General features: G+C 41.9%; 3 protein-coding genes across 4 annotated transcripts; all 3 read right to left on the bottom strand.

Annotated features, from left to right (window-relative positions):
• Positions 1-24469: 24469 nt before the first annotated feature.
• C6H11orf96 (chromosome 6 C11orf96 homolog) lies at positions 24470-25590 on the bottom strand. Its single transcript, XM_053980579.1, has one exon. It carries the CDS (start codon positions 25198-25200, stop codon positions 24838-24840), a length of 363 nt encoding a protein of 120 aa, XP_053836554.1. The 5' UTR covers positions 25201-25590; the 3' UTR covers positions 24470-24837.
• Positions 25591-37161: 11571 nt separating this feature from the next.
• Positions 37162-56550, bottom strand: ALKBH3 (alkB homolog 3, alpha-ketoglutarate dependent dioxygenase). 2 transcript variants are annotated; one of them, XM_053981314.1, is made up of 10 exons: positions 56187-56550; positions 55859-55935; positions 53910-54022; positions 52714-52748; positions 51796-51843; positions 50146-50249; positions 48873-48961; positions 45802-46011; positions 39186-39284; positions 37162-38668 (listed from the first exon to the last, which is right to left on the bottom strand). In XM_053981314.1, the coding sequence occupies exons 2-10, from the start codon at positions 55893-55895 to the stop codon at positions 38576-38578; spliced, it is 828 nt and encodes a 275-aa protein (XP_053837289.1). In that variant the 5' UTR covers positions 55896-55935; positions 56187-56550; the 3' UTR covers positions 37162-38575. The 2 variants fall into 2 exon arrangements, with proteins under 2 accessions (XP_053837289.1, XP_053837288.1); XM_053981313.1 differs by lacking the exons at positions 55859-55935; positions 56187-56550 and adding an exon at positions 55267-55816.
• Positions 56551-56778: 228 nt separating this feature from the next.
• HSD17B12 (hydroxysteroid 17-beta dehydrogenase 12) lies at positions 56779-141400 on the bottom strand. Its single transcript, XM_053980462.1, is given in 13 exon segments — positions 56779-58475; positions 58627-58776; positions 65275-65340; positions 68653-68734; positions 74063-74097; positions 84215-84259; positions 85225-85289; positions 90268-90378; positions 103884-103959; positions 108426-108472; positions 139500-139667; positions 139670-139823; positions 139825-141400. Coding segments are annotated over 13 exon segments (1206 nt in total). The 5' UTR covers positions 139927-141400; the 3' UTR covers positions 56779-58370.
• Positions 141401-236630: the final 95230 nt, after the last annotated feature.

Below are 236630 nucleotides of genomic sequence, written 5' to 3' on the forward strand. Positions count from 1 at the left end.
AACACATATATCAGAGCTGACTTCCATGAAAAATCTGCATCAGGGTAAATCCATCTTTGTCATGAGTAGGAATAGCTGTGACAAGGCAGTTGGCACTTCAGGCTCTGAATTCAAGAGTGCATGAGTGGAAGGACATCTGTGACTCAAACCTGTTGGTGAGATCATAAAATGTCCTTTCCAGCTTTCCATGCAACTATTTGGACCGCTGTCTGACACTCCTGGCACCAGCCCTCCCTGAGAGGGGGATGCTTTCATCTGTATTTGCACAGGGGAATTTATTGAGTGATTAAATCAGCAGCAGCTCCCCCAGGGCTCCAGCTGGCACAACAAGTAAGGCACCAAGGCAGGAAGCAGCCAAGAATGTGGGGCAGTGAGCCAGGAGCAGCTGCCTTCTCCACGGGACTTCAGGTGCTATCCCCACTCTCAGCAGAGTGGTCTCTGACATGTCCTGGGCACGCTGTCGTGGGGCAGGGCCTGGAGTCATGCAAGCCAAAGTGCTGCTGGGGTTTCCCTTTTAGGCCTGCAGCATCATCAGAGAGACGGGTGCACTTACAGATGGCAGACCAAATTTTTCCATTAAAGATCCACCTCGAAATAATGGGGGAAGCCCAGGCAGGGAAAACAAGCATGGTGACATTCAGCAAAACTCCTCCAGTTTCATGATAAATTAATTAGTCTGGAGGCAGTGAGCAGAAGCATCCTCAGCTTGCTGCAGCAGTGAGTCATCCCCTACTCTTTCACTGTTTAAAGACTGCTCTGCTCAACAGCCAAACACATCTGTGGAAACAGAGTGAAACAGAATTGACACGAGCTAAGTAGGTAAGGGCTGCCATTTGGTTCTTGCTGCAACCCTTATACAATCAAGTTAAAGGAGTAGTATTTAATAGGAAAATTTTAACTGCCCTACTGGTGTTGAGAGGATGACACATAACTGATAAGTCAGGTTTATTGGCATTTTCCAGGCAACAAATGACAGGTCATAAGACCCTGACAGTGCATGGAGGGAGGTCAACAGCAGCCACAAGGATTCTCTAGTCAGCCTTCAAACTTGACATAATTAGAAATATGATCTGCCTGCTCACCTCCGGCCAAGTCTTCTTTCCTCTCACAAACAGTGAAATAAAATAGGGAGAAAAAGATTGGCTAATATTCCTTGAAGGCTTGTTTGCATCTACACATTAACATGTCTGATGCGTTCTGTTGCTACCAGGCTTTACCCTCTTAAATAATAAAGAATCAAGAACCTAGCAACATTGTGAAAATTCCCATATTGTCCTGAAATGTTTGTGACTGTCAAAACATACGAACACATATTTTGCACATCGTAAAACATATAACTGGGTCTCAAGTCAGGAGAGAGAGAAAAATGGATTGGTACCACTGTATTCTTGATTAAATGCAATAGTTCCCCCATCACAGCAAAGAATTTATGATTATTATGCTGACGCAGGGCCCAGGTATCACACGCTCAATGGGCTTTCTGCATAGTACTGTTCATGAACCCCTTCTGATCTGCATTTCAGATGCCTGGTTTTGAATATAAGAGCTATAAATAGATTAAGGCCAGATCAAGTGGTCTTCAAAGTCACTATGACAAATGCTGGAGGACAGCAATGAACCATGAATGTAGCAATATTTTCCTAATTTTCTCCTATGGCAACCTCTATCAGACCCCAAGATCTCTCATGTTACCCCCAGCCCTCTGTCGGGGCTCTCTCCTTTCCCAGGGAAGTCAGGCAGTAGGTCGCCATACATATTATTCCTAAGACATGTTAAAATTGATTTAGAATTGATGAAAGATGACAGCCACAGAGTCCAGGACAGAGCACTAAGGCAAGCTGCACAGGTATCAAAATTTCTCCAGGGAAAGGGGACATTTAATCTTTTAAATAATTAATCATTCAAGCTTCAGCCTGCTCCAGGTTTCCTTCCCTGGGAATGCCAATTAATGTTCAGTATGGCATTTTCTAAAATATAACTTTGAACAGTTTATAAACTTGGCAAAGATGGTGAACTCACTGGAGGCCACAGAGTGGCCATGAGATGACTGTCAGCAAGGATTTTTGAACACTATTAGCTAGGGTCATGTTCTAAGCAGTGACTCAGAAATGAGTGACTCTCTAATCTTTTTGCCAACCTTGTTTCTTTGCCTCCTAATGATTACTAAATTGCATCTGAAGCAACTCCACTGATGACAGGAACAAGAGCTCTGATTCCTGGGAACAAGTGTTGATGACAGAGGAATTGCTGGTTTAGTAAAGCACTGGTTCCTGGGCTCTGCTCCATCAGAGGAAAGCTTCCTTATTATGTTCCCAAAATCCCCTGGGCAAGGGAACATGCAGTAGAAGCACACTCAGTCTATTTTTCAGAGACTTGCCTCTCCAGGCTGTCAAAGATCTGAAGGAGCTGGCAACCAGCCCACACTTATTCTGATAAATGCTATTTGCAACTAAAAACAGATTAAAATAGCCTCTGAAAGCTTGTCTGAAGGGGAACAAGCAGTCATCTTCAGAGATGCCATTAGCAGGAAGATGTGCAGAAGGCTGTTCTGAGGGCTGTTTATTTTTGGCTTTCACCCCACTTTGTCATTTGCCCTGGACCAATATAAGGAATAAGGAAATTATAATTAGCACTGTCGATGAGAGCAGCAAACAGGCCATGGCCAAAATTCGAACTCTAGTCTCCTCTGCTTTTTCATCTATTCCTCTCCCCATGCTATGGACCCAGGGAATCTGAGCTTTGGCCACTGTGTCCACCAGATAACATGGATTCTCCATTTACGACAAAATGATGATATAACAGGAATTAGGCACTGGCCATCTTCTTACCTGCCTCATCCTGCTCTTAGTCTTGTGGATATCCAAATAGCTATCTGGAAGTGAGAGAAGTGCAGAAGTTTGAAGGGAGAAGTTTTAAGGATTAACAGAAGGAAAGTGCCGATATCCCATTACATTTTTAATCACTAAATAGCCGTATAAAATTAAATGGTTGAACTGGGAGGAAGAGATGAGCTGATGCTGTGAGAATACTGGTGCACGGTGAACAATTAAATTGAGCCTTTGGTCTTAGAAGACAAGCTGGTAGGTCAGGATTTCCAAGAGCTCATCCCACTGCTGTAAGACAGTAGCTGACAACAGTGATGGGAGCTTTGCCATGCACTACACTGGGAGCAGTGTGAGTCTCTTGGCCTAATATCCACCACAAATTCAGGAGCTTTCGCTGTTTCCAGAGTTAGCTGTTGCAGCTCAGCTCTCCAAATTAATCCTTCTCAGAAGGGACAACCCCATCAAATCCCAGACATGACCAAATAGAGGAAGACGGGGATCCTGTCTCCATCTGATTAGCTGATTGGTCTGCATGCCCACCTCCTCAGCACCATGAAGCCCTCCTGGCCAGCAGACCAGATGCCCATTTCAGTCTTAGCAAACTGCTTGTTTCTTCTTCCCAGCCTCCTGGGGGTCAATGTACCTCATCAGACATCACAGGTCACAGGCAGAGCAATATATTTTGGCTCCAGACTCTTCCTAGGCTACAGGAGTCTGTAGTAAGCCTGCATTGCCAGCCTTTTTTTCTCCTATATTTCGATATAGGATATTCTGATATAGTTGATATTCTGGTAATCATCAAGCCATGAATGAAAAATTGTTATAGCTGATACTGATATTCAACCCAAGGTGGCAAGCTTACTACTGCTTAATAGCAATAGCCTTCTGCCTCCATGTGAAAATATTTTTGCATTGAAATACTTGTGCTTTACCTATTTATTAGTTAATTGCAAATAAGAAATTAGAAAATCAATCCTGTGTGTATAATCAACCATAAATTAATGTATTTTACCTTAAAAGCATCATGGGTAACTGTAAGGAACTTGTAAGAACTTGGCTGTCTGTTTCACACATCTTCGTAATCCTTACCTTCTTCCTCCAGATATTACTGACATGATTCTGTGCACAGTCTTCCTTTTGGTATAGATTTGCAGCTTGTGGGTCTTTGCACTGGAGTTCACAATACTCTGCTCCACTGACTGATCTGCTAGGATTCTTCCAGTCTTCCTGCTTAGAATCCCACATTATCCCCTCTATAAAGACTAAGACAGATAAAATGCCATTAGTTTTCTGTTGCCTTTTAGTTAATAGGAATAAATTTACAAAGAGCCATGGTTCATAAAAGGAATAAACAGAACAGGTTATCTCAAAACCTCTTTGTCTCCCTCTGATATGAAACTGCTGGAAAGTCATGATCATTTTTTAATAGTTGATGCATTTCCCCTCTCTCTTCCCAGCCTACCAAGAATACTGGAATCCCATTTTAATGCTCTTGCTTTCCATAACAGGAAGTGTGAAAAGTGTTACAGAAGCAAAAGGAGAGATATTTGCCAGACCAGAGGCTTCCAGGAGCCAAATCAGTGAGGAAAAAATCCTGAACTAGCATAAGATTTACAGTCAAATTGCCAGAGCTGGGACTCAGAGCTGGGTTACGGTGACATGAGTTACCATGAGTAACCAGCCACGCACACAGGACAAGCCAGGACTATTGCAAGGCAAATGAAATTCAGCTTAGCCTGTGATGAAAGGCAGTAAACTGATCTGCTCATCCTGGGCTGCAGCACGTACACTCAGGCAGCTGCCCCAGCTCAGCAGCTGCACTGGGACTTGCAATGGCATGGCAAAGCCAGGGAGCGTGGGAGCCCTTCAGAACCCAGAGCCCTTCAAAACAAACTGTCCCTTAGGGATGTCTTTGTCACAGGGGACCCGAGCACACAACAGAAGCAGGAGAGATGACCACAGGACACTCTGCTGCACCTTCCCAGAGCAGGCTCAGTGTGCACTCCTCAAACAGGTGCCCCGGGAGCCAGAGGAAAGGGTTTATAGCAGCAGGCAGAGTGTGCAGCCAGGACCAAGGGCTGTCACTGCAAGAAGAATCACTGCCCCCAGTCTTTGGTCCTTTTGCCCTCTCACACGTCACCTCCTACCCTTTCCCATACTTGCAGCCAAGCAAGGTTTCCCTTTATGAAAATACTGCCTGTCCAGCCTTAGGTTAGCCACCTCCTGTCCCCGTGTAGCCAGGTTAAATAGCAGCAGCGACATCAGCTGTACTGCAAACACCTCCAAAGATGTCTGCTTTAGGAAGATGGAAAGCCAATGCAGAATCTTCAAAAATCACCCTGGTCTTCAGGCCAGAAGCAGCACTTCATTCATTGCTGCCATGATGGCTCCAGGAAATGTTTGAAGCATGACAGGAACCATCACATTACAGCACCAATGGCATCACGTACTGGCACAATATAAATTAGATGCTCTTGCCCTGTACTCCTTGATCCTATCAGCTACAAGAGAAAGCAAAGCTCAGCCCTGGAGAGGACAGAACTGTGTGTACCTGGTACAGCAGAAGAGACTTACAGTGGTGGGACAAGTGTCCCGCAGTATCCAATTCTTCTCAATACTCCCCCTGTGCCCACAGTTGAACTGCTGGGCTTTCATTTCACAGAGTGGTTGACTCTGAATGCTAAAAATTGCGGTGAAGACTTTCTCACCTGAAATGTTAAAGGGATATTTTAATACAAGTACCCAGCTCACTTTTTGCTCACAGCAGGGCACAGTACTGGGGAATGTCCCATAGCAAAGTTTTCTGCCCTGTTCCCCCACTTTGATCCCAGGGCTGACAGACCTCATTGACCTCAGAGGGCTTTTTGTGGCAAGAAGACAGGACTAGAAATTGGTGGCAAGAAATGCACTGTAAGGGATATATTTTGAGCTGGGCTAAAAATAGAGCTCTGACCCTGCTTGTTTATATATAGCAAGATCTAGATGTGCTCTTGCTGGCGGTAAGTCAGTGTAGGGGCAAAGACATCCCTGCAATGCACCCCCCAGTTCTGCTGAAGGAGCAAAACTGTTGGGTGCAGATCTTAGGTGGCTCCAAAACAGTGTCTCCCAAGGGCAGAGAGGCAGCAAGTGTGGCTGCCCCATGGGCAGAGGTGGTAGCTCCTGGTGTGAAACACCCCTGAAAATACCTTCTTCTCCAGGACATCAGATGGGACAAATCCACAATATGGGGGAACACCACCAGCTCAGGACTGCAGCTGGAGGGTTCTGCAGCACCCTCCTGCACAGGACTTGTGTAGCCTCCTCACAGGCACCTTGAGAGAAGCTGCGGAGTTGAGAAAGAAGGCACAGTGCTGTAATGTGGAAGGTGTAGAGCTTGCAATAGGGGTGCAAACTTCAAGTGCAAGACTTCTGGCTTGTGGCTAACATCTGGGCTGCAGAAGAACAAACCCTTTCCTTTCACCCCACTGCACCCAAACACTCACACTTCAGTCTGGCACTTCATCCAGACCCATGTGCCTTGGGCTTTCATCATGATAGCTCAAGACAGGTTCATTACTATCTTTAAATCCCAGTCTTTGCACAAGATTCTCAGTTTCTTCTTAGAAAAAAAAACATCACATTTCTGGTCCTCCTTTAGAAAAGCGTTTGAGTCTCTTGAACTGTAGTTGAAAACAAGGAAAAGAAACCAAAATTAATACTTTGTTTAGTCTCAAAACTTTTTCTGCACATAATTCCTATTTTTCACAGCCTGAAGCCATGGCTGAGCAGGCAGGGGCAAATGGGGCTGATTGCCTGAGTCCTCTATGCAGAAACAAACCAGGTGTCTGATCCTGTTACATCAGGACATCGCTCTGCTGAGCCTGCATGTAAAGAGTAATCCTCTCTCTTGCCTTAGGCCTCTTGAGTCCTCCTTGTGCCCATGGTATTAAACACACCAGAAGAATTGCTTTTAAAATCCAACAGGACTATAAATATCAAAGAGCAATTCAAAGCCCTGTACCCTTCCTCAATACCACATTGCCCATAAGATGTGGACCTTGTAGACCTCCAATGCCTGAGACCAGCCTTGGTTTTGTAAGCACTTCCTGAGATGTCTGTGAGCTCCAGAATCAGGAGCTGGTTTTGAAATCATCTTCCTCCTCTGTGATTCTTTGAGCAGCCATGAAAGGCTTAACTAGCTGTGCACTGTGCTGCCTCACCACCAGCAGCTTCCCACATGGTTGTAGCAATCAGGGCTGCCAAGTAGCCCACAAATAACTCACAAGTTTCCTGGCTCCTTGGTGTCTTCTCACCCATGGACAAGTTCAGTCAAGAATCAGGTTCCCAGAGTTCACTGTACAAGACAGGGAGATTGTTAAGAGAGTGGCAGCAGAGGAAGCTGGAAGTCAGCTAGAGAGCAGGAGGGGCCAAGCAGAAGGGTTTTGGTGGCAGCTTCTAGGTTAAGAGCAGCATGTCTCTCTCCTCAGGGCCTTGGAGCTTGAGACCCTGCCTAGGGTGACAAAACCAGACACAGAGATGTGGACAGGGTTCCACTGTCACCTCTGCCTACACTTCCCTCCAGGATGTGGTGGAATCAGGTTTAATCCCAGAGCCAAACCAGGCAGAGTAAGGACAGGACACAAGTCTTCATTTCTGTCCCACCAAAGGTTAGTGCTCTATCTGCTGGCTGCAGGACAAAGTAACACAAAAATGCCAATGTTTGTTGACATTTTTCTGAGGCCTATTCTAGGAGACCTGGTCTGAGTACAGTTATGGGGTCAGGCCAGTCTGAGACTTAAGAGAGTGTGTTGGGCAGAAAACCAGAAACTTCATTATTGTGATTAGCTACAGAGCACCTACAGGTTTAAGGTGGAAAGATTGTGACACTTAAATGTTAGGTACAGAATCCCAAAGACACAGTGGGTCCCATTTGGATTTAGTCCCTCAGGACTAGGCAGGTGCTGACTTCAGGGTGGATGTTCAGCCTTAGCTTTGCCCTCTAGATCTGTCAGGACAACAGATTCAATATCTGCCGTTGACATGATGAACTCCAATGCCTGCGCTAAATATAACTGAATGGAAAATGCATTAATGAAACAAAAAGGGAAATGTATTAAAGAAGAAATATATAAACAATATTAATAGAGATTGATAAAAAATAATGAATTAATTTAATAAATAACTGCTCCTGGAGTCATCTGGTTCTGGGATCCTGTTTTCTGAGGCTATGCCCTAAATAACAAACCTGCCCAGAGCTGAGCACACTGGAGGCTCTCACACTTACTGCGTTACTCCAGCACAGCCCTGCCACCTAGTCCAGGGAAGAGGCACTCTTCCTTTGACAGCCGTAGCCCCATGAAGTCTGTGGCAGCCCCAAGGCCAGAGCAAAAGCTTCTGCCACTGCACAGCTGCACACACAACTGCTGCAGCCTCAGGTACCACATAGTCATGTGTAGGGGAGCTCGCCTGGATAATACAGAGTACATCCCTAACATACAATACAATTACCCTTAGTGGGTTATACAGCCAAAGCCCGCCAATACAGACAGACGGCTTTCTAACCTGAAGGTTGTACTGGTTCATGGATAGATCCATCCTGTCTGGGCTCAGATGTCCTGTCCAGCCCAGGGAAAAACTCTTCTGCTGAAAGCCAGTCCCCCCTGCAGAGTGCAACGTGCTTCAATCCACACTGCTTCCTTTCGAAGTATCAGCACCTCCTGGGAGTTGTTTCCTATCCAGGAGATAAATGCTGGGTCAGACTTGTGGCAGAATTACATCCAGCACCAACCTGCTTCCCCTGGTTCATGCCCTGCAGACAGAATGCTGATGTGCCTACAGTGCCTCCATGGCTATGGCCAGGCTCTTGGGAAAAGAAGAAGGCAGCTAAGGAGAGGGAGCTGTGATTCCCACTCATGCAGAGACTTTGGAAGAATCACAAATAAAATGCTAACCACATTCCTCACCTCATCACAAAATCCTCTCTGCTGACCCCTTGTCAGAAGTCACAAGCAAGGCCCCAGTGAGAAGCAGCAGCCTTAGGTCTGCCATGCAATGCCCTGGCTGTATTGCAAAAGCCAGTATTTGATTTTATTGCTAAAGATAGAAGGATATGTGGTTCCCACAGCATGAGGAGCATTTTGTTCTTTCCACTGATCAATAACCCACAACTGAGCAGAAACCCCTCTTCTGAAAGCATTTTTGGATCCCTCTTTGCTGGAACTTGATATATAAGTAGCTGAGCATTTTGTCTCCAGAGAACATTGCACAGAGGGAGAGCTGCTGGTTGTTAAACAACAAATCCAGTTCACTGGAACACACAGAAAAGATTAACAGGCACTGTTTATCTCTTGGATTTTATTTGTTTTTTTCTTGTCCCAGCTAACAGCAAAAGAAACCTGACCTCAGCTCAGATATAGCCCCACAGAAAGCGTGGAGAGCACAACGTGGGGCTCAAAGTAGGCTCAGTGGTGTAACCAAGGGCAAAACAGATCACACAGGACACTTTTGGATGTGCATTACCATGCTGCCCATCTGCACAGCAAGCCTCCCAGAGCCCAGCCTGCCCTTCCTAGTTCTTCCACAGCCTGGTGCTATCAGACATCATCTTTCACAGTGTCACCTGTGGTTTTCCTAGGATACAGAGCAGTATCTGTTTCCACAGCTTCTCACGGATTCAGCATTGCTGTGCATCAAGTGTCAACAAAGATGTCCCCACTGTCCAAGAATTCACCTCTGTTTTCTTCCAATCTTACACTATTTTCCTGCCACATTTAGCCTTCCTGAAGACAGAATGGAACAGACAGTTCTGACACCTTCATATTGCCTCCAGCAAGAATCCTTCCCAAAAGGCTGAAGTTTTTTGGAAAAAGTAGCACTTACCTCACCTGACCATTCCAACCTTAAATATTTGAGCATCAATGGTCAGAACCCCAAATTACCATAAGGTAATGCTGTTCTGATTTTGTTTTAAGGAGAGAAGTGGAGTGGCACATGAGTGATTACGATAAGGGCAATATATTTACCATTTCTGTTCTTTATTTTCCATCTCAAAAGCCTTAAATGCAACTACCCATGCCTTCTGTTTTCCTCCAAGAAAATTTGCTCCTATTAACAGCCCCCTGCACATTCAGTCTGGTCTTTGTCTTGCTAGTTGTGCCTCTGCTCCAGCAGGTACATGAAGTATGAGAATCCTGGGGTGAAACCTTGGCTCAGAGGCATGTTGTGACAGTGGCTATGCAAGACAAGAGGAGCTCTAACCTCCTGCCTCAGCCTCGATGGGCTGACAGGTATATACCATGATGGAGCTGAGCCAGCAGGAGCCCAGCCCACTCTGTGCCTTAGCAAAACCCACCTGAACCCCTCAGTTTACTCATGGTCACTTCAAACTCCCGGGCCAAGAGAAGACCCCCCAGCCCAAAGAGGTATGAAATCAAAGCCTTAGATTAAGTCCTTGTGAGATTGCTGCTAAAACACAATGAGCATGATCCAAGAGCAAACAGTCATATTTGGAGGGCTATTTGTGCTCTTTTTATGGTTTTCAGTTTCAAGAATCAGGGATAAATCCCTTCTCAGCAAGCCAAGGGCTGATTTTGACTTGTCAGAAGTGCCTCCTTGTGCCACCACCATTAACAGCAACCCCTTTCCCCTCTGGTTATCCCTTCACCACTAGCCAGCTAATATCCAGTGCTAATTATAGAATCAGCTAGGTTGGAAAAGACCTTTGAGATCATCAAATGCAATCTATGACCTAACACCACCTTGTCAACCAAATCATGGCACTAAGTGCCACATCCAGTCTTTCCTTAAACACCTCAGATACAATGACTCCACCACATCCCTGGGCATCCCATCCCAATGCCCAATCACCCCTTCTGTGAAAAACTTCTTCCTAATGTCCTTGTCCCTAACAAGAGGATACATACACAGTATTCAGATGCCAGGAAACCAGAGGCTATCCCACCTCTAAAATCCCAGTGGCATTTCAGTTTGAGGTCTATACACTGGCCATCCCTAAGAGCCATGGCCACTCATGCACCATGGACAGTGCCAGAGGCTGCAGGTTCCTCCACAAGGATATGTTTTCACTGCCATGCATAGTGCTGGCACTCAGGTTTCAATGTGCATTGGAGTTTGCACATGGCTTTCTATGTGCTGCCAATCAGGGCATCTCTGATCTTATGGATTTCCATGTGGAAGCACATGGAAATGTGTGCACAAGGGCATGCACTAAGTGCACACGTTTCTGGATGGCACACAGAGCTGAGTGTGTGGGTTGGGTAGGTACTGATGCAACAGTTTTCTCTGCAGCTCAGTCTGGCCACAGCAGCCCCAAACTGCAAAGAGTCTGTCTTCAGCTGGCAGCTCTGGCTTTGGCAGGGGCCAGATAAATCCTCTCCAGCAGCACAGCCACCCCACAGCAAAACTGGGCTGGAGGCTGCTTCTCTCATGGAGCTGCTTCTGCAGCTCATCTTCTGCTGCACACAAAAGCCACCTTAGGGTACCCTTTGTACTCTTTGGAAGACAAACCCTATGCCAGGGGGACACATTTTGCATTCAGCATACAGATGTAGCACCAGGGTAAACAAAGCTGTGGGTTTGTGTTTGTGCACTCAGGCAGGAGTGCATAGGATGTGCTGGGTTTGTGTTCCAGTATCTGTAAATGGTGGATAAAACAAGAAGGCCTTGTGATAGGTTGTAACCCATGTTTTACAAGGTTTTACAAGGTGGGCTTGTGTGGGTGTTTAGGTGTGTTTGCAGGTGGCTGAAGGATCTCCAAGGAGCAGTGAGAACAGCTGGGACTAGCACTGTATTAATGATGCTGGAAAAGCAACACAAAGGGGTCAGAGCTCTTCCTGAGTTTTCATCAGGTTAAAGCATCCACAAAGGCAGGCAGGACTGAGGCATGCTGAGTGTAGGTGTCTGCATGGGAAGGCTTTAACCAGACCTGTGGCCCCCTGGCTCAAGAGCAAGCAGCATGCAAAAGGACGGAAGACTGTCTGTGAGTGTCTGTGCATGGGCTTCTCCCATGTTCACACACAGCCTCCCGCAACACATCGGGTCCTCCTGCCTTTTGCTACAGCAAGGGAGCCTTAAAGCTTTCCTAGTATAGCAGCATTAAATAAAAAATCTCAACAATATTTTTTAAAGTCTGAAGGTTCTGACAGAAACACTCAAACAGTTTTACAGGAGTAATTGCAAAGGTCACCTCAGTCCGCTGTCTCTGCTGATGTGCGGCAGCAGCGTTTCCTTCCAGCCCTCTGCCTTCACACCAGGCTCTCTTTGCCAGACCTGAAATCAGCAGCGGCTTGAAGAGTTAGAGGCAAGAGCAATTCCCCCCTGAAAATTGCTGTCTCTCAGGTGAAACAAACAAAAGCAGAACATTTTGAAAATTTGACTTTTTCTGTCATTTGGGCATCTCCAGCTGCCCTTTTCCCCCGGTGACTCCCCCCAGATGGTCCACCCACTTTCCCCTGTGCCAGCAACCTTCTTGGCAGCACTGCCTCAGGAGCTTGCACTGCCCCAGAGTGGGGAATGGGATGCCCTCATCCAATGCAGCCAAGAGAAGGACAGTGTCAGGCCACAGAGCCTCCCAGGAGACACTGCTGCAGTACAGGCATAATTAGATTTTTCCAGTTTTAATCAAAAGCAGGCATTTAAGCAGGGTTAAAAAAAAAATCAAGACAGCAGAAAAAATATACAAGCAATTTCCTGGCCAAAGATAAAGAAAGAAACTCCACAACATTTTGACAGGAAATATTTACTTATTAATATTTTGATTTAATTCTGTGTGTTGTGGCAGCCAGAGATAGGATGAGACATCTCTGTAATGCATTAAGTATGACACAGAGGATTTTCAGGCACACACAAGGTGAAGCACGTGGAAGGCCTGATTCTGGCTGAGGCTGCATCATGGGAACTGTGAAATGAGGCTGGGGATGAGGGGAGAAGCCTCATCCCTCTCCAGGGCACAGTCATCCCTGAGCAGCCTATGTGATGCTCCCATCTCATATAGATGGAAGCCGCTGGCCAAAGCATCTGTTGGCCAGGACACTGCTATGAGAGCTGCTTTCAGATCAGTGCCACCAACAAGCAGAGAGAGGTGGTAAAAATAACCTCTACTTGGAGAACTGTGATGTACTTACAAGCTGCTAAGAAGGAGGCTGAGCCTGATGTGATGTCCCATTTGAGCAAGCATCAGGCTGAGAGAGAGACAGCAAAATGGAAAAAGTGAATCTGCTGGGGTACAGAGACAAGCAGTCTCTGGGCTTTAAATCAGAGCTGAGAGCACAGGAAAGATGGGGGGAGAAGCAGGCACGCAGTACAAACACTAAGCAGAGTTACAGCTTTCTGTGAAGTTTGTTCCTTTTGGGATGATGGCAAAAAAGAGCAGAACATTGTGCAATGGGTGGGGCACACGGCTGTGGGAAGAGGTGCTCAGCTCTCCAGTCTCAGCACTACATCCTCAGGGCAGGTTATATTCAGCTAGGAACATCAACAAATCAGAGCTTTACAAAACAAAATGTACTTGGGAAAAGCTGTGCTAAGAATTGTGTCAATCGTATTTGTATTTTGAGGAACACACAGCTGAAAGAGATAGCTTTCTGTGGGCTGGACAGCATATACTCCTTTAACAGCCTCAAACTGGTGTTTCAGAGGGACACAATGGCAGAAGGTGTGAGAAAATAGTCCCCAAAGATCCTGAGTCTTGTCCTCCTTTCCACACAGCCCTGCCAATGTGCAGGGAATGAACTGGGACAGCCCAGGAGGAGCTGGGCTCGCAGATCCCAGCCTACAGCGAGCCCAATGAAGCCCAGAGGAGCCAGCTTGCTGCAGTCTGGCCTGGTGGGCTTTCCTCACAGAGCTCGGTTCAGCATTGTCTTAAGAGGTTCACAGAGGACAAGGCAGCATGTTGAAGGCTTCAGATCACAGAAGCCTGAGTTGGATTTGATGATCCTGGTATGTCCCTTCCAAATCAGCATATTCTACTATTCTATAATTCTATAAGCCTTAAGGATGGGCAGGATCCAGAGGACTCCCAAGAGCCTGTGGGTGGGCAAGGGAGATCTGGACACTCCCTTTCTTTAACAGCATCTGGTTTGTTTAAAACCTGAACAGTATTTAAAAAAAAAAAAAAAAAAAAGAAAAAAAAAAGAAAGCCTGAAGGCCCTGTCACAGAAGTGCAAACAGTTCCTGCAGGGAGCCAACAAGACCTCCCAGCTCCAGGGGCTTCCATAGGGAATTCTGCTATTCTGCTCCTGCCCGTGGTTCACCAGAGAAAACTGCAAACAGCAGCAGCCTTCCTCTTCAGCCTGCCTCCCACTCAGATGGCCCTGACCTTCTGAGACTGTAAATCAATTCTAAAATGCAAGGAAACCACAGGCACAGGTCTCCTGGGGAAGCTGAGCAAAGAAGGGACTTGGAAAGCTCTGAGCAAAAGGGTCCAATAGGTTCAGCAATGCAAGGACCTTCTCCAGATTTTCACTAGCCTGGTCAAGCCTAGCAGATAAGAAGCAGGAAATACGTCAAATCAAGCTACAGAGATCAGCCAAGACCTTCACACGTGTATGAGTTTGTTTGTGTAGGAAGCAGGGGCATCACACAGTGATAAGGGCTTTCAGCCCATAGTACATGAGCTAAGAAAGTACTTGATAAAAATAGGCACTGCACATTTGGCAACAGCAGGGAAAAGCAGAGTCCTGTCTTTTCTTGTACAATCCCAGTCTACCTGTTATTATTGTCTGGGCTCCAGCAGCGAACCCTGAGCCAGAATCTGGGATGATTTATTCCTCACTCAGTATCATTCCATTTATTGAGTGGAGTTACTTAGTCATTGCAAAATTTGGCCCAATTATTTGGACATTTATTTTATTTTTTTAATCTTGCCTCTGAAATGTTAACCCTGCAGCTTATGAAAATAACCATTTCTCTAGTAGGACCAACATGGCATTTGGAAAAGAACCATATGCTAGCACTCAAATTCTGCTTTATTTAGATATGTTCTGGAGGTGGTGCTGATGCGCATTTGAAGATCAGTCTCCAATGCCTACACAGGAATTAAACACTGGCTAGGAGATAAAGCTCGTGTCCACAGGGACACAGACATGGCAGAACAAGAACAGAAATCTTGGCTTTTCTCTCATAAATCAGAATTTCCAATCACTTGAAAACAGACAAACCTGTCAACACAAACACACAGAAATGCACACACTGGGCACGGCATTGCCACGGGGGCAGAGAGGAGCAGCACAGGGACGGGCAGCCTCTCGCTTCAGTCCACCCGTGGTGGTGCCCTGCCAGCTGGGGGGTCAGTGCAACCAGCCTTGGGGGGGGTCTTAGCTCCTAACAAAACTGTCCCTCAGTTTTGGGTGTAACACAGCATCGGTGCAGCAAACACTGCAGCCTTGAACACTTCCTTCCAGGGCAGGTACCTATAATGCTCTTGGAGGGACCATGCCAGCACTAGCTCCCTGCTGGATTCCTGGAGCTGTGTGGGCAAGGAGCTGTTGCTTCACCACAGCCATGAAAAATTCCTCAGCCAAGAGTCTTCCACCGCCACTGGGGGAGCATTGGCAGGCGATCAGCACCCCTGGCCTGCCCTTGCTCTGCCCAGACAGACGGCTGTGGGTACCACACAGGATGGGCCAGGCAGATGGACTTCCCCGGGAGAAGTGCAGGCAGCCAGCACAGCTGGGCAGCCACTCAGGGGTGTCCAGAGGCTGCTGCCATTTGAATAAAAGCCCCTCATCCCAGCTGTAATTGTGGCCATGTGCAGAGGCTGCAGGGAAGCACTAGTGCACCACTCAGGAATACCCACCTGGCTTTTGGACACCAGGGGTCTGGAGAGCCTCTGTTCCTCATCCCCATGTGATCACTACTAGCTCTGCATAAACCTGTCTCCTAGGAATCTGCCTATTTGCATTTTGAGTGAGCTGGTCCTTCTGCCATCTTTGACAGTGAATTTTGGGATTCTGTTACTCATTGTGCAAAATAAGTATTTTTTTTTTGTTTGTCCCATTATTCATTGCACAAAATAAATATTTCCTTTTGATTGTCCTAAACCTGCTGTCCAATAACTTACACACTGCTCCAGCTTTTGTATTTTCAGAAATAATTAAGAAGATCCTCATTGATCTTCAAAACCTATTCCTGCATCTCCATCCTTTCTTCATGTTTGGGTTAGGTTTGTTTTTTTTTTTTCATGAACAAAAAGGTTCTACTGTTAAATTTCTGTTCAACAGCAGGAAATATAGATTTTTTTTTTTTTTTTAATTACTAGGCCTAAACAGGATATTCACAATACCACATCAATGTCATTTTAGACGGTTGCCAGATTAGGATTTTTGCTTTGCTCTTGATTTCTTTCTGTCATGGTTTAACCCCAAAAAGCTACCAAGTGGTATACAGCCACTCGCTCACTCCCCACCAGCAGGTTTGAGGGGGGAATTGAAAGAGTAAAAGCTGAAAAACTCATGAGTTGAGATAAAGACAGTTTAATAGGGAGAGCAAAAGCCACACACACAAGCAAAGCAAGGACTTCATTCACCGTTTCCTGTGGACAATTCACTAATTCACTGTGGACAAGCAGGCATTCAGCCATCTCCAGGAGAGTGGGGCCTGATCATGTGTAATTGTTACTTGGGAAAACAAACACCATCACTCCAAACATCCCACTCTTCCTCCTTCTGCCCCCCTTTGTATACTTAGCCATATGGTCTGGAATATCCCTTTGGTCACTTGGGGTCGCCTGTCCTGGCTGTGTCACCTCCCATGCACCCCCAGCTTCCTCACCACCATGGCAGCATGGAAAGCAGAAAAGGCCTTGGCTCTGTGTGAGCTCTGCTCAACAATAACAAAAACATCTCTGTGTTATCAACCCTGTGCTCAGCACAAATCCAAAACACAGCCCTGTACCAGACACTATGAAGAAAATTACCTCTACCCTAGCAAAAACCAGCACACTTTCCTAGTAATTGTCAACATTCTTATCACTTAATAGTTGCTGAGCAGCAAGTTGACTTCAGACTACCTGCAATGACTCCAGAATTTCTTTTGTCATCAATAATTGCTCTTTTAGACTAGGTTGTCTTGAATATATAGTCAAACATGGCTGATTTACAATGTTCCAGGGAACAGAGTTAGTTTTTATGATACTGTCTTATTCTCCTTGAGTGTTCACTTTAGTCTCCATTCAGGTAGGGGTCCAAAGACTTTCTAGTGAGCATAGAACATCTCTTTCAATGTGTTTCCAAAAGTTTACAGCAGAAAATTCTAGACTTTTTACAAGCAATTCTTCAAAATCTTTTTTTAAGCACTTCTCTTTATGATTTCACATTTAACATCCAAGTATCTATCTATGATCCTTTCTGTTTTCTCCCTTTGGACATGACTTATGCTTTTTGCAGGTTATCTTTTTACTTCTAATAATATTCTTTCATCTACTATTTAACTATGCTAGCTATTTTTATACTTTTTGAAAAGGCTTTCTGGTAGTTTATCCATTTATCATGGACTCCGAATATCCAGAGCCTAGATATCCTCAAGCTTTTTTTACCCTTTGGGGTTCTTTTAATTTTCATCCTTGAAGCTAAGAGTTTAATGTAGAGGATGGGGGAAGGAAGTTTCACCCTGCAGAGCTAAGAAATTTGAATGCTTGATTATCTCTATTGCAAAGTGCCTCTTCATTGTATCTGTACATCCACCGAGCAAAATCAGGAGCTCACTGCAGCTTGTGGGTGCTCAGACTTCTTGCTCTAGGAAGCACTGCTTAAAAGAACAGTACAAAACCAGCATCACTATCACGCCCTTTTGTAATATTTACTCAGTCTGTGTCAAGCTAAGTGAAACCTCTTGTTACTGCTTTATTGCCTACCTTTGCACACTGTCTTTCTGTCAGAATAGCTCATTCATTGCAATATGCCCTCTGGGTGCTCAGTTTTGGAACCTGGCCACATACAGATACTATGGAGACAGGACATCACTGCCCATAAGGACTCTTGTGTTACTTGCTGGCACTGTTTAGCTCAGGTTTTCCTTCACTGGCTGACCCGGTCAGCCACCATGCATCTGGATGTGCAGCTGGTCAGCTCCTTTCCATTAAGCCCCTGAAGCAACCACATTTCAGCTCAGGCACAATGATGCTCTCTTCCCTCAGATATTTACAGGAAGCCCTCCATCCTCTCTGATTCAGACTAACATTCATACCAACAAAACAGGCCCTTTCCTAATGTAGAGACACCATGGGATCCCTGCATAGCAGAGGGAGGAAAGGCACCAGTCTTGGGTTCCTGAGCAAGGGACACCTGAGAAGGCCACATGCAATCCCAGTAATGTGTAAATACCATTCATCCACTTCCTCAGCCTGAAATCCAGTTCACCAGCAGTGGCAGAACACTGTTTTCTCCCCAGTTCCTATAAATATCTTCTGAGCAGCCAAAAGAATGTTTGTGTCCCCAGTGAGCAAGTGCCTCTGGCCTGCCAGGAGCTGCACACAGCCTCTGACAGGTGACATGGGACATGGTTTTAAAACAAAAAAGCTCAGGTTAAGGTTGGATATTAGAAAGGAATTGGTTACTTGTGAGGGTGGTGGGAGCCTGGAACTGGCTGCCCAGAGGACTTGTGAATGCCCCATCCCTGAGAGTGTTGAAAGCCAGGTTGAATGGAGCAATCTAGTCTAGAGGAAGATGTCCCTGCCCAAGGCAGGGCAGCTGGAACTGAGTGATCTTTAAGGTCTCTTCCAAACCAAGCCATTCCATGACTCTATGACTCTGGCCCAGAGGGCCTTGGACCCTGTGCCAGGCTCTCCAGCAAAGCAAAGCCTGCTTCCTTGGCACAGGTGATCTCACCAAACAGCTGGGGTTTTATAGACCCTGACATCACATTGCTAGGCACTTGTCCTCTGAATAAATCCATGTCCTTCCCATGGCTCTTCTTTGCTGTCTTAGCAGGCAGGCCACATCCAATTTTGCTCTGAGTTTGGGTATTTTTGTTTTCACTCCTCAAATGACAGAGGTCTGTCCTTCCAGGTTTCTGTGCTTCTGCATCTTTCTGCCCCCTTAAAAACCAACCATCCAATCTGCCTCTAAAGCACAGGGAACCTCAGAACATCCCAGCCAACAAATGCCAGCCACTTGAGCCAGTTGAAATACATCCAACTTCTCTTAACAGCAAATGTTTAACAGTAAGCACATGTGATAACCTATGTGTCCAATGCTGCTTTCCTTCTGTTTGCTTTTACATATAGAACAATGAAAAAACCATGTTACCTTGCTGAATTTCCCCAAAGCATTCAAGTCATCAGATTGAAACTCCCCCAGACATTAGAGGTTGTTGTGAAAAGAGCCTGAAATGTATCTTTAACCATCACAGTCAGGATCTCCAAATATTTCTCCAAGGGAAAACTCTCACTTGCAAGAATCCAAGATTAAAAGTAACAAGCACATAAACATCCTTCACATGGTTTTGTATTAGCCAAGAGCTGTTTCACAAGCAAGCTGTGCTGCCTCTCTCCCTCTCTCCTTTCTCACCAATCCCCTTCTCTCTTGCCCAAGAAAGGTAATTTTCTTCACAAGGAAGGAAAAAAAACCCACTTCTATAACAACAGTGTTTTAAATCACACTAAAGAAGAAAACTTCCCTTTCACCAGCTCCTAATAAATAACTTCAACCTCTTTAATGCAAGCATTTCCAAACAAAGAATCTCTATTTAGGACAGAGTAATAAATTACTGGGGTAGATCTTGTTTTATTTGATCAGATCCAGGTGAACCTCACCTTGGTTTCAAAATAAGTCTTCTGCAGTCTCATATTAGTATGGACAGACAGAGGAGACGAAGGAAAGCCCCCTTCCCTCTTGCTCCAGTTTCCCCAGCTTTTCACCATTGCTGCTGTTGGCTCCTGCTCCATATGGGTGAAGGGGACAGATGTCCCAGCCAAGGGCACATACATCATTCACACTGCTTCCAAAACACAAGGATGGTTACGGCTGTGGAAGGTTGTGTGAAACCTCAGAGTATCCTGAGCATGATGGAGCAGGGAAGAAGTGTCTTGGACATTTCAAGCCAGTCCAGAAACATGCTCAGCAACATCAGCAAATAGTATGAATGCAACAAGGAGCAAATCCAGATTGACTCCTGAGTACAGCTGAGCCAAAGCCAATCTGACACCAGTGCAGCCAAAATCAGGATCTGTCCCTAAGCTATTTGTAACATACCATGGCATTTTCTAACACAGGAGTCACAAGTGCATAATTACCAACTTTACACATTTAATAGCCTTAAAGCTAATACTCTGGCACAAGAAACGGTTACATGACTGATTTCACAGCTCTCAGTTTTGCAGGAAGAATTTCCTTCTTACCTGTGACCAGTTAAGTAATTGCACTGCCAATTAAATAGCTGGCAGTGCTTTGTTGTACAGTCAAAGGTTGGCCTGCTCTGCTACTAGCAGCACTCACTCCAGACTACACAGATCAGGCACAGGGATACACACACATACATGTGGCAAGATGCTGCTTAAGAATTAATTCATTCCCACAATTAATGAATTCTTCCAAATTCAGTCACCTGACTTCAGGCTACTCAAGGAGAAGTCCACATACTACTTGGCAAAGCCCTCAAGGTTGACCTGGTGACCTCCCTGTCCTGTCACTAGCCCCCTAGTTCAAGAGAATGGAGATCTTCTTGCTGTGTTGTTACTGAACACCTGATTATTTTCTGCTCAGCATGTAATCTTGCATCTTTACAGCTTAAAAAATACCCTAAAGCTAGGAGCCAGCCTTGCTGAAACACTGCTTGCAGCTTGCACACTCTATTTAGGATGGCTGTGAAAAGTCAAACTGTAAATCCATCACTGCACCATCACTGCACAAACAGTCTGAGCTCTGTTGAGGGATTGTGGGTTATCTGCACCTCCCCAAGGTTTTTCTCCCCACAGAAATGCATGCCCAATGTACAAAAGACAGCCCAGGCTGAGCCATGCCATGGGAGCTGAGGTTCAAACAAGGCTCGACGCAGCCTGGAGAAGCATGCTGGTCTCTCTGGTGGTGGCTCAAAAGCCTAAGACCAAGGGCCTTGAAGGCTGAGGTCCACACAAGCTGCCAGGGAGCCAAACCTCATGGAAGGCAGCCAGCAAACTGCTGGCACTGCTGACATTTGAGAAACCACAGCAACCAGATTTGCTAGAGCTCACTCATTGGCCTCTCTTACACTGCAATTTGTTTGCTGTCAACCTGACAATTAAATAGATGCCTCGGTTTGTGTTTTGTCCCATGGCTCTGCTGGCACTTTGGAGGTTAGATAACAGCAGTGTGGTGCTTCTTACCAACAGCAGTACCCCAGTCTGTCCACTGTGCTCCTGCAGGGTCAGATCCCCAGCACTGATAAGGGTCATCATTAACCAGCTCCTAAAGCAAATGCATTTTCAGGATCCCAGCACAAAACCCTGCAGGAATTGCAAGCACCTTCTCATATTTGTTCCTGATAACAGCTCCACTCTGAAGTGTTGCCAGTGAATTATTGGAAATCCAGGGGTAAGAGAAGTTATGCAAGAGCAGAACTGGTGCACACACAGCTAGGAGAGGAGATTGTCCTCAACCTCTTGAGGTGGACACTAAATTGCACCCAGAAATCCTCCATTAATTACTGAACAAACCTAGCTAAAATGATTGCAAAAAGAACAGAAAAAGCTTTCTCATAAGATGAACAGAGAGGATTTCTTTTTCCTGATTCTGGTAGAGCAAAGATACTTCACTGTTCACAGATCCCCTCTACACTGATCAGGCCAAAATAAGGCATGGAGGTACGGACCCCCCACACCAGCATGATGAGCTTTACAATAACACAGCATTTAAAAACAAGCACATGGGAGAAATGCTGACAGGCATGGAGGGGACTGGACACAAAACAGAAAGAGAATAAAAGATTTGCTTTTAAGTTCAAGTTTTTACTGACTGGATGAACCCCTTGACACAAGGAGAGAATGATTTATACATAAAGTGATATGAGAATAACAAGCAGTCCCATTAAAGATAAATTCTCCTGTGCAATTTCCTGTAATTTGGAAAAAAATAGTGTTGAAGACACTCCTGGGGTGCTCAGTCTCACCTCTGCCCTGAGAAACATCCTGCTGCACCATAAGCATTTGACTTCCAGCTCCTACCTGTGCAGACATGGAACGCTCATGCCTACTCACTGCCATGCATCACTGTAAGTGGCATCTGTTGGATGCTTTTAAGCTGTGAATTGTTGAAAGGAAATGTACAACCCACATCTCAAGCCTAGGGAGCAGATGACAGACTCAAACCCCTTTGATATAGTCATTACCCTCACTAAAGTGAATGTAATAAGTCTTCCTGCAATCCTTACAGGACAAATAGACACGATAGTCATGACGCTAAAAAGTACTGCACAAGAAACCTTCAAAATTAGCAGCACAGGAAGACTGGGAGGGACGTTTATTTTTCCAGCTGCATTCAGGAAGGCCTCTGCAGGACATAGCTAAATCACCCTGGCTTTTCACCCTTTCACCTTGATTGCAACTGTTTGGAAGATAAACACTAGCCTATCTTTAGCATTGGCATCTCCCATGTTATTTGCTCTGAAATGGAACAGAAAAATGTCAATGAAGAGAAACTCATTTATTCAGCCTAACCACTGGAATATGACATTTTCCTCAAACATGCTACATCAGATTTTCAAATACTCTTTGTAGATGTGTTAACATCTACATTTGTCTCTTGAAACAGAAAAGAGAACACAGCTATTCTCACCCTTCCAGGAAGTGGGTATCCAATGCCCTGCTGCTGGCTGGTGCAGCACAGCCTCCTGTGCCTCCTGCATGGTGGCAGCACAGCTGCACGCTGAAGGAGGGATGGCAACAGCAATGGTAGAGGGCCTGCTAGCAACCCCAGCTGCTGAACAAAAATTAGGAGTGAGGACAAGGATCATGTACTCACAGCCTCTTGAAGCTACCCCACACTTTGTGTATCACAGGGCTTTCTACCTGTGATACCTGAAAGCAAAGGAAAACTGAAAAGTAGCTTAAAACCTGCAGTATTGAAAGGACACTATACAGTCTCTGGAAATCTTATGGAGCTTATTAGCTGTGTACATTATGCAACATAAGACACATGGCTACAGAGTTCCCACATGATATTTGGGAAAGGGTTTGCAGATGTTGAAAACCCTTTCCCAAACCCAGAACTCCCAGAATTGAAGCACTGTTAGGAATTTGATGAGGAAAATAACCCAGCTGTTGGTAACTGATTAGGTCTTACTGATTACAGTTTGCCTGCCTGACTGAAAGTTGTTCTGGAGGTCAAGTTGCTTTGCTTTGTGCGTAGATGTTATGTACCATGCAGAGACAGTAGGCACAAGGGTCTAACTGCAAAGGGAGAAAAGATGTTTCACAGGCTGCATGCAGGGATTCACATGGGGTCATTTAAATGCTTTTTTATGAGGAGGTTGGGTCAGAGTCCAGACCTGTTTCCTTACCTGATGAATTGCTTGCACAACCCTCCCCTGGTGCTGGAGGTCAGCTGGAGGTGCTGGTACTGCAAGGGAGTTGTGAAGGACCTGTCCAAAAACAAGCCGCACCCCACGCCCCCCAGATTTTCCTCAGCTTTAAGCTAGAAAGAGACTAGCTTCAGTTTTGCTGTAACCGGGAGCCAGTCACATGGGTCATCTGCTGTACCTCAGTGCCCAGAGGGTAGAGGTCTGTGATTCTCAGACCTGTCAAGACAACCAGTGTCACCAGCACCATGTCCGTCTTCTTCCTCTGCCCCAGCCCTTATCTCTCCAACTGATCAGTATGAGTGCACCTCAAACCATGACATTAGAAACGCTGTAAATCCCCTGAAAATCATACCAGAGAAATATTAGCTACAGCTCAGTATCAGTTAACACCTTGTGATTGGGAAGTTTTCATTTCCAGAGGCTTGCCTTTAAGGAAGGTGCTGCTACAGGATTACACTATTAGCACAGGAATGTTTCAAGAAAATTGAGAAAATACAGGCAGAATATTCCCAGTCCAGGAATTTGGTTTCCATTCTGCAGAGGGCTTCAGATGCTCTTCAGCATCTATCCCACAGACAGAGAAAATCTTACATGCACCTGCACACATACACATGCAGCAACCCAACAGAAGCCTCATTGCTACAAATTTACCATCATCAGAATCCCCTTACCTTTAAACTGCAAGAAAAGCATGTCCACATAGTATCAATTGCTCTAGTGAATAAAACTGCATTCTAACCAATTACCAAAACCGTCTGCAGCACTAAGTAATTTATGGGTCAGAAGGGGAAGGGGAAAAGAGACAAAACCACTTGGATGAAAATACAATATTTCAGCAATACATATTTTTGTGAATGCAAGAGGCTTGCCCAGTTGCATTAAGGCTCTTTGGCACCAGTTATAAATGCTCTTTAATCCTCAAGTCAGGTTAACACAAAGATCTCAAAGAAGTAAATAAAGTAGTTTAAAATCAGTCTAACTCGACTTTTGTCTCATTAGTTTATACTTGACAGTACAGCCTGCAAAACCTCTCTGAGCAGCATCCCCAAGAAAAGCATTGCTGGCTCTGCACTGGCTACCAACAGCTTTTAAATCCTTTTACTCCTCAACGCTGAACAAGGACAGCTGGATCCCTGAAATAAGGACAGCCCAGTAAGTACTGTGCAAATATATCAGATTTATTACTCTTATATGGAAATAATAACAGACATTCAGGTAGAAAGATATTAAATTAATGCAGTCAACAGTTTAAATGCAAAAATAAATATAAAGTCCAGCAGCTCAATGCATCTAAAACAGCTCATTTCTTCTAACGAATAGAAAAAAATTTTTTTTTTTTTTTTTTTTTGTCTTTTAAATGGTGAGTTTCATACAATCAAATAGAAACGAAGGTACAAGCGCTTTCTTAGAAAACATCCCGACCCGGCTGCCCGTCCAGGCGCTCCTGTGCCGGCGGCGGCGCGGCTCCCTGCAGCTCAGTCCGTGCCGCCGCTGCCGGACCGGGTTCCGCCGAGCCCCGCCACACTCAGAGGGCCGAGTCCGAGTCGCTGGAGTCGAGGCTGTTGCGGAGGCGGCAGCTGCCCAGGCGGTCCCGCTGCAGGCAGAGGTTCTGGGTGCTCCGCCGCAGGCACTCCAGCGACTGCAGGAAGGACTTCTTGGCCTTCTCTTCCTCCATGGGGGACACCCCCTCCTCCTCCACCTCCTGGATCTCGTCGAAAGTCACCGGCTGCGTCTTGAAGCGCGACTGCCGCGGCCGCCGCAGCTTGCCCTTGGGGGTCTTGGCGGGGCGGGCGGGCGGCGGGAACTCCTCGGACACGCAGACGAAGTGCGGCATCACTGCCTGGTAGCTGGAGCAGATGCCCATCAGCTCGGCCGGCTTCGCGGCCATCCTGCCGCCCGCGGGAGAGCCCGCCGCGGGGGCCGGGGCCGGCGGAGCGGGGCGCGCTGCCTCGGCCGTGCCGGGCGCCGAGGCTCCGGCGGGCAGCGGCGGCGGGGCAGGGACGGGCCCCGCGGGGTGCTGCGGTACCGTGCGGAGCAGTGCGGACCGCTGCTGTCCGGAGAGACCTCGGTGCGAGCGGAGTGCTGTGCGGAGCGGAGCGCGGTACCGAGCGGCGCGGAGCGGTGCAGAGAGGCGCAGCACGGTGAGGGGCGCAGCACGGTGAGGAGCGGAGCGCGGTGTAGAGCGGAGCTCCCCCGCTGCCTCAGCAGAGCCGCTGCCGGCGGCACCCCGGCCCCGTTATATAGCCGGCGGAGTCCCGCGGGAGCATGCTCAGACGGCAGCACACTCGGGCCGCAGCGGAGCCCACTCGCGGCCGGCCGGGCTCTCCTTGCCGCATGACGTGTCCCCGCACCGCCGCCCCCGCCCGCCGCGTCCCCTCGGAGCGGGGGTGTCGGGTAGAGCTCGGGGCGGCGGAGCCATCGCGCTCGATCCCGTCGCCCCCCCCTCCCGCCTCCTCTCTCCCCTAAACCTCCAGGGCATCCCTCTCCTGCCCCGCGGCACCCAGTGGAGCTTCAGGGGGGTCCCGGACTGCCACAGCGGCACTTCGGCTTTCTGCGTTTCACCAGGCTGCTTTTTTAATCAATACCCTGATTTCTATGGCTATGAAAGAGAACCGACAGACCCGTCACATCAGCTTTCAGCTGATCACTACCCGTCAGAGTAATAAACCCATGGTTAAAGGAAGCGCCAAGGCAAGCCCAAATCTGAAAACCCTAATGTCACAGTGGCCCAGATGTAAGATGCAGAGATCACATGGAATGGACCTAGACAAGAACTATCAGCATCAGAGGTTTAAGCAGCACTCTGGGATCTTGTTCCCAAGTTTGCCACCTCTAACGAAGCTTAAATACCTCCTTCAATGTGACTCCATTGTTTTCCATTTAGTAGGGATTCTAAAATTTTCCATTCCCCTGTGGGCTCTGTGGTGCTTCTTTGTTATGATGCAGAATGAGATCCTCAGACAGAAAATGGTGTACAAGCATTACTAAGCTGAAACAAAAGCTTGCAAATTAGTGACAGCTGGAACCATGCTTTAAAGCTGTGTGTGCCAAGCACTCTCAGTGATAGAAAAACCCAACAGCGTAAGAAAAACTTATGATAGGAATAGAAAAGGAGCTAGAGGGAGGGGGAGTAGAAACACATGAGGGAGGAAGAGCCTGAAATGGTTCGTCTGTCCCCTCTTCAGGGCTCATGTTAGATGATTCCCATAAAGACACTCTCCAGTATAGCTTCACCCACTCGAGGATATTTTTGAAGCTTGGTTAGGAACCAGGAAGGAAGCGGAGGCTTAGCAACAGTGTCAGGAATTCTGCTCCGAGATGCTGAAGGGACAAGGACAATGCACTCAGGGCCCTGAGGTTTGCCGAGCAGTCAGTCACGCAGTACCCCATGCTCAGCGTGCACACGCAGCGCAGCACCGCACTGCGGAGGCACCCAGGGCGCTGCCAGCATAGACTGTCAATTAGCCCACAGTGGAATCTACACTTACCCCAGCAGCTCTGGGTCTGTGCCCAAGCTGGGGCACCTGCAGCCAGTGCAAGTTTACTGTGTTTTGCCATAAAACACATTCTTTGTGCAGAGGACAAATGCTCTGAAAAAAAACCCAGAACACAATACACATCCTGTGCCATAGTCCAGCACACAGAAATGGCCTTGTTTTTGTGAGCTCACCATCAGAAACTCTCAACCTTGTCTTTGGGTAACTTAGGAGTGGTCCCTCCTCCTTTCAAATTGCCTTATCAGTGGCAATGTTTCAGGACCTGCACCGGGAAAAAAAAAAAAACATTTTAATTACAGCCCTGTCTCAAAGGGGATAAAATGGAACAAGATCACAGTTTTAGGAGAGTGGGGACCAGAGGCACTTGCTAGCGTCTTTCCAGAAGGCTGGCTGTTTTGCTCCTTGCCAGTGTAAAAGCAACATTAAGGGCCTTGGCTTTATGAAACACCTGGCTGCAATCTCTTGGCTTCTTGGCTCCCCAAGGCAGCTTTAGAGGCCAGGGTCAGTTTGAAGCCTTTTTGTTGGGAGATACTATTAGCTTAATGAGGGAACAATTTCATGTTTGGTCAAATTGAGTCATTCCAGCTTGCAGAAGGCTGTGTTTTTTACAGTTTATTTTAGAGCCTAAATTTAGCCCATACATACCTGCTGCAGTGCAACAACTTTCTCTCCAAAAGCTCCATTTACATACAACCACTTAAATTCCTGACAACTCGATTCTGCAGCACAGCAAAGGCCGAACTCTGTTTCCTCAGTACAGCCCTCTAAGACAAGCCTGATGACCAACTTGGAGGATTTCTGGGGCTGAGCTTGCCTCTCATGCAAAAACAAGATGACACAGGAGCCTTGTTCTGGCAGTGCAGAAACACATCACACATTTATTCAAAGCAAGGCAAATTTCATCTGCTCTAGCCCAAAAGTATCCAAGGTTCTGTCAAAAAACAGGTTGGTTGACTTGATATCTGAACTTCAACACACATCCCAGTATAAACTGCCTGTCTGGTTTCCTACAGAAAATTCAGTATGAAGGCAAACTCAAATATATTTAATACCCTCACAAATATCATTATAAAATGCTTTGGGACATTTCAATGCTGAGCTGGAGCAAGATCACCATGGTAATAACTGAGAGGCCTTGAAGATATTATTTGAGAAAATTTAGAAAATATATCCTGTGACATAATCCCCAGAGTCAGATCTCCAAGGCACTAACAAAAAAAAAATATTTACTCAAGTAGTTTAAATAATGGCCTTAATTTCACTTTCTCCCAGCATTATTTAATGAAAGGAAATGAAATCTTGTGGTTTCAATGAGTAACATTTCAGCAAGTTTCAGTCCATTTCACTGCACTTCATGTCAACCCATTCAATTTATTTGTTTTCATTTCATTTCAGATATTCCTTTTTTTTTATTGCATTTTATTTCATCATAATTCCTCTCCTCCGTGTTCAGCTCACTTTGCTCCCTGATATGGAGAATTCAATGGGTATTATTTAGAAAAGTTTTGGAACTTTACACTGCAATTTATGTAATCCCATTCCTCTTAAAAGTTCTCAATTTCATAATTTTCAGGTTTTCTTTCAATTGTTTTTAATTTCTTGTACTTCCTCTCCTGTGTGCTTGGTTACCTTACTTCTCTGGTTTGGAGATTTGATTTCCTTTCATGAAATGAAGAATTTTCATTCTTCAAATGGAATTGCATGAGTTCAATGAGCATCATTTTGGCACGTTCCAATCCACTGCAAAAAACCCCAATGCACTGCACCACCATTGCTTCCTCCACGCTTTTCTCCTTGGCAGCACCCATGGGCTGAGCACTTCAGTCACAGAAAATGCTGATTTTACTGCTCCACTCAGGGTTAGGGTTAAGAAAACCCTAGCCCTAACAAAGCCCAGAGCTCCAGGGACACTGCAGCTACAAAAGGCTTGCCAAGTGGACCACAGCTATACCCCAACACTGCTCCTCCACACCTTGCTCCTTGCTACCACCCACATGCTGTGCACCTGAGCAAATTTCATCATAATTCTTTTTCTGTCTCTGTGGTTCACTTCGTTCCTTGATTTTGAGATTTCAGTATGTGTCATTTCGGCAAGCTTCAAAACTTTTCACTGTACCTTATGTCATCCCATTCCATTTAAATATTTTCACTTTCAGAATTTTCTAGTGTTTTTTCATTTCATCATATTTAATCTTCTTTGTGTTCTGCTCATTTTGTTCCCTGATTTCAAGATTTCATTTCCTTTCATGAAGTCACATTGTATGCCAGCACACTGCACAGACACAGTATGGAACCTTTACCAGAACTAGGAACATTTTGTATTCATATTTGGGGCCTTGTGTAGTTAAATCCTCAGTTTTATAGGAGGAGACACAATTATTGCTGCTGAAACAGCATAGAAGTTACCAGCATGGAAATTGTCATCTGGTTATTCATTTTAAAATGTGATTATTGGGAAACACACACACAGCATTTGCTGGCTATCAGATCTCATACCATAGAAGGGAAAGGAGCAATTAAAAGGAGGATGTAGGGATGGATAAAAAGGGATGGATACCCACCTCTTCCTGTAGGATAAGCAATTTTTGAAGGCCCGGGGCTTTTACAGAAACTACCTGTAGCTGGGCACTCATAGTGAACACCACAGTTCATGTCCCAAAACAGAGCAGTTACTTTGCTGTCTGTCAGAGCTGATGGGGTCCCTTGAGAGCCTGCAGGATAAGCTGCTTCCCAGACAGATGCCTTAATCCACGTAAGTTTCAAATATCCTCCCAAAACATACTCAAGAGTAAAAGCCACTTCTTTCTGCCCTGGCAGGTGGTGTTTCCAGCCACCACACAGTGCCTCACTCAACTTAAGGAGTTGCTGTTCTCTCGCCACTAGAATTTGTATCTTGGAACAACCATTTTTAAAATAGCAATAAAAACATTCAGCCAACTGTGACCTAACAGATACTGCTTACAAACTGGAGATGACACACTAATAAACAGGCAGCAAATACAAACTACCTCTGAAAGCAGAAGTCTTCGTGTCTCTTTCTCTGCATGCACATCTGATTTAAATTCCAAAGTGTACCTTTCTGATGGGGGAACCCAAGTTATCCAACAAGACCCAGGTGAAACCCACTGTTACGCTTCTGCCTGGAGAAAAACAAACTGTTGTTTCTTTCTAGCTATCATAACAAAACTGTAGCACACAGAAGGCAGCTTACCTGGGCAGCCTGGCCTCTCTCCAGCACATCTGAATGCATTTACACCAGGGAATTAACTTGCAAGAGCTATGCACTCAGGGCTCTCATTTCCCTTTCCTTATGTATTTGGTTGGATATCCTTTACCTTCTTTTCTACTGTTTTGACTTCAGTAGCCTTTTAACATTTTCTCCCCTTGAAATAATTAAATCAAAGCCAAGCCAGCCCAGCAGCCGACTGCCTCAGGATAATCCCTCACACTCCCCTGGGCCATGCCAAGGGGCATCCTGTCGGGCATCATTTGGGGGCAGCCATGGAGAGCCCTGCAGCCAACAGCACAGGTGAGGAATAAGCACATCTCCCCTTTGCAGCAGGCAGGTGTTGGTAAAGCCCTAGCTGCAGGATTGGAAATCTCCAGAGGCTAGAGAAGATTTGGCTTCTGCGGACTTGTTCTGCAGCACACTCTGCTCCCAGCCCCCCACGGGCTGGAGTCTCCCTTCACACCCCAAGCTCCATGATTTTTGTTCCCCACAGTGTGAGATGAGGGAGAAGCCTCAGGTAATCAAGCATGAGGAAAATCCCCTACCAGCACTTGCCATATAGTGGAGGGCAGCCATGCAGCAAGGCACCTGTGAGTGGTAGCAGGAGGCTCAGGCTGCCGCTGGGATCTTTGCAGGCAGCTCATGGAAACTTCCAGCAGAAAGCTCTTCCCAATGCATCTGCTAGGATGGGCAAGTTCTCTGAGGGATGTTTCAAACTGGCTATGTCCAGTGTAAGATTATAGGAGCACGGAAGGATTTTTACATCTCACCAGGAAATCTGCCACAGAAATGGTGCCCCCTTGACACTGAGGTTTTAAGTTAAGTTTTACATAAAATAGCATTTTAAGAGAAAAGGTTTGTCACATTTGTACATGTCTCATTTTTATATATAATTTGGCTGTTTTAACCGAAAAAATTTCTTTCCAAGTCTCCCTAAAGTAAGGAGTGGAAAATTCAGCCATGTTATTGATTCCCAACTTTTTCTTTTTTACAGAGAACTTCATGGTATGATCCTGGCAGACATTACAAACACTTGTCAGGACTTCTGGGAAGTTCATGATCCCATACAGTTAATACAAAATATGTGTGTTCAAAGCTCCTTTTTCCTCAAATATCTCAGTTTCAGTCCTGCCTGCCTTTTTACGAGCTGCAATAAATCCCATAAACTTTCTGCCCCATGCCATTAGGAGAAAGTACAGACTAAAATGTTTGAATGTATGAATGCTTCTCACAGAAATTTATTATTTTATTCTCTACATAGAATTGTTAAAATTGTAAAGTGACAGCTGAAATGAAAAGTCAGTCTTTCAGTTGCACTTCACAAGTTAACAGCATTTGGCTGTCATCACACACTAATAACAAATGTAGTAATAAAACTCTTTGTTTTGAAAGAGAGCTGCGAAGTGTTTCCTGACAAAAAACTGCTACATTAAATTTCTCTTGTTTGGCCTCAAAGGCATCAGAAGGGATGGCAGGTTTTCCCAGCACTGTTGTTGATGCATCAGGGCACAGTGATATGAGGACACAAGAAAAATGTGGGGTTCCAATGACCGAAGACCAGTGATTGCAGAAAACTCAGCTCTTTAAAGAGTGAAACTATACTTTAAACTAATTAAGATACTGACTCTGCTTTGAATATCCCTCCTGGTACAAGTTGCTGCCACATGAAGTAAAACCTCTACCCTCCCATGGCTTTAACTGTCAAGGTATTACCATGTCCAGCTGTTACTGTGACCCTATCAAATAAGCAGCACAGAAATTAAGATTTCTAGTTCAGGACATTCTGTCTCAGGTTCAAAATCTGGAAGAAGTGTTTTGCCCCACAAAGTTATTAAAAAGGTCTAGGAAGAAAAAAGACTTTCTGTGTGCAGGGAAGAACTTTGCTGATGAATCCTGGGAATTTCCAACCCTCGACATGCTCCACACTGAGCTGGTGGCTGGGACAGTGCTGATGGCCATGCATTCTGTGCTGCCTCCTGGGACACGAGTCAGCTGGAGAGCAGAAATACTACTGGCAAGGCAGCAAGGAGAGGAGGATTCTCCTGCTCCTTGCCAGGGAGACCCAGAATCACACAGAGCTGTCAGAGCACAGAGCACTTGTCTTGGTTTCTCTTCTGTACCCGACTGCTGAGCTTTGCAAGAGTGGAATTGAATTATTTCTGAGACCTCCCATCCTCTCCGAGATTTGGACAGAAGTGACCACACATCTCAAATATAACAAGGAAGGCCTGACCTTGTTAGGTGAGAGAGAGACCAAACAGAGAACATAGCCACAAAGGTTCTGTCTGCTTTGAATGTCAGACAAAAGGAAAATCTTTTCTGTATGAGTCAAGATTAAAAATCTTAAGTTGGTGCCACAAATCAGATCTTAACACTTCTGATGGATTTCATCTTCCATTTTCTTCTGCAGCTAAAAGCACTGTAGAACATCCACTTATTTCAGCAGAATGAATTTCATTTTTTCTTTTCTTTATAAGTCTATTTGTAAGCAATCAAGAAAGAAATCAACTGCAGTCTAGAGATTAACAGCAGAAGTTTCTTGACAATTGAATTATCAGGCTTCAAGTAACCTAATTCTTGAGACATTTTTGTTCAATCTCTAAACGTTTCTGGAGACTAGACAAAAATTGTAACAAGCAAAGTAGTAAATTGCTGAGTGATGGTTCAGTAACTGAAGCTCTGCCTTGCAAAGAGGAGCCAGAGTGGTGCTAATGCAGACAAGCAGAAAGAAAAAAAGCATAACCCCATTCCTGTCAGATGAAAGCCCATAGCGCCCAAAGCTGAGGAATTATCTTTTCTAAGGTAAAATAGAGCTACTTTAGTCTCTGCAAGGGAAGCCAGGAAATAACTGGCAAGGTCACCACGAAGAGACGATCAGTGCAAAATACAGGGGTGTTACAGAGAAGCAGCCAATGCTCAGGGCATCTTTTTCTACCTGTAGCTGCTGCAGTACCAAGATGCTGAGTCCTGTGTCTACCCTGCCCTGGCTCACACAATCGATCTCCTTGTCCTGAGGCCTGGGAGGATTTCTTCAGGCTGGCTTGTCAGCTTATTCCAGGGTAACAATCTCTTCTCTGGCACGAACTGTCATGGCCCCGTCAGTGCTCTGAAAGTGCACGTATTGGCAAATTTTGCATTATGTACAGTTTGTCAGACACTGTCTCACTGGTGTGACCACCACTTCCCCTCCCTTTCTCTCCCACTGCTTCCCAACAGATAACACCACCAGGCAATTCTTAATCCCTCTTCCACCACTTGCCCTTGCTTCTCCCAAAAAAATCGAGAAGCCTGCACCTTCCTGCACTCTCCTCTCCAAGCTCCCTCAGTTATCTCAAGCTAAAGGCATGCCATGTCAGTTGGACAGTCTCCTCCTTCACACAGATCTGCCTCCAAAAAGCAGGAGGTGGGGAACAGAAACTGGGAACCATGTAGATTCTGCACCCTGACAAACCAGCCAGGAAGTGTGGGGTGTACATCTAGGGCAGTACATCCTCTGGCAACTCATGTCTCTGCTCACTCCTGCTTTATCTTTTGCCTTTTTTTTTTTTTTTTTTTTTTTTTTTTTTGCATATGAAGTTTTCAGGACAAGAAGCCTTCCCACAGCCCTCCCTAATGATGACAAGGACCCAATGATAAGTCTGTGATAAGTCACAGCTACAAATCCCATCCAACACTGAGGCTCTTTCCAGTCCATGTGCTCTTCCATGTGCATGTGCATGGCAGCCTGCCTTGGCACAAGGGTGTTGCTGGAAACACATGCCCAGGGGCAGAGGGCAGGCACTGGCATTTCAGAGATCAGCTGTAATGTCAACCCACTCTTCAGCATGGATCTATGCGATGCCTCCACAATGGGAGCAGAGCAACAGAACAAGTAACACCTTCTGTGACCAGCAAAGCAGCTGCACACACAAGTTTAGATGGGAACAACTTTCAGCTGAGCACCATTCTGGATCCAGTGAGCACTGTCTGTCAGGATGATCCCATCATGTGAAGATTTTGCTCTAAGTTTTGCTCAGACAGCAAAATCTGTGTGAACAGATAAAAAATTTTTTTCTGCTGGGAAACCTGAATCAAACAAACAATGGGGGCCATAGAACAGACCTCCTTGCTCCTTATTCTGATTAAAATTCTTCAATACTGTCCCCACGTTCTTTACTTAAAACAAGGCCTCCCAGCTCCCTCGAGAAGTGCTTTCCCAGTGTGAGCCACCAAGCACCTGCCAGCTTCAATGGAGCTGGCAATAATTCCACAAAGCTGTTCTGAACACTGCATAGGAGGAGGAGGCAAATCAAACAGGAAAAAAGAGGAGAAAGCACACATCTGTCACTTTGATGAGTGGGTTACTCTTTGGGAAGGGCCAGCACTCTCATGGCCAACTGTCACCAGTCACTCCCAAGTGTGCTGAGAGGACATGATACCTGCAAGATGTCAGCAGAACTTAGGAGCAGACAGGACAGGCCAGGATGCTCCAACTCAAACTAATTATCCAGGTTGCTATGGAAACCTCAAGGATGGGAAAGAAGCACTTTGAAAACAAACCATAGTGAGGCAGATTTCCTATCCACTCTGAAAAGGTTTATGACCAGAATAGGCAAAGTGGGTGTTAAATGCTTTTGAGCTAAGGCAATAGTAGCAGCACTTGAGGAGGCATTATGGATTCACAGCACCCATCATACATGCATCTTTTATCCCCAACTCCAGGCCTTGTATTTTGCCAACACTACAGTATGAAAATTCTGACTTCTTAACCCCTTCCTGGCACCCTCTTTCTCCATTACTCTTGTAGCTATAAATTACCATTTGTAGCTATAAATTACTATGTGTAGCTATACTAACCCTGTAAGTCATGACAAACAGAAAAGACACAAGTAGAATTCATCTGATACAGATGAAGTAAAATTATCCATGCCTTTAAAGCTAATCAAAACTGAATAACCTAAAGAGTTCTTTTTCACAAAAAAAAAAAAAAACACCAAACCCCACAAAACACAAACAAAAAAAAAACCAAAAACCCAGAGCAGAGAAGTGATAGAACTTTGCTATTGAATTCAAATGGTGTGTGCTCAGATAAACCCACTGTGGCCCAAAAGTGCAGTACTGAATCAGATACACTCCAACCTTACCAAGAGTTTGTGATTGAATATTCAAGTATTCAGTGACAAAATGATTACTAGTAGCATTGGGACAGAGTGATGTCTGACACCAGTGTAGTTAATTCATAATGTTATTGCTTATATAGCTGTTAAATAAATGAAAGGTTACATATGGACCCAGTTGTGGGTTTTTTATTTCAGAACAGCTCCATCCTGAATGCTCCCTAAGGAAGGCAGGCTACTGTCCATCCTTACCCAAGACAGCTTCCATTCATCTGCTCCTTATCATCAAATCTTTACATTTTGGAAAACATGATGGCTATTTTGGAAAAGGGAATCTTACCAGGGGTTACTACTAGATTCCACCTGTTTGAAAGTCAGAGACTAACAGTTTTGAAGAATGCAATTTTTGAGCATTTTTTGGAAGAGACATATACTCTGCCAAAATCTTCAAGGACCCTTCCAACCCAAACCATTCTGTATTTCAAAGAAAAGGAAAACAGTAAACCCACAGTTTTTATCATCCACATAAAAATACTGACACAGAGGTGTTCTGTAAGCAAAGCAGCTCTCAACAGCTGCTGCAGCCCCTCAGATGGACAGAATCTGGTGCCAACTGCAAAAACAAAACTCTCAGGCCAGCCCCCCATCCTCGAATCCTCTGTGAACATATAAATAGTATATTTTACTTTACTTTAGTGTACTCTGAGTTTAAATTATTTTTCAAAAAGTTTTTGGCTGAGAATATCCTGACAACAGTCCTAAGAAGGAAGAAAGTAAGCTTTTTATCTGGAAAGTAATTTTTTATCTGGAAAGTAATTCTTTTGGATGACATTTTTAGAAACGCTGTTTTCAAATCCATGTAACTAGGGGAAAGGTTCCTCCACCTATCTTTTAAGTTAAAGAATGAGACTTAACTGCGTATTTACCATTCTAAACATGCTGCCCTTTGCACCTGACTGCAATAGCAGACACAGCTGAACAGCGGCACAAGAAATGTGCAAGTTGCCCTGGTCTCTAGTGAAAAGTCTTTAGGTGCCATGGGAACACCATCAGCTCAAGAACTCTCAAATCTCACTTTTGTGCACACCCATTTTGAGAACTCAGCAGAAGTGCCTGTAGCATTCAGGAACAAATTTCTACCAACAGGAAAGTCCTTGCAGAAAGGTCTCCTGAGGAACTCTGGGCTGGAATCTCCTCTGCCCAAAGCCATTTCCTGCTCTCTTGGCAGGCAGGGGTTGCAATTTGCTGCTACCTAGCTACCTGACTTTTCTGGTGAAGAGGTGGGGGAAGGAAGGAAGGAGCTACAAGCTCCCAGCTGACAAAGAAACTTGACCCCTAGGCCAACTGCTCCCCTTGCAGCCAGTATGCACAGCACAGGCTGGGGAATCATGCCATACACCTTCTCTTCACTGTCAAACAGATTTAGATACAGTGAAGCTGACACGTGAGAGAAAGCAGAATGCAGTAGTCTCCAGCAACAAAAGGAGCACTGGAGGATAGAACATTTCTCCTATAAATCATTTCATTACTGGGGAGGAAAACTTGGTCTTTTCCCAAATCAAAGGAAGTAACTAAACCAAAATTTGCTAACATTACTAAATTGAAACCAAGAAAAGGAAGTGAAAAACTGCTCTTCCACAACAGTATCAGCCTCTAGGGTCCTACCATTAGTTATGTGCCATAGATTCAGTGAATTCAAATGAGTTGCAATTTCCACAGGCTTGAAGTTTCCAACTCATCCCCATCTCCTACTCTTTCTTGCAGCCTGGCTGCTCTTAACACAGTGAAAACAAATGGAGCTTGTATGAACTGATATGGGCAAAAGTGTTGCCCTCTCAGAATGCCTTGACAAATTAGCACTGTCCCTCAGTTAAGGACTCCCACTCTCTGTCAGGACTGCCAAACCTGGACACATACAGCAATGTGCACAAAGCTCCAAGGACTCAAAGAAAGTAAATATGAAAGTAAGTGTCTGCCTCCTTCAACTCTGATTCCCATGAAATACATCATAGAGCCTAGACAAAAGATTCAAATGCAAGGAAATAACACTAAAAATAGTCCAAAAACATTTCTGTACAAATTGGGATGAAAGAGAAGACATCATTAGATAATGGAGTTAAGTTTTCTAGAAACATTCATTCATTTTAGAAGAATAACATATGGTGGTTTAGGTTGAGAAGCTGTTTCTAGGAAATGATTCTGCCCAATTTCAGACCACAGGGAGTGAAATGGCTCAACATTTATGTCCTTTATATCATCAGTAACATTAAAATATAGGCATAACTGAGTATTAATAACTTGACTGTTCTCACCAAATAAGAACTTAAACCACAACAGATGCTGGCTAAGAAAATACAGATATTTTCTCAACACCATTTTATTCTTACAGTGAAGATGGACATTAGCTTGCTTAACAAAGCTAACGTGTTACAAGGCATAGAGTATTTACCTGTGCTTAGATCTTACTGCAGGCAGGCAGTGAAGATGGACCAAACCTATGATTTGAACCTGTACAGTGATGATATTTAGCTGCAGTAAGAACTTAATCACATAGGCAGCACTCCTGACTTAACATCCAGACTGCAGTCACGAGCCCACTGCTTCCCAGCAGCAGGTGAGTCGCAGCAGGCAAATTTGAAGGATTCCAGCCAAGTCAGCCTGGAATCTGGTCTGAGGTGCTGACTGCTGATCTGTGTCAGCAGAGGCTCAAGAGATAACACTCTGAGTGATATTCTTTAATGCAATATGCACTGACCCAGAAGCAGGGTCATCAGATGTCTCTGTTGCTTGCCTTTGCCTTGTCCTGTCTACGTGGATAAACAGTTAAGATAAAGTCTGACCACTGAGTGCATGGCAGAAGAGAGCCTGGACCCTTGTTCCACTAGACACTAGTATAATTCAAGTAGTTATTTAAGTTATGAAACTGATTGCTTAACTGGAAAAGATTCTGCAACCTACAGATAAAAAGCAGTGCACCACCCTTTGGTGAAATGAGTAATACCCAGTGATCATCCTCAAGTGCAGCTTTCTCCTTTATGTACAGACACACAGAGGTGGATTTAGATCACAGAATCCCACCTTGTCATTTCTTCCAAAAGAGATGACCACTTGGGAGTAAAGGAGAGACAAGGTGCAAACTATGTGCTCACTAAATCTGTCTGCTCCAATTGGGACCTTTCAAATCTTTCACATGCTTTGCATTCTTTTAAGAATAATCACTGCTCACAAACTTAAAGCCTGTGATTTAGTATCATCTAATAACATATAATTTCTGTCCACATGACACAGACAGCTTCTGATTGCCAAAGATCTTCATAATATCAACTCTTTTCCCCATGACTTCAAGGAACTCTGTTTCTGCAAGGCTTCCTTTAAATCTGTAGCAATCTAAGGCTCTAGATCCACTATGGGTGTATCTCCAGCAATGTCCAAAGTGGCTCTTCACTTCCATACTCCATCAGGTTCTGGATAAATAATCCTAAATGTCAAGTTTATCCGTTCATCTCTAGAATGATACTCCTTAGGCACTCGATGCTGTAAGTGACATTAGGAAAAAAGAAAAAAGCATGAGCTTGTGCATTTAAAATACAGGTAATCAAACAATGACTAAAACCTTAATTTCCTGTGATGCCTTTTTATTCATATTTCTAAACACTTAAGTAAGGTAAAAAAAATCAGGTTCTGAATGCTCAGGGCCACTGAAAACAAAAAATCTTTGTACATTACTATAGAATTCTTAAATTAAGTTACAACTTTTTGATATTCTAAATTTCTAAATTGATTTTGTTCTTTTCACTGCAGGCTGCAACCTTTGTTGCTGAACTTTAATGCTGGAACATCTGAATTGATTCCTCCTGCATCACTTGCTACATGAAAACGAAACTATTGTTTCTGTGGGTGCTTTCAAACTCTGAGCGAGAAAGTAATACTAATATCTTGGAAAACAACTGTGCCACTGGAAGCAGAATGTCCCATACCTTCATGGGAGTGCCTCAGCTTATCTGGACAACTGCATTGCAAGTAAAGCACATAAACAGTGTCAAGTTCTTACCTGCCAATCCTCCTGGGTGGCTCCTTCCATCACCAACAGACTCCCGTGATCAAGTGGGATTCTAAGTCTTTCTACGTAAGTATAGTCTCCATCCTCTTCCTAAAAAGAAACATCAGACACTGAAGAGGCAGGCATGTGCATTTGGTAGAAAAACAGTCCTTTACAGTAGAGCTTAAAAAGCCTGTGAGGGAGGATGCTCTTCCAAGATCAGGAGGTCTACGTAAACCTCTCTGTATCTGCATTTCATATAAAGTCCAGGAGCCGAGCACTTTAACGATGACAAGAAGCCACTGTATCTCACTGCCTGGATGCCACAGGTAAAGTTCAACAACCAGTTCCTGTATTTAGTGCAAAATTCTGGAGTGAGGCTACAAACCTTGTGCAAACATCTTAAACAGTTCAGTGTGGAGACATTCTGCAATACCTAACCTAGATACCAACAGTTAACTACTTCATCAAAAGTAACATCTTCCCGCTATTCTGAATTTCTCCTGTTACAACATTACATGCTGCTATGGCACTAGCTGCTGGAAGAAGAGTTTTTCTTATTAAAAAAAAAAAAAATCTCCTTTTCCTATAATATCTGCTAAATCAAGTTGTCTTAATCACCACTAAGCAAAACAGAATGCTAGACTAGAAGACAAATAATTTGCAAACTTTTGTTAAGCCTTTAGATTATGTGCAACCAATTTAAAACTCAAATGTAACAACTAGACATAGTGACACACCCCAGCAGTGGTCTCACACATGCCACATTGAGTGGGAACAGGAACTCTTGCTTTGCACTATCCTTTCCAACTTTAAATCAGATTTATACACTGCTTAGTGTGTAGTAGTTCAACTTGAAGGAGGTTTGTCCTTAAAAAAGTTCATGGCTTGCTGAAAAGCTCAAAATAATGGAGTAACAAATACTGGGAAAATTATGTCCTAAACTAAAACAGAGTCTGATTTTCAGAAAACCAACTAGTAGTGTGTGTGTTTATAAGTAAGATGTAGAGAGAAAGAGGACTGCACTTTCTGAAATGCAAAGAGCTTGGTTGATATGAAGTCAGTATCAAGAAACATTTTCTTATCGTCAGTGGAAACAAGGAAAAGATTTCAAAAATAGTTATTATAAACATGACTTCTGAGGAAAAGCAGAGAAATATCACTGTACACATACTTTCTGTTTCAGAGGATTACATCATTTCACTTTGTGATGGACAACAGTGGGCTTATTTTTATCTCTTGCTCATTTTAATTAAAAAGTAATTTTGCTAAGATAAATGATTTAGGAGAAAACATCCTTTTGGCTTAGAAAAGTCAGTATGTAAAAACAGCAATTACTTTCTGGTTTAAATGGGACATCTCTGAACTCTATTATACTTAGAAAAAGATATTTTTATGTCAATTTGCTTTGCAAAGCCAGTGGAGTTAAACAACAAGTTTTTACTTTCTTATGTGTCATTACTGTTGACCAAAGTTCATTTCAGAACTTTTATTCCTAGACCTGATGTCAGACGTACAGAAAACTCACTTGACTTTCAGAGGTCAAGAAGTTTATGAAGGAAATTTATTTTTGACATCAAAGGTGGAAAAGACTTTCTGGTAATAAACATGGAAAGTGCATCAGGTGACTTCTTTATGCTCACTCTGTAACTCTATATATGTACCACAAAACCATCGGTTTACAAAAACAGGTAAAGCAACTGTTCTGCTTTTTAATATATTAGAATTTTCATAATCTTGAGTTACACATTCAATACAATCCAAGCTTTACACTATCCCAGTACACTGGCTAAACTTTTTTTAAAAAACCTTAATTACAGTAACTACAGCCAATAAGTAAGGAAAGCTCAGCGTGAGTTGATGGGAAGCTGTGAATCTAAAATCTGTAAAAATTCCTGGACTCCATCAAGGTTTTTCTCTTGAAATGCTATCAAAACCAAAAAGAGAAAAGATCTAGTATAAATCTGTATAAATCACCCAAGTTTGTTTCTTAAGTCTCAGGAAAGTTTATTGCTACAGTGGTAGGAAATGGTTTCTGGACAGTGTAGAGGAATCTTCTATTATATAGAAAAGTAAATGGAAACATCCTGTAGAAGAATGTATAAATAATAATGCAGTTCTACAGGCAAATGAGCAAAATCATTTTCAATTGCAAAAGTCAGCATTTTTCATGGAGAATACTGATTTCTAGTCTTCTGCTTCACCTATTTACCTATTACCAAGAGAATTATCCTTGCAAGAGTTCAAATCTTGTATTTTTCAGATTTCATCTTGATTGTAGCCCTGTTTTCCAGTTTACATCTCTAGCACCAGCTGTGTTAATATCCTCCTCCACAACAAAGTAGTCTCACCTACCAATACTTCTGCATTTAACATGTTTATTTTCACTGTCTCTGACAAAATCCTCATTGCAGTTCTTTACAGATCAGTAATGATGAATATCAGTTATACTGCCCTTTCTTCCCATAATGCACTGGCCTGCCTACACAGGCCTACCTTTAGACTCCCTCAGCCCCTTCTTCCTCTCTGCTTGTCTACAGCTTCTCAAGCTGTGCCAATACTGGTGGACAACACCTCGTCCTCCTCTGCAGCCACCGCTGTCTGTGAGTCTCTTTGATGCCAAACTAAAAGTTCAACTTGCTTCATCTTGATCTCAATCTCTGCTTCTACCATGCTCCAGATATTCCCACATTCATCTTCAATTAGGTCTGTTATGATACAAAGGGTTGTTTTTCTGCTGTTTCCAGAAGTACTAGATCTTTATCTTCTGCTTAGGAAAAACGGACTGCGCTTCAGGGATTCATTTGAAGGACAGGCCCATCTCAAGGCTGATTCTCTGAACACCAGGAACACCCTGCCATTATCTAACAGGTGTGAAGCTCCCTCCCTTCCCAGCAGCCATGGGTTTCCTTGGTTATAGATGGAAGAAGAGCAAGACAGCTGGCTAACTCCTTCCACAGTTCACATGTCCATTTGCTGGACAACCACCCAGCTGGTCCCTATGGCACCCGCCCCTGCTCTGCCACTGGGCACCTCCCAGTGGAATGTGGGGCATCAGGTATCACCCTTCCCCCCATAGTTACATACCCCACTCAGCTTCCAGGAGGACACAATCAGATAACCTGGCACTGTCTCAGAGTTGAGCAGTGAACAAGCAATAGTAAAAAATGGTAGTGAGGCTGTATCAGAAACACCCATCCCACAGAGTGAAACCAACTCCTCTTGACTGGGAGGATGAAGTCATGTCCAAGTGGGCCTGGGGGCTTGAGGTTGTGTGGGGAATGGGAGGAGGTCATGGTGTCACAGTGGTGACACTCAGGCTGTAGGTAAACACAAGAGGACTCACTGACTCAACCAATAGCTGTGTGAACTGTGTATGAATCACAGCTCTAAAGCAAAGCATTTGTCTCCTGATTTCAGTGTAGGCAGGAGCTACAATGATGGGGGCTGGGGGAACAGGAAAGCAGGAGCAAGCTTAAAGTAATTTACTGGAACTGGAAGAAGAAAATTGAAGAAACCACATCACTGTAGACTTTTAACTATGATGTAGGCACCTAAAAAACCCTAGAAACCATTTAAAGCAAAGGAAAAATACCAGCTGCTATCATGCAATTGATCCAAATAAACAGAAGAGGCTGTATTTAGAAAAAAGAATGCTTAAAAATTTCAGCAGGCAAGATAAAACTGTTTCTGGAGTCATGTTAATTCCCATGAAGTCTCCTTATTCCAGTGAGGAATTTACACCTGAAATGTATTTGCAACTTTTTTAACGTGCACTGGGCTGAAATCCCGGTAAGAATTATTTCTACTTCTCCACAAAGGATGCTTGTTTAAGAAGATACTAATAGTCTATGCATGTCTCTACACTCCTTTACCCTCTATTATTAGATGAACACTTATCCAGTACAGTGGTCACCAAAAATAAAAACAGAGGACTGAACTTTTCCTTACCCTCACCCTAGAACAATTTTCAGGATAATAAAAAAACCACTTAAACATAAGTAACTTTTTTTTTCATTTTTACCAAGTGAAAAAAGATTTTGGATTGTGTGATTGTTTCAGAGTGACTTAAGTAAACACTACCAAACTACTAACAAACAATTGTCAAAATTCACATAAACATGCACAAAAAATGCAACCCATCAGCACTACTGGTCATCTTTTCAGTTAGAGAAACAGGATTTTATTCACTACCAGGTTCATCCACATTTCAAGATACAATCTAGAAAATATTTGTAGAGATACCAACACGAACTAAAGTCTCTGAAGGCTCTGATCTAGCACTCTTCAACTGCCCTTCAAGCTGGGACCTCACTTGCAGTACATATGGTTTTGTACTCAATACATGGTCCCAACACAGGAAACCACATTTTTTTCCTAGGACCATTTATCCATAGTGATGTTCCACCATAGTATTTCTCATCTTGTATGTTCATTATATCTTTAATCTCAAAATACTTAAAAGTACTTACAAGAACTGAGGGAAATGAAAGCCTTTGAAACCCTAGAATCTGAAATAGCATAGTGTTGGCCCTCAGAGAAATTTAATTTTGGGAGGAAAAGGATTTACTTTCTATTTCCCTCCTCAATGAAGACTAACTCTGGAAAACCCAGTGTACTGATACTGCCTGATAATAAAGCCAGGGAGAGCCTGAATGCCCGTGATGACTATTAATCTGAATTCCTTTCCCCTAGATTACATTCCTCTTCCTGTAACTTGCTTTTTAACAAAGGAATGATCAAACTTCAAAGATGTACAATCAGTTTTAACTTTCTCTTAATGAAAGAGAGAATGCTACAGTAGAATAGGGTATGAAAATTACTTCTTTGGTACAGCCTGAAAGGTTGTAATTTCCATCAGAGCCTCTTGTAACTCCCACTTGGCAAAGCATCTATTGTCATAGGATGCTCTGAGGAAACTTAAGTCTTTGGGAATGTGCAAAGGATACGTAATATGTGCCATGTAATTATTAAGTATGAATTCCCTTAGGCACAGGACACTTAATAGCAACTATTCCAAAGATCTGCACATGGGGATTCTACTTCAGAAAAAAGGTATGTCACTTGCAAAAGGAATACACTTCACAGCTAGCAAGACTCAGCCAGTCAGAAATATCAGGTCAAAGGTGCTAAAAAAAAATGAGGAAAGCTTGAGGGATACATCTATAGAAAACCATCCATCTCTGGAAGAAAAGGGAAGAAATCGTACAGTACAGCTCAAACAAGGCAGTCAAGTACAAATGGCATAGAGAATTTCCCCTTTGCTAATAGTGGGTGTCTTTCCAGAAGATCTATAAAAAAGGCATCTCACTCAAGAACTAGGATTGATTTTTAAGACAGAACCTGTGAAGTTTATACTGAAGTTTAAGCATATTTTATTCTGATTCATTGATGGGGAACACAGACACTTCTAAAATGAATCCAAACACCATTTCCAGTTTTCTAGAGGAATAAACTTTCCAGTTGACATTTTATTATCAACACAGCATCAGGGATACTTACTCATGCTATGCTCACTGACATAATAGACTGGTTACATGATCTCATGTTCAGGGACCAAGATTAAATTCCCTTCAGGCAACAAAGAATTAACAAATTGGAGAACTGGTGAAAACTACAAACTATTTGTTTTCTGGTTGAATTTCTGACCATTGCTGTTCAGACTAGGTGACCCAAGGTGACTCTTGATGGGTAGGCTTCAGTATGTCAGCGTAGATTTTTCATATAGTCTGGTAATTATCACCTCTGCTTTCTGTACTACCTACTCAGAATAAATAGCAACACAAGCAGCTACCAAACTTCTTTCTGAAGAAGTTTGAATCTTTGACTGTGTCAAAGATTGCACAAGCAGAAAATTCATCTGAAACAGGACACCCTAAAATAAAGTCTGTATTCTCAACACATGTGAATCCTTTACTTGGATAAATAGGAACTGCAAAGTTTAAGCTGGCTTATAAACAAAGCACTCTCAAGCCCAGCACTTTATCTAGAAAGAGTATTCACTACTGAATCACCAATTAACTCCTGAAAGGATATTCCACAGGTCTCCTTATCGATGTAGAGGATCTCTGTTTAGCCTGCACTGAATAGGATGTGACAGCTTCCATGGCATTTCATGGAAAAGAAATGAGCTTCTTCCCTTTGTTCACTGCCCCTCAATCTGAATACACACATGTCAAAATGCAAACACTCTTAAGAGGATTTTTACTTACAAGAGTAGTCAGAACTACTCTTCACCCCATGTACACTCTGCATTACATAACACTGTCCTGAGTTTAAGAAAATGCAACTCTTTGATTCATTTGCACAGTGTTAAGTCCACTTCCAGCATCACTGACCTCATTTTAAGTACCAGAAAGAGCCCTTATTTGGGCAGAAGACTGCCCAGGTTCCAATTCACTGCAGCACTACACTACACTGCTGCACATTATGAGAGTGCTCCCATCCCCATCCTCAGAATGTCATGGTCCATGTGAGAGATTTCTTGATCCCTACACTTATTCCACAGAACTTTCCAAGTTGTGCTTTCATTAACTTTGAAATGCTTTAGTAATTATGTTTTCTTAAACAGGGAAAACAATAAACATATTAGTAGCTATGAGTCTCTCAGTGTGATATGAACACTCACAGGGGAAGGCTTTTTTCTCATCTCAAAGGTCCGAGTAGCACCAAAACTGAGTGAGGCAATGACAGGATTTTTCCCCAGCGATGGCTCGTCATCACTGTGCCAGTCCACACTGTCCTTCTCATTTCGGTAGAGGTTGCAGAGAAGAGAGTTGAAGGTGTAGCCAGTGAACTCTTCAATGCGCTCCTTCAGCATGGTCAGCAGAGGATGCCACTGCAATCAGCACACAGGGAAATGTAAATGCCATGAACACAGGCCAGGGGCAGGTAATGCAAGACAGAAGGCAAAAAACACTAAAACAAAATATGCTGCACTTTAATCACAATAAACTTAAAATCAAACAAATTACAGTAATTCTGATGATATTTTTAGTAGAGCAGAGGAATGGGCTGGGCTTTCTGCAAAATATGCACACATTACCCACCACTCAATACTAAATCATCACTTAAAACTCTGAAGCCAGGCTGCCTTTCATACTAATGGAGGCAATCAGCGACTAAATGACACTACTCTCAATTGCCTGCAGCTGTTGACAGAGAACAAGAGGAAATGGTTGGCATAACACAGCCCTCTGCCCCCACTCTGTTAGCACAGCTTGTTGAGATCAACTCATCACCTCTTGGGGTTTTGACTTCAACATTGTAACTCTTCAGTGGGTCACAAACCCAACATCAGTGGGTCCTGGATTTCATCCTTCCCTTTGCTAACATCTTGCTGAGCCCACAGCCCAAGGAAGCTCTGTACTTTCCATTACAAGTCAGTTCAGTTATTTAATGTTATGAAGTTACATCATGACTTTCATCTGTCAGAGTGATTTTAAGAACTTCACAAATATATAAAGAAAAAAAAAAAAGCCAAAGCAATGTAGGCCAGAATTTTTGCCCATTATATAAGCAGAGAGCAAGAGAGGATAAGAAACTGATTCCAAATCTCCCAGTGCACCACTGGCAAAAGAAGCAACTGAGAGAGAGCTGGAAATATTTTCTAGTATCCACCTCTAATAAATAAGGCTGCACTACCTTCTTTCCAAGCTTCCCCAAGTTTAACAGGTATTTAACTTATTGGTTACACTGCAGGGGCCTCAACATACCATTTTTCTCTCATGGGGTATTTCTAGCTAAGTCATGCCTTCAACCATTAAGCATCATGTGAGTGATTAATTCTAGGTAAACATAGCTTGCAGTTACGGAACATGTCGGGAAAGCGGTAATATCATCCAAAAAAAGTTTGCTTTGCAACTGGTCTGCCTGAATGTGCAGAAGAGTCCAACAAGAATTATTGAGAGCACTTTTCAGTGACCAACCAGGACTAATTTCTTCAACTCCCATCACAGAAGTATGTATTACTGAAATGGTACCATACAGTGAATTTTACAATGTAGTGGCAAGTCCACTACAAACTGCAGCAGAGTAGCTTTGTTGAAACAACTCTATCACTACTTACAGAGAAACATTTTCTAATAGCAAAAATCATTGAGACACAAACACTGGATTATATCTAGAAGAGCTGCAATCACACCAATTCTTACCAAGCAAAAAAGGAGGGGCACAAAGTTAATTACCCCTACAGATCAAGTGTTGAAGGGAGTAATCAGTTTTGGCTAAGCTGTGCACTAAATTACATGTTAATCAGGATATTTTTGTGCTAGAAACCCTATTCTACAGGTAGGGACTGTGCTGTTTACACCATCCCCTATTTTCTAAGCTGCAGGTACTCCCACCTGCAAAGCTGCGTGAAATACCATTGTCTGTGTGCAGTGTACCCATAGATATGCCTACGGGCAACTTCCAGCCGGGGAAGGGCTGGCTTCCAGCTATGCAACTTCTCCAGTGCATCTCACTTTTTGCTTGAGTTTCTTTCTCTCAGTAAAAAGCAGAAATATTCAGGAATAAAAGACAGAACCAGCCTGAGTTCATTTAGGTGTTGTACCTTTTGGATGAGAGAAACAAGCCAGTGGCCCAATGAGCACTCAGAACTTGATGCAAATTGAAATGAAACCTTGAATTCAGGGTATATGGGCTCCATCCAGTCTCTGAACAGCAATGGATTTAACACCAGGCAGTTCTGAACTGGATTTAAATCATTAGTGCACAACAGAATGATTTTGTGAAGGCACTTCCAATCCCTAAAGCCATTCAGCTTTCAGAAAAGCCCATTTAAAAGAGTATTTCAAAAACGAGCACCAAAGAAATGCTTGTTTTTCCACCACAAGTTCCCTTAACTACAGTATTTTTGAGACTACAAAATCTTCACAACTCATAATGTTAAATAATGCCTTTCCAACTCTTCCCAAATATCCCACTTTGGCAGCAGTTCTGGAACTTGGGACACTTTTCTCTCATGCTATCCAGCTTTCAACAGTGACACCTAATTACTGCCGTGGAAATTTTAAACAAAGCAATACCAAGAGACAGGCCGATGGGTCAACAGGCTGGGGGGGGGGGGGGGGGGCGGGGGGAGGAGGGAGAGATTAACAAAACATTAACAAAACATCACTGAGTCACTCAGAAGGTTTTTAACTCTTCCAAAACAGTGTGGGAAATGACATGCTGCAATCTGGAGTTGCTGAGCATATGAGCTGCCTGTATGAATTTCACAGCATCCACACAGGAATTATAATATGCCTAAACTTTCATTTAAACAGTACTGAACCTAAGTGTTTCTGAAAGTAACTATTTCAGTAACTGGTATTACTGTATCTTTACAACAAAAAAAATCAGTATGATTGAGTGCAGTACAATCTCCCATACAAAGAATCTTGAAGTAAGTAACACAGAGCAATTCAGAGTTTTGTATGAAGCTACAGCGACCCAAAGCAAAACTTTAAACTCTTAGAGTAGTAACCTCCTTTTGGCAACATTTGGCAACTAAATCACGCTGCTCTCAGTCAACTTACTCAAAGTGTACTGTATAAAACTGACCACATTCCAGTAGAATCTGCTGCTGATCACAAATGAAATGCTAACAGATTCTCTAGATAACTAGAATAGAGGAGAGAGGGAATTTTTGTCTCTTGATCTCTGCAAAGGTTTTCTTTGTAGACAATAATAAGACACATACAAACATATACATACATTTGGATTTGGCTGCATTTTTATCCTGGAGTATGTGTAAGGAAGTTCCCCATACCAGGATGTAAGCCGTGGTTCCTCAAAAGATATTCCTGAAAAAAAAACAGGAAAACTTTCTCAGTTGACTTATCAAAGGATTTGAAAATGGAAAGATGATGCAATTCTTCCAAGAAACTTCATCAAGAAGAGATTGTCCATTCACCTAAAGTTAAAAAGTAGCCCCTTAAAATCCTCAGCTTTACATAATGAACTCAAATGAAGAAATTAAATTATTCAAATTCAGGTGTGCATCCGCAGGAGGAATTACCTTGCCAAAATCTTGGAAACCTATCAATTTTCCTACCCCTAAAAGCCAGACAGAGCAGGGACTGGATGAGTTAAAGACAGCAAACAAAACTGAAGTTTTATCTTGTTTTATGTTCACTTGGTTCTGGTGCCCAGTATGTTGGTGTAAGTTGCAAGGTGCAGATGGAACCACTGGAAAGGGTGAAGTAGAAAGGATTGTAGCATCCTTGGGACATTACAGAAACAAAATGTAGCAAGGCTGGACACAATATTTTGTCAAATACGTGTGTGCTCTGTGGTATAACACAAACATCAGTAAAAATACTTTCAGCTTCTGAAAATACTATCTTGGCAACTGACAGGTAGCCTTCTCCATTACACTGTTCCTTTATGGCCAGCCAAGAAACACACATGTAGAAGACATGTTCCAGCCCCATCCAGTAACTACTCTGATACATTATCTTACATCAGTTCCTGACTGAAAATGAAATTTAGCTAGAACAGGTGCCCCTTAGTGAACAAATCCAGAATAGCAGCCTCTTCTCCTATTGCATATTGGAACTAATAACTAAAGCCAAAGGAAAAGGAACATGCTCTGCTGGGATTTTCAGTAAAAGAGGCAAAAAATGAAAGAAACCTCCAAGAACACAGTTTTTGCAGCATTGCTGGGAGACTGTATGATGGTGGCCAGACTTAATCTTAAAAAATGATTGAGAAAAAGAAGTGGAGATGACAGAAGAGACAGTAAAACTCCAAAATTTTTAAGACAGGCAATTTTAATTTGGAAAGATCTCATTCAGTTGGCAATAGTAACATAGTATTAAAGATTGAAAAGTAAGCTGCAGTAGTCTTCAGATATGCATAGAAAACCTGCATGGAAACTTGAAGAAGTGGTAACACTGAAAATGAAAACCAATTCTGAACAGCACACAGATTCTGTTATGGAATTGACCTGTGAATGACCTGAAAAGGTGGTCTACACACTCCTTACCCTGTCTGATGTGAGTTCGCTGACCCCAGGGTATGTCTTGGAGGAGTTGCTCAAACATCCAGTCTGCTTGTTCTGAGTCAATAAAGCCAGGAATCAAATGAATCCTAGGGATGAAAAAGAAAAATGGAAGGAATATACATTTCTATATCTGCTTTGGGAAAATATTTTCATTTCCAGGATTCCCAAAGGAGTTAAAAAATGGCTATAATGCAAGATATCAAAAGTCAAAGTCCAGTATCCTGTTTCTGACAGCCAAAAGCAAGCATGAAGGAAAGAAGGGCTCCAGTTGAGTCTTACCCTCGCCAAATGTATGGAATTTCTTTTCAAAACTTATAAAAACTCATGAAAACCAACAATATACCATGAATTCCATGATCAGCCATATGCTGTGAAAAATGGCATCCTTCTCCTTGTTATTAACTTCACATCTGATAAATCAGATAGACCTGATTATGGCAATACAATCAACATTAAGTAAATAATTGCCCTTTATTCACCATCTCCACATCACTTAGAATTTGACAGCCCTTTATCCTTACTGCCATTCCTGTTCTCTTTTTCAAAGCATAAAGAAAATTATTTAGCATAAGGACACTATTTAACATCTCCTATTTTTCATTTCCATACGTACATCTAATACGTTGATTGAACCAACAGTCACCCAAGAATTACAGCCACTGTGGTGGGCTGCACAGTAGGAATGCTGCTAACAGCAGTTTACTCTCACAAGTATTCCATGCCCCTCACAGTAGGCGTACATAGTAACGGTGTTAAAAAAAGATGCAAATCTGATCATTAACTTTCCAGAAATATATATATTCCATCAGTGTATTATAGAAACAAACTCCAGAAAATGCAGGCTAACCCAGCTGACTGTGTATCTTGTCTCTTTCCAGCTGGTCAAAGCTTTTACTCTTCAAAATGCTTTAAAGATTTATTTGCATCTTTAGAAGAAACTAAGATGAAGACACAAAAATAGAATAATACAATAATCAGAAGAAATTAAATAAATGCACAAAAAAAATAGTATGTCCTTGGCATTTTTTCCACTATTAATAAAAACCTATCAAATTCAAAAGAAGAGGATTAATATTGATATTACAGCTAAATCAGCAAGGTAAAATGTATTTTAGTTAGTAGGAATCACAGAACAAGTAGGTTTTGTTTTGAAGTGTCCTGAAGCTGAAATAATTAAGTCGTGGCATATAAGCACATGAGCTTACCACAATTGCCTAAAGTTAAATGCTTTCATTAGATTTATTTGAAACAATTACAATTTACAGCTACAAGTTTTGGGCTGCTCTTAACTGTACAAAAGACATCACACACTTGCTAACACAGGAATACTGATCCAAATTTGCATCAGCAACTTACTGTGAATCATGACACCAATAGACAATTGTCCTTATTCTGGAAAGAGCACCGGATGTCAAAAGGTTTCTTTATTCTTCTCTTCAGTGCTGCTCAGAACCATCTCAGTCCCTGCTAAGTGTCACTCAAAAGTATTTCCAGAAGTACTCTAAACAGATGATGCACAGTAAGTGCCACGTGCAGCTGCTGAAGTCAAAACCCTCTGCAGAGACTGGACTTCAGAAAGCTGAGTATTACCACATTACTCTGCAAAAGCAAATTAACATTTCATCCACTTACCTAGAAATGCCAGTTTGTCCCTTGCTGAGCTCATACACACCAGGCTTGCTGAGTATGTAAAAAGGAAAGAGCCATGAGAAAGACAAACAAGAAATTAGCTTAGACTGAGCAGCACAGACTAGAATTGCTGTATGCCTGGACTAGGGAAAAGCTTTCTTTAAAAGAGAAAAGTAAGTTAGAAAAGGGAAGAAATAATGTCCTGGATATAAAGGTCAGAGTACAGCAGCAAGGCATGCAAGCAAATGAGTTTGCATGCACTTCCTGTCCCTCCCCTCACCAAAGGCTCAGTAGTTTTAGGGCTCTTAGAAAAAAATGAAAGAGATATCACAGGGAACCTAAGGGAGACAACCATACGTGACTGCACTCAGATCACTACGTCTGCATTTACTGGTACACTGAGAAAGAAAATTCTACCAAGACAGCCAAACTGAACCAAGCCAGATTTTCAGTATCTCTCACTCCACCATACACCACCACATCTTCTCACACTTCATGCCAAAATTGTCCTGACAAGTTTGCCATTTCAACACCAAGGGTAAATGACATACAAAGACTCAGCTTCACTATGAAACTTACTATCAGCTACTTCTCTGAGTCCTGAAAGAAGATGCCATACCAGCTATATTTCTGGTATATTCCCGAGTAAGTAATTTCTAGCATAGTTTACACTGGGACTGCCCCAGGAAAATGTGCACTGCTAACCAAAGGAGACATACTGGCAATTGTGCTGAACCAGAATGTTTAACTCATCATGGTTACTGGCTTCCCACCTATACAAAAGGCATAAAAACCAGTTAACAGACTTGGGCTCTCCTAATAACACATTCAGCTCATGATAAAAGGGTTAAAAGTCCACAATTTCTACTCTTACCGACCACGAGGACAGAAAAAGCACAGAGAAATCAGCAGGGTACTCACTCTATCACACCTGCCTCAGGAACTCTGTGCTCCATCTGAAAGGGAACAAGACAGTAAACAGTGAATATTAAAGTATTCTCCAATCAATTGGCACTCTCCAATCAAGCATCATCTTTAGTGACTCTGTGTTGCCACACACTGATAAGCCAGTGAGAAAAACACTCAGGGCAAGAGGGAAGCAGTAACAGCTCAACCACTCCCTCCTCGTCCCAGAAACTCTCAAATGCAGCTACCATTGCAGGCTGGTTTTTAGCCACCAACTGCCCCCTAAAGGACACTGATTTCTAAATTATTTAGACGATCACAGTACTTGCTATTTATCAACTTCAATTAAGAAAATTCTTATTTTCATATTTAAAAAAATATCCTTATATAAGGAGAAATTCAGAGCCACCCTAAGAAGCGTGAACAAACTGCAAGCCTCAGTCAAATGAGCAAAACACAAAAGATCAGACATAGCAGGAGTTTACACTGTAAAGCTGTCTGCACAGCTGAGACAGCTGTATTTTGTTAAGAGACAGAGTAGTTTAATCCAGCATTGACTATCATTCTGGTTGTCTAAGGGATTTATGCTTCCCTTCTCTGAGCTCAGTGGAGTTCTGATTTGCAAGGAGTTACTGCATTGAGCCAAGAGGATCAAAATATAGTACTACATAGATAGCAGGTCTCTGCCACAGGGGAAAGAGAATCTTCCCAGGCCATCTTCAATGCTTCCAAGCCTAGATGACAGCCTTTCAAACAGGTCTAGCATAGAAAGAAGTGCTCATGATTATTTTTTTCCCCAAGCAAGGAAGTTCCCATATGCTGCATAGAGCACAATATCCTTCATCAACTGATAGGACATAAAGTCTATAAAACAAATACCACGCTCTTCCCCTGTAACAAGTTAAGACAGATAGGTACCCCACCTGAAAAAAACCAAGAAGAGCTCAAACATGCTTAGGACATTGCAGACTTAATATTTAGTAGAACATATTCTTTTAGCTCTCTAAAACAGAGTAGTTATGAACAGGCTAAACAGAGGGACTATAACTTTCTGTTTGCCATATACGCAAAACAATTACCAACTCCGCCTAGCAAAAGCTCAAAGCTTAGCTCAGATTTTAAACAATAAACTATATTCTCAAATAATTTTTTACCTATCATTTGAAGTTTTATAACAGATGAGATTTTGCTAGTTACCCTGTAAGTTTTACCTCTGATGGCTTTTCAAAGACAAATTGCTTTTGAGCGTGAGGCTGCTCTTTCTGTCTCCATGCTGGTCTCACACCTGCAAGGGCAGTGCTGCTGGCCACAGGTGCCTTAGGTGCTAAAACAAAGAAGAAAAGATCACATGAATTGAGTATCACCATACTAAAAAAAAACAGTTAGGAAAAACTTATGGAATCATTCCTTGGAGTAGTCTCCTATGCTTGGCAGAGACTTCAGGAAATTGACAAACCTAAGAGTTAAAACTGCACAGGAACTGAAAAAAAAAAAAAAAAAAAAATATATATATATATATATATTTGTTATTCATGGACAAACACAACTGAAAACATACTTTTATCTGAAAGGATGACATCCATAACTTTTCAATTCTACAACAAACACCTATCACACACCAGCAGAAATTCTCCATGCAGCTAAGCTGTTTCCCTCTGTATTCCTTTTCTTAGAAAAAAACTTCTATTAAACCAGAATTTTTAAACCAGCGAGAAATTGGAAGAGTAACTTTGGCACACCAGTTCAGGTGTTTTATCTACACAGGCTTTAAAGTGGGCCTGAAACACAGACAAAGTCTTCACTCTGCATAATTCAAGCCATGGGGAATTTTTTTTTAATCCCCTTGGGAATAGAAGCAATGAAATGCACCTGTAACAGAAAATTTTGAGGCCACATGCACAAGTCAAAACAGTTGGCAATTCTCTTTCATAATTATAAAAAATTCAGCTTGCCTAGGCTGCTTAGTCTGCAGAGATATGGGAGCTTTAGGGAAACTACAATCACCTGAGTGGAACGTGTTTTGAGCATGTTCACAAAAACAAACCAGTTCCTCCTGCAAGACTGGAAACCTCCAAAGTGCTCCTCTGCCTCTGCATCCCTCCATCCCTTTCCACTACTTCTCTTTATTTTACAATGTTTTCACCGTGAAAAGCTAAACGAAGGCACATAATGCGTTTGATGGATAAGAAGTGGCTGACTGTTCTTAGGGAAGTCAGCTCCGCCAAACACTATTGGTCTCACTCGAGCTGCCCAGAGATGCGAGCGGCGCGCTCCCCTCGACGTGTGCGTCAGCAACACATCCGTACCCCGCGTTCTGCAGCCAAATTCGCCGCACCTCTGGCACAGGCGCCAATTTTACTTAAAAGCTGAACACCTGCAGTTCAGCTACCGACGGGAACGGGGGAAAGGGGGCCGGCCCTCGGGGCCGCGCAGGGCGGTCGGAAAGTGCGGCCGCAGACCGGCCCCCCTGCCTGCTGCTCGCCCCGTCGCCACTGCAGGACGGCAGTGGAGGAAGGCAAGCGGCCGTCGGGAAGGAAGGGAAGGGCGGCTGCTGTGGGCGCTCCTTACCTGCGGGCCGCCCCGCCGGGGCGCTGGCCCAGCCGCCCTGCACCCGGGACCGCCGCCGCCTCTCCGCCATGGCCGGCGCGGCCCTGCCCAGGACCCCGAGCCCCGCCCGCGCCTGGGCCCGGCCGTGCGGCCGCAGCTCCGCCCGCCCGCCGCGCACGCAGCGGCAGAGCTGCCATTAAAGGGGCCCGGGGCCTGGGCACCAGCGGCGTCCTGCTCGTCCCACTCCAACAAGGGATGCAAATGCACTCCAGGTCTTGCGTGCGCCGCTAAGAAAAACATTCTTGGAACCAGCAAGGGACGAGACTGATGCCACCAGAAACCCCCTCCTATTTCTGACAGGTGTCCAGGGTAATCCCAAGGACGTGGACAGCTATTAAATAGACATTACCTCCATCACTGAGGTGAACAGACATCCAAAATCATAGTCGAGGTAATTCAGGTTAAAGTGTAAGTAAAATTTAGGTAAAAAATTAGTTTAGTGATTCCCTGCTGCAACTTGGAAAACAGAACACCTTAGGGCATGAGAGGGGGAACCCAACCTGCAGCCTGACACCACATGAAGGGGGACCAGGGGCTCTGAGAACCTCCTTACCTGGGCACGGCTCTCTCTGTGCCAGTAGGATGTGCATACTATTCCCTCTGCCATACCTTACTGAAAACCTTCAGTTTCTAGAAAATAGTTATTTAGAAATAATTATGTGTTAATAGCTTAACAGTTCTAATAAAATTTGTGTTCTGCTTATTTAAAGTATCAACACTGTAAAATCATAGAATATCCTGAGTTGGAAAGGATGCACAAAGATCAACTTAAGTTCAACTCCTGGCCTTGCACAGGACAGCCCCAAAAATCACACCATGTGCTTTTTGAGAGTGTTGGCCAAACACTTCCTGAACTCTGTCAGGCTTGGTGCCATGATTACTTCCATGGGGAGCTTGTTCCAGTGCCCAAACATCCTCAGGGTGAAGAACTTTTTCCTAGTATCCAACCCAAACCTCCCCTGACTCAGCTTCATGCTGTTCCCTTGGTTCCAAGTCACTGGTCACCACAGAGATCAGTGTCTGCCACTCCACCTCCCCTTGTGAGGAAGACCACTATGAGGTCTCCTGTCAATCTCCTCCAGGCTGAACAAACCATGTCACCTCAAACTGCTCTTCATAAGGCTTCTCCTCCAGGCCCTTCACCATCTTCATAGTCATTCATTGGACACTCTTCAATAGCTTTCTATCTTTCTTATATTGTGGCACTCAAAACTGCACACAAAGTATTCAAGGTGAGGCCACACCACTGCAGAGCAGAGCAGGAGAGTCACCTACCTCAAGTGGCCAGAGATGTTGCCTGAAGCACCCCAGATAGGGGGTAGATGACAGCCAGGAAAACAGATTAATATAAGCATTGTTTTTGGCGTGTAAAAGTACAGTAATTTTCACTGCTATTACTTACAATAAAGGACAATCAGACACTTGAATGTACCCGCAAACATTTTTACAAGAAAAACCTAACACATTAAAGACTCAAGAGTAATTTCCATTTTATTTGTTTTAAAGTCAAAAACATACAGATTTTTTAGTCCAATGCTTTCACATCAGATCCAGAGCAAACCAAACCACGTGCTCTTAGAGAACTAATACCACCACCGTCACCATCCCTGTTCCAAAAAATTAAGAAAACTATGGGATAGGATCTGCATCTCAGATTTGATCAGCACCATTGCATCGGTATTCAGGTTTTTTCAATGTACAGAAATGTTAGCCCCAAATCATGTCTCAGTGCAACACATCTTACTTCAAAATCAGAGCTTGAAATTATTCTTTGAAGAACAGAAAAAACCTCCCCTCTTCAACCATAGGAAGTTACCAGAGAAAATAGTGGTAGATACTTGCAATTTCATTTGCCTTGCAAGTTTTATATATTTTATGTTTATAAAAAGGAATGCTAGAGACCAAAATCTTCAATAAAGAGTAGGTAAATACAGACAACAGCAGTGCAGACTTCTCATGTACTCTGATCCCTGTGTCCAGGAGTTAGGTAACTTGAGCCTCATAGGAGCATTCCACTTTGGAACAGGACCATGAAAAAAAACAGTTAATTTTAATGCAAGTAAATTAAAACTGTTCTACTCTTAAAGACATTTCCTGGTTCTCATTTTTAAAGCCATCTAAATATTCAGGACTCACATTTCAAAGGACCTCACTAGAAAGACAGACTGATAAATATTTCAAAAATAATTTAACCACCATTACTAACAAGGAGAGTAACTAATTTCAAGCTCTGCATTTAAAGTACCCATAATCTTTTACATAGCAACCAGCATGTAACATGTAACTTGTGACATTTATCTACATTGTGTTATCACCACCTATTACAAAGAGCAGACACTGAACTTTTAAAAATGTTATTACAAATCATGAAGATTACATATTACTGAAAAGTTAGAATCCATATTCAAGACCCCAGATTTTAAATGCTTTTTGCAATGTTACTTTATGTATATATTTATAGATGAGCTATTACACTTATTTTGGTTTTTGGCCCATTTCCCTCAAGTTCATAACCAAAAAAATCACACTGGACCACATAAGCAGGGGAGCACTCATAAAAGGATTCTGATAGTGCAGAATCCTTACAAGTATCCAAAACCTGAGCTTCAAGAGGTCAATACTCTGAAAATAGTACAAGGTTACCTTTTTAAATAATTATGCTCCCTTTCCTCTCCTGCCCACCTGTCTGGGAATATATGAGAACTACTTTTTTTTCTGCCCTTCACCCATGAGCACAATAATAGATATGATGAACACTATATAACCAAGATGTTCTTCAACAGCGTGATGTCTGATCCAAGCCCATGAAAGTATCATAAAGCACAATGCAATTTTAGTTCAAAGCACTTCCCCCTCATAATATCTATAAACAAATAAAGCATATTTTTCAATCAATTTTAGAAGTCAACTGTCTTGTTTCATCTGTAGCCTCAAAACAAGACTGTTCTCTTGTTAGAAAGCACACCTACGATTGGAGATGTTTAAAACATTAGGTCTACTTGATGTTGCAACATGGTGTGGAACTTGCAGGAGTCCCAGGTTCCCAAGAACAAGTTGCTTCCCACTTACTTCTCCTTCATTTTTTTTAAATAGCGAGCCCGTATTTGTTTGTTTGTTTTCATTATTAAGTTTATAGCAGTAGATGTAGGTAGAAGAGAGATGACCCATCCCTAAAAAAAAACCAAAAAACAGGAAAACAAACTCAATTAAAATAAAAGGAGGGGGTGAGGTCTCAGCATTTTATAACCTGTACTAATTACTCTTTTTTCCATACTAAACACAAAGGAATTTCAGATCCTTACATTTTCCAAGGTGACTTACCATCAGTGCATGAGGTAGGTACCCATTGGTCTGGGACTGCAGGCCCACCGTGCCCAAGGCAGCTCTGACATACGTTTCAGGACTGGGCTTATCGAGGGTTGCCTTGCGGATTTTGGACATTTTTGTTGCGACATAATATGGTAGAACACTCTGCACACAGGAAAACTCATGTTAAGCAGGGAATGCTTTCAAGATAACTTACAGATCCATCAAGGATCTAAAGTAACTGGAAATCAGATAATCTGTACACTGAATTCTAGCTTAAGCCAGCCTTATTTTCAGTTCTAAGATCACAATGGGATCCTAATATAAGATCAAGAACTTTTTAATCAGATAACCCATGGGTCATATTTGGACATAGTTCAGTTGTCTCCTGACAGTCAACATCACCAGCTGGAGCCCTAGAAAAAATACTCTTGCAAGCGTAGGGTTGAAAAGCCATTCTTACAATTTGCCATGTAAGTACAAAACTTCACTCCAGTTGTTTGATAGAAAATGCTGTACTGTTGCTTCTCTGTAGTAAACCCCCAATGTTTGCTTGGGAAGGAGGTGCAGAACCCGAGACAGGAATTTCATAGCAAAAACTCCTCAGTTTGGCACCTGTACAAAGGCAGGAGGAGGAAGGAGAAAAAATGTCCAGAGACTTGAAGCATGAAGCTTGTAACTCTACAGCAGGGCTCAAAGGACAGAGGAGATCATCAGTATTGGAGTGGAAGGACAGAAGGAAAGATCAAGAAACAGAGCACAGTTAATGAACTTTTTATAGCCATGTTTGCAAGCAAAACAGAAAAGTGTTGCTGGGTCTCAGAACTGTCTGTAGTGGAGAAAAAAGAGGAAGCAGCATAGATATGTTGATGGAGGGATGCTGATAGCACAAAGGCATATCCATGGTAGGGAAAGATAGACCTGGAGGATCCAAAACTTCATTCCACCTATCCCAACCTCATGCTGCTGGAGAAGGAAAGGGAAATGCACATGTACTCGTACAGCAGGAAGCAATATTCTTTCCTCATGGTCATGGTTTTGGCAATGCTTTTAACTTGTCCTCAAGTTTTGCCTCTAAAAAAGTAATCACAAAAGCCCTGGTCTACAGCCCTGAAACAAATATTAAACATGCCATAACTCAACACACCTTGAGAGGTTGGAACTTCATCACCACTCTCAAGGACCTCCTAAGACACTGTCAGTGGCTCTAGCAGTGATTCAATACATCCATCCACTACTGCCCATCTAGCGAGTGCTCCCACTGCCATACCTTAACAGCAAGTGCCTGAGAAGTGTGTGTCCACTTCTGCTACACTAATTCATCTCCAAATGAGAATATCATCTCAAAAAACAGTCTATTTGGGCAAATTGCAGTTTGTAAACCTGCTTCCCCATGTTAATTTATTAAAGAATGACCACACATGCCTGACCACAGAAACATCTGCTGCTGCTCTCAGCAGCACAGCACGGAAAGGACCTCTTCAGTTCCCACTGAATGTGTATCCATGCCATAGCTACGCACATTTCAACAGAAATTTTGCCACCACAAACAGGAAACATTGGTATGTCTGCTCATTCCTTCACCTGAGAACATGAAAACTGTGCCCTTCTGTCTAAATAAATAGGACTTTCAATAACATACTGCATGAGTCCACTTTCAAATGGGAAGGAAAAACATGGAGACCCAAACTTCAGAAGTAAAAGCAGCTACCATTGCCTTTGAAGTCTGCAAAAGCTCTAAATGCTTGGATAAGAAAACTATTCATTCTGCTGCCATAGCAGCATAGGTACCTCATTTCAGCTCTAGAATGTGCACTGCATCTATTTTTCAGATTACATTTCTAAGCTGAATCTCTAGTTTGATGTTTTAAAAAGTAAAAATTTTAAGCTTCTTATTCAACACCAAATTATATCTGCAACATCCCCATCAAGAAAGGTATAATAGATATGATCTATTCTCTTTCTCTACTCAAAACAGACTTCAGAAGTGAACTGCATTACCCAGTTACACCACTGGATAGCATGAAGGGGCAAACAATTGTGCATAAGGATACTTGAAAAAGCAAGCATATGGTAGCACTACTGGATTGATCCACAGACTTCAAGGCACATAGAAAGATGGGATTACACTCCAACTTTTCTTCTCCCATATGCACTCCAGAAAACAAAAAGACAGGTACTTAATTTCAGATATGTTAGATTTACCACCTTTGTATTAACTGGACCTTATTTTAACAGATATCAAGAGACCTGCTGAATCTATTTAGTTTTTTCTCCTCTTCCTTCCCACAAGGAATTCAGAGATTCATGAACTGTATCTAAAACAGGCATAACAGATTTAAAAAAAAAAATCACACCTTAAAGCCTTTCAGCATTTTACATTCAGACAGATATAACCCACACTACTGGGGCAAATAACTCTCCTTATTCAGGGAAAGTTTAGCCTGCACTATAGTTTCAAAACATGCCTTAAAAGTAGCTTATGTCAGTACAATGGGTCTTGCTCACTTAAAACATTTGCTACTGCTTATAGCTCTGATGCATATTAAAATTGGCTCACACTCAAAACTGGGTTCTTGAATATTATTTAGATGTAAGAAGTCAGATCTCAAGACCTGAATAGTCAAGTCATAAGTCCTCCAAAATCAGAACAGCTTGTTTACACAATTTTATCACCTTTTTTACCTTACTTTTTAAAAAGTAAAAAGACCTGAACTCTCCGATGTTGCCAAATAAGTTTCCTTCCCTTTCCAATGTGGGAAAAAAGGAGAGTGGGGAACATAAAAGGGAAACGGAAGAGTTACATCAACCAAAGCTGATCTGTAAAGAAAGCTAAACAGCAAAGCTAAAAAGCTTCTGGACGAAGGAAGGTAATGCCATTAGACATCACTTTGGTGACAGCACACTTTTGTGAATACCTGGAGATAGAGCTGGGCCTGTTCAGTATTGTGAAAAGGAAGCTGGTGGTGACGTCTTACCTAAAATCATTTAAATGGCAGTTATGAAGATAAGAGCCAAACTCCTCTTGGTAATGCCTGATCAAATGACAAGAGGGACAACTGTCCATTTTGTCTGTAGACTGCCAGACTGGACATTAGGGAGAAAGTCTTTTTATCAGAAGAGCAATATAAAATTCAAACACACTGTCTAGAGAGTTCACAGCACCCCTGCCCTTGAAGGTTTCCAAGATTTGGCTGGATAAAGCCACAATTAGCCCATGACCTAGTGCCAGCAGCAATCCCACTGCTAATTCCTAGGCAATCCAGCTGCTGGGAAGGCAGGAGGTTAGGGTAGAAAACTTTCTGGTAATCCTTTTAAATGAACATTTTCATGAATTTGTGGTCTAGTATTTATTGTAATAAAAGAAAACAGACGGTGCAAGTTTCTACCACTATACTTTTGCTATGCATAGTAATGAAGTACAGAGGGACCATGCCAATAACTAAACTGAAGTTTAAAATGAGAATAAAAGAAAGGGTCAAATAACCAAGCAATATTTCTAGACATATTAAAAAAGCAAAAATTTCATAAGTCTGCAGAAATCTTTCAAGGAGAGATCTTTCCAAAAGTCTTGAGAAAAGTCATTGTCACCTTCTTCCTTGTTTCTTTTCTTTTGCCTCTTTTCCACACGTAAACACACACAAAGTTTTAACCTATGCTGTTACTGTGCTGCTTCTGAAAAATTAAGCAGACCTATCAGCCAGAAGAGTATATTTTTAATCCAAAGATGGCTACACTGCCACAAAAGCACTATCAAAACTAAGCTTCCACAGGTGGTAATCCACTTGAGCAAGACACAAACTTGAAGCTGATATGAAGAAACTGATAAAATCCCATCAGCACTTTGTTTCTGCTTTTCACACAGTGGCACTCCGCAGGTATTGCATAGCAGAAGTTAACTGTTTTCAATTATGATCATCTAGCTGGAAGGACAAGTCTGGAATTAAAAGTGTAATGCTTCTGAAGGTTATAGAGATGTACTTCAAAAAAATCTAAGAGGGATGCAGTCTTCCTTAGGGACTGAAGGAGACAGGTCAGCGAGTCTTCACAGGAATGTAGCTGTAATATTCATTAGTGGCTTATAGTGACTTAGGCTGAAACAAGAGGACGAGGACATGGATCTGCAACAAAATTAGCGTAACAAATTGAAGCTGTGACAGCTATTGATAATCAGACACACATAACTCAATGGCAATTCACTGTCTAGTTAAGGGATAAAAAGCAGTGCTATCAAGAATTCAGCATCCTAAGCCAACACCAGAGTCACAAAACGACAGTTTACCACAACCTGTGAAGCTTTGTACAGGAAAATATAACTGTAGATACAGGAAGTTAGAATTAATTCTTCATTTGTTTATAATCCTAAAAATGTAATGCACCAAAAACCCTTTTCCTAGCTTTTCTATACCCAAAAGCTAGAAAACCTTTCCTATACTATGTACATTCATACTGTGCTTAATGCCTTTAGCCAAGCATGAGTTACTGGGGTATTTATCTTTACAGTCTTAGCAGGTACTCCATAGTCATCAATGAACAGGTCTTGCTCCTCCTTCATTCTCCTCTCAAACTGCTAAGAGTACTATTTAGCCAAAATCTGGGGAGGAGGAGAAAGCTGCACATAGAAACAACACATCCCAAAGACGTAACACTTTTCTCCTACAAGCATCTGTCCCTAAGCACCCTCACACTGAAGTAACTTATGAGCAGCTATGCCTAAGAAAACACCAGAAAACAGAGGTTAGATGTGGTACCACAACACAGGCCCCAAAAAATTCATACCATCTTTATTGTCAGTGAAGCTGTGTGTTGAAGGGGCCTATGGCTCAGTTTGTAGACAGACTTCAGCAGGAAGGAAGTCCACCCAGAAGACTTGATATTAATGATGTAGGAAAGGGCAATACTTTACCAGTTCCTTGTGTCTCATTTTGAGACAGTGATGTGACAGACAGAGAGGGCTACATTGCATGTAGCTGAAAATTATTGAAGAACAGCTGTCTGATAGTGGAGCTAAATCTGCTAATAATACAATTTGAAAGACACTGAGAGGTAGAAGTAATCAAGTAGGGCAGAAGTGGTGAGAAAGCTGTAAGGAACTTGCCATGTGGTAAACATTGACCCATTGCAGGACAGTTTGGAGCTGTGAGAAGAGAAAGGAACAAGAAGACATGAAACACTGAAAGTTATTCCAGCTAAATCCACTTCAAGAACTGAGAGTACACAAAATGACCCTCTATGCTGAACCTGTACCTTTTCAGAATGCTACCTTTTTATGCATCCTCCATTGCTGCACATCCCAGAGTGCTAGGGCACAGAATCAAGCATCCAGGGGAGAAGTCAAGCTTTCGGAGCTGTATTCCAAGTTATAAAGTTACCAGTATAAAACTAAAGTCAAGCAGTTGGAAGGCTTTCAGGGTCCACCTTCCTCTCCACTGCCAACAAATCCCAAAATATACAGCATCCCTTCAGATTCTTAATATCAAGTTTAAATCTAGGTTTACAGGAGGTTCCCACTAAAGGGCCAGTGACTACATGGGAATAGCTCCCCCAACAACTGTCTTTTTTCTTAATGCAATCCATTCTTAGGAAATGTGACAGGACATTTTCTGGTGAGAAGTTATTGTTTTGCTAAATATGCTTAAAAGGAAAAATAATCTAGCACATCAAAAAGGTAACATAGCCTTAATCTGGTAACAACTTCCCTATAGTATTAGCCAGTAGTAAGAGTTGTGCTCTTTTGTATGATGATTACACATTTAAAGCAGGCAACTTTGTGCCTTACCTTTCATAAAGCGTTTGAAGTTCAAATGGCTTTGAGAACCACCACACAGAACAGAGGAATGAGAGGCATGAACATAGGTAACCCTGTTTGTAAGATCCTTAAATGAACTTCAGAAAGAGATACCATTGTCTTCACAGTACAGGTAAGACCTCATACCACCTTTATTAAACTGATTCTTCCTCTGGAGAGGTTTAATCAGCAATAGGTTCACTGTGATCAAAGCTAGAAATTCCAGCTTTGGAAGCAAACACTAAAAGTATGTGAGAAGTGATATTAAGGCAAAATCCTATAAAGCTGTGAGAGACTGGCTTGGTTTGCTTTTTGCCATGGCAAAAAAAAATAAAATCAAGGAAGGTAAACAAATGGGGAGGGGGCAAGGAGAGGTATGAAGCAAGACTCCTTAGCAATACAGAAAATTAAATCAGTCAGTTACACATGAAGGCTCTTTGAGGCTTTTGTTCATTCTTCAACTATGCTTAGATTAGCAGTTGATTCACTGACACTGCAGGGATTCTGCTATTCCAGTTGTTCGAGCTGTTACCCATGGAATGTCTGTACAGATGCATTCCACAAGTGTATTCCAGTAGATGAAGCTTCATAAAGATGTATTTTACAGCACTGTGCACAGCTTTATGGAATACTTTATCCATAAAGGTTCAATTAGCACCATCAGCTAAAACCACACAAAATTAAACCATGTCTTTTGTTGCTTCAAGACCCATGGTTTCAGAGTAATTTAAGAAAGCTGCTAATGGGATCAAAGAAAATCCTTATCCTTAATCTGTGTCACACACTCATGAATAAGAGAATATGCTGATTCCTTTTCGTTGCCAAGACACCAATGTTGCCGTGGTAACCACACTTACATGAAACAAACTACTCACCTGCACAATGATGCCCTTGCTCTTGTATTCTGCATTGAGGCCTCGGGAGAAGTAATCCACAAAAGCCTGGAGAGAGAAGAAGGGAAACATGCAGCATGCTACACATTACAATGGAAATTCTAGTTTAACAGTTTTGTGTAAGAGTATTTGAATTACTATTTGGAGTTCCTGTTTTCAAAGTGAAAACCCTAGGTTTTCAATGAAACTTTGCATACAAGAGCAATGCCATTCATATAGAAACTCTATGCTTATGAAGTATTTTTACAGAAGCAAGGCTCAATCTAAACAAACCCCTTTTTAACTTAGAAGAAAAAAAGGAACTAAATTTGTTAAATAAAGCCTAGTTAAAAGAGGAAAAGACAACTTCATGTTCATTTTGTTCATTATTTATGTCATTGTCTTAGATATTTTTAAGAGTAATTTAATTGGGTTCCTCTTGTGCATGGTTTTTAGAAAATAGTGTTTAAACACAGTCTTCTGCCTTTACACTTCTAAAAAAATGCCACCCTTTGGTGACACTTCTTCCTAATCCTCAAGTCCACCTCCACAGATTCTCTTCCAAACTTCTGGAAGTTTTAGAAATTGCAAGACTGAAAGTTCGAAGAAAGAAGTTAAAGAGCTTAAAAGGTGGATTTACCACCTGCCTTCAAGATGCTCTCAAAGCTGATACAGCCGCCTCCTTAACCCTGCCAGGAAATACTATCCTAAGAATCAAAGGCTACTCAGCAGTTCAAACCAGCACAGATTCCCACTTCCAAAATTCTTCTAAACCACATTTCCACCTTACCCTGTTGTCCAATGAGAGAAAATACCAGGTTCTGCTACGGTTTCTCGTTTTAGAGAAGTGACACAGCCAAGAACAGAGTACCTTCAACTGAATGAATTAAATCATCCCATGCATGCTTGAAGATAAAAAAAATACTAAGTAAATTAGTTCAAGTATTTAAGAAGCAGTTGCTTCACGCCAGATTCAAACCAAGCAGCAAAGCTCTAGTACTGGACCTCCTTTACAGTCTTCCTTTGGTCATCATGTCCCCAGTGGTTTAACACAAGTCCTAACCAAAGCCAGCACTTAAAGCTGGCAGTGCCTGTGTTTTTCCTATACAGGCCATCCCACTGAATTCAGCCTATACAAGAGGCAACAGAAACACTCCCACACTACTGGACTATTTCTACAGACACTCTTCCCAGCATACTTGGAAGATCTGAAATAAAACTGGATTTTACTGTATAGCAGGTAGGTCCTTTTATTCTTCTTCAAGTTGCATGTATAAGCTAGCAGGAGGCTCCTTAAACCGTGAAAAGCTTATCTGCTGTTCTTTCTTTCTCCCTCTCCCCTGAGTATAAGCTCGTAACAAAATTCAGTACTCAACATGAACAAGACTGAAAGTCTGGCCTAGCAGCAGCTATTGAAATGAACCCTCTGACCATCCTCTTGCAACAGTAAGGTGCCTGCATGGACATGCCAAGTAGTTTGGTGCAGTTTCTGAACACAGCAGTCAGGTGCATGTGTAGTAACTGCACAGAGTATACTGATAATCTATTAAAAAGAACTATATTATATTAATGAAAGTGCTTTGATCATTCAAATTTCTAACTATTCCTCCATGACAAAAGTCCTGATGTTAGCAACTGTTCCAGATACAGAGAAGAAGTACAAAAGACTGTTTTCTCTACTGGTTGCAATGAGCTTGCTATAAGGAAAATGTTCATTTTACATGAGAAGAGAAAGCAATTTCCAGTATACAAATAAGCTTTGGAGTTTTTCTTCTTGAAGAATTTATTTCAAGACAAGTTGGGTTTTCTACCTCCACAAGCTCAAGTCCCCCAACAACCTTGAAGTCTTCAGAATACTCTCTAAGTATACATTCCCTGAATAAGCAGGTAAGTGTTACATGTTAGAAAACTTCTCCTTGGATATTTAAATATCTAATAACAAATCCAAGCAGTAAAGGTATGGGGCTGAGGTGGGAAAAGATATAATCATATTTCACTTCTCATTAGCATTAACACAGGTAAATAAACCTGTCAAAATATAGCACTATGATTCCTTTAAAAGAGTCTCATTCCAGTGTAAGCTAGGGAATTCTCCACAGGAAGGTTAAAGACTGCATTTGTTCCTGATAATTAGTCAAAGCCATTGACTTACACCTGAAGGGTATTATACTTTAAATCCCGTTTAAATAGATGAGGGGAAAAAAAAAACCTAGAAACTGCAGATACAGTCTTTCTATAGCTACATTAGGGGAGTCACTTTCATGCTTACTAATCTTGCTGTAGGAGAAGATGGGCAGTGCTGAGAATAGGCAGATTATTCGACTTGTAACTTAGTTTTTTAAGGGGAGGGTAAGAAATATTTCAGATTCCCATTGGAAAAAAAGACTAACCAAAGCAATGTAAGATATATTATCACTAAAATCAGAAGCTCAATTGATTCCATAAAGCTGAAAGCACTGCCACAACAAAGTGACCATTAAAACAAAAAACTGTCTTCTCAGGAAACAGCTACTTCAAGGGGAATTTTTATCACCTAAAGCTACTTCAGGCTTCTAAACTTAAATATGCCCTCCTTTAGTATGAATAAAATAGTGTGCATCAACTCCCTTCTGGGAATATGAAGATGTTACTGAGAGTCTAGAGGAAATGTGAGTCTGTTCTGACATGAATGACACTACTGAAGGTTTCTTCATCCTGTCAAGGTTCTGCTTAGACTCTGAGATGCTTGAAATATTCAAGGTAATTACTAGGTACGCCTGAAAAAGCTGTAGTGCCATACTGCTTTAATACCAGTGTAAATGCCTCTTACATTCTGTTTTATCACATATGCCTCAGTTCCATGCTGAGTACCCATATTCTGTCTTTATGGCATTCACTGGAGATATTTTAGGACAACATTTTAGAATCCCCTGAAAGTGTCTTTGGGGAAAAAAAAAAAAATGTAAGACCAGCTGCAAAAACATGAAACTGTCCCAGTGACACAAAGAGAAATCAGAGCAGATGAATTTAAGATGAAATGTAGATCATAGAATCACCACAGAATTTAGGGGAAAGAAGTTTCAAAATGAAAATAAGAAAATGTGTTAAACTTAGTCAATGTCCTTTCTCAGCTTTACACTAAGCTTGCTTGGTACACTACTATCCTCTTCCATTTAAAAATGGAATACATGAGGAAATACATACAACAGTCATTTCCATGCCAGTAAACCCTTGTAGTCAGTTTTCTCTCAATCTTCCAGCTTCCACTATTGGAAAAACTCAAGACAGAAGCTCTGTACTTTTAGTTCATGAAAACACCACTAGATGGACACCAAAACATTTATTCCTGTAAGTGTTGCCTTATGTTTGACACTTGATTTCAGTGTGGAAAGGAACACTTACCTTGGTTGCAGAATAAAGAGTCAGCAGTGGAGTTGGACACATCCCTGAAGCTGATGAGATATTCAAGATTATTCCTTTTGATCTGAAAGGAAGCAAAGATATATTATCATGAAATAAAGGAAACATCTTTCATGTTTCCAAAAATTACAGCAAGCCTAAAAAGATCCTTTAGAATGCAACTGAGATTAAGATCTGTTTAAAAACCCCAACCAAATCCTGAATTGAAATTCACTTTATGCACAGTTAGAAGTATCCAAGCAGCTGGTATAAATCAGGAACAACTCCAAGGTCAATACAGCAAGAGAATCAAAGTTGTATTTATATACACATATACATACACACACAATGAGCTAAACTATGCAAAACTATTGAGTCAAGCTGGCACAAGTTCAAGAGGAGCTTCTACATCTTGGGATAAGATGGCAGAAATGGCAAGACCGTTTCATTATGATTTACACTTGGGTAATTCCTTTCATCTTCTAAATATTACTTCATAATGGATCTTCAAGATAGCAAGCATCTGAATCTACTGCTCAAATACAGAATTTAATAAATATGGAAGATATTCAGTGGATGAACACAGAAAATGAAAGTTACGTTACAGCTGTATTACAGTAACACTGAAGGTATTCATCAACAGTATTTTGGTAAAGATACCTGAAATTAGCGACCACCTGCTCTGTCAAGCTGTTCTAAAGCACATGTAGGACAGGAAGGCTCCTGACCTCCCAATATAGACTGATTTGAGCTGTATCTATTTCTGAGACTAGTTTTACCTACAAAACCAGACATATTTAGTGTTAGGTAGAAAAAAGAATTAATTTTAAAAGCTTTATGCAAATTAGGGCAATTACTCTGTTAGAAGGTCCTGCAAGACAGTCCAATATTGTGAAAGATAAATCTCTACTTCTTCCTATGCTGTTGGAAATTCAAGCCAGTTTACCTGAACATAGCATAAGTATGCCATGCTCAGTGCAGTGAGAAGACTCATGCAGGTAGACATCACACAACTCAACTCCTGGAGATTCACACGAGTTTCCATCATATTTGTTCAACCAGGTACACCCTGCACCACTGCTGCCACAATCATTTAAGTAGCCATTTTAAAAACAAACAGTAATTTAATTCACCATTAAAAATTAAAACAATACAAATGCTTTGGAAATCATGACAATAGATTCAAACCAGAATGGCTTGTGCCATGATACAAGAGTAAATTACATCTGTGACTGGTTTGTCACAAGGAATGAGATGGCAAATGTGACAGGAAAGAGTAATTTCAGTCTTTTGGGATTTCAAGCACCTTTGCCAAAGTTTATTGTGTTTTTCAGGACTTCCCTGCAAGGTTTGGTTGGTGAGTAAGGTAGTAACATTAATCCAAATATGTTGCATGGAAAGCATAAGACCACAAATTAATCAGGAATTTTCAAGACAGCAAAAGGTTAACAGTGGATGGTAGAAGTTTTTTGTATCAAGACAGGTGGTGACTGTGATATTTATTCATGAGCTCAAATGGAGATTAGCAATGAAATGAGTATTTATGCATTTTTAAGAGATTATCAGATTGGAGAATACTAAAAGGAACTTCTTAAAAAGGCTGCTATGTGAACAGACTACAGAATGGCAGATGAAAAATCAATATTAAGAGTGCATCAATAATCTATTATCAATAACCAAAATAATGCATACTAAAGAAAAAAATTGTGAATTAATCACAAACCTTGCAGGACTCTAAAACTCCTGTCACCTCCATGAAAAATCTGAACAAGGAGTTCTATTTTGTGCAGCAGTCACCAAAACCAGCCAATGGGATGCTGGGAATGGCAGGGACAGATCCTCCACCACCACCACCAAAATCTTGTATTACAGTCTACATACCATCTTTATCCCTCCAAATACTGAACAGAAATATTAAGAAACTAATGATTTAAGGGGAAGAGAAGAAAAAAATCCACCGCGATACGTCAGTTTAGTTATTTAAGAGACTATTAAGAGCAGCCACGATAAGAGTACACATACTAACAAATGAAAAAGATCAAGATCTTGATTCAGCCTCTCAGAATACAAAAGCAAGATGATATTTAAATGAAAGACTCAAATTTAGATCCAAAAAAAGAAAGTGCTGTTCTCATATTCAGACTAGGGAGTATTTGCCACAAAACTGAAGACAAAAGCTTAACAGGATTCAAAGAAGGATAAGCACTGATATGGATAAACACGAGCCTCAGCTTTTAAAACAAACTGAAGCTTCAGAAGAGAAGCTGACGTGCAGGCTGCCAGCACAGGTCTCGCAGCGCCTGGCTACCCTGCAACTTAAGCAGGAGTCGTGACCACCACCCAGATGGAGTGAATTAATGGTCTGACCCAGTGAACAACACCCTCTTGGCAACACAAAACATTAATAGCAGCCCCTTGCAGAAGCTCTGTATATTGGACTCTTTGAAGCAGTCAGTGCCACTGGGGGTTTTGTGGTTTGTATTTTTACATTTTAAAGAAAACGGTCCTAGCCTTAAAAGCTCATAACTTAAAACTTCCAGATAAAATGAAATTGAGAAGCATGTGAGTAGGGGGAACACCTTCAATTACTCCAATTACAATTCTGCTTCTTAGAGGAATTGCAGAATAAATGTTTTTAGGGAGGGATCTGAAGAATTACTCAAGCATCAGTGTGGTAAAAAGAAATTTTAGCTCCATCTAATTCAACTGTGCCATTAATGGGAAAAAAAAAACAAAACAAACAAAAAAAGTTGGTTAGGATGAAGAGAGCCAGGCCCACACCCTCACACCTCCCAGTCATTCTACCTTAAGTGGTCCAGCACCAGGGAGGCTATATTTAGATATCTCCCTGTTGCTGTGGCAACCAGCTCCTGCTCCAGCTGCATGCCAAGTGGAAAGAGCAAGCTTCTTCTGTAATGTAATTATGCACTTGCTACTTTCCTGGCAATAAATACCATAGTTTGGTATTTGTCTAGCAACGGCCAACTGATTTTTGGTGGTGGTGGCTTTTTTTTGTTCCCAAAGACATCAAGCCTTGGTTTTCAGTTCTATGAGTTTCCCATCTCAGACAGTAGACTGAGTATTTATTCAGGAACTGCTCATTTAAGTATAATAGGAAGCTTCAGATAATAAATTGTCACTTTAAGTGTTCAGAGCACAGGGGAGAAGTCAAAGCAGAGAATCTAAATGCCATTACCAGAAGTGGCATTCATCTAATGCTGCTCTGTTTATTATAAATAGAAAAGTAAAAGGCACACCAAGAGGTAGCTTTGTTTATTCTTATCAGACCTGGATGCAATGCATGCAAAGTATGCTCTATTTTTTATTTATCTTCCAATATATTGTCATAAAACCAACATTCAAATACGCACTAGAGCAAGCTGCAAGATGCTCTAACACACTACGTCACATCTATCTACTCAACATGCTCTCCTCCTTGAACAAGTGAGGAATGACAATGAGATTCTTAGTCTAGCCTTATTCTTGGAGCCCAGAGCCCTTTTTCTAGCCTATGGTCCCATGTAAGAAATATACAGCTGACCTGAAGAGCAGCTGAGTCCAGCTCCAATTCATTCATGTCCTTGGATTTGCTGGACATCCATGTCCTCCTGTGGTGACAGACTCCTAGCGGGGTTAATGGCCTGCGAGCTATGACTATGCAGGAGTTGGCAGCTGCAGGCACTGCTTCTGTGCACTGCAAACCCAACCAGCTTCACAAAAATCAAACAGAAAATGGAAGCTTTTTCAAATCTTTTTTCCCTGAGATGGAAACCAAGGCTGCCATCCAAATGGAGAAGTCTTTTAAAGTGGTTCCTTATATTCAGGAAAGTTCAAGATGCGTACTTAATTAGTTTTAACCACTATTAACCTTTTCTTTACAGGCTTCTTGAACATTTATCCTCAGAATCCATGAGATAGTCATGCAGTTAGAGAAGTAAGAGGAAAGATTATATGTGCTCAAGGGCAGTCAGAACCAGAAGTCAGCAGGATCCTGGTTTGCTGCCCTTCATTCAAATCATCATACCCACATGGATGTGTAAGAGAAAGATCTATACAGGATATTCTCTAAGTAGGATATACATCATTCTGTCCTGAGAAGCTGAAAAGATAACTCTGCCAAATGGATAGCTACAATATTTCTTTAAACAAAGAAGAAACTGAGGCAAGAAACTGAAGAATTTTTAAGTTCCAAAACCTAATAATGAAACATTAAATCCCCTCAAAAGTATAAAGGTTTTGGTCATGTTACACCGTCAGAGGACAGTGGTTTCACAGGTCCCTTTATATATTAATAATAGTACAAGGACAAGGAGTAGCTTCTGACCTAGAAGCCCCCTGTTCTATAATAACCCTCACCCTCTACTCTGGCTTCATTGAGAATTATTACACTCCTGCCCCAGAGCTCAGTCTTGGGTCTTTATTTCTAATTCAAATCTCTTGACATGAAATAAACTTATTAATATCTCCTAATTGTCTAAGTAAAAATCTTAGCTCACCATCATCCTGATGTGCACTGACTCCCATAGCTCTGACAGTTTGCACCCAGGAAGAAGCTTTGTTTTAAAAGTGAAACATCTGTGCAACACTTGAATAGCTGAATTCTGGTCTGCAATGAAGACTCTCAGACAGTGAGATGACAAAAAATAAACCTTATTTTTCCCATCATCTTTACTAGATTTGGAGGCTTGCCCCATATACAGACTCCTCCTGCCATATTTGTTTGTGTGGTTCTACAGAGTTTTCCCCAGTACTGCGAACAGGGCTTAAGCCTGATCCAGGGCAATCCCCAGCAAGGCAGGGATAGCAACCCAAGAGAGGTGGCAAAGAGCCAGTGTAGCCAATATCAGCTGCAAAACAGCCTGGGGGAGACTAAATGGAAATTGTGAACCTTTTCGTTTCACCTGGGAGCTAGCTGGGAAGTCAGTACGTGTCTTCCCTGTTGACAGTGGTGTGTTATTCTAAAGAGCTGGTCTCCAATTTTATTTTTCCAAATTATCACAGCCTTTTCTCAATATACCTCCTACTGTATAATGAGAACATATTCTTTGCATCCATTTTACTTACAATGACTTAGAGAAATAGCCTTAAGAAGGTTATTCCCAGGAACTGTAACCACCCCCTCAGAATAGCAGGTTGTTGAGTTAGTGCTGATGAGTCAGACGGGCTTTTTAATTCTGTTCTAAAAGGAATCACCACAACAGTGGAGAAGGGAGAGGAAAAATAAAAAGGGAATCGAGTGGAAAAGGCTTCCACCGTCTGATGATTCATGCACCATCAGCATGACTCACCCAGCACTACTCTGCCATTAAAACATGGAGACTAGGCTGATTAGTCACAGTAATGAATTTTTCAAGAAAGGATTCTCCCCTATAAATAATGATGATTTTGTCTGGATAGTGTTAGTGTGACTCACCTTTCCAGCATGCCGGGCAGCACCAATCGTGTCATCTGCAAAAGGAAAACATTCGTGATGGCTGAGAATGCAGACAGCAGACAGGCAGAGACTGAGGGAAGCCTCCCTTCCTCCCAGAAGCAGCTGCCACCCCCTCCACCCCAAGCACGGCTCGGGGAAGCAGGGACCATACTTTGCGTAGGCACTTTATTTTTATTCTACCTGGATAACTTGGCTCTGTCAAGTAGTATGTGCACTGAATCTGGTGAACCCATCTAGCTAGTAGCACCGGAGAAAATAAAACAAATGTCTTCACCACTCTGCAGCATTCATGGCCTCTAAAGAACATTAGAACACCAGAGTACTACAGTACATGTACCATCTTTCTCTCCCTGTAAAAAACACCTGTCTTCCTCAAGACTGACTACATTTACCACATATGCAAGATTCAAAACATTATCCAATACATTTTAGCTAGGCTTACTGAACTGCTGAGTTTAAGACAAAAATAAATTATGGAGCAGCAAGAGCACTGATAGAACTAGTCAATATAAGTTTCCTACATTATTACCTACAGAAAATACTTAAGACTCCAAAATATTTTTTGCTGATTACACAGATGTTTTCACACTGGAAAAACTACACCCCCAAGAGTAAAGTCGCCTTGCAAACCTCCTCGCTGCTCTGGAAACTCCTGCCTTTATTATGACTCTGAGCAATCCATATATAAGCTGGCTGAAGGATTCTCCCAACCAGTAATCCTAAAACAAGATTCCCAGTTGCAGACAGAGCATCTCTGACAAGGGAAACAAATTAAGCATTGATCCAAACTTGAACAAAATTTTAATTAGTGCAAAATAGTTAACTTTCCTACTACTAATTATTACTACCACCCTAAAACACAATTTAAATCCAAAACTTCTGCCTTCCTGAAATAGTATCAAAATTCTCCTTGTGCCAAATTCAGCCCTGCCCTAAGTAACCCTATGAATAACTGTCACTGACACCAAAGACAGATCACACAAGAAAAATAAATTGCTACCACCTTGGACATCTAAAAGGTGTTCCAACAAAGTTTTTGAGAACATGGGGGGTGGGTAATAAAATGCTAAAACCAGCACACACCAAAACATAATGATATTCCCACTGATCCCAAATTACCGTGATAGCTTAAAATAAAATGTTGAATATTTGAATAGTAGGGGAAGAAAAACATGTACAAAAAAATCAACATAAACAAGCATGCAAAACACCTGTAAGCACTTTGATTATAAAGAAACAAATTTTATTGTAGGAAGCCACTCATTTTATTATCACCAGTGCATTAGCACTCCCATATGACTCAATCTGGGTATGAGGTTTTATTGTTTGGTTGGTTTTATTTTTTAATTATAAAACATACCCCTTCAGGAATAAAGGAGGAAAAAAACCACAAAAGAAAACAATGTCAGTTGATTGCAGCTGACACACAAAGAAAATGCTAGAGAAGGGCTGTGTTTTCCATTTTATTGGCATTTCTCCCTTAGAATAGATTCTTCCATCAGCCACACTGCATGACAGTTTTGATAAGGGACTGTATAGGCAGGAGTTGAACAGGCCTTCCTTTCATGAAGTCAGTTGTTGAAACACAGTGCTGTCAGCGCTGCTCCAGAAGTCAAACTAACTACTCAGAGCTGATAAACATCAACAAGCTAAACAGATCTGATGTAGCTTCAAAAAACCCTCTAGTATTAAGTTTAAGCATACATGAGCTTTTTCATACACTAATGCTTCAAAAGAGATGTAGAAACAACTATTTATTTTAATCTTCAAGGATAAAGAATGATTTGGGCTGATTTTAAGACTAGTTCAAGATTGAAAGAGCTTTTATCTGATCCAAGTTTTATGATCTCTTCCACAGATCCCTCGGCAAAAAGCAGCATATTGTTTCTTGCCTCTCAGGGCAGTGTAATGCTGCATATCATCTCCACAGATTGGCACATGGATGTGGACTGGAACTGCCTTACCTTAGGCAACCCATAAATGATCTGGAAAAACAGTACACAATTTCCCACTGTAGTGCAGAGGAGACCCCACATTTGAAACTTTGTCATAAATCCACACAAATGCATTCATGGTCTAAATCCAAATTGCAACCCACCAAGCAGCTCTAACAGTTTATCACGAAACTGCTGGCTACTAAAATATGCTACAATAATTGGTGGACTTGTATAAAATAAAAAACTATGAAGCCATTGACAGCTGAAATACAGCAATAGGCACACAGTTTGGGGAGAAATCAAGAACTCTCTCACTACCAACTGCGTTAAACGGTTTGTTTCTGAAGTTCAGCTGAACAGGCAATCAATTTTTTCCCCTCCACAGAAAAACAGATGGCAAAACTGGATTTCATACTCAACATCACTTCCATTTGTTTTACTGAAGTTCTTATTTTGAGGGAATTTCAAAATTCCATGAAATAGGGCAAACATTTCTATCAGTATCTTTACACCTTGTGATGTGTGAAAAAAATATATTTATGAATATTCAGTATCTTGATGTAAAAATACTGTTATTTTTAAAGAGGAAGATAACAGAAGACAGCACTCTGAGTCAGACTCATCTGACCCAGCCAACTGCACACTCAAAGTACATGACTGGAAAAATGCTGGCAGGGTATTCTGCAGCCATACCCAGGTCTGGCAATTTTATACACTGTACACACATGTAAAATAATTTCAGCATTAATTCAAATAAAGCAATTAATAGCAGAAATGTAGTTTCATCACTAATAGTAATGTCAATGGTGTCGACCCCCTCTTGCATTGTATGATCCTTATCCAAAACAGCCAAACTGGTTAACATTCATCTTTAACAGCTGTAATATCAGACATGCCATTATGAAATATGGCAGTTCAAAACCAAAACATCTAGAACTGAATAAATATCTCCCAGATAAAGAATCTAAATTTCAGCTAGATCTTGTTTAGAGATAGTCAGTTCAGTAAGGGTGTGTAGTTCATAAATGGCAAAGCCTTGCAAGTTAATCTATAGGAATTTGCATGTAGGATGTCAGAGAACTTCATAGGGGTGTTTCTTTGAAGACAATTTAATACAGGCAGAAGGAAGTGTCAGGAAGCCTAAAGAAGAGGTTGGGAGCTACCCTAAAAAGAGTGCCTTCAGTTGGTGATTACTGAACATGGTTAGGCTCCCTTCACATAATTTTTTTTCTGAAGGAATACTACTTTCCACAGAAATATGAGTGCTACAGTTGAAAAGACAAATGAAGACTCAGGTAATTCCAGACAAGTAGTTAGGCTACATGAAAACTGCTCATCCAAAACAAAAGTGTTTTTTCTCTCTGAAAATTTGCATTAGAACAGAGTGAGCATGTGCATCTGCCAAATTTGTTCGGGACAGACTACTTAGCATCGGAAGTTGTTAATCTTTGATATTTTACAGAGTCTGGCTAAAAGTTATGTTTAGCACACACCATGAAGAATGGTTGGTGCACTCTATTTTTTGGCGTGTTTTCCAATTATTTCACATACACACATAATGCTACCATAGAGTTTGGGGTATAGTTCCTTTGGTTTGGAGGGTTGCTTTGTTTTTAAGTCAACTTCTTTCATACCTAACCATCCAGATCTCAAGTTCCAGAATGCTCATGGCAAATGACTAACTTAAGGTAGATTGATTACAGAGCAGTTCAATAATCTTTTATAGGCAGCTATAATTTCTTTATGTCCTTTTATCTGCAACTGCATTTATTATATTCTTGGCAAGCACTGGTTGCATTGTCCACTCTTCCTCACCAAACCTGTCCTCTACCTCCTAGTTCTGGAAAAAGTAAAACCACAAAGCAAAGTTTCCTACTTGCAAATACAAGAATGCACAGACTTACGGCTAGATTTATGTTCTAAAGCAGGCACTACAATTAAAAGCTGCATTAGAGGACTAACAAATATAGTTGGAAGTTATAACCATGGGTTTCCAGTGATTTTTCTTCAGAAGAAAACCTCCCATTCTTAATTATCACTGCATTGTAGTCTTTTCTCAATTTGGTCCAAGCAATAGATCAGAAGTAGAGCCTTTGAAAAGAATAATAATAATATGCAAAATTTTGAATATCTTTCAAGTGATATTACTCAGACTACTAAAATACAGCCAGAAAAGGTGAGGTAAATATTCAAAGTCATCCTTCAGACCTTACGGGCCCCACAACTGTTATACAATGCCAGAAATCTAATACCACACTTGTATATTTAGAGCCAAACCATTCTATGATGTTACAACTCCAAGTCATTCTTTCCACTTTGAAAGAGTATAATGATACCCTTTCTGTAACTAGAGCTATACAAATACAACAAAGGGTGAGGCTTGAAAATTTGGACAAGTTTGCTACAGTGTTATGCAGCTAAGAAGCTTCCCTCATTCACAAACCTGGGGTGAAATTTTAACAACACAGAGCAACATAACTTTTTAAAGATCAGGAATTCTCTGTGGTGCACCCACTCATGTACAAAAACATCACTTACCATGAGACAACTCCAGAGTGTCTGGGCAGGGGATTCACACAAGCTCACAAATGCAGTAGCTGTTTAACAAAGTTAACTGGCACCCTTGCCCGCAGACGGTACACTGAAAATCTAAGGAACTGTTCTCATTCACTGGCAGTTAAATTGATTGTGAGGCCTATTCTCAGCATCTACAAAGTTTTCTAATGTGTCTCTCTTGAAACAGTAACTTCTTAATGCAGCTCATACCCCAAGCCAAACAAGAGTTATTTATATTTGTAAAAACTAGCAAGTAAACCTGAGGTCAGCTCAACTCGCACAGAAACCCACGTGGCCATGTTAGGGGCACCAGACATAAAAAAGGAACCATGTTCATTTCCAGTGACTTTCCTCGGGGCAACAGTTTTAGAAGAGAAAGTTGTCCCTATTTAGAGCCACAAACTTTTGGAATCAAGTTAAAAACTGAAAGCTGTCAAAAGAAGCATATTTCTCCTTCTGCCCTTTACACAGGACTGCTCAAATAATAAGGTTGAACTTTCTTCTCTTTTCAAGAGGCAAAATACGTGTTTGTCAACCCCAAATCTACAGAAAGCTACAGAACTCTAGGATTGCCTTAATTTCCCCAAGTTACTTGTACTTTCAACAAAAATCCCCAGTGCTTCTCTGACTATTGCTTAAAAATATTTATTGCAGCTGCATTTCCCTTGATCCAGCTTTCTGTGTATCACACTCTCACGTTCAAAATCAGCAAGGTGGGAAACCACAGCATTGAATTTCTCCCTCTGGACCATCTGAATGATAAGCATGACCACCTTCACAGGATGCTTACTCCTTTTCCAAGCACTGGCAACTGTTCCTCTCTGTTTTAAACTTGTATTATGTACTTGGCTAAACCATCAACCCCCTCTTTGATTATGACTTTGAATATAAATGTAAAAAATCTCTTGACCAGACTGGAATACATACACACACGGAGTGATCTCTTCTTACAAGTCAGTGTTGCCACTGCCCTCAGAATTATGCTCCACTTACTGTGATCCTTTCCACAGCAAATACAAAAACTCACATAGGGTTCTTGCAGGGGACAAGCAATCACCACCTGATTTCTGGTAAGGTACCTTTAGAGATGCAGTACTAGGTTGTACTAGCCCATCTGAACACACATCAGAGAGACAGATGTCATTTCCTACTGTCTTTTCAGGATTTCTGCTCCCCAGGCTTTTCTTCTTTCTATACATAGGTCTGCATAAGAACATTTCCCCTCTTTCTCAAATACACTAACTTCTGCTCCTCCTTTAAATTTTATATTGGTTGTGGGATCTGTTGTTGCTTTCTTTCCTAAACTCACAGTTTCAGACTTGGTAGTAGTCATTTCCACGTCCTTCCTGAGATTCACAACCTGGTGGAATTCACCTCACTCCTCCTCCATTACAGGGGAAGCTGACACCAGATCTCTCAGTTCAACATGAAGTATTTATGTATTCTGAAGTCTCGAGAAAATTAAAAGCATCTCAAATATGACAACAAAAATCCTTGGATGTTGTAAGGCCTTTTGTATTGACACTCAGTATAAAACATGAGTAAAGTCATCAATGTGACGACTACCACAGACACAAGGGATGTACGTGTACATAATTTACTCTCCTGCTTCATCTGTTAATGCCAATTTCCAAGCAAAGCCTGTTCTGCAAGCCTAAAATTTGCATCCCCTCACAACATAATAGCCTGCAAACCAATTCAGCTCCTTGCTTAATCAACCAGTAAGCCAGCACTCCCTCAACTATTTAGTCCTGCTTATTTTTCAAGAGAACATAAACTTATGCCTCACTCCCAATGCAATTAGCACACTGTGATGCTGCAAAAGAAATAACAAACTTGCAGTTCCTTCCATATCAAGTAACTTCTGCAGCTTTCAAAGGAGAAACAAGGGCACACGGAAGCATTTGAAGATATTCTCTGTGTTCATTACCTACCCACTTTTCCCACTGGACAGCAGTTCTAGCACCCTTGGCTTTCAGGACATTAAGCCAATAGCCAAACTAAGTTTGTTTTCCCAAGTGAAACTAAAGGCTGTAGAATACAAAGATGAATCAACTCAAGAAGATGAAAATTACTACCAAGGAAATATGATTAGAACTATAGAGAACAACTCTAATTTTGATTTCTCAACACTTCCTGGTTAATGAAAAAACCCAGGGATTTTGACCTACTTCACTCAATGCCACTAATATTTAGGTCTCAAAATGCAATAAGATATCCAAAAGTTATAATACAAACCCACATTACCTGAACTGCTACCAACAATCATTAAAGGTCAGCTATTTAAATCCCTCCAGAAACTTGAGATGAGATTATGACAAGAACCATGAAACTACATATACTACCTCATCTTCTTCCTCATTTATTTGTCAATTCAATCCTTGTATATGACTGTATTAAGTCTCAAGCTCTCCTGAGAAAATACCATGAACAAAAACTCCTTATTCTATTTATGGCATCAAGACCCATAACGCTTATTTTTTTGGATATTATATGAAGACCAGAGTAACTCCTGCACTGCACATGACCATAAAAATGTGATATTGCCCAGACTGCTTAAAAAGCATCTACTTTGGTTGGGGGACAGTGTGGTATTTTGCCAATTTTTTTAACCAGTATTTTAAAAGACATGAGGTTTCCAACATGCTTTAAACAGTTTTACGTGGCTTATCTTCAGTGATGTACAGGGTGCTTTAAAGGCACGTCATTGTAATCAACACTTCATGCCAGACTGAGTGAACCCCAAAATTGTATGACTACGTGATTCATGGGTGATCCAATCCAACAGTGCTCTAAGGACATGATGGGGGCAGGGAGGGCAGCATGGAATAGAATTTGGGAAAGACACAGGTTTTAAAAGGTCTGACAAGAAACAAGATCTCAAAGCACCTGCCGAAATTCCATAGTATTAAATACATTACAGCTGGGAAAAATATTAAACAGTGGGACCAACTAGGCTGAAAGTTTGTCCTGCAAGGTGAAGACATTGTCTCCTCTCTCAGTGAACCCCTTCTTACATGCTGCATATCTCCTAGGAAATCCAGTGAGCTGACTAATAAAGAAAAAGATGGATCAAAAAGTTAGGGGATGAGCATTATGCTTCAAAACTGCCTATACTTATGGAAATAAAACAGATTTCAACATTTCTGCAAAATCAATCTGTTCTAATTATCCCAACTTTCCCACTTTGACTCCAAGTGGTGTTTCAGCCACAACTGGAGTTACTTGACATGCACACCAGTAGAGTTGTGCTGTCTAAAAGGTGCTGCTCATGGCACATGGTGCAGGTTACTGAGAGGACAGGGGATATCATCATCTTTTAGGCTCTGAGAAAGGTTGGTCCAAAAGGTAAGGAAGTGGATGCCAATGCTCTAGAACACAACAGTACAGGTTGTATAACACCTCCTTTAGGGATTTAGAGATACTGTGGGGAGAGCATGAACATGTAGTAGCTCTGCCTCTCCTGTACTTTCACATTTCAGCAGACCTTCAAGCTTCTTGCCTAAGAACTTTGTGCTCTCTTCCATCACAAACCTGATGTTTTTAGTCAGACAAGAAGAGAGAATATTCTTATTACTGTTTTTAAAAAACATACACACATACACATATGAGAGATGGTATCAACCTCAAAAACAGAACTAAATATTCACAGGATTACATCCTAAAAGTCTATGTGAAAAGATACACAGACTTCTCATAAATTTATTTTTTTCATACTGTGATTCTCTAGTTCTATGGGTTCTCCTGAAAAAGTGTCTTACAGATGGCACACATCTCTAATGTGTTCTTCTCCCCAAAACACTAAGCATCTGGCATGCCTACTGTTTAATTACACAACATGCTCATGCAGGAGAAAACATTTTCAAGCTTGGAATCTTATGCTCAAACTCTGATTAAATGAAGTAGCAGGAGTTGTTCACAGTCAAGGAAAAAGTTTTCAAACAGAAGCAAAAACACTATTAACACACAGCAAGCAGATCTTCAGTAGTTTCTATATGTGCAAAAATAGCCATTTTAGAAATCTGAAGAGGTTGAGAGGATGCAAATTTTACAAGAAGCTGTATGACAATTTTGTTAAATTGTCGATGAACACCGATATTACAACTAAAGCATTAGTTTACTTTAGAAAACAACCCAGTCTTGCTGCATCTCTGGAACTTCAGGTGTATTCTGAGTTAAATTATTACTCTACTCTCCCATCTTCAGAAATACATATTGAAGTAGTTAGTCTGTAACTTTTCTACTCTAGCAAAATGCTCCCAGGAAGACTGACACCCCAAATTCTTTTATCACTGAATAGTGCACTCCCTCTGCTGGCACAGCACAGACCTGACACCTCAGCACAGCAGGTCTGTGCATGACACTTCTTCAGATGTACACCTGATGCAGTTCTGTTAACTAAAATGACTTCCTTAAGAGAAACTTTCCTTGAGAGAGAACTCATTAATAACTGACTTCTCTGATTAAATCTTGCAGGGGGACAACAAGACACCATGGGTTGTCCTTCTTGGTCAATTAGAAAGTCTGTACTTGTCAGGCTCACAGTCATTTTCCAGGTGAAAGGCTTCTGAAGGCTCACTGTCATAGCACTTCTTTCCAACAAGTAGTTCTGAGATGTCAAATAAAATACACACAGACATAAGAGCTTGCAGCACTAAAGTGACATTACCAACTCCCATTCAGTCATGCAACGGCTGCATTTTCATTGTTTGTCTATGTTTTAATAAAGTGTGAGAATCTTATTAAAGCATTGTTTTATGAGGTGCTGTACCTCTTCACATGTAAACCAGATTTTAGACTACCCAAAAGAACTGTACTAGATTAATTTAGTACTTGACCTAATCAGAAGAGCTGCAAAAAAGTCAAATACTTTGAGCCATCTTTGAAATGTCTAATATTTTAGCTTTGACGCAGAAGGTTAACCGTCAGCTGATAGAGATACACTTATGCATAAGAAGGTTTAGCAGCGAATAGTCACAAGGAGTTTCATCAGCACACACTGGTAATACACTAACAGCGTCCCTGTGATGTGTAAACAGCTATTTCCTCTGTCCTTTCTAAGCTTTGATATACTAGGATAAAAACCTCATTTTTTAATGGGGCTCAACAAGAGAACAACCACATGTTTTAGCCTGAAGTGATGCTGATTTCTTCTCAATAAAACCTTCAGTTTGAATATCAAAAAGTGAAGGTAACTTCTGAAGTAAAGTTAATGCATGCTTCTCTGAGTTTGGTTTTCCTTCTTGCTCGTATATTTTGCAGAAAATATTTAAGTGCTTTCTCACTACAGTGTACAAAAACCTTAGGCAAGCAGAGGTAAGGGCTGCCCACCCCAAGAAACACAGATGCAGGGGAAGAAGAATGGAGCATTTGCAAGAAGGACTAGAAGAATAATTGTCAAGAAGCATTAGGTGCTGTTTTATGTACTTACCTTGCTCCTTTCAAATAGCTAATAAGCATCTTTGCAACAAATTACATTTCACACAACAATCAGAACAGTCCGATATGACAATCGGAACCGCTGGGTTTCTCCAAGACAAAAGTGAGCCTGGTCAAAGGTTACAGGTCAAAGTAATTCCCTCAGACAACTGAATCTTGTTTTCTAGTTTTGAATTATCAAGAAGTGTTGGTAACTTACCTTACAAACAGACATGATGTTAATGTTAACCATTTTGTCGATTGTCTGCAAGAAAACAAAGTTTTGGCGTTTACTCATTTTAAGTCATTTGAACAGTATTTATACATTCTCTGAGTTTAAGTGCCTGGATAAATTTTCTGCCTTTTCTCCTTGCCTACGTGCTTAACTATCAGGAACAGTGGTAGGCTCTCAAAGCAAAGTCTGTGAATTGCTGTTGATCAGGTTTCATCTTTGATTAAGGACTTGCATTCATGCAGAACAACAGAAGTGTGTCACACTGACATTCTATTTCCTAACACTATTTGCAAAACTTATGAACTTTAATAAATTCTTAACTTTTACACGTTTTGAAATTAACTACTATGTTTTACTCTTCACTATTTTAGTGACTTTAAGTTTATTCAGCAGGTTAAAAACTGGGATTTTTTTTTTTTTTGTTTTGCTAAACATTATGAAGCTTATTTGAAGGTGAACCAAACACCAGATACATTTACCAACACTTAAGCAGAAAACACAAAACCACAGTGGACTCGGTGAGCTACAGGGGGTTCAGAAAGAAAATCATGCACCAGTGAAATTATTCATAATCAGAGTTTTTGATGTATCCAGTACAACCAAGACTGTCCCTACATTATGAACTGTCTAAAATGGTCATATTAAGTTTTGTAAGTGTTATGGACTATGCAGCTTTCATCCATGAAATTGCTTGCTCCCCTCTTCAGTCACATAAGAAGCGCCCCAGCACAAGCTAAAGCAGCTCATAAATAACAGCCAGATGAGACCAGGGACAGGAGCAGAAGCAGCAGGGAAGAGTACATAAAGAACACCATCAAAAAGTGAGACTGCCATCATCAGCATTGTGTTATGCTGCTTATGGAAATCTCCAAGCTTTTGAACACTTAATTCTAATCAGAAAACCTCTTTATGTGGGTTCCTTAACCAAACTTAAATACTTCTGTAATATCTGCTAAGCACAGTAGAACACTAGAAGGTACCACAAAAGCACTTACCTTCTCCAGCTCTGGAATATCAATAAAATATTCAGGATAAGCATAGGAAATTCCCACATTGTTGACTGAAAGAAAAGGATGAATGAGATCACTTGGATGGCCCCGATTAACAGCAATTTTCAAGCAATTAAATGCTTATAATGTTGGAATTTAGGACATTCTAACTGCTTTGGCCAGGTTTCCTTAAGTGTAAATACCCCCGAACACACGCGGTGGGAGGCGGGAGCACACGGACAGGCCATTTTAATGTGAAAGAATTAATTCTCCCATTGTTTACAAGCTGCCCTATTTAGCACCTCGCACCCACACCCCACACCGCGGGGGGCACGACGCTGCCTCGGCCACCAACGGGGGTGTCTGCGGAGTGTCGAGCCAGAGAGCAGCCGCCTGGCGGGACAGCAGGCGAAGCCGTTCCACACCGTGTTTTCCGATAATCAATGCACCAAGTGCAATGAGAGCCGAGCCGCACTCCCCGCGGAGGGAGCGGCGGGCGCAGTGCGCGGCGCGGCCGGGAGGTGGCAGCAGAGGCCGGCGCGGCCGCGTCCCGCACCGCCTGCCCCGAGCGCCGCCGCGCCCCGCGGGGGAGCCGCCGCCGCCGGGGACCCCGCGCCGCTGCCCGGCCTCCCTGCACGGAGATTCCCCGCGGAAAACCCTTCTCCCCGTCACCCCCACACCTGCATCGAATTACTTGAACCGCCTAGATTTGTTTTTTTTCAATATTTTACACTGGCACGGTTTTATTCTCGGACGTGAAACCAATACCCGTTCTCTAAATCCCAGCCCCAACAGGAGAAAACTTTTAATTCTGTTCGAAAACAGAGCTGCACTGCAGCCTCCAACTCCACAGAGCACATTGATACGGAGACAAAAAGCAGCAACCAAAAGGGATCTCCGCTTCCTAAGTATCTGTTGTTCATCTTACGCAAGTGAATCGCGTGACATGTGGTTACTGTGGCAACATTTTACATTTATATAGTGTCTTACACCCCAGAGAATCCCAAAGTGCTATGTATGCTCAGCAGCACTGTGCACCTCCAGGCAGGAGTCTGCACGGGGACAAGAAACATCGTCAAAAGGCACTGATGCTTTTTTTAAAAAATAAAATAAAATAAAATAGCCCCTCCATCTGTGCCAAAAGCTATCGTTTTAAAACCCAGCCTGAAAGATAATTTAAGTATCAACAGAGATGCAGGATGTGCAAGAAACAGGAGGAAGAGATTCTGGCAAAATGTGCCAACTTAATTCGGAATTCCCTTAAGCTCTTTTAGTCCAGTTCTTAGTGTATAAATGGAAGTTCATTCGTCATGCTGTGTATTTCAAATTTTTAACTTTTAGATAACCTTTAAAAATTGAGGTGAGGAATTGAGGGGAACAGGGAATTGGCAAATTCCCAGCAGACATTTGCTATACTTAGAAAGAGTGAAAAGTTTTTAAAAGGAAGAAGATCCAGTCTGGCTACTGGATTTGCTCAATTATTTAAATATGTATATTGTATATTATTATTATATTGTAATATTATATATTTATATATACTCAATTTTTTTCTTATTTTCATCCAAAAAATAAACTATTTTTCATTCCATCTCTCTGGAAAGGATTTTGGCTATGAATTGTGGCAGGGTTATGGGACTAACCTTGGTAATTCTGTCCAAATTTAGAATGCTTATATGATTCATGCTACAGAGACAGTCACACGGAATTCACACCCCTTACTGCAGTCTGGGTCCCGCTTTCTGCAATCATCTCTGCTGCAAGTTTGTAACAGACCATTAAAGAATCAGGTTTTGGGTTTACCACCGTATTTTAACTAGAAAAAAAAGGACAGCAGCAGGGTAAGATACTGTCCAGTATAAACTCTTTTCAAGAATCAGATCTATTTAAGAATGGCAAAAAGAAGATTTCCCACCTCTACTTGTTTAACATATTGCTGTAGCTAGCACATGTTCGAAGTCACTGACAGACGCTGTTTTGAACACACAGCAAAACATTATGCAAACTCTTTTAGCCTTCCTACGTGGGTGAGAAGAAGCTTCCAAATAAGAAGTTTACAAGGATTTCAATCTGTAAGTACTTTAGTTAGACTCTGTGCAACTCCATAATTAGAAGCTCATTCTTGAGCAGTACGTGTGGAGACTCCTACGTCTCCAAGTATAAGGTTAAAAAATAATCGGCACTGATCACTGGCAACTGTGCTGTGGTACCAATGCTTCTCACACCTCCTGTTCCAGATGAGACCTGAAAGAAGAAAATATGCTGGAACCTGAGAACACAACCCTTATGGCTGTTCTCATTTAAATCCATGTTTTCCCTCACACTAACATGGAAAACATAGCTCAAAAGCTATATTCTGGATTCCAACAAATATTACAGAATTTAAAATATAAGGCACCAAAGCATGAGATTAATTACCATAAAAGCATTAAAATACTATCCTACAGGAGTAGCCATCATCTGTGTGGAAAAATTACATTGGCAAATAGTTGCTATTAATACAGCTATATCTGGGGGAAAGAAAGTAACCACGTATCATGTAATCTGGTGATCTGGGGAACAAGATCTACTAAAACTGCAAGGGAATAGTTAGAAGAGAGGTTTTTTGTAAACCTACACTGACAATGGCTGCAAGAAAAAAAAAGCGGACAAACTCAGCTAGAGAATACATAACTCTAGAGCATTTAATTGCCATTTTTACCATGTTTTAGCCAAGGTGCTAAGGCAAATAAAAGCAAGAAGCAGGCTCTGTTTAAGGAACATGCTTTGTTTTCCTGTAATGAGCTTACACAAAATTTCAAACACACACTGCGTTAGTGCCCACTTTATGCAAGGCTATAAAAAAGTCAGATTTTCATTATTTTGTAAATCACCATAACCTAATCACAGCCTAAGAAATAATAAAAACCCTTCCAGTGTGGATATGTACCTTGCACAGGTTTGCTGGTATTTTGAGACATTTAAACAATCTACCATTCTGCAGCAATTGCTACGTGACAAGGCAGCTTGCAAGCCTTACACTCCCTGAGTGCATTTTGACAGAACAGATTAGAATGTACATTAATTTTACTCTTCAAAGTTTCTTTGGAACTTATTTCCTTCAGACACAAGAAGCAAGGCATTCACAGCTGTGTCACAACTACTTTTTACACAAAACATATCCTTGGCAGTTGAAGTTACTTCAGTGGCTTTGAATTTTTGTAGCAATTAAATACTGGATGCCATGACTTGTATGTACTAAAGTCTGCTAAAAGTAGAAGGGAGCATTCTGGGGTTTATCCTTTAATGTTATTTTTTAATTGCATTTTTATATACACTATTTTCTTAAGCGTTCTTTTCAAACATTGTACAACAAGATTCATCTATTAGCAACAAAGTTCATACAGTATATTATCATGTATATAACAAATTTGTTTTGAAACACGCCTAAAATACCCCATCAGTTGCAGCTCCAATTACTGCACTTCAAGTTAGTAAAACGAGTTTTGTAATGACACCATGAGCGTTTTATCAGATGACAGGTACTAGTGGATGTCTGAGCCACATGATTTTTTTTCATGTGTTTAACCATCACAGGTTCTCATCTCTATATTGACTAACCACAGGATATGGATATGCACAGACATAAGTGTTTCCAAGGGGGAAAAAAAACCAGAAAACCAATAAGCAATTGCCTTTACCCCACTGTTCAAAAAAGATTCAGGTAAACTGCTGTCGCCATTGAGGCAGGACAGGAACAGAGAGACTCCAATTCAGAAGATGAGAGGAGAACTGATTTATTTCAAATGCACCGCTCTTTTTATAGAGAACATCGTGCAGACCAATTTCATTGGTCATAAAGTAAAAACATCTCAGGCCATTGGTGCGCTGTGAATGATGCACGGTGGCAGAACATATCTATAAACAATGTGAACAACAAGACAGATAGTGAATTATTTACATCCCTTTCCAACTCTTTCCCAGGCCCAGCCTGGTAGAAATCTCTCCTTTTCTCTCTGACTAAACTGAGAATATCCACAAACTGCTGGTATGTTGATACTCTTCTTAGCTTGTGATAAAACACCTATATGAAATCACCTCAGTTCTACATTTGACAAAGTAACTGGAGGGATCACCTTGTCTTTTCAAGGACTCCCACACTACCTACACTCCTATGATGTAGCAAACCATACTCACACATATTGTGCTCCTATCAGCAAAAGAAACACAGCTTACCAACATGGCCAGAAGAGGCTTAAGACTTTTGAAGCAGGAGACAGTTACTTGATGTTCTATTGTAATGATTGAATTTCAACAGCTCTGTAATTAAAAGTTCATGGTTTTCTCACAGGGCTGTACTCCTAAATTGAATATTTCCTAAGCTAAGTATGTGAAGCTTGCTTAGGATCTAAGATGGCATTAGGTCATAGAATCATAGAATAGTTTGGGTTGAAAGGGACATTGAAAGGTCATTTAGTCCAATCCCCATGACATCATCAGTGAGGTCAGGCTGCTCAGAGCCCCATCCAACCTGACCTTGAATGTTCCCAGAGATGGGGCATCCTCCACCTTTCTGGGCATACTGCTCCAATGTTTCAACATCTTTTCTTCTTTATACCTAATCTATACCTACACTCTTTTAGCTTAATGCCATTGCTCCTTGCAACATGCCTATTACACAAGCCCTGTTAAAAAGTGTCCCCGTCTTTCTTACAAGCCTCCTTTAAGTACTGAACAACCACAACAAGGTCTCCCCAGAGAGAGACCTTCTCCAGGCTCAACAACCCCAAGAGTTCACGTCATGGTGTGTGCAGTCACAAGCCTCTAACAATCACAGAATAACACACTGACACATTCAATAAACATAAGTTCCTAGAAAGTACACACATGCAAGCACCGTCTCATGTAGTGTATCAAAAGCAAGCTAGAAGACATCTCAAGCATGCAGCAACATAGCCCTAGTCAGACAAATAATAGCTTTTGTGAATTAGTTTCAATAAGCTTCAATATGAGAAGTTAGTAGGCACGTAAAGACAAAACACAATGAAAGATTTAGAAAGATCAGAAACAAACCTAAAACACCAATCTCCAGGCCTTCCAATCCTGCTTTGATTCCATTGTAAATATCTTCTCTGTCTCCAAAGTCTGCCACAATGACTTTTGTTTCCACTTTGTACTTCTCCCCTAGAAAAAAACAGTTTTGAAAAGTTTAATTTTGAAATAGTTTACCATTCGGATATTAAGACTGTACCAGTTATTAGGTTTCACAAAACATTTTAAGTAGCTAGCATTACACAGGAACATTTCCACCTCTGCAAAAGGAATCCTTGAATTTTAACATTACCTGCACAGAAGTTCATGACATTAAGCTACTTCTGATGAGAACACAAATTCTCAAATGATTCTGCACATTTTATTTGTAAGGGACAAGAAAGGTGGCAAAATAGCAAATTACACACTTTTGCATAGAACAGCAAAAATGGAGAAATCTGGAAGCACATGTATACAACAGTGTTCACGTACAGCTTGACAAGAACATTTTTTTTTTCAACTTAAGCCAAATGGCAAATTAATTGCTTCAGACCAAACAAAACAATTCTGTATTGCCCTCCATTTCCATTCTTACTTTTGGTCTCATAAAACTTTTTGAATCTTTAGTTTTCTGAATGTGTACCAAAAAGGGAACGTGTGGGTGAACAAGAAGAGCAGAACTTCAAATTTGTTCATTCCAAAGCCCTTCTAATGTGCTGTCATCTCCAGCCTTACTAGAACAGGAAAAATGTAGGCAACTACATTTTGAAAAATAAGAAGGAATGTAGTAAAAACACTTCATATAAAAAGCAACTCTACTTTAATCAACCTAAATTATATTTAATTAAAAGCAGTACAATGTCCTCTCAGTCTTCAAAAGAACAGAACAGTAGCCAAACATTGCAGCATCTCTGTGCTGCTGTACCCGACTCCCAACCTAGCATTCCTTAAGGGACCTGTATACAGCTCGAGAAGGATTTTGCAGCACTTTGCCCCCAGAGCCATTCATAAAAACCAGTGCCATGTTAAAGGAAAAGAATCATTCACAAAAAAGATTAGAAGCAGCCAGATTCCCATGATGCTCCTTCCCATTCAAGGGAAAGCCGTGACTCCCATGATCCTGCCATCCATTCATGCAGAATCATGAATCTACTGAACTCACTGGTTTGCTGGCTGCCTCCCCTCCTCCCCCCCCAATATCCCTAATGGCAGATGAAATTATTTCTGCTTCTTTTCCCATCCTCAACCTCTTCATCTCTCCTGAACAGCTGCATTGTTTAAAAATCCCCTGAGAGATGTTGCTATGTCAAATGACGACGTAAATAGCATTAAGCCCCTACTGCAGCAGCAGTCTTGTGATCGCGTCAGAAGAAAATCAAGTTCAACACTGGAGGGGGGGGGCATAGAAATATTCTATTTTTGAACACAGCTATTCTAATGTTTAGCACACACATTTGGTTTTTTACAGGACACAGAATTAAGGGAAACATTAGAGGCTCATCTCATACGTGCAAATGGACTGGATAGGCAAAGCCCAAGTCACACACTTTTACACATGTGCCATTTTTAACTGTTTTGTGGGGTCTGCAGCTGTTGTCACTGCCACTCAGATGCTTTGTGAAATGCAAGGTGTTTAAAGGACCTAAACACCATTCTCACAAACTTGCTCAATTGGTACTGTCCTTCTTATACTAAACACTCTTCGTTAGGATTGTTACCAATCCAGCTTCAAAGCTTCCTGAAATCACTATAGAGATACTGAGAAGACAAGGTAAAGACAAATCTGAGTATACTATAAATTATATACATATTACTTTACATAATACTATAAATAGTAAACAAAAATAAAAAGTGTTCACACTACTATTCATATAAGACCTTTGAGCCTTTAGAAAATTAGCAACGAGGCATTACACTTAGGGTAGTTAAGCAATTCGCCTATAAAAAGCTGCAGCACCCTTTGTGGGCAGAGAGTGCCCAGTACAATGTATAAAAACATGAGAAGTAGAAGGCTGCCCACTAGTATAGCCAGAGGACAAGGTCTTTGTGCAATTGTTCATGCAAACATGCAAGGCTGTCTTGCCCCAGCAGATACCACCAGCTGACCAAACCTTCCCTCCCCATTTCACAACAGCTTTCAGGTATCCTGTAACTTTTGCACACCCTCTACTCTGTCCCAGAAGCTGCAGTAACTGGGAGGATCCCCTATCTCAGAGAAAAGACTACGAGATACACCTGGAAAACCATATGACAATGCAAATAGCATTAAGTCACTTCTGTGTAAACTTGGTCTAGTAGTCAGAGCATGAGGTGCAGAGAAGAGCAGGTGTACTCTGCTCCACATGAAAAAATGGAAAAGGGAATTTCCTTGATCTTAAGGATTAAGATGTTCTCAAACAGATGGGCTAGAAGAGAGAGCAGAGCACATTCCTATTTTATCTGCCAAAAAGACACTGAGATGTAGAGTAACAGAGAAAGAAACAAATAGGCTATGTCCTTATCCAGGGTATCTAGGAATGTCTGGGCTACTGCTGTCCAAGAGAAAATCTGAAACTCCTTAATGGAGCTCTCAGCTTGAGGACCAGGAGATACTTGAGAGCCACAGGGAGTGAAAGGAGGGTATAAGCCAGTTTTTGCAGCCACAGCTAGAGGACCTGAAAGAGCTATTACCTGCCAGCATGTCCAACATTCCTGACGATATTTTGAAAAGTGGATCTGATGTTTTGTCTTTGGAACTGGTATTTCAAATACTCCTTAGCAGGAGACAAAATATTACAGCACCATGTTGTCAAGAGTTGTGCAGCAGTCAGTTGTCACCTACCCATAGGATGGCAAAGGAAATTCAGTAGATCTCCTTCACAATTCTCAATTCTGACACACTACTGTCCTAATCATCACATTTACTAACAAATTCAGGTGAGACCAGTATTGGCCCTACAAATAAGTTTTAACCTAAACTTTCACATATCCAGCTAATTTACAGGGTCTGTATTACTTTAGCCAAGACATCTGATAATTTAGCAAGATACCAACTGTGCTCAACAGTATATTGGTAAACCAATAAAAGCAGACATGATCCTCTGCAATCACAGCATCATTTGATAAGTAAGTTGTTGACCATGAACAAATTTTCACAGCTGTGGAAAGGCTGGATCAACCAACACTCCCAATAGTGATAGAGCAGGCTGGTATAAACACTGTACAAGACAAAAACATGAAGTGAACTTTTGCAGAGGATACTGGGATGTATTCTTCTGAAAAAAGTGCCTGTATTTGCAGTGGTAAAAGAACTACTGACTTTCTGAGGCATGCTCCCATTGTGCATTTCTGCACAATACAGGATGAGACAGTCTAGAAACAAATACACTATTTAACTGCTTTCTTCACACCATCAGAAGTACAAACACTTTCACATACAAGCCCTTGAAGGACACACTACCTTCAGTATCCTCAGAAAAGGACTCCAAATAGTGTCTGAAACTTGGCGAATGTGTTACTTACTCAAAATAAGCATAAAAACGCTTACAACTATCCTGAGGAAAAGCCAACAGGACAACACTTGCCTGATTTCTCATCTAAGATTGTCAGTTACAACATCAGTACGTGAAGCAAAAGCTTAATTAATTCTAAAGGCCGGGTATGTCTGACTTACAGGAAATGTATCCAGTCTTGCTATGCAAGGAAAACGCTAATCTCAACTATCAGGCAAAATAGGGCACACCTTGTCTAGTAAAAAGATTCACTTGCAAAACAGCACCACATTACCTAGAACACCAGGAAAAAAGGATCACACTGTAATAAAAAAAAAAAAAAAGCAGAAAGCACTGTAGAAACTAGAGTGAGCTACACTCTAAATAATAACAAAACTGTAAAATGGTTAGGAGGCAAGCATTTTCAATTTTTTTTTAATTTGTTTTTAAATATTTTTAAGCTTGCAAATAATTCAAATCAGCAGCCCTCCTAAACTGAAATCTTGGTTCTTGGCTAAGAAAATGCTAAGAAAGTTTTCAGACACAGATAAACTGGACTTGAAAGAAGTTTCCCAAGAGGAGCAAGCCTGTGTACTTCGATGCAGCAGCAAACAGACACCGGTTTGGTGGTCAGAAGAAGCAGCTCAGTTTACCCAAGAGAAGCAGTGTGAGGGTGTCTGTCATATAAAGTCTTGCTGGGACACAGGAAAATGACAAGAACTTAATCCCTAATAAAATAACATTAGTTCTTGAACCACCTATTTCAAAGCAGTTTGCTGGAACAGCTTGAATTGGCACCAAGAACACTGAGGCAAATCCAGTCAACTTTGCACCAGAGAGGTTTGAGATACAATGCCCACACACTGTAAGCAGGTAATGGAGACAGCTCTTCCAAGATCAGGGAAAGGACATTAAAAACTCTTGCTAGATCTGAAGCATCTCACCACTTTACATTCAAAGCCACATATAAATATTGTCATCACAGTGATATGGTATAACACAACTGCTTGCAGAAACATAAAAGGTCTCATTTGGTCTTTAGCTTCAGGACAGTCAGATATTCTAAGCAGTAGAAAAATAGCTCTCCATTTTTCATCATACAGGAGAGGACAAATTTGTTTAGGTAGGGAGAATCAACTACATCCACAAATAAAGATGCCATCTTTCCAATATCACTGCAGTGGTAAAACTCATCTTAATCCAGCACCTAGTCTCCAGAAACAGAGTTTGTAACCTTTCAATAGAGGGTAAGAAGCTGAGAGATGAAAGCAAAACATTAAAACCTCCTGCTTTTTTAGTATTCTACGCAGGACAGAGATGAAGAATTTAAGACTATAGAGTGGCTGTAGAGAGCTCTACAAAGTATTTGGTTGGTTTTAAGGAAGAGCCATACATTTTGGGAATGTATGCAATTTGGGACTTTCAGAGTTCATAGAAGTAACTCACAGTGTCATGGATGGATGGAATCTGTTTTCCAGAAGTACCAAGTACTTCCAGACTGGTGGTAGCAGACTGTTATTACACAGTGATATATTCACCATGTAGAAACATGTTAAAATCAGCTGGGTATAACAAGAGCTAGTTTTTTCTGAATATTCTGAAGGGTGTGAAACTCTAAAGCCGAATACTGATAACCTAAGAAATCGCTAAAAGGAAGCTCTGTTGCAAAGGAAGGCTATGCTGTTCCTGCATAGTTTAAGATGCCTGCATACAATTTAACAGTACTTGCTATGTTTCCATAAATTTTTTAAAGCACCTGCATATGAACACTTGGTCAAGCCCCTAGAAATAGGTTCCAATTCCTTTCATTCAAGTACACATGCAGGACTTCCAGGGAATTCCTTACATACTGCAATAGTTGCACATGAAATCTCATAGAAACAGCTCCCTTAAAAAGAGTGAATATTTTTAAAAATCCAATCACATAAAACTGTAGAGCAGGTAAAACAATGACAGACCTTAATTTAAATGTTCTGTTAACTTTAAGTTTCAATATACACATATAAAAGTCAGTTCCTCACTTCTAAGCTTTGACATATGACTTCAGCTCTCCAAGCCAAAGTCCAAAAACCATTGAGCCATTGGGGTGTGTAAGTTTTTGATATACAGTACTAGAAAACAGAGGGAAAACACACTTTATTAATAGTTGCCTCCATTTGCTCTCCTCTAACTTCCATTACATCAAAATACATTACCATTTCTAAGACACACTAACCAAGTCAGAAACACATTCTGAGCGATGCAGGATCAATCAATAAGGCCATTCACCCAAATATTATGCTCAGCATTGCAAGCTTTTTTAAATCAAGCTTGTTCTAATTACCAAGCTAACTAAAAACACAAAATCAAGCAGCCTGTGACAAACAGCTGCAGAGGCTGACAGCCAGGGGGGCTGCACACTCAAGTCCTGGCAGTGTTGGCAAACGCTGTGGTGGCTGCAGGCGAGCAGCGCCGCGGTGCTCCCCACGCACCCCCTCGCCCCCGTGTGCCAGGCACGGGGAGCTCCCAGCCCCGCACGTGCAGCTGCCCTCGTGCTGTGCGTCGGGAGTCGTGATTCCCAGAACAGCTCTCCGCACCGCGACCCCGACATATCCGCTCCGGCTGAAGCTGCACTAGGAGCCGGTTAGGGCACAATACCGAGCTGCTTCGGGGGGAAGCCCAGCGTGAAGCGTGGGAAGGTTGCTATTGTGTAGTAGGCAGCATCTCAAACTCCCCTTCTGTCTCTCCTCTTTCCCCAACACTATTTTCAACCCCCCCACCAAGATTTTTTAATATTCCTTGATGTATTTGTTGTTACTAAGCATGAAGAGAGCTATTTTTCATTTACTTAATCACTTTAGGAAGGTCATATGGACTATTTTCCATACTTCCTGTAACATTTCCTTTCCCTTAATGCCATTATCACATATGACAATATGTACACCTGATATGTGTATATACGTAAACATGAATTTCACATCACTTTTTGCAAAATGGAGTCCAAATTCTTCAGCCATATACTTATTAAAACAGTAATTATAAAAAAAAAAAAAAAAACAAAACAAACACCTCACCTTTTTTTCAGATTTAGGCTCAACAGAATGAATTTCAGAAAGACCAGAAAAAATACACTGTAAGAAGAATTTAGTGTCACTTATAGAGACTGAAAGGTGTCGTACCACAGATTAACAAAGCACCGTTACTCTTAAGTCAATTTCAAGACATATAAGTCAGTCACTCTTGAATTAAAATAAATTTAGAAAGGGAAACAAGTTTCTAGGCTAATTCAGCATTATCTTTTATACCTCCAGTTCAGCACCCACAGTAAAATATTTGCTGTATCCCAAAGTCAGGCACTTAAAAACAAAAGTTTTCAGGGTTCTCCAAAGTATTACTTGTAAGGAAAAGTCCATTGTTAATTAGTCCCCATCTACTGCTCAAAGAAATAGAGTACCCAGCTCAGCACTGGAAGTGGCACATGCCTAAGGAGTTACAGCAGGCATACTTTTATCCAGTAGCTAAACACATTTGAAAATTGTTTATTTTTCATATTCAAGGGGTTTTTTTTAAGAATTTGTTGTGCAGAACAAATCAACTGAGTTTCCTTTCTCTATGAAGAGCTACTAACTAGCACTTTTTCCTCACCACAACATATTCCTGGAAAAACACAGAAGTGATTATCACCATTTCCTCAGTAAAGAAGTCTATCAAGGGTTTTTACAGCTTTGACAGATAAAAAGGACTTGATGTAATGGAACTTAACCTGCTAAAAATGTGACATAAGACTAAAATACACATTCATAGAATGAAGTTGCAGAAGGAAGACAGCACTGTTTGCACCATAGAGTCCTTTCTTGTGCCAAAGAGAGATTGTTCCCTGCAGAGACACTTAAAAGGCCTAATTTTAAGTCTCTTGGCAATAGAGCTTCCACCAGTTGGCTTAAACTAGATTTTCAAAACAGACTTTCACCCAATCCAATGTGAAAACAATCCAATACTTATCTTTTCATGTGATGTTCAGCTTATTTTATACTGAAAGTGATAAGCAATAGATTGCAGCTTACATGTTAACAAAAGGTGTTTAAAGGCCCAGAGGCTCTTGTTTTGGCATCCCTAAAGGCTTATGTTAGATAGGTTGTTAGCAGAGACAGGCTTTACATTTGAGTATTACAGAAAATGCAGTGTATCCCCACACACAACTACTGCCAGGCAGAGGCAGCAGTGACCCCAAACGTTTGCAGGGAAGACAATTCCTGGTTGTTCAAGTCTGGGTTTCAAAAGTACCAAGGAAATTACCTGCCCATTGATCCAATTACCTAATATGCAAAATTTTAAGACTCAAGAAACCATTAAGTCCCAGAGTTAGTCCTGATCCTACAGGCACAATATACAGAGTATGTGAGGAGAGGAAGAGGCTACTTCTGCTGTGTTTACATTCAGACAAGGAAACGCAAAGTACCAAATTCACATTTAAATAACCTTCATACATTCCTTTTCCTGGACTTTCTCGGATTACAAACTATTAATAAGTATTGCATAGAAACACATTAGCAGTGAAGTTCACAGCAAGCACCCACTTTCTGGAAGATGCTCACTCAGTCCTGCCAGGTGTGAAAAAGCACCATCCCCTAGAGCTTGCGAGATCACCTACTGCTTTGTGGAACCCCTAACACTGACCAATAAACTTCCTGGTTTCCATCCTTAAAACCACGTGTCGTATGTGGCCTGTTACTCCATATGCTGACAGATGATATGGAAAGGAAGCGTATCACTAGTCATCTGCAGAGCATTTTACTTGTGGCTTGTCCTACCAGACTGCTACCTCAAAACTCTCCTAAGAGGTGAAGTAGTTATAGGACTGCATCCTGTAGTTTGCAAGACATCTGTCAAGTGTTTCTCTCCAAGTATTCTGCTCAATTTCTTTAAATGAATCCAGACAAAATGTCACTGACAAAATTCAAGAGAAGACAATAAAAGAGACTGGGTGGGGGGGGGGGGGTGGTAGGAAATCCAGCCAAAACCACAGAAGCAAAATTCTTCTTAATGAAGAAAATAAAAAATTAAAAATAAGCTCCCTTTCCAACTGCTCTATCTTTTACATCAGGGTTCATCTACTTATTTTATTAACAAATTAATAAAAATTAATTCAGTTTGAATCCTCTGTCCACTGTCTACAGTGCCTGCCAACTGCTCCTTTAGTAAATGGCTCACACAAGTCAAAACCAAGAGAACTTCCTTCACTTCATCCAAAGGAAACCTTCTTCAGAGAAGAAATCCAAGAGCTCATTCAGAATCAAAGATCCTTACACTACAACCTATTGTGAAAGGCAACTTCAGTGCATCAAAACAAGTCTAAAATATTTGAAGCCATTTTGTCAAGTTCAAGAAATATACAGGGATTTCAAGTATGTCAACCTGAACCTGGCTCAGGTCATAGAAGGCTGCAAACACATTAATTTACCTTAAAATGGATGACAAAAGGTCAGAATAACTGCCGGATTCACTTAGTCTTCAAGTTAAGCTCAGGCAAGTGAACCTTGTCATTTCTGTGCAAGGAAAGTAAAAAGATGTCCCCTTCCTCTCAGAACTTGTCTGCATTTCAACCTCCTCTATTAAACACAAATATTCTTACTTGCCAGCTCCAAAATATGAGGAGGATTTACTGGGGTGCAGCAGGGAGGAAATCCAAGTGTCAGGACAGAGATGAAGGAGCCAAGTGCTCCAAGGGAGGTGCAGGTGAGCATCTGCAGGGGTCAGATTTGGCATGGGGCCATGGCCCATTTGCTGCAGTGGGTCATGATAAGGGATGGGGCACAAGCACAGGGGTCAGCATCAGGTCTGTTTCAGGATGCTGCCTCCAAACTGGTTACCAAGAAAGCAGAAGAAAACTGTAAAACCCACCTGCCTAGGAAATGGGGAAGAAACATTTCTGGGTTTGGCACCACATCCCATTTTTGTACTCAAAAATCATGCCAGAGTAGTAAGAACACAGCAGATATAAGCATGAAAGCTACCAGTTTGCAATACCCAAAGTCTTAGGGGTAGAGAGTAGTTCAAGATGAAATTACCATGCCCAAACAACTTAGATACACCACACACTGGGCTGAGGAAATGTATTGGAATGAAATAGCTACATAGATTTTAATTGCAGAAAAATCTTTATTTCCTTATAGAAAAAAAATTGTATTTTCTTATAGACATGTAGCAGAATCCAAGTTTTGAACATTAGTTCCCAAACAGTATGAAAGACTTACAGTGTATTCCAATTAAATGTTAATTTTTGAGAATACATTGGAAAAACAATTGATTTCTATCAATTCAAATAATTTAATTGGAGTCAATTTTATCACCTGGTTGTATGTAACCCTAAACCACCCACTTTAAAGCAGTAAATAGGAATTTCCTTTCATTATATAGTAACTGATGAGAAACTCTAAATCTGCCATGTTGCTTTTATATGCACTCACCTACAAGTAAGTAGCTACTTACACTCGTAAGTAGAAACACCAACAAGCAGTAAGAGTTTTTTCCTGGCTCTTGCAGCTCATGCTCAACTTCATGAAGTGTGCTGTGAAGGTACCAGCTAACAATGGACACCAATACCAAATTCTTTTGACAATTTCCCTATAGACAAACTGAAATTTTTTCCTTGCTTACCTGGTCTGCACTACATTCTTCATATTGCAGCAGCCCTAGGTAATGAGTTTATACAGCAAAGTAGTTCTCAATTCCCCTCAGAACAAATGTATCCAGTGCAGTAACTGAAGCTCTTCTGCCTGCAAATCCACGGTTCGAGAACCAACTGCTAGCACAGAGCACCTGAGATGTCTTGGACCATGCTCATTATTAAATACAGCAAATCAAGGAACAGACTCATTATGTGGCACTCAAACAACTGTCTCCATTCACAGAGAAATTTTCTTCCTGATCCTCCCTGAATGTTTGGAAGTGTTTAACAATGCAATGCAACAGACACTTCAGAGAAGTGGTGGAACAGTGAAGCAGCATGAACTAAACTAGACAAGCCTTTTTTACAGTGACCTTAATAGTCTGTGCTTGTGCATGACAACTTGATCGAAAGATCAAATATATTTCCATAAAACTTATATAATTCCTCATAAAGGTTGTCCATGACGACTGAAGAGGAAACTCTAAATTTTTTCTTCAGTCAGTGGCCAATACTCTATTTCTTAGGGAATAAACCATAGAATTTCTCTCTTATGGCAAATCCTGCAACACTTAGTACTCCGCAAAAAAAAAAAAAAAAAAAAAAAAAGCTTTAAAACATGCTTGAAAACACAGTGAAAAGTCTTATAAAGTCTTCAGCGACTTGTAATAATTTTTGTTGCTCAAACTGAGCTGCACATTCAGAACATCTGGTGTTCCTGTAACATCAGTTCAGCCACTTTAATGTGCATATACACATAAAAAAAATCAGCTACAGGTCACCTGGCATTTAACATGCAGAAAGACATTTGAGTATTTCCCTTATGATGGTGGTTATACAACTTGTATTTTGTAAATAGATGTCACTCCTAGTAGAAGTCTCCCCTATGAGCAGACAAGTCTTCTGAAATAGAATGAACACACCTGAGCCTTGAAACCCCTGTCATTATTTGTGGCAGAGTGCATCTATCCATTCAATAGGATAAGCATGAGACTGATTAATGAAAGAGAGGAGGAAACTGAAAACATGCACAGAATCACTCAACTCAAAGAAATGGAATCAGTTAAGCAGCTATTCTTCCCTAAAGTGATTAACAGTCATTACTCAAGAGGAGCAAGCTCGTGCCAATATGAAGAACAACGGACCATCATAAAGAAGTTCAAAGTTATCTTAGAAGCCTGCAAGGGAACCATTTAAGTAATTACAGACTTAGCATTAAAAAAGTCACCCACCTTATATATGACAACATCTGAGCAGACTGCAGAGACCACATGAGACTGAATACAAGACAATTCTGTCCAGCTAAAACCTAGCAGGATCTGAAAGTGCAACTCAGGCTTGCTTGATCACGCAGACTATCCTAATCCTTCAGTATATGCCACGATGAACAAGGTATACTTTTCAGTAGCTCAGTGTTGTCAAAAGAAGTGTTCTGAAAACCCAGCGTGAGTCATCTCATTTCAGAATGGTTTAGGAAAGGAAGCAGAAAAATGTTTGGGTGAGGCCTAACAGTAATTATGTATTACAGGCTGCTTCACATAGGGAAATGTACCTATTTTTTTAATCTGAGAACCTCCCCCAGCAGCTATCATGTAAGTGCTGAAGCTCAAAGCAGTAGATTTATCTGTCTTGTCAGCATCACGCTTAATTCCCAGGGAGAAAGAGATACCCAGACTGTTACAGAAAGGGTTATGACCACTTTCAAGAAGCTTGTCACTTCATGCATAGGTGTTTGATTCCAGAACAAGATTATTTGTAGAAACTTCTTTCAGTTAGTTTGACTTAGCAAAACAACTTTATGTAACATTGCTAGAAACGTGATTGCACATGCCCACACAAATGCAGCAAACTATCATCCAGCTACTGCAGTGAACCACCAAAAAACACCACCCTGTTGTAGCTTCTTTATGTATTGGCAGCAAGCATCAGCAGTTAAGACAGGTTACCCAGGCAGCGACACCTACTCTGCTGCATTTACACCGTCACTGGATTGATCAGAGTGTCACAGGTAGGTCCAGACGCTGCAGTGACAGCCTTAAATGAAGGATACTAATGAACATTGCCAATTACTTCCAAATCAGTGGAAGATAGAACTTAATGACAGCTTTGCTCTGAGAAGGAATGCTCTTTACAACTTAAACATATACATAGAAAAGAATAATTTTCTGTCTAGAAAACCATTTGATATGCCATCTTACTTTGGACACTAAAAATCAGAAATAGTGACATTTATATCAATAGAACTGTATGCCCTGACTTCTGTAGATTTAGTACAACAGCTACTGTTTAGCAAGTTGAAGTCCTGGAGTTTTTTAGTCATCCTTACTTTCACTCAGCACTCCCTTACAATTTAGTATGGGACAGTGTGTTGATTCTTGACTTAGGGGATTATGCTTTATAGTAAAACAGCGCCACTAACAAATTCACAGAAATTTTTAGTAAACTTAAGCCAAAATTATACATTTATGACCTTGGAAAGAGAACAGTTCTTACCATTATTTCCATTATGTACACAAACCATTTTAGAAAGCCTAAGCAAGACAAGGGAGGGTAGCTCAGAAGCATTATCTTAAAGGTTTCTTTGCCCAACATCATTATGCTGAGAAACCTGCTCTATAGTATGCAACTTCTACTCCTGCTTATCAAAACCTTTTCACATGGTTACATTTCTCACTTTATCTTGACATACTCTGCACAAACTAATAACCTTGTGTGAAATAAAAGAGATATAGATTAGAAGAGGAATTCTTGTGGGTTAGATTATACTTTGTTCTGATTGGAAAATAATTTGTCAACATGAGACTTGAGGAAGCTTTTTCCTAACTGATCCTGTAGAAATACCCATTTGTGATTGAAGCACTAAAGTTGGTCCCTTATTTTTCCATTACAGCCATTTACTGAAGAAACAATCCCTAATACAGGTTCTTAAACACATTAACTCATTCCATATATTCTTATGACTATGAACACCCATCACCTCAAAAGAGCTTACAGGTCTCTGATCTAATCTTTGAGTAGTTTATGCAAACAAAACAAAAAAGAGGGAGACAGGGCAAGCTACCCACAATAAATCTGTATACTTGGTAAGACAACAAATAAGGAAAATGCTTTCAACAACTTCTAGTAGCAAAGAAACCACCCTTATGGCTGGAGCCCATGAAATCAAACTTGCTTCACACTGAGGGAATATTCAGATGGAGAAATGACTGCATGTTTCTTGCCCTATTATGATTTTAGACAACCACTACTATGTGAATAGGTGGTATTTCAGTCTGGCCTGGTAAGCTGCTCTTATGGAAGACTAACAGTTTTAGGAGTACTTATTCCAGAATTAAGCCCTATTGTTCTCAGAAGTTAAATATGAACAGCTGTAAAATTGAACTGCAAGGCCTTTACCATTATATCTGTAACATTTGCACTGTGAACAAGAGCAAACTCTTTTCAAAATCAGAGCTGTATATATTAGCATGTATGAAATTCACGTGCAATTGCATTTATTTATAAGCATGCCAGTGAAGTTTAGGGAAGAAGTTTTAACTCACTTATTTCAGTAGAAACTTGGTCCAGTTTTTCTTTTGACCTACTGATTAGAACCACCTTCATTCCACGTCTTGCTAACTGCAAGAAAACAAAACAGGAGACATTAGAATAGTCATAAATCACTTCCAAGTTAGTATCCTAATCAAAGAAATTGCAAAATTCATCAAACATCACAACAATATATGACCAGCAAGTCTGAAAAAAATAAAATTTTAAATAGAGACACAAAAGGGAAAACCAGGATAAATACTTCCATGTTATTTCTTACTTAATTCCCTTCACACCATACTATCTTCTCAGTCATCTAATATAGGTGGATAGGCACATTTATAAAATAGAAAACAAACAGTGGGTATTTTACAGAACTTTTGCACTACCTCTGCAAGTCAGAGCAAAAATATTATTACCCATAATGAAGTTTAACATGCCAAGTTAAGATATCCATGGTCACTTGAACACCTGTGTTGCAACTTAATACTTATTCCTTTTATTAAGGCTACAGTCTTACTTTGTACTACTCATAGGTATTAATGTTAATTTACTTCTGAAATTCTTTTAGGGAAGCTATCTGCAGAAATTAGGATGGGGCCAGAGCATACCCTGGTAATCGAATCAGACCTACCACTGCATGTTTAAAATGAGATCTAACAAGTCAATTGAAAAATGTCTGCAGGAAGACAGTTACATATCTGAATTACTCTGAAATTAAAATTATGTTTGTGACTACTGTAAGTAGAAACAATATATCTATCCACAGTTCAAAGTGGCTCTGCCTTTCAGACACTTAAGACCTACACATAAAAAGCATGTATGTTGTCATTGCTCCAATAAAACTCCTTCACTGCCTTCAGAAGCTGATGAGAATGGGACTTCAATGGAATTTTAAAACACAACAAAAAAATCCCAACCAACTGACCAACAAAACACACAGACCTCAAACCTCAAAAGACTACGGCACAGTACAGCAACAACCTGAAGTGGCTTAAAGCCATCTACTTTTCTAGCAGGAGTATGCAATGCAGTAGTGATTCTGTTGGACAGAGGTGTAGCAGAGTTCATCAGTTAACTCTGTACTTTACTTCCGCTTGCTTCTCTAAGCAGTAGAAATCTCATACTACATCTCATGAGCATAGAGTGAGGTGTGGTGAAACCAAAGACACCATAGGAATCACTAGCAAACAGCTGCCAGGTTCAGGCTTATAGGCAACTTAAGCCTTCTGCTCAAGGAAATGATATGGTGTTACAAGAATTAGTGTCTAAAAGGAATGATCACATCATCCAGCCAACTGCAGATAAGCACCTGGCTCACTGGAACACACTTTTATATGAAGCCCACAGTAAGCTTGGAAGACATCAGGAAGAAGGGAATAGCACTCTCATTCCACAGGATCAAGGCACTGAAGGCCTTGATTACCTAACCTGCTAGGACAGTCTGACAGTAATCTACTCAGAATCCAAAATAATAATGTCGTCCCATGAGGCGAAAAGCCCCAGAGATCTTCCTCACGGACGCAAAGCTCCAGACTGCTGAAAGAAGAGTTTGCTCTCTTTCAGGAGTCATGACCCTTGGGCTCTCAGACTGCTTCAGTATGTACCTGGGCTTAATGGGAAAGTATTCATCTGTACTCAAAAGCCAAGGAAGTAAAGCGATGCCAATACATCCAGTCAGTGGAACTTCACCACATTTTGAAAGTTTCCACTACAAGGGTGAGCTTGAGAGAAACCTCTGCTAAGTTCACACCGAAGGGATGCACTGTACAGAAGTACATCTGAAATTGGAAACCCTTTTGCAAGTGGAGCTCTAAGGGGAGAGCACATAAAACAGCCAACAGAAGACCCAGTGACTAGGAACAAATATCACTAAGAGAAGTAATCAAACTTGAAAAAGATACAGCACTTGAGAGCAAGTTCAATTAAGGTGCTTGATGAGCATTCTGCCTTCACTGGTAGAGACCTAGTTGGCTAAAAGGAACCACAATCATCCAGAGGGAGATAACGATCCCCAAGATCCCAGTTACTAATTACATTTTTATACAGGAATCAAGCAACACCCACTTTCTTTGTAGATAACTTGTTATTATACTTGTCCCAATATCCTTAGGGTCCTGAAACGGCTGAATGACAAGACCTTAAAACTTAACATAAAAACTCACCCAGAACAGCATATGTTGGGAGGCTACCCTTGTAACCTAAGGACTGATGCAAGCAAGGGTCACCATTCTAATGGAGCTGATGAATGGAGGTGTTTGATTTCCTTAAATGCCATGTTAGTGACTACCACATTCTCCACTTCAGTAGCAAAACACAGCTGCTGTGTAAACCCTTTTTCTTCAGGATGGAAGACAATGACACCAACAGCCAAGCAAAGCAAGGTTAAAGCTCTTGTTAGAGTAGACATAGCAAGAGATTCTAAAAATCCTATACTAAACAGATGTGCATAATAGAGTATTGCAGAGTATGCAATGGGATCACAACCTCTAGTTTATCACCAGCACACAAATACGGCTAGGGCTGAATTTATACTAATGATTTTCAAAAACAAACAAAAGATGATGATAGAGGTGCAAAGAATACTGACTCCTGACCGTATACTCAAAACATGAAACCTTTCACGAAGGGCTGATCTAGCAATGATAAGAATATCAGTGCTGGGCAAAGATTAAAGGTCTTAATACTGCAAGAGTGAAAATGTAAAAACAGTTCTTTGCTTGGAAAAGGCAAATCATCTACAAATCAGTGTATAACCCAAGATTCCACACATTCATTAAGCTCTTCCATCACTTTCCAGTGAGACTACATCAAACTTTCAAAGAGGCACTTCTCAACACACAGTTACAATTCTCACAAATTCCTCCAAGGAAAAGGAATTTGTCTGCATGACTATAATCACAGTCATCAAGGCCCAAGCAGCCATATGCCAGTGGAATTTATAGTAGCCAGAAGGGGATTTTTAGTAGAAAATCAAGCCTTTTCAGGCAGACTTCTGTAGATATCTCTAGAGTTAATTTAAAGATTGAGATGTCTCTTCAGGTATTCCACATTTTGTCCTACATCCATACTTGACTTTATCAAGTATTCTTCATCCATCTAAGCTGTCAAAGTTTGGATTTGTGTTTTATTCTAAATAAATGCTTAAGTAACAATAATAAATACAACTCATTAAAAGTATGTTTTATTCTGTAGCCCAAGAATGAGTACCTGTACCTTTTGGGGTGCTCTGTGCTTACAGCAACCACTGTAAGGCAGCTGTAATAGACATGGTTTTCCAACAGTATCTCATACTCATGATGGCTTTCCTAATGGGGGTTTGAATGCAGGAGTCAGACAGCAGTAGACATTCAAGCTCAAAAGCAGCCGAGTTCTTAGAGACATTACAGAACATAAAGCAAACTGTTGTTTTATTCACCCGGTATCTTAACCTATAGATCTTGAAACTAATCTCCCATGATGTTCAGGGAGTGTCTCCCACACTAAAGGACTTCCTCCTGATAATGCTCTGCTCTGGGCACAGTGAACTCCTTCCACTTGTTCTAGACAGTTAAAATCAAGTGTGGCATCATTTGCTTCGGTACTATGTAACTGGGGTACCTGGCATGTAGGAGCTGTGAGCAATATGCCAGGATCAGGTGCTGCTGGCACCAGGCTTAATTCCTTTTGCAGCCAACTCCCCTTTCTTGAACTGGTACTATGAAGTACTACTTCCTGCAAAGTAGAAATTAATTTGGGGGCTAGGGGTGCAGGTAGCAGGGCAAGGCACATCAGGATGACAGGAAATCCAAAGGATAAGGACTGTCCATGAAGAGGAATGCCATTTTCCCAGTGGGCTTTGCAAAACCAAAAAGAAAAATCAAGGAAAAGGGAATCTGTCACAGCTGATCTCACACAAAATCATGCTGGTGTTTCAGAGAACACAAAAATGAGCACAGACAGGCTCACTTTGATAGTAATGCTGAGTTTAAGGTTATTTTTGCCATAAATTGTTGTAGCCAGCACTATTTGTCATTATGTTCTCTGGGCTTATAGGCTAAATTACCCTATACTAACAGGCACTTTCTGTCTTAAGCAATACATTCCAGTATATGAAATATATTTGGAGCCCACATATGCATCAAAAGCAAAAGTACAGTAAAAGAGATAAAGGTAAAACCCAGCTTCAGAGACTTCATGAACTAGAAAAAATAATTGGAACATACTGCTGACAGCTGTAAATGCCATTTAGTCAGTGCCTGGAAGTACCAACAGGAATTACCAAGGGCTGAGAAAGTTAAAATTCTTTTAAAAACTAAGGAAGTTAAAAATAACAACTGAAGGACAAGGTAAGAGCTGAAAATATAGTTCACAAATAAAAGAAACTAATGAGAAACTAACAAAAAAAGATACAACTTTTGGCTGGCTACCAGAGGAAAGCAAGCTAGGAGACCTCTTTCTCCACAGATATCTATGTTAAGATAAGGTGAGGAAATATCACATGCAGTTTGACAGTTGAGACAGCTTGACATACTGCCAAGAATCAAGACAGACTTCCAAGTGGTAAGAATTCTTACCTCTTCTGCATAGGCTTTTCCAATCCCATCAGTAGCCCCTGTGACCACTGCAACAAAAAAAAAAAAAAAAAAAAAAAGATAAATCTACATTAGTTGCTTCACAGAAGTAACTGCAATGGTTGTGTTCATTTGTAGGTTATTAAAATACTCATTCCAGTCAGAAACATATCAAAGTCTCTGAAACAGGTATACAGGTTCTATGAAATTACTTTAAAAACTCACACTAAAACCTTTCCACAGGTAAGAAAGGAGAGAAAGACATGGAATTAGGAGCCTAACATGTTTCAAGAAGCATGTTTCAAGGTCCAGCACTCCTTTTAAAGCCAGGTCTCTGTCTTAATACTCTTCTTCAGAAACTTTGTGGACTAAGAGATTTTCAAGCCATTTAACTAAAAAAAAAAAGCCGATTTATGACTATTAAACCAGCTGTCAGCTTAGTTTTAAGTATACAGTAAAATAAAAGGTATTTCAAATCCTGTAAGCATCCAAGAAAACAGATTTTAGGACACAGACAACAGTTCTCTGTTAGTGTTCCTCCAGAAGATTTCAGATTCTTATGACCACTGTGCTCACCAGCAGCTAATATGGGTGACTGATCCAGGCATCAGTTGCAAGCTGGGCTTCTACAACTTAAACTTTCTCACCTGTGGGTGACTGGATCTGTGTCAAGCTTCAAGTCTTTCTAGGATTCTTTTCCACAAGCTGAGAAGCTGTGAGTGACTCAACATGCCATTAGTTTGACAGATTATTCCAGGGCTCTCACCACACTAGTAGCTGATCATCCCAGTAAACAGGAATTCCTCCATACAGAAACTGCTTTTCCAACTGCTTTTTATGCAAGTACATTCAGCATCATATTTTTTCCTCTCTCAGCTTTTTCTTCTCACCAAACCCAACATCTATACCTCAGCATCCTTATATTTTTAGCTCTCCTGTCCAACCTCTCATTTACCTGTCTCTGCTCTCACTCTCCACCTAACCTACTGGATTTTTTCTGTTTGTCCTTTTATCAGATCAGAAGAGCTTGGTTTGTGCTTCCACTGCATATCACTGAATGTAGCCATATAACCAGACTTGTTTAATGTTTCAGAACAGTGAACTGGGAGTGTTGGTTTAACTCTCAGGTCAACCTCTACCTGAATGCAAGTCATAGCAGACAGAGTGTTGTCTGGCATTGGGATTCAGCAATAGCTTCCCTTCAGAGCACCGGAAGGAGATGTGTTTGCAGATGATTTGATTAGCTACTGCTTGCAGATCCCCTCTAACAGTTGGCATGCAAACTGCAGCCAGAATACTTCTGTTTGAGTAATAACAGCTAGGAAATGCTGTAACCCTTTCAGTCTCTGTGCCTGCTTATCTATAAATAAGTGGATATAATAACAAAAGATGAAACTGCCAGCAAAGGTCCTATTTGAGTTTGAACGGTCCAGCAACAATTCAGTAACAGGCTAGAAAGAAAGTTCCAGTCATACCCCTGATTTAAGTGAAATTCACAGATGACCACAGATGAAGGTACGTGCATATATGTTTATCCCCTCTCTGGTTTCAGGGTTTATTTCCAAGATGACATAACTGCAGCATGATAAGGATATGCATACCGCACACACGGGATGCTCTGGCTGCTAAACAGAGCTCTGGCTGCTGCACTGTCAGTGCCAGGGAAATTTATTGAGAAAATCAAGTGTCTGTGTGATGCTGCTTTGCCACTTCCTGTCCAGCCACCATTAGGGAAATGTGAGTGACAGTTACGGTACAGAAACAAAGCCATGTAATGAAAGGTGAAACAAGGGTCCAAATGACCAATAAAAATCAGACTTTAGGGAAGAAATCAAGAATACTTTCCCAAGAGCCCCTTTCCTGCAACCAAACTTGTACCAATATTGTTACCCATTCAGCCAGACACACCACAGTCCTGCAGGATAGCATGATCCCTTCAGTTCCAGGACCAACAAGCTTCAGTTTCAGCCTTGCTGACCTGGGATTCACATCTTGTATTATCACACAAGCCATTGTTGCTTCAACAACAGAATGAAGCAAACAGGAGTACAGTGAAAACAGTACCAGGACCCCTCCCCATAAGGATCACAACAGTAGCTGGACAAGTTCTAAGCTGACCCAATGTGGGAAACATTCAACTTCACTTACTTGGTGAAAGGGGTTGTTTCTTTCACCATAGTTAGTGAGGCACCTAAAGAAGAACCATTCCCTGTAACACTTAGATTGTTTCTTCTCCTTCCAACTCAGAATTTACAGACTTTATGGTTTTATTCCCAGATAAGAAGCTCAGCATTTGAAAATACTGTTTTCTGACACTGCAAGTTATTCACTTCTAGCAGCTGCAGCCAAAAATGCATGCTCCATGAGGCAGGGACTCCCAAAAAGCACCTTTAGCCCTTTAAAGGCTTAGTAAAGTACAAGTAGTTTCAGTCAAGGATATTTACTCATTTATTGAATCCATTGCTTAGGTAAATGGTAATGGAATCAGGTGGAGCACGAGACATAAGCTGAAGATCAGGGATTTCTAACACAAGTGTGAGTAACAGGATGTTTTTTTCCCCGTTATAAGTCCTAGTTCAAATTAAAATAACCTGTTGTCCAGAGGTTAAAGTACCCTCCAGAACAGAATGTGAGAAATTTAAATAAATCTGATGTACATAAAAATTACAAAATCTCATCAGAAAAAAAAGTAGTGCTTGAGCCATCACCTACAGAAACAGACTCCTGATTAATACACATCCCTGTTTTGCTTCTGCTGCAGGAAAAGGCCTCAGGATAAAGTATGCAGCTAGTTTTTCTTAGCAATAAGAGAACTCCTCACAAGATGGCACAGAGACCATCATTTAATTACTGGTTCCATGTGGAGAAGGATAACTGTCTTCTGCTCCATGCTCCCACACCATCTTGAAGAACAAACAGTATAAGGACTGCTTTCCAACATCTAACCTAAGCCCCCTTTTTTCAGGCCACACTTCTCTTCCTAAGGCCCTTTGAGAGGAGCCACCTGGCTCAGCTCCCTCCCATTCAAAGCAAATGGATTTCCCATCTACAGCTGCACTGATGGAGAGGCCCTTGAGGGCAGCACCCAAGGACTGCGATGGGAAATGCACTAACACAGACCTGGCCTGCTGCTGACCAGTAGCAACCACTTCAGCCAGCTCTGGTTACTGCTCATTTACTGCATCATAGTGAGCAGTTTGGAGGGTCAGAAAGACTGCCCTGACAGGAATCTGCCAGAGCAGAAAGCAAAACTTAGACCCTGTATTGTAAAAGCAGGGAGAAGAGGTAAAGGCAACTGATAGGACCAACATCACAGAAGTCAAGATTCAGCCACCTTATCTTCCTCCACATTTTAGATTACCTAAAGCTTGTACATTAGAAAGTCACTTAGATTTTCATATTGATTACATTCATCTCAAGCTTCTATACCAGAGAAAAACATTGCTGTTTCAACCACTCCAAAGCTGTGTCAGTTTAACTAAGTTTCTACTATCAACTTGATGTGCCCAAGTTAGTTTGACTCCAAGTGTGGATTAAGCTTTTGAATTCTGTTTCTTCTACAGACTGCCTTCCAACAAAAGTTACAAACTGACTGCAGTTGGCAGAGCTTAAAGAAGGCAAAGCAAGCAGGATAGAAATAAGTTATTGTCTATACAAGAAAGCTGCACCAGCACCTAAGTGTGATTATATACATTTACTCAGTAGTCAGACTAACTGTAGTAGCTTCCCACTTCAGCCATCTGCTGTCTCCAGGAGAGAAGCAAGAAGAGTGCCCAGGCAACTTCTGTGTGAGCCCACCAAGTAAATGTTTGCCTGAATGGAAGCTTGTATTGCAGCATTGGATAATTTTAGACAAAGAAGTCAACACCTATCTTTGCCTTTTCCCCTACAGCCCTAAAAGTCGGGACAAAAAATAAGGGAAGGTATCCAGTAATATGACATACTCTGAGAACAGCTCACTTTTCATAAATCAGTACATGCACAGGCATTGGGCTGGAGATGTTCTACCCTGGGAAATCCCCACTGGCCAGACTTCAGCAGCTTTGGATACACAGTATTTCACAGAATAATTAGTACTCATCTGGAACAGATTCCCATCTCAAGAACCTTTTCTGAAACTAGTATATGCATAACTAGAGAGCTGACATATACATCATCTTTTTAAAGCGCCAAAAAAGCCCGTCTAAAAATTCCTGTTCTGAGTCAGAGTTAACAAAGCCTGGCCCTAGTGAGTCCAGCACACTGAAAGGAACATCTCTTGCTCTTCTAGGAAATGACATTTTGGGTAAGACTGGCATAATCATTGTTAGAATACATCGGTGACAGATGTATGTATGGTATCATACTCTAGTTCTGGCTTTCATTTCAGTTTTGCATCAATAGTCTTATATTCCAAACCCTACAGTGTTTGGAGTGGTAGACAAGAAATTGGAAAGCTGATAAAACTAAAATCACTATTCATGCTAGCCACTAGGGTACACCACCTTAGTATAAATTACTGTGAACCCACCCATGCTTTGGATGCAGTGATTGGGTGCAAAAAGAAATTGCCAGTGTAGTAGCAAGGTCTCCAAACAACGAGAGCAGTATGGGGCATCATCTGCTCACACTGCTGGAGGAGGTTACGCCATATGTAGGCTGTAGATATTTCAATTACAATTGTATATATACAAGTCATCAGCACAAGATCACAAATCAGCAGTTAAATTTTTTATTACAGTATTATCCTTAATATGTCATGTAATCTTTTCCCTAAACCACCAAAACCTACGCCTCAGGACAGTATAGCATCTTTGTCCTAATGGCTGTGCCAGAATTTTGCTTCCTATGTGTCTGTGGGGAGAGAAGAAAGAAAAAAGAAACTCACATCTTCCGACACAGACTTTTCAACTCCCACTTGGAGTTTAACTACACATCTTTGACCTCTTACGCTGGTGATTTCTTTAATTTAAGATACAGCTACACAGGCACCCACCACAGCCTCTACTGCTAGAATAGTTATTGACAAACACAAATCACTAATTCTCTACACTTGAATACCACCGAGTCAACTTCTCTCCTAATGCTTCATAGCTTTTGTCACATATACAACAGGCATGACATAGTTCATAAGCATTGGCAACATTTCCTGGCCAGTACCAAACTCAGGGTAACCCTTGACAAACAAAGTTAGAAAACTTCACCAGTCAGTGAAATGTGTCATCTTGCACTAAAAGGGAATGGCTTTCCTGTTATGAAAAAAGCCATAGACCAAGTATGTGGAACGCATGCAACCAGACAGTGACTTTAGTCTAGAAGATTAAAATGACCAGTGGTACTTCAGGGAATAAAAATATGGACAAGAAGCCTTACATAGGGGTAAATACACAAATATTTCCAATAGCACCTGCATCCTTCAGAAATCCCACAGTCTGTGGCTAAATATGAGAGATAAAGCGCCACCAACAGTGTGGGGAACTCAATTGTTTTTTCTACTTATAAGAAGTAACACCCAATGTGTTGCCAAATAAGAGGTAACCAAAAAACATCCACCACCTCCTAAGAGGTATAATAGAGTTATATTCCTTGCTCATAAAAAAGGGATTGCCATTCCAGAGCCAGGCAAAAGCAGAACTCAGCAGTCACTGGCAGTCTGTTCTGTGACTGAAGTGAGTATTCAAGGCCCAGGGAGAACATTTTTACTTGCTTCTCATGCAGCCAGGACATCTTAAAACAAAAGCAAAGAGCAGTGCAGTAAAGCATGAGGCAGGCATGTAGAAATCATCTCAACTCATGAAGGGAGCAACGACCAGTGTTGAAATAGGGAGAGGGAGCAACAGCAAGCATAGAAAATTCTACTGCAGTTCTGCAGAGCAATCACGCTGAAACAAGATTACAGATTCGTGACTCCCCAACTCAAGGTTAGACTACAGTGAAAAAAAAAAAGCTTAAAGAGATCAAGCCTGCCTTCAGATACAAACACACGTTTTCCACAGCAAAATGAACTTTTAAGATGCCTAACAGAGATAAAGCACAGAATACTTTTATTCATATTGCCTCTGGCAAACAGCACCAGGCATACTCCCTGCAGTGCTTTGACTACCTGCACAACGAAGCTAGCAACTCTTAGGCATGTTCTCTACTAGTCTCTTCAAACGACAAATTCATTTTGGTTCAGCCATTTTCCTATTTTCATTCAGAAAAGCCTGAGTTTTGAGGCAATCTTTCAGAGTACTGCAGATGCACTCATGCATGTCATTACCTAGGAGGGAGAACTCAGGCCACCAGCAATGTTATTCTCCATAGACAGATATGGGTCCAGCAATTTGGGAATACACCCTTCCTGTCAAAAAAACTAAGCTAAGTAACAGATTTCAAGGAGGGTAGCCTAGGATCTCTGATCCCCTGAGAAGTATTCAAATTTGTTGTCAAAATGGTCACTGCAGAACTAGTCTGTCTGCAACATCCTGCATTCACACAGAAGAGCCATCCCTGTCCTGCAAGACTGAATCCAGATACGAGTGAGGGTCTGTCACAGCACAGTACCCAGCTGCAGCACATATCAACATATACTAGAACCCTCTGTGTATTGCTAAAGCAATGCAGTTGAGAGAAACTTCACAGCACAGCTAACCTTAGCATGGGTTTAAAGTACAGCCCATAAATAACTGAAGACTCGAGATTCTTCTGCTACGAAACACAGAGGCTATATTAAGAATATGACAGCTCCTGGGGAAAACAAAAGCTGGCAAGGGGAGAAAAGACTATCCCTGCTTGGCATCAAGCAGTGCTTCATTTATTACAGATTTATATAAATCACTGGCATTTGACCAATACCAAGCTTCTAGATTATCTCCAGCCAACAAAAGTACTTTGGTCTGTGCTGGTTAAAAATATTCTACTTTTTGTCCTCAGCTTGCTAGGAATGGCTATTTTTAGTAAGACTCCAATCAACCTTATCAAAATCAAACATCAAAAATAGACTGGAGAAACACTGGAAGCATATACTATTTTTAGCTGCTCCATCTATCCCTGCCGTTATCCACAAATTCTGACTGCACAGACCATGCATGAGTGCTTAGTTATTCTAGGCAGATCTTAGTCGTGACCCTTTTTTTCCCTGAACACCTGAATGCAGAAAACACTCGATTGATTAAAGATTAATACAGCCGCAAACCATGACAGCTGCCTTTCGTCTGAGTGCTTTTGGGGAGGGGGAGAATACAGGATGACAGAGAGCTTGCATCAGTATTCCTCTTGGGGATCTATTACATGGAAATAAAATTGCTATTTCAATTCCCCTTTGTTGCTAAAAATAGCAGCCCCAATTGATTCAAGCAAACAGGGCACCGGTTTAGCAATGCCAAATTTAGAAACCACTGAAGTCCCAAAGAGTGAACGCTAACGCAGTCTAACACATGCCAGCTCATATTTAACAAAGAACAAAGAAGATAAGCATGCTGGCTGCAAGTTAATAAGACAGCAGCAACTCCCTGCATTTTTATTAAATAAAACCAGAAAACTCTGTGCAAAAAATAAGACAAACTTCACATCTATTCTCAATTTAGCTGCTGAAATAGGAAGCCTCATCAGAAAGATCTGTACCCAAGCTGGAATCCTAGAAGTTGTGTGCATTCTTTTATTTTTCATATAAAGGGTTTTCTTCTGCACAGAGGACTAACACCTAATGGTCAGGCTTTGAAAAGACAGGCTACAGAAAAAGGTTCAATTCCCAAAACCAAACACTTACGTGGTAACAGCTTGTGTCTAGGAGGTAGGATTGTAGGTAGAAAAATATTCTATAAATATCGCAGCACTGACAAGTTCCCATTTCACCCAGAAGTACAGCAAGAAAGGGTTTTGGGCAGTGCACTCTGAAGATTCTTTACATTTGCGAACTACAAGGAATCTAGAAATCTCTACAAGAAAAGCATACTGAAGAATTCATTAAAGTCACACTCAAGGTTTAAGCAATTCCAGTTCCAGCTGCCTCTGTGGGAGCTCTCCCAGTTTAGGCTGGATGTCTTTTATGCACTCAAACTCCACTCTTTGCTGTGAGGTCTTTCTTCCCTGTTAGTCAAGGGCTGCTGCATTATGGGCATGGGAGTCTGGGAGGAGAGGGGGAATTCTGTTATCCTGTTCAGAAGCCCCCACCCCATCCTTTGCTGCTTTCAAGCCTTTTGATCCAGAAAATGTCACGTAAAACAAAGACTGCCCTGAATTTCTGCAGTAGCAAGTAAGTTGTTCAGATCATCTGCTCAAGCCAGTTCAAGTTGAGTTAAGCATGTGCAAAGGCTACAGCTGCCTCGTGCTCTGTAAGACAGTACAGTAAGAATTACCGCATAGCATTAATATTCAGCAAAAACAACCTCTCGTTTGTTCATCGTTCTGAAATACGTGACAGATGCTGACTGTCACAGCAAGCACGACCAGGCCAAAAAAACACATGCATAGAGGTCATTCGAATTACCATTTCTGGTTCTTCCTGCCTCTAGGAGGGGGTGAATACAACACGAACATTTGAGAGACCAGATAGCTCAGGACTGGGACCATCTGAAGGTTTTCAGTGTTTTTGCCACTGGAAACACACATAGATAAGTCAGTTTTCTGAGAAGAAACTAAGCAGCCAGAAGAAGGGCCTCTGGGTTTAGAGCCTGCAATGCTGAAAGAAGACTCTACATCAGAAGTCACTAAAAGAAATTTGAGATTTTTTTTTTTTTCCTCTTTCACTAAGTATTTGTAGCAGGCAGAAAAAAGAACCAACACTTACAAGCAGAAGAGGATAACAAGTGATCCTGGCAAGCTGTGGGCATTTTCATTTCAAGTCAAAGCTATGCAAGGTGTCAGAATAATTGTGAGCATAGAAAAAGTGGAGACTGGTATAAAATGCAGCACTAGATCCATTTTTAATCAAAAGGCAAACTGTGTCAAACTTCTAAAAGGTATGATCCGTTTAGACAAGAATAATGCTCCAGACCTACTAAGCGAAAGAAAATAATTTTATATGATGAAACATAAGTATCTTAGAATATCATCAGGGACTACCTGGGGAGGCATCTACAATGGTTCATACCAAAACTAGAATTCCATCAGGATAAAAGCAAATGACTAGTTACACTCCTCAGAGACTTATCTAAGCACAAATCCTGTTCAGCGCTGTTACTAGTGACCACCACACAAAGGAAATGCTTTATGAACATCACAGACAACCTAGCTCTGGAAAAGGATCACTGTGTCACACTGCAAAGAATTACATGGGTCTACAGACCACAGGAATAAAATATATTATATATTACAGAGTGACACAGAGATACCAGGTATCAAGACACACACTTGAGACTAACTTTGTTTAGAGGTGAGGTGACCATTGTAAGGAAGGGGAAAAAAAGTATCTGGTCTTTCTATCTAAAGTATCAGTGTCTGCATACAAAATTGTCCATAAATTGTCCTTCTGATGCAGCTATAAAGACAACTTCTATAACCACTGATGTGCTTCCTGTAGTAGTAGGAAACAATAATACATTAAGTAATTTAAATGGGAACAGCTGCAAAAAAGTAGTTTTAAAAAAGGGCTGCTAAGATGACTTAGAGTAAGCTGTCCTGGGAGATGAGTTTAAAAGGGTTTTGTTTGCTCTTCATAAGCTCCCATAGAAAAGGAAAAGTTTAGGCTAACATTGGGAAGACAATATAAGTTGGTTGGTTGTGACCAACTCGAAATCACTATATCTCAATGAAGGAAAAAAAACCCCTATTTCCGACTCTGAAGAGCAGAACAAAAGTAAGGAACCTGAGCTGTTGGAGGAGATCTGAGACGTGGGTCAAGCCAGAACTAACTCTGGAAATAGAGCTACAAACTTGGAACAAGAATCTGTTCATTACTATCCATTTAATGGATCAGACAGAAATTAGGAAACAAAATAAGCCTGACTGTAATCTGTTTATTGTTTTTGATACATTCTGTCAACTGCATGGTTCTACACTTCCTCAGGTTGTCAGAGGGCATCACAGAAATGATCCTTCCTCCCCACCATCTCAGCACACAATTTGACTTCCAGACGGTGTTTGTTCATCTCTTCATGAGAAAGAGGCTACCTGAAGCTAGAGATACAAAACAAAAAGGATATGCGAGTCAAACACACCATGGTCCGAGCAGAGACTCTGATTCCATGAAGCATTGGAACTGGGAAAGGGTTCCCACTTGAACCCCTTATCCTGCTGGCAGTAAGTCAAATTATCTTACTCAAGCACCTCCCCATTCACAGTGAGGCCACCAGCCTCCATTTGGGATATGAAAAAAACCAACAGCACCTTGTAATGGCTTTTTAAAGATCAGACCGTGGGCATGAAATTGGTGCAGTGCTAAATACAACCTTTTCTCTGCACTTTTGAAACACTGTTTGACCTTTCACAGCTTCATGACTAGGACCTGAACTATTTGCAGTTATACAAAACACAGTCTTGAAGAAATTTCTAAATGCAGGTTCAGGTATATTTCAAGCATAACACATCATTCTGTATGAACTTGGCACATCCAACACGTCAGGTCATTAAGAAAAAAAAATCCATGTTAGCAATCACCTGTTCCTTTGCCTTTGCACACATCCAACCATTTTTACTGGAAGCAAAGGGGAAAAAAAACAACACAGTGTAGACAAGCTTTCTCACATTTCATCCCAAGAACAGATCTTCTAGCTCACAACAGAGATGCAGCCAACCCAAGGTTTGGGTAGTGGTCAGCAAGAGATACTGAGGGGAGATTTTGAGAAGTCAAGTATAATGATATCTCTCCAGGATGCTGTTCCTGTCTCCATCTTGCAGCTCTGCAATTTAGTGAACAACAGCTGGTGTTTTTGGACAAATCCACATGAGACAAATTATTAAGGTATTTTAGAATAACTTCTGTTTTTTTTAGTCCATGTAGACCTTTAGCATGTAATGCAGACTGTAACAAGAAGCCACCCAGGTGAACTATATCCTACATGGGACAGTATCCTCTCCTCCTGTTCTTTTTGAAACTCATCTGTTAGTTTGGGATTTGATGCTTTCTCCACTACCTCTTGATCATGGCAAGCAATGATACTCGTCATTTTGCTTAACTTTCTCTCTGTCCTTTAAATTGATGTTGTGGATTTTCAAGTTATTTTGTATATTACTAAACAGGTAACTCTAACAGATACAACAAAATTTTTAAGATTAGATATTTAGGAAACCCTTTGATGGGAGCTCCTATCAGAATCCCCTTGGACTACAGGTTTGCAAATTGAAAATTTAATTTAAAAAATTAAGTACATTTAAAATACCAAACTAACCATATTCCACATATTAGAAAAACCATATTCCTTCCCTACTCACAGAATAAAAATCTTCATTTCAAATGCAAGTTACAGAGTAGAATTTTACTGCATCAGCAATATACCAAAAATAAACAAACTGGGAAGCACAGAAAGACTATGGAGATTCTCAGGAATATATTCTCAAAACACAGCCTGCCAGCTTTCAGCTGAGAAGCCCATTCAGACCTAAGCAGCTCACCCAGAACCACTGGGTGCCTCCATATGGAGCCTTCCGAGCTCCTGAAAAGCTAAAGAATGCCTTGGAATCATACATTCATCCAGCCCTGCTCTCACCCAACAAACCTCCTTGCAGCAAGCCCCTGAGAAGGAAAGCAGAGAGCTGCTGCCTCACCTCTTCTTCCTGTAACAGTCCTTCCAACTGAATAACATTACCCTTTATGATATTATAGGTCTAGTCTCTAATCCTTAACCAGTTATTTACAATGTGGTTTCAATCCCATCATAGTCAAAATAAGTGTAGGAAATCAAACACATGGACTACTTAATTTTTTTCTGGAATACCACCTACCACTTTACTTTCTTCCACAAAGCTACTTCCTTAGGGTTTCCAAATTCTCATATACAAAAATTAAAATGTTCCATATTTGGGGAGGGATGATACAAATCAGGACAGCTACTTAGCTGTGCAGAAGCAAAAACAAGTTTTAACCCTGAGAAAGTGCTGTATTATCTCATGCAGCAGAAATATGATTAGGTATATCTTTGATATGGCTGATAAAGTCTATCTTTGATGAGCAACTTTTTTTATTACAGACATTTAAGGAGTTTACAAGTCACACCCAAGCTCAGTATATTATCTACCCATAAACAAATGCACACAATTGTCCCCAAGAACCTTCTTTAGGAAGATTTCAACCTACAGTGTCTCTACAAATATGATCAAAATCCTATCCATTTTCTCCCCCTTAAAGCAGGCTTAGCATGTGTGGATATATAGTTTAGGCGTACTAAATCTCCACTTCTAACTCCAAAAGTATCAGTAATCAACCATTCTTAAAAATTGTTCTTACGGTTGAGGATACCTTCTATTACTTATCATAAGCTTGGCCCTGCCACAACAAGCCATCTTGGGTACCAGTGCGCCAAAGACTTCAAAAGCTTTTAAAATTATAAATAAAACTAATCAGGATAGAGTTGACTTAGACCTTCAGCTACTAGTATAGTATACTCACCCTTTTTTATTGTTTCTCGCAGTTCCCTTCAAGCATTTGAGATCACAGGATTCAGGAAAAGTCTTAGTAAGCAGCCAGACCACTATGAAACCATCACCCTCGCAGGTGAGGCCTCCCTGGGTTACAAGCTAACTCAGCTCCACTCCAGCAAGTTGTTCCTGGCTTCCACCTCCCACAAGCAACAACTCTTCTCCAACACCACCAAAAGCAATGAAGAGCCACTCAAAAACAAGCTCCCATCGCCACTACAGAAAGATTCCCATGTTTGAGTTCAGGGGGAAAAGGGAGGGGACATCAGCTGTACCAATTGCTCTGATGACAACAGTTCCCTGCCAACCTAGAGGCCCTTCAAGGACACAAAGAGCAATTCTTTAAGAAAGCCTCAAGTTTTCTACACTTAAACAGGACAGCTGCACTACGGAGGTTCTGAAGTCCAGCACCCTAGAAAGCAACTGCAATGTGGCACTCCTGCCATGGAATTTGTGCTGCAGATTCACACTTAGTGAGATACTGCCTCACCATCCAAAAACTGTATGGCTTTGAGCCCCTCCTGCCAGGCACTAAACAATTCTAAGTATTCCACACCAGAAGAGATCTCCCATTTTCTATTGTTAGAAGTCAGCTGGCCCATATCCATTTATTGCAAAGAGACCTTGAATAGCTTCTCCAGGAAGTAATTTTATACCTAACCAGCACCCCAAAACGATACATGAAACTATTTCTCCACAGCACTGCCACGTGAGGGTATTTTGGGGCAAGCAGAGAGGGCAGCTGAGGTGATCAGTCCAGCAGGAGGCTGGTTTTGCCCATCCCATGCCTTTGCTGCTTGCACCAAAGCAGTTCACCCTCTGCAGACAATAAGCAAAGCTGCGTAAGCAGCCAAGCACAGAAGATGAATGAACCGTGTGACGCTGAAGATCTGTGAATTGAAAAATCTAATGCATGAATTAAAATCTGTACCCTCATTCCCCCTCTCCCTTTCCCCCCCAAAAATAAATGTATATAGCAGGACATAAAAGGAGAAATAGAGAGAGGTGGGAAAACGTGGTCTGACACATTTAAAAAATTGATGGCCTGTCACCCAGACGCTGATGAATATTTTTTACAGGATAAAAATGGCAACCTAGAGTCTAAAAATAAAATGCTGTGCTGCAGACCTGTCTGGTTCAGCAACACCACTGGAATACAAACACACTCCTTTGCTGGCAATTCTTGACTAAGATTTCAAAATAAGAGAAGGAAAAAAAGCACTGTACAATATAGGTTCTATTTTCAAGAGAAGGGATTTGGGGTTTTTAGTGTATTTTTTTTAGTAAGAATTCAGATTAGCATTATATTTCACTTGCACTGTGTAACTGCCAATAAAAAAAAACTCTGCTAAATTTTAAGTGATTGATGAGAAGAGTAGAATACCTCATATGCTGCACAAAGCTATTTTTTCTCCCCCTCCCCTGACAATTACAATATAAGAATATATTTATCAGTGCCTTTAAACTGTAATTTCAGTAAGCTAAAAAATGTATTTTTAGAATCATGCTACAGACAAAACTGTGGACAATGCTATTTTGAAACTCACCCCACCCTCAGAGACAGAAAATAAAACCTTTTGTTTCATTCTCTATCACAGTTCAGATTAAAAATGTGCTTAGCTGAGAAGTGAAAATGACTGAACATCATTCACAAGAAGCATTAAATTCTCAAGACTATCCACACTGCAGACAAGCTGCCTTATGCAGTAGAGATGCTATTTTTAGCAAGTGATGCAATAGCTGCAAGGGCTCTCCCAGAACCTTTAATTTATGAGCCCAAGCCATACTAAAACGTGTTTCAAGATACCTAATATCCCTGCACTATCACCTTCCCATTCTCTGCACCAACCTACTACCCACACAAGTCATTCCTTTTTAAGTTTCATCTACCAAGAAAGACACAGATTCTGCATGTGAAGAGAAAATCTGTATCTATACATTCGTCAGCAAACACACCTGCCCTGCAGTGTATATGACAAGAAAGTTACACAACACTGTACAGAGATATTCTGACCTCTTGGTTTTCCATTGAAATACAAAGCAGCTTGGCTTCCTTGCTGAATTTGTGTGAAGAATTTGAAAAGCCCACAAAGCTAATACATCTAATCCTTCACCAAGCTGTTTCCATTCTTGGAGATCTTTTTAAAAGTTCTTGTGTCTAATAGACAACTGTTAAGATAAATTTCTGCTAAGTGACTGTTTCAACAGCTAAAAATTCTAAAAAAAAGAAGAAGAGTTCCTGAAATGCTAGGGCTTTTTAAAATTGTTTTAAAAATAGAATAGGGATTTTCCAGCCCTTTGGATCTGTGGATCCTTTATGTTCTGCAATAGCCATGTGGACCCCCATGTAACAGAGTCAAGCTTACCAGTAAGTTTTGCACTGACCCCTTTTAAATTCTAATTCCATCTGCTCCCTCCCAAAAACCCCGAGAGTTAATCCCAAAATCAGAATTACCCAAGAAACTAGTTTTGTTTAACTTCCTACCTCCAGGGGCCCACGGGAGGGGACACCATCCAACAGTTCTAAAAAAGCCTTTATGTTTTGAATGTGTGGTCATGGGCAAAATATATTATGTGTGTGTTCTCTAAGTCCATGAGCCCAACTTGCTGCCCTGCAGAGTTTGAGTCCTTTGCTTGTTAACACAGGCAGGGGACATATAAGAGCTCTTATCTCTTACTTCATACCATCCATTTATTGGTCATGGCCAGCATTTAGGGCTCGGGAGAAATTCCTATATGTGTATCATGTTCCCAAGTTTTACACCTCAGCTCCCATAGTGCACTAACAGATTGTGGGAGAGCAGGTATAAAGATGGCTCTGGGCACAGCAAAAGCATTTGTTTTTTGTAAGGATAGCTCCAAGCTCTTCCCTCTTTGTGAATTCTCATCATGCCATGTACCATGCAAGAAAGACAGAAGTAGGAAAGCTTGACAAAACTTCTTGTTTGAAGTGGTAAAGGTCTGCCTCCCCACCACCCACACAATGTATGCACTTCCCACCCCACCAACACAAGCATGGGGAAGCCAACGTCAGCAGAATCTGTAAGATCTCCAGGCTATCTGAGAAAAAGGAATCCAACTGCAAAGAGGTGAGACTTGGAGAGATTTTATGCAGAAGCTCTCTCTCTCTCTCTCAGAAATCCTGACTGCTCAGAAGTAGAACAGAAATTGAGCAGGAAGACACCCAGTGATATTTTATTCATTTTGGCTGGAAGCAATATTAAAATAAGCTGTGTGCTGAGAAGGTAGCATTAGCTCCAGGGACACAGAAGTATGAAAATAAGGATTCTGCAGAACAGCTGAAGTGGAAACAAAACTCATACCCAAACGTGTAACCTGCTCAAAAGTAAGGAAGTTGAAGCACAGAGACTTCCATATCTGATGCCCCCTAAACAGCAGGATGGGAAGCATCACACTGGGAATTTTACAAGGCCTTGTGAAGGTATCAGGAGGATAACAACTGCACAATGCAAGTTCAGGCCCTTCAATGTATATACAGTAGAAAACAGTACAGTAGTGTACAAATGTACCTCAGCTTCACTCCAGTACAGCAGGAGCAATGTCAAGCCAGAAGAACAGACCAGTTTCCATAGCCAGTTCCTCATGGTTTTACTGGGACTAAGAGCACAGCAGCCACATAATGTGTGTCACATTAGACACAGAAGTAGAATAAGAAGCCACCTGAGCTAATTAGCAAAGCAGTTCACATTAAGCAAGAACCAAAATCATATTGTTTAGAGACAATATTGGATCTTCTAGTAGCATCTTATGCTTCTGTTCCCATGACTGGAAACATTGAAAATTTCAGGTCACCCAAAACCATCAGTTCCCAAGGACAAAAAAAAAAAAAAAAAAAAAAGATGGACTGGACCATTTAAGCTGCCTGTTGCTATCCAAGACACAAACTATCATCAAATACAACCCTTCCTTCCTTCTCCCTTCCTACTTTGGAATGAAGAATCTGTGCAATCCTACTCGAACCAAATGCTAAAGTAGCTCTTTTGGGGAGAGAGGAAAACACCCCTCAGGTTGTCCCCTTTTGCAAGTTTAAGCACAACTGCACATACACCAAGATCCACAACAAGACTGTAAGCATATTAATGCTATGTTAGGAATTACTCTAAATCTTTTATAATCCCTAACTCTAAACAACACGTTTATTTCTGTTAAAAAATGGAGCCCTCTCAGATGTACTGGAAATAGTTTCTCATGGCTTGTTAGTGATGAAAATGACTTCAGGATCATATTTAGTAGATACTGTTTTGTTAAAAAGATGCAAAGACCAGCACAGATAAAAGGTGCCATAGCTGACAAGCCTTTATTCTTTATCCTATCAAGATCCTTAAAGGTATGCTTTACAAATGTAGAGAAGTACCACTAGAAGAATTTAAATTTCTCCTGTCTTTGAAAATTACCTAATTACGATGAGAAACAATCTACTCAAATAGATGCTTCATACAAATAACAACCCCCAGAAATCAAGGTAGTTGAAAAGCCATTAAACTTATCTTCCAAAGGTACCCTGCCTACAACAAATGTGAGTACTCCGCAGTATGTTGTTTCTCAAGCCCACGTTTTGCATTCTGTGTCCCCTTCCAGTGCAAAGGCTAGAAGGGCAGCTCTGTTTAAACTGGAAGCGACCGGATCACGTCGCTTTGCGCCCCGCAGCCGCGGAGCCCAGCCCGAGCCGCACCTTGCGGAGCAGGACGCGCCTCGGTGCGCACCGAGCGCTCCCAGCAGCGCCCTCTGCCCGCAGCGGCAAGCGCAGCCGGCTGCTCAATCGAGCACAGCCCCGCCATTCATAAAAAAAGGGGGTCGCGCAGCATTGAAAGGCGACTGTGCGGTGCTGGAAACCTAGCCAATCTGAACACCACTCTGTATTTTTTGACCCTAAAATATATATACAGTTTTATCTAAAATTAGCACATTTGGTATTTATTGCTCCACAGAGGTCCCTTCCATCCCACGCTCTTAATTACGTTCGCTTTAATTAAGTATTTCTATCCATCCGCCGGGAGAAGGCGGGGAGAAGGAGATGAATAATGTTAACACGCTCAAGTTAATCAACGTAGAAGGCAACAGTTGTCTCACGAGAAATGCCCTCGATAAATTACCATAAAGCATTAGGGAGACTCTTACGTTAAAGCGCTCTAGAAATCCTTGACTGTTTTATTTGTATCGGCACTGTTTTGCAATAGGTGTTTGCCTTAAAGATTTAAGGAAGAACTCGGGCAACACTGGCTTTGCTTTCCCGTTTCTAAATAAAAAAACGCCCACCGATGCTTTCTATATTTTACTCCAAGCCCTCGAAAACTTGCAGTATTTCCCTCGGCGGAAAACTCCCCAGATTTTCCCATGGAAATGAGGCTCCCATCAAGCCTCCTTAAATGTTTCAGCTACGATTGATTCGGTGCACTTTCTTCTCCCTGGCAGAGCAGGGAGGCACAGGAAGCGCCCGCGGGCACTGCATGGGCTGGCGCAGGCTGTCCCGGCCCCCCCGGCCGCACGTGGACTAGCCAGTGTCCCTGGCAGTATCCCTGTCACGCGAGGCGGTCGCGCATCCCCGGCCCCGGGATGGAGGCTCTCACGGAGCGGCGGTGAACGGCGGCTCCGCCGATCCCCTGCCCGCCCGGGAAACTTCGGGAGGGGAAAACGGGGAGCGCTCCCCCGCCGCCGCCCGGCTCTCGGACGGGGCAGCCCGCTGCCCCCTCGGGGCAGGAAGCCAGGGCGCCCCGGGAGGAGCGGCAATGCGGGCGGAGAAAGCCATGCGCTCCCGGCAGGGCTCACAATGGCTGGCCCCACCACGGCCCCGCAGGGTCTGCGAGCCGGCCCCTGTGATGGCCCCAGGCGCTTCTTAAGCGGAGCGGAGGGAGCGCGTTATGTCACCGGTTAGGTAACGGCGCGGGAGCCGCCGCAGTGACGGCACCACTCCCCCTCCTCCTCCCGCTGCGGCCGGGGCGGCTGAGGTGAGGCGGCATTAACCCTTGTGGATGCCGGCCTTCCCCCGCAGGCAGCGGATCCCCCGGGAGCGGGCCGGGCTTCCCCTGCCGCCCACCGGAGGCAGCGGGGCCGGTCCCGCCGGGAGGGCGGCGGAGCGGCCCCGAGCGCCCGCACCTCCGGCGCGCCGTGCGGGCCGGCAGAGGGCGCTGCTGCGCCGCGGCGGGCGGGCGGGGGCGGACAGACGGACGGACGGCCCGGGGGCACCGGCGCCCTGCAGCCGCTGCTCCGCGCCCACGCGTGAGGCCCGACCCGGCGTGCCAGGAGCGCGTCCTATTCCCGGACACTGATCCCAGCATGCCCCTGTCATGGCGCAGGATGCGATCAGCCCCTGATACTAAGCATGCACGATCTCGGGGTGTCGGATCCTCTCGCTCCCGGCCAGCAGCCCGCACTACCTGAGCGCCTGGCTTCCAACAGGACCAGCGCGGAGCAACCAGCGCGCCCAGCCCGGGCCAAGCTGAGCTGAGGCCCAGCCGAGAGCATTCCCCGCATCCCTCGCTGCCGCCTGCCCCACGGATCTCCGCAGCCAGCCTTCACACAGGATCCACCCGCAGAGAACTCGCCCTTAGCTCGTGGCCAGCAGCCCTGCATGCTCCTGTCCCAAACACAAGGCATCAGGGCACGCACGCCCGGCAGAGGGAAGGACCTCCGGGCCAGCCCACACCACGCATGGATTTCAGGTCACACTGAGCCCCCGCTCCATCAGGGACCACAGCACTACTTACCTTGTCTTTAACGTGCACCTCGTCCCTGACAAAGTGGAGACTTCTACGGAGAGCTAAACCAAAAATGCAGCACTCCCCTGTCAAGGTCCACCACAACGTCCTTCCAAGGTCTTCACTGCAATCTCCCCAATGCCCTTTTCACTTACAGAGTCCACTCAAGCAAGTGGTGACAGGACTCTTCAGCTTGTCCCAAGCAAGCAAACCAGCAGCTATGGCTCAGAAAAAAAGGTAGCTCAGAGGAATTTTTAGCAACATCCCCTACCCATAGATGCAATGCTATTAAGGGAGAACAGCCTCCACCAATTGCCAGGATGCTCCGGAAAGCAGCATGCTCAATAGGTTGTACTCCCCTGGCTCCCTGTTTGACTTCAGGTACCTCCTGCCCCATCTCTCCTCTACTTGCTGCTTTCCTTCCTTTTTTGACATGCCATTCTTGCTGCCCTCCCATCCCAACTTCTCAAGGACTCTTTGATTTAGACAACTTCATAGGTTCCACAGCAGAAAATATTTTCACTAGTGCTTCCCCAACTCCTCTCTGAGTGTGACTGGGGGCCAGCAATTGAACTTCTCTCTCCGGTCCAAGGAAAACGCTCCTTTAGAAGTCAAGACACCAGAAAGAGCAATGGAGGTTGTTCTCACCACATCTGCATAGAGTGATCTTGGCATCTTTAGTCCACTGATCAGAACCAGACTGACAAAACAGCTTTATTATCCACAGGTCTTCTAGCCTCTCTCTCAAAAGACCCCTCAAAACTGAACAAAGCTCCCCCCTGCCAATGGGACCTGCTCCAGCATTTCTGCTGCTCTCCTTCAGGTCTGTAAACCTTTCTTACCACACACTCTGACAGCCAGTGCCACCTCACCTAAACACATCTGTCCCACAAGCACCAGGACACCTGCACAGGACAAACATAAGCCAGCTGGGGCAGAGCATAGCCTGGTTAGAGGTCGAGCAACCCACTGCACATGCAAACTGTCACAGCAGAGAATTTAGGTGCATCATTCCTGCTGAAAATGGCCACTGTGGCTAGAGAAAGTAACTTGCATCTAAGGAACTAAGACACCCTAAGGAAGAGAAGGAGAGGGGAGAATAAAAACCTTTTAAGAACAGGATCACTGCTCCAAGATTTAGGAATAATGGCAAACTTCAGACTGCAGAAAATCCACAACTAGTAAGAATATGTGCATATAGTACCACCATACTGGGCATTAAAAGTTTTAATCAGCATCCCTTACTTACATGCATCCCATAGTACTACTTCCCTCCAAAGTAAAGCTTTAAAATGAAAATATAAACCAAATTCTACAGTAAAGGCTACTTTAAAAGAATATGCATTTATTTTAAAAAAATATATATTGTTACTCAAATCTGCTTCTTCACTTGGTAAAGAATTTGTGCTGAAAGTCAGTTTGAGGAGACTAATTCTAGGTTAGTGCACAAGAAACACAGTTTCAGTTCAAAGCTTACAAATGGTGACTGAAACAAGCTAGTCTATGCTGGAACATCACACATTTTTCTGAACAAATGCATTATTTTCATATGTTGGCAAGGCAATGTTTTACATCAGAAATTTTACACTTTGATTTAACCACAACCAGCAACAGCAACTAAGTCACAAATCCAGCTGGGATGAGATACTACCAAAATTTTGCCTAGCTGGCAGATTGAAAATCCACCTCTTTCATTTTACTAAAATTTCTTGGCCTACAAAAACTTTCAGATTAACAGATTCCCACCCCACCATCTTCAAACACTCTAAAGTATCAAGAATTTGGTTACCAGAAAAAAAGTTTGAAACACAGCCAAGCACAACCAGTCTGTCCCCAAGGAGAAGGTCACAGGAAGAACAATACTATAAACTATTGTAGAAGGAATGACAAAGAGGTTTATGTCTCAAAATTAATAATCCTAGCTATCAAACCAATACAACGCTGTTATCCTAGTCTTTGAAAAGGAAAGGAGCTAGTTAAAACCTGTTAGCAGGGATTTCCAAAATCATACCCTGCAACTCATAACAATCCTCTCAAACACACAAGCGATACGTGCCACCCATCTTGACCCACAAAGAACCAAGCAAAACAAGACTTTGAAACAGCCCATCAAGATGGGACCAAGCAAAAGACCTGCCAACAGGCTCCTGCAGTTTTAGGCTCAGTTTCAGCCAGCTTAGCTGCAGGGCATCACCCAACAATCCATGCCTACCTGCTTCCTCAGCATCCGATTGCCAACTGCTTTTCAGGCGGCTCAGGAAGCTGACCCAGCTGACTGCAGCTGGTCTTCCTGCAGAGTTAGAGGCCAGCCACACAAGCAAACCTCACCAACAGTACCACCACACATCGACTGAGGCAACATAAGGGAAGCAGTGAGAGCTCCCAGCCAGCGACCAGAGCAGCCGCAATTCTTTTGGCCGCAGCCTGGTCTTGGAGAAACTCAAGGTGACCACTGGGCTCAACTGTATCTTCAACATACAGTTCCATAATACTACCAAGTTTCTCTTCTGTTGCACCAGAACTGGAATTCATATGACCAAGCAGACTGTGGAACATAAATAGCCCCAAGGGACTACTTTTCTGCAGGACATGCTTCTTAACCAGATCACCACACAAACAGACCAACCTCAGTGCCAGCATAAGGAAGAAAAAAGCAAAGTAAGAGCTCTCCATCCACTTTCTCTCTCGACACCAAACTTTTACATCAGAAAGCCATGATGTAAAAACACACACACTTGTGTATAAAGACATCTCAATTACAAGCTGACACAATGTGAGAGTGTCAGCAAACTGATTCCAGTGCAAAGGAACATGAACAAGGCTCTGGAGGTTAGAGTGAACACCCAAGGTGAAGAACCAGTCCACCAAATGGAGGGTTCTAGATCAAAATCTAGGAACAAACACAAAGCTGCGGAGTCCCAAAAGTTTTGCCACAATCTGGGTCTACCTGGACAAGAAGACTGAGGTAAAGAGTTTGTATCAGGTCAGTTAACTTGCCTTTAAGCACACCTGTGAGTTGACAGGATACACATCCTTTTCTGCCATTGCATACAAACATTGGGTTGGACATGCAGGACAACTGAGGGCAGGAACAAACTGCAAGACGTCCTAACTCTAATCCTTTGTTCAACTGCAGACACGGTAGCAGCTTCTTCCAGCAGTGCAGTGATCCTTTGCTGCCCTATCCTTGATGCTGCTCTGTCCTGTTAGAGAGCTGACTTGTGAGCCATACTGAATCCACACTCTGGGGTTGGACAGCTCTTTGGCAGATAGGACTGAGACAGCAGGAATACTGGGCATATACACCTCTTTCAAGAAAAAATAGTTATGCAAAATAATAGAGAATAACACGTTTATAGATTAAGCACCTTTGCTGGCAGGATAAGAATCCTGGGGGAGGGAGCAAAGGGGCAAAAGCCTGTGGGAAACAGGTCTTCCAGAGACCTCAGAACAAGGGAAGAGTTTTGGACAAACAGATTGGCCAGTCACAGACAAAGAATGTGAAAGTAGGACTTGTTGGAACAAGGATCCAGCGATGAAGTAGAGTGTGGGGAAGAGCAATACACAAGCATAAGCAAGTGTTGGTTGGGTAGCAGCAGCTGCAGAAATAGAAATAGTTCTCTGCCTTTTGCTTTCCATATCTACAGCTTTCTATTCCCATAGCCTTCTAATACACATGAAAATCCTGTATAAAAATTGTTGTGATTAACAGCCCTAGAGCTGAGCTCCTCAAGTCTGCTCTTCTTTGTCTAGTAAGTACAGAGCTCCTCAAGAAGTGGAAACATAGCTGTCCCTCTGGCATGACTGATGGAATACACCCCTCTGGAACACAGGGCTCACAATTGTTTAAAGAGGACAAAATAGAAGGGAGGCGTAAAAAATAGAAAAAAACAAACATGCAACCAAAACCAAATCTGTACAGTCAACCAGACAATAAGTTCTGCATATAAACACACCATGCCTGAAGCTGAGCCACCCAGCTTTCTCCCACACCGACAAGCAACTGACTCATGAGAGAAACGTGAGAGAACCCTCAGGAGAGAAAGAAGCAGGGAGGGTAACAAAAATGGGAAAAGTAGAAGAAACAATGGAACAGGCACTATTTTCCCTGAGGCTCAGCTTCTGGACATCTCAACTCCAGTTTTAAGAACTGCTAAACAGGAGATTTCTTTCAAAACCTACAACCAAACCTCAGGCTTTTAGGTGTCACCATTTGTTGCTGAGGGCAATGGAGTGAATTAGAAGCTCAGTAGGAAATTCTGCATATAGCTCTCTTCCCATGTTAGCTGGAGATGCTTATAGCGTGGAACAGGATTTCAGCACTGCTAATGACTCACCCAGTGGGTGATGGTGCACTGCTCTAGACATTAACTCCAGGAATCTGGGAACTTTCACAGATTTGAAAAACAATATATTATTTTAAGGTTAAATCAGGAGTCAAAAAATAGCAGATTTAAGGTAGAATTCTTTTGTGCAATTAAATGTACAACAGGGGAAGGAACTTGAACTGTCCTAATTCTAGCATTTTCAGATATTAATGTAGTCAATCTGAAAAATCTTTTGCTTTTCTCTAAGAACCCCCGTTTTCCAAAACTTATCAATAAGTGAGCACGAGAAGTCATCTGAAGCAAGAAGTAGCAACTTAGGTAAGTGATGAAACCATGCAAGCCCAACACATGGGTGTTTTACCTACTAGTTACAGAGTTTATCCCACATTTTTGTTCATATACAGGCCTAAAGAATCACATTTGGCATTTCTGTTAGAATAATCAGGAAAGATACTTTCTTACTGTTATCCCTTCCACAGCAGAGATATCATCCTTACCCTATGGATCAGGAATTAATATATTCACAAGACCAAGAATTATGTATTTCATCCACCTACCAAAAAACAATTCCCTGGTGGAGAACTACTGCAGTTTTCCCAAAGGACACTCTCAGCTCTGCCCTCAGACCCTCAGGGCCTCCTGCCAGCTTACTTGTTCCTTACACAGGATTGCATTTACCCAACTGGCACTAACACCCAGCAAAATTTCAGCTGGGACTTCCTTGCTGAAGACACTTGCGTGCTCCCCACTTCTACATAATGCCTTTCCTTGCTGTCACCAGGGGACTTCACAGGTAATCTTCTTCCCAAAGTGAGGGAAGCACACTGGCCAAAAGAACAAACCAAAGAAACTGGAACAAGATATTACTCTAGATTACATCCTCATATAAGTTCTCTAGTTTTAAGTAACCAGTTTCCATTACAAGTATTCCTACTTTAAAACACACAGAAGACTGGGAGAATGAGCTGGCTTAAAATAACACAGCTGTTCATCTCCAGGCTAATAAATTGTCATGCATTTCCCTCTCAGGCAGTTTATCAGAGATGGGTATTCTTTTCACCTTAATGCAATCATCTGTCCTCCACTCACCAGTAGCTGGTTTTTTGTTTGTTTGGGTTTGTTTTTTTTTTTTTTTTTGCAGGTGGAGAAACCACATTAAAGCATTTAACGCTCCTCCATATACATTTCTCTGCTCCTGCAGATAAACATGGCAAAGTCTGTTTATATTCTGAATCAAACTGCAGAGCTGTAGATTATGAGCTTGGTTGATGCTGAGGCTGGTGATGCCCACTTATGCCACATTTAGTGTGCTGGCATGATCCAGAAGGGAAGGGCTGAAGTCCATCAGCAAGGACACAGCAGAACTGGGACTCTGGACATCTGGGCTCTGAACAGTTGCTCTCCCTCTACTCTTCTGACCAAAGAGTGCAAAAAGGAGCACTTGATGCAGTAAGTGTTGAGCAATCCTAGAGGTTTTAAACAGTCAGCAACATCATGTGCAAATGAAGACACCTGAAAGAAGTAAGCAAGCACCAGAAAGAGAAAAATTGTAGAAGACAGCAGAGAACAGTATGGTTCATTACTTTACATTGTCTAGGAAGCAGGGCTGATTTTAGGGTATGTTAATAGCAGTAGCCTATGTAAAAAATACTAGAGAGCCTCCCTGACTCACCAAGAGTTGCAAGGTCTCTGAAGGATTTACAGCCCCCTCAAACACCACGCAGCATGAGCTGCCGAGTCTAGAGAAACAGGGTCAGAGATCCCACTTCTCCTGGACTGCTCTGGAAGTTTGCTCAGTCCAACAAAGGATTGCTGAAGGGATACACTGACAGAAGTCTTCTAAATTACAAGTTATGAGTAGGACTGATGACTGAAGGCAGACAGCTAAAATTTTACAAGAGAAAATTTATGATGGATACTTGGAAACATTTCATGGCAACTAGGAAAAGAAAAAGCCATACAGGCTGAAGCACAGTACTCCTGAGAAGTACAGACAGGATCAGGACAGTTGCATCAGACTGTTCTCTGAGCCACTCTTCAGTGCAGTAACCTTTCAGAAGCAGTTTGCAAATAGCCATACAAAAAACAAAACATGCTCCAAGTTCAGTCTGCACATTTCACTTGAGCTGTCACGATTACAAGTTAGTTTACAAGCAAGCTGGCATATTTCCATGCGTTCTTAACATTACTTTTCAAGTTAACAAGTGTCATGCTTTATTTCATACAAGGGTAGCATCCAGAATTGAGAACAAGGCCAGAAAACCTTCACCATGGACCTGAAGTGCTGAAGATAATAAATCCCTGAATAAGTGATTCAGCTAAAGAACTAAAGATAACCAAAAGCTCCCCACAAAGCTCTGCACACGCCAGCCACACACTCCTGCACAGGGAAAATGGGGAGTTGGGCAGAGCCTCTCCCCTCACATCCTGTAGGGAGAGCAATGCTTAGAGAGGTTGAAACTCCCTTCTGCTCCATCTCCCTACCAACTACATCCTCATCACACATGCTGCTCTAGGGTGGCTGTTTAAATCTGCAACAGTGACTTGTGACATGGTCTGTCAACGATGTATCACTGCACATTGTGAAACACATGCAAAGCAAGACTGCACTTGTTTGTGCAACCTGGACTGAAACTTGCTTGCAGAAAACTAAGAAGCTTTAAGGTAACAACTATTTCACTTGATGCTAATGAGTTTGAAAAATGACACTGACAGTGAAAGTTGCTCAAAGTCATCAACAAGTTAGCACCTGATCAGCAGTGACCATCCTCTGTATGGAGTTCTTAAATTGTAACTAAAATATTTTACCATCTGATTTATTTCATTAAGGATGCCCCAAGAATTTTATAAGGATCAGGGTCTATTTCATAAGACACCATTTCTAGGGACTGCAGAAAGCATAACCTTACAGACAGAATCTAATGCAAACCATTTAAAAGCACAAAATCCAGCTAGTCCTCTTCTTAGACTTCTTCCTCTTGACATAAGCATCATATCTTATTAATGTAATAATATTGATAGGCTCTGATGCACAGAGCTTGTTATTATCTCAACTTACTAGTCAACAAGAGTTTGGGAATTGCCCCTGTATTCTTAGTTTTCAAAAGACCTGACTGTACAGACACAAAGAAGTACCTACTCTACTGCTCATGTACCCAGTTACATACATTTTTCATGCCTCCCTCAGTGGCCCTGATGCACAAGTTGCTATTTTTAGAGGCCAGACTATGTTAAGTAAAAGAAGCCAACAAGAAGGCAGAGAGGGTCACCCAGCTTTGCTGCTGCTCAAAGTTTTTGTTAAATATTTACACAGGGAAGGACTGGTTTAAGACTGAATAAGGGGGGGTTTGTCTAAAATCAAATTACAGAAAGTTAGAGGCAGTTGAGAGCACCATCCTGATTAACAACCTCTCACGAATTCTTTTTTAAGAAACCTAGAGCAAATTGCCCACATTTAGTTCATTTTGCATGCTAGTGAATAAACTCCAAGAAGCTTAATTAAGGCAAGCTCATCTTCACAAACCTTTGTTGGCCCAAATACAACTGTACAGCTGTAATCACCACATGAGAAAGCATCATCACTAGCAGACATCTTGTAACCACTAAATGTATGCTTATTCAACCATGACTCTATCAAAGGCATTGAAGATGGAGGGGAAGAAGTGGATGCTTTTATAAGACACTGTAAGGCTTGAAAGAAAGCAGGACTTGTCTTCAAGTGTCATATGGCAAATCACGTAATCAAAATAACTTGCTTCAGCTACAGAAAATTGGGGGGAAAACCCACATTTATCATCAAAATATTTGCAATGTTGAGACCAGTGAAAAAGAAACAAAAATTTTAAGTACCCACACAACCAAGACGTTAGATGCTTTAGAGCACCAGGTCAATCCAACTTGCACTGACAGTGTGTTTTGAATATACGAAGTTGATTGTCTGCTTGCACTGAATTGGTCTGATTACACAGCTGACCCTGCTCCAATCAGGAGGTTGGGCTACAAGCCTCCTGAGGTCCCTCACAGCCTAAATTACCACAGAGTTTTGAATTTCACCAAGTTACTGAAGGGAAGGAGAAGAAGAATGATTTCATGTTTTCCTGCAAAAGAGGCGGCTTCCTAAAATAGGAGACACGGCATCTCTCCAAATGGGAGCTATAACAGCAGCAGACAGTTCCCTGCTCCAGACACTCTGTACTCCAGAATACACCCAATTTTCAATGGCAGAGAAGCAAGGTGGCTGCCTGCCACTACCATCAATGGGAGAAGAACAGGACTCTCATCCAGCCTAAGGAAACACCACTATGGATCACAACAATCAGCACTACCAACAGCTCTGTCTGCCTAGAGGAAGGAAGGGGAACAGCCACATCTTTGCTGTGTTCTTGGTGAGTTCAGAATGACTCCTTGGCACTCTGGTCCTGTTGAGTCTGTGGTTTATTTAGCTACATTGTTTTTCAATCATAGGAACTGTTATTCTTATATTCTTTTACCAACTTGTGAAGCACATTAAAGGTAGAACATTCAACCCAGGAGTTTTCACTGTATAGTCTCTCAAGATGCACCCAGAAATCTCACACTGAGATATCCACCCAACTTCCTTACTGTACTTCACTGTACAGTAGCCAAAAACCAAGCCAGATGCAAGTTATACGGAGAGAAAACCAGAAAAGCTGCATAGAGACCGCCACACATAATTGTGACTGTAGAAAAACTAACTTTTTGTTAAAAGAGGTGCTATTTCAAGTAGTACAAACCTAGTTTTCCCAGAGTAGATTACCAGTTCACATAGTGGTTCCTCCTCCTCATACCCCCTCTTTTTAAATACCAGTAAATTAGACCAAGCACAGACAGAAGCAATTGCATATATGCATCCAAAAAAACCTCTAAGAAAACAAGGAAAAAATTTGCAACCCAATTTCAAACATGCAGAAGAGTTAAAGGGCAGTAAGAAGTCCTTCCAAAAGGACAGGTGTTTTAGGGTTTTTATAAAGTTGCTCTCTAGTTGTGCACTAGAAAGAATACATTGACACAGTAACTACAGCAGCTAATTAGCATCAAAACAACTGTTTTTTAGACTATCAGAAAAAAAGGAAATGCACTTCTTCCTACAGTATGCCTTAATAATTTGGTAATCAAGGTGACCCAACATATCTGCAGCTGTGCCTCCATCTTCCTTACCATGAGAGAAAACAGAGAGCCTGCCCAGCCACAACATATTTCAGGGCAAACCACCCCAGTGCTTATTCAAACTAAGACAACCTCTCTTCATTTCAGCTGGAGACTACAGCAGCTGTCCCAATAAAGCAGCATCTCACCTGTGTCAGCTGCACACAGAGGACACACAACAGCTAACTCATGATGGCCACACATCTTCCTACAGTGACAGCAGGCATCATCATCCCATTTCTTCATTCTCCTTGACACTGCAGCAATGCTCAAACTTCAGAGCAGAGCAATAAACACGGAGTTTAGCTGTGCTACCAGTGCTCCTCTTCCTCCCTGCCTTGAACATCACAATCTTGGCAGAGAAAGAACAATTTCTGTGAGCAGCCATTGGCCACACTGCTGCCTGCACTTGTACAAAACAGTGGCAGAGGACATTTGCACTGCAGTTCTCTGGATGTTTGAGGATGTGACTGTGGGAAGATCTGCTGTTTATAGTTTGTGGCTACAGCTGATAAGCTGGCATTTGGCTCAAGCACTGCAAACTTCCATGTTTGAAACAATGCAAAACAAGCTCAAGTGGCCACCAAGATTTCTGTGATGCACCACAACTCAGCAAGCAACTGATAATGCAGTTGTATATTCAAAACCAATATCAGAAAGTCAAAGGTTTGGGTGTCCTGTGCCAGTCATATCTTTAACAGGCATAACATTTCTCCAGCTGAAAGGAAGACCTGGGCCTTAGCTATTTGTATGTAAAGCTGTTCATTATCCAAGGCACTTCAAGCCTGTGCACACAGGATCCATGACATGTTCTGGCATTATGTATGCTGCGAGTAGCAGTGCTGCTTTACTGGTGTCTCACACAAGCAGACATTCAACTACCCGGGCATGTGCTCACCTACAAGTTCCGTGTTGGCTGCAGCAGAGGTTATGGGGGAGCACAGTCATAAGCCCAGCAATCAACCTGCTTGTTGCAGGGCTGCTCTACCGACAGGTCTGACACCTGGAAACAGCTGCAGCACCCGAGCACTTGATGTCCTCCCACTCCCCTTGAGGAAAGGAAGTACCTTTTGCAGCCTTTTAAGCTGTCATCTCATGTTAAACTCACACCTCTTACACGCTACAATTATTTTTGTGTCCCCTCTTATCAAGTCCCAATAACGCACAGGACTTGCCTTTTCCAATAATTTTTCCAAGAATGGATTTGAAAATTCTCTTGGCCTGATCTGTCACACCAGCAGAGAAGCCCTTTCTATCGTCTCATCATTACTTAAAGGCCAGAGTGGCAGCGGCAGACTCAGATGGAAGAAACTGTCTTTGCCCTGCGTAGCTCCTATGAGCAGGAATCGAAGTACTAAGAAAAGTTAGAGCAGCGCGGCACTAAAAATACCCTGGTAATAGCCTCTGTTGTACTTCCACAGCGCTCCTGCATTTCGGGGATGCCAGCTAAATGCTGCCGCCACCCCTTCCCGGCCACCGCTACTGTCACCCCCTCCACAGAGAGGGCCACTCGTGCTTCAGCCCCTTCCTGAGCGCGGCCCGGGACCGTGCAGGGGCCGAGCTGCAGCAGCAGGCAGGATCGGCATAAGTTTCGCGCCGCTCCGCAGTTCTCCAGAGTTCCTGCCGCTCTCGGCAGGGCTCTTCCCTCGCCCTCCAGCACAGCCCTTCTCCCGGGGCACCCGCGGGTGCCGCCGTTCGCACGCGGGACAGCGCCGCCGCTCCCGGTGCCGGGCAGGGGCCGCGTGGCCCCCGGCTCCCGCTGCGCCGGGAGCGGCCGCTCCTCCGGGGGCGGCGGGGACGGGGCGGGCCTGACGTCAGCGATGAGGTGCGAGGCCGGCGCGGAGGGGGCGGCGCGCACCGACCGGCCGCGCTGGGAACTGCGGAGCGGCCCCGGCTGCGCGGCCCCGGAGCCGCGCTGCGCGCCCGGCCGCCCCGGGGACACCAAGCTCAAACACGCCGTGCCCGCCCGCCCGCCATCCCACAAGTCCCAACAATCGGCGCTTCTCTCAGGACCGACCGGACCGGCGCGCTCTGGCCCTGCACGTTTCGTGGGGAGCTTGAGAGCGGCTCCCGGCTCGCCGGGGGCCCACTCGGCAGAGCAGTAGAACCCGCCAGCCCCTCAGCCGCTGCCCCAGACCGGCCTGCCCGGGACCCCGCCGTCGCCCCACGGGCGCTCCGCCAGACTGCCCCGGTCGCCCCGAGGGCCGGTCCCCGCCGCTCGCGTCCCCCTCCCCGCCAGGCCGAGGCCGCTCCCCCGCGAGATCCCTGCCCCGGCCCGGGGGGGGGGCACCGGAGAAAGAGTCACGGCGGGGGTGGCCGGGACGCGCACTCACCTGCCCAGGCGCCCAGCGCCGGCCCCACAGAGCTGCTACCCAGCACCCAGACGCGGAGCCCGGCCAGTAGACGGTACGAAGCCAGCGCCGCCGCGTAGAGAGCGCCCAGGGCGCCCACCCAGTAGAAGAGGCCGGCGGCCGGGAGCGCGGCAGGAGCCACCATGCTGCGGAGGCTGCCGCGGCCGAACTGAGCCCTCCCGGCCACCGCCGCCCCGCAGCCGTCACGGCGCCCGCCCCCGCCCCGCCGCGATTGGCGGAGGGGCCTCTCAGCCACCGGGTAACCCGGCAACGCGGCCGGGCGCGCCCGCCCTGGGGCCGCCCGGCCCCGCCGCGCCGGGAAGGGGGGGGCAGGCAGCGAGCGGCCACACGCCCCCGTACTACTTGCGGCCTGCGCCCCACGTGGTCGGCACCGGTCTCTCGCCGCCATTGGCCAGCGAGCATGGCCGTCACCTGGCCGCCGCACTTCGATTGGTCCCACCGCCCAGGAACCCCGCAGGACTGGTGGAAGACGGGGCCTCCGCTCCCTCCCCCACTGACGTCATATGAGCCCATTCATAAAATGCTCAGGCTCCGCCTCGCAATCGAATATGTCCCTCGGCTCCCCTCCCCCCAGCCCCGCACTGCGCTCGCCCACCGAGTCGCGCCGCGATCGCCACGGCACGGCACGGGTCCGCAGGGACCCCTGGGCAAAGAGAACCCGCACCAGGGAAACTCCATCCTGGGAAAAGAGGGGCTGAGCACCACAGCCCAGCTGGCACTGCACCCCACGCACCGCGGGGCTGGCAGCGTTGTCCCGTCCGGCCGGCCTCGATCTGTCTTCCCCGACAAGATCCAGGGTCAACGGAGACTTCCTGAAATATTTCCCCTGAGCTGACCACTTGTTGTGCCATGCCTGGACTTGCCCTGCCCCGTCGCCCTTCACCTGCCCGCTTGACACGACCTCTCTCCCAGAGCCCCACACACGATGGGGTTAGGAACGCCTAGACTTAGGAGGAGTGTAGGAGACACCTCTGAAATGACACACACACTCCGTCGGTGGCTCCTTCCATGGTGATGAAGGGTACAAAGCTCTGCTGCCTTCTGTCCCACCTCCAGCCACCTGCAGGGCCGTGCCACCCTACCTCACTTATGGACCCGTGTTTTTCCCTCCCTCCCAGGAGCAGCCTGGCGCGGAGAGGAGATGGGACAATGTAGGCTGTGGGAGGCTGAAGCCCTGAAATAGCTCATGGTTGAGACGTATTACCTCAACAGGCTGAAACAGCAGGAGTGGCTGAGGAACATGGAAAATGAGTGGCAATTTCGTGTAAGGTGTGGGTCAATTAAAATGTCAAAGAAGACCAGTTGAGGTATAGGGGACCGCTGTTTTTAAAGGGAGCCCTTTGCAACTTTCAGTGCCAACATTTTTTTCTAGAAAACAAGCCTTTTATACCACTTATTTGACAATGACCTTAGTTCAAGCAGTAAGAAACCTTCCCTATATTAGGTTTTCTGGAGATCTGCATCCGAGTTATTAACAACAAGTAGCACAGGGGGTAATCTTAATGTTGCCTTTCCTTCCCCTCCTGGACTGGCAAAAAGGTCATACCCAAATCCAGCCACTACTGCTGAAGATCTCCAAGCTGTACCAGCTGCCAGGCTGCAGCCATGTTCCCCTCATCCACTCCTTTGTGTTACTTGCCACACGCCATGCCAATGGCAGAAGAAGCCTCCAGGAGCCTTATCTGCCAAATCCTGGCACGCCTCAGGCCTGGCATCCCCTTGCAGCTCCACTCCTGCAGACCACTGATTGTAAGCTCAATGGATTTACAAGTGCTGTACAATTTCTCTTTCCTCATCTCATTCCACATTTCCTAACCTCTTCCCGCTTCAGAGTTTGGAAAGAGCTCACGTAAGGTGCCACCTTACTTGTTACAGGTAAGCAGTACCCTGCGTGTTGCACCTCGAGGCCACAGCCTGACCATGGTGCCATGTGAATGCAGTTACAAGCACTACTGCCACTTCACAGCTCTCATTTAGAAACAAGACACACTAGTATGACATCAACTACCTGATGCAAAGAACTGTGCATCCTGAGATACCTGAGGCTGCACTTTATGACCTTTTGACTATGCTGAGGGAAACAAGACCAAAGAAATTAAATGAAAACTTGCCATGATAGGTTTTATCCCTTTTATTAGTTTAATAAAAATAAACGTTTTCTACATTTCCCGCTATTAAATATACATACACAAAATAGCTTTTCACTCAAAAATACATAATTAATAGAAATCAAAGGCTTCTGTTGATAATCTACTTGTGGAAAACAAATTCATAGTGGGATTCAAATTTCATTGGATTCAACAACACACTGCACTGATGTCAATTAAAGGCATGAAACTTATCATACACTTTGCAATGAATAATTAGTCAAGTCACTGTCTTATTGGCTGACCTATAGCTTTATAGTGGATTTTTAGAAATTAATCTTTATCATACGCAGTGGTATCCCACCTAATAGGAGGGAACATGTCACAGGATTTTGTCCTATTCCATAACAGGAAGCATCCAATCCATCCTTCCAGAATTAGTTCACTTTTTTTTTTTTCTTTTGTCAATCCCTTATGAGAGGTGACACTGCAGAGGATCCAGCTCTCACCAAGTTTTCTTCCTGCATTTTTCCCAAGAGAGCCCACCTATTGCTTACTGGACATCACTTTTAGAATAGTGTGATATGCTAGGGCTAAATCCTGCAGGCATTACACAAGAAAAATCCTTACAGGCCTGACCAAGTGTGTAGTTGATATAACACCTCCAAAGACAGGACTTTGATTACAAAAAAGTGCAAAATGCTGGGATAATTTTCCTCTTGTTCCATACCACCCTTTCCTTAATTTTTAATTTCTTCTATTGGCTGTCACAGCAGTTCTCATCTGTTCAGTTTTTGCAGAATAAATGCTGATCCTCACTCTTCTGTCTTCCAGAGGATAGGTGGATATGGCGCAAGCATCTGGAAAGAGAAAAGGTAGAAAAGATCTACTACAAGTCAAAGACAACATAAGAGCTGAAGCAAAGGATGGAAGGTAACGATGGTCACCAGACTCACCAAGTGTTTAGAACAAAAGTGAACTGGGCAGCTGGACAGTGCATGTAGAGGCTGGTGGAAAGGACATGAGCACTGAGCAACCTGCTGAAGGGAGCAGGCAACTTCCTACTGGACATTCATGTAAGCTGCACTGCAGTTAGCAAGGGAATGCTGCCAATTACAAATGGGTCAGAAAAAGGGAAGGAAGTATGTGGGTGCTACGAAAGATTTGTTGGTCTCTGTCAGTGTCTACCCATATTTTATTATAACGTCTCCTGCCCACTGCTCTGCAGTTGTGCTGCTCCTGAGACCTCTTGTCTGAACAACCTTCTTGTTGCAGGTCAGGACAGAACCTGCCCCACTGTTCTCTCAGGGGGACTGATAAACCCCTTGACAGAGAAGCACAGACAAAGCAAGGCAGTCTTCCATGTTTTTTTTTTTTTGGTTTTTTTTTTTTTTTTTTGTGTTAAAAAGATCATGCTGGTTATTCAAAAGTGTTGCTATTTTTTATGCTACCCTGCTTGGAGAGAAAGGCAGTCCTCTGAGAGGCTTACAGTCTACATTTAGAAGAAGATGAGTCACAGGCAGGGAAAGGGACTCACTGGAAGGGAAAGAATTATACAAAGGTCAAATGAGGGGGTTTGTATCTCTTGCTTATGGGCATCACACATTCCTGAGCAACAGGCATATCCCCCTTTCCAGGGTTAATCCTAGTATTCTCATGAGCTTTGCAGGTCTCTTCCCATTTGCCGTAAGCTGCTGCAAATCCCAAAGGAGCACCCAGTCGGCTGAGCTGATGGAACAGACAGGCATTTTGAGTGTACTCACACATCAACATGCATACATATATGAGGATACCTTGCCAAGGCCCCAGAGATCCCTATTTCCTTAGCCTCTTTTATCAGCTCAGGCATGTAGTCAGTTCTAGATGACTGGAGATGCAATCTGGGTCAGGGCAGTGATGTAAACCTCGGTCAACCCACAGCTTGGCTACATCGCTCCATCATATGGATCATGGCTAAGCTGTACAGCAGATCACAACAGAGATGAGAGAAGTGTTTAGGAAAGCTAAAGGAGTAGTGACATGCATGTCTAAAAAATGCAACAATAAGGAACAAAAGATAGGGACATAGAACTACATAGATGACAACATCAAAAGGAGACAAAGAAAACAAAAATACAGCACAGGAGCAATAAGACACAATGAATAGGGGATAAAAGAGCACCCAATAAGAACATTTGATTTTTATTATGAAATTTTACTGTGGTGTTGCTGCCACAAGTACCTCAGAAGCAATACACATCTCAGTGACATTTCCATGTCTCCCTCCTGCCCCGCTCTCTCAGTACATGAGGAAAACACTTCTCACTACAAGTCCACAGATCAGTGGACCCAAGACAGTCCCTCACTGTCCCCACAGTGAGACCTGTGGCTCAGAGGTCTCAGCACTCGGGAAGCCTCAGCACTGGGATCCACTTCTCATCCCAGCCTGCCCAGTACTGCCAAAAATGCCGTCTGCTCTGCAGCAACCCTGAGACAGGAAAGGGGGACTGCTGGTTATCTGTGATGTGTCATGTTTTTTCCTGCCACTGAACAGTGTAGTCATTTGTTGTATTAAATGGCATTCTTGTACCCAGCACTAATTTTATCCCTTTACAAATATGCTTTTCACTCTAGCAACTCAAGAGCAGCTCTCCCCCCTGTACAGTCATTCTGCTCTCATGCCTCTCTTACCATTACTCACACTTATTGCAGTGAGGCCAGATTCAATAAAGGGCCTGGCTGCTGCAGTGCTGAGCACTGCAGTGTGTCTTTGCCTAAATCCATAGCCCCAAATTAAGACACCCTGCCCCAGTGCACACTGAAGGCAAAAATTAGAATACCTAAGAAAGTAATCTTCCTTATCCATTCTGTTAAGGTGTCTACAAGAACCATTCAGACACACCAGTGAATCTCTCAAAACACCTCATCAACTGCTGAGTTCACCGTAATGATGGGGTGAGGCAAGATACCTTGTGTGGAATTCCAGATCTTCAGCTTTTCCTTAGGCACCTACTCCATCTCCTTGCAAGGGTCATGGTACCCCTCCAATTCCGTGCACTATTTAGCATTCACCCAGGAGTTCAGGTTTCCCTCCTCTGCCTCAAAGGCCAGAAAAGTGCTTTAACAGCATGGCACATATGTGCAGGGTGAGGTGATTTTGGTTGAAGCTGTTTCACAGCACACAGAATCAAAGAATCATCACATCATAGAACCACAGAGTTGCCTGGGTTGGAAGGGACCTTAAAGATCCTGTACTTTCAACTCTCTTGCCATGGGCAAGGATGCCTTTCACAAGGCCAGGGTTCTCAGAGCCCCATCCAAGATGGTCTTGGATATTCAGAGGGATGGAGCATCCACAACTTCTCTGGGCAACCTATTCCAGTGCCTTGCCACCCTCCGTAAAGAATTTCTTTTCAGTAACTGTTTTTCTTTCAGCTGTAATGATGGGAGGGAAAGCCAGTGGGACTGGAGGGGCTGGGGCAGACAGTCTCAGTCCCATCCTGTGCATACATTTTCAGCATATGTTAAAGTGGTGTATTTGGGCAACTACAGAAGCAGGTATTTATGTAACCCTCCTCCCTCCTGGCATGCTACACATGAAACAGGTGCTGGGGGTTCCATGGTTCAGACTTGGGCTTTGCCAGCTGGCTCTCGCTGTCAGCTCCTATGGTACAGGACTCCTGTGGGCCTAACATAAGGCACCTCAAGCTGATTGGCCCTGCTCTGCAGAGCTTGCAGGAAACAAGGGAGCCAGAGAACAGGAGGTTGAGAGAAAGGGATGGAATTGGTAACATTAAGTGCCATAACAAATAACCAACTAAGCACAAATTTTGATTGATGTGTCACTCATCTGCAATTGCACACTTTTGGGTATAGTTTCTATGAGAAGGGCAGAAACCTGCAAACACAAGGCAGCTGCAAAGCTCAAGTCTTAGCCTTGAAACTGAGCCAGTCAGGCATTTTAGGTTACCACACTGTGATACAGCTATACACTCCTTGCTTCTCAAATAAACCTTGGGCATCAGCAATTTAGCCTGCTTCAGGGAATAAAGTCCCAAATTTCTCAACAACAAAACACTCCAGGCAAATGTAGCAATGGAAGACAAACAGAACCTAAAGCCAAACAGTAGCTGGCATATTAACTAGTTGAGTCTACAGATTGCAAATCCAATGTGCCATGCAGATGTACACTGCTCTTTATAAGGAGGTCTGTTCAGTTTAACTTTCAAACAGGAAGCAATACAAATGGTACTACAAACTTCTAGTACTTGATACAGGGATTTTTCACTTTTACCTACTATGGATTGACAAGTGCATCTCCTGTTAAAATTCTGCTTTTTGTTGCCATTCCCTGTTTAGAGTTCTCAGAAGTGACTGCAATGGGGGGCTCCAGATCCTCTTACTATGCAAACCAAGGAAAGGCTTAGTAGGACATGCATATAAAGTGGGGGTTGGGTTTTATAATCACCAGCAATATTGGAAATCAAGTACTACTAAAAAAAAATTCTAGTAGTCATGCATGCTGCAAATCCAAGTGCAGCATGTGTTTACTAGAGACATAATATGGCCATGGCAACAGATTACCCTTTTTCAATCCTACAACCCACTGAAATATATTGATTTGAGCTGAAAATATCATCTGTAGAAATGAAATGCTGTTTGCTTATTGTTTAATCCTTGATGTCTCTTCTACCTAGTTTTGTAACTGTAGATAAGTGATACAGATACTTGTCCACATAAAATGAACAAAGTTCAGGAATGCATGGCACTCACACCACTGCTAACATTGTCATCTTGCATGACACATTCACTTTCAGACCCAGATGATGGACTACATTTGGTACTAAATCTCTGTCTTCTTATCCTTTTAAAAAAATCTGTAGTCCTCAAGTGTCACCCTAAAGGTCCACATGCCAGACCGTTCGGGCCAAAACACAGTACTTGTAGAAGACTTCGTCTTGGCTACTCCCAGTATTCCACAAACATGAATTCCACTTTGAATGCCTGTTAAACAAAATGCATCATTCCAAGGGAAATGTGAGGGCAGAAAGTACAACTAAGACCCTACCGGGGACAGAAACTGTGAGCAAAAGATAGATTGCTATCTATCTTTAAATCCCAATTATGCATCTGTATATTTTTCATCAAATTCTCTGTATTTCTTTAAAATGTTTGGATTCCAGATTTCCTAAAGACTTTTACCATTGCAGTTTTCACCACTGAAAATTGGCATTTCAAAACTACCATTGCTGAAAAACAATGTAGGACCAAAAACACCATAATAATGTTTTCACACAGAAGGCTATCTATTTAAGGTGTGTAAAATGCTATCCCCCTCTGGCAACTTCAGTGGAAATCTGAAGATTTACAGAAGCAATGGCCTGGCTCCAAAGTATTCCTACAGAAAATAATTAAAGCCAAACAATGAGCTATTAAAAAAGCAACCCAAAAAATGCTGCTGCAGGCTGCAGTGAAACCTCCCTTTCTGAGTCTACTGATACCAAACCAAGCCTTGCCATACTCTGATTCTGTTCAGTGTGTGGGTTCCCAGTATTCCTATATATTGACTCTCTGTTACTTCTACTCATCAAGCCAGCACCTGCAGCAAAACAGGTGTATGCTTACACATATATGTGCATGAACAGACACATGTACACATTCTCCCCAGATGTGGTTACATAAAACCAGCAAAAGAATGGATTTGACCTGCTCTTAGTGACAGCAGTAACACCTTATTTTTAATACTAAAATATGTGCTGTTCTGCTTTTGTTATTGAGTCACGCAAATGTCATTATCAGCCTTATCATGTGAATGCTGCTCACTTCCATGACTTTGCTCCCCCAATCAGTGTTATTTCAAGAGCCATAATACAGCACAAGAGGACTAGAAACAAGTGACACCAGTGGAAGTGCCTCTTTTAGTGGCACAAAGCCTTGTAGGATGACATGGACTAATCAGGTCAGAAAATGTTTCTTTGCTGAAGGCCTAACACAGAATTCCTGCCATTTCAATGGGAAGTCCAAAATTTCCTTCCAATTCAAAAAGGTTAAGAAAAGAACAAGAAAAGAATCTGCTATGAATAGGAATTATTTTCTTTAAAGAATCAGACTCATAATGGAAGAAGAAAATTTCAGGAATCTGGCTTAAATAACAACCAAGCATGTTTCATTCCACACTCATACCATCACTCTGTGGTCACACTTCTGCCCTGTAAGCTTCAAGACAAATGTCTATAGTTCAAATCCCACTTTACAGGAAAAGAAGTACAAGAAGTACAAGAAACTAGTTAGAAATAATACTTTTTGTTTGTCTTTCTTCCTAGTCTTTCATACTGTCTCATACCAAATGAGCCTTCCATTTTCATGACTTGTTCACCTCTAGGCATATGAAGGAAGTTTAATTCTTATAATCAATTCACTTGTTTGCTTCAGCAACTACTGAAAGTGCCAGTGGTAGCAGTTAATGATGATTGGATTGATTCAATCACTTAGTTTTCTATTGACCACTGAACAGGAAGTTACCTCCTTAAAACATACTATTTCTCTTTGAATAATCTGCTACAGCTGTGGACTGAAAAATAAAATTAAAATGGATGACTGAACAATGATTTCTTAACTCCCTGCCCTGTGGAGATTTCCCAAAAGTCAAAATGCCAAGTAAAAATCTAAACTGTCTACCTAGAGGAGAGCAGCCTTGCTGAAAAACAATATTCTTTAATCTTTAGGTTCTTCTGTTAATTCTTCAGTACTGCACTAAGTGTTGTATGTAAAAACTATACTATCCAAAAGGCAGGGAAAAAAAAAAAAAAAAGACACAAAGTCTCAGGTAACATCCCAAGGAAGCTGACTATACATAAATTTTAGCATGCAACATTGTCTTGGCCTAGATGCCTAAAAACTTACCTGAAAATTGTTCCATTAAGACTCCTATTAAGTAGCCCATTCAGGCACAAGAAGTCAGGTAGCACTGCATGAATTCAGCCATAGTGTCCAAACCAAATACACAGTTCAGAGCAAACACAACCAAACTACTCTGCTGCTATTAAGAGGCATAAAATGAAATTAATATGACAAAAACCAGCAGCACTTTTCAAAATGGACCCACTGTAAATTAACATATCCATCTCAGAATCCATTGATACACAAGAATGCAGTATTATGGGATGGGATATCCAGGATTCCCAAGTCAAATTCCCCACCACTCTGCAGAACCAAACACTGATGTTCTTTCCTGGATATATCAAACTTCCTTCTAGAAGAAATTTAAACTTGTTTCTTGTTTGAAACTAGTCCAGAGTATCATCAGTGTGATAGTTAGAGCTCTTCCTGCAATTTCCAGCGAAGTCTACCCATTATCCCTTTTACACACATTTGTTTTGTTTTATTCTAATCTTGAGCTCATATAATTATTTTCCTTCCTTATATAACAGTGTAATTGTCACTTCTGTGTCTTTCTGTTAAGCCTCTCTATTACTCTTAACATCCATGTGGTCCTTTTCTGCATCTGTTCCATCCATCTGTTTGAACCCATTTATCTGAATGTGGGTGATAGTTGGGCTCCACATAAGGTCTTACTAATGCCATACACTTTGACAGCAGTATTTTCTATAGAGGAAATCCATCCCTTAACACTTTCTAGGACACTATCTTTTTTTTGTTATTATTTTCTCAGCCACGTCACATGCTATCATTCTGCTGCTGACTATTACACCAACTACCAACCTGTCACTGAAGTGACAGAATAAATTGTGATCAGTTGCTATCTGCATCACTAAATCTCATCTAATTCTATTAATCTCAGTTTTGATTCATCGTGTCAGCACATGGATATTCCAATCCTCCTCTCTATCAATACAGTCCACCAGTTTTGTGTAGTAAGATTTTATCATTGCTGTACTTTTTCACTAGTGTCACTAAGGAGAGAATTCCAATAGTCCTCAAAACCTCCAGTTTGCAGCCTTCTTTCCACTTGTATAGTCTCTTTCCACTTACTATCTGTCAGTTCATTCCAAAGTCACTTTACAATGCAATTAATCCAAATTTTCTCTGTTTTATATGATTTCCTCACATGGTACAGTATCAAAGTTTCCTCACAATGAAACATAGATAGTCTGGCACAGTCTTTTTTTGCTAAAACTGCAAAAAAAGTTTTTGGGCATTTCATACCACCTTTAATTTCTCTGTGATCTTATTTTGCCCTTTAAAAATTGTCCTACAGCTAAGTGTACAATATCTGCCAGATTAGATCATCTCTATTACTAACCTTGTCTTTCCCTTTGGGTACCCTCAACTATTTGACCCCCTTTACATGTAGCTTCCACTAATAATACAGTACAGTATTTGCAGGTAGATGATACATTTTTGGCAAGGGTATATACTGTATTTATTGTGCTAAAACACAGCTGCAGTGTTAATGCATTGCCACTGAAATAAGAAAACAGAATCCAAGAAAACCTACTATTATAAAACTGGAAAAGCAATGGTAAGAATGGGAACAGAGTAGGCCATACACTAACAAGTTTAGAACACCTTACAACAGATTAATCATTTTTCTCTTGCCTTGATCTTTTCTGCTTTATTTTGTTCTGGACATGCTGATTTTGTATCTCAAGCCATCTTCATTAGCTTCACTCTGAAAGTCCAAACCATGAGAGTTTATAACGCTGGCACTGAAGGCACTTATCCCTTTTCTGTGGCTACTCAACAATTTCTTTCATAAGCAAAACATTTTTGCCTCCACTTGAACAATACCTTCCCTTGAAAAAAACGATACATTTCATTTCTTTGTTCTCTTCTGAGAACCATCTATGTATACTTTAAGAACTGTATTTCAGGTGATATCATTGGCTGAATCTGACGTGCTTTCTGACTCAATAATGTTTGTAGAGTTACTCACATCTCTCTCGCAAAAACTAAACAATAGAAAATAAACCTTCTTTTTATGCTGTTGTTTGAGCTCAAGAGTGTAATTTTCTCTGCACTTTATTTATTAATTAACAAATAAATCAGTCTTCTTCTGAATCTCAGAAGGATTACTATTAGCAAGGAAAATAACCTCACAATAATATTTCCATCCCTAAAAGAAGTTTAAGTATGTTCAGCCCCAAGTTCAGCTGTGGATGCATGACACCACTGTCTTTGAAAATCTGCTTCCAAAGTAAGGAGGAAAACAAAAATACACAAACAAAATTTACTAAATTCACTTAGACTGATTTATTATTTGCAATTCCTCTGATACATAGAGTAACTTATCCCCAGTTAATTAACAGGTTACTTTAAAACATCACAAGGTTTAACAAAAACTGACTTCGCACTATTGGCATAAATTAAATTAAATTAACACGTAGTGCTAATTGCCTTTTTCTTCCCTCCCCGCTTTGTCCCGAGAGAAAATACCCCTCTATCAAGTAAACTACCAAGTCTTGTTTGCTTCCTGGGTTTGTCCCATAACTTCAACGCACTTCAGCACCTTCATGCACCGTCATTCTTACACTTCACATTTAAAAAACTCAAAAGGAAAAAAACCCAGCTTGCAGATAAAAGCATTCGATCCCTTCTTGCCACGTGCCAGCCTTTGCTATCCGCGCAAGCAAAGCATCTATGTGCTCCGGGGTTCGGTGCGGAGCTCAGCGCGGAGAGGAAGCCAAGGTCCGCACACGCAGTGAGCCCGTGAGCTGGTGCCTCTCCGGGGCCCCGAGCAGCCACAGATGCGGCGGGGCTGTAGGAGCCCCAGAGCCAGCGCGGACGAGCCGCCCGTGTGGTTTAACCGAAGCAAATCCCTCTCGGGAGGACGTGGCTCCGGGCGAGCCCTGCCGGACCGGGCTGATGCCTCATAGCCGGCGGAATCGCCGGCAGCGAGGGGCAGCGGGAGGCCTCTGCTCCGGCCCTCGCCCGCGCCCCGGCTCCGCCGATACCGGGGCTGGCCAGGACTGGCCGGGCACCCCAGCACCACCGGCTCCGGGACAAAGTCGCCACTGACCTGCCGGCGCTCGAGACACGCCAACGGCCGGGCCGCGGCTCGAGGCCGCTGCTCAGGGCGCGGGGATAACACCGGCGCTCGCAGAGACACCCGGGCCGGCCCAGCGCGGCGGCTGAGCGCGGACGGGCCGGGCCGGAGTTCCCGCCCGACGGGACAGCTGCGGCCCCCCCACAGCAAAGCGGGCGGGCGCCGTCACGGCTGCTGCCGGCGAATCCTGGTCGCTCGTGGCGGTTCCCGTCATGCCGCGGCGCCTACAGCTCCCGCCGGCCCCCGCGCCCCGCCGCCGTTAACCCTCTGCGGCGCTGAGGCGCCTCCGCCGGCCCGCCCGGCCCCCCCTCGCCGCTGCCTGGCGGGTCCTTGCCGGACCCCGGCCCGGCGCCTCCGAGGCCCCCCAAGAAGATCCACCCCGCCCCGGCTCGCCGGCGGAGCTCGCTCCGAGCGGTCCGGCCCGGCCCGGCCCGGCCCGGCCCAGCGGCGGGCCCCGGGCCGCTGACATTGTGGCGGGTTTCTGTACTCCCGCAGTGTGCTTTCTGGTCCCAGCCACAACTGTTTGTTACTGGCAGTAGCTGCACGCTCCCTGCGAGATAGTAAAAAGCAGGTGAACTATCTTATTCTAGCTGGTGGGTCTTAAAAACAATTTCTTTATTTCTGTTTGAGGAGGCAACTTGTAATAAGCAAATTAACTCCAAAATAGCTTTACCAGCCCCAGAAAACTTTGTGACAAAGTTACTAGGAAATGCTGGGCTATCCTGTAGTGAAACTAATGTGAAAATCAGTCACGCACTCACGTTCTGCTCTCCTTTCCATACACTCTTCATACAGGTGCTCAGTATACGTGTGACTAACACACACAGTACTTTTATAGCTCCTCTCTTAAAATAAGTAGCAAACAATGTGCATGCAACTACCCTACTGGGAACTAAAAAATATCCCGGAGAGTTGGACTCAATTTTTAAAGTCAGTGAGGGACAGGCGCAGATAGCACAAGTCCAGGCAAAAGCAGCACCTCAGAGTAAAACCCTTGGGTCTCACCCAGCCCCGCTCCACAGCTCGGCATGACACCCCAAAACAGCCCCTGCACACACGCAGACATCATCCTCTATTCTTCTATTTTATTTGCAATTTTTTTAATGAAAGCCTCATGCAACAAATAAAAGTCCAATAGCTCTAATTTGTAATGCTACAGACTGTAACATGCTCAGACGTGTAACTGCCTGACAGACTACACAGAAATCTAGCTTAGGCTCCAACCTCTGAAACAAATGCAAATATCCACAAACGTTCTCCTATTTCTCCAATATTAAATTACAAGTAAAACAAACGTATTGCCAGATTTTTCATACAAATACATCTTTAAAAAAATCACTACAAATTCATTATTTATTTCAAACTATAAACAACACAGAGGAAAGAAACACATATATATTTTCCTTTTTAGAAAAAAAAAAAGCAAACTTATCTATAAGAAAAGCCCACACATAGCTTCTTTTCTTTAAAGTTCATTTTTTAATACCCTGCCCCTGAAATCAGCCTACAAGCCCATAGATTTATCTAGAGAAAACACAATTGGAAAACCTTTTTATGTTGCACTGTTTTTGGACACTTACAGGAGATTGTTAAAGACAATTCACAGCCACACTATTGCAAACAGCACGAATACAATTATTTAGAATTTATTCTTTACTGTGGGAAATTTTACTTTGGTATATTTTTCAGAATTTCCTGGGAAAACACTATCAGTCCCCATCTAGCTTAGCGCACCTACACTGTTACCTCTTTCTCTATATTTTTTCCTCACAAATCAACCACAAACATTTTGTAAGTGTTTACGTATACATAATTAAGCAAGAACAACAACAATACCATGAGAAAAATGCTCAAAACCAAACTGAAGGTGTAAATGACCTCCTGCCATGTTCCAGACGTACCTACAAAATCCCTGCTCACTGGTACAGGATTATACATTCCATTATAAGTTCAGCCTTTTTATATTTTGTACTATTTCAACACCCTAAATTTATAGATTTTTAAAATTGGCATGTTAAAAGGGCTTTATTTAAGAATTTCAATGAAAATAGTGTTATGTTTTGTCATATTACCATAATCCTTCTTTTTAAATCACTTAGAATTTCAGTATAACCTAATTAAGTAATTTTAAGTAAGTCTTAACCCAAATACATAGATCTAATAAAAATGTATTTTGCAAACAGGGAAAATAGACTTCTAAAATGGATTCCTTAGGTATGAACAAAGATGCTGAAACATTTCCTCCCCACAAACTTTGAGATCTGAACTATTTCATAGCAATTAGACTTAAAACCAAAATACTTATAAGAAAACAAATTTCACAAAATATCTAGCATAATGTTTCATTCCAAATCTATTTATTTATTCCTTTTATATTTGAAAGAAATCCTTCTATTTTCCTTGAGGAGAGAGAATAGGGGAAAAAAAATACTTAAAATCCTAACTACCTCTCTGCACATACTATTTATTTCAAAACTCTTTTAACAGCAGTTTATATTTAATTTTAGATAATGTATATTATTTTGCCTGTAAAAATATTATTATTTAGATTTCTGCCTTTTCAAAGGCTACAGAACAACATTTTAGACTTTAGAGTTCTAATCATCTTTAATCTCTCACTTTTTTCAATGCTACAAACATCCTATTTGGTAAATAGAATTTATATTTTTCTCTTGTCCTAATTATCAAAAGTGAATCAACAATTCAAACCAGGAAGAACAAGTGACATACCGTAACACAATAGCAACTCCAACACTTTAACACAGCTCCTCTATGTATTGGTGTATAAAAAGCTTACACAAAGTTTAAAATACCTCAGAAATACAGACTCTTTCCTGATCATAAAATTTTACTTATTCACTAATTTGACCTCAAGCAACTGCATTTTTCTCAAAAAGCATCCTATCTAGAGCTTTATGCCATTTACTGACTCTTGCTTATTTAACCAGCATGCTTTAAAACCAAGTCTCAGCCCTTCAACTTAATCAGAACAGACTACTTTTAATTACTACCACATCAAATATATTTGTCAACACAGTAAAACCACATACAATTAGAACTATTTTTTCTAGCCCTGTCTTTGACCAACCAGAAATTGTAGCATCTACTTCCAATTTATTAGCTGTTCTAATATGAAGCAAACTGAAACACACAGCACAGTTCACAAATACATTGATCTTTCTATAATATCTTCTAATTTGCATCTTTTAATGGGAAAATCCTGTATACCACTGTCAGCATTGCTGTTCTCCTGCAACCGATCGGACAGCAGAAGGACTTGGTATTACTTCCCTCCCTCACAGCACTTTGCCTCCTCACCTCTCTCAAAATAAAACAAAACTATCTGTGTTTGTCTGAAATGTCAATAAATACCAAAATCTAAAAGGCCAAAAGGTCAGGTATTATTTAATCTGAACAGAAAAGTTATTTTTTATCTCTCTCTCAAGCTATCAGTAAGAGCAGGTTACCTGAGAAGAAATGCCCATGTCCCTTGGACGTCCGTCCTTCTGTCCCAGAACAGGGGCTGTGCCATGCTCTCTGTAACGTAAGAAGGAATAGATTAAAATTGTTGTATACCCAGGCACATTTTTGCACGTTCAAATTATCTGGCCCTCAAAAAGCTTTATATCTTTTCGTCTGAAAAGCATTTTAAAAACTCTTATTACATTCAATTCCGAGTCCTCAAAATTGGTTTTGGTAAGTCAGGTACACATGTCAAAAATTAGTTCCATACATTGTCAGTTGAAGTACCAGATTCCCCAGGCCTGTTTTTCAGTTCTCAGAGGCCTCTATATTACTGCATGCTCCATCTCATTAGCAATATTTAATCTGCAAGTGGTATGATCTTATATTTAAATATATATATATATTACATACATTGAAAAATTTTTAGAAGCCATTTACATGAGGGACAAAGCCCTAAAATATTTTTTTTCCACAGCAACTTCTCCCTCCTCGGCTTTAAAAGTTGAATACCTTCCCAGATAAATATGGTCTTTGCTTTACCCATTTTTCTGTGATTTGTATTATTTTGTACTTACTTCTGGTGCTGCAGAATTTACATAGGCCTGTAGTTTTGAGACTTCTATCTCCTCTCTCCACCTGTGAGGTAGATACCAGCTAAAATCACTGTCTATACACCATCCTCCCCCCACCACTTTTCCCTTTAAACTTTTACAAACAAATGTGAGGGGGAAAAATATTTAGGACAATGAGTACAAATTCAGTGTGCTAAATTAAAAAAAAAAAAAAAACAAACAAAAAAAAAAAAAAAAAAAAAAAAACCAAAAAAAACCAAAAAAAACCAAAAAACCCCTTGCTTCAGTTTGTCATTTAATAAGCATTATCAACATAAATCATGGTCAGAAAGCCTCAGGGCTGTAGGGTGTAGTATTCATGACTAAACTGCCTTAAAAAAATCATACCCTTTTCCTTCCATGTATTTACCTTCTTCATACTGCTTAGCTCTATAGCAGACTGTTGCCACACATGTATTTTTACACAGAATTTCCTAGACACTGACAAATGTGAAACAAGGAAGAATTTTGCACAAAGTTAACTTATCTAAACCACTTATTTCCTCCCTTCTCTCTTTTTGTCCATGGCATCCAATGTTTGGTTTTTTTTTTTCCCTCTGCTGTTGTTTTGTTTGGTATTGCCCCACTTTCCTGTACATTTGTCTGCTGCTGATCCTACCGGATCGGGGAGGAAGAACTGAATGTCTGTCTCTCCGCATTGCTACACTGCTATTTTTTGGTGTTTTAGCAATTAAATACATTCGACCATCCTTTTCATATATTTTTAAAGATACTTTTTCTTTTCCTTCTCTAGAAACTTGCCTGATTACAGTTACCAATACTTTTGTAAAGCAAGGTCAATTCTGTCCTGCTCTAGCACATGCTTCTGTCATCATCTTAAGGGTACATGACTTACAAGTCCGTGATGCAACACATGCAAAAGGAAAATGTGTAGGAAAAAGAGGGTAATGTGTACAGATGCCCCTAAATATCATAAAGAAAAAATTGACATTTTTAATTGGTTCTGATTTTTTAAAGAGATACCATCATGAGAAAACACCTATCTTAGGGGAAATCTTCATCTAGATCACTAGCAACACTTTTTCACACTAATAAAAGTAAAGGAAATTTTAAAATTCAAATTTACTGTTAAGCATCAGCACTTCAGGATTTCTGCATTTCACTCAGCCTGGGAAGGGAGAGTCGCCTGTTGGTTTCACTTTTGTTCTCAGTTAGTTTCACTTTCACACACTGGCAGAATCTTTTATGTTTTTGGTTCAGCAATGTTTAAGACAACATTTACATCTTTAAACAATCCTCATTATACTTTTAATACGAACAATTTGTGTCCATCTACTTCCCAAGACACTAAGAAAAGTAATCTGGGAGCCTAAATATAATGGGTGGCATACTTCTAAAGGAGCAGCTTTCACCTACAACTCCTGTTGGGTTATAGTCTGCTCTTTCTTTCCCTGAAATCAATAGGAAATGTGCCATTCACTTCAGTGATAGCAGAATCAGGCCACTGGGTCTGCAGTCTGCAACAAAAGAATGCCATATGCAGACAAATATATTCCTTACAACATACAATGTTTGCCTTTAATTATTTTCCTATGCAAACTCATGGGAAAAAATAATGGTCCCTGCATTTACCTTTCTGTATGCTTTTAAATTAGCAATAAATATTCTTCTTGACATAGGCCATAGGAAATTAGAGGACATATGTTCACTTTGGTTTGTATGGGAAACACTGCGTCTCCCAGCTACCAACTGCGGTAACACTTTCTCCTCCTCGTGCCAAGTGCAATCTATTAAAAAAAACACTCCAGCCCAGACAGAACCTTTACTGTCTTGCACCAGGACCTTGTCTAAGTAAAGTTTCCAAAGCATACACTTTTGTAACCCTCATTTTTTCATGATAAACCACAATGCTCTAAGCAACTAAACAGTCAACAGCAGCACAAGAACCGGCTTGCATTTATATTTTCCAAACCTGTATATTCCCTTTTATATTACCTCACACACATGGAGGCAAGCACATATACATACAATGGAATCTTTCTCTAGCTACCAAAGCACTGCAGTTTCTGCCTTTGTAGACAGAAGGGCTTCTGAGACACTGAGACTTAATGGAAAGACCTAGGGGTTTATAGGAGCCTTGCAAAAGTTGCTTTTCAACTTCTTTCGTAGAAATTTTGTGTCCTACAAGCACACAAATAAATTGTCACTAGCTGCTTACAGAAATTATTGTCATGTTTACATGCCAAAAGTCAAATACCAAAAGCTCACATATGCAACTCCTGTGAAAATACTTATATCACAGCTTTATTTACATTACTGTTGATTTCACCATATGAAATGTGAATAAAAACATGGAATTTCATTGTGATTATGTACCCATCTACTTCACATTCACACACTTTTCTATCCCAGTACTCTGTGGTACTGTATATTCTACTTATATTGTCACATTACATGTCTAGACACGAGCAGCTTCCACAGCACAATGTAGCACACATTCCTGCTTTCTCTTTTCCTGGATATTACTGCACGGAAGAGGAGCGACTGCACTCCCAAAGAATTTGTTTTTGCCTTCCTTCTCAACCACAACGTTTCCTCTCCTTTCCCCAGAAAACACTCTTTTTGTTTCCAAGGCAAGTTCAACGTGAGACTTACACTAAATTTCAAGTGTCCAAATATACCCCATGTTCAGTGGGGTTATTCACTCATTTAGGTAAACCACACTTTAAGGTGCCTCGGTGCCTTACAAAAACAGACCACCATGACCCGGGTCACAGAAAACCTATTTTGCTGGAAAGCACAATCACAACACTGACTTTCACATATTCACAACATGCTACATTTGCGTCCCAGGGTATCCATCCATATTCCTCCTAAGTGCCAAAATTCACTCTCTCCTAACAGCAACATCTAAGATTGTTTGTCCCTAATTTCCTAATGTCCAACCACACTGTTGATAGACTGTTTTGGTGGGAGTTAGCTATTACACAGATTTTACATCAGGCTTTCACCCACAGCTCCATCTGCCCCAGTAATAATGTCCTGGGAGAAAGACTTTGCTTACTGCCATCTTTCCTTGTATTAGCTTTTTGGGCAACACCCCTGAGTTGTATCAATTTCTTTAATATAGGATGGAACTTAAGTGAGCACTCATGTATCAGTAAATATCTATCAATTAATATTGGCGGAATCAGATAAACAATTACGGGAAATACAATGGCTAATGGTTCCTTTACAGGATGTGCTTCATAACTTAGCCTTGTTCTTAAATGTTCTTCTTGGTGCACTCATAGAAATTATTTCCTTCTGGAGCATTCTGGCCTGTACTTTATCTGAATTTTATATAAATATTTGCTGTACATTTTTGTGTTTCTAAAACTATATAATTTTAGCTCTGTGATTGCCATTTATCTTTTGCCTTCCAATAATAAGGATATTAAGGCTCACAGCTTGTATTTCAATGAACTCTTTGAAATACTGTGAGAGCAGTAGAGAGGCTAAAGACAGTTACACAGGAAAGAAGATAGAAAGAGGGTTGGTGTTACTTCAGAGATACTTAATGTTATACTAATTCCTGAAATGCAAAGAAGGGAACTCTTCATGAGGTGCCTGTCCTAGCCATGACAGCAGTTTTGAAGGGCTCTGCAGTCTTTCCTTAGGGTTCCTAATGGTTTACAGCCCTCTTCTGACAGGTTCTGCTGCAGTAGAAGAGGTTATCACAAGGACAGTCTGCTTCTCTCACCTTTTTCCTTCTGGACACAAAGAGCAGAGCAACTATTAACAAATACTTGCTTGTGTATTTGTCTTGGAAGGCACTAGGCATAAACACCTGGTGCTATTTAATAGTCAGATTATTCATAATCCTTGCAAGTGGAGAGTAACTGTCATGACAGGTAGGTTAAACAGAGGAACAGAGATGTGAACAGGTCAAACACTGTCTGTGACAGATGAGCTAGGATCGCTGACTTTTCACCTCTCTTTCACTCTAGTTCAGTCTCAAATACACCAAAAAGCTGTCTTTACCTTTTCCTGATCTTTAAGCAGTGCCCTGATCCTAATTCAATGGGGCATTCACATAGGAGAGACCAAGATGAGCATAGCAATAACCAGGCTAGCTCAGGGGATGGAGATCCATGCAGAAAATCCCAGTAGTGTTTGAACACTTCCTTTGGCTTGTGATAGAACAGCATCTTCCTGTTTGCACAACAGGGTTATCTCAGAGATACAGTGACTATTACAACACATGGATTATAAATGCTATTTGGCCCTATTTTAAACAACCAAGGTAACATTACCTCATAGATTTCTAATAGTCTTTTGCAACTTCTAACTAAGGACTGCCTGATCAAGGATCTAAAACAATAGACACACAACATAGGGGAAAAATACTTTCATTCTTTCCTTAAATTAAAGTAAGTATACCAACATCAAAACTTCTTCTATGGCCCATATCCCTTACCAAGAATAATTTTGTTTATAGAGAAACATGAGAGAAGGCAGCTGTGACTCAGGTTATCACAGTGACTTTGCGCTGTTCTGGAATTACGCAGATCCTCTGCCACTATCAGCAGATCTTCTCTGAATCTAGGTTAAACAAACCTGCTTTCTGACACTTTCTAAAATTGTGCTGTTGGGGAATTCATCACTCAATGGGAACTTTGCCTCTGCTAAACAATTGTTTCTCAAACAATGGGTTGCCAAAGGACAATGATACTCAGAGTGTTAAAACCCCAACGTTTGTCTGGAGTATCTCAGTTTGACAGCTGGGGACTGAGAAGCTCCTGCAAGTATCTACGGTAGCCACTGATCTACCAACTACCTTGACTTGCTGTCAGTGAGTCCAGTCTCCCTGAAAAAGTTACTTTTCAGGCAGCAATTACAAAAATCTATCATCAAAAAAAGGGAAGAATTCAAGACAGTGACAGGGAGAGAGGTGAATCAAAAGGAGATTGCAGATTCAGAAAATTCAACACTGTACTAAAGGACATAATGACATTGCATACAGCAGATTGCAAAATAAGGAAGTGCATATGCTGCCTGCTAACAGGAAAAGGAACTGCACCACAGGTTACCTCCCTATAAGATTAAAAAAAAAGATACATAAAACTTTCCCTGATGATTGGCCGACTGGTAGCAGATTTATCAGACTTGATCAATTAACAGCACATCATTTAGGAACTACCTTTTTGCCATATATTCAGTATCCTACAATTAAAAAGTAGGGCATGATCCTCAGAGTCTGAAAGCATTGGTCCTTCTGAATGAGATATTAGTGGATGAATGGGAAGAAACTACACACGACTCATTTTAGCTGGAGGAAGTGCTCAGCATGTGTAAAAATCCTGCAGACTTTACCTGCCTCAAAATATATTATGAATGTGGTACCTTTTGGAGTGTATGCAGACAGCTGATGAGCTTGCTTGATTTCTCTCTACCATTTGAAGAGCTTCAACTATAAAAATAACTTATTGCCAAACAGTCCTTCTATTTTCTTGTTCTTAGACTAGCTTTGTACACTCCCAAGTCCTTTCCCAACTGTTTCTGGGAGAAGATAGTGTTTGATTTCTCCCACAGCAAATCTTAAATAATTTATTTTACTTCATATTCTACATGTTCATACATATATTCTACATAGAAATATATTTCTACATCTTAGTTGACATTCCAGGGCACCTAGGCAAATGGCATTCAAGTCAGTTAACATTAAACTTGCAAAAGATAAAAGACCCCTTACTTCTCCCACCCTCTTTACACCCTAGTGTATAAAATAACACCCTCTGGACAACAAAAGTTTGGCTAGAAATTTGTAGCATAATGAAGATCAGAAACTATCTACTAACAGGAGACTAAAAGAACATCCATTTTTATCCTCAGGAGGACCATCCAAAACCGTACTATGTCTAGTCCTCAAGAATGCTTCTTCATGGGTTGTAAACCAAGCTGTGTCCAACTAATCTTGGATATACGGTATACCCATGCCTTCCCCGGGAACCAAGTCAAGTCATTCACAAGTATCAAAACACACTCATTAGCACTAAGAGAGTGGCTTTTCAACAGTGCAGTTATGAGCATGATGTAACAATTTAAATAGGATTAAACAAAATTCAGTAGACTTCCATAAAAAGGAAATGCAGTGTTCTGGTTTCACAAATATCACAGGTATGACTTTGATCTTTTCCTATTAAAAAAAAATTGAAGTGCTGTATAAAAATTACATCATTGATCCTACAGATTTTTATGAAAAATTAAGCCCTGTCAGTCTTTTCCATGGACATTTCTTACTGTCCTATATTATTTTGCAGCACCTCAATATTAATGGTGTTTTACAGTATTTGATTAAATACTGTAGGACTTCTGGTCACAGCTAATAGCAAAATATTCTTCCCTGGCTACCCAACCATAATTAAAATAATCAGAAATGAGAAAAGAGGAGAGAAGAAGAAAAATTTGGCCTGATAGTTATCCACATGATAATAAATTACAGACCTATGTGTACACAGTGGCTGTGGGCCCAAGTACATATTCCTGATCAAAGCAGGATGAAGTGGACACTTCACATAGGTTAAGGTCAGGTATTTCTGCTCAGGTTTTCTGTCTCTCCCATGAATGGTATTGAAGCTGGTCTTACTGTGTTTTGTAAAGGCACCCGGCGAGCTGCCAGAGTATAAACTCAAGAAAAAGAGAAGGTTGGGCAGATTAATTCAAACTTCACTCAGTTGAATTTCTCAAATAAAATAAGTGTGGAAAGAACACTGTTAATTGGCACAAACTAGCTGAGACTTTTTCCCCCCTTTTGAACCTTCAGAGCTTGTATGCCATGCATTTGAAGAATATGACCCATACTTCACTATTGTTGCACATCCTTGTGTGACCAGTGAACTCTGAAATTTCAGAAAATGTATACAGGAAAAATCCTGAATTTTAATTAAATTTGGAAAATGAGACATATGTGAAACTCCCACAAATGGTAAGTGATTCTGTCAGAATCCACTTGATTTTTACCAGTTGTTAGTTTAAGGCAGCCATTAATACCTTCTTGCTTCATGTTACCTCCCAACTTATATGCATAAGGAATAAATACACCAGCAGCTAGGTGTATTATACAGAGTCTGTTCTATATACAATATTTTCTTTGGTAAAAAAATTAATTCCTCTCTATTCTTAAAGTTTCAGTTTCTTTTAAGCAAGCAGTTAAAATAATCACTATGTCTAAGCCATAAATACAGAATATTATAAACAAAAATTCTGATAAATACAACCAAATTGAAACCAACTGCACTGTGCACTAGAATGTAGCCAAATAGTTTTTACTAAAACAAGCCTGACCCTAAATTTCTGGAAGACTTGGGTATCACAGACCTGGAATGGTCCCCATGCAAGAGCTGGGCTGCTCTGAGTGTGGGCAGGCTTGTATTCCAGCTGCAAAGCTTAGCCTGTACCCCCACCTCATCCACATCTCAACTCTGGACTCCATTTCAGGATGGAGTTAGGCTGCAGTACAAGTCACTGCTATCACATGAGCCAAATGATCACTGACAAGCTCTTGGCTGGATTTATATACATCACATGCTCTGTATAATTTCACATCTTCACACCTATGATTCTATATGAATTGAAACTTCTTATCTTCAATTAAGCAATTTACAAAGAAGTTTGGTGCTAACCCACTTAAATCCAGATACCCTCATATTCTGACTGCTTTCCTTTTTGTTCCAATTAGATGCCCTTGTGCACATAGTACCATCTCATCTTAAATCCCTATGACATGAAATATAGATTTGCTGCATTATTATAGCAGAACAGTGGTGAAGATGACTTGAATGGTTGCTTTAAATCTTAAAAGCATAGGGCCTGATTGTTTAAGTAGCATTCTATATGATAAGTATAATGACCATTAAAACTAAAATTTGATAACTAAAATCCCAATTTGCAACTCTGATAAATACTGAGGGAAATTAACTGGATTTTTAAAGTGATTTAAATTTAATGAATGGTATATTTTAGGTTAATAAATTCATGCTAGCAGCAGCATGTCATAATTACCCCAAGAATTTGTCCTACAGAAACAGAGGATTTGATATGAGTTAGGAAATTACAGAAATACAGAATAGTTTGAGTTGGAAGGAACCTTAAAGATCAGCTATTTTCAACCCCCCTGCCATGGCAGACGAAATTGTACTAATCTGAGTTCTATTTTTGCCCTTTACCAAATTAACCAGGGAGAAAAAGGGAAGAGAAAAGTTAAAGTTAATTAAAGCTGTATTAATTAATTCTCATCCTGACAGGGTGGATTTTTAGAGACCAGAGACCAAGCAATTGGGTCTTCTTATTTGAAATACCTTAACAATGAAAACTGTGGCAAAAATATTAGTCTTAGTAAATAGAATAGAAATCTAGGTAACTGTACCAGAAGAAAAATATTCAATGTGGAACCTCTAATAAAGATATTCCTATGATTATAAAATTACAGACAGAAATGAGGAAACTGCATTCCAAATTGTGCTTTGCCTAATCTTATTCTATTATCAGCTGGAATTTTGAATGTAGGACTTTGTCTTATATTTACGGTATCCTACAGAAAAAAAAAATATAAAATAAGAGTTTAGTGGAATAATAATTTATAGTTGAATCTTCATAATTGGAAAAATTTTAATTAATCAATTACATTGAATCATCTTTCACATATGCCTTATTGCAATGTGAAATACAGAAATATTTGAAAGCTTTTTTGGGGGACTTAAACTGGTAATATTTTGACCCTTTCAGCAACTTTGGCATAATTTCTGGAGAGCAAAAAGATGACATAATTAATGTAATAATTAATGACAGGAGAACAAAACATTTCCAAAAAGTAATAGAGGTATATACATTTGTGAATTTTTTCTGGAGAATTTACTATTCACCTCTAAAACTGTTCTTTTAAAAATAAAGAATGAAGCATATTATTAACACAACGGTTCTGTTTTCCATTTTTTTGCTTACATTATGACTTACAGAGCTTTCTTTCTAATTAATGAAATAGTTAATAACATAATCATGTTTAAGCTTGTTAATACATGTTTTAAAAGCCCATGATTTCATTTTGCAAATTCATTTTACAATTTGCAAACTCAAATTTAAGGTGGTCTCTCAGTGGAAACTGTAGTCAAAGAAGTTGAACTTTGTTCCTGACATTTATGTGCTGCTACGACACTGAGGCAACTCTGAGCTCCCTCCCACTTCAGATCATGCTGTACCTACCTTCCATTTAGTTGGTAAAATCTACCTTATTGTACTGATTATAGCACTCACATGGCCAGAAACAAATGCCCATTGATTTAAATTTTGTGTAGAAATAATTATTTTTCTTTGAAAAAAAATACTTTTCTGGTGTTCCTCTCTCCACTGATTAGATATATCCAGTTATTCTTTTCCAAGGTAAACACTTAGGTCTACTTAGTACATGAAAACATAATTTTTTAATGCAGTTTCAATTAAATTTAAGGAGCTTTCTAGAGCTTTGAAAAGCTAAGTTCTGTGGTAGAACTCTCACCATGAATTTTAATGTTTTTATTTGAATTTTAATACAGTGCCAAAGCAAAAAAGGTGTTTCCCCTCTTAAAAAAATTGCAGCAGACATTTAGAAATATTTTTATTCAAATATGGGAGGGGTAGGGGGTCATTTGTTTTTGTTCTTTTAACTCCTTCCCTGCAAAGACTTTAAAACTTCATAAAGTTACTTGTGCAAAATTGCTGCATATTTCCTTCTGTCAGTAATTTCTCTTGATGTCAAAACAAAATAAATATTTATTCTTTACTATAAATTTCAAAAACAACAGGGATATTGTGTTTATTATTCTGAAAGCCATAAATGGAAAAAACTTCAAGAATATTATGTAGAAACTGAACACAGAGCTTCCAGATAGGAGACTTTTAACATACAATAATTATTACAAGTGCTATTATTTGAATAAAAATTCATGTAGGATATTTTTCTAGCTCATTTTTCTATTAAATAAGTCTCAATTAAACTTACAAACAAATATGATGTAGCCCTGTCTGCTCAGTCAGTTTAATGAGATATGAACTATCCACAAATAAAAATATTTTATCCCAAAAAGGATTTATAAATAACCTATACATTATAGGCAAAAATATATCAAACCACATTTAAAGGTTTAGAAACATTTTTCAGGTTTTTAAGGAAGATTTAAAACAGAATCTTTTAATCTTGATTTGCTTTCATTGCTAACTACTTGAGAGTCTTAAGAAAGAACAAACTCCCCACTAAGATTCAACAGTGCAAATTAATGTTCCTAATAATTGTAACTGCATCTACATCTACGTTTTGTTAATTATTATGTACAGTATTCAATTTGAAAAAAAGGCTATATTCTAGCTGCAAAGACAATATTATAACTTTCAAAAAGCTTCTTACATAAATTAACTTAAAAAAAATGTTCAAATAATTTCCTATTAGTAATTTCAGAGTAAAAAGTCTGCTTCAAATAGGAGGAGTATTTGTCAATTATCATTGAATTTACTTTTTTCTTCTGCTTCTCTATAGAAAAATCAATAACAATTTTTGAAAGAGGAAAAAACATAACTTATAAATAGAAACATATTCAGTAAGGATAAGTAACAATTCTAACAATTTTGTCTTAAAGTTATATGAATTAGTATGATATAAAGGAATTCATGGGATAGTGATGAGCCCCAAACTGACTTATGCTTACTGTTTACCTTTATCAAAGTATTTTCTTTTTGTACAAACTTTAAGTTTTAATCCTACCAATTGTCCTTCTTCAAAGGTTGTCTCTGCCTACTATTTAAACAATGTTTTTATTAAACTACAAATTTAAACTCAGATACACAAATAATTTTTTTAATGCCTGAAAGACCAAATTTGTATATTTTGTTAAGATAAGTTCTTTTTTGATGCAAAAATATCCCTATTTTATTTTCTAATGCTAACATTAAAATGTCAGTTCTTAGGTAACTAAATTTTAGATTCAGTAGCTAGTTTTAATTGTTTTAATTGTCAAAACATATTTCATCCTTTATTCTACAAGGGTAGGGCTGTATTTCTTTTGCATCCTGTATATGTTAATAAAGAATCTAAAACATCTAAGTCCTATAAACCACTTAAAAACAGTAGATAAATAAGGCTGAATACTTTTTATTAAATTATCAGCCAATAGGTTACAAATAGCTATCTCCCAAAAGCTTTTTTTAACAGTATTTGCTAGTCCTTGTTTGCTTAGATTTTAATCTGTAGTTTTTGTTATTTTGATATTATACAAACAGTGAAGTTTTATTATTTAGCAGAATACTGAAGAATTAATAAATTCTATTTAAAAAGCTGACATGAAATTCAGCTCCCTTTGAAGGCAAATGGAATTTAGCCACTCATTTCAGGAGAGCAGGATCAGTCCAGAAGAATATAAAATCCAATTGTCTCCTAACTTCTACAATATGAATTCAGTAATAGTTAGATATATTCAATAATTTAAATATTTTTTTTTTACTGTTAGGAAATAAGTCCAGCAAAAGGAGAAAAAATATTTAGCTGATATTTTAGCTAAAGCATACAATATTACCACTTCAGCTTTTTTATCTGTATATTAAGGTATAAAACACTGCTCTAAATAGATTTCACAAATACTTGAATTTATATCTATATGAGATAACTGAGCTTATTTTGTTTTATATTTAGCTGCATGCTACGTAGTACTTTGGCTATTATGATTCTAACTTCCCAGAATATAAGAAAATATCTTCCCTGAAAATTATTTCTGAACTGGATTGCATTTAGTATAAATATTCACTTTTTAAAAAAGCTTCCCACTGAAATTATCTGGCTGATGCCTGCAGTTCTAAAATGTTTTCCCTAACTTTTAATCTTTTCTAATTATTAATTTCCTTCAAGTTCAAATTCTTGACAATTAAGAGGACCTGTCTGTCAATATTTCAGAATATGTAATATATTCAAATAAAAGCTATATAAAGCTCAAGACATTTTTTTTCCCTGAAAGAAGTAATTTCAGACAATACATATAAAGGCAGTAGATATTTTGCCTAAATTAATTGTGGAGGTCAAGAGACTTGTATGAAATTTTTCTTCATATGAAAGTATGGATTTATGATTCTGTAAAAATAATGTTTGTGATAGACAGTATGCTACTGAAGCAACTTTGAAAGCTTATATAGTTACCTTCTCTGAATGTTCTGGCTACTTCTGGTCCTCCCTCATCTGGATGAAAAAGCTGGTTCCAAAGTTAAATTTGCAATTTCTTGTTACAAATCAAATCACCAATTTCTTTACTTTAAAAACTCTAGTACTGTGCAAAATTTTGCTTATTTAGTTAAAGATTCAAGCTGCTTGTCCTGGAGATTTTAATTTTTGTAGAACTTATTATTGGGAGCAGATCCCAAACATCCAAGAAAAGAAACTCAAACAAAACTACAGCTAAAGGCTTTTTTACTTGTTTTTAATTCGTTTGGAGTACTTAATGTTGTCTGATGTATAATGCACTTGGATACATGAAATTAACAGTTTTAACTTTTACTTTTGATTTACTGCTTTCAAAACTTAGCTCTAAAAGCCAGGTACCAAAAGAGGAAGCACTGCAGCATTATCAATTGGAGATTTTGCTGGGGCCATATTATGTTAACCTTCACTCCTAGGAATAATTCTGATCCACAGAAATGTTCCTATTGAGTTCCTTGATACTGTTTTCATGAATATGCATGAATATTCACTAGAGGTTGTAGGATTTAGCCTCCAAATAGCCAGCAGAAATTCCTTACTTTTTTCAGTAAGAACAGAAAGCATGTTTAGTCCTGATGTTGATCCAAGCTATTTTACAGGACAAAACTCTTTTGGAACTAATTCTTTCAATCTAGCCCCCAGGATTTATAACCTCCTTCAGTAAGCAGTGCAATTTAGTCTCATGTAAAATTGCCTCTGAAGCCAAGCAGAGTGTGGTGCAGACAGAGCAGGACGCTTGCGAGCCACGAGGCAGGTGAGGTACCAGGCACACAGGTCCTGCATTCTCAGGACCCCGGGCACCAGTAACAGCTGGGGTGAAAGCTGGTTTCCAATCCACAAAGCTACAGGTGTCAAATAGTGAGGGCAATGGAAAAGCATGGGAGGCTGGTCAAGATCAGGCCTTTGTGATGCATTCTTTTGCTAGTATTCAGCTGGAAAAATTAGTAGTTCTACCTATTTTACCTGTGACCTTGATGCCTCTAGTCTATTTGCTGTTAAGTCATAGGCTTCACCTCTCCCCCCACAACGAAGCAAGCTGGCAAGAAATCTTCCCAGCAAATACAGAAAGTGTGAACCAGGAGCAGAGAGGGAGAATTGGTGAAAACTCTTTATATTATCCAAAACCAGGAGTTAAATCAGGATGGTCTGTTAAAGAGTTACCAAATCAACTAGCAAAGCTCTCCACTGCTAGTTCTTTGAATTGCTGTAATTGAAGCAAGTCTTTCAGAAGGTGCTGGACAGGAAAGGGTTAACATCTTTTTTTCGAATAGAGTGACACTGATGGCTCTATTTGTGGTGACAAAGATAGTTATGGGCCTGATTGAACAAAATCATGAGCACTTTAAGCAGAGCAAGAGCTTGAAACTACACAAGACACAACAGACTACACCTTGTGTCGTTTTGAAAAGCTGTTGCCAAAAATAAAGCTTTGATAACTTTTCCATTCAGAATTACTCTTTTTTTGAGTCAAAAATTGTCTTACTAAATTAAAACAGAACATCTAAAATTTCAGTCTAGATGTGTAGCAAACTTCTATTTAAGCAAGATGTGAAAATATTTAAAATGTAATTTGTAAGTTGTCCTATTTTAAACTTCTAAAAAGAATTTTAAAATGCCTTGCTGATAAATGCAAATTAGGGCTATTCAGGTGATTTTGAATATTTCCTTAATTGTAAATAAGGCAAGTTCAAGTTCAGAGGCCATTCATCATAAATAAAGACAATTATTTTAACTAGAAAATGTACTTTTATACAGGTAAGCTAACTATTACAAGGTGTGAAAAGAGTCCACTTAAAAAAAGTACATGCTCCACAGGCATTATGAGCCATAGAGTTGCTGATTTTACCCTTTATTAGCACTTCCACAATAGATCATGATACTTCGGTGCTTTCCTGGAAAAACTCCCCCTCCTCCCCGCCCACTTCTACAGATACTCACTTCCAAAGGGTTAATCAAACACCTTAATCCCAGAATTTGTTTTTTAAAATGTCTATAACTGAACTGTAATCTAATGGTCACAGTTTGGTCTGTTGCCAGTGGCAGGGCTCTTCTGTGTAGCTCTCCCACTGACTGCAGTCTCAGGTATGTCGTCTTTGCTGTGCTCTTTCACCCTCAGCTGCACAAGCCAGTCATGAAAGTGACCAGCCTGAGGGGCCAGATTGGTAAACAAAGATTAAGAGCTATCTTCTAAGAAATTAAAACATTCTGCATTAAGCAGAAAATAACATTTTTATTACACTGTTTACATTAAAGACAACAGACATTAACCAGTTTTCAAAAACCAACAACTGGACCCTCAACGCACACATGACTTGTGCAACGTCTTCATTGGGTCTGAAAGCCGCTTGGGGCATGGTCTGATGAAATTCCCTGAGGTCAGCAAGTGTTCTATGATTAGCCCCCAGTGTTGTTAACTCTTTGCAGCAGGTTTATGGCACACATCTTACAGAGAAGTGACTGCAAAACATTTCCCACTCCTAGCTCAGGCATTCAGTTCCCTACACATAAATGTACTTTGTGAAACTGGAGTTAGGTGGTACATAGCACTGACCCATGGCAGAAAACTTCCAAACATTTTGAGAGGAAAGATCTCCACATTTTACTGACAAAACTAAAGCCAAAGTTACTGATGTGAACATCTGCAGCAATGATTTTAGCAATTTCTCTCATGTATGCCAGTAAGAATGCAGATCCACTGCATGTACTTTTATCAGTGAAATGCTGGCAAACTACCTGTATGAGTTACAGAGAGTGGGACCTCAATCTGCCTGAGAAAGCATCATGACCTCTTAGCACTGGAGCACAGAGATCTGCAAAGAGCACTATGAGAGGCAGTAAAATGGACCTTTATTTTCAGATTTTTAGGGGCTGAAATGTGGGTTTAAAATGTTTAAACTTTAGTTTAAAGAACTGTTTAAAATGTTATCAACCTAACATGGTGAAGTCACTCTCTGCCAAGGGCCAACACACCACCTACACAGAGCCCCAGTCCAAGCCAGTGGTATGTTGTCTGTTTGTCTGCATTCTGCAGAAGAATCAGTTTTCCCCTGGTTACAGTGAACTACAGATTTATGCAAAATCTTGTAACTTTTTTTTTTTTTACATTATTGCATTCAAACATCTTTTTCTTAAACTTATCTCAAATAGTTTTCTTCATACACACTCTCCTTCAAAAAAGTGAAAAAACCATTTTGCATGTACAATACATTTTCTCCACTTTTTTATATTAGGAAAGAGAAGATTTTACTAGTAGAAATTTTTCATATAATTTACTTTTTCGTCAGCATCTTGATACTAGTGCTTAAGTAAATGCTTAGCTGTCAAATTACATGCAATTTAGGTATTTATTTACAAAAGCTGTATCACAAAACCTGCATTTTCCCCCTTTCTAGCAGAATTCTGCCAGAGCCAGCCCCTCTGAACCCCCTCAAAACTCCAACAACTTCACTGGTTGCAGGTGTATCACACTTTGCATCTGTTGTTTAGGAGGTGGGGGGGGGGGGGGAAGCATGACAATGTCTTGTCATTAAAGCTATACAGAGAAGACCTGCTTACCTCAATGTCAGTCGCCACTGATGAAACATGTGGTTTTCTCTTACGGTAAAAGAGAACCTATCTTTTCAAATGGATCTGACAGGTATTTTTACATTCTTTTTTCCAAAAAAGCAATGCTAAGGTAAATATTTTGGTGAAAGCGTATGTTTTAAATAGGTTCCTTACCTTTGTTACCACTAGCACATGGAACTGCTGAAGGAAGCAGTTTTTACAAGTTCACTTCCATCTCACAGCCTGAAGTATCTGAGTGCTGGTGTACTTTGGTCATGTTGAACACTGAAGCTGGACTGGCCAGCTTACTTCTCTGCCTCCCTGAGTTCCCAGGCTCCACATAGCCCAGGGCAGCAAACTCCAAGTCACTAAAATGGCCTTCTGATACTACTTTTTACAAATCATTGTAACAGTTCTAACTAATCTTCATTGCAAATTTTAAAATTAATCTGTTTTAATCAAGATATTTGGATCTATTTTAAAACATTTTGTTGTTTATCGTGATCTATTTCACCCTGCTTGTTCTTAACAACTGTCCTTTCCAAATATTAACAAATGCTAAGCCTACAGTGAGATGTGGTGCTACAGATTTTAATACACACATTGGAAACACTGCAAACCAGGTTTTTAAGTTCAAAAAGAAAAAATGGCCTTCTTTGACAGAGACTATGTCAGATGAGCTAAACACCAAAATACTGTTCTGTCTGAAAGAAAAACATGTTTCCTGCTGCAGTTAAGAGCTACACGGTAAGGCTGCATTATTCTAAAAGCAATAAAAGGGTTTCAAAGAGGAAGACGTTCCTTCCTCTTTTCTGTCAGTTTAAGTCCTGAATGATTCCAGTGAAGTGACTGAAGCTACTTAGTCTTTGTATCTCTGTAACCAAAGGTCACGTACCAATACATCTCCTGGATAGTTTAATTGACAGACACATCTTCTACTATTTGGTTCAAAGTTTCTGTACCTCTGCTGTAGCCAAAAATATATTAATTGGGAACAAAACACCTCCAAATTGGTCAAAGTCCTTCTGTCCCAGAAAGCAATGAATAGCTGTATCAATGATTTACCATATCCTTCCAATGAGTATTGATAATTATCTCTTTCCCAGCTCCCCAGATAAATACAGTGGATGGGATCTCCTGTGTTGATGAGTAAAACCTTCCTATTTTGCACAACCTTGTTATCTAAACCCTTTCATTAATTTATCAAAATCCATAGCTAATTTTGCTTGCCTGTTTCTACCACTCCTGTGAGAAAACTTTTCCAGAAGCCTACACCTGTCAACTAAGTAAAATTAAGTTGTGAGGGCTGACTGCAGAAATGTCCCTTGCTCCAGCATATATTTCCTACTTTGATGTTTTCCAAGCCACACTGACGTCATCTACCTGGAGTCCTGCCTATAGACTGATGCATGCAGTTTCTACTGTCATCAGTGAGAATTCCCATCATTTATCAGGGCCTCTGTACAGTCCTGTAGATCTGACACTGCCAGTATGGCTCAGTCAGGGTACCACTGGAAGCATGGGCACACTCCTTCTTGCCTGGCATGTGCCAGAACTCTCCTCTGACTCTAGAGCCAGGATGTTTGGGGATGGGATTCAGAGGGGACAAATCTCCAAACATCTGTACTGTAGATGGCATGTTGATACCACTGCAGAGTTAATCTTAGAAGAGCAGGAGGAAATCCAGTATTGAACTAACTGAACAAACGTATTGGGGTGTTCCAAGATGACAGCACTGTAACTTTCTCCAAGTAATAGCTATCTACCACGTAGCCAGTAACACTTTTTTCTTCCAAAATTCCTTAGACATATCCAGGCCTCACTACAGAAGTTCAAAGGCATTGGTATGAACACCAGGATTAAAAAATGGGAAGAAAAAAGAATTGGTGTGGCCTTGCACTGTATTGTTTTCTATACACAGAAAAGTAGTATGGCTCTTTGAGGTGCTGGTAGGAAATGTATAAGCCTTGATCCATTTCCATCAACTAGATAAATGTATCTATCTCTTGCTATACCAACCAGAATATACAAACCTTTCTGACATAGATCAGGGACATCAGTGACAAGGAACAAGACATACCATTCAGAAATCAGATATTTAATGGCCAGTAATCCTATCATAATAATTACAAAATAATGTAATGATGAGCCAGAGTAAACAAAATATATGAACAAAAATGGCAAGGAAAAAAAGCAATTAGAGTCTTGGGCTTGATCCAACTCCCTTTTGCTGTGGGAGTTCTGATAGACTATTACCCCTATGTAATTAGAGGTTTAGGCTTAATCCAGTTCCCATTTCCTTTGGGGGAACTGGGATAGGCCCCTATGCCCTAATTTTCTGTTGTCCTGCCCCTTGTATACTCAGTTCTGTATCAGCACCTGTTTCACCATGCTGGTACTCTGTATCATATTAGGGAATCACATTTCCAGACTCAGGTAAGAAAAAAGTGCAAAATAATCATCTTTTGCACTCACTTTGCATGGGCCTAAATTATTAAATTAAGCAATAAAAAATGAAGCCTTTATTTTTATTCAAGGTGCTGGAAATACTTTTATTTCCGTTGCCATTATTTTAAAAAATCCTGGTTCTTTGGAAAACTATGTTAAATGCTCCAATTTCAGGAAGGTTACTTCACTTAACAAATTAAGTAGACAGAACAACTGATGAATATAATCTCTCACTTTGGCTCACCAGACAGCTCAAAGTGCCTGTAAAACATTTAGTAGGGATGCAATTTCCAAACTTGGCATCAGAAATCTAAACGTTTGTATTTCTAAGCATAAGGCAAAAGCAAACAAAAAAAAAAAAACCTTTTAAAACCAGTCTTGGCCATATTCTGCATTCCCCTAAGAAACAAAGGCCAGCTTTCTCACAGTGTTGTAATTGCGATTTTGTGTTTGTGTGTGTGTGTGTGTGTGTGTGTGTGTGAATGAGAGAAAATACAATCAGTTTTGTGCAAGAATATGGACATTATTATCTTGATAAATTAAAATATCTTTAATGTTGGCAATCATTACTAACCTTGATGTTGTCACAAGCACTCAGTGGTCAGCATTCTGTACACTAAGAATATGCTAAATGTCTGCAAACTAGTAAAGTAAACTTCCTTTGTATACACTTCTATGCACAGAGTTATTCACCTCTCCAGATCAGACCAAAGCAGGTTAACCATATCTACATGAATGCATGCATACATATATTACAGACAAGCACAGGTCCTGACTAGAACATGTAGATCTCAAATGAACACAAATATGTGCATTGACAAACACAGCTAAGTGAGTATTGTTATGACTTCCACCACCTTGGAGGAACTGGATGCATGTCCAGACAGACACACAGAAAAATAAATACAGAACGCTTCATTGACACAGAGACACACATGGAGAGGACACACACAGTCACAGACAGAGAGCATATTCATTATGAAGGCATTTACACCCTGGCTACATATCCCCACATCCCTGTTTGTCTGACCAAATCAGCCTGGAAATTTATTTGAGCTTGAGCCATCTTTCTTTTCTTTCCCTTTTTTTCATAGAGGGACATATACATACATATATAGTTTCAAAGCTATTGATTCCAATAAATGCATGTACACTTTACTGTGTACATACCAGCACTTACACACATTCCAGAGAGAAATCCCTATTTTACAGGAAAAAAAAAAATCAGCTATTTTCCCCTGTCAGGCTCTTTCTCTTTATAAACTGCTGGTGTTCAGCAGTAAGTGGGAAGGGAGAAGCAAAAATATCAACTATTAAATAATAACTACTTGGATTACATTTATAAAGATAATTTATTCCCACTTTACTTAAAGTTTTATTTCAAAGTATGGCTTTCCATCTACAGCCTTGTCATGAAAGATCTGACTTGGAAATCTAAGCATGGAAGAGCAGAAATAATGAATCCTTTGGTTAGTTCACATAAATTTGAGTTAAAGGAACTGTGCTAATGCCTTTCTTCTTCTTACTGATACAGTGCCATACATGTATATATCTCAATACAGGTAAAATATTTTAAAACACTGGTTCCTTAGAAGCTAATATTCTAAATTAGACTAATCCCAAACATACCTTGGGGGCATGAAGCAAAGGGAGGAATAGAGTAGAGATGCTTGAGCAATGCAAGGGTTTTCTACAAGAAGACAGCCAGCAGTTGCTGTTTGGTTCCACATAGTCCTTGCCATTTTATTTCATCATCTCCTTTTCAATGTGTTATTGTGGGCATTTCACTGGTAGGTCTCCTCTGAAAGGACTTGCAGAAGAAATTTGTCCTGAAGAATCTGCCGAAAAAGACAGTATCTGAATAGCAACATTAACTGAGAGTTGGTGTAATAATTTTGAGAATAGAGACATCCTGGGAGTCAGTGCAGAGATGAGAATGAATGGAGAGGACAAAGCAAGGAAAACAAGTTAGAGGAGCTAAATTAAATTCTTTAGAAAGCAAAACTTATGGTAAAGACTGAGGTTAAGAGTCTTCTCCTCACGCTGGTATAGAGGTCACATCAACATATTTTTCTCTGCAAGACACTGGCGCACTTACTGAAGGTCTCCTATGAAAAGACTTTGTAATAGAAGACTGATATCACTGGGGAGGTTATAAGCATTGCTGTCCTTCTTATAATTACTAGCCAACACTACAACTGTTGTGGATGCTCTTGGAAAACCAGTTAAGTCTCACTGTGGTAGGACTATACAATGCCACAACAACTGGCTGCCTCTACTCCAAAAGCAAAGGGAAGGATAAACCCAGTCAGAGAAAGAGCTTGACAGGTGTAGTTATGGCACTCAGTATTGACAATAAGTATTAATTCAGGGCCCACCATGTGTTATTGGCAAAGCCACATCATAGAACTCTTTGGTGGTTTCTCATTTGTTCAACAGGGAGAAAGTTTTAGGGTTTTGTTGAAGCTTTTTTATTACTTTTTTTTTTCCCATTTAAATGGGATTATTCCTCAATTAACCTTGGTAAAATTTTTGGGGTTCTCCAAGCTAGCAGCACCATATAAGTAACAAGAAACAGGCAGCAGGTGCTGTAGTATTTTAAAAGATAAATGCCCACACACAATTCACTGTCTAGATCACATTTTATACCAGTAAGTCCGTGTATGGGCTGGTACTCAGAGCTGTCAGTCAGTATCAGTAGTCAATATAGATGTATACTGCCCTATCTTAGTCAATATAGATGTATGTTGTCCTCTCAGATGAATAAGCCAAGTTTCTTCTAACCCCCTTTATCATCAATTATTAAAACCTGATGCTGAAAGGAAAATACTTGTTAAAACAGAGAAATTTTAGGGATGTCAATGATAAATCAACATTTTAATTGTATGTATGGGTATTAAAATACATGTACATGTGTAAATAAAAAGAAAATTTTAGTGGATCATACTGACTGTAATGAATAAGGTTGTTGATAGTTTTTAAAATTTTAATAAGCTTTTAAATATTAGACTTTTCCAGCAGGATGCACTGGTGAGATGTACTGTCTGGTATGCCCTGGACCAGAATTATCCTTACACACATGCAGTTCACAAACGTTACGCAGTGCGCTATAAGCTAATTATTTTCTTGGCTGCAGCCCACTCTCTAAGCCTGGGCATTTCATTGTAGAAGGAATTCCTGTACATATGTCATTTGCAAAGCACCACAAGATCCTTTGGGTTGAATGTGCAGTAATAGCTGTACACCAAAGGAGAAATTAATAATAGAAGGGTTGTATTTCTGTAGTATTTGATTGGCTAAAAAGCACTAATTTCAGAGATAGACTTTAGTCGTCTTCAGCTGTAAAATAATTGCATGTACCTATGTGTGGTAGTACATGTTACAACACTTCCATATTTTAGGTTTTGCTGTTGGAACTCCCTCACAAAATTTCCAGGTAAAATTATAAAGAAGATATACTGTGGAACATATTGTAAAGCGTAATTGTTATAGTGCTTGGTTGAGGAGTCTTCGAAAAACCCTGAAGGAAACAGGGAGAGAGATGTGCAGGATGTTGTTCTCTGGAAGGGCTCAACACAGTCCTGAGGAATCACTGAAGATGCAAAGAGGTTTTTAGTCTTGGTCATGGCATTTAAAAAACAGATGAGCTAAGCAAGTCAAGCAATTACATTTCTGTTAAAACTGAAGTCTTTCTAAGGTCCCTAAATTGTAGTTATATATTTTTGATGCTTCATGAAAATATGTACGTGCTCCTAATTTCAATCCAATTAACTTAGCAGTAAGGAAATTTACATCAATATCTTCCTGTCTAGGCAATTTAATTCCTCTTTTAAAAATAAATTCAAATTAGCAACAATAAAAGAAAACACAAAAACTCTGTTGAACTCAAGTAGTTACCATAAACACCTCCCCCAAAACAATCAGGCATTGTGCACAGTTATTGTTTCTTGAGGAAAGAGATCCTGAGAAAGGATGTTGGCCTGTTCTCAGAAAAACCTATACTGCAATTCCCTTTGGCTGAAAGGAGAGTGGGGCAGAAGAAGGGGGACACTTGATAACAGGGCAAGGTGTACTAACACATGCCACATGGGGAGAAGGGCTATGACAAAAGGTGGAATATTTTAGGCCAGCAGCACCATTCTACCAGAGTTGCTGGGAATGCTGTATTCAGTTTCATCACTGAACACTTTTAAAAAGAAGCTGCTGAATTGTGAATCGTGACAAGCTTAAAGACACATGACTGCCTCAAAATACAAATTTCTTAACAATTTCAGTAATCATTTTGTAATAAGTTTTGTCATTCTTTTCAGTCTCTCTGACTTTCAGGTCATTATCGGCATTCAGCATTGCAGTCCAGGTCACCAATCTACAATGAACAAAACTTATTTTCTAGTACTTGTTAGTTCTCATCTTTTTAATTGCTGTGTACTAGAAAAGCCCTGATTTTGTTTTGGATAACAAATCATTCAGAGGAAAGCTGAAATCCAAAAATATAAACAAAAACATTGTACATTTCAGGAAGAAGTTAAATAAAGTATCTCTACTTCAGTTGTTTTATTTCTAAAGAAAATCTTAAACCATCAAATTGTAACAGAGGGTACCATTTTGACTATGTTAAGGTAGTCATTGTATACTTGAGAACCAGAAGAAATTTTAGTAAAGTACGAAACCATTTTAGTAATACAGTGTTTTAGGAACTCAGTCTTAATTGGATAATTGTAAAAAATAAACAATTATGTCATTAAATTATATTATCCACCCCAAGCCAGAAAAGGAATGCATGAAGAGTTCCGTGCTGATACATAATGGGATCTGTTGTCCAGCCACTACTGAAATGAGGCTGAAATTGCACAAATAACTTTTGTAAGTACGACATTTGAATGCCAGCTAAGCTACCAATATGAAATCAGTCCATGCACATATGGACCACAAGCTGCAAGCACTATTCATGTATCCTGCATGAAATGAATCTTTCAGTCTCAATTCATGCCCCATATCTACATCATAAAAATATACCCTTAAAAATGACCTTTCTTCTTGGGAGTTTCAGCAAAGACATTAAAGGAAGAAGGAGACACAGGAAACAAACCTCCTTTGAACCCCTGAGGCATGGCACAGAGGAGCAGCATGGGAGAACCGATTCTCAGGGCCAATGAGAAGGGAATGATACAGGAATGGGCCCTCGTAAATCTTGTAACTGCAGCAGATCATAAATCATGATCTATAAGATGTTCTGGATCTACCTGTGGTCTGCAGAGGAGTTTAAACTAATGACTGCCAATAGCTGCATTTTCAAATGTGTATTCCTAATGCTCATGCATAACAGCCTTCAGAAGTGAATTTTGCTTCAAAGTTCAAATTGCAATCCATTTTTTTAAACATATCCAAGTATAAATAAAACTTTGGAATTTTGTTGAAAAAAAGCCATCCAGCTGCAAAATTCAGACCAGGACCAAGCCACTCATATAGATCTGGGGGTTTATTCAAATTGTGTCACAACTCTGGGGTTACATTTCTGCTGTTTGGGGAACTGAAGGGTACAGACCTCTTCCAATCAGAAATATCAGAAGTTTAGAAATATCAATCAGAAGGTGGCTAAATATTTGTAAGTGGAGTTGTGTGTTTTGGGTTGTTGGCTGGCAAGATATTTCCCCGCAATACAATTAAGAGATTTATCTTCTTTTTTTTTTTCAAAATGCCAATGAGCAGATATATTTTTCACAAATTATTGAATGAGTAATTGCCAACATACTTCTGCCCATGAGATTGCTCACAAGCTACTCACTAACATGACTGTTTTGTGTATTTTGGGAATTCACCACTCATAAATTAGTATTTATAGGGGGTTGTTGGTCACCCCCCATCATCTGACATCTTTTTTTTTACCCTTGGTTGGTAAACCTACAACCCATCAAAGGCTTCCCTAAAAACTGCACACAGACTTCCAGTTCAGACATTCATATGGATACAGAAATGCATCATTGCATGTGACAGTTTTTCTACAGAATGTCATCTAATGAATGTTTGTGGAAAGTGAAGGAATTGCCTCAATTACCATCAAAACAAATAGTTATATTCAAACAAAAGTTCCCTTTTTTTTTTCAACAGTCATCAGTCTTTATGTACTAACCTCCATTGACAGAATACATTTCCAGATTTTACAGATGAATAGAACATTTGTTAAAACTACTCTAAAATTCTTAGTTTAGAACATAATAATTCCAGTGCTGTATATCCACAGAAGCCCTAAATATACAGCATAATAAATAACCATGAATATTACTTAATACCATTTAAAGTGTATCAGAATTTGGGTCCATCTGCCTTGTGCATGCCCCCCTTCAAGGGCGTGTTTGTTAATCTTAAAACATTGCAAACTCAGTGCCACACCTTCTAACTCCCCCACAAGTTTCCCACTGATTTAATCATATAGTGACATCCACACTAGTGGAGGCTCCTCCATAAAAATATAGCACAGCTTTCTGAATAGTTTCCAAACAACAAAATCCAGTTCACTTTGCTAACTCATTGAAATAAGCAGACTAGCTCCTATGAGTTAAGCAAACAGTATTTGCCCCACAGAATATTTCACTCAAATATCAGTCTAACAGAAAGCCTCAGAATAGCAAAAATACCCAAGATATTTTGTTCACTTATCCAAGACAGCTCTAGAAATAGATACACTCATTTGAGAATGTAGACACAACCTTAATAGACGACAATGAATCTTCATTGCCCTGTATCATCACTGATTTGCCCAGGATATATCAGCATTTAATTAAAATATTGTCTTTTGTTTCAGATTTTGACCTGTAGCTTTGTAAAATATCATTAACAAGAGTTTTTAAGTCTTCTGAGTTAACAAAATAATTGCCACAATGAAACCTCTTATCCTTGGCTAACAGTGTGCCTCCTAGACCACAGCCAACAAATGGTCTGACTCAGTGAGCAGAAGCCTGGTTAACATGCCTAGCCAACTTCAACCAGAGCTTGCATTAGAGGATGTTCAGAATGAAGACGTACCTTGTAAGATTATACTGGCACAAAATAATTCTGGTGGTCTTCTGAAGAGCCTACAAGGGATCAAAATAATCTGAATGCTCAAATCAAAAACTTCTGACCAAGTGCATCCTTTCAGTAGGACCTGCATTACAGGGTCTCTGTGGATCATGGCAGCAAACTACGAGTCATTAAAAAATACCGGAGAAGGTATTAAGCAATTTATTGTCTGCCTTCAATACGCTGGGGCTTTAGCAAGGGTTTTATAATAAATTATGTCCTTTATGGTGGCATTAGAGTTTCTGGCAACAGATGCACAGGGACTACAGTGAATGTGGCACAGGAATAAAAACAGCAATGCCTTTCTGGCCTTACTGGTCACTCTCACAGTGCAAATCCTTGCTGCCCTACTACATTACAAAAGAAACTGACATTTATTAATTAAAACAAATAATATTTATAGAATCTCTTTCCCTATCCTTGGAGAAATACAGATTCAAACACAATCAAATACAATCACAACAGCAAACTATTAAACAGCTGAAAATAGTAAGCTTTTCCAGCATTAATCAGAGTAAAATCTCAGGTTTGAGTGAGAAGACGAAGGGATTGACAAAGAGAAGGAACTGCAGCCCTTGTAAAAAGGATCAACCCTTCAATCTTGTTGCTGTGGCAAAGGTACCCACAATTCACCTCCAAGTCTGCTGGCTACACCTTTCTGAAACATTAAATGGTGCCAGGGACACTACTGTTGGCATCTCTTCTCCAGTTTCTTGAAGAACCCTGGCATTGCTGAGGCCAGGACCAAACAGCACTCTCCAAAACAGCTCCTGGGTGAGAACTGAAATCTACCACGAGCTAGAGGCTGTGTTCAAGAAACATTTTGCATATGGCTGTCCTGTCTTGGGAGATCAAGACAGCTTAGTAATATGGATACTGGATGTTTTATGCCAGTTGACCTCAGTGCCAGAGAATGGTCCAGGATGCATATCATTCACTAGCATGGACACAGACAGTGGTGTGAGCCTTCAAGATACATGGTGCCAGGTCTGAGGTGTCTCTTCTCAGTGAGCTGCCAGTTTCCTCTTCTTTAAGGATTTTAAAGATGTATGTCTAGGATTTGAAAGAATGTAGATGTAAACTCTGTGGCAACTTTAATCTCCTAGATGGCTTTTGAAGATAACTGTATTCTAGTAGTTCCTTTCTCTGCTGACCTGATAACATCAGCACAGCTCCCAGACTTCAAATGTTTCATGGCTTGGCACCATGAGCAGCCAAAACCCTGCATATACAATTAGTAAAGACAGCGATACAGTTCTAGGGAAGCTGGGGATGGGGTGGTAAAAAAGAGTTTCAGAAAACACGTTTCCCATGCCATTGTTGGTGGCCAGAAGTGATCCAAATTTTACAATTTCCCACCATTACTCTAGCAGGCTTCTTCCTCCTCCTCCTCAATAAACTCTTGATGCTGAGAAGAGTTTTTGTCCCTAGAAGGCCCAACAAAACTGAGGTGCCTAGAGGACATTATTGAGTGACTTTGGGTACTCTGTTTCTGCATCACTGACAAAGCCAGGGAAAAAAGATGTAGAAATGCAGATAGGATTGGGGTGAGCTATGTACCACTGGGATTTACTGATCGTCACTGCAAAGGAATCATTAATAAACAATATATATATTTAAGATATATTTTCCATCCACTGGAGCAAAAAAACATCCAGACAGGACAAGAGGAAATATTTTTCAAGGCTGAAATTTCTCTGATTTTACCCAAGAATAGAACCTCTATAAGAGTAAGTACATGTGAAAGCATAGAAAATCACAAGCAAGGCACAAACCTTCCCTGGCCATGGGGACAGGCCACCATAACCAAGTAAGTGTCCAGTTTCTGAATTTTTAAAACAGTATATGGAAAGCTTGAAGCTTGATTTATTCTGATTTATTTGTGATAAAAAATGTACAAATAACTGTGCCCATTTGTAGGCACCTTATTTGAATGTTTACATGAGATAAAAAAAAATATATACTGTGCTTTATTATTAGCTAAGCTGTTTTACACATATATATCCAGATGGGTTCCTGTTCCTTATGGCTTGCACTCTGCAAGTATATTTGATAGAAGAAGATGGAAGAGAATGCAACAATTCATTTTGAAAAGACAAATAAGTCTCTGCAAGTGACCATGTTGGTCAAAAATGTGGCATTTTGCTGCTCTGCTAGGGGGAACAAAGAAAGAAAAGTTATCCATGAACAGTTACCATGAACAGTTACCATGAACAGTATGGCTTTCATGTCCCCTTATGGAGAGACATGGTATACATCAGATCTCCTGCCCACATAAGTACCTCTGTATTATTAAGGTTTAGTCATAACACACTATAAATATTTATTCTAAAGCAAAGATGCCAGTGGTTAAGTTAGTTCTAACCAGACTAGCAATTTTTGTAATATTTAACCACTGATGACCTGCTGTGGGCTTTTAGAATATCTTTTGTTCCTGTGATGATGCTGCTTTTTTCAAGGTGGGCAAAACCCTGCACTGAGATCAAAGTGATTATGGGAGACATTCTCGACAACAAGCAGGAGACCAGGAAGGAAACTGCAAGCCAAAGCAGCAAGTACCACTGCCAAATCTTGTAGAGACTGACTAGGGAGTGAGGTAAGGCCTGACAAAGATGGCGGCCACACAAACTCCATGATGGACACCACCATGTCATGCAGTATAAAACTAGCAGACAGCAAGTATGATTTCCATTACCTAGCATCCAAACCCACATCTAATCTAATGAATAACAAAAGCTTGTACTAGGAGTTTTTAAGTAGGAACAGGAAAAGAAAAACAATGAGCTCATGCCTTCTGACCTTGCTTGTTTTTAGCTTGGTTTCCTATGGCAACAAGGTTTGTGATCATGCTGGGTGTGTGCACGTGTGTCTATTTGTGCATGGACAAGACAGACAGAAAGCGACCGTAACGGTGGTCAATAACTGCTGAATGCACTGGCAATTTCTAGTCAGTCCTGGCACTTGAATACAGGTCCCAGTGGTGAGTTCCTGCAAGTTTTGTGGAAACAAGTGGCCAGCAAGACTTACAGAGACATGTAAATGTTTCAGGTTGGACAAAAAGGCTGCACTGTGACTGCCTTATTAGGCACTGGAGAATCCACACAAGAGAGGGCAGCTATGAATGGCCCAACTGCAGGAAAAGCATCCGTCAAAATTTACAGCAAGGATGAAACAATGCCAGGAAATCAGCTTTTTCAGATCTGGTGCTACTGTACATAAGACATTCAGGCAGCATTCCTTTTCCTATCTTCCCTGGTGAAAGGTACAGGAACATCCCCATTGCTGGTCTTCAGGAACCTGATCCTGATTAACAGCAAGGAGATAAGAACTTTCAAACTGGATTTTTTTTTTAAGACTCTCAAATGTCAATAGTCTCATAAATAAGATATCGTGCAGGACAAGTAAGAATCAAAGATTTGATGACCGCCTTCTAAAACAAAGGACCAAGAAACATCATAGGCAGCTTAGCTGGGTCCTCTAAAGACTTCTGAGAAAAAAAAACAAGTGTTGACTCTTGTTGATATTGTTAAGTGTCTGCCAGATAAATGACAGTTTATTTCTGGTTAGTGTGTATTGGGAAGACCCACCAGAGCCTTTCCACTTACCCTTGTACGCAGCCTTCTGACACAACAGGCTGCCTTCTTTCTTCTTCTCCTCAAGAATTGTAAAAAATGGAGAGAGACCAAATCACTATTCCAGGCAGGACCCTTCAGAAACTATCAGAAACCAAAATATTCAAATGGTATCACCAAGCTACACCCATAAAAGAAGTGAAGGAGAATAAAAGTATATATGCCAATATCCCCAAATTGGTAACCAGCTGCCTAGGATCAGTCTACCCAAAACTGTGCCTGCTTACTGAAGCCTCTATTTTGCTGAAATATGTTTAATGTAAATATTACATACCATTTGAAAAAGAGATGTCTGTCCAGGTTTATACTGGAAAGCTTGGAGACTCTGGAGGAGCACCTGGACATCCTGCTTACTAATGCTCTATTTGAATCCCAGAACCTAGCAATTCATCTGGGTTATTCACATTTACAGGACAGAGGAGCAAAGCCATTACATAGCATTTTGAAGAGGGAATGATGGCTGGTATTCCTGTCACTCATTTTAGCAGACAGTCCTCTGTACTATGAAGTTCTACATGTGAGTAAATTCCCTCTTCTCTGTAAAAGCCAAAATTGCCCTTTGTCATTGCTATGTACTATTCAATAGCTATCGTGTTTAACTCCAAAGAGACTGCCTACTCTCTATGCCTGATGAAATCATCTCTCTATACATTGGCAGATCAATCTGGGATCCTCTGATCTGGAAGTCACTCCAGATTCATCTGAAAATAGTCTTTTTGGTTTGGTTCCAAGTCAGATATGAGATGTTAAAATCTTCCCTCTCTATGCCATCAGGCAATATATGAGTATATCTAAGGGCAGAATTTGACTCTCATAGTTTTTCTTAATTTCACTACTGTAAAAACAGTATTTTTTTTTAACTTAATTACCATTTCCCAGGTAGATATATTTGTCATATTTGCAAACATGGCATTGATTTTTCTTGTTTCCTTATTTGACTATATCCTCAGATCCCTTTTCTCTCATTGCACAGGCTTCTGATTACATTATAAATATTCTCCAAGTTGTGAAACACTCTCTTTATGTACCTCTGTCCTTCTGCTTTTACACCATACCCCTCACATCTAAAACTGATACTAATCCCATTAAATTAAATACGAGTAGTATTAAGAACCAAGCAAATAGCTTTTTCTTAGATGGTTTTTAATTTGTGGCTGCGGTTTAGAAGGGGTGTGATGAAGGGGGAAAATGGCCTAACTAATCAAAACAAATTTCTTAGTGAAAAAAACACAGCAGTCATAACAACGTATATATAAAACCTAAAAGGCTGTTAATTTGATAGCATCTTTAAAAAGCCTTTTGATCCCCACAAATTTTAGAAACTGATTCCTGTTTTTGCAAATTTGTCAACTAGATATCATAAGATATGAAGATTTTTAAATGTTTGAATATTACCTAAAATTAAACTAAGTCAGGACCAAAAGTTTCAACAATCACAATGGTTAGATTTGATTAAGATAGCAGGTATTTAGGCTAACTTTATCTTATGGTATCAAACCAGGCAAACAGCTTCATTTGTGTTATGTGTCCCAAACAATCCATTTCATGATATATACTCTCATATTTCTTGATGATCCTAGAAGGCATGTGTAATTAAAAATTAAACTTGGTATCTGTAGCCCTTCCCTATAATTTCCTCCATCCAAATATCTGCAGGTCCCAAGCCTGCAAACACGTAGTTGTTTGAGGAGCCCTGCTGGCTTAGACTATTCACAAAATTAGACTTACTCATACGTACAGAAGTGTTTATAGCCTCAGACCCGACCCTCAAGCTTGCAAGAAAGACTAACCCAAATACTGACTGCTCAAAACAAGACAACTTCAGAATACAGTATTTGGTGATTTGAGTAATGAAGGTAAAGTTACAGAGGGGAAATTCTCATTTGAAAGGCAAGATATTTCTAAGGAAAATATTAGTACTATAGAAATAGAGGATTAGAAATAGAGGATTAGAATCCTACAGAAATGAAAACCTATTTCATATATTGTCCAGAAAACAGCAAGTAAAATATAATATAAAAAGCAATAATTGGGATGGTCAACAATATGTGACCAGTAAATAAATTAGGGTTAATAATCAGTAGTTTAAATGAAGGGGAAAATAAAAATCCAGCCTTTGTTCTCTAGAGGAAAATGTTTTTATATTTTTCATTTCAAATTTAAAGAGAAAAAAAAATGACTGTCACCATGGAATAAATACCAAAAGAGGATTAACACTTATTTTTAATACCCATATTTACTTAATAACATGTATATTAACAGATGAGAGTGATAAAATGGCAGTATGCTCTTCTGACAATTTTTTTTTTCTGATCCAGGCTTGTTTAACATTGAGTTTCCACTACTACGGCAATGGAATTATTTTCCTTCCTATTTGGGCTTACATTCATATTAAAAAATCATCCTAAACCTGCTTCTCAGTTGTAGATGTGCAGAGGAATTTCTGTTTACATATGACTGAGCCAAAACCTGCTTCCTTTCTGTTTCTGAATTGTCCATTTGAAGCCAATGAGCTAGGTCCTGGTAACAAGTCATAGCAGCAGATTCATGGGACAGGGCAATATGGATTTGACTGTTACCTAAACATGCAATTAGTTTTTGTTTTACTTATGCTCTTTATATATCAATAGCCCCCTGACTAGCTGTAGAAAGAATAACAGAGTAAAGGTGTTTGTTTGTTTGTTTGTTTTAATTCTCAGCTTCATAATAAATTTGGATAATTTTGGTTTTTTCAAAAGAATGTAAAGGAATAATACTGCTGGATGCAAAGCAATAGAGGAATAATACTCAAGGCTAATTTTTAATGCAAGTTTCTGCTCTGGCCACTCAGATAAATCTTTTCATTTACTGGAAACAAGACTGTGGTAAATGTATAAAAAGTGAGTTACATTTGGCCTTGACACACATGGGCTTGGAAATTGTATCATGCCTAACAAACACACTTATCTTTTACCCCCCTACACAACATTCTCTTGCTTCCATGTTGGACCCTTGAATAAGCAAATACAAAGTAAAACTTTCATTACAGTTTATTCATACTAGGCAAATATATTCTAAAACAACTATTTAAAAACTTCAAGATCTCCATTACAACACTACTTAACCTTAGAATAAATAAAACAAAGCTGTTAAAATATTTCTTCAAATAGGAAGTCAAGCCTGCATTTATCATGCATCCAGTACCTTTAATTTCAAAAAGAGCCCTCAAGTACTTTTGCTATCTTTTGGATGTTTAACTTTTCTTTTCAGCATATAGTTTGCTTCATTTTTGTTCATCCTCACTAGACAGATTAGTTCAATCCTTGACACACCAGGTACTGAGTCCGGCTGCTGGTTCAGCTGACCAGTATTGGCCACCACAGCTCCAAGGGACTGACTTCACACGTTACACATCTGCCTGTTTACAAGACTAAAACCCTCTAAAGTTAAAAACTATCAAACAAAACAAAAGATCAGGCCCAAATATATTCCATTTTTCTTTTGACCGAGATTTTCTAACAGGCTGAGCTACTGTTGTGGCAGGGCAGTGGGTAGACCAGCAGAGCTCTGTCTGGTGGCAGAGCCACAGGTGGCCCCAGCAGGATGGTGCATGTCCCTTCTTCTGCCCACTCACTCTGTCTGACATGCTGCCACAGCCTCACATGTCTGCTGGACTAAGGGAGTGGGGGACTGACTGCACACATGGGTTTCAGCCTGGGCTGATGCTTAGATGACCAAATACATTTCATCATGCTCTGTTAGCACAATTTACATTGTTCAGAATGCCCTTAGATCCAAAATCTTCTAGTCACTCACTGACTTTCTGTTACTCAAATTCCATACTGTTGAGGGCTGTTAGAAATGACAGAGAAACAAGCTGACTTGTTTCCTTCCTGACACCTTTTCCCAAAACTCCATTAGACCCAACAGGGGTTACCTTTTGGATACCAGAAAGCAGTACCTCATTTATTCTTAAGGCTGATAAAGAAAAAAGTGCTATATAGTTTGGGGACCATCTATAAGGTTAGAAAACAATTGCCTAAAATGTCAAACTTGCTCGTCTGTGGTTAGGCTTCTAAACTAGGCAGGAGGAAAGGCAAGCCAATACAAAAAACCACTGTCAATCAAAGAACAATTATTTACTGTAATACGTTACAGATACTACACAGATACTACAGCCACCTATGAAAGAAAACACTATTTTTAGCTCTGTAATTAAGCAAGTGGACTTAAGTGTAATTAACCAAGTGGTTAAGAAAATGTGGATAATGAAGTTAGCCCATATTTGCTTTACCACTACGGAATGGGGCAAAAAAAAAAAAAAAATCTCTTCTGATGTGTTAGACACTTCAGATATGTGTTCTTAACTTCTCAGTCCCTGTGCCAGGGACATTACAGTCTGACTCCAAATAAAAATCGTGACATGAAGTGATCACCAAAATAATTTTGACCTTCAAGGACAAATGAAAATGGAAAAAACCAGCAAAAATTAATCTGCCATTTTTCCCATTGAAGGTTAGATGATGGCTATCCCCTAGACATAAAAAAAAAAAAAAAAAAGTATATATATATACACACGCTTGAGCATAAAGAGGAGACCTCTGCAATGCAACTCCTCCCATGTATTACCTCATGGACATGTGCCTACCTAACACATGCACAAAGCCACAGTAAAACTACAAAACATGTATGATGATACATGAATAAAATGTACACAGTTACACACGCACACACACACACGGGAGAAATTTTGACAGCTGTTACCCTCAAATAAACAAGGCTACTGAAGGGACTGATGCAATTCTTATTCAGTTAAAAAACAGCCCTTAATTTCAGTGGGATTTGGATCAGGTTTGGTTAAACTTCATAAGGACTAGCTATGCACTTTATAAACAGGTATGATCAAACATATTTTTAAAGCAACTGTTTGTGAAATTCCTCTCCAGCATAGCTGTTTCACTGTATAGGAGAAATATACTGCAGTTTCATTAACAAATTAAAATTCTATGGTTCTAACCAAATGCCTTAAAAACAAATTACTTAAGAACAGATTAATTTGATTCAGTTTGTAATTTTAAGTTGCTGTATTTTTCCTGTATTTTTAATGCACATATGCCTACATATATGCACATATACCTCGTCCTCCACATACAGAGTTCTACTCTACCAGTTTAAATCTATACAAGAAATTCCTCTAAAAGGAATGAACCAAGAGACTGATTTACTTAATAAGAGTGAAAAGCAATGACCATTATTTAACTGAGAAAATGTTAGCTAAAATTTCACCTGCAGTATGGGAGGTATAGGGGGATAAGCTTATGTGGTACCAGTGACTTAGACAATGTGTGGGCAGGGAGCGGACAGACCACGGACTTTTATAGATCAGAACACCCAAATTAATCTGAAAAGAAAAAATAAAGATGAAATGCAATGTTACTTTATGTAGAACAATGTTTTCTTCCATTTCAACCTCATCAGAATTTTCTGATTTTTTTCCAGATTGTTTTTCTTGCATGTAATATCTACTTAAATTTGGGCAGAATTAAAATACCTCAGCCATGAGTTTCTACTGTACAGAAATATATATCAACTGAAAAAAAAAAAAGAAAGGAATGAATAGGCCTCAAAAAAAGAAGTCAAATAACTTCAGAATAAGAAATTTTATCACTCTTGAACAAGTACTTTTTGTATACAAGTCTAAAGGAGTTTTACTAATGGTCTTACTGTAGGAGCAGAACTGACTCCATAATCTCACAAACCATATGGGAAAGTAAATGAAGGTATTATGCAAAAAGATATAGTACAGCAGGTTACAAGGGTTTCTGCATTCATGTTCATTTGGGAATCTTTAAACCTACTGGCATGACAGTACCTGGTAGCATTTTGTTTACTGAATGCTAAACTCCAGGATCTCCATTCTCAATTTAGGAGCTGCATTATATATACATTTTTAAAGCCCATTATATTGAGAAAGGCTTAATATGACTACGAATAATCAGAGAAGGAAACAAGAAAGGTAGAAATAGTTTGTGTGATACAAGTTTGGAAGGTCTCTATTCAGTTGGCAGGCAATAACTGTTAGTGATATTTAAAAAAATATTTAAAAAAAAAAAAAAAAAAAAAAAAAAGGAATAAAAGAAAATACCCCTACTCTTTTATTTTGACAACTTAATCAGAAAGGACCTAGAAACCCAAATATTCCTCTCAGGCTTTGAATAGTCCCTCTGCTCTGAAGTAGATGTAGCATGGAGCAGTGAATTAATAAAGCCAGAATATCTACTGCTAATAGGTTTACCAAGCATGGGAACAGATAGCAAATCACACAATGCCAGAACTGCATCCTATGGAAATTGTTCAAACAAAAAATAGACATTCACAGAGACAATGCTCCTTTGAGGGGGGCTGTAAGGTCTTTGTCCCACTTCTGTAACTGGACAATTAAAAGTAAAGCAGAATTCAACAGAGCTTGATTTTCAACACAAGGCAGATATTTTTACCCATTGTGAAAAGGAAGAGAAAAAAAAAATCTCAGATGCAGTAGTGCAAAACAAAAGGCCTTTCCCTGCAAGCATCTATATCTCTTTGCACGATTTACTGCTCTGAGGAGCCCTGTTGTGGTCAAGCTAAGTCCTGTTAGAAGTCTGCTTGGAGGAGGAAAGCCCTTCCTGCACTAGGATATAGTTACTTTTCTCCAGAAACAGCTGCTGGGTTTGGAAGGTTTGAATTGCAACAGACTGCTGGTAAATGCAAAGAGCCAAAAAATATTTTCTTGACTAAATAGTTAAAATTGGTGTTAAGAAAACACCTGAATGAAAGTTGCAGAAAGGTAGGCAGTCACTGGTCAATAAACATTATTTTTTTAAATGTCCTTGACTCCATAAACTGTGATATAATAAAACAGTCAGCCCTGTACTTCACCATAATACGGAATAGGCCTTTAAAAAGTTAGTAAATATTTATGAAATGAACCATAATTTTCTTAGTGTACATTAAAACCTCTGGACCAGTAAACCATCTTCAATTTTTTGCAAAATTTATAACTATCAAGAAAGGGACCACATTTTGCTTTTATTACTTCTACTATGGATTTGCATGTACCTGTATTTGAGGATATGTCCATATGTGTACACACACATCTATCTAAGCACATACAAAGACTTATATATTCACAACTACTGGGTAAGAAAAACTAAAGAAGTAAAAAAAAGCACCTTGTATAATTGTTATAATAAGTTAAAACTATTGTGTACATTTAAAATTAATATGTAAAAAATGTCATGGTTTCTGATAATATTTTTTTTAAAGAGCAAAACCAGAAAGCACTTGGAGAAACTAAAAAAGCAAACATACAAGGGGAAATCCTGATTTCCCCTTTTATAGGCTCTTTATTGTTGCATTTCATTCAGTTTGGCCAGTAAAAAAACCCCAACAACCTAAAAGATCAAGTGTTTATCTTTCTGTTCCTACACATATAGGTTCCTTGCTGTCACGTACTAATAAAAATCAGTTGCTTTTGGTTTTTAACATTAACTATAAAGTGTTTTAATTTAATTTAAACACAAAAGATAGTTTAAGGTTTTTTCTTTTCCTTTTCACAAACATACTTCTAATTTTTTTTAATAAAAACATGGGACTTTAAAAAGTCATTAACATTAACTATAAAGTGTTTTAATTTAATTTAAACACAAAAGATAGTTTAAGGTTTTTTCTTTTCCTTTTCACAAACATACTTCTAATTTTTTTTAATAAAAACATGGGACTTTAAAAAGTCATTGCCATAGGTCCTTCAAGATTACTCTGAGGTTCAGTCTTCAACATAATGTCCCTTATACTGCAAGCCTGATGAGCAGAGCTCCCAAATGTTTCAGCTGCATGACTTGGCACCCTGGTTTTTTAAGTCACGCTATACACTAATCCTTCAACATTTTAATAAAGCCTAGAGATGAAGGTGTGGGAGGCCTGCCAGTATATGGACTCCAAGAGTTCAGAGTAGAAATCAGTATTGTAAAGTTGGGGTTTTTCTATTGCTTCTGTTTTTCTTAATTTGGTTCAGTTAGGTTGGCCTTTTGCTACAACTGCATGATAAAAACATATGCATGTGAACATACACACAGTTAATTACAGAACTCTATATAAAAATGTGTAATACATGCCAATAAATCCTATTTTTGTGTAATGGATTCTTTCTTCCCATAATTTCTGGCCTCAACTGGTCATAAAGCAAGGAGCATGTGCTCCCCTCTATGCCTTGTAACTTCTATCCTTATCTGCAACATACTGCAGATGGAAAATCCATTTCTAAACTGTCTGCAAAGTCCACATCAGCCCTGTGCAACAGGCACAGCAGCACACATCTGTCTAATTTACCTACAGAGTGATTAAGGTGAGGAAGCCTAAAACCAAACTCAGTAGGTGAGGGGAAGATTTCTCACACTTACATTGACAGGCCCTGATGTCTGTGCACTCTGCATCGGTGATGAACATTGTAAATGCCCAAGTGCCCAAAAACAGTGGCCAAGCCAGCTACTTATCATGTCTTTTAAACTGGCTGCTCAGGCTCACTCCTCTCCCTTCCACCCTGACTCCCAGTTTTCACCTCCCATGTTCACCACGAGCACTCATCTTGTGTGCATTGTAAGGAACAAGGTGGGAGGAGCAGTGTAGCAGGGGAGTCAGCTGAGGGCCTTTTCCAGGAACAGGTGTCCATGGAGGTGGGTGAAAATATGGGAGACACAATGGAAGGAAAAGAGAGACAGTGTGCATGTGCCTGAGTTGGGACAGAGAAGAAGAAACAATGAAATAAAAAGGGAAAATCAGGAAATTAAAAAAAAAAAAAAAAAAAAAAAAAAAAAAAAAAAAAAAAGAAGGGAGGATTGAAAGAGAAAAAATGGGTACTCTCTTGCCATGTTCCCATCATGAGCTGCATTTAGTCATTTCTCCACCTGTGCCGTATCATGCTTCCCCAGCAGATGTTCCTGTGAGGGTAAGGAGAGTGACTGAGAAGCACTGCTTTGACGAGGATGAGTCTAGGAACCAAGAGTGGAGAAATCTTTTTTAAAAGCCTACCTGTCATTCTGCTAATTTATTTCTTTTTTGGCTTCATGAATCCTGATTTGAAAGGAAAAGAGAGTTACTAAATATATTGTCAGAAAACAGCACACTCCAAAAGTTATGTCATCTGTCCCTCTCTTTCTACCTCTTTGAGAAGAAATCAAATTTCTTTTCCAACCAGGAATTGTGCCTTACACTCAGGACACATGGGCAGGAGATTCTCTGAGGAGCGAGAGGCCACAGAAGCAGATCTATGACAAAGGCTGAGAACTGTGCCCAGGCAGGGAACCCCTCACTGCACCATCCTTGCACTGGAGATGGATCAACAAACAGCAAATTAGCAGTGAGTATATGTTCACATCAAAACTGGCAAATGTATTAGCACAGTCAAGAACTTCTAACAGGTATGTCAAGATTTTTCACATCCTCTTAGCAGACAAATAGGTCTTCTCTTGAATCACTGGCCATTTTTAATGTTACAAAACAGAGCATATGAACACATGCTGAAAAATAACTAAAATATAACAATATAATTAAAGAGGTTTAGAAAGGAAACCAGAAAGTGATAGAGACCTGGCATCAGCTTGTCACTAAGGAAAAGGGCAGCTACACCAGACATGCAGAATTTTATTGACTCACCCAGCCAGACTTTCCAGAAAAAGAAAGACAAAGGCATTGAGATATTTCTGTAATGGCTTTTGTGTCTTTCTTTGGGTGTTTGCAGCTCATGGTACATCTGTTAAAGTAACACTGCTGCCAAGTATTCTATGTATTGAGGTTAAATAACTGATCGTGTCATGGCTGCTCGCGACTTCTCCCCAGACCTTCTCCTAATTAACTGGCCTTTTTTGTCTTTATTCCTCTCCCAGGAAATGCTGATGTTTTTTCTGGACTGGACACCATGTGCCATCCACTCAGTGCAAGACCAAATGCCCTCTCTTCTAGGCCACTTCCTCCTTTCCCTCCTGTTTGGAGTGAGGGTGGACACCTGCATGGGTTGACTTATATCTGTACAGCTGGGACTGTGCTGTGATGAGCTGAACAACAGCACATGTTTTCCCAGTGCTTGTCCCAGTTCCTCTGTTGGAAAATAACCTTATTTCCTTCAGTAAAGCTATAAACTCAAGGGTGTGGTGGGCCTTGATTTGGCAGTGCTTTCTGCCTCCCACACCTCTCTGGTAAAAACATTCGCATGAGGGCAGATAATTTGAAGAGAATAAAAATGGAAGAATCACATTCTTTTAAAAGGATGTAATTTCTCTATGGCAGTGTCCCACTGCTTTCCATTTTTTCCTTCAACCATGCAATTATTTTTAAAAGGCATCATTTAAAACAATCAAATTCTCAGAAGAAAATTTTTTTTTGCAACTCCCCTTTTCAGAGAGGTTTGCACACAAATTGAGAATTTTCAGGTTTCCCAGGCAAATGAACCTTGTCCACTTGGGCAGAAGCCCATGATAGTTTACGTTATTTGTTGGCGTACGTATGGCATTATTCCATGCTGTTTACTTATGGCTTGCTGAAAATAAGGGATGATGGAACACCTTTTCCCAGGCACACCCTGAATTTATTCTTAGTAAATTGTTTACTATGTTCTTGACCTAGAAACTCACAAATCTCTGAGCCCTTTTTAAAAAACTACTTGCCCACTTTCAACTGTGGGGAGAAGGCGACAATAACCCCTTCAATACTTCCACTGCTGAGCAAAGGGGGCGACTTTAGAAGACAGCCTGGCCACCTCCTGGGAGACAGAGCTGCTGCAATGGGAGAGCATGGATTTGTCAAATTCAGAGAATGAGCTTCAGGGATGAGGGAATCCTCTAATAAAATAAACAGAAAATTAAATTCACCTCCCTTTTCCTCTCACATGTCTCCCATCTATGCCTGCCTGGAAGAGAATAACGTGGTGCCTAGACATTAGCACTGAAAACACCACAACTCATTGACAAACACACGGGTCACATTTCTTCTCTGGCTCGACTCGAGGGAATCATCTCTTTTCTCTTTTCTCCTCTGCAGAAGTTAATGCTGCATCCTGGTGACTATCACAAGTACTATCAGTGCCCGAATGCATGTCCTTGTCACCACACTTATGTCACCACAGCTCATGACTACTTGCACACAGACAGGAACATGGGTCACGGGAAACACTTGAGCTGTGCTGGAGTTTGGACTGTGGCCACAGGGAGTAGATGGTGTCTCCTCACCCCAGAGAGCTTCTGCAGAGACTAAAGACGTATCAGAAATGAAACTCATGTCATGCTACTACCATGATGCATTTCTCCGTGTGCACATAGAAAAATTAATAAAGCATCTTCTATCATCCTTCCAAACCCATCTGAACAACAGCATCAAATATGCTATAAAACACAGGTAGCACTTCTTAATTTAAGTGGAAACTTTTAATTTCACAGGGACTACTTTTGTAACTCTCTTCTACAAATTAAGAAGCTTGACTATCCAGAATTAAAACAAAGTGCTAGAAAAAAATCCATTTTATATTCACATGCATATGTATTTTTTGTGCATGCATGCAGCCAACCCTGTGCCTGTGTGTGCTGCTCTGAACAGTACTTGGTCACTTACACAGAAAATTGAATGTATTTAAGAAAGGTGCAGCTTCTTCCTGCTCCAAACAAAGTCCGTGGGCAATACTGCTCTTTTCTGGTTATATTTACAAATGGAAATGGATTATATTTACAAACAGAAACAGCATTGTGTCATTTCAGACTAAGTTTGGCTGCTGCAGTGCTCCTCTCTGAACTTTGGTAAGTCTACATGCTGTATTTTCCCCGAGACTACATATCACGTCTGCAGTACCATAAATCTGCCAACTTTTCCTACCATTGCTACTGCTAATTAGGCTTCACTGGGGTTTCACTCTTGTACTCCCTATGTTAGATAAACACAGTGTCAACTAAGCATGCTGCAAGCACTACTACCTGCATAACTGCTTGTCACGGCACTTCCACTGGCCATGCTAAACCAGGGATGACAACACTGGGAACAGTTTGACAAAACACGCTTCTGTGGACACTGCCAGTGAGTCAACAAACCCTAGTTAGTATTCCATAATTAGTTCCCATAAAATATTTCAGAAAAAGAAAGAGATATAGTAAGTTTTTGTTCTTTTGGGGGGAAGGGGGGGATGGGAGTAGCAGCAACATAACACTAACCAAATTAACCTGCCCTGTAGTAGAAAAGGTGAAAGATACTTATTTTAATTTATAGGAAAAGCCCCTTTAGACATATATTTTAAAACATCTAGTGTTTCAACAAGGCCTGGTAGTTAGTGAAAGTTACATGAAAAACAACCACTACACAACTTGTCTGAAAATATAATACTACAAATAAAAGGTAATTTACATGAGTCCTTTATAAGAGCAATCTCTATATCCAGAAATGAGATGGCAGCATACTACAGCTAATCTAAATATTATAGCTAAATATATTTGTGGTAACACATCTTAAAGAGAAGGAATGAGAACTGATGTGCAGATGATCTGTAAAAGACTCAAATACTAATAAAAACCAGGGGAGAAGGAGGAGAGAAGGAGGATGGGGTAAGAGTGTTAAATCATTATTTCATGAGGCCCATATTCACAAAGCAATTTTTTACAGATGGTTGGAGGTATTTCTCAGCCCTTTACTGACTGGAATACTGGAGGCTCAGAGGTCTTAAGCAGCAATTCTATTCACAGGCCCTTAGCCTTTATATAATTGTATTAAATGCAGTAACAGACATAAATTAACATGCACTGACCCCCCCAGTCCTAGCAATGTATGCCTTGACCTTTTAAGAAACCTCAAGAGCAGTACTAGTTTAGTATTTGATACATCCTCTTTTGGGGAGATTAAATGCTGGTCTAAGAGTTGCATGTACTCGAGGCTCTAGCAGGCCTTACGCATCTTTGGCTACGAGAAGCTGCTTTTCTTTCATATCTTTAAGTAAGCAGAGCTTGTCTACTTTAGCTGCAAATAAGCTGATACCAGTAAAGCACTACTAAGCTTTATGGGTCCTAACAGAGTGTTTGATGTAAGACAGGTGGCAGGTTAGGAGCTCCTAACCTCTGAAGACATCTGCCCATAATGGCAGCTTTCTGAAGGGATACATTTTTGTTGTTTTTCAGCAAATTGTCCACTGCAATTTGTGGGCAGATAACGTCCATCAAGAAATTAGATGCCAAAATAAAAAGACAAAAATGGACTTCTTACAAAAATCCTTCCTATGTATTTCATTTACTCATAAATTGAATTTAAAATAGGAAAAATGAATTCAAAATTCAAAATATAAAAAGACCTTTCTGTAGTTAATTATCTGTAAACTTTTCATTTTGTAACTGGAATGTACTTCGTCTTTCGCTAAAATTGCCACGTCTGAAAACAGAGCAGGGGACAATGGCTAAACCTGACTGAAACAAGGATATGTTTGGTTGTTTTACTGGGAGAGGGTCCTTTTGCTTTTAAAACATGTGCTATCAATTAATTTGCCTCTCAATTTTCTACCTCATGACTATAGAGGTAGACAGTAATTTGTACTAGCTGTCTCAAGGATGGTGGATTAAAAAAAAAAAAAGAAGAAAGAAGAAAGAAATCTACCAGACAAAAACTACGAGAACTGCAAATGTCGGACAGTGCATTTAACCATGAAGTGGAAGAGTGTTAACTAGTGAATGAAGAAGAAAAGATGAGGGAAGTAAGGAGATTTTAGGCAATGCTCACTAACTTTTTTCCTTCCCCACTGTCTTAAGATGACAGGTTTCACTAGAAATCAACACGACGGCTAGAAATCAACACTAAGGCCTGTTTATATATAATTTGTATCAACTTTACCTGGATTTGCCCCCCTGTTTCAATGCCTTGACCTCCCTTCCACCATCCTGAGCTTTCTCCCATGTGGGATGAGGTTGTTGCTTGTGCCTGGGGGCAGCAGGTGCTGCCTGGAGCCCTGCCGGTGCTGGGGGTCAGGGGGTAGCTGTGGCCTAGTGCTGTGTTAGGCCAAGCCTGGCTGTAACCAGCGCCAGGGTCTGAGGGAACAGCAGCCGGGAACCCGGACGGTTCCCTGGCTTTCGGGAGGGGCCCGTGTGAGGAATCCCCGGGGGTGTGGGCAAAGTCCGTTGCTTCTCTCACCTGCCTGCGGCCCTCGCTGCTCCCGCGGCGCCTCTGGCCTCGACGGCGCGGCCGGACCTGCGGGGAAGGGCAGAGGGAGAGGAGGATTAATCGCGCCAGTGGCTCCCGCAGGGGTCTCCGCTCGTCCCCGACTCACCTGGCTGCGGCCTGCCCTGAAGCGTCGAGGGGAGCGGAGACTGGCTCACGACCCCACCCGGACGTCCCTATCACCCGTGGGGATATATAGACACACACACACACACACACACACACACACACACACACACACACACTACTAGAGAGGAGCCCCTCCAGCTGCCTCAGGCCCAGACCCGGCACTGCACGTCGGGGGAGGCGAGGCCAGGCCGGGATGCGCCTTGGCAGGGCCGGACAAGAGCTCGACGGCAGGAGAAGAGGGCCGGGGCTTCCCCGGGGCAGCCCGGAGGGGTTGCGCGGGTGGGTGCTCGGTCGGGTGCGGCAGGCGCGGCAGCAGCCCGGACCGCCCGACGTGTGCAAGTGTTCTACAGCGGATAGGAACCTGCGAGGAGCGAGGGCACGGAGAGGGGCAGGGTAGGGAGCGGGGCAGGGCAGCTGGCGAGATGCGCCCTGTGGAGCTGTGGCGGCCGCGGAGCCCGGCCAGGGGCAGCCCCAAGCAGAAGGGAGCGGCTCCCGCTCCGCCCGCAGCAGCCGCAGCCCTGAGCATGGCAGCAACAGTTGGCTGGCAAGGTAAAGAGACGGGGAGCTGCACTACCGTGGCTCGGATTTCCCTTCGCGCCTGAGCTGCCCCCCCAAATCACTCCTGGTTTCCATTCTCTTGAGGGACGACAGTAGGCAGGGAACACAGAGGATTTTTTTTAGCCTTAGCTTGGCTGATCCCTCTTATAACATCTCTCTTCTTTTTTCCCAAGTTCCCTCTACCTTGTCTCTCCCTTTAGAGTATGCTCACATGAATAAAACCCCCGTAAAGATGTTTGCTGGCCACCGGAAAGTACAAACGTCTTTTTTTTTCTTTAAATAGAAGAGGATAAATAATGATGAAAATGCGAGTCTACTTAAAAGGTATTGTGACCCTTCCACCTTTGTTTTCATCAAGCCAGCTAGTGCTCAAGCTACATGTCCTGAGCAAGAAGGAGGGAAGGGAGCAATGAGGTGCTTTTGCTCTGCTTTCTTTTTTCACTTGTCCCTTAGCCAGCCTTTTACTCTTTTCTAAAGTGCGAGCAAGTCTTCAAAATACCTTTTATTTCTCGAGAAATATTAAGTCTTAGATTGTGGTCCTCACCCGATCTCTCCAATGCAGGCTTCCCTGAAATGCAAGATCAGCCCTTTCTCAGCCGGGTCTCCCTCTGTGCCGCTGTCGGGGGTGGGGGGGGGGGGGAAGGGGGGGCAAATGGGAGAGCCCTTGTGTTTTCTAACACCTGAGACATTAGATCGCACCCCCACCTCCTTTTTATTTTACAGCCGGGCGAACCATAGGCCCCTGTGTTGCGTCAAGCGGCCACTCTGCTACTAACTTGCTGCTTAGATCTTGTCTCTTTCACGAGGCTGATCTGCACGGACAGATCTATGCTTAATCTCTCCTTCTTTTGGGGGGCGGCAGTCAGAGAGGATTTCTCTTTGCTATTTATTTCTTGGCCACGGAATCCGGGCTGGTAATTACTGCAAAGAGAGGGAAAATGCAGCTTCCCTAACTCCTGCCTGAGATGCTCTCAGTGCTGTGTGCATGCACAAGGCAGTTTCAGAACCACAGAGCTGGTGCTGATGCTGCTTTGCTCGCTTGCAATCACCTCGTCCAAAAGCATCGCCTCGGCTGGGTTTTCCCTCGGATTCTGCCTTTTTTACCCTTTTGGGGGGCACTAGTTTTTGCGGAAAGAGCGAGTGAATATATCACCGGACTGCAAGTCGCTTAAAATCAGGTTGGAAGTGGGCAGGGGGGAGGGAGGCGCCTTTGGAAAGCGCGTCCATGGTGCATCTCCTGCTAACTGGGGTCTCCCCCAAACCGCGGCAGATCCGTGCACCTCCTCCTCCTCCTCCTCCCTCCCTATTATTTATAGGGTGATCCCAGTAAATCCCACCCTCCCCACCTCGAAATAAACCGGGGCTCACGATTACAGAGCATTTAATGAATTGCTCTGAAGATTCTTTTTTTAAATGAATTAATCTCGATCAACTAGGACACCCATATTTTCAAACACGGCTATACCCTAGAAGGAGGGGGGTCGGTGGGGAGGGGGGGGGTCGGTGAGGAGAGGAGAACTTTTAGGAAGTTTTATTCTATTTTTATTTTTCCATTAATGAAATAAAAAACACCATACAGTTATCCGAATAAACGTGTGATTTGCTTCTTTAGGCAAAAGTCGATTAAAAAGTTAGGCGACGGGGAATATTTGGACGTCTGGGGGACCAAGCGGAGTAGGAAAGGGGGGAAAGGGTGTTTATTTCTCTCACTACATATATATCTAGAGACACATATATACACTCACAGCGGGAGGTGGGGTTGGGGAGGGTAGTTGGACGGGGGAAAGGGAAAGGTGCCAGGAATTAATAATAGAAGCCCACAGAGTCTAGATAAGTCCAAGGCTCGGCGATCGCAGCTGCTGCTCCTTCGGCGAATGCGCCCTCCGCGAATGCTTTTTGGGGTAAGGGCTTCCCGGGTAGGTAGTTATGTACAGCAAGCCCAGACCGCAAAAAGATTCGCGAAGGACAAAGTCTCCCGCGGCTTCCTACATCCATCCATCCGGCTGCCACCATAACATCCACAGGACCCACGGGCGATCGGCTCCGCCGTCCCCCGCCACGCCGGGTCCCCACCCCCCATCTCCGCCAAGTCCCGTTCCGAAACCCAGGACCCCGCCGGGGCGAGGCGGCGCCGGGAGGGAAGGGGGGTGTCCTGCCACCCCCCGCCCCCCCCGCGGCGGGCCGGCGGCGCGGGGCCGCGGGGGCGAGGCGGAGCGCGGCGGGTCCGCGGCCCCGCTCCGAGCGGAGGCTCCGATGCTGGGCACGGGCGCTGCGTAAAGAGAAAACTCTCCCCCCTGAGCGCTAAATAAATAGAGAGCAGGCGGGCCTCTCATTGGTGCGGGCTAAAATCGTCACCCACCAATCAGCTGGCGCCTCACACTGCCTCGCTCCGCTTTTTTTTTTTTTTTTTTCTTTTTTTTTTTTTTTTTTTTTTTTTCCCTCTCCTTTATTTTTTTCCCGAAAGGGGGAGAGGAGAGAAGAGAGAGCGAGAGGGAAGGATGGATGGATAGCAGGAAGGATGGGGGAAGAAAAACAAAAAAAAAAGAGGAAAAAAAAGAAAAAAAGCCCTCTCCATGTTCAATTAGTCACCAAATCCTCGACAAGAGCACGTCCAAGAGTGCGGCTGGGCCAGCCCAGATCCCTTCTCGCTTCTGCCGCTCCCCGAGCCCCTCTCCGGGAATCCTCTGCCAAAGGGGCGCCGTTAAGCTAAGGACCAGCCCCGCCGCGGGCTACCCCGGGCGCAGAGCCTCTGGTCCCCCCGGCGGGGGCGCCCCAGGCCGCCCGCCACCTCGCGGCGGGCAGCCGGGGACACGGGGACCTGCCGCTGCCTTCTCCCCTATTCCTCCCGCCTCAGCGCGGGGACCCAGCCAAACCTGAGGGGCGACCCTTCCGGGTCGGCGGGGGACGCGGGGCGTCCCCTCCCCTCCGCTCCTAAGCTCCGTCCTGGGCGCTGAACCACCCGCCACCGCCGCCGGCGAGAACACCCGCTTACTAAAAGTTTCCAGGACGTGTCACTGAACTCCAGAGGTCTTCTTCTGAAAGCCTGCGGGGAACCAGAGGCCCCGCCAGTGCCCGACGGCAACGGGAGCAAGACAAACACACGTCCGCGTCGCGGCCCGCCGCCCGCCGGGATCCCGAACAGGCTGGGGCAGTGACCCGCGGGAGACCGAGGGCACTCGCATCCCGGCCCGAACTCCAGAACTTGCAGTTCCACCACTGCCCCGCGGCGGCAAAGGGTCCCGCGCGAGCGGCACGGGAAACCCACGCGTGACGCTCCCGCGCGCGTCCCACCCCGCATGGCCGCAGCTCCCTCCCGACGCTGCTGCCCGCCGGGCGGCACGACGCCCCGCGCCTCCCGAGCCCCCGGCGAGACCAGCGGCAGCGGCGCGACGGAGCGGAGCGGAGCGCAGGCAGGACGGGCAGGGCGGCCGGGGCAGCGCAGGCAGCAGAAGTTTGAAACCTCCAACACTTACCTGGCGGGGCGCGTCCCTGGCCGCTCCGGGGAGTCCCGCGCGAGGTGCAACCATCACCAACAGTGTTTTGGTGTTTTTTGGTGGTTTGGTTTTTTTTTTTTTTTTTTTTGGAAAGCCCAAAAGCAAAGCGTCCCTTCCTTCAGGTGTGTATATAAGTTACTGTACTGTGTGGGAGGGTCACGATCTCACTAGGTGCAGAAGATTCCCCAGGATTAACCCCTCCTCTCCCTACCCCTTCTGCAACTTGTTGAGGATTTTATACACACACGCGCGCAGGCACGGGCACACGGGCACACACACACAGACGGACGGGAGAGCAAGGAGAAAGCGAGCTCCGCGGAGTCCGGCTGCCCCCCGACGCCGTTGTGATTGGATGGTCTTTTCATGGAGAGGGGACGTCTCAAGTCGAAGTCACGATTTCTCCTCAGTTTGGAACCATCTGTGACTGGAGCCATGACGCAGCCAGAGCACATTACTCACTTTTACAGTCACGACTTGGAAATCCGTGCAGTTTCCAACCAAAATTACACCGCCACCATTGAATTATTTAATAGGATCCAGTTAAGGGTAATCTTATGCATTGTGTCAAGTGAGGCAACGATCTAGGAGGGGAGGGCTGGGAAGGCGAGGGAGGGGGCGAGGAAGGAGGGCATTTCTTGTTTTTAATGCCTGTTTTGTAGAGGTATATTAAGATTTGCAATGATTGGCTACACGTGTTGTAAGGTTTTTTTGGGTTTTTTTTTCCTTGCTTTAAAAAAGCAACAAAAAAACCCATAGATATCTGGTCCGCTTGTAAATACGACCACGCAAGCTCGGGGAAGGGACGGTTTAGACATTAAGAGGAGCCGTGGGTGGAGTACCGTGCTGTGAATTCAGGCGCTGGTGTTTGATTAATTGCAAGAAATTATGTCTTTTGTATGCCTAGATTAGAGTCATTGCATGCGGTCTTGGCCAGGAGGTGCTCTCACCCCAGCCCAGTGTACTGTGCTATACTGATGTTCATGGCTGCATCATGCCATTGTCTGCAGGATCCGCAATTGTTGCTGGGCTTTGTGTGGTAGGTGCACCATTTTCTAAGCTTGCTTTTACTGCGAGGCCATGGCTAAACGTGCTCCGGGGGAAGCTCCTTCCTTGGTTATTGTCTGCCTCGTGCGTTTTTCATCCTTTGCAGGTCTCAGTCTGCGGCTAAGCCCCCTTCCACGGCGGTTTCGGAGGGGATACCATTGTCCGGGATAACGCGGTGGTGCATGTGAGTGCCAGACGGTGTTTCCTCGTCTCTTTTAATGCAATCTGATGACATGCCTTTGCTAGCCGGAATGCCTGCCAACCTGCATGCTCGTAGCCTAGCGAGAACTTCCCTGGCTCTCAGAAGCGGTGAGGGGGTGACGGGTGGTTGCAGCACCGAGGTAACCCTACATAGCTACTCCGTATACACCACAACAATCCCCTACTACTTCGCCTCTAATTCAGTCATTTCACCAACTCCGCTGTTGAGGGTATGACTAAGGACGCGAAGGACGGGCAATAATAAAAACAGACGCTCGCACACACGCGATCTGCAGAAAGTGTGAGCACTTAAAGGGGAAAAATGAGGTGGGAGGAGAAGGGGTGAGTCCAAATAAAGCAACCTATAGCCTCTTATTTTGCGGAGCACCATCATCAGGTACAGGCTCTTTCAAACGCACGGGCGGGAAGGGCAGGCGGCGCCGGGGAAGCCGCCGCGGGAGCGGCGCTGCGGCCGGCGCAGCGCAGCCCCCGCCCGGTGGGCACCGGGGCCGGGACCGACTCCCGCCCGTGGCGGGAGCGGTGGCGGCGGAGCGGCGGCGGGTTCAGCACCGGGGCGCGGACAGCTCCCGGCGGCCGCCCTGCGGGGAGCGGCCGGCCTGCGCCCCCGGCCCCGCCGCCGGCTCTGCCTCTCCCCCCGCGGAGGGCGAAAATAGAGGGGGGGGGGCGGGCAGGGAGAGGGGCTCAACAGCGCCGACAGAGAGAGAGAGAGAGTTGCAGCTCACTATTGATTCAGAGATTTGCCGACAGGGTGATTCCCCTTTCTGCAAGAATTCCCTCTGTCTGAGCTCCGGGCATGCACCAAATTCATTATGTAGACGAGTATAAGCCTCTCGCTTTAGAGGAAAAGTAGAAAGGAAGGAAAAAATAATCCAGGCATGCATAAAATAAAGACAAGACTCACAGCCACTCTCTGTATCATGCACAGGGAAGATCACTACTTACCCAAACGGGAACTCCTCGGTTAGGGGAGGGAGGGGGAGGAGGGGGAAAGAGGGGAGGGCGTGGGGGGTGGGGGGGAAAATCCAACAATTAATTTCCAGACAGGAGTTGGAAAAAAAAATATTGCGGTGATGTCCAGGTTTTCTTCCACCCGCGCTCGCTTTTTATACAAGTGCAACCCTCTGTCTATTTCTGGAACGCGATCAAAACCCTGATGCTATTTTTAGCAGGTACTGGGGAAAAAATCCACACACAAAGGCATTTTGCTGGAACGCTACGTCCAAAACATTAAATGTGCATTTAGTCTGCCCCCCTACAACACAACAACCCCCAACCACTTACCCCATTCCCCAGCTTCTTTCTGCAACACCATCTACATTTGCTTTAGGTGCATCATTGCAGAGAAAAAAAAAATAACAAAAACAAACAAACAAAACCCACACCAAACGACTCAAACTGACCGCCTTCCGTGCTGTCCTATTGCACAAACCCCTAATCCACAGTTGTATTGAGTCTGTCTCTGTGCCTCTCTGCCTGTTGCCTTGCAAGCATTATTTTGTCTGTCTTCCTCTGGAGTCTTTATAAAGTGGGCTTTGGAAAAAACACAACCACCATGCACCAGTTTGCCATCATGCACAAATGTGGATTTCAGGCAAGGATGCTTGCTTTGTCAAAGACATAGAGATGGTTTCATGTACTGAACTGAACCCAGCACCAAGAAGGGTTGTTTTTTTAAAAAAATTCTCCCCTCCCCACCCACTGCCTTTTCCCCCTTTAAAAAAACCCTTTCTTTGGAGAATAAAGGATCTATAAATATATATATATGAAAAAAAGGGGGGTGTGTGTTTGCGATCTAGTAATTCACTACGAGGGGGGACTGGGGAAAAAATAGAATCATTAGGGCTTGCAGGCTGCAAGGAGCCAGCCTGAGACTCCTTTGCAAGGCTGCGTCAGTTATCAGCTATTGACGTCACGTTCAGATTCTCCTCTTCAGAGGCTCTAGTTCATCATAAAAGATGTCTGTGCTTGGAGCTTTGTGCTTGCAGTAAGGCACTTCAATTCGAGGAAAAGAGTTAATTAGCAAGCCCCATATTTTGTGTAGTGCGGTTCTCTGAACAGTTACACAAAAATCCTAAGGGGGCTGGGGCGGGGGGGGGGGGGGGAATATGGTCTGGGGACAGGGAGATATTTCTTAAAAACCACACACATATCCCATGCAGAAGCACAGGCAGGGAGAGCAATCTGCATAGCCAGACCTTGCAAGAACATTACCCCCCCCTCGCTCCCCTGCCTCTCCAGCCCCCTTCTCGTGGTTACCAATTTTAACAAAAAGCAATTCGGAAACATAAGCCTGTTTTCTGAATATTTGTAAGGCAAACAGCATGGAGGTTGCTGAATATATTTTAGCATCCTCACTTTTTCCCTGTCACTCCCCCCCCCGTGTGCCCCCCCATCCCATATCAACAACAACACCAGCAGCAAGTCCCCCTACCACTTTACTCTTTGGCTACTGTAGCAAAAGACAGATATTGATAAAACCAGGATTAATTCTGTATATTTGTCAGGCAAACAGCCCCGTCTCCTAGAATGACGCAAATAACAGATTCTATGGCTCTGGCTTTCTATATTCTGCACCCACGCACTCTGCTTGGTCTCCCACGGAATCAGCTACAGAGAGCAATGATCCAGATTATACAGAGAGAGGGGTGGGGGAAAGGGAGAGAATATCAAATGAAATTGCAATTAAAAATTATAATGCTGCTATTGTCTGTACGCAAATGGCTAAACCTGAGCTTGCACAGTGGTACACACACAGACACGCACTCGCACCCCCGAGCCCCCCGCCTCAAACCCAGGCATCAATAGCAACCAGACAAAAGAGAATTGTCTTGCTGACAAATCCGAGGTTTATCTGGCCAAGAGAGGGATTTCTTTAAGCACCACACCTTTCCCTGCTCCCATTAAGCAAAACACATCTCTGAAACGACCTCTCTTGCCACTAAGTGTGTGAAGATGGGTCAATTAACAAATGCAGCCGGCGAGGGGAGGGCACCAGTAGCCCTTCCACAGTCCCGGAGGAGCTAATGAGGACCTTGAAGAGCAGATCGCCTTCCCTGTCTCCCAGTCAAAGGGATGCAGCTGTTTTTAAAACGCCTAAAAAAAGGCAAGCGCAAAGGGCTGTTGCTATTTTTAAACACATCTCTCATTTGTTGGAAAATGGCACTAAAAGCATTAAACAACCTCCCTGCCCTGGGGACAGGCTCAGGCACACACGCCAGCATCCCAGGGAAAGCCAAGGTTTATGCGACCATCTCTTCACCAGGTGAGAATATCCTACCATACCTTGCCCACCATCAGCCCTTTTCACACCTTGTATGAAGAGAGAAGCAAGATGCTGGGGCAATCAAGAAGCCAGTAAGTTATTTACTGTCTAATCTGTACACACACATTCCTTATTTATTAACTCACTTAATTATTACCAACTTCTTTTGCAGACAATGAATTTCCTAATGTCAATAAACTGCAATCAATGAGGTAAGGCTATCTCCTCCTCTGTCTCAGCCACACAATGCCATTGCAAGCTATGGTAGTGATATAGTGATATAGCAGCATGCAGGGAGGGAGACATCACACACCTATATGAGATCACATCATAGGCACTGTCAGACTTGGGGGTTAGGCATTTCAAAATGACTACACACACTCCCTGGTAGAAGTGAGCAGATCAATTTTCATTCACACATCTCTGGCATGCCAGCCATAAATTTATCTTCCCAGGACTGGGACAGATGTTGTGCTTCAGACCTAGGAGAAAAGCCCAATCTACACCATGTCTTCACCATATACACCTGGGAAGTTGGCCTTTATAGCAGAAGCAGCCCAGAAGCCAGAAAGATGCAGAGAAATACCACTGTAGGGAAAGACCTTATACCAAGGACAGATCAAGACACCTCAAGAGCTCAGTCAGAGTGTCAGACACGCAACATATCTTCTTTGAGGAGCTGCAACAAAGCTCATCCTGGATTAATAAAAACATTAGGGAACACACACAGGAGTCTGAGGATGGAGCAGTGCACACCTAAACTATCTTCAGTCACTCAGACCCAAGAGCTTTCAGATAACCCATGGCTTACTGTGGAAAGAAGGGATGATCATCTACTCTATTCCCTCCCACACACCCCCCAAGAGCTTTGCATTTCTCCATAGTGTTCACTTCTGTGCACATGAACAGAGGAAAGCTGTTTAGCTTTAGTTTTTCTCTGTCACAGAGAAAAGGGTATCAACCTGGTTGTGTACCAAGGATGATCTCTGAGGCACGTCAGGAGTGAACATACTGGCAAGCCTTCCAGCTTCTGGACCTCAGGCCCTCTCCAGCCATAAAGATGCCTGGAATTCCCTCTCTGCTTCACATCCTGAGCAGCTCCTTGCAGTCACATGTGTGGGTTATTTAAGTTTGATTTTGATTCGTTGGTTGGTTGGTTGTGTTGGGGATGGGGGGGGGTGCAGTTTTTTGTGGTTTGTTTTTTTTTTTTTTCCCCTAAGCTCTCTAGTCTTAGTGAAAGAACTAGATCTTCCTATCAATGGGTTTAACGTGTTCTCATGGAAGCTGTAGTACCATCTTTCAGCCTTTCAGGTTTTCATAAAACCACCCTGCCTTCCTCTTTGCTCTCCCCTGTTTCTCCAGCCCAATGCATCATCTCCATCTCAGCAGAGCCATCTCCTGTCTTCCCTGACTACTGCTAAAGGCTTAGTTGAAGTGATGTCCAGTGCCCAGAGAATCTCTCTAATGAAAAAAAAAAAAAGAAATTGAAGCTATCCAAAATGAAAAAAAATGTTTGGCAGGTGACCATTCTGACCAAACAGCAGTTCCCATTTCTCCTGATCATTAGAAGCACTAAGAAGAAAATCTATCTTCTATCTCGATATTTTAATTATTAGCCATCTCATTTTTGAACAATTAAGCCTCCCTGCCAATGAAGTCTTAATGAAAGCAATGGATCCTATATGTTTTCCTCCTCTGTAAAGTGATACCTGACAGTGACTGAAGCAGTAGAGTCTCCACCAGCTGCAGGTACATGGCTTTTCATCTATAGCTACTGAAGAAGACAAAGGGGAAGCCCAGTTTCTAACACATATGCTCCACATATCAAACTGTCTTCACCCTTGGAAATTTCCCTTTCAGACTCTGCCCTGACGGATAATGCCCCACATTGGGGTACTACTATTATTATTAATAGTGAAACATTAGTGTGTACAAAACTGCTGACACATTAAAAGTAGCATTCTTTGAAAATAAAACTATTTTAGTGGTATTCATAACTTGTTTGGGATTTTGATCCAGCAAATTCAAGGCACCACCTCCTTCTCAATTTGGCTTTGCTGTAGTTTGACAGTTACCTCCTCAGAGCCTTGGAGTTCTGCTCACCTGTTAGCCATTCAATAACATAATTGCTGTAAAATATTCTCCTAACCCAGTCTTACTCTCACTAACATTTCAAGTCTGTTCTTGGCCTAGTTTACCCAAGCAGCTGAAAGACAGGTGATATGTCCCAAACATCAGGAGAACAGAAGATAAACAGAAACAGAATGAAGTGCCACCAGGATATACTAGGATCTCACAAACTCACCTCATCTTTTTGAATAAAATTCATCTTGTATCAGGTCAATCAGTAACTTCTGCTAGTTAACTCTTGTTACAGGAAAATGTAGAATGTAGAAGAAAAAACAATCATATTGAAATGGAAATAAATCAGAGCAACATCTATTCAACAATTTGCTGGTTTTTATAGGTGGTAGAGTATATGCTAGTGAAAGGACTGAAGAAGAGTAATTGCTAGTTAAAGTAGAGGATTAGAATCTAGATATTCCTTTTCCAATCACAAATTCGCTACAACAAGTATTGATCTGAAATTTCTCATGGAATTTTTTCCTTGAATAATTTTGAGGTCCTCTTCAAATTTTAGATGAAGTGCCAATCACTTTGCCAATCACAAGATATGCTTGGCATATCTACTCATGAAATGAAGATAAGACAGTACTCACTTACCTAAACAGGATGTTCTTGAAGATATCTATAGCATTGAGATAATCAATAAAAGACATCAGTAAGAAGACAGCAATATTATAAATAATCAGAGATCAGAGCATGCAAGGAAGCAAAAGGAGGAAAGGAACACTTCCAACATCAGAACGAGAAACTGCAGTACATTAGTAAAGAAAATCTCACCTGTGTCAGAAGATCAAGGACTTATTAAGACTTCAATTTATGGATCATTTTGAGAACCTGAATGCAAATTCCAGGATACCAATAAAATAGACAACTTGTGCAAGTATCATCTCACACAGATTGTATTAATAAACACTTTGAACAGTTTGGGGTTGAAATGTCAGTATATGTGGGTTGCTTTGTCATCATTATCTTTTCTGTTTACATTATAGATATATATCATTGCTATAACATGTAGAAGGATAGAAACTGGATTTTCCTCCAATGGCTGCAAAATCAGGCCCTGGAGACATACTTCTGTGTAACAGGGATGAATAGAAAAGCATTAGCATAATGAAGCTGGTGGAAGAGAGTGCTAAGGTCTCAATATAGAGGATGATACCAAAAGAAATTCATATCACTTCTTAATAGAAGTTAAACCTATGGAAGAAATACAGTAAATAGGCATCATACTTCAGATACAAGGAGCATAACCTTTGAGGAATCCTGCTACAAATTTGATGAGCCTTTACACTAAGATTTGATTTTCATTAGCCTTTAAAATCGAACTTGTCACAAATAAGAACCATGATCTTTAACATAATGTGCACATATATCTGGCAACCACCTTAAAGAAAGCGCTATAAACAAGACCAAAAATATTAAGACAACTCTTCCATATAAATTATACAGGAACTTGAACAGGTAGAATATAAGAGAAGGCTGTGATGAAGAAATGCCAAAAATCTGTGTCAGTCTTTACCTCAAGCTATCCAGTATTACAGACAGTGTGAGAGAATGGGATATGGATAGGGTGATATTGAAGAAATTTAGGAAGTATTTATTTTCTGAGAAAATAAATCATGAAGCCAAAGGATCCATCAAAGAAAAAAAAAGTCAAGTTCTCTCAAGGCAGAAGACAGTGAGGTGGGAAAAAGAAAATACATTAATTTAGCTTCATTTCTTAGATGGTGAGGTAAAAGATGAGGTGAGATGCCTAGGGTTAGGAAGACACAGCCTTGTGAGCTCTTATCCTGACCTATGGTGCTCCTGTTCTTTCCTTGTTTGTTGCTTCTGATTTATTCTTCCTTATAATGTGGTTTGATGCAGCTATCAAAAATTGCAACAAAAAATTGCTACTCAGCCAGAAAATGTAACACATATTCAAATAAGGACAGGATGGTGATTTCATCATTCACTCCTCTACTTACCTTTTGGGGTAACAAAAACTCTCAAATTCACACTGTTCAGTAGTCCTAGAATTCCTATCTCTCTAGACCCTCAAATTACAAAAATCCACATTCAGTAAAGCAGAAACCTCTGGCAGTTTCCAATAACGTGAACAAAAATTAAAACACAAATAGATCAAAAGATCTAGATCACATATGATTTTTTGTCTGAACATCTATTTTTATACTCAGTTAACATTTATGCACTGTGTGCTAATAGCAAGTTCAACCCTATAAATGGCACCAAGATGCAAGCTGTTTGTGCTCAGATCCAAGCTGTGTTTTCTATGCACAGTTTACAAATTAAGCCACTGGTTCCCTGAATGTGACTGGCAAACCATCAGTTTGTACAGAACCTGTGAAAGTCCCAGGAGGACCAGCTGGGCAAGCACCAATAACTTTTACTTTCCCGGATGCTGAATCTTCTCAATAGAAACATGGTAGAATTCACATTCTTTTACTTTGGCAAATAAGTGACTATGTCTACTAGTACATGGTGTTATTTGGTCATGAATTGGGAGGAGGTAATTCATGTGACTGTGCATAGGAGTGGAAACATCTACAAGTTTTTACTGCTAAGACATGCTTCAGCTCCCCTAGGGAAAAATGTGGCAGCTGCTGGACTAACAGCTATCTCTGAGAAGACAAGACATGCCATGAAATTCACAGGAAGGAGGACACACTTCATTACTTGGAAGAGTATAGGCCCTTTAGAAAGTCCTCAGAAACATCACTGCGTTGCACACACCTGATCAAACCACTACCACCAGCCAATATATGGCAAACTGCAGGTAGGGGAACTACAGTGGTTCTCTCCATTTTGTCCCCTCCAAAGCACAGGATGGGCAGCAGCTCTGTGTGGTCCTTGCTGTGGCTGTATGTTCATCCTTTTAATGACAAGAGACGTGTATTAATACTTACCAGCTCATGATGTGAACTGGATGGAGAAGTATCATACATAACTTACTGAGTATTAGTAGAATATCTGGAGATCCATGGATGAGCAACAGAGAAATGCAGGCTATTATCTTATTGCTATAAATGCCTGATGCAGAGCCAGGGGATGAAACCCATATACTTATGCAAATGCCTCACAGATCACTGTTTTGTGCTGCTTTTGCAGTAATTGCAATTATTATGGGGCTATATGAACAGAGATACAAAATCTGAATTACAGTCCAGGTAATGATTTTCTGAGTAGTTCAAGGTTTGCATGTAAAAGCTATTCTGAGTTGTTGTTCAAGACTGAGAATGAGTATTTAGCTAAATTTAGAAATGTGTTAATTTTTGTTAACATTAATATTGTATCAGCTGATTGCTCCTTACATTAGCACCACGTCACAAGTTAAACTTCCAACCATGAGCTCCATTATCATATGCTGGTGATTTCAGATTAAGCTCCCATCCTACTGAATGCTGTGCAAATCCAGAATCAAGAAGTAAGAATGTGGAACATTCAAGATGGGAGCCAACACTTGAAAACAGGGTGGAGCATTAAAATAAAGCTGGATCCTTATTCAGGGGGGACAAAAAGTAAAAATAATGACAGCTTATGTCATTGTTACCTACCCACCTGTTATGTGACAGATACTAGACAAAAGAATGAACAAGACTCAGTAGCTGCCCCATGAGGTTACAGTTCAAATGGAAGGGCATGAAACAGAGTCTTGTGAAAAACAGAGGAAAATTACTTGTGTCCAAGCATGGTTTTGTATTTTGGAATAGTTATATTTTGCAGAGATATTATTGTTACATTATAAATTATATAATGGAGTTAACATATAATTTATACTCTAAATAATAATATTTATAAATAATAATATTTATATGGTGCAGGTAATTTTGATAGGATTACAGTAAGTGACAGGCAAGTTCATAGGCAGGAGATCTCGGGTAGTACAAAGAGAAGTGGAAAGTAAGCAAGCAGTAAGAGCAAGACCCATGGCCTCATACTCACAGTGGGAGTCAATGGGAAGCTAGCTAAGCCTGAAAAGCGGGAGGAACTGAAGCTTCTACACAACAAGAATCTGCAAGAATGTGTTGCAATAGAGCAAATATGAGGACTGAGACAATCTTTGAATCCTATTTGTGATCCAGGTGTTTCCAAGGGAAAAATGTCAAAAATATAAAAAATACTCCAGTGAGTATGAGGATGAGTGGAGACACTTGTCCTGATACTAGGTTTTCAATTGAGAAAGCAGAGGTGAACTAACTGGGCAGTGGGACTGCACACAGGTGTCACTGAATTTTGGAGTGACAGAGAGGTCTGCAGTGAAATTGAGAGAGGGCAGTTCTTATGCCAGACAGTTTGTGGACTTGTGTCCTCTTGCTCATATTTCTATAAACTAAAAGGGAATCCAAGCAATAAACTGTTTTGCTCTACCTCACCAGCACTGACCTTTTGTCCAGTCCTTCTACAGAATGCATAGTTTAGTAGAAGAAAGTCTGTGTTCAGACTTTATAAGGTAGTGTGGGGTTGCCTCTCTGGAGGCTTTTCATAAGGAAGTGGTACTTTCATTGCCCATTTACTATGAAGAAGACTGTATCTAGATCTCCAGAGGTACTATGCAATTCTTGGTAAGACCATTTGGAGAAGTACTGTGAGAAGAAATACAGGATTTTCATCTATATGGCTGTCCACCTGACACTTAACCTGCTGTTTGGTGACATAAACAACCACCTTCCTAAATAAAAACTTCACTTTAAAATTAGCTTATGCAGTCTCCTTGAGATAAGTTGCATCACAGGACATAGTTTAACATGAGACAATCAGGAGTAGCAGACCACCATACAAATTGGGAGGAGTCTTAATAAGGAATACCCTTCTGCACAAGCATCTAAACCAACATAAGCATTTTCAGGGTAAGATCCTGTGTTGATGCAGCCCTGTTCACTGTTGGACTAGGAGGAGATGGTAGTAGAGAGAAAGGACAGAGCAGAAAAAGAGATGATGGTTAGCTCTTTCAACACAGAGAATCCTTCTAAACCTGACATGAAAAGACACAGCATCTGGAAAGCTGCAGGAGGGTAGATGAGCAGTGTGCAAGCTGGAGAATTCCCTCTATTGCACAAGCTATGCAAATGTAATTGTAGGCTAGAAAGTGCAGTGACTCATAGGTGAAGTGGATGTGAGAATATCTGGATTAAAGAGAGTTTGTAGGAGAAGACCATGTGTAGGACCTCAGAAGTTCCCTGAGAGGAGGAAGTGAAAGGAGTTAATGAAAACCCATTACCAAGAGTCATCCTGCCACTGACTGCTTTCTTGAAGTGTCAAGGGAGGAACTCCTGAAGCTGTTTAAACCTGGTGGCATTTCAAAACATTCACATATCCAGACCAGTCAAAGATTTGGGGGTTGGGACAAGGAGCAGAGAAAAGAAAAGATGAAGCACAAACCTCAGTAAACAAGGGCTGGGAACAACTTGAGGTTTTGGCAGAAGATGATAGAGATCATTGAACCAAAAATCAAGGTGTTAATGAAGATTATGAGGGCACAGGTTGGACCCAAAATAACACCCCGAGGTGATGCACTCCAGCTGCTATAATGTTACATGGAGGAAACAAGAGAGTGGTATTGTCCTGTGGTGTTTCACCTTCTGCAGTCACACTCCTCAGATGACCCCAATGACACATACATCAAGATTCTCAGGCATAAAACACAGGATTTCCATGTTTCCTCAGCTGGACAGGCAAATGAGATATGAGGGGTCAACAGATGGCAGTAGAGGTGATTCAAGTCCAAGTTAACTTGAGATCTCCATGTTTCTGGACCAATGATGCAGCAGGCATCAGAAGAATTAAGTGTTGGATGTGTTCAAGTCCAGGATGGATAGGGCCTTGAACAACATGGTCAAGTGGACAGCTGGGGGTTGGAACTAGATGATCTTTAAGGTCCCTTCCAACCCAAACCATTCTATGACTCTGTGATTAAGAAATGAGTGCTTTGTTACCAGCAGCCCATTCTTGACAGATCTGTCCTTCATCACAAGGTGTGAAAATAGTGTATGAGCAAATGTGAAGGGAAAATGCTGCCTCCTAACCACCTCACTTTTGACTTTCTCCACAACCTGCCACGGCTTTGACTTCCACTGCCACCTCACCCTTCTGAGGCACTTGGTCATCACCCTGCAGTTGCATCTTGTGTCCCCTCTGAGGTCAGGCTGCCTCATTGCTCCAGTGAGTGCCCTGAGATTCCTCAGAAGAAAAGGCACTGCCCAAAGTGTGACACATTACTGACATTGTGCCCTGTGTCAGTCATCACAATGTATTACTCTTCTGGTTATACAGAACTTGAGCAGGATCCTCTGAAGGGAAAAATGTTTTTAATTGGTTAGACCAGCTGGTCCCTACAGCTACTTTGGAAACCTTCCCCTCAGACAGTGAAGACCATCCAACTTTTTCCAATTAAAAAAACTGCTTGAAATTAGTAATAAATCAAACCCCTTCTTCTCAGGCAAGATATCTCTTGATAATCACGTCAAGTGCGGCAGCGGTAAAGAAAACCAGGATGTGCACCACGGATGGCTGCAGCCAAGGTGGAGACTAAGAATCAGTAACTGCTAAACTGCCATTTCTCTCGAGCTAACAGTATCTCCAATTTGCAAGCCACCAGGAATTAACCAAGAATTTTGGCATCTTGGCTTGAACATTGCAGAGCAGCAAAGTTTGGAACGTGTAATTCTCTTTAGTTTCTCTATAGATCAGCTATCAGAAATTACTATGTATAAAGATTTCCCTCTACAGGTGGTTAGAGCTTGTAACAGCCTCTCACTTTCCTGCATCACTCTAATTAGAATTTTACCTCATCATTTACTTTGTTACTATTTTACTTATTTCCACCCCCCACCCCCCCCCCCCGCCAACTATGGACTTTCAGTCTACTCCCAGTGGTAGCAAATTCTCTATGCAAGAAATGTCAATTACCTCCCATCCTCCTTAAGCTTCAACGCTGCTGACTTTGACTCTTTCTGCAATTAAAATTTCATTTGCAAGTTTGTTTCCCGAGTGACTTGACGCCTTTCTTCTCCCCCCACCCCAAATTGTGACAAAATGAAAGTTGCAGCCTCTACAAAAAGTGTGTCGGGGTCTCAAATGCATAGCTCCCTGCCTGCAGTTTGAGCTTGCAAACTAGCATGTTTTCCTGCAGGAACATCAAATGCACAGGACACACAACACGGCAGCCTAGAGAACTCTTCACAAGGAGGGGGAATGCAACGCTGTCCAGTCTTTTTTAAGGCAGGCAGCCGAACAAATCAGAAAAGTCTACTTCTTGTAAAAGCATCTAACAACTGAAATCAGAAAACTTTACAAAAAGCAAAAGGAAAACACCTGCACACACATACACACACACGCACAGAGAAACCTACCTTGCAAAATCTTCTCCACTTATTTTTGTATGCAAAGAAAAAAATCAACAAAGCAAAACAATCCCCAAACAAAACAAAAAGAAATAACTCCCTCCCCTCCAAAACTGCTTTCTCCTCTTCCCCACGCCTTAGCTGGATTTCTAGGGAATTTGGGGACGGGTGGGAAGAGCCGAGGGTGGAGGGGCTATATAAATAAACTAGAGCGTTTCGAGCTGTGTATCGCGAAAGGCTGTGGGTTTCGCGTAATGTGTGCCTGCACTCTTCCAGGAGAAAAAAAAAAAAAAAAAAAAAAAAAAAAAAAAAAAAAAAAAAAAGAGAGAGAGAGAGAGAGAGAGAAGAAGCCAGTTCGTGTTCAGAGCCTGACTTGGAGACAGGGAGAAGCAGCAGCCCCCTCCTCCCCTCCCCCGCCGCCCCCCCGCCCCGCCGCCCACGCACCACCCCCGCACCGCCGAGCCCGGCACCTCCTGAGCGAGTGCGCGGGACGGAATCGCTCAGCCCCCGCCGCCCCGCACCCCCGCCGCTATTTATAGCCCGCGGTCCCGGCTGGCCGGGCGGGCACACGCGTGTCCCTGCCTGCCTGCTTCCTTCCCTCCCTCCGTGTGTATGTATGTGTGTGTGTGTGTGTGTGTGTGTGTGTGTGTGTGTGTGTGTGTGTGTGTGTGTGTGCGTGTGCGTGTGTGCGCGCGTGTGCGCGCGTGTGTGCGCGTGTGCACCGCCACAATAACGCTGCCTTTCACAGGTAGTGAGGGTGGGCTTCTTTTTCACCACTCTGCCTCTCACCGCAATTTTTTTTTTTTTTGTGGGGGGTGGGAGGTGACTGCAAACAGTCCCCGAGATGCGTGGAGAGGCGAGGGTGGCCAGGGAGGCGGCGGGGGTACGTGTGCGGGAGCCTGGGTGTTGGAGCGGGCTCCCAGCCCTTGGCTCCCGGTAGCACAGTCAGTTCCTCCAGTGTGTGCTATTGACCTGCATTGACGTCATTGCGTCATTAGGTCTCCCTTAGAAACACTGACTTTCAAAAATAGTATCAAATTAATTCAACTGGCAGAGAGAAGCCACTAGCTGGAATGAGCCATAAAACTCCAGAATCTTCAGCCTGGCTTTGCTGTGCCAGCCCACCCCCCTCCCCCCAGCCCCCCCCAGCTAAGCGGGCAGAAATCAGATTGTATGGAAAATACCACCGATGGAATAAAAAAAGAGAGAAAGAAAAAAAAAAAAGGAGGGGGGAAGAGGGAGACCAAATTAGATTGCAAACCCTAGACCAGCCTCTCTCCCTCTCTTTTCTTTCTCTCTCCCTCTCCCCTCCTTTCCCTTTTCTGATCTAAAAATATCCCCCTTGCTTGAGCTGACTGCGGTATCTTTTGTGTTGCATCTTTCTGTTTTTAGCCCTTGCATGAGCCATTGAAGGGTGGCCCGCAAAAGATCAGAAGCACAAGATATTGATCTATCGATACCCTCTGGGGCCAAGAATTAATTTTAAATGAAAGAGCTGCACCTTGATTTTGGCAGTGGGTGGGTGGGCAGATGACAGGGGTTATTTTAGGATACCATTCACATTCTATGAAGCTGCAGCTTCCACTTTCTCCCTCTAGATTCATTTTAAAAATATCTTTCCTTCCTCACCCCACCTCTCTCACGTGGACCTGTGGGCAAGCACATGTCACCCCCATTCATACAAACACAATGCAACGGAGCAGCGGTAATTTGCAGAGATGTTACATTCACAAACAGCAACCCAGTCGCTTTAATGCAGGTTGATTTCACAGAAAGGACACCGCAGCACAGAGGAATTTGATTAGATTGGTGACTTAAATTTGCAAGCTGCTTATTGGGTTCCTTATTGTCCTCATCCTAAGTTAGCAAAACTGATTTAATCTCTCTCTCTTCCTTTAAAAAAAAAAATAGGAGAAAAATTCCATTTACACTGTAGATGGTAGACCTAAATCTTAGAACCAGTGGTAAAGGACAGTAAAGAACATTGATGGTGATCAGCTTTTGAGTGCTTTGCATGAAGGCACACACCCATGGCCAGATACAGCTGTATCTATCCATGACCTACACGATGCAGAGCTGTACATACATACCAAATAGCAGATCTAATCCTGCAATGTTCACAGTTCAGGAGAGTGAGGATTTGGGTTTTTTTTTTTTTTGCATTGGTGAAAATATTCAGAAACAGAGGCACAGTGCTAGACAGTAATAATTTGCAAGATCAGGCCATAAATAGGGCTCTAGCCTTGCAAACATTTATTCACGTGCCAAGTGTAAAGACTGTGACTAATCTAATTTGAGATCAAGGGGATTACTCATAGTAGTAACATTAAACTCATGCATGTTTGCAGGATCAGGGCCTAAATGATTAATCGCCACTGCAGCTAGGCACTTTTGGGTACACCATTTATTACTTACAATACTTCAGCACTGTATACACCCAGATGCATCCTGGAGAGTGTGCATTGCTCTGCTGTAGTGAGGAATGAGTATCATATTCTGCTCAATGAGGAAGTATGTAACACACCCCAATATTCATATGCTCAATCTGATTTTTGCAATACTGATGAAGCTCCCAGAGGCCCTGGCTAAAACCACTTGGGGTAAATTTGGAGTCATTTAAGCAGAAGTTGCAGATGCGCAGCCTGCCTGAGATGGGCATCTCACATGTCATTTGTGTGCACAGAGGCTCCACTCTTAGTTCCGAGGGAGAAATAGAGAAAGACTGAAAGCATGGCCATTGTATGAATCATTCATTCATGCATTCATTCATCTTTGTATTACTGCTGATATTATTATTATTATTATTACTACTACTACTGTTATTATTGTCATCATCATCATCCTCATTGTTGTTTTGCAAAAGATGTTTTGACCATGTTCAGACCAGTCTGTTCCTTGATATTCATTTCTGCTGGTGCTCAGCACCAGTGATGACACTCTACTGCAAAAGTGATTGACCTTTGACCTTAGGTCTCCACATGAGCTTGTGGAAAACTATCCAGTCAAAGAAAGTGAGTTGCATGCGAGAAAAAAGACGTGCTGAGGCAAGAAGGTTTCCAGGCAGCTTGCTGGGAAAATAACTAAGTGATCCACGTGGATCACAGGGTGCCATGGTCTGTTGGGTAAACCTGAGCAGCACCTGTGCACTGTGCAGGTGACTTCTTCTGACAGATTTTGGGAACAGAGTGGCATATATGCTTCTCATGTTTTACAAGAGCTCCTTTTGTCCAAACCCCACTATCTCTGGTTTAAACCAACATTTGTGAATTCTCTAAAATAAACAGTCCAATGTTGTTTTAGAAACATAAGCAGTCAGGAAAAATCAGTAATGACTTACTGAGGGAAGATAGAAGACAGTTAAAAACAACAGGATTGGGTTACCTGGAGCAAGGAAAGTGAATGTAGTCGAAGAAAAACGAGCAGTTTGGTCATCTACTCCAATAAGTCACTGAAAAAAATCCCTTTAGCACAAACTATTTTGAAGTTTCTAAATTTTTTACATTCTGGGGGTAGTGGACAGAGGGAAGCCATGTGCACTGGTTGAAGAGGGGCAGGGTGGGTTGGCTGGATGCAGAAGGAAGACAGCACAGGAAGGAGAGGATAGGATTCTGGAGGTGCAAAAGCGATTAGAGAGAGGGGGTTAGAAGACAACAGGAAAAAAAGCAAGGGAGTAGAGCTGGGGCCCTAGCCTAGAAGTATGGTGAAAGGCCTGGTGCAGAATGAAGGCCAGGTAGGCAGTTAAGAGGACAAATTAGAAACACCTCCCATTCCCCTCTGTGTAAGTGCAGTAGAGGAGAATTCTGCTGGGCATCAAGCCTATCTCTGGCCAGAGCCACCTGGTGTTGTGCAGACATTGTTTTCCTTCATGGGGCCCTTTTGTTTGACCAAAAATGAGTTTCTGAATTTCCAGAGCTGTAAGTCCCCTTCCCAATACACCAGGAGCAGCCTGGGGCTGGCCCTTGGCTCTTCTCCCCTGTGCTGTCACTCTTGTGCATGGTACACTCACACCTCAAAGCACTGCCATGCTCTAACTTGCCCACAGATATGTCAAATAACCTCCAATTTTGATGTGGGAAGCAGAAGGGTAAAAGCTGGGATGGACATGTGGGAGGAAACAAGGGAGGAGAGCTGCAAACAGAGCTGCATGGACAAGAAGGGGAAGGTGTCAGAAGGTATGGAGGTACAAAGTGTGGGTGCAATGAAAGAGATTTCAGAGGACCTGAAGCACTGTAGGAAGTAAAAAGAGCCCAAAGGATTATGGTAGATGAAAGCAGTGAAAAATAATGGAGAAGCTGATTGACTTCAGAACCAACACCCATACCTCACAGGGCTTTGGGGCACTTTGTGTCAGGTCTCCTGCTTGTCATATGTGCTCCCTTCACATTTATCCTCTCCACCTTTCAAAGTGTAGTCAGTGGCCCAGGCTACTCCGCAGTCCTTCCCTAGCTCCTCTTTGGAGCTTCTTGCTAGTACCTGCAAACACAGGAGCATGAAGAAGAAAGTAGTGTGCAAGGCAGTGAACGAAATCCAGTGTGGGAACCTGGGTTCTCAGTATGTAAAGGGTTAGATTTTTCTAGGGGTGTGTATGTTTGTGTGAACTGAAGAAGACTCAGTATGACTTGGTATCCCAAAACTTAGAGGGAATTAAATTTCCTTAATTTTCCTTCAGGAAGTAGAGAAGCAGAGAGTGGGTAAAAGCAAGCAAGGAAACTGAAGAGACCCAGAACTGTGTTGCACACATTGCTTTTTGCAATATGACCTCAACTCTGCCCTCTGGGGGCTGTGGCATGGCAGGACCCTCACCTACTATTGCATGCACTCTGGAAATGAGTATGGAGGACTCCTGGACAGAATCTAATGTCTCCCTAGCTATGGCAAAACACAAAGTTAGGTCACACATGCAAACAAGTGCGAGCTAGGCTTGGCCTCTGTTTGAGTGCTGAGCCTACATATATCACTTTTCCGTTTCTATGCAGATTCCTTCTGTGTAATGACCTAGTTGACCTCTTCCAGTGACCAGGAGATCACACCACTAGGCTGCAGATAATTCCTGCAGACAGATTGGCCAAACCTCTGCTGGTGAACCAAATAACCCACACACCATCTCTCAACATAAACCTTGCAGTGTATCACGATATCAGCCTTCCCAAGCTACTCTGACAGACAATCAATGCAGCTACAGTCAACAAAGTTAATACACTCAGAATAGATGCAGATAAATGCTGGATTTCCAATTTGTTGACTGTGATTCTAATAATAGCACACCCAAAGAGAGTGTCTATTTATTAGGCTTCTCAGTTTTTGCCATGCCATTTCCAGGAAGTAGCAGCTCACAGTTAAGATCATATTGGGAAGGGATATTTCTTTTAGCATTTCATTGTTGACTTCTTAGGCATTGCAGTCCTATGACTATTGGAATTTTCTAGAAGAGCAGGGAGTTACCACACCACCTGTGCAGCAGCAAATGTTGTAAACACTAAATAATAGTGAAAGGAGGCAGTTCAGAGCACACAGTGCTGTATGGTTCAGTATAAGAGAGTGTGCTGTACACAAGGAGATTGCAGTCTAAATGAGGAACTGTACAAAGAACAATTAGAAGAGAGGAAGAAGGATGGACAAAATAAGTTATCAAATTTCTCTGTGGGTGGGACAGATACATATTGCTATTTTCAGCTTTTAAATCAAATTGGCATCTTGTATTTAAAGACTATTAGTGCAGGAGCTTCAGTCCTGGAAGAAGAACCAGGAGATTTTCAGTCTGGATAAGCTTTGTGGCACATGGCTTTAGGGGTATTAGAGGCCACAGGCTACAGAGAGCACATGAGCAAGTGGCTGTGTCTAGTCTCAACTCAAAGGAAGATGTCTTTCTTCCCGTGTGTAGGAGGATCGCCCTTGGAACTTGATGTCCAAAGGAAAATTTCTGGTCTGTGCAAAGTGCAAGGAGTTGGATGGAGGATTTATCTGGAATTTAGCAAAAGCAAAAAATACTACCAAAGGCCTGACAAACTGGTAACATGGTGAGAGGTGACTGTCCTACATCTCACCTAACCAAACATGTCCCAAGGGCAAGCTAGGCTTCAAAGCTTTGCCCATGCCATACAGAGAATGTTGACTGGTGTGGTGTTGCTGTCAACATTACGAATTAGCTTCTGAAAGGAGACTTATGCAGCACCCTTAGATATGATGTCCCAGGCTTTAGCATACTTCAGGTTCAGTTTGTTTCTGCTGATTTCTCTAACAAATGTTATCAAACACACATGCCACTGTCTTGTCAGAGCATCATACGTGACAGAAAGCTCTTTGCAGGTTTACTTCTACCTCTGCTGCATTGTACTCAAAATTTTCAGACATGCTATTTTGGGAAACTCATTCAAGACATGAATCTGTTTCAGACTACAAGTAAATCCAGCCTGCTTCCCCTTGTCTTTTTTTTTTGTATAAAACCTTGCAGTACCTATGTCTTGTTTGTTCCTGTGCAGAGGCAGAGATGGACACAGAGGGAAATGTTACCTTCTGACCTGCATGATAAGGGCATTCCCTGCCTGTTTAAAATGAGATGAAGGGGCTTGAAGACTGAATTAGTGAAGTTAAACAATGGTGGTTGTAGGCCTGGTCCTCCCATGACTCGTTGCTTGAGGAGGCATTCCTTGTGACACACCAGTCTGTCACTATGGAGCAATCCAGTATCTTCCCTCTGCATGCTGTAGGGACAGCACTGGTACTTCTCCTTACTGTCTGGCTTTCCCCCTCCTCCTCCCCTTCCAAGAAAGGAATGTAATGACTGGTGGAAGAGCCCCTGATTGTGCCAGCTGGTCACAGCCCATGGTGGGTGAAGGTCTGACAACATTGTCCAGACACTTGGAAGGGAAGGGTTGCAGAAGAAGGGCATGGGCCCACAAGGCAGGCAGAATGAGGGCTGTCTCCGTGATCCTGATAGTGCTTAGGACTATCCTGATAAATTTGCTTTTGTCAAATTCATTCTTGGCTGAACTCCATATCCTGGAAAGTTATAAAGTGACTCCCTGCACATCTGGCTCCATTTCAGATTAAGAATATAGGACTCTAACAAGCCAATAAACCAAATACTTATCAGGAGGTCCTCAGACAGAAAAGCTTCCGCTCATCTCATATTTTCTTTTATCCATTTCATTGGGAAATTTGTTTGAAAGGAAGATTTTATGTTGGTCTTTAGCAGTTCCTAGTGCTTTAATTCATTACAGTACTCATACACACCTGACACCATAGAAGGGCTGGGCTAAAGCATCCCCAGGGGTCCATGCTTCCTGTTCAGTGCTCAACCCCACTCTTTCTTCTACACTCGTTGCCCTTTGGTGAAACCACCCAAGCCCCAACACAGTGCTGTAGGGCAGGAAGAGACCGCAAAAGGTAGGGAATTTACATGGTGAGAATGGGTTCAGCCACACCAGGCTAGGAGGTGGAGGTGGATGTCAAGTTTGCTTAAAAATAAATATTCTGCTTGTAAATATTCTTCTTAGCCATTAGTCTCCTCTACTGTCACCTAGTGAAGGAATTAAAAATGTTTGGCAGCTGAGAGCATTTGTTACAAAATCTTAAAAAAACCTATCAAGACATTCCCAGAACCAGCTCGAGCCTGTGACTATCACTAAGACCTTTCTGGCTTTAGAGTTGCTGCTGTCATTACTTTCAGTGGAATCTGGGAGCAGAATTAGGCTCTCTGACTCTCCCCTCACCAGAGCTCCCTGCTTCAGCAGGAGAGAGGCACAGAGAGACCCCAGGTGCCCTTTAGGCCTCCACCACTTCTCCCCATTTCTCTGTTTCCCTGGGCACAAGCCCCCCGGCCAAAGCTCCCCCGTCACTACCCGTGTGTTCTCCAGCAGCATTAACTTATGCACACACCATTCACCAATTGTTCAGCGTTTTTTTTGTCAATGAAGGCACATTTTATGAATTAGAAGAGCACATGCCCCCTTGTGGCTTGACTTCGCTCCCTGCTCCACACCGCCAGCCCCCTCGGCAGCCGGGCGGGGGGACTCGGGCACAGGGAGGCTTCGCTCGAAACTGGACAGAGGTTGAAAATAGCCCACGGCACCCGAAGAGATGGCCGAGGTGTTTGAAGGATGAGCTGGAACGACAACATGCAAAGAAAGACAGAAAAGAAAAAGAATTAAGAAAAAAAAAGAAAAAAAAAAAAGAAAAGAAAACCAGTAGCTTGAGCAATAGAGGGATATATATTTGTACAGGGTTTTAAGAAGGGTTTATCTGATTGAACCAAGCTGAAAAGTAAAGCAGCAGACACATATGCAAAGTACAGTCCCCTGCTCTTCCATGGAGCAGGTACAGCACAGCAAATGGCTTCTGCCTGACCTATATGGCTCAGACACTCACTAGAGAGCGTGAGTGGAGCTGATTCTTCACAGCCTTTTTTCTCCTCACCCCTTCCAGTCCCTAACACAGGATTTCCTGGGGTCGACTATGGTAGCAGTTAAGTCACAAGAACCAGTTTTACTGAGAACTGAAATGAATCCCATGACCTAATCCACAGAGGGACTCCTGAGAGGATCCGGGTACAACACTTTGGTTTGGGAAATACAGGATTAAAGACCAGAGGAGAAGAAGCAAGACTGACTGTGCATAACCCACCCATGGACCTCATTTACAATCAGGGTCACATCCTGCAGAGCTGTTATTCATGGCAAAACCCAAGGAGACAAAGGCAGAACAAAACTCCAAAAGCCAGCCCTGGCATCATGGGTTGTGGGATTGCTGTCTCTGGGATTGCGTCTTGGATTAGGAACTAGGACTGCCAGAGATCCAATTCCAGCTATCATATCACTCCTTTCCTAGGCAAGTCTCTGTAAAATGAGTATTTAGTTCTCCACCTCCTGAGGGCTATGTGGCTGAATTATAGATGGTAGAAGGTGAAAAGCAATAAACAAGAAATCAACCAAATTGCTAGCATGAGGGAAGAACAGGTATTAATGCAATTACGAAAAATAAAATCTTTGTTTCTGCAAACAAGGGAGGGAGTGCTGTCTCATGGTTACTGGAGACAGGGAGAGGCAGGACTCCTGGACTGCAATACTGGCATGTGTGCAGCAGCACATTAGGCTCAAACTAAGCACTCAGGGCAGTTTGATCCTTACTTGTGGTTGCACATTCTTTGGTCAAGGATTTCCTTGTTATTTTGGGGGTAGTATCTAGCTCTGTGGTACCCATAGGTAGTATCGTGAGGAGACAGGATGTTAGACATAAACCACACAGACACACTTGTGCATGTGTATATTTGCAATCCTTTTCAGTGTAACTGTCTGTCTACATCATTAAAAATATTTTTGGGTTGGTATCTTACCATTATATCTGTACACAGAAAGACCTCGATCATGATTAGGGCTTCTTAGAATGGACACAATAAAAGTTAAAAATACAAACAGTAGTGGGTGTTATGAATGACCTTTGTTTCCTCTGCCTTAGACAGAAAGCCTTGTTTTTCAGTAAGCCTTACACAGTCTTATATAGCTTGTGGGATGTTTTAGTTCATGTGACTGTCAGTTTAAAATACTTGTGTGGAATATTTCATTGGAATGCTTTCCACCTTCTTCTCTCGTACTTTGCAACACAAGTGTCTTCTCCTGAGTGAGCAGTCTCTAATACAAGCAGTGGCAGCTAAACTTGAAATTGTTGTGTGTTCTACCTCCTTGGTCCTGGTTCAAAGTATTCAGTCTAGCAAATAAAGCCCATTCACATGTAGGGAGAGCTAAGCCAGTAAACTAGATCTCTCTTTCCTCCTCCGAAATGCAGAAGAAAGCAGCTTACTAACTTATCTTTCTTGGGGCAAGGGGTCAGCTCCTTTGGCTCCCAAAATGAGAAGCGGACTCAACACTTGGTGAAAAAATTGTCATCGCCACCTGTTCACAGGAGCAAATTACCAGGACTGCAACCCAAATTTCTCCAATATGCTTTTCAAAGGCAAAACACACAAGATTCTACCCAGGAGAGGGCAAAGATGCTTTTGTCTTACTAGATTTGGAGCTCCTGTTAGAAACGTCTGAAAGTCCAGTTAGCGAAGACGTACTAAGGGTACAATATAGCCCAAAATATCCTTGGTTCTCCCTACTACAAAGACATCAATTCCACTAAGTTGGTTGTGTCATGCCCAGTGAGCCCCCATCAAACTGACCTGACACAAAGGGAGCTGCTGGTGATCAGGGCTAACTCCAAAGGGCACTGGGAGCTCCCACCATCACTGGTTGTTTGCTGGGGAGAGATCCAGTCCTGCTGCTGTGGCCACCACCACTCACAAGCACAGTGCAGAGGGTGCTTGTTCTTGCTCACCATATTTGCTCTGGTGTGGTCCAGGGACTTTGACCCCTCTTTGGCTCATCTGGGGTGGCTGAGATGAGAGTCTTTGCCTACCCATGCTGGGGAGGCTCTGAAGAGGACAACTGCTTTCCCCTGCCCATGTCCCTGGCACACTTGAGGGTGTTGAGAGGATGAAGCTCTTCAGGTCTTTGCATTGATGCAGCCTTAAACAGGGAGTGGGAAGAAGATGGCTGGTGATGGGCTGCAGAGCTCTTTGTACTGACTTTATTTCTGCATGATAGAAATTATGAATCCAGGTCGTTCATTCCTTTTGGACCCAGCATTGGAAGAGTGGATGGTAAGAAAGCACCACATAAACCAGGCAAAGGTACAGGTACAGAGGGTAAAACTGTCCTATCCATTACCCTGGTGTAAACCCCTGTGGGGTCAGAGCAGTCATACTGCCAAAGGTACTTGAGGTCACTGCAGCCACAGCTGCATTTTGTATTTTACCTTCCCTCCTTTTCAGTTCCTTGTCACAGTGGGGATGCGACCGTTTGAGTCAGGCAGGGCAGGCAGCCTGGCGTGGCTCGGGAATGGAGGTGGGCAGGGGCACGAAGCGCCAGGGCCGGTGGTGGGGAAGTGGGCTGCGGCGGGGAGCATATCCTGCCCCTCAGCCCGGTAACTACATTTACCTTGGGGATGTCCGGGTTTGTAACGGGGTTGTTTGGAGTTATTCGCCCCTCCAGCATGCAGGGCTTACGTGCCTGTGCCTAAAAATAGAGTCGAGCTCGGCAGGCCCTCAGTGCCGGGAAGGAGGGCAGAGGCTGAGCTGCCCCAGCGCGGTGGTGCCGCAGGGGCGCGGATGGGAGCGTGCCGCTGATGTAACCGCGTGTGTCCTGGCCAGGGCTGGGATGCGTGCCGGCTCCGTGCTGGGTCTGTGTGCGGTGCTCACGTGGAGCCACTCCCGCAAGGTGGTGGTGTGGGGGTGCCTGGGGGCATGAGGAGGCGGGGGTGGGGGTGGGCTGCCAGTGAGGCAACCCGGGCTCTTCTCCCCCGGAGGGAGCACGGGGCGGGGGTGCACCTAAGCTGCGCTGAATCCCCTTTAAAAATCTGCAGTTTGGTGCCTTACTGGGTTTTATTTCTCTCTCCTGTTCCTCTCTCGCCCTGGAGTTCTGTAGTAGCCCTGAATTAGCATGTCACGTGTATGGCATGTGGAAATGAATCAGGGGCATGTGAGGAGGAGGAGGACGCCTGTGTCTGTGTTTGCATCCAAGGATCTCCTCTCACTCTGTGTTTGCGTAGGTGTCTAGCTCCCTTCTCCCTCCTCCCATCCCTGCCTGCCTCTCTCTCCCTGCCTCCCTCTCATCCCTCCATCTGGCCAGCCCAACTCTCCCTGCCAGCTCAAGCAATACCTCAAGCAGAAACTGCAGCTTTTTCCCTGCACCCCGTTAGAAAAATAGGGTGGCCCTAGGCTCTGGACATGTACTCAGGGGAGAGCATGAATGCATACACACTCCCAAACACACCCACCTTCCCTGGATTTTTGCTCCTTAGTCAGCACCTCAAGCCCTGCAGACTGCACCAAGGGCAAGCTTATTAATGCTAACAACAACAGAACACAGCCATAAACAGAGCCCCAGAGCTGCCTCTGTCAGTGGGTACATTGCCCTCACCCCCTTTTAGAGGACTGCCACCAGCATATGTCTGCATATAAAGCCAGGCATGAATCAAACCCACGCACGAACAAGGAAGGGAAAATGTCCCCAGTGGGGCACGGGAAGCAGGCAGGATCCCCGGGGAGAGGGGCCCCGGGGATGGCGAGGGGAGCAACGGCTCAGTGACAGCTGAGGAGCTGGGGAGGAGGCACAGAGACCCTCTTGGGGGTTGCCACACATATGCCATGGTTCTGCCTGTCTGTTCCAGCCAAGATCAGAGCTTGGCACCCCAAGAAAGGGATGATGCCAGGGAAGGGTTGGGAAGCACAGTCTGCACCCAGTCCCCTGAGTCAACAGGCCACATAAGCCCAGAGTTCCCAGTCCCCTTTATGACTCTCACTGGACTTGCTGTCCCCTCCCCTTTGGACAAACTCCACTTTTTTTAGACTCTCCCTCTGTACTGGGTGAGATGGGATGTTTCTGCATCCTCCCAAAAAGGCAGGTCTCACTCTGACCAGCTCCCACGTACTCCCCCAGGCAAAGGCTGCCTCAAGATGATTTCATTCAAAGCCCCCCTATTAACCAGGAAATAGCTACCTAACATCTCCCTCCTCAAATCTCTTCCAAAACAGCTTCTGTCCCCTGTCAAGCACTGGAGACAGCTCTCCTTGTCCACCTCCCCCCAGCTCCTCTCCACCTTTCATGCCATGTCCCCCACTCTGCACACCTCCTCTACTCTGCTCCCTGCCCCTTGTTGCCTTCCAGGCTTTCCCCTGCCCTCCTCTCCTTGCCCAGGGGGGGCCCTATGCCCTGCCCAGTGGAATACCCTGTCCTGTCCCCCCCGGGGGCTGCTGCTGCTGCTGGCAAGGTGCAGCCTAGTGTGGCGAGAGGCTATAAATAGCTCTGTAAGCTCCGCTCTCACTGACACCGTTTGGACAGAGGATGGAAAAATAAACAAAGGAAACTCCAGGCTCCAAGCAGCAGCTACATTCCTCATGCTAAATAATGTCAGATTTTCCTCCAAGGTGTGTGGGTAATACACAGATTGGCATTGGGGGGTTGGGGGGGGGGAAGCAGAAATCAAAACAAATTATATACACCCAGTGCATGTCAATATTTTGGTCCCTCTCATTCTGCCCTGTAGTAGTTCAGCACACACAGATTGCCTATATTTAGAAAAGGGTATATTTTTAAGTACTCTGAGATGGAGATTGTTTCCATTAATAATGATGGAACACATTGGAGGAGGCAGACCTGGTGAGGAGCTGTCGAATGTTGCTTTAGTGACATATAGAGGCCTGAGAGATAAAGGACAAGACAGGAGCAGAATAAATATTTTGAAATCAACCAGTGATTACTCTGAAGTTTGCAGTTGTGTTGCTATTTTTACACTGGGGGCTGTTTGCATGAGGAGACTGTTCACAGTTCCCTGGTGCAGAGACTCAGACAGTGGAAGAGGAATTATATTATCAGGGGTTTAGTTTATTTTGTGGGTTTTTCCCTTTTTCCCTTTTTTCTAAAAATTGAGGACAGAACATACACTGCAGCAGAAAGGTTCAGCTCAGAATGGATGAAAGAAGGGATGGACACAGAAAAAAAGTAGCATTTATTTCCCAATTCTAGGATGCTAACTCAGCTTTGCTTAGAAAGGGCAATGACTGGATTTTAACAAAATCTTTTTTTTTTTCCCCTCCATCCTGTCATTCTCAAAATAGCCTCTCCCAATCTCTAGTCCTGCAAGGATATCTGAATAGTGAATTTTCATTTAAGTTATGGGAGGAAGTAAACAACCAAATAAGATCTGTACCATAGCATATGAGGAGCTAGACATGCTGGGTATTAAGAGGCCGCCCAAGGAGCTCAGTATGTGAAAAGAGAAAGAAAAGAAAAATAATAAAGACAAAAGGAAAAAACCCTTTGCAGTTACTTTATAGCTAGGTAAATAGAAGCTGAATGATTTAGCCAAGGCTGTAGATACAGTCTGTGGCATTGCTAGAACACAAAGCCAGATTTTCTGTCTTGGGGCAATACCCTTCATATGATCAAGAAGATGCTTCCATTTTTATCTCCTAGATGTTTCTGCTTAGCTACTTCACAGGCAGGATGATTGACAAAAGCAGAAATCCCAGCAATCTTCCTATTACTCTCTCATGGAGGGACACATACTAGTCAGAGCTGTCCTCCCCATCTAGTGTCCACCATCGTGGTGGGAGGCAGCCCCAGTAGACTCCAAGGCCCTTCCATGTTCCAGTCACTCCTGTGCTCAGTCTGGCTGTGGCTGTGGTGAGTAGGTGCCTGGGGCTTGGGGTGGCAGCTGCCTGTGGTCGCTGCGCTACTGCCTGGCCCTCCTGCTGGTAGGGCTGCCCAGGGGTGTGTCCCTGCTCCTGGTCCCCTGCTGAGCTGAGTCAGCCCTAGTCCAAAGCTTCCTCAGTCCTGGGGAGGAGAGGTCAGAGGAGGCTCCAGCTTAGCTCTTCAGATACCTAGTGCAGGGAGCCGTAGCTCTTCTCTCCAAGGGCTGTCCTGGTGACATTGGGGAAATCCACTCCTGAAGGGCCATGACCTGTCTCCTATCTCCACCCGCTGGTCAGGGCTCAGCCCCTCTTCCCCAGCCATGCTACATGGGGAAGGTCATCATCTTCTGTAGCCTTCTAGGATGGAGCTGGTCTTGACTAGCTATGGCAGTTATCTAATTTATCAGATCTGCACATGCAAATATATTCCCAGTCTACTGGAAAAACCCATTCATGGACCAAATTTTCCCCAAACTCACATGCAGAGAGAACAGATATGACCTGACAGGTAGGAACACACTGGGACCAGATGTTCCTCTTGCTTCTGTTCTCTTGCTTCTGTCATGGCCTAACTCGGGTAAGTCATGCTCCCTTACCCAGCAGCATAGAGCAGGAGTAGCTGGGGTAGTCACAGGGTGAGATTAATCAGTGACTTGTAAATGCTTCTAAACTCAGAAAAATTTGAAAGTTAGGTGATGGAAGATGCTGAAAAGTTTGGAATGTGTGAAAAAGACCAAAGTCTGTTTTAACCTGCCCTGCACACACACACACACCACACTGCTGGGAAAGGACAAAGCCCTTCCTCAGCTGGACTTCACCAACATCAGGGTGAACCTAAAGTTGTCAGATGGCTTAAGAGGATCATGGTAGGTTTTTGGCTTTGTTTTTTTTTTATCTTGGAGTGTTCAGCCCACATATTTGAGCTTTTCTCTCACAACTTTCTTACAAACAGATATATTGAAAGGCAACAAACTGAGCTGCCTCCTTTCTCCAGAGGGAGAGGGGTGGATAGAGGTGGGCATATCAGCCTAAGCCTACTACACTTACTGAAAAAACTTCCCTTGAAATATATGTGTGGAGTTCAAATCTATCTTCAGCTAAACCTTTGAATGAAGAATAAGTCGACAGCCTCATTCCACCCATCTGATGCACAGGCAGCACACCCCACACACAGGAGCTTGGGATTTGGGGGAGAAGGAGGGGAGGGATTCCCATTAAGGAAACCCCGCTCACTGTCTGCTCTGGTAAGATGCGGGGGAGGGCTCCTCTCCTTCTCAGCAATATGAACATGAGATCAGTTGCCTCATAGTTGTATAATGTCCTCACTCATCTGGGAATTCATGTGTTGGTGCCATTTAGAGTCAGTAAGAAGAAACCCCTTCTTTTGGGGATTAGGGGCTAAGGATTGCTGCTGAGCAATGTCATCGGGCTTGTGTTTCCAACTGTTCATCCTGCACCTCATGGAAACTCTTCCCTCTTCTAGGTTTCCTCTCCAACAGAAAGAGCTGCTTTACCTGGGGCTGGAGGTGGGAGTGAGCTAGCATAAATAGCTAACTGTGTGTGTTGTGTGACTTCCTTGGGGAACTGGGGGCCACAACATGAGAACTGAATGGATTTGACCTTTTGGCACAACACGGTGGCAATGTCAGTACGCTGGTAAAGAGTGACGTAGCATAGGAGACCAGCCATTTCTGGAAAACTCATCTTGACCTCCCAATCTCCCTCTAGTCTGCTCCTTGGCAACAGAGCATGAGATGGTCGCTGGTTTAAAATTATGGCAGGTAACCAACTTCTGCAGTTGTGCTGTAGCTGTATCTACACTATCACAGGTTTGGAAGTACACTAATTTACTACAAGCTCTCTTCCCAAACCAAAACAGGCTCTTGTCTTCTCTTTATGTTTTGGTTGTGATGGCTCATCCAGCTAATGGTGGCACAGACTGCTCTCAGGGAGTTGTCATAGAGTGGCAGAGCTGGAGGGCACCTGGGTTGCTTTGTCTAATCTATCCATCTAGCTGGAGCAGAGTCAGCCGCAACCAATGTCATTCCTGAAAGATGCCAGTTTAACATTTTTAAAGGCTTTGCCAATATCCTTTATACACATCTCCTTTTCACAGAGGACCTCCTTGTGCTGCAGACAGCAAGTGCAATGGTTCAGCACTGGCCATACTCATACCTCCAAATGGAGAACTTGGATGGACCTGGCCAAAGTACATGGTAACATCACATAAAGTGGACTGGATTGTTAAACCTGGCAGGAAGCAACCAGCTTCTGTGTTAGCCCAGAAACATTAAGCAAGTGTAGGCTGAACCTGCACTGCAGAGCTGTGAGTCTTGTGAACAATATAATTACGAGAGGAGAGACATGATACCTTCTACTCGTTCTTTTGGAAACTCTTGGAATCATAAAAATGAAATGGGGGTATAAAAAGAAATACAGCTATGGAAGACAGCTCCAAGGAAGACTTACAATAGGAGGCTGAGATATAAGATGACTCTTAGCTGAGTGCCAGTACTAGGATTTCTACAGGCCTTGATGACAATAAGCCTCTAGCTGACAATGCAGGCTGCTGTTTTGCTCTGATATAGCTACAGGGACAGTGGCACCATGCCAGCTGGGTGCTTTATTCATATTTCGTTACTCTTATAAAGATAGGCTCAAGTGACTCATATGTCACTGACCACATACTACACATTTAAAGTCATTGTCATGGATTTGATTTTGGGGGGGGGTAGGTTGTTGTTCTTTTTTTTTTTTTTTAATTCCTTTCCCTCTGCTCTCCTCAATTTAATTATGGCCATGAAATCTGGAGATCTGTAAGGCTCTAGCAAGAGGTCTCTGGCTATCAAGTTCCCATGTTCACAATTAGCAAATGGAGACAAGAAGAACAACACTAGAAGAAAGGGATTTTAACTTAAGATGCTTAAGAGGATCTGTGATCCTGTTGTCTCATCACTGACAGGAGGGCCACGGGTGAGGAAGGTTTTGCGTTTCAAGCCAAGATTCAGGACTCTTAAACCAGTACGAAAATCAGACTTTGTTGGACTTTCTAGAGATAGACATTAGGAGGAATTCCTAGGATATAGGAGCACTAAAGGGATTTTAAACCACCTGCTGTAGTGTTCAAGAAACATTGAACAACACTGATGTCTGCTTGATCTTAACTGAGAAGTTCTCATTTCCTCTCAAATGCCAATGAATGCTGGCTTTTGAGCAACACAAGCCTGAAATTACTGAAATTAATTTTTTCACATTCTGATTATCAGTGAATGCTTTCTCCTGCTTTTCTTACCCGTCTCCTGCCACAGTACCCTCAGAGATATCTCACTTAAACTTTGCACTTGCTCCTAGACAGATTCTTGCAGAGAGCAAAGGCCTTCAGCACAGTCAAGTAGAAGACAAGAGGCTTGGAAAAGTCCAGTTTGGCACCTATGGTGCTTCCCCCAGGACCTCTACAGTGCACTGATGTGTGGAGAGCACAAGCACATGAAACAGGGCACACTGATTAGCAACATCATCCAGAAACTTGCTGGCATGCTTTTGAGTTCAGTATTGGTCCACCATAATTTCCATGTCATGAATAAAAAGTTATGTCTCATACTACACTCTGGCAATGCTAATTAGGCATCCTCAGCATAGTTTTATCTTATTTTAGGATGAACTCAAAGTATAGATTCAGAATGGTACTATCCCAGAACTAAGAAAAGTAAATGTGGTGTTTTGGGAAAAGATTTCAAGTAAGTGATTGGATAGAGCTGTACCACAGTAATGGGTTGTCAGTGAGAGAGAGAGAATCTCTACACATTTCCCATACAGGCACCCCAAGATGCTGGTTGTGTCCAGTCAGACCTGAAAGTAAAAAAATGAGAGAACTCAAAATTTGTGGACCATGGTGAGAAGGACAAGCATATTTAGGCAATGCTATGCTTTAATTGCCATGGCTATGGAAAAATAGCCATGGTTCTGTGCTGGTTCTTCCTGCAGCCACAACTGAGACCTTCTGTGGGCTGTGTCCCTGCATAGGTGGTCTCATGGTGAGATTTTGAATTGCCCACTGGTTCAGGGAAGAAACATTGGAATAAAAGTATGTGGTACATTGGGAAAAACATCAGACCTTCTCATGGTGCTTAAACATGGGACAGATGCAGCACCTAAAGCAAGTGATTTCTGTGTAATTCTCTTCTCAGCGATGATGCTCCACTATAGAAATGAAGGATAACACAAATAGCCAAAAGCATGAATCCCCTGGTTCAGCTTTCTAAATGGCAGTCTCCCCAAAAGGCAGGTGAGGGTCTGGAGGCTTGCAGCCTACATGTTTCTCCACTCTGATGTGGTACCAAAGATGACAAGAAGATGGAGCATACTGTTGCACGTTTGATACTGCAGTGGTTTGGCACTGCAGGTTTGGGAAAAGGAGGAAACCTACCTTGAAGGTTAAAGTCAGAACTGAGAATCCCACCTCCTAATTTGTGTTCCAGGAATTGTCTGTTAGGTGACTTTACACAGACAATTGTGGCTCACTGGACCTCTTTTTATAAGCAGGTTAGTGACACCAGCTGTCTCCTGGGGGTACCTGAGGCTGAGTAAAGCAGCGGCTGCAAAGGGCTTTAGGAACCTCAGTTAAGGGGTGAGGGTAAGAAAATATTAACTGTCTGGTAGTAAACATGCAATAGATGCCCTTCTGCATATTGACTACAAGAAAGCGAAGGGGAAAATGACTCTAAGAGCTTCTCCTTGTCATTTTCCTTTAGAGTTCTGCTGCCTGATTCTTGTTTCTGCTTCACAGGGAAATTTTTTTTATCTGTCGTATAGGCAGAAAACTCCTGGACCAGGATTGTGAGGGTTTTTTTGGGTGGGGACAACTGCAGATAGTACTGTAAAATGTACTAAGCCTGTACATTTTAATCTCCCTATCTGGCTAGATTAAATACATTTATAGCACACAAAATGTGCTGCAAAGTAGAAGCTAGAAGACTGGCTTTGTTGGGCAGGAGAGAGTTAATCCCTATGGGGTGCTCATGTACGTCAGAGCAGGTTCCTGTCTGTGCAGTGCTCAGCTAGGATTGAGAGCTTTTGTTCCTTGTTGTTTTTCATGATTTCTTTGCATTTAATAATGTTTGGATTTTTTTTTTCCTAATACATTTTAAAGAGTATTTCAAGCTGGAAAATGGGGGACAGTCTGAGAATCCTGTAGACTGCAATCCCCCATGTATCCTGATATATTAAAGAACATCATAGACACAGGCAGGACAAGTCTCCACCATGGCTGTGGCTTCTGTACTTCAGCCTTTAGCGCCTGTGCCACACCCTGCGTGGGCAAGTTCCCAGTTCATCTCTCATCACCTGCCAGAGGGCTGAGCAAGGACTAACAAAAGTGGTGCAACTTGGGGCGGGGATGCTTGCACCACTTCTCCATCTCTGCCCCTCTAGGTCTCCAAAAGGCAGCTATTACCTG

The sequence above is a fragment of the Vidua macroura genome, chromosome 6 (genome assembly GCF_024509145.1).
Source record: "Vidua macroura isolate BioBank_ID:100142 chromosome 6, ASM2450914v1, whole genome shotgun sequence".
NCBI lineage: Eukaryota > Metazoa > Chordata > Aves > Passeriformes > Viduidae > Vidua > Vidua macroura.

Bases quoted from the DNA above. Each gene is read 5' to 3' on its own strand.
- C6H11orf96 (XM_053980579.1), bottom strand. From the start codon at position 25,200: ATGGCCGCGAAGCCGGCCGAGCTGATGGGCATCTGCTCCAGCTACCAG.
- ALKBH3 (XM_053981313.1), bottom strand. From the start codon at position 55,336: ATGGCGGAGAGGCGGCGGCGGTCCCGGGTGCAGGGCGGCTGGGCCAGC. The intron at 52,749-53,909 runs GTAAAACTTACA...GTTCCCTTTCAG, and splicing joins TCTTTGAAAAGCCATCAGAG to ATGGAGCACAGAGTTCCTGA. The intron at 48,962-50,145 runs GTAAGGAGTGTG...TTTTTTTTTCAG, and splicing joins GCGAACTCACATCAGACAGG to GAATATCTTTTGAGGAACCA.